At 36.5% G+C, this 288,358-nt stretch overlaps 1 protein-coding gene across 3 annotated transcripts; it reads right to left on the bottom strand.

Moving 5' to 3' along the window:
* Window positions 1-48,862: 48,862 nt before the first annotated feature.
* Window positions 48,863-251,349, bottom strand: ALCAM (activated leukocyte cell adhesion molecule). 3 transcript variants are annotated; one of them, XM_088024393.1, is made up of 15 exons: window positions 250,762-251,349; window positions 104,038-104,138; window positions 99,977-100,196; window positions 94,001-94,065; window positions 92,679-92,766; window positions 92,043-92,225; window positions 82,477-82,604; window positions 80,476-80,608; window positions 76,662-76,774; window positions 74,471-74,606; window positions 74,227-74,364; window positions 71,201-71,329; window positions 69,369-69,407; window positions 68,959-69,076; window positions 48,863-48,978 (listed from the first exon to the last, which is right to left on the bottom strand). In XM_088024393.1, the coding sequence occupies exons 1-15, from the start codon at window positions 250,832-250,834 to the stop codon at window positions 48,891-48,893; spliced, it is 1,752 nt and encodes a 583-aa protein (XP_087880519.1). In that variant the 5' UTR covers window positions 250,835-251,349; the 3' UTR covers window positions 48,863-48,890. The 3 variants fall into 3 exon arrangements, with proteins under 3 accessions (XP_087880519.1, XP_087880520.1, XP_087880522.1); XM_088024394.1 differs by lacking the exon at window positions 69,369-69,407; XM_088024396.1 differs by lacking the exons at window positions 48,863-48,978; window positions 69,369-69,407 and having other exon boundaries at window positions 68,955-69,076.
* Window positions 251,350-288,358: the final 37,009 nt, after the last annotated feature.

The raw sequence follows: 288,358 nt of genomic DNA, 5'->3' as shown, positions 1-288,358 counted from the left end.
GTGCATCATTTTATGTATATATATGTGCATTTTATGTATATACATGTGCATCATTTTATGTGTATACATATATATGTGCATCATTTTATGTATATATACATGTGCATTTTTGTATATATATGTGCATCATTTTATGTATATATGTGCATTTTATGTATATATATATGTGCATCATTTTATGTGTATACATATGTGCATCATTTTCTGTGTATATATATATATGGATACACATGTATCATACATTATATAGTGTGTATGTGTATCTAAAATGGTGGTGAGGAAGACACCAATATAAATAAGAAAGGAAATTTAGGTATAAAAAGAAAAGATACTTTAAGAAAAAAGTAACCATAGACTTATTAAACATATGCTGTGTCCCAAGCACTGGGCTAAGGTCTCATTCATCTCATTTACTACAAAAAGGAATGCATGTAAGGAAACTGAGACTTTGAGCAGTTAAATAACTTGTCCAAATCATACAGCTAGTAAATGGTCAAACTGGGTTTTCCCCAGTGATAGTCTGAGCCCAAAGCCCATGCTCTAGCCACTGTGCTATAAGAGAAAAACACCATTATTTCCTGTATGGCTGGTCCCAATAAATTGTCTAGACTTTCTCATTCATTTCCAGACGGTGCTTTGTAATCCATAGCTCCATGACATTGAAGCAGGAGCTGATGTGTGGTTTCTCTATGCTGGGGCCTCCTTGGGACCGCCCCCCCCCGCCCAGTGTGGCATGGCTGTCTTTTGCTAGAAGCCTGCCAGGACAGGCCCCAGAGGCAGCAGTATTTCAATTATAGGTGCGCTGATTCCTGGGTTTGTGTTTTCTTATCAGGGTTTAAAGTGCTCTGGGATTCCTCCGAATGAACTGTAGCCTATAAGTGTAATTTGCAGTTTCATTTTCCCTACGGTCAAGGAATTGGATCAAGCACTTTGAATCAAACATCACCGCCTAGACTTCTAACGGTCTCCTGTCACTAAACAGTAGTAGTGACAGCTTCAGCTGTCCTAACATCCTTCAGTCTGTCAGCAGGGTGAGTCAAAGTTGCACTTAAGTGACACTTCCTCCACTTTGCTGGAAAGCCAGAGGTCCAGTGAGGTGCCAGACCCCCATCCTGAAGATTCTCCAGAGCTGATTATAAACCTCTCTTCCCATGTTCAATGGCTTCAGGTTGATAGCTTCACTTTGTGCATTATGTCAGAAGAATTTACACTCTGAAAACAAATCCTACAAGTCAAGGCTTCCCTTGCCTCTAGAGCTATTTTTACCATCCCACCACTGTAGAAGTCCCCCAAATTTTGTAAGTGTCTCAGGTCCTGCCAGAAAGAACGTCATATATGAAGTGTAGGATGATTAATGTAAAGGTCTATGGTCAATGCTCCTACTTATGAAATGGGGAACTCTGCCCAGGCTCATTATTCTTGGTGATGCACCAAAATAGGTGTTGGGAGTGACCTCAGTGCCCTTCAGAGCAGTTCTTTCTCCAGTCTACTGACCTTGTACTTCCTAGACACAGATAGAGTTAGAATCACTATCAGAATGAGGGCCAGACATCTTACAATCTGTAACAGAAATCGGAGGGTTTTAACAACACAAAACTCTGCGTATGACTCAAGGCTGCACGACCGGACCTTAGCAAAACAACTTCACAAGGTGGTCTCCACAAACTTTTTCTTTTGTTTCTCATGAAAACACTTAAGTTCTACTGTCTCTCAGCAAATTTCAATTACGCAGTACAATCCTATCAACCGTAGTCACCATGTTATACATTAGGTCCTCTGACTGAATTTATAACTGGAAGTTGGCACCCCTTTACCAACATCTCTCTAGGTCTCCTACCTGACTCCCACCCCCAAGCCATGGAAACCACCATTCTATTCTCTGTTTCTATGAGTATGCTGTTCTAGGGGATTTTGTTTTTTGTTTCTGTTGGATTCTATATATAAGTGGCATTTTTCAGTACTTGTCTTTCTCTCTCTGGCTCATTTCACTTGGCATAATGCCCACCAAATTCATCCCTAATATCACAAATAACAGGATTTTCTTATTTTTTGAGGCTGAGTAATACTCCATTGTGTGTGTATACTGTATACTATACATATATACAATGGAGTGTGTGTGTGTGTGTATATATATGTGTGTGTGTGTGTGTTTTATATATATATATATATATATATATATATAACATTTTCTTTTTCCATTCAATCACTGATGGACACTTAGGTTGTTGTGTACCTTGGATATTGTTGATAATGTTGATAATGTTGCAACGAACATAGGAGTTCCTTTAATAATTTCATTTGCTTTGGATATATACCCAGAAGTATGGTGGTTCTACTTTTAATCATTCGAGGGAACTACATATTGTTTTTCATATTGGCTGTACCATTTTACATTCCTACCAATAGTGCATAAGTGTTCCCTTTTCTCCACATCCTTGTCAACTTTTGTTATCTCTTGTCATTTTTATCATAGCCATTCTAAAATATGTGAGGTAATATCTCCTTGTAGTTTTGACTTGTATTTCTTTAATGATTAGCGATTAGGAAACATCTTTTCATGTACTTGTTGGCCATCTGTATGTCTTCTTCAGAAAAACGTTCATTCAGGCCCTTGGCCAGTTTTTTAAATTAAATAGCTTTATTGCTATTGAATTGTAGGAGTTCCTTGTTTATTCTGGTTTTTAACTCCTTATCAGATATGAGGTTTGCAAATACTTTTTCCCATGTAGTAAGCTGTCTTTTCATTTTATTGATAGTTTCCTTTGCTATGCAGAAATTTTTATGTTGATTTTTGCTTTAGTTGCCTTTGCTTTTGGTGTCAAATACAAAGAGTCATTGCCAAGACCAATGATAACGATCCTAACCCCCTGTTTTCTTTCAGGCGTTTTATAGTTGCAGGTCTTATGTTCAAGTCTTTAATCCATTTTGAGTTTATTTTTGTGTATGACATAAGATAGGGGTCCAGTTTCATTCTTTTGCATGTGGATATCCAGTTCTCATTATACCATTTATTGAAGGATTACATTTCCCCATTGTAAATTCTTGAGGCCTTTGTCAATAATTAATTGACTGTTTATACATGGGTTTGCTTCTGGGAATCTCTATTATGTTACACTGATTTTTTTATGCCTATACTGTTTATTACTACAGTTTTACAATATAGTTTGAAGTCAAGTGATGCCTCTAGCTTTGTTCTTTCTCAAGATAGCTTTGGTTAGTTGAGGTCTTTTGTGATTCCATTAAGATTTTAGGATTTTTTTTTTTTTTTTGCTTTGTGAAAAATGTCATTGAAATTTTGATAGGCATTGCATTGAATCTGTAGATTACTTGGCTAGCATGAACATTTAAACAATATTAACTCTTCCAATCCATGAATATAAAATATCTTTCCACTTATTTTTGTCTTCATTTTATTTTCATCAATGTTTTTAATTTTATGTGCATGGTTCTTTTATCTCAGTTAAATTTGTTCTTATTCTTTTTGATGTTGCTGTAAATGGAGTTTCTTAATTTCTCTTTCTGATAGTTCTTTGGTAATGTATAGAAATAACTGATTTTTATATTGATTTTGTATTTTGCAACTTTACTGAATTTGTTTATTAGTTCTAACAGGTTTTTGGTGGAGTCTTTAGGGTTTTTTATATATATCATGTCATCTGCAAACAGACAATTTTACTTCTTCCTTTCAAATGTAGATGTTTTTATTTCTTTTTCTGTCTGATTACTGTAGCTAGCACATAGCACTATGTTGAACAGAAGTGGTGAGAGTGTGCATCCTTGTCTTATTGATCTGATCTTAGAGGAAAAGCTTTCAGCCTTTCACCTTTGAGTATGATGTTAGTTGTGAGCGTGTCATATATGGTCTTCATTATGTTGAGGTACATCCCTCTGTATCTAATTTGTTGAGTTTTTATCATGAAAAGATGTTGAATTTTGTCAAATGTTTTTTCTGTTTCTATTGAGATCATCATATAATTTTTATCTTTCATTTTGTTAATATACATCAGATTTATTGATTTATGTATGTTGAAACATCCTTGCATCCCAGGAATAAATCTCATCTGATCATGGTATATTATCCTTTTAATGTACTGCTGAATTTTGTTTGATAATATTTTGTTGAGAAAATTCTCATCTACGTTCATCAGGGATACTGGCCTGTAATTTTCTTTCCCTGTAGTGCCTTTATCTGGCTTTGGTATCGCGGTAATGTTGGCCTCATAAAATGGGTTAGGAAGTGTTCTCTTTTGGGTGGGGAGAGTTTAAGAAGGATGGTATTAATTTTTCTTGAAACATGTGGTAAAATCCATCAGTAAAGCCATCTGGTCCTGGACTTCTGTTTGTTGGGAGGTTTCTGATTACTGATTCAATCTCCTTACTATTAATCAGTCTGTTCAGATTTTCTATTTTTTCATGATTCAGACTTGATAACTTGTATGTTTCTATGAATTTATCTCTTTCTTCTTGGTCATCTAACTTGGCATAAAATTGTTCCTAATAGTTTATGATCTTTAGTATTTCTTGTTACCAGTTGCAATGTCTCCTCCTTTTATTTCTGATTTTATTTTCTTAGTTCTGATTTTGGTTCCCCCCTTCCCTTAGTTTGTCCAGATGAACATTTGTCAATTTGGTTTACCTTCTCAAACAAAACAAAAACAAAAACAAAAAACAGCTTAGTTTAATTGATCTTTTCTATATCTTTCTAGTCTCTATTTCATTTATTTCCATTCTGATCTTTGTTATTTTCTTCCCTCTACTAATTATCCCTTATTTTGTTCTTTTCTGGTTCTTTGATGCTTAAAGTTAGGTTGTTTGAGATATTTCCTTTTTCTTAAGATAGGCATCTATTGCTATAAACTTTCCTCTTAGAGCTGATTTTGCTACATCCCTTAAGTTTGACATGTTGTTGTCCATCTCCTTTTATCTCAAGATATTTAATTTCCTTTTGATTTCTTCTTTGACCAATTGGTTGTTCAAGAGTAGGTTGTTTAATCTCCACAGATTTGTGAATTTTCCACGTTTCTTCCTATAATTGATTTCTAGTTTCATTCCATTGTGGTAGGGAGAGATGCTTGACAGGATTTCAATCTTCTTACATTTGTTAAGACTTGTTTTCTGGCCTAATATATGATCCCAAGTTCTCTGATCATTTATTTTGCTTGCTCTTGTCTGTTATTGAGCCTCTCTATTGAATTTTTCAGTTCAATTATTATTTTCTTCAGTTCTATAATTTGCTTGGTATTTTAAAATATTTTTCCATGTTGAAATTCTCACTTTGTTCATGCCTTAGTCTCCTTACCTCAGTGATCATCTTTATGACCATTATTTTGAATTCTTTATTGAATGAATCACTTATCTCTCTTTCATTAAGGCTGGTTTCTAGAAATTCATCTTGCTTGGAACATATTTTAAGTTTTCAGTTTTTATTAACACTCTTTGTGGGTTTTTGCATATTAGATAAAACAGGCACTTCTATCTTGACAGACTGGCCTGTTGTAGACAAATCTCATCAATCAGCCCAGACTGAGCTCCTCAAACCTTTGTGATTGAAGCAGCTGCCATCTTTGTTATTAGTGGCATCAAGAAGCTGAGGATGTGCCAAGATCTGTCAATTTCCCAAAGGTGTGGGAAATGCCCATATGCCTAGTCAGGTTCCAGGATGACTATTAATTGCCTGACCCTTCAGCTTTCTAATGTGGACTAATTAGAAGCTCAACTTTCAGGCAGCTGGGAAAGTTAGGAGATTCAATATGTAGTCTAGCCTCATCAGTGAGAAACTGGGAGCTGAGTGATAGATTTGCCTACTCACTCCATGTTGAGCCAGAGAGAAGAATCTCTGAATTTGCTTTCATGCCCAACTAGAACTGCTTCTTTGTTTTGTGTCACCCCTGGGGGGCTCATGAATGCCAATGCTGTCAGATCCCAGCACTAGATGAGTGAGCCAGTAACAGTTGGGTGACAGCCATAAGATTTGAGGTGTAAGACATGCAGACAAGCTCCTTCCAGGGAGCAACTGGACACTTGGTTTTATTTTTAGAGCAAACTGGGGGAGAACAGCAAGGAATATGCCCACCAGCTCTCTCTTGCTCCTGGGAGGATCTCAGTCATCACATGTAGAGATGATAATCCAGAACCTTAGGCAGCATCTGGGAAATCATACAGTATCATACATATCCCTTCCAGGGAGAAACTGGGAGGGGGAAATTTTTGCCTACTCCATCTGTGCTTAGTTCAGGGAGGATAGCTACAAGACGTGTTTTTGTTTGCCCATTTGAAAACTGCTTTTTTGTTTTTATTATGGTCCTATAGGGCTTATGAAGGCCGAGCCCTGCTAGGTATTAGTGCTAGATTTGAAGGTCTGTTCCTCAGGGGGCTGCCTCAAAAGTTGGAGCACAAGATGTGTGGACAAGCTCATTGAAGAGAGAAGGTGGAATCTTGGTTTTATTGTTGGACAAAGCTAGAAGGAAAAGGAAAAAACAGGGGAAATGCAGCCTGGCTTTTGGGCCATTGACAGGATCATAGTGAGCACCTACATGTAGGCTGATTAGAAGCCAGACCTTCAGGTAGCGGCTTGTAAAATATTCAGTCAAATACCTTCCAAAGACTATGAAATGGCTGTTTTTGCTTACTCCTTCTGCACTGAATCCTGAAGGGAGTAGCCTCAGCCAGTGCTCATGTGCCCATTAACAACTGCTTCTTTGTTTGCTATGGTCCTGTGGTACTCATGAATACAAGCTCCACTGGCTTTCAGAGGTAGGTGATTTTGGGGCCCATTCTCAGGTGTCAGCCTTAAAAATTGAGGCTCTACATTGAGTAATGTGTAGAATTGTCAAATCACTATGTTGTATACCTGAAACTAATGCTATATGTCAACTATATTTCAATAAAATAGTTTTAAAAATTGACTGCTCTAGATGTATGGTCCAAAACTGCTCCTCAAGGAGAAGCTGGTAGTTGAGGTTTACCTCTCAATTTTGTGGCACTGTAGCAGGGGTGGAGTTTTTGGTGAGAGTGTATCTTAGCCTTTTCTTCCTATTCTGATGTGAGTTTTTCTCAGTTGCTTAATGTATAGAAGTCACTCAGCTAGTTTCTGGATTTCTCACGGAGGGAACTTGATAAAGATGAGTGCAGTGTGCATAGCTGCATCATTCGGTATGTCTGTGGAAGGAAGGAAATTTAGGATCTTCCTATGTTGCCATCTTTTCCACTTTTGGTAAAAATTGAGTAAGGGATCACTCAACCTCCAATACACCATCATACTAGTGAGATGGGAAAGGTCAAAACTATTTTTCCAGAGTCCCTTGCAACTTAAATTCTCTACCTGAGTTAAATTCTACCTGTTGGATGGACTAGTTTAAGATTTAGAAGACTTAAGAGAGAATGTTAGGGATCCTGGAGTCCCGGGATTGAGTCCCGCATCAGGCTCCCTGCTCAGTGGGGAGTCTGCTTCTCCCTCTGACCCTACCCCCCTCTCATGTGCTCTCTCTCTCTCATTCTCTCTCTCAAATAAATAAATAAAATCTTAAAAAAAAAAGATTTAGAAGACTTAAGAGAGAATGTTAGGAAGCAATGTTCAAATGTCAATTCTCTTTCTTCCTCTGTGACAGTTTATTTCCAAATCCTGAATCAGGATTATTGCGCTAGTATTAGCTTCCAGTGAAATAATGCTCTTGTGCGTCAGTCCTATGTATATCTGGAAATCATTCCTATAGACAAAATCTAGAATATTCTTCTTAAGCCCTTCAAATGATGTTCTGACCACCTAATTTCTGAATTAAACTTTTTCTTCTGAATATAAGTGGTTTCTGTTTTCAACACTAATAAAATATTTGAAGCAGGAAGTTAACACTGAAGGATGGACTCTACAATTGTCTTACCTGGTTTGGATTACAGGCAATAATGGTGTAATACCATTGGAAAATGGAACACACAAAACAGATCACATGAAATGACCAAAAAAGTTTAAATTATCATCCAAGATCAACAGGAATAAAGGTTAGGCTTTGTTAGAGCAATAGGTTTCTAAAATGGGTCTTGATAAATATGAGTACAGTGACTCTAAATCGGACTGGCAGCTTATAATTATACCAGATGTAGATGAAGAATGGGGAAGAGAAGAAGAAAGAGGAAAATAGGAAGGGAGAAAGGAAGGAGGGAAAGAGAGGGAGACAGAGAAAGAGAGGAAAGAGACAGAACAAAGGAGAGAGGAAAGGAGAGAGGGAGTGTCAAAGAAAATGAAATCAAGGTTTAAATTCTTAGTTCAAAGTATTATCAAGGACGAGAAGCCTGCCCTAAAATGATATCTTATCAGGATGATAAAGCTAAAAATCAAAGGCACAGTCTGATCATGTAGGCTGAATTAAATAGAGATGGAGGTGGAGTGTCATCGAGCCTCTTATGTAATTTAGTGCAATTTTTCATAAAAAAATTGAATTCTCACTATTGGAATGAATATACTGAGGTGGATTCAAAGGAATCTGAGTTCTCGTGACTAGCCCTCCCATAATGGCAGAAGCAACCCTTCATCCTTGTCTTATAAGGCTGATTTTACATTGTTTAGAGATCCTGTGAGTCCTCACCTGAGGTAGTCACCTTGCAAACAAAAATCAACTCTCCTCATGACAATGCCCCAGACTTACTGCTTCTCAGAATAGAGTCAGATCCCACATGCCTAGGGGCTGCAAGCAAATTCCAACATAGAATGGGAAAGCTTTACAGCAAAAATTTTCCAGATTTTGCTAATTTATTTGACATCTAGCAAATATGTGTGAGAATGGATTTCTAAGGTCTTAAATGGGAAAGAAGGACCGCATTTTATATTAGGCTAAATCTATCAATGTGTATACATTCACCAGAGATTTTTAATTCAGTGTGCTAGCTCAAATATCTGGGAGTGCTCTGAACCAAGATTGGCTTATATGGAATGATATGAACATTCCAGAACATTCTTAGTATATTACAGAAAGAGGAATATAAAGGATCAGGAACATAGTGATGAAGGAGTAGATTTATTATGTACAGCTTAACCATCCAAACTGTAATTATGTCTATAGGATGACCTGGAAAACATACTGCTCACCAAAGCACTAGGAAATGCATAAGTTAGAGAAGCACCAGATTACTATAAAGTAGTATGCAACTTATCCCTTGTGGACTAACATTGAGGTGGGAGATGCTGCCGTGTAATTGCCCAACTTATTTCACTGATGGATCAAAGAATTGTGATGGTTGATTTAATGTGTGAGGTTTCCCAACTCAGACATAAAGACACATACAGATTGAGAGTGAAGGAATGGATAAGGATATACCATGCAAATAGAGCAGATGGGGAAACTGGCATAGCAATATTTAGACAAAATGCACGAAGACTTTGAAACAAAGATTGTAACAAGAGACAGGGAAGGGCATTACATAATGAAAAAGGGGTCGATTCAACAAGAAGATATGACAGTTTTAAATTTCTATGCTCCCAACATTGGAGCACCTAAATATATAAAGCAAAGATTAATGGACATAAAGGCAAAAACTGACAGTACTACAATAATAGAGGACTTTAACAACCCACTTACATCAAGGGATAGATCATCCAGGCAGAATATCAACAAGGTAACAGTGTCTTTGAATGACACATTTACCAGATGGACTTCACAGATATATACAGAACATTCCACCCAAAAACAAACAGAATAGAATTCTTTTCAAGTGCACATGAAAATCTCCAGGATAGATCTCATGTTAGGCCACAAAACAAGTCCCAATAAATTAAATAAAATTGGAATCATATCATGTATCTTTTCTGACCACTATGATATGAAACTAGAAATTAATCACAAAATAAAAACTGGGAAAAATACAAACATGTGGAAGCTAAACTATATGCTACAAAATAGCCAATGGATCAAGAAAAATCAAAGAGGAAATAAAAAAAAATACATGGAGGCAAATGAAAATGAACCACAATGGTCCAAAATCTTTGTGATGCAGCAAAAATAGTTCTATGAGGGAATACTATAGCAATATAGGTCTACCTCAACAAATAGGAAAAAGCGCAAATAAACAATCTAACCTTATATCTAATGTAGCTAGAAAAAGAACAACCAAACTCAAGGTTTGTAGAAGGAAGGAAACAATAAAGACCAGAGCAGAAATAAATGAAAGAGACTAAATAATAAAATAGACTAATAAAAAAAGCTGGTTCTTTGAAAAGACAAAAATTGATAAACCTTTAGCCATACTAATCAAGAAAAAAAGACAGAGGACATAAATAAATAAAATGAGATATGAAAGAAGAGAAATAACAACACCATAGAAATACAAAGGATTATAAGAGAATACTACAAAAAATTTCTGCCAACAACTTGGACAACATAAAATAAATGGATAAAATCCTAAAAACTGTCTCCTGAAACTGATTCAGGAATAAACTTAAAATCTGAACAGACTAATTACTGGTAACAAAACTGAACTGGTAATCAAAAAAATCCCAAACAAACATCCAGGACCAGATGGCTTCAGAGGTGAATTACATTTAAAGAAGAGTTAATTCCTATTCTCCTTAAACTATTAAAAGAAGAAGAAGAAGAAGAAGAAGAAGAAGAAGAAGAAGAAGAAGAAGAAGAAGAAGAAGAAGAAGAGGAGAAAGGCAAGCATCCAAATATATTCTACGTGGCCAGCCTTACCCTGATTACAACACTGGACAAACACACACACACCCGCATGCCCCCTCCCCACACACAAAACCACCTACAGGCCAATATCCATGATGAACACAGATACAAAATCCTCAACAAATTATTAGCAAATGGCATTCATCAATACATGACAATCAAGTGGGATTTATTCTGGAATTCAAGGGTTCAATATTTGCAAATCTATCATGATACACCACATCAACAAAAGATAACAATCTTATGATCATCTCAGTAGATGCAAAAAAAGCATTTGACAAAATTCAACAACGGCTCATGATAAAAATTCTCAACGAAATGGGTTTAGAGGGAATGTACCTCAACACAATAAGGGCTGTATATGACAAACCCATAGCTATCAATGTACTCAGTGATGAAAAACTGAGAGCTTTTCCTCTAAGATCAAGAACAAGACAAGGATGACCACTCTCACAACTTTTATTCAACATAGTACTGGACATCCTAGTGACAGCAATCAGACAAGAAACAAAAGGCATCCAAATTGGCAAGGAAGAAGTAAAACTGTCACTATTGGCAGATACAATGGCCAACAAACACATGAAAAGATGCTCAATATCACTAATCATTAGGGAAATGAAATGCAAATAAAAACCACAATGAGATATCACCTCACGCCTGTTAGAATGGCCATCAAAAAGACAAGAGATAACAAATGCTGGTGTGGATGTGGAGGAAAGGAAACCCTTGTGCATTACTGATGGGAAAGTAAATTGGTGCAGCCACTATGGAGAACAGAATGGAGGATCCTCAAAAAATTTAAAAAAAGAACTACCATATGATCCAGTATTTCCACTTCTGGGAATATATCCAAAGGAAAAAAAAACACTAACTTGGAAATATATTTGCACCCATATCTTCATAGCAGCAACATTATTACAATAACCAACCACGGAAACAACTTAAGTTTCCATCAGTGAATGAATGGATATAGAAGTTGTGGTATATAGACACAATGGAATATTATTCAGCCATAAAAAATGACAAAATCCTACCATCTGTGGCAATATGGATGGAACTTGAGGGCATTATGTTAGGTGAATAAGACAGAAGGCCAAATACTATAGATTTCACTTATATGTGAAATCTAAAACAAACAAAAAACACCAATAAACAAACTCAGAAAAAGAGATCAAACTTGTTAGCAGAGGCAGAGGGTAAGATTGGAGGAAGGTGGTCAAAAGGTACAAAATTCCAGTTGTAAGATAAATAAGTAGTTGGGATATAATGTACAACACAATGACTATAGCTGACATGACAGTATGATATGTAGGAAACTTGTTGAAAGTTAATCTTAAGAGTTTTCATCATAAGAATTTTTTTTCCTTGGGATACCTGGGTGGCTCAGTTGGTTGATCATCCGACTCTTGGTTTCAGCTCAGGTCATGATCTTGGGATCGGGAGATCAAGCCCTGCATCAGGCTCCATGCTTAGCAGGGAGTCTGCTTGGGATTCTCTCTCTCTCTCTCTCTCTCTCCCCGTCCCTCTGCTCTACCCTTCCCCCGACTCTAAAATAAATAATTTTTTTAAAAGAAGAATTATTTTCTTTTCATTATACCTATGAGATGATGAATGTCAGCTGAATCAACTGTGGTAATCATCTCACAGTATATGTGAATCAAACCATTATGTTGTACATGTTAAACTTACACAGTGATGGAGGTCAATTATTTGAGAAATAATTGCGAATAAAATTGGGGGGAGGGGCGCCTGGGTGGCTCAGTCGGTGAAACGTCTGCCTTCAGCTCAGGTCATGATCACAGGGTCCTGGAATCAAGCCCCGCATTGGGCTCCCTGCACAGCAGGAAGCCTGCTTTTCCCTCTCCCACTCCCCCTGCTAGTGTTCCCTCTCTTGCTGTGTCTCTCTCTGTCAAATAAATAAATAAAATCTTAATAAAAAAAGAATAAAAACTAAATAAAACTGGGGGGAAAAAAGAGCAAGATTGAGGTGTCCCTGAGTTAGAAGCAATTCTACCTATGGACTGTAGTTAGCTCCTGCTTGAGAGTTGCCAGCCTGCTGGTTTGCCTTACAGATTTCAGACTTTCCAGCCCCCATAATCAGGGAGGCCAATTCCTTGAAATCTCTCACTTTCTCTCCTACTGGTTTAACAGGACAAACGACAACACAGGAATCAATAAGCATGAATGCTATAATAGCAATCAAGTCTAGATTGTTCATCAAAATGCTTTAATAATTGGGAATCATTGGCAGTGGCTTAAAATATTTGGGCAAAAGACTTGTTAGATAGGTTTTTGTAAAGCAAAGAAACAAAAAAAGCAAATAAAAGTATCAAACCATAGATCTGGCCAGTGTACATATAAGTTGAATTGCTATCACTATAATCAAGTGTCAGTGCCTTTCACCTACTTCCTAGACCTGTTTTATTTAGAGATCTTTGAATCAAGAGATAACATGTTCCTTTGACATTGTCACAAGTATATAATACAAAGTTTCTTTACAGCCTTCTGCCAAAAGATCCTGCTCTGCTTCTCATTACTAGAGTTAACATCAACTAGAAAAGGGCAATATTCAAGCACTGGCTCTGGGGGTCAGAACTCCAGTGTGAGAAAAGTCAAACTGAGGGCTTAGGGCCTGGGGTCAGGAGATAAATGGAATTTCAGCCTGATTCCATACCAGATAGGCCTAGTGAGATTGCAAATACACTGAGGTTATTTTGTTTCTGAATGCATAGTTGGTGTATATATATATATATATATATATATATATACACATATATATATACACACACACACACATACACATATATATATATAAATTTATATATATATGTATATATATACATATATATTTACATATATATATAAATTGTAACTAGCAGAACCCCAATATTGGCTCTCTGACCAATTGACTGAAGAGTATTAAAATAGAAGGAGCATATTTGAAGTCCATGAAATAATCCTTGTCCACTAAACAAAATACTGAATCTTGGGGAAATTTCAAAAATAAGTACCAACATCAAAGTCTTGATAAGATATAGGGGTGATATGATGGGTTAAACTGTATCCCCCCAAAAGATACATTGATGTCCTAACCCCCAGTACCTCAGAATGTGACTTTATTTGGAAATAGGGTTGTTGAAGATGTAATTAGTTAAATTAAGATGACATCCTACTGAGCCTGGGTGGCTCAGCCATTAAGTGTCTGCCTTCGGCTCAGGTCATGATCCCAGGGTCCTGGGATTGAGCCCCACATCGGGCTCCCTGCTCTGAGGGAAGCCTGCTTCTCCCTCTCCCACTCCCCCAGCTTGTGTTCCCTCTCTCACAGTTTCTCTCCCTGTCAAATAAATAAATAAAATCTTAAAAAAAAAAAAAAAGATGACATCCTACTAGTGTAGTGTGGATCCGTAATCCAATATGACTGGTGTCCCTTTAAGAAGTGGAAAGAGACACAGAAAAGGCCACCTTAAGATACAGACACTCAGAGGGAAAATGCCGTGTTACAATGTAGGAAGAGATTGGAGTGAAGCATCTGCAAGCTAAGGAACCTTAAGGATCAATGTCCACCAGAGGTTAGGGAGAAGATAAGAAGATTCTGTTCTGCAGATTTCAGAGTAAGCATGGCCCTACGAACCTTGATTTTGGACTCCTAGGCCCCAAGACTATGCAATGATAAAATTTCTGTTGTTCTTCACCACCCAGTTTATGGTACTTCATTATAGCAGCTGTAGGAAACGAATACAGGTGGTGTTCCTTTCACATCTTCTTTTAACTTCCTTGTTTCATCATTGAAAAATTTAGACAGGTCTTCAAGAACGACATTGGAATATCTTAACAGGTTAAGTGGAAACTTCAATTGGAGCTGACTTACCAGCCATGGGCACTTGACTGGAGCAAATCAACAAAGCCTCTAGTAATTGGTATGAAGTTATTGAGATGGCAAATGATTTTTTAATAATAAACCAAGATTATCAGAATCAATTTGCTTTCATTCAGCAGAGCCAACAGTATTTCTTACAATCTTAATCCATCTGTCAATTTTCTGGTTCTCTATTATAGGTCAATCCACAGGGATTTTGATCATCTCACATTTCCCCAGAACATTACACCATCCACTACATTAAAGGCATCATGCACGTTGGACCAGGTGAGCATAATACACATATCTCAGGAAGAAACATGCATACAAGATAGTGGCAGGTAAACCCAACAAAATTCAAGGACATGCCAGTTCAGTGAAATTTCCGGATGTCCAGTTTTCAGGCATGTTATAGCCTTCAAAAGAATGACGATTCCTGCACTGTGTCCTACCATCCACAGAGAAAAATTTAAACATTTAGTGGGCCTCAGATTTTGGATGCAACAGACATTATATCTGGATCTGCTGCTCTAACCATTCATCAAATAATGTGTACAACTTTCGATAAGGCCTAGTGAAGGCCCTGCAGCTGTCCCAGATTGCATTACGAGCACTCTATCACTTGAGCCTTAGCACCAAGCTGACTTAATGATGCTTAAATTTCCTGTGGGCTATTGGAATGCTAAATAGAGCCTGCCACAAACCTCCATTTGAGTGTTTCAGAGTTTTGATCAGTAAAACACTCTGTTCAGCAACTGGGGGAACATAGTTTGAGATTTAGCTCTGGATTTGACACATAGCTCTGGATTGTTTCTGGTCCTGGTAGACAGCAAAGTCAGTCACCACAGGACAAGTGACCAGGAACTTGAACTACCCATCTTACATGGAATGTCATCTATATCACTAAGTCATATCTGAGCATGTGCGGCAGCAGCCCACTGTCCAATGGAAGTGGTAAGTAGGAGATCCAGTTCCAGTAGTTCCTAATGGCACAAGAAATTTACATAAGTAGGTGACTGATCCTCACAATGCACTTAAACCTGATGCACTGATTTCCTCTCTCTCAACCAATATTTTTGGTTCCATGAGAAAGTTCTCAATGACAGGTTGACTGAAGAATAAAAATTGGCAACCTGCTTTACTGATGCCTCTTAGAAGATTCAGAAGATTTGTCCCTTTATTGCTATTTCTCTTGGTAGACTTGTCCTGGAATGGGAATTAATTATATTTTAAATATAGCAGAATCCCTTCTCAGAGCTCTAATTTGAGCCATAAGATACACATATAAACCGGTCATTAATTTCTGCTCTAAAGATAATTTTGATTTTGTTTCTATAAGTGAAGATGGGATAGCTAACGTTGTGGTGCTTGACTTTAACAAACTCACAGACCACTCACAATGCTTAAGGAGTCAGAGACATGTGGGAGAATACCAACCTTGGAATAAAAGTCTAAAATCAAAACTAGAAATGAAAATCATTAGAAGAAAATAAGAGGGATACAGAAGTCAAGCCAAATGCCACAAGATGTTCGAAGTACAGCCTGAAGGCCAGCTTGGCAGATTTGCAGCTGTCTTGAGGGTACAATAAAGGTTGCTGCATGACAAAGTAGAGTTGACTGGGGGCAAAAAAACAAACAAACAAACAAAACAGTATGCAAAGAACTTACTAGAGATTTTTCAGAAGAGACCAGGCAGGCATGTATTTGAAATCTGGGGTTAGGTTGGATAGGACTATGTTTACTAATAAAGAGAATACACACAGAAGTATTCAAACCTCCCCAAAAGAACTGAACTTTTAAACATTTTCTTAAAAAAAAACCCAAAACCATGAATTCTTTCTGGGATCCTAACATTTAAAATATATAAAAGCAAAGGCACTCTAATTGAATGAGAAATGTTAGAAGCTGAGAGCTCCCTCATCTTGGCTTCCTCCCCACCCTTAAGCTGCTCCTGGTTTGAAAACCATCAGTGTTTATTCAAGTTTTTACTGCAAGCAAGATCACAGCTGCATTTTTAAAAAGTAATATTGACTTAAAATGGAAGACAACCTAATCTTCCCCAAAAATGTATTTGAAAACTATAAAAATGGTAGTTTTAAGTTTGTCTCCTATAGTTTTGACAACTTTTGAGGTTATAAAACTGTCTCTTGACTCATTTTTTGCAGTCTCAAAAAAGTCTGTATGATTCTAGAAGCACAGTCATATGAACACTTGAGAAAGGGGATAAAATGTTTGTTTACCAATTATAGCTGGGCCCCATGGGGACTTAATAGTCTTATCCTACACCTACCTTGAATCAGGAATCAACACTTCAGTAAAACCTATAGCAGTTTCTAAGCCTTTGTGAAATTAAATGTGCTTTGGGGGATTCTGTAAAGATTTTGTAGGAAGGAGGAGAAAGGGTTGCATTTGCATGCCACACAAAAATACTTAATATAATTCCATATTAGACACCTCAGTTCTACCTTTAGAGTTCTAATTCATCTGTAATCATAGCATTTCCCTCCCACCCTTCCAGAATCCAGCTTTTTGAGCTCTCTTGGCTTTAGTTTCCTCCCCTACGCTGACCCCTACCCTCAGGTCTTGCAAGAATTTGACCTTTATTTTTTCCCTTGGTACAGAGCAATTGGACAGTCATTCCCAGCCTAACCATTTGCTCAGCAAAGAATACAACCTTCCTATACTCCATTCCTCTGAGAAGTCAGTAAACAGCTGAGTAGTTTTCCATCACAATTTTTTCTATCATATTTTTAACTTTGCTTTGCATAACTAATACAACAAATTTCCAGTGACAACAAGTTGTTTTTTTTTCTATCTTCATTATTTTATAGCCCTACTTCTACCTATGGCCTGTCCATGACATATTATAGCAAACTTTCTAATATTGTATAGATTAGTCAGGAAAGGCTAGGTCATGTTGCAGCAACAAAGAAATCCAAAATCTCAGTGAGAGAAAAAAAAAAATCAAAATCACTATCTCGCTCATTCTACATATCTAGTGCGGGTCAGCTGGGGTTTTATGCCTTTTTACCACACTCCAGGACCCAGTCTGATGAAGAAAACACTATCTCAAATACTGGCAGCCACACTGGCAGAGGGAAAGAGAGCTCTGGGGGGTCTGGCGGTAATAATTGAATGCTTAGGCTCAGAAGTGACATGGATCTTATTTTCATACCTCATCACCTATCCACAAAGGGACCAAAAGCACATGATTCTATGTGCCCAGAAAGTGGGAAGCCAGAAATACTTGTAAATATCATTAATTATTACCACATTGTGTTAGTAATTTCTCAACCCACCTCTCATTTTCCGCCTCCACAAAATGCACATGTCTAGTCCTAAGGTTTTGGCACTGTCCCTCATCCACTAATTCTTGCAAGGATGCATTGCAAAAATAGTTTTTTCTACTCTGCCATCCATATTACTTCCTCTTTCACTTCTCAATCTCCAGTTTCCTTTTTAAAGTAATATCAACAAAATACTTTAAGCCTGAGGTTGAAATGTGAAATTTTGCCAAATTCACTCTAAAAATGTGGTTTGAAAGTTTTACATGTGAATTGTCAGAAAATAATCAGCATATTCTTTGTCTCTTCTAGTCAACTATTCCAAGGAATAAGGGCTAGCCAGATATAGCTTTGTGGATAGAAACCAAAATTAATTTTTGTCACTTGTATCAGTCTATTTGGGAGGGGAGCAGTAGTAATTCATAACTAGGTTTAGTTGATTTTTAAGAAATTTCTCCTATTTAGAATGGACGCGATTGGTGGCTGGTATCATAATTTATTTCCTTTATCTGAGCATCTAATACTGATTTGCACATAGTAGATGGTTCTAATTTCAGTTAAACCGTATGATGAAACACTGAGCAGTTGCCTCTTAGAAATGTTTAAATAGACCAGAAGAAGCAAGGACTCTTTTTTTTTTTTTGCAATGACCCCTTACTTACAATTACTGTTAATACTCTAAAGTATATAATGCACTTTCATATAGAGCTTTATACTTCATTGTCACAACTGTCACAACTGTACAAGTATATAGTATTTTCTCACATTTTAAGGTACAGGAACAGATTCTCAGACAGATTTAATTGCTTTCCCAGTTGTAAGTGACAACAGTTGTCAGGTAAATCTGTGACAGGAACATAAATCCAGTATTTTTTTTTCCATTCATCTACTTGTGAAGATTCTCAAAGCCAGACATGTTAGAATCAGGCTCAGCTGCATAGACCAACAAGAGCAGTAGCAGGATCTGAAGGGCTCTTTTATTTATGCCTCTGTCTGGAGGTGGGAAGTCTTGAGCTGCTATGGTAACTCTAGGGAATCATTAGGGACCAAGATCCTATCTTTCTTTCTTCATCCTCCCAGGACCTGGCCACGATCCATTCTCAGTATCAGCTTAAGTTCTGAGAGGACTGCTGGGTTTCTAGGGTTTCTAACCATTACTGATTCATTGAGGGTAGCATGGAGAATTGCAGAATCCTGCTGAAAATGAGTGCTTCCTGCCTTTCTCAAAAAACAAGAAAGGTCTCAAATACAATACCAAACCCTACACTTAAAGGAGCTGGAGAAAGAACAGCAAATAAAGCCTAAACCCAGCAGGAGAAGAGACATAATAAAGATTAGAGCAGAAATAAATGAAATAGAAACCAAAAGAACAGTAGAACAGATAACGAAACTAGGAGCTGGTTCTTTGAAAGAATTAATAAGATTTATCAAAAAGAAAAAAGAAAGGACCCAAATAAATAAAATCATGAATGAAAGAGGAGAGATCACAACCAACACCAAAGAAATACAAACAATTATAAGAACATATTATGAGCAACAATATGCCAGCAAATTAGATAATCTGGAAGAAATGGATGTATTCCTAGAGACATATAAACTACCAAAACTGAAACAGGAAGAAACAGAAAACCTAAACAGGCCCATAACCAGCAAGGAAATTGAAGCAGTAATCAAAAGTCTCTCAACAAACAAGAGCCCAGGGCCAGATGGCTTCCCAGGGGAATTCTACCAAACATTTAAGGAAGAATACCTATTCTTCTGAAGCAGTTTCAAAAAATTGAAATGGAAGGAAAACTTCCAAACCCTTTCTATGAGGCCAGTATTACCTTGGTCCCAAAACCAACAAAGACCCCATCAAAAAGGAGAATTACAGACCAATATCCCTGATGAATATGGATGCAAAATTCTCACCAAAATATTAGTCAATGTATCCAACAGTACATTAAAAGGATTATTCACCACGACCAAGTCGGACTTATTCCTGGGCTGCAAGGGTGGTTCAACATCTGCAAATCAATCAATGTGATACACTACATAAATAAAACAAAGGACAAGAACCATATGGTCTTCTCAATAGATGCAGAAAAAACATTTGACAAAGTACAGCATCCTTTCTTGATTAAAACTCTTCACAGTGCAGGGATAGAGGGCATATACGTCAATATCATAAAAGCCATATATGAAAAGCTCACAGTGAACATCATTCTCAATGAGGAAAAACTGAGAGTTTTTCCCCTAAGATCAGGAACACAGCAGGGATGTCCAGTCTCACCACTGCTGTTCAACATAGTACTAGAAGTCCTAGCTCAACAATCAGACAAGAAGAAGGAAAAAAAGGTATCTGAATCATCAAAGAAGAATTCAAACTCTCACTCTTCACAGATGACATGATACTCTATGTGGAAAACCCAAAAGATTCCACCCCAAAATTGCTATAACTCATACAGGAATTCACTAAAGTGGCAGGATATAAAATTAATGCACAGAAATCAGTTGCATTTCTGTACACCAACAATGAGACAGAAAAAAAAGAAATTAAGGAGTCGATCCCATTTACAATAGCACCTGAAACCATAAGATACCTAGGAATAAACTAACCAAAGAGGCAAAGGATCTGTACTCAGAAAATTATAGAATAATCATGAAAGACATTGAAGAAGACAAAAAGAAATGGAAAAACTTTCCATGCTCCTGGATTGGAAGAACAAATATTGTTAAAATGTCTGTGCTACCTAGAGCAATCCACACATTCAATTCAATCCCTATCAAAATACCATCAACTTTTTTCACAGAGCTAGAACAAATAACCCTAAAATTTGTATGGAACCAGAAAAGACCCCAAATAGCCAAAAAAATGTTAAAAAGAAAACCAAAACTGTGGCATCACAGTTCCAGACTTCAAGCTCTATGACAAAGCTGTGATCATCAAGACAATATGGTACTGGCACAAAAACAGACACATAGGTCAATGGAACAGAATAGAGAACCCAGAAATGGACCCTCAACTCTTCGGTCAGCTCATCTTTGACAAAGCAGGAAAGAATATGTAATGGAAAAAAAAGACCATCTCTTCAACAATTGGTGGTGGGAAAATTGGACAGCCACGTGTAGAAGAATGACACTGGACCATTTCCTTACATCATACACAAAAATAGACTCAAAATGGATGAAAGACCTAAATGTGAGATAGGAATCCATCAAAATCCTAGAGGAGAACAGGCAGAAACCATTTCAACCTCAGCTGCAGCAACTTCTTCCTAGACACATCTCCAAAGGCAAGAGAAACAAAGGCAAAAATGAACTATTGGGACTTCATCAAGATAAAAAGCTTTTGCACAACAAAGGAAACAGTCCAGAAAACCAAACGACAACCGACAGAATAGGAGAAGATATTTGCAAATGACATATCAGATAAAGGGCTAGTATCCAAAATCTATAAATAACTTAACAAACTCAACACCCAAAGAACAAATAATCCAATCAAGAAATGGGCAGAAGACACGAACAGACATTTTTCCAAAGAAGACATCTAAATAGCCAACAGACACATAAAAAAGTGCTCAACATCAATTGGCATCAGGGAAATACAAATCAAAACCACAATGACATACCGTCTCACACCAGTCAGAATGGTTAAATTAACAAGTCAGGAAACCACAGATGTTGGCAAGGATGTGGAAAAAGAGGAACCCTCCTACACTGTTGATGGGACTGCAAGCTGGTGCAGACACTCTGGAAAACAGTACAGATGTTCCTCAGAAAGTTGAAAATAGAGCTATCCTATGACCCAGCAATTGCACTACTGGATATTTACCCCAAAGATACAAATGTAGTGATCCAAAGGGGCACCTGCACCCCAATGTTTATAGCAGCAATGTCCACAATAGCCAAACTATGGAAAGAGCCCAGATGTCCATCAACAGAGGAATGGATAAAGAAGACGTCATACACACACACACACACACACACACACACACACACACACACACATAATGGAATATTATGCAGACCTTGAAAAGAATGAAATCTTGCCATTTGCACAATGTGGATGGAACTAGACGGTATTATGCTAAGCGAAGTAAGTCAATCAGAGAAAGACAATTATCATATGATCTCACTGATATGTGGAGTTTAAGAAACAAGGCAGAGGATTACAGGGGAAGAGAGGAAAAAATGAAACAAGACAGAATGAGAGAGGGAGACAAACCATAAGAGACTCTTAATCATAGGAAACAAACTGAAGGTTGCTGGAGGGGAGAGGGGTGGAAGGATGAGGTAACTGGGTGATGGACACTGGGGAGGGTGTGTGTTATAATGAGCACTGGATGTTATGCAAGACTGATGAATCACCGACCTGTACCCTTGAAACAAATAATACATTATATGTTAATAAATTGAATTTAATTTAAAAAAATGAGTGCTTCCCAACTCAGATTTTTTTAAGCAACATTCTCTGAAGTCTCCAACACTTCCACCTACGTTTCACTGATCAGAACTTAGCATGTGATCACATCTCGCTATAAGGGCTATTGGGAAATCTGGAGAATATAGTCTTTCATTCTGAAAGTCAGTGAACCCAAGGGAAAACTCAGGGATTTGTCACTAAGGAGGACAAGAGGAACGATGTTTCACAGGACAATGGCAATCTCTGCTACAATTGGATAGTGGATTTCAGTTGGAATTTTCTCATCATCTTCAACCTCTGGTGAATAATAACTAAGAATTATGATGAAATTGGTAGTATGGCATTTTATCACTTCAGAGATGTCCCCCTCCACATACCCATCTCACATGTGTCTTACTATCAACAGAATAAAGGTGAGTAGAATTTGATTATTATTACTTGTCAACAGTCATAACAGCACCTGATTCTGCTTGCCTTAGTTTGTCATAGGCTTTCAGGAACCCCAGGACCTGAGCCACTCCTAAGGCAGGACAGAGCTCCATACCCCACCATGCTTGGACACAACTTAATTTTTTATTTGCTCAGTAATTCAAAAATATTTCTTGAGTGCCTAAGGCCAACTACTGTACTGGGCCCTGAGAGTACACTAAAAATCATGCCCTTACTTTCATGAATCTTGCATTTTTATGGGTCATTGTGACAGGAAATTATATAGAATAAGAGAAGCGTTAATTGTGAAGGAAAATAGAGCAGGATATGGGATAAGGGGTGTGTCTGTGGGGAGGAGGGGACCTTTTAGAATCTAAACTTAAAGAAGGCCTCTGGGATAGGGGATATTTGAGTGGCTACTTAACTGAAGCAGAGTGCCCATCTGCATACATGAAGGAAGGACATTCCAGGTAGGAGGAGATCTAGGATTAAAGTATTCTCAGACCCAATATCTGATCCAGTGACCCAATGGCTGGACTTTCATTAACTAGGTTACCTTATCAACATACAATTCTATTTACCTGCCTGTTAAATGTCTACAAGGTTCTCTATGAGCAGGTTCGGTCTACTTGCCAGGACACCACATTTGTCCCTGCTGGACTTTCTTGACATTTCAAAAGCTACCTTTCGAAAACACCAGTAGTCATTTGCTACCTTTCACTACACTCTCGTGCTGCCATGCTGCACCTGCCTCATTCGTCTGCCTTCATAAATCTATCCCCGCCCAAAGTGTCTGTTAATTTTCTAATTACAAACCTCTTTACACTACTAAGTTACTGATCTTCCGATTTTGTCCTAAAGTTGGCCTCTGGGATAACACATAGTAGGCATTTCAAGCTTTCTTATGTCTGTACTTTTAGACAATCACCCACCTTGAAGTGTTTACTTCCAGAGAGGCAGAGATCCTCTAATACAAGCAGCTATGTGTATGCAAAAAAGTTGATCAGTATGATTAAAGAAGTCCCATGGAAATGTTCTTATAGTTCTAGGTTTCTTCTTGAATAAAATGAAACCAATATTTATGTACCACATTGATGTTTTCAGATTTATTTATGAATTATTTTAAACTCTATGAATAAAGAGATAAATGTTCTTTTCCATAATCTTCTCTGCTACAATCTCCTTAACACCATTTTTTTCTGATGACCATGCAAAGTTTTGATCCTCAGAATCTCTCCTGTAGACTAAAGGCAATCACTTTCTAAATAATCTCATTGTTTGTAGGCTCTAACTTCTCATTTATCATAAAACAGACTAGTTCATATGTAGGAGGTCATTGATAACAGATAACAGACCACCCCAAAACCTAATGATTTAAAATACTACCATCTATTTAGTTGACAGACTGAGTCAGCTGAGTGGCTTCCCTGGTTTGACCTCTCCTATGTTTGAAGTCAGATGGCAAATAAGTGTGTGGCTGCATGGCCTAGGATGATGGCTTCACTGGCTGTCAGCCAGGACTACCAGGGACAATTGACCTTCATGTCTCATCCTATAGATTAGTCTAGGCTTCCTCACATGGCCTTTGCAAGGTTCCAAGATCAGCAAGTACTCAAGTCCCAATTTGTGTCTGTCATGCTTCCCAATGGCCATAATCCACAACCAGTCAATGATCAAGCCTGGCTTCAAGGGGTAGAGAAATACACAATGTCTTGCTGGGAGAAGGTGCAAAGTCACACTAAAAAGGGATGTGCATGAGTGTTTGTAGCAGCTGTGTCATGATTATCAAAAAAAAAAAAAATTGGAAGCAACTAAGGTATCCTTTAATAGGTAGATACACGAATCTCCATAGAGTGGAGTGTTCTTCAGTGATGAAAAAGGAATGAACTATCAAAACCATGAAAATACATGGAGGAAATGTAAATGAGTATTACCAAGTGAAAGAAGCCAGTCTGAAGAGGCTATATACTGTGTGGTTTTAACATAGGCTATTCTTGAAAAGGTGAAACTAGAGACAGTAAAAGATCAATAAATGCCAGAAGTTTGCAAGAAAGGAGAAGGAATAAGTAGAACACAGCTTTTTAGGGCAGTGAAACCGTTCTGTAGGACACAAATGGTGGACACAGGTTGCGAACTTATTAAAAACCATAGAATATACAAAAGAGGGAACCCTAATTGGAACTACGGATTTCAGGTAATAATGATTGTTCTTATTGGTCCTGTCCTAATACACATACCACACTAATGATAAGGTTAATTAAGAGAAATCATGTGTGTGGGGGGGGAGGGGAAAAGAAGTATATGGGAATCTGTTCCTTTTGCACAATTCTTTTTAAAATCTAAATGCTTCAAAAAGTAGTCTTTTTTTTTTTTTTTAAGAGAAGGGTGGCATACATAAAGGGATGAGAAGAATTCATGACTGCTTTTACAATCTACCACGGTGTCTAAGACCATTCAAAATCTGCCAAACCTTACTCTCCAGATTCATCTCAATTTATTTCCCCAGGCCACCTGGTCCAATGATCTAGAAACCCCCCAACAGTTTCCCCGAATACAAATGCATTTCTACCCCCAGGTGCATTTTCTGATGTCCTTCCCTTAGCTTGGGGCTCCAACCTCTCTTTTTCTCTGAGCTGAAGTTCTTTTCATTTCTTGACCAGACATTTACTTTCCCCGGGATTTGGGTCCATATCCTTTAGTCAAAAAGAATTCCTTCCTCTGCATTCCAGCCACACCCTGCAAGTGGATTATTGATTCTGTTGGCCTTTTATGATGCTCAGTTTTCACACCTGTTTCTAAATGTGGGCCAGTTCTTTGTCTTAATTTTCTTTGATTCAACTATAATGCCAAGTACAGGGCAAAGCACATAATTGGAACCAAGTAAATGTCGATTGGAAATAGTAATTAAATACAGAAGAGATGTGATAATTTAATCATGACCGTTGTTTTCTTGCCTTTGTTTTCCCTAAGTAGTTTGGATTTCCTGGTTTTCTTTCACTGCTAATGACCCAAGTGCCATTCCACTTGTAAAATATAAAGAACAGTATGAGAAGAAAGTTATTAAATTATACAAATGATAATAGCAAATGATTTCATATAAAGTATGTGGTAGGGGAATCAGATCTATAGCATATAAAGAATGGCACATTTAACTTATGGACTGTGAAGGAAAATACATATAAATTATTAGCTTTTGGAGCCAGATTTCTACTATAATCAACAATGCTAATATTATAAACATTGCATTAGATATTGTTTCATAAGAATTTGGTAGTACTGCACCATTTAGGGGGACATTTTTTTCATTACTATGACAATTGGAAACAGTAGGGATTTGAGTTTCTCATTTTAATTGATAAGCAGATTGCTTTCGCCAAGTATTGAGTTCTAATGATCTAAGCTCTGCTCACTTTTCAACATCATTTCTGTGCAATTGAAATAAAATGATCAATTAGTCTTTTAAGCACAGCATCTGTGTTTTGAGGGCAAGTCGAGAACGGAAGTAAAAATCGATTTTGTGGATGAGTCTCAGAGGAGTACTGACTCTTTCCCTTCTGGAAAGTTCCCATCTCTGAGCAGAAGGCAGCTGCTAGAATTAGGGCAGAAGTGAAAGATATGTGTATGTTTAGTACATGACCTGTGGTGAAGTTTTAAACTGGTAACAATTGACATAACTGAATGTGAATCTTATGCTCTGTTAACTGAGAAAAACACAAGTGACCTAAAGAGTAATGCCCACTCAGTATTAAACACCTGGAAGGGAAAGAAAACCAGGACCCTGACTGCATGAAGGATCCAAGACTGCTACCAGGAGGGGTGAGCTGGACTGTGATAGGAACGGCAGTAGGAAGAATCTCCATCGCTGGGAAACTGTCCTCTCCAAAACTAGGTAACAGCTTCACGTGATTCCCTGGGTTTTCTAATCTGTACTTGTCAATACAAAAGCTTGTAGGAATGCGCTTAGTGAGTACTATTTAGAAAACGGCTCTCAGAAATACACGTATTTTAAAGTATATACATAGGACTAAGAACAAGAAATAATCTGTAGTATCAAGAATCTCGGGTTAATGCATGTAACCCAGGATATAGGAAAAAATAAGACCATGATAGGTACAGACCCAACTATCAACGTCTCATGTAACACATGACAGTCAAGTTGGAAAAGCTCCATGGATTCACTGACACCTCAGATTCTGGTTAGAAACTCTCCTGTTTAGTTTTCAAGGATGGAGCCTAGAGCTCATCAGATCCATTCCATTGCTGCCAACAGTTGCCCAAGTCGTCTGTATCCCTCCCCCTTCCCAACACAGGCTCACGCCCTCCAGCCCTCAGGGGAGGCAAGACAAATTCTTCGTGTCTTGAGTCATAAAAAATCTTTACCTCGTTTGGTTGTTTTGACTGTTAAGTGAGCGCATCGTAATAAAATGCCTAGCGCACGGAAATCTCATAAAAATTGCTGCTGTCCTTAACCCCCCCCGCCCCGCCCCCACCGCTGCTAGTCCTGGCGGGCTCCGCGGCAACATATCATCTAGGTGTCTAGGTGTTAGCAACTATGCATCATGAGGCGGCTGTGGGCTAATGCAGAGAGCCGACAACTTCCTGACAACCGCAAAAGTTTAGCTAACCTACTTAACCTTCCCGAATCTCCACTTCTTCCTCTGTAAAATGGGGCAGTAGCATCGACCTCAGGATTGTTACAAGGACGGAATGTAAAGTAAGTAGGACGGGGGAGGGGATCGATAAGCGGCAATGCCTTTTGCCGTTCCCTCCCCTGTGGGAGACCCTACCCCAGACGAGAGGATGCCACAGCGGAATAAGTGCATGGTAGCCGCAGACATTCCTTCCTGCCCGGAGTGATTGATGGAAACCTGTTATCTCTCCCTGAGCAGCCGCGGCCGTTGACTGCCACACAAGTGTTCCCTGAATGTGCTGTTAGCAGATAGTGATGCTTGATTGCCCACATCAGCTGACCGTTTCTGTGAAGGAGAGACCCAAACAGATTGTGTGAACCCGCACTGCCAACCAGTTCAGAATATGGTCCTCAATGGATACAAAAGCAAACACATCCTTAACTACCACATTTCCAGCAACTTTGCATGCCTACATAGCCCTGAAAAGTCTATTCATTAAAAATTGCACCCCTAAAATGCCCCAGGTTTTTTTTCTTTTTCCAAGTTTTTATTTAAATTCCAGTTAGTTAACCTACTAAAATGACCCACTTTTGGTGTTTATCTCTAAAGCCAGTTACATTCCTAAATGTGTTTTGCAAGTTTTCTTCCAGCCATTTCCAGCCACTCTTGAGTTTCAAGCTATTGTATTGCTTTTTATCTTCTTCCACAATCCTCTCTCCCTCTATTTCCCTCCCAGATGTTGGCTGTGAGATTTGAAGGGCGCACTAATGTGAGTCCGGTACCGGTCGTCGTCCAGAGGCAGAGCGGTCTTGGAGGAAGGGCACGAGTTTTACAGTATGCTATAGTCCTTAACCGTCTTTCTGTACCGGACTGAGTCAGTCAAGCCGCAATTCTCTCAACTGTGCCATGGAGACAATGATCATTGATTCTTTACCAGCACGCAGTCAGTGAATTCATGAAGGGAAAATGCCTTAGCACATAATGTTCAACTCTCTAATGCTCTTTAACACGTAGATTTGCCCAGTCTACCTTCTTGACCCACCTTCTGTTAGAAATGCTTACTCTGAACCCAGTGCCCCGCCACAACTTCAAAGAAGCATCGGGCAAGGGGCTGCGGACACATACCCAGCTGTCTGGTTCTAAATCTTTAGGGCTTGGTGGTGGGGATGGAAGAATGGACGCTTCCTGGGAAGGAGAAGTAAGGCTCTGGGCCCTCCTTCTGGGGGACCACAGGCGGCCTGACAGCCAAGAATATTTTCTGGGCCCCTCCTGGGCTCAAAGCACCTGATCAGGCTCCATGAGGGATGACAAAGGAAGATGGGCCTCCTGCCTGGCTGCTCTGCCTGCCAACTGCTCAGAAGTCTGAGAGAAGCAGGGGAATCAAAGTTAGCTGGAAGGATGTCACACCACAATGCGTTCTACTCAAAAGGAGCTAATTTTAAGCTGGCAAGTATTCTGTTAGTGAAGAAAAAATATTCATTCCTGGAGTAAGGGAACTGGGAGTTAACCGGATCCAGTGCCCCCAGGGGGACTTGTAAATCACAGAGCTTCTGAACAACCTGAAAACCCCACGGAGAACAATAAGTGTAAGTGCATGTATTCCAGTCACAAAGGAGCACAGAAGGTTTTCTGTAAACCCAGCGAAGGCAGGCCCTGTGCGGTCGCGTCTCAGAGAGTGGACAAAAATCTAGGACAGCACTTACAGCATGGCCACCGCTAAGCCAACATCCTCCTGTTGTAGTTACTCGGTCCTTTTTAAATGTTCTGATTTGCCCTCTGTGGATATCTCCTGATCAAGAGGAAAATCTCTTCTTTCACCAAAGAGGGACTGGGGTTGGGAGCGAAGGCGTGCACAGGCCGAGCGCAGGCTTGTTTAGCTCTGCTGTGGATTCATTGCTCTTCCTGGCCTGAGCAACGCTCTGAAGAGCAGGCTGTTCCACTTGAGATAATGTGGGGCATGATTTCCCCTGCTGTCTCAATTATTTCTAAAATGCAAACTTGCAAGGGCCAATTCATGTGCTTGTATTTAGGGGAAAAAAACAAAAACAAAAAACAAATCCAAGCCCTCCCACACGTCCTGGGCTTTGTTCTCATGGTCGTCTTCTGTGGGTTTCACTCTCCACCAGGATAACTAGATTCTTGGAGAAATGAAATCAAAGTGGGAAGATTAATCTAGGTGGGTTACTTGTCAGTAATTTGATACCAACTTTTGAAGAGGGATGTGTGACAGACATTTCTAATTATTTATGACACTTTTATTACTATAGCTCCTTTCTCCTAAGGATTTTTCTGAATTCAGCATGCCTTTTTTTTTTTTTAAGATTTTATTTATTTATTTGACAGAGAGAGACACAGAGAGAGAGGGAACACAAACAGGGGGAGTGGGAGAGGGAGAAGCAGGCTTCCCACAGAGCATGGAGCCGAATGTGGGGCTTGATCCCAGGACCCCGGGATCATGACCTGAGCCGAAGGCAGATGCTTAATGACTGAGCCACCCAGGCACCCCTGGATTCGATGTGCTTTAGAATTCTGCTAGTCACCGCTGCTTATTTAAAAATGGGGTGAGGTGATATGCAAATAAGCAATCTAAAACTTCCTTTTTTTTAAATGTTTTATTTATTTATTCATGAAAGTCAGAGAGAGAGAGAGAGAGAGAGAGGCAGAGGCAGAGGGAGAAGCAGGCTCCCCGCCTGGCAGGGAGCCTGATGTGGGACTCGATCCCAGGACCCTGGGATCATGACCTGAGCTGAAGGCAGACGCTTAATCATCTGAGCCACCCAGGCGCCCTAAAACTTCCTTTTATAAGCACATTTTATACATAGTTCCATTATTTTTATATTGGCAAGAGCACACACTTTCCTGTTTCAATTAAATCATATTTAAAGGCAAATTTCAAAGTCATAACTTAAAACAATACCAACCAACCAGTAGTCAATACTACTTAGAAGCAAATTTGGCATGGGAGAAAGAACTCCAGATTTGAAACAAAAAGACTAGGTTTAGTTTAGCTAGCTGTACCACTTTAGAAAATGTTATTTAACCTTTTGCTAGTTTCCATGTCTTTAGATATAAAACAAGGATGTCTCCTTGACTGAACTGTGGTAATAAGAGCTGAATGTGATCGAGTGCATGAAAGCCACCAGGGGAAAGAGTTTGCTCATTAGTGTTTTTCTGGATAAATTGCATAGAGAGACTAATGTTGGCAGAATTGAAGGATAGCTTTGAACAGAGGTTCATATTTGAGGTTAAGGGCCCAAAGATGGCCTTCTTTAAGAAGACCATGAATCCCCTAAAACGATGTGCAAAACTTCGGAGCACTGGTGTATGTTGGGATTCTCTGGGTTGCAGGTGATGGAAACCAAACCCATACCAGCTTATCCAAAGGGGAGCTTGAATCAAGTACAGGTGGAGGGCTGGCTACCTTGGGAACACGTTGAACCAGGGCTTGGAATACAGCTAAAGGGCTCGCTCCACCTAGTGGATCTGTTTCTTCCTTTGTGGGCATTATTCATGTTTATACAGCTGCCTGGCTTCTTCAAAACACATTAGAAGGCATGGATTCAGAAGATTTCATCACCCTGAACTGGTTCTCCCTCTCCCCAAGTTGAGAAGTCCCAGGAAAGGACATAGATCATTCTGTCTTGATCAGAACTGATCACTGAGGCCAAGAGGCAGGGTATTTAAGATGCTGGTGGAGACTACTTGTACGTCAGCCTAGGAAAACAAAAAAATTCCCAGAGGAAGAAAGGGCTTGGTGTGTTTCTGGGGAGATAAAATTCACATATATTAACTATTTTGTGGGAATTCTTTTTCGGATTTCCAAATGTTTTCATTCCCCATAGAAGAACCACATATGTGTAGATTTAAGAATTAAAAGGAGATTTCCTCTTGTGGAGATATCTTGTGCCATGTTTTCTTAAAGAAACCCTATGTTTCTCTGAGCATATAAAAAGTTTTCATTTAACTTCAGTCTTATGATTAAAAAAATGAATGGAAAGTATTAGTAATCTTCACATAAACAAATTACTGATGTTCTACTTGAAGTGCAAAGACTAATTAAAATTTAGTAATTCTCCATGGGCAACTTAGACTCTCAAAATGGCTAATTTCTGTAAATGTCAATTTAACACAACCAATATTTGAGTACTTATTATGTATCAGATTTGGCCTAGACAATGTCAAAATATAGTTGACAACTTAGGGAAAATATCCTTAGTATTTGTGATGGTTAATTTTACATGTCAATTTGGCTAGGTTATGGTGTCCAGTTGTTGACTTATCAAACAGCCCTCTGGAGTTTGCTGTGAAGGTATTTTTTTAGGTGTGATTAACATTTAAATCAGTAGACTGAATAAAGCAATTAATCTCTAACGTGAGTGGCCTCATACAATCAGCTGAAGGCCTTAAGAGCAAAGACAGATTTCTTAAAGAAGCAATTCTGCCCCAGGACTGCAGCATAGGAACCTTGCCTGTTTCCAGCCTACAAACTGTGGCCTGAAGACCGCAACATCAACTCTTCCATGAATTTCCAGCCTGCTTCATAGATTTCAGACTTGCAAACCCTCACAATCACATGAGCCAATTACTTAAAATAAGTCCTTCTCTATATAAATATATATAAACCCAACTGGTTTTGTTTCTCTAGAGAATCTTGACTAATACAATATCCCTAAAATATAAGTGTCTAAAATTGAGAAAAAGCCAACAACCCAAGAATAAAATGAGCCAAAGCACAGCAGAAGAAACAGACCATCCAACAGTTCACCTACCTTGACATGGACCTTGATCAGCTGCTGGAGAAGTCCTACGAGGAAATTAGAACTGTGGATGCCAGGAGGGGCATCGGCTATACCTGGGCTGGTGGGACGAGGGTGGTGGTGGTGGGGGAAAAGCAGCACATCATGCTGATGCGCTTTCTCAAAAATAAATAGGAGGTGTGGCCCATGGAGAAGCCTGAGGTGGTGAAGATGCACCTGCCTGTTATAATCATCCTGCCGGAGTTGGTGAGCAAATAGTGGTCACCTGCAAGAGCAAGAGCCTCCATCAGGTGAAAATCAAGCCCGAGATGATTGGCCACCACCAGGGAAAGTTCTCCGTCACCTACAAGCCCATAAGGCATGGTCTAGCCTGCATGGGGGCCATCCACTTCTCTTGCTTCTTCCCTCTCAAGTAACCTGCTGGGCCAAGAAAAGCACAGACTTCCCATGCCCACCTGTCCACGCCCTCTGCCCCAAAAGTGAATATTCTATACTTGTTCATAGAAAAAAGAAATTTGACAAAAGATATTTAATGTCTTTTGAAATAAGAGAATTCACATTAAAACTAAATTAAGATATATTTCTTGCATATCACACCCCTTGGTTGTAGAAAAACATGACTCATGCATTGCTGGCGGAATAAAAAATTTGGTACTACTCTGTGGAGGGGTACCATTTGACTCAGCAATCCCACTTCTAGGAATATATTCCAAATATGCACTGGTAAAAATTATGAAGTAGAGTGTACACAAGACTATGCATTGAAGGTTTGTTAGTAATACCAAAAAAATGTAAACAACGGAAGCATTCACCAAAAGGGGATTGATTGAGTCAGTCATGGTGCGATCACAGAATGGAGTACAGTGTAGCTGTAAAAGGAAGGAAGCTGATCTCTACATACATGCATGGGGTGATTGCCATTGTGGATTGTCAGGTGAAAAAGGGCAAGGAGGAGAATACTATTTATCTTATGCTATGTTTTATGTAAAGTGAAGGAAATATGAAGATATGAACTTATATATGTGTGTATGTGTATATAGCTATCTATTTGGAATAGATATTATTACATATATTTATTTATATTTTCAGAAAGAAACAATGGAAGGATAACTTTAAAAATTCACTGATGATTGCCTATCAGGAAGGAAACACATAGGGGAGAGGAGGAGATAGGATTAAAGTATGAACTTGTGTTATAATTTTGACATTGGTACCATATAAATGTTTTATATAGTTGAGAAAAAAGTATACTAAATAGGAAGAAAAAATTTAAATTGAAAATGAACTGAAACAAGTGATATCAACTGTTGATTATATAACAACACAGACATAAAATTACTTTAGGTTAAAAAAAACTTCAAATGACTACTTTTAGTAGAATATACATTGTTATTTTAAAACTATAATGGTTATATTTAAGATAAAAATAGGTAATTAATGTAGCTAAAAAAGGAGTTTTTCAGCATGAAAAGACAGAGAAGACAGTGCCTGGCTGGCTCAGTCAGTAGCGCACGTGACTCTTGATCTTGGGGTTGTGAGTTTAAGCCCCACATTGGGCATAGAGCTTACTTAGAAAAAAAGGGAAAACAGAGAAAAAAGATACCTATATAAAGTATAACAAGAGAAATAAAAACCTGCAACCTTAAATTTGAATTGGAAACTCATTTTTTTCTCTTAAAAAATACATTTATTTCCTGATTCTGCCCACAGAAAAGGCCTAGTAGCAATAAGACCTGGGACAGAAATCAGAAAGGTGAAATTGGGACATCTTATTGTAGTAGGATATAAGGAATTTATCCACACCAATGGCTTCATAACAAAAGAAAAACAGAAACCAAATGGAAAGGGTTCCCTCCCACTGGTCTAGAATAGGACAATGTATTGAAAAGAATAATGACTACCATGAATTGGAGCATACAAAATATATAAGAATCTATTAGCTTATTAAAATTCTTAAGAGTACTCCATTTGGAACTCATTAGACCCAGTTTCTCTAAAAACTTATCAAGGAAGAACTAGACATCTGTTCTTCCCTTTCCTATGCAAACCTTGTTTTAGGGTAACCAAGTAATTAATGTGTGAACCTTCTTCTCTATAGAAGAATCTCCTCTAATACATGCAGAAAGAATGACAGAATTAGAAAATTGTCATTTTACAACCACTAAATTATCAATGGAACTGGGAAAAGATCAGCAGTGGACGTTCAACCATTTGTTAAATGTCAGTAGGAAACTTCATGATAAGCACCTTGAATCCAAACCTAATCATCACTAAAAGTAGGACTAGCACTTAACAAGTGTTGGCAAGGATGTAGAACAATTGCTACCCTTGTGCACTGTTGGTGGGGATATAAATGGTACAAGCAGTGAAGGAAACAGTATGGTGATTCCTCAAAAAGTTAAAAATAGAATTGTTCTATACTCCAGCAACCTCACTTCTGAGTAGGTACTCAGAAGAATTGAAATCAGGGACTTGAAGAGATATTTGTACACCCATGTTTATAGCAATATTATTCACAGTGGCTAAAATGTGGAAACAACCCAGGTAGTCATCAATGGGTGAATAGATAAAATGTGGTATGTACATACGGTGGAATATTATTCAGTTATTAAGAAGGAAATTCTGACATATGCTACAATATGGATGAAACTTGAGGACATTATGGAAAGTGAAATGAGCCAGTCACAAAAAGACAAATAGTGTATTATTCCTCTTTTATGAGGTACTTAGAATAGTCAAAATCATAAAGAGAGAAACTGTAATAGTGGTTACCAGGGGCTGGGGGTTGGAGGGAGAGTGGGGAGATGTCGTTCTATAGGTATGGAGTTTCGGTTTTATGTGATGGACAGAGTTGTGAGAATGGATAGTGTGGATGACCTCATAATATTTAATATCACTGAATTGTACACTAAAAACGACAAAGATGGTAAATTTGATGTTATGTATATTTACCACAATGTTTTAAATAGTGAGACCACCAGACATGTGACTCCTGGTGTGATACAAAAGGAACTACATATCACAGCCTATAAGAGATTATTTGTCTAAATAATTGCACCTAGATCTATTCAAGCATCCAAATTTAACTACCAATTTACAGGGAGTACAGGGCAACAAATGAGTTGAATTTGGAATGATAAGCAGGATTTTATAGTTTGACAGGAGGTGGGAGGAATGGGAGGAAAGCATTAGATGCAGGTACTAAACCACAGGAGCAAAGGGGGAGCAAGAAGTTCCCCGGGGGAAATAGTAAGCATTGAGCTGTATTCTGGAAGACCTTGGATGTCCGACTGAGAGGTGTATAGACATGAGCAAATACAAATAATGGCAAACGCTTATGAATGCTTTCTAGGGACCAGGCACTGGGTATCTTGTACTCATTTACTTCCCATAATGGTCTTTTGGGGGAGGCATTATTTTTATTGTTTCACAGATGAAGAACCTGAGGCTTAAGAAAGGTTGAATAACTTCCCCCAAGGACACCCAACACTTACAAATAGGGAAGTTTCCAAAGGTTCAGGGTCATTGCTTTCTTAACTGTAGAATAGCAAATTCATTGACGATTGTTGCTTATATTGCTCTAGCTCATGCAAATCATTCTTTGTGATTTGTCCTTGGCTTATTTATTTATCGCAAACTGTATTTCATTGATTCAAATGTCATCTACTTTAAGACTTCCCATTATTTCATGTACCAGGAAAGATAAATGCTGTAAATTTATCTTGTTTTATCATTTAGAATTTTTATTTGCTACCTTCTGAAGGAATTCCTATAGTATTATTTAGACATTCATTTTGAATTATATATCACTATACATAAGCAAACTATGTTGGCTAGGAGGTCCTAAAATTTCTTACCAGACTAAGAAGGAATTTTCCACACTGCTCTTCAATTCAGTCATCAAGGTCTATGTTTTTCCACACATTCTCCTTTGTGCCATCAAGAACCAAAATATAATTAAAGTCCATTGGTGCTGGACTTTTAGGTCAGTTTGGCAATGATACAGAGGTAGCCTACATTTGAGTTCCATTTGGAACTGATTCAACCCATTTGGTCCATGCCTTTCCTACCTCCTCCTGCAATTCTTAATATACTGCAGGTTAAAAGAATGTTTCTGATTTTCCTCCAATGTACTGAAATTTAATTTTGTAAGTTTCAATGTTGAAGCTTTTCACATTTTCTTATAAAGTGACAATTGTGTTATGATTGCTGCCAGGCAAAGTAAGGCATCATTGGGCATAACTTGTACCTTGATTACAGAGATGTTAGAATGTGAGAAAGCAAAATACAGGATTTAGGATTGCTGGATATGGTAGTTAGATAAAAAAGATTCACTTAACATTAGGAGCATATGGAGACAGATTCTAGTAAGAGCAGCTAGTTGAGTGCCTGGGTTTCAGTCCTCTCTTTAATGACTTACCTGTTGTGTGTCCAGCGACCAACTGTTTCCCTCTGTCCCTATCCTCTTACTGTCTCCCCTTCCCCCTTTACTTCGTATGTTTATTGAGTGTTCATCATGAACTGGACATAAGTATGGGTGATTGGAAGTCACTAGAAATTGAAACGAGGATCTCAACGTTATATGGTCTGATTTTTAACTTAAAGAAAAGAGAAGCATTTGATAATTATGGAGGGGCAGAAAGATGTTTTAGATGAATGGACTATCACAGTCAAGAAAGTTGAAATAAAAATGTATTTTTTTCACTGCTACTAATTTAGGATCTTTAGAAATTACTTTCCTGAACTTCAAATGTTTTATTTGCATATAACATGAATTGTATGTGTGTGTGTGTGTGTGTGCGTTTGTATGTATGTATGACACTTTAAAATCACAATATGGATGGAGTTATTCTCTACAGAATATCATGTATTCTTCAAGGTGAAGAAGAAAAACTTCTGCCTAAAGTGATGATCAGTGAAATGCAAAAAGGGCAACAGCATGGAAAATGAAACATAAATGACATTTATAAAATGATCTTGGTTATATTTCTCTAAGGTATTGTTTGCAGCTCAGATGACCCTCTTAGTTAGCACATGAGTTCTTGGTTAACTAAGTTGCCTTTGGAGTTCCTTTGCTGTCATTCATGAGTATTACAGATTTTATTTTTCCTTCCTTAAATCCACGGAGAATATATATCATTCCCAAATGCACACAGTCATTTTTGAATTTGAAATATTTCCTTGGATTCTTCCTATACGAGCAAATCTATTATTTTGTACAGGGAATATTTTTCCTTGCTTGATGTCACAGACTAAGGAGCATATCATTTTCAGCAATTTAAATTTAAATGAATGAATGTGCTCAATTTGATTTGCATCTGTTCCTTCACAGCCACATAACAGTTTGCATTAATCAAATTAATAGTAAAGGGGTTAAAATTGCTAGCTTCTGAGGGAGGAAAATGTCAGCGATATTAAATGTTGAACTTGGAATGATTGTCCTTGCATGTTAATTATTAGCCACCTGAGATGCAGAAGAAACTCAAGGAAATGACACTCTAACCATGTATTATTTTAATTCTGGAAAATATCCTTTAAAGGATGAATTACATTGCAATGTGCTTTCTAATCAGACCATGAATTAATTTAGATCAATGACCCCAAATCCTTTAAATCTACTATCACTGGCAGTAATTGCGAGGATTCTATGAGGCTGCTTAAAAAGTTTCCTATCAGGACAAACAGAAGATGGATTCGTTTACAGAATCGAATTCGTAATTGTGCACAATAGAAAGCTCATCTCATTAGTTGTAATGGTGATCAGATAATTTGTGTCATCCTGTATTTGGCGGTGTGTGTAAGACTTGCAAAAGAGGAGAAACATGGAAGGAACAGTAAGAAAGAGATTACCCCTGACATAGTTTTTGTCTACAAACACCTGATTGCTTCCAGTAGCCGAAGCAATGTCCTTTATGGACTCCACAGCGCAAATGATCATTTTTCCTTATTAAGCTGAGGTACACAAGTAATAAACGAGGCAAAATTAGCAATTGTCTTCGTCATTGTATTGTCCACTCAATAACTCTCAGTCTAAAGAACCGGATACTCAAACAGAAAAGAGCCTTATTTTTTAGTTCTCTACCCCTGGATAGAAACCAGAGCAAGATTCATGAATTTTTGTTTCCCTGAGAGATGACAGTCAGTTCTTTTTTCCCTTAAAGTCACAATACATAGTCTCAAATTAGTAAGAGTGTCTAGTTTACGATATTAACCATTTAATCTCCATTGCGACATAAAGCTTTTCTTTTTTCCATTTTGTTCTAAGACTTGGGCACAGAGTTGAGGTATACCTGCCTTTTTCTCCATCCCCAACCCATCCTTGCTTTGTCCCGTAAGCTTCAACTCTCTGGACTTGGTACGTGGGGAAGGAGAGGAAAGGCTAATGAGGTAGGAAGTTTCTTACTTGCTGATGGTTTTAAGGTCTCTGGCTTTGGAGGATATTTAAAGCTGTTTGTTTAAAGTTTTTATTATGATGATTTTTCTCCACCAGAGCATACCAGGCCACTGAGCTGCAATAGACTGAGATACAAAGGAAGGAGTAGCTAAACTGATTGAATTGGAAGAGGCGGTGTGACCCCCAACAACATCCCATCAATCTTACCTGTATGGGTCATGTATGTCCACGTTACTGTGAACTGCGGTAGAAAAGGACAAAATAAGATGAACGTGGTATGCGGAGTGCCCACTCCACAGCGGGCACTGCAATCCTGTTGCCCTTGTCACACCTTGACATTGCCATCTACTCTGCTGCAAGCAACACAGAACTGCCTTCAGCTAAAATGAACAATGTGTCCTATATGCCGAGAAGACCATTTCCAGGAATACCCATGAATAGCGAGGCCAGCGTTTGCCCAAGGACTAATCTAATGGACGAGGTGCCACAAGCTAGTGTGGTGCCATGACCTCCGTGGAGCCCTCTGACCCTTTGCTTTCCCAATGTGAGAAAAGATACTGCTTTTAGTTTGCATATTTAAGTAACACCTATCTCTTGGCTTACAGCCTCTATCTTTGTAACCTACACTCTGTTGAATCGGGTTTTCCCACCCTGCAGTGATCTCTAATCTGTTCTCAATAGTTGGACAATGTCATTTTCTCCTTAACATGTGCATTTTATTCTTTAAAGGACAACCATCTCTGAAGTCATTGGTATTGCTGCCATTTTACAGATGAAGTAACTGGGTTCAAGGGTTTTGGTGTTATGTTCGAGGACTCACGGCTAATAAATTGAAGATCCCCATTCATCTGGAAGTCCATTTAAAGTCTACTCATTTCTAAAGACTATAATTTTCCCATTAAACCAACAAGCACACTTGTCCATCAAAAATGTCCTGTGCCATTTGGGAGACACAAAAAACGAAGTACCCATCTCTGTCTTCATACCACTCTGCCATTACATTACCCAGGATGCAGTGGATAGATAGTCAGCATCTGCATGGCTTGCAGGAAAATTCAGTTGAGGGTGTATGTGTAGGTATGTTTAATAACTCCTCCCTGATTGTTTCTTATTTAAGTAGTCTTATCCATATTTCCTTCTCCTTACATTGAAACTTCCTACTGAGCAATTGTATAGGTCTAAAGAATCTATGCCTAAAATGTGAAAACATAAGAAGAAGGTTAATGAAAGCAGTGAGAAAACTTTTGATTTCTTTTAGGATGTTGCCTATCATCTTTTAGATTCACTTTCCCATTTAGTGCCTCAGCACCTGAGAGCCTGCTGATTTGTATGACTGTCCTAATGACCAATGACATGAATTACTGAAAACCTAATTAGGCCTTTTGAGCTGAGAGTATTTTTAAACAGACTCTGACATTTGGTGAGGAATGTGGTGTCAGCAGAATATCTAGCTTGAATATAATTCCTAATTTGGGGAAAGGTATTGGCATGTAATTATGTGGGCATACAGAGAGAGCAATTATAAGAACCTGTCTTGAATGCTGAACTTTCAGAACAATGAAAAAGGACAAATGCAGACCAGAACCAGACAGACCACATAATGTGTCCCATCTGCCAAGAGACTTGTATATGATTTATCTAGTTAAGAAAGATCTCCAAATAGCTACCTGGCATTACTACAAACAATTCTTACATGTTGATGCCAAAGTACATGCAATAGCATGTAGAGGGTCTGGGGGCTCTGGGTAGTGAATGCTAGTCCCAGGAAGCTCAGGAAAGAGGAAAACATTTCAAAAGCACAGAAGTCTAATTGTCACAGCTCTAATAAAATGTGTCTGATTTTTTGTGGAAAGACTGTTCTTGATATTATCCTGACCTAATAAACCAACAGGGAAACTCAGGTGCCCCTGAAGAGGTGTACCAGTTAGCTCTGGTTGCCTAAAAACAATATCAAAACTCAGTGGCTTAAAACAATATTCATTTAGTATTGTAGCCCTTTGTGCCTGTGGCTCCTCTGACTGACAGCTGATACAGATTGGACTCGATGGAGGCCCAATGTATGTAGATTGATATAGATTTGATCTTGGTTGGGTTTGCTGGTGTGGCTGACAGTTGGCCAGGAGCCCCGCTCTAGCTTGGGCTTACCCGAAGCAACTTAACTTGCTGCAGATCTGCTCTGTGCGTCCTCAACCTCCTCCTGGCATTAACAGCCTTGCCCGAACTTGTCCCTCTAACAGCAATGACAGAGCAATGACAGTATAAGAGGGCAAGAAGAAACACGGTAGGCCACTTGAGGCCTAGACTCCCAACTACAGATCTGTCACTTCCACATGATTTTATTGGCTAAAGCAAATCATGTGGCTGAACCTAATATCAAGGGGTAAAAAAATATGGTCTGACATTTTGTGGGGAAAACTGCAAAGACACATGCAAAGGGTATGGAGACAGGTAAAGGTAGAGAATTAGGACATATGCAACAAATAGATCACAAAAGATACAGGACCAGGGTGTGTGTGTTTTTTTTGTTTTTGTTTTTTTTTCAAAAACAGTTAACTTTAGGAAGCATCTTCTGAAATATAGAGTGGGATGGAAGGAGCGGGCCCATAATGTGGTTATAGTGACTTCTAAGGAGAAAATATGAGCCAAGGACAAAAATCACAGACTGTGTGAACTGTGACTGACATGCTTCATCACACAAAGTCATCTTTGAGCAAAAGCTCAGTTAACTGTAATTACAGATATAGGTGCTTTAAGTCGGGAAACAAGCTCATTTGGGGAACCAAATCATAAGTGGACAACTCCCTGTGCTCATCCAACTTTCCAAACTTTCGCTGCTCTGGTCTGGTCTTTCATTTCTAGATTGGGATGTAAACTATTTTGGTAACGCCCATTTGACTTTGCTCCCAACCACTGGTTTACCAAATGCTTGGAAAAGTCACTTTAAAGGAGAAATTGGGAAGCAGATTTCCCAACCCCCAACCTGTACCCACATGCATAGCCTACTTCCAACAGTAAGAGTGGGGCACAATGGAGCTGAACCAGCAAAAAGTGCCTCCCTGGCAGTTTCTCTTCAGTGCAATGCCAAGAATCACTGGGCAATGGTGCTGAAGGGATTCATGTAAATTTCCCTCCATCTATTTTGCAGAAATCCCACAAAGACAACAGCATTCATACTGATAAATCCGTACAACTCTCTCAATTGAACACTGCATACATTGCATTACCATCAGGACAACAAAAAATATAATGAATCCTGTGGTGGTAACCGTGAAGTACATTATTTGATATTTTAATAACTTTATTACATTTAAGAAAAATTAAACCCCAAAGAATGAGAGTGAGGCGCCTGGGTGGCTCAGTCGGTTAAGCGTCTTACTCTTAATTTTGGCTCAGGTCATGATCCCAAGGTTGTGAGATCGAGCCCCATGTCCTGCAGGGCTCTGTGCTCAGTGGGGAGTCTCCTTGAGATTCCCTCTCTCTTTCCCTCTCCTTCTGCCCCTCCCCCCCTAAAAAAAACTGAAAAAGTAACAATGACACCACAGGGAACTATTTAATTGTATTTCTCTGAAAACAGATTATTAGTTAGGAACATGGGGTAAGGTCTATCTGTTGTTTTGGGGTGTTGCCAATGTGACCAAAACCCCATCATCTTTTAAATAGCTTATATGCAACAATTATGTAGGAAAAACAAAGCTCTCTAAGAAAAGTCACAGAAGATTACTCCTGTAAATGAACCTGCAGATGTTTTAAAAAATAATCTTTCCTCTTGGAATCAGATTCTACAATAGGTAATGTCTATTTGCCTCTCAATACAAAGACGATTTTAAAGCTTTTGGTGGAAAATGCTAATCAATCTAAGACCAAGGAACTTAGTGTTATTGCCAACAATGTAGAAGCCCCAATTTTGGGGGTAAATTGAGTTTTTCGTAACAGTTCAGCATCCAAGGAATGACTCTTATACTTAGACATAAACTTTTCCTTAACAGAAATATTCCATTTCCTTAATGAGCCATTCCAGGAGAGTGCTGTGAATCAACTTCCAAGGAGTAACTACCTCTTATTTCACTAATAATGTGGTTTTCTTACTGATAAGAATTTACGGCTGCCCAGATTTTAACTATTATTTCTGTGGAAATGAACATCTCAGGTGGTATATGAATCAAACCATCAATTTAAACTGCTAACTGAAGCTCAATTTATCCTAACTTACCTGGGAGAAAATAATCAGAAAAAAAAATTTATAGTAAAAGTTGAAATTTCGTTTTTATTATCTCACCAATAGTCCAAATTGAGTTGCTGCCAGCTTCTAATGGCACATTTTATCAAATGCTGTACCTTCTGGAGACCACAGCCTCTACTCTCTGATAATGCAAGTTTTCCCAAAGAATCTAATCACTTATTTTGAGCTTCTGTGATGTTGAGACCGTCATTTATTTCTTTGTACTATGGAGTTTATACAATTCGGTTCTCATACAAATTTCATTGCAATGATTGAGTCCAGTATGTGCTATCGTACCTGTTTGTTACACTTATGAGTGCCTGTCATCAAATATCATGACTATTTTAACGGCATAGCTGCTATTTGGAAAACATTTTGTAGTCCTTCAGAAAATTCCTTTTCTGATAAGCAAATTCTATGTCCTCCCTTCCAGCAGAATGGGATAAAAGAGCCCACAAGGCATGTGGTGTGTGTGCGCGCGTGCAACTGACAACTTTTCTCTCATTCAGCTGCATGGCTATCACAAGGGGAAACCTTTTCCAGAGCTAGCTAATAAAAAGGGACAGGATGGATAACCTGAGAATGGAGTCTGCTTTTGGAGCTGCAGGCACGTGTGTTCATTCCCCAATGAATATTTGTGCATTTGAGGAGCATTTATAAGGACAAATGAGAGAAGAACAGATTTGGGGAAGAAAAATAAATTGGATTGTAATAAGGATGATGACTAGGTGAAGACAGCATGCTTGGGAAAAATGAGCTCCTTTTCTGACTTCGTATTTCTCAAACACAGTGTGTTTTATGAGGAGCGCCTGGGTGACTCAAGGTTAAGCATCTGCCTTTGGCTCAGGTCATGATCTCAGGGTCCTGGGATAGTCTCACCTCGGGCTAACTGCTCAGCGGGGAGTCTGCTTCTCCCTCTCCCTCTCCCTCTGCCCCTCCTCCCTGCTAGTGCTCTCTCTTTCTCTCAAATAAATACGTATTACTTACATATGAATGACATTAGTTACTTAAGTGGATCAAGTAGGTTATTTAATATAAATCTATCTTTTGGGTAGCCTCCTCAAGCACAGATAGATGTTTGTTCTTATAATAGAGATAATAAACAATACAGTGAATAGAACTTGGACTTGAGCGTAGGTCCTGCTTCAATCACCTCCTGTGCCTGTGATTGTAGATAAAGCGATTTACATTGTCTTCATCTGTAAAATGGAGATAGTGCCTCCTGTGGCAGGATGTTGAGTGGATTAAAGCGAAACCATGTAAATAAGACCTCAACTTAGCGTCTGTCTCATACTAGGTATTTAGTGCATGACATTTTAAGCATGTGTATGCTTAAAAGTGGAGTGGGACACATATATCACATGTAAATGTGCAATGTATGCCATAACACTTTAAAACATATATGCTTTAAACAGACACATATATAATTATGTCTAGTAAAACATCCAGTCATCCAAATACAGTTGAAAAACATAATATTGGCCTATTATGTGATTTGAACATCTTAGAATAATTCTTTAAAGATGATATAACCCTTTCATGTGTCAATTAATATTTCCCAATTTTGCATCTTATGAAAAGGATTTATCAAAGAAGTTTGGGAACTACAGTAGACTAGGGTGAGCATAGCCCCTAGAATCAGGTCAGGTTTACTATCCAACTTATCTACTTAGAAGCTAAACGCGTTTGAGAGTTATGGAACCCCTCTAAACCTTGGGTTTCAGCTACTAAATGGGGGATATGTAATACTATTTACAACTATTAAGGATTAACTAAGATAATGTAGGGATGGCCCAAGCACCGAGCATTGGCCGAATAAAGATTAATCTCTTCCTCTGAGGTATACACAGTTGGCTTTATCTTAGGTGGAAAGGAAAGCATTTCCATGCTCATGCCTAGGTAAGTCCAAAGGGCAAGCTGAATGGTGTGTTAAGGGTGGAAGTGAAGACATAGGAGAGTGTCCTCTTAATTCAGTTTCTAAGGCAGCCACATGGGACACCCACAATAAGTCCGATCCTATTATTAAAGATGGAGACACACACATTATGGAACCAATCACTGTTGAAATCTAGGACTGGATAAGGCGGTCTGACTGACATAACAGGAAGGCACAGGCGATTTTATTTTGCCGCATTCCCTGTGGCAATGGAGAGTCGCAATGAGTTTTGTCCCCTCTTTAATAAAGACACCTACTTTCTACACATAGACGGCCTAGGTTAGACAAGAAGAAGACAGCTGTGAGAGAGATGTGAAGACATATTTCATTTTTATTATCTTTTAGGCATAGACGGGTATGTTAATCCATTTCCACATTACAATTCCTGTAATCTCAGATAGAAGTGAAACTTGAACTGGCAAAACCTGTCTCCTGTTGCCAAAGAGTTTGGAGAGATGCAACCTCAGAAGTTGAGGACTGTGCATCATCTTCCTTCCCAGCCTCGCTCTGCATATGGCTGCCATTACACAAATAAACTTCGCTTTTTAATCCAGGCATTGATTCAATAGTAATCATGCTGTCCTCTTTTTTTCCCCGGCAAACTTTCTGCTTTCCATCCAGAGCTCTGAGTTTTGAAGGTTCTGCTCTCGAGGTTCGGACAGCTGTTTTTGGACTTAGTTAACTATAGCAAGTGGAAGCCAAGAAATAGTTGTAGTATTACCCTCTCTATTGTGACATTGCTTCTTTCTGTAAATATATCTTAGGAGTTAGACTTTGAATCTTTGATCTCCCACATCAAAAGAAAAAAGAAAAAAAAATATTTATCGGGAAGTAATTTCATTTTAGTGTTCATGGTTTATTGTGGAAAGCAGGTGTTTAAAAATTTTAGAATTTCTTTAACAAAATTCTAAAGAGAAAAGAAAAAAAAAGAAATCACAGTATTTACAGAGATAACAGAATGGCTGAGCCATGCGAAACAAATAACTTTGGTTTCTCCCCTTTCACTTTGGTTTAAATATTGACCATGATTCAACTTTTTTCCTGCCAAATAAAACTTCAAAAAATCAAAGTTTAGAGGCAAAATAACATATTTTCTTTTTTCCCATAATATTTTATACAGCATCGAGTCTAATAGGATATTTTATGTATTTAATCCATACCAATGCACTACAGGAAGCTTTTATTAAACTGAGTCACTACTGCTCAGAACAATAAACAGTTTACTAAATGTACAATAACATGTGTTTCTAAATAATGCAGAAGTGGCAAAATATTATTCCCAATCTCCTTCTGACTTTATTTTCTATTTATTTCTCATTGCTTTCATAATTTTGTATTCCATCAGTCTAAAAAACAAACACCAGTTTTCCTTTACCTCCTAAAGAATACAGTTTTTACCTGGAACTCTGATGTTCATTTTTTTTTTTTCCTATAAAGTTATGTAAATCCTGGGACAAAAATGGCTGTGCAGGGTTCTCCCAGAAACCAGGCTTCTGCTTGAAAGAGCAAAGTTTAAAAGTCTAGTCACAAGTAGCTATTGTCCCTTATCCAGTCTACTTCAAAAAATCTCCAATTTATACTACCACCCTAAAAAGTTCCTCAAGCATAAAACATGTTTATAAAGTTACAAATTTGAATGTAACTAAAGATACATAGACATTTTATTATTACACTTTCATGTACTGCTTGATAAATTATGTACCAGTTAAAAACACTAAATTATCTCAAGGTGCATTCAATATCTGTAGCGTAGTTAACAAAAACACACACGAAAAAAATATATATTCTATATTCTGTGGAAAATAACACAGCTTTGATAATGACCACTGTTAAAAATCTCCAATTCTGACTGATATCTTTTTTAAAGGAAACAGGTATAATTTTAAGGCAGTGGATAACCCAAAGGATTTAACACCAATTTTTAATTACAGTGATTTACATTGTGATCTATGAAAATGGGAAAGTTATCCGTGATTTTTCCAAACTGTCTCTCACACATTGGTTTTCTTCCCTTTTGACAGAAAATAATTTATTAGCAGGTGTCTCTAAAAGTAAGTGCTACCCAAATTCTGTGTTGCGTCTTGTTTAGAATAGGCAAAATTGTCCGTTTGGGAGTACCATTATTATGTACGTGTGTCCGTCCATATGCATGTGTGATTTACGTCTGAGAGTCAGCTGGTGCTGCAAGCACAGAATCAATTCATCTGCTGCTTATCGATCTGACTCTCTGCCTCCCCATCCCTTGTGATAAAAAAATCACAGTTTTTGAATAGAGCAATGTGTGCATCCCCAGTCTTCACAAGCTGCCACCTTTGGGATTTAGGTGCTTGCGAGAAAATTTGGGGGCATTACTGATAGCAATCAGAATCAGAAATGTACCTGCTCAGATTACCCATATAAACAATTGAAATAAAAACATTACATTATACATCAGATTAACAGCAACTCCCAGAACAAAGCTTACAGTGTATAAAAATAGCTACGTAAAAAATTTACATAAAAGGCAAACCAAAAAGAAATCCTCAGTGCAGACATTTACAGAAAAAAAAAAAAATCAAACCAAACACAATATATGACCTATTATCATGGCTGCCAAAACTTGTTTTTGTTTGTAATTTCATTTCATTGTTTTACTTGAGATAATTCTCTAAAATCCTGTGACAGCTTGGTAGAATGAACTGCTTAATACTTGAACCATGAATTGCTGTCAATGTCTTTGTATATGTATTAAATACAATCCACGTTCATGCTTCAATTGGTCTATATAGTTTTTTTTCTCTGAAATGATGAAAAAAACATAATTTAGTATGTTACCATAGCAATCATTTTTCACCATCAACAGATGCTTTGTACTAAAAGTGATAGGAATTACTTTATAGGGGCCTTTCATAAAACTCCATTGTCCCTGAACCCATCTGTAGCCCCAGGCATTGCTGTGGCCCTTCTACAAATAATTTTTTGGAATTGTTGAGAGTCTTTATTTTTATGAAAATTGTTTAATTCATATGAATATTAGAGGGTTTTTCAGGAAAATATTTCATTCTGTAGGTTTTGTCTTTAACCTTAATTTTTCTTTGAGAATTCACTCTAATTCTGAAGAAAACAAAAGGCAAAATCTATGTTTAAAAAGGATTGAGGAGTGAACTCTACAGAGGCAGAAAAAAACAACCAGATGGGGATGCTGCCTACTTGGCTCCCAATGGACAGCAGGTTGGGGGGAAGGAACTGAATTCTTACTTCTTTCACCCTATCCATTTGAGGTCCTGGTTTTCAGATTTTTTAAAAATGTCGTATTTTCATTATTCTATTTTTCTTTCCTGTGTGCATTCTTCCAGTTATAATTCTTTCCCATGCTTCCTCCCTTGGGTGTCCCACTCAAATTGTGACTCGTGCTTTATTTATAATGAACCAAAGTTTTACTGTGGTTGTTGGGCATTTTTACATCAGATGAGCAAGCTACAGCAAGTTATTCTCAAGGACACACAAAATCATTTGTCCTAAATGGCTTCTCTTTTTGGCTGGCTTAAGAGAAACATAAATAAAAATGAGAAGCTCAAATTCCAAGTGGCAATACCATGGAAAACTTCTTTTTGAGATTGTCTTTAAAAATCACACTCATATAGCTATTATATATAAATATATGCAATATATGTAACATTCATATATACATTATACACACATACATATAGGCGCACATGTAGATACATATATGTCCACACACACACACACACACACACACACACACACAATATACATACTATCTGCAAAGGTGTTTATGGATCTACACAAATTTGTTAGGCTTTTCACGAAAATAGTTTGGGAAGCGGCTGCATATATGCATGGACACTTGTAAATATTAAATCCCTAGATTAAAATTTTTATATTTAAAAGTCATTCTTATAATTGCTTTTTAAAATAAATCTGAAGTAATAGAATCAGCTCTCATCCAAGCAAAATATCAATTTATAAAATTAAGCTTCTTTGCACTCAGCAAAATTTTTGGCATTAGAATACAAAATGCTAATTGAATGTTACAATCTCAAAATTGACTTTAATTACTCAGAGGATAGTGGTTATTTTTAGAGGATGGGGAGACCATTGAGATTCCATTCTTCTTCTGAGAATACCTTTCTGAGTTACCAAAGTGTCCTCTGGAGGAACTCTCCTCCTATATGAAAGCTGCAATTCTGTAGTGATTTAATGTCAAGGCTCTCCCTCTCCTCTCCTGGGATACGTCACACTTGCCTGGGAATTATTTCTAGAAACCTCACACCACCTACCCACCTGGACAACAATTAGAACAGTTTCTCTCTTAGGCTTCTGTTTTGTGATTGTTTTCTTCTAACTTTTTGTTTTCCTCCAGATTACCAAGGTCCTTGTTTACGTGTTTTGATGCAGTCCTGTAAGAAAAATAAATATCATCATGTTGACACATGCGTGTTTAACTTTTTTTTTCTTCTTAATTTTAGGGTTCACGTTAATGTATCTTTGAAAAGCAAACGTTTTACATCTAATACAGGCAAACCACTGTGGCGAACAATTCTACAGGGTGAGCCTTGATTGGTAACAGAGCACATTCCAGTGCAGTTACCTTGGTAGTGGAGTTGCATTAAATATATAGTAGGAGAAAAAGCAATCGATTATTTTGAACACAGACTATCATACTTAGTTGCATCATGTTTTTGGCTGGGTTACTTTTCTCTCCACTTTCTGGGAAGTAATTATTATCATTTAATAATCAAAATTTTCCTTTTGGGTAAAAACTTGCTACAAAATTTTTCCAAGGGAGTTTTATTAGGGTGTTTCCCTTTTAGCATTCCCTATTATGCGTCCAGATTGAGCGAATGCCCTGTATCTTGGTTTATCAATTGTTTTATCAAATAAAGATTATTTATTTATTTATTTATTTATTTATTTATTTATTTGACAGAGAGAGAGAGAGAGAGAGAGAGAGACTGAGAGCCAACACAAGCAGGGGGAAAGGCAAAGGGAGAGGGAGAAGCAGACTCCCCGTGGAGCAGGGAGCCCAAAGTGAGACTCGATCCCAGCACCTGAGCCAAAGGCAGACACTTAACTGACTGAGCCACACAGGTGTCTCTGTTTTATCAAATAAATCAAAAGCAAGATTAGAAAGGGACCCAAGTCTATGACAACGTTGGCAGCAGAAGCTAGAACAGCTCTAACATAGTGGTTCTCAAATCGTGGTCCTAGACCGGCAGTATCAGTACCCCCTGGGAACCGGACATAAGTGCAAATTCTGAGGCCCTGCCATAGAACAATGAAAAGAAAAACTCTGGGAAGAGGGCCAGCAGTCAAGACCTCCTGGTGGCTCTGGTGCATGCCACAGTTTGAGAACCAGTGCCCAAGTGGCTACCATGGTTACCCACATTACTGGGTTCTATCCTTTAAGAGCTGAAATCAGGTTTTTGTAAGCACACAGCTAAATTCCTTGGTTTTGGGACGACCCGGGAGAAATCATAACTGTATTTCAAAAAGTATACCATTGGGGTGCCTGGGTGGCTCTCTGGGTTAAGTGTCTGACTCTTGGTTTTGGCTCAGGTCAGGATCTCTTGATGAGATCGTGAGATCGAGCCCCAAGGCTGGGCTCTGCACTCACTGCAGTGTACTTCAGATTCTCGCTCTCTCTCTCTCTCTCTCTGCCCCTCCTGCTCATGCTCTCTCTCTCTAAAATAAATAAATCTAAAAAAAAAATGTGTACCATTTCCTCCCTTCCTGAACTCCCTCCCTCCCTCCCTGTTATAAGCACATCAGTGGAACTGCCGTGATATGGTACTTCAAATTATTATTGCCATATAATTCCTAGTAATATTTCTATTTTTAAGAAAAAAAATATATATCCAGATGTGTTAAGGAAGCTGAGGAGAAAACTCCATTTTTCCCCTAAAAGTATTTTTACTATTTTTTTCATTTTTTTGCCAATTTCCCCCCTAGAAGTATTTCTATTATTGAAATAGAATTCCTTAACTCATTTGCTAAGAATTACAACTTTACTAGAAAGAGATATGTAATGGTATATGATATATGTACAAGTGAGATAAAGACATATGGCTCATTTAACTGGGACATTCATTACATTTAGCACAAGTTTAATTTAATTTGTGATTTAAAAATTCTTATTTTAGCTTAAACTACAGCCTTCTAAGTCCATTCATAAGGCAGGAGAGCAAGCTCAAACTCTGCCAACATGACTAAGTGCTAAAATATGTAATAGAATTTTACAAGAGACATTTAAAAATGTAAACAAGACATGTAAGTTTGATTCTATGTCTTGACTTATATTATCATATAAATATTTTCCATCTTGCAGTAAAATGGTACATCATGGTGAATGACAACTTCCTTATCATATGTATTTTCTAGGCAAATGGAAGAATGAAGTAGATGGCCTTGTTCTCTCTCTCTCATCTATTTTATATATAAAATATATAATAAAATATATATAAAATAAGTTTATATATAAAGTATAAGATACATATGCTGTCTACATTATATACATCACAGATAATTTGAGGTTTAGTCTCTTTGGCTAACAAATCACTTAACTGATAACATAAAGTTTTGGTAACCTCAACAGTAAAATGGAGGGCTGGTGAATTAGGATGTTCTCTAAGGACTTTTTATAGAGCTTGAACTTTCTATGAATCTGTGAATCATTTTCTTTTTAAAACAAATCTATGAGTCCTTGTAAAAATGGTTTTGTCTGGGGCGCGGGGGTGGTGCAGTTGGTTAAGTGTCCCACTCTTGGTTTTGGCTCAGATCGTGATCTCAGGGTTGTGAGATTGAGCCCTGCGTTGGGCTCCATGCTCAGCGTGGAGCCTGCTTGAGATTCTCTCTTTCCCTCTCCCTCTGCCCCTCCCCACCATGCTCACAAGCATTATCTCACTCTCTCTCAAATAAATAAATCTTTAAATAAAATTAAAATGGTTTGATTGAAGACTAACATCCATACAAGGCAATGTATCCATCAGAAGCATACAATTCAGTGAATTTTCAAAAACTGGATGCTTGAATGTAACCAGTATCCGGCTCAAAAAACAGAAGAGTTGCAGACCCGGAAGTCCCATTATGCTCCCTTCCAGTCACTACCACCTCTCCAATGGTTACCACAATCCTGAATTCTCACAGAAAGCTTTACCTGTCCTTGTAATTTGCATATAAATGGAATCATACCACATGTATTCATTCCTGTCTGCTTTTTATTTAAACTCAAACTAATGTTTGTGACATTCACAGGTAATGTCGATTGTAGCTATAGGTTGTTTATTCTCATTGCTACAGAGCTTATGATTGGGTGAATACATGATGATTTATTTATTTATTTTACTGGTGATGGGCATTCTTGCTTTTTGCGGTATATTACTTATACGTAAGTTAGATCTTCTGTGTGTGCCCCGCATGTTTCTTGTGCTCTTATGTGCCTTATCTATTCTTTTTTCCTTTTTGCCCTTCAATCTAGGTATCTTCTATTGATCTCTATTCCAGTTTACTTCTCTTGGGTTCTGCTGTGCCCAATCTGCTTTTATTTTTTTATTTTTTTTAAAGATTTTATTTATTTATCTGAGAGAGAGAGAGTGAGCACCAGTGGGTGGAGGGGCAGAAGGAGAGGGAGAAGCAGACTCCCGGCTGAACATGGAGCCCAAGGTGGGGCTCAATCCCAGGACCCTGAGATCTGACCTGAGCCAAAATCAGGAGTCAGCCACTTAGCCAACTGCAGCCTGCCAATCTGCTTTTAAATTCACCCACCAAAGGCTTATTTTCTAATACTATATTTTTCTGGTCTAAATGTCAATTTGATTTAAAAATACTTAAAAATACATTTTAATTCTCTTTTCCATCCATCTCCTTTGACCATCTTTTCTTCCACATTCAATATATTATCTATAGTTACTTTAATGTCCTTGTCTATTTATTAACTACAGTGTCCAAATCATGCATTGGTCTGCTTATCTACTTTTTCTCTTGATTATTGATTGTATTTTCTTGACTCTTTGCACAGCTAGTCCTTTTCATTTTCCTCGACACCATCTATGTAAATGAACTGCTCCACACAATGTTATTGTCCATCAGGTATGGTTTCTCTTTTCCTTTGTTAAGCAGACAGGGTGAGGGGCCGATGACTCCAGTTTAGTCTAGGCTTGAGCCAGGTTAAGGCTCAGTTGCAGTTTTAGTAAGAGTCTACCTTTGGTTTACCCCTATTCTTAAGGCATGTCCCTCTGAGTCTTCTGATTAAGATACTGGCATGTCTCCCTTTCTTCAGCCCTTAAACACAGATCTAGCTCTTCCTTTTGGAGAGTCTCCACCCAGATCTCTGGCCATCTGTCCCATGACACTTCAAGATGTAGCCAATCTCTTTCATCTCCTTGACTTCAGTATAAACTCTTTGAGAATAAACACAAAGCACATAATATACTGACTGAATACGGTAGGCAACCAAAGGACATTACTTTTACTGAATTGAATTAACTGACCTCATTATAGCTCATATGTATTTCCTTCCACTGTTCCTTATGTTATTAGTGTTCACCAATATAAAGTCCATACAGACCCAGCTGCTTTTTTACAGAAGGTAAAATAGAGAGAATACTATGTTGAAATGACAGTACTTGAGTGATTCCTTATTCCAGTAATTTAAAATAAAACTAAATAAAAATATATATATATACACATACCTTGATTCTTCTAAAAGCTTCTAACTATATATTCTAATAAATACTAACCACCATAATTTCTATAAATCAGTAAGCTATTGTGGTAATCAGGGAAAGCCACATGAATCTGAAAGCCTCTTCTCTCCTTTCTTTCCCTTTCCTTTTATTCTCTTTGCCTTCTCTCACCTCTCCGATTTTTCTGCTATCCCTTGTCTCTAGACTTCTCCTTTCACTATCTCTCCCTCTTGCTCTTTTTTCTTTCAAACTCATTTCATTAACCACTATTCTTTGCCTTTAAAGTGAAAACTCCAACTTGTTTGGAGCCACTAGAGTGACATATAAAAGAGTCATTGTTCTGTAGACATAGTCTAAAAAAGAAAATTTTTTTAATTTAAAAATTTAGCAATGTAATAAATCAATTTTGCAATTTTGATTTTTTTCAGCTTTCTTTGACCCACATGGGAAGAAAGAAGTTAAGGTTGAGGACATGATGATTACACAACTTTGAAATAAAGTATGGACTATTAGAAGCTCTGGTAGCAATAATGATTAAAAAAAAAAACTTGTTAATCTTTACATTTAAAACAATTATAAACTCTCAGAAAAATAAACTATTTGACTGTACTTGAGGGTGACAAAAAGAAAGTAGAAACTGAAGGAAATTCGACCCTTATATTGGGTGAGCTCTATTTTTATATAACTTCTCTTCTGAAGTCACTTCCCAGCTGGGAGACTTACAAGCTAACTAGAACAAACGCTGAAAATAAAGGGGAAAAAAAATTTCAGAAAGAAGAGAGCCCCAGAGTGGTGAAAACCCCAAACATGTATGTAAACCACAATAAACCCCTTGGATGATCCCTAAACTGTGTGTGTGGAGGGGAGAAATTTCACTTAGCCAAGCAGAAAGCAACAGCTGGGAAGCTTAAAAATGTGCCATAGACTTTAGCTACTATCTACACAGGGAAACATAGTTTGGAGTTGAATCTCACCAAACCAAAAGTCCTTGGCAAACATATCGATCTTTCACAGAAAAGCCAAGCAAAGACTACATGTTGAGTCTCTATTCAACCAGGACAGACATGCCACATAAAATGTAGATGTCACCTTCACAAAATCAAGGAAATCAGCCAGAAGTTTAATTGTCTGCTAGGAAAAACGGTCCCTATTCTTTAGAAGAATACAATGGAACATGGAATCTCTACAACATATCACCTCAAAAAGACTAATATATAATAATAATATAAAAAAGTTACCATACATATGAAAAATAGAAAAATGTAACACAAAGTCCAGAGAGTGTCTGTGGATGACACAGACTTTGGGAATAGCAGGGGAGAACTTCCAATCAGTTATTGTTTTACATATTCAATGACATAAAGAAGAATGTGGTGACAATGAAAGAACAGACAGAAATCTCAGTGCAAAAAATGTAAACAAAAATAATTCTACCACTTAAAACTACAATATTGCAAATGAATAATTCACTGAATTGTCTTATCATCAGATTGGAGGTAGCAGAAGAAAGCCTCAGTGAACTTGAAGACAAAAAAAAACATAAATTATACATTTTGAAAAATAGAGAGAAAGATGACAGGGGAAAAAAAGATCCTCAGTGAACTGAACAGTCTAATGTCTGTGTAATTGGAGTCCCAGTAGAAGAAGCAAAAGACATTGGGGCAGAAAATATATTTGAAGAAACAATGAAAAATATTCCCAGAGTTGTTCATGTCCATTAACTTGGAGATCCAAAATGCTCAGCAATTCTGGAGGAGGAGGAATGATACAAAGAAAAACACACCTAAGCATATCATAATCAAACTAACTGAAAGCAAATATAAAGAGAAGGACTTGAAAGTAGCCATAGAAAATTTGTGCAGAGGAACAATGACACGAATTACTGCTGACTGTTTCATCAGGAAAAAATGCATTTCCTGGTGAAAAAAAAAAAGACATTTAAAATATGTTTAAAAGGCTGAAAGAAAAATATCTCAACCCAGAATGTTTTTTATTAAGTTCAATTAGCCAACATATAGTACATCATTAGTTTTTGATGTAGTGTTCAACGATTCATTAGTTGTGGAAGGAGCCAAGATGACCTTCAACAGACAAATGGATAAAGAAGATGTGGTCCATATATACAATGGAATATTACTCAGCCATCAGAAAGGATGAATACCCAGCATTTGCATTGACATGGATGGAACTGGAGGGGATTATGCTAAGTGAAATAAGTCAATCAGAGAAAAACTGAATGGGAACCCAGAATTTTATATTCAGTAAAAAGACCTTTTGAATAAAGGCAATAAAGACATATTAAACTGCATGAAGGAAAACTGCAAAAAATCATCACAAGCAGACCTGTGCTAAAAGAAGTTTTAAAGGAAGTTCTTTGGTTGAAGGGAAATGACACTACATGGAAACTCAGATGTATAAGAAAGAATGAATGCGAATTATATATGTATGGTAAAATATAAGTACCATTTAAAACAATTTTTTATAAAGACAACCAATCATTTAATGTGATATATACAACATTATAAAAGACCCTTGAAACATTGTAATTTCAGGGACACCTGGTTGGCTCAGTCCATTAAGCGTCTGCCTTCGGCTTAGGTCAAGATGCCAGGGTCCTGGGATCGAGCCCCGCATCGGGCTCCCTGCTCAGCAGGGAGCCTGTTTCTCCCTCCACCCCTCCACCTACTTGTGCTCTCTCTCTCTCTCTCTGACAAGTAAATAAATAAAATCTTTAAAAAAAACCCATTATAATTTCATTTAACTGTCTCCATCCTTTTTGCTATTGTTGTCATATCCATTATAACTGCATATACCACAAACCACACACTATAATTATGTGAAGGAGGTTAAATACATTTATAATGTTTCAAGGGTTCTAGATTATTACATGAGTAGATTGTTGTAAATTAAGAGCTCTTTTGTAATTCCTACAGCAACCACAATAAAAAAATACAAAGAGGTAGAGTTAAAAGGCCATTAGAGAAATTAAAATGTAATGCTAAAACTTATTTGAATAACTCAAAGGAAAGCAGGAAAAGAGGAAGAGAGAACAACTAGAAAACAAATAGTGAGATGGTGGTCTTAAATGTAATTATATCAATACTTAAGTGTAGCTTGGCTAAATCCTCCAATTAAAAGGGTGTTTGTCAGACTATACTAGCAAGCAGAATAACTAAATGCTACATTCCAGGCATTAATTTTTTTTTTCTAGAAGGTCCAGATAGTAAATATTTTGGCTATGGTTTGTGCTCCAACTGTTCAACACTGGCCTTATAGTGTGAAACAACATGTAACAGTATGTAAAGAAATGAGCATGGCTGTGCTACCATAAAGCTTTATTTACAAAATCAGGCAGCAGCCTGAGAGTCATAGTTTGATCAACCTTACTGTATATGAGATGTACTTTAAGTATACAGAGATACAAAATTGAAAATAAAAGGAGAGAAAAAATACACATGAAAACAGAAAGCATTTGAAAGCAGTATAGCTATATTAATATCAGGCAATGTAAAATTCAACACAAGGAACATTACAGCAATAATGAGAGACATTTCATAGTTATAAGAGTTGCAATACCTAAGGAAGTCATAACAATTGTAAGTGTATCGTTAGTGAAAACATAAAGCAAAAATGGACCGAATTAAAGGGAGAAATAAATAGACAAGTACACAGTCTTATTTAGAGAATGTAATATGCCTGTTTCAGAAGCTGATAGAATTTATGGACCAAAATCCCGTATGCACAATCATGACGAAGTAACTAGTACTGAGCTAGCTCTAGTACTGGAAGTGTATGCTTATTACCCTCTTAGATGCGAAGTGATTTCATATAATTTGAAAAAAAATCTGTAAAAAAAATAATAAGATATAAACAAACTATTACCTACCTTAATCTGGCATAGAACTATAGAACACTGTACCCATCAACCACCAAGTATTTTTTTTTCAAGTGCCCATCTAGCATCTACCAGGTAATACTGCATGGTTGCATGGTAGGCCAAAAAGAATAGCAATGCATTTCAAAAGACTAAAAGCTTGCATAAGCTTAACAAAACAGAAGTCAATGAGAAATGTTTGGAATTTAAGAACCTTTGGAGTTATATGGCTCCAAAGAAACCACAAAAGAAATCCGAAAACATTTTGAGCTGAATGAACATGAAAATACAGCATACTGAAATTTGTGGAATGCAACTAACACAATGCTGAGAACGAAATTCATAGTTTAAATGCTTGTGTTACAAAAGAAGGCTAATATCAGTTATCTAAATTTTTAATTCACTTTATGAAATTAGAAAAAGAAGAGAAAGTTGAACTCCAGCTGGAAGAGAGAGAATAGTAATCCTAAGAGCAAAAAGAATTAAAACTGAAAATAAGCAATAGAAATGAAAACAAAACAAGAAAGTTATTTGAAATTATGAAGAAAATTGATTAATTCTCTAAAAAGACTGAGCATGATAAGGGAACAAAATATTAGAAATATTAGAAAATAAAGTGTTACCACTACAGAATTGGAATTCTATGGATAACTTTTCTTTTTGCAAAAATGTCAACAACTTAAATGAAATGGACATTTAATATTCAATAATCAATATAATTTATCAGAATAAAGAATATAAGAAAACAGTATGATTTTTTTGTACAAATAATGTAGATGTAATATAGATGTAGAAAGAGCATTTGAGAAAATTCAACAGTAATTTGTGATAGAAACTTAGTAATCTAGGAATATTTTAAAAAAATTCTTTAACCTGTTGAAGGACATTGTGTAGTAAGGAATTTGGTCTTGCCCCAAGAGAGGTTTGGGCTTTGTCCTCAGTTTCTAGGAGATAAGCTCTAAATAGTTAGAATACTCTGAATGCTAAGAGTGGCTTTCTTTTCCTGGTGGGTCTCTTCAATCACACCTGATTGCTTGTGCTGAGAAGATGTCTCAGGATAGGTCCATCAACACTCACTCACCTGAAAGAGCAACTATATGGTTTAGAGCTTTAAGTCATGTGATATCAGCCTGATTTCTAAGGTTGGGTGAGGCTGGAAATTGAGCTTAACCATATGGACAAGTAGTCAATCAGTAATGCCTGTATAACGAAGCCCCAGTAAAAACTCTGGACAGCAAAATCGCAAGTGAGTTTCTCAGATTGGCAATACCCCATGCTTTTGCCACACATCAATGCCAGTAGAGTAACATGTCCCTGAAGATAAAGGAAACTTCATATTTGGAATTCCCCCAGACTCTGCCCTACACTTTTTTTCCTTGGCCAATATCCATTCCTTGTGATGAACATAAATGAGAGTATATTAGTTTCTAGTAAACTCTGTATTAGCAATTGATCAAACCTGAGCATGGTTTTGGGAAACCCTCAATTTGAAGTGGTATCAGAAGTGAGGGTGTTCTAATGTGGACTCTTTCTCTAACTTTGTATTCGGACCCTACCTTGCATCTGGGGTCAGAAGTCTTGGGCAGACTGGGCAGTTGGAAGGATTGTACCCTAGCCTCACAGTTCGGCTAACTTTGGGTAGGCATATATGAAAAATACAGAGCCAATATCATACATAATCGCAAATATTGAACAGTTCCCTCCTTAAGGATTTCAATAGTTCTATTCAACATTGTATTGGAGGTCTCTATGAGTGCAATAAAGAAAAAGAAATATAAAAAGCATACAGAAGGGAAAGGAAGAAGTAAAATTATCCCCATTTTCAGGTGAAATGATTGTTTACATAGGAATCTTAAGGAATCCACAAAACAACCAAGAGAATTAACAAGTGAATTTAGAAAGATGGTTGTACAGATTCCAACAACAAAAAATTAATAATATTTTTATACACTACTATAAAAATGGAAAATAAAAATTGCAAAATAATTTCATTTATAATAGCTGCAAAGGACATAAAGCATAAGAATAAATTTTGTAAGATATGTCAATATCTACATTAAAGGTTATAAAATACTGCTAAGAAAAAATGGAGAGTAAATGGAGAGATATATGATGTTAATATTTTGGAAGGCTACATAAGAGGTCAAACTTAAGATTCAAATCTACTCAAATTTATCTATAAATTCAAAGCAACAATAATCCCACAGAGCTCTTAATTTTTTTGGTAGAAATTAACAAGTTGCTAAAATTTATATGAAAATGCAAAGAAATAAGACTTCTAACACAAGCAGAACATCAAAGTTGAAGGACTTACATTATTATTACTACTATTATTATTATTACCACCACTACTACTACTACAAATATTCCAAGGCCAGAAGAAAGTCTTTTTAACATATGGTGCCAGAATGAGTTGACAAATACATGTATGGCAAAAGCAAAAACCAACTAAACAAACAAACTTTATCTTAGATGTATCATATCCTCCAATGTATAAAGTTTCTAGAAAAAGACAGAAAAATATCTTTGCCATTTAGGGATAAGCAAAGGTTTTGAAGAGTGAGCACAGAAAGCACTAAACATAATAGGAAAAAGTGCCTAAGTTGTTCTTCATTAAAATTAAAAACTTCTGCTCATTAAAAGACAGCATTAAGAAAAGAAAAAGAAGCCAAGTCACAGACTAGGACAAAATAGTCACAATATATCTACAACAAAGGACTTTTATACAGAATATGTAAAGAACTCTTACATCATTCACAAAAAAAAAAATACCAGTAAAATCATAAATAAAAGACCTGAATAGTCACTGCACACAAAAAAAATGATGACCAATAAGTACACGGAGCTTAAAATCGTTAGTCTCAGAGAAATGCAAGTTAAAACCAAAATTAGATATAATTTCACACCTCCTGGAATGGCTAAATTAAACAGAAGGACAACACCAAATTTAGGCAAGGATGTGGAAGAACTGAAACTCTCAAATACAGCTGGTAGGAGTTGGGAACTGGACAACTACTTTGGAAAGCTGTTTGGCAATTTCTTATGAAAAATATCTACTCTATGATCTAGCAATTCCATTTCTAGATATTAACGCAAGAGAATGAAAACATATGCCTACAAAAATGCTTGTATAAGGATGTTTTTATTTTTTTATTTTTTTTATTTTTTTTTAAGATTTTTATTTATTTATTTGACAGAGAGAGACACAGCGAGAGAGGGAACACAAGCAGGGGGAGTGGGAGAGGGCGAAGCAGGCTTCCCGCGGAGCAGGGAGCCCGATGCGGGGCTCGATCCCAGGACCCTGGGATCATGACCTGAGCCGAAGGCAGACGCCTAACGACTGAGCCACCCAGGCTTGTATAAGGATGTTTTTAGCCGTATTATTCATAATAGCCCAAACTGGAAACGATCCAAATGTCCACGAACAAGAGAATGGATTAAAGTAATGTGATATATTCTAACAGTGGAACACTACTCAGTAATTTCAAAAAATGAAATCATTAATACATGTATCTCAGAAACATTATGTTAAATGAAAGAAGCCCAGGACAAAAGAGTACATCTGTATAATTCCATTTATTTGAGGTTCAAGATTAGGCAAACGTAATCTCAGGTGATAACAATCAGTACGGTGGTTGCCTAAGGGAATGTGGATGGTGGGGCTGAACAGGAAGAGAGTCCAAGGGAACATTCTGGGGTGATGGGATGCTCTATTCTGTAACTGGAGTAATGGTCACAAGGGTGTATTAAATTTATCAAAACAGATTTAACTGCACATTTATTGTAAGCATATTTTACCTTAATATAAAAACATTACACTGAGAAAAGCTAAAGCATATATGCCTTATAGCGGGCACTGAAAGAACCGGGCAAAATGTGTGGTGAAAAACTGCACACAGTTTGCATTTCCCTTTCTATTTACCTTCTAGGTAGATTTATTGGTCTAGAGATGGAGAGCAGCTTCTATGGTTTCATCAAGTTGTATTAAGTAGAAGGCGGTATCAAGGGGAAGGGAGTGACTAGAATTATTTCTTGGGAAGCTGTATTCAGGGCAAATCACAGTATCTTTCAATATATTTGTCCAGGTAAATCAGCCTAAAGATCACTGCTCAGAGTTTGGAATTACAAAAAAAAAAGAGGTTGTTAGGGGTAATACGAAATATCTGTAGAATATGTTTGTAGAGTAAGAGTTGAGGAAATTCAAACAAATCGTTTTTCTTAATGTTCACAAAACAAAAGAAAAAAAAGTAAGAAATGGTAAATGAAAAGCAAATATCTCCTTTTCTTAATCTCACTCTCCAAAATTATAACTGCTAGCATTGTCATAATGCCTTAATGTGTCAGTGTTCTAAGTATGGCATAGATATGAAATTATTTCAGCCTTAGGATAACTCCATATTCTATTGAGACTAATAAAGTTGCTTGTGATCACAGAGCTACTAAGTAGCAAAGCTAGGATTCAAACTTCAGGGGTCTTGCTCCAGAATCCAGGCACCACGTTACACAGTTACACAAATATGCTAAGTGTTAATGTACTAAATAGATATAAAAATAGTGTGGCTGGTGGGGGAGGGGGTATTCATTGAGTATATGTATATATATAAGATTTACATGAATTTTATTATTAATTTTTCCATTTTTATTACTGAGACCTCACTCTCTCCAGCAGGGAAAAGCCTTTAAAAATTATTCTGATTACTTTGGCTTGGTTTAGAAATTGATGTGGTAAAAATAAAAATAAAATGTAACTTTATGGATGTATCTTTTTTAATTTTGGAAAATCTCAGAGATTTGAAAGAATTACAGAGGTTAGAAATGCATCTATTATTGGAAGGGAGGACAAAAATCATTCTCTTCAGCAAAATATTTTTTTGGTCAATTGATTCTAAGGACAAGTTTAGCCATTTATAAAGAATGAGTGCTTGGGTCAAAATTTTTATGGTTGTCCTAAACTTTCTTCATTGTTTGGCTTTTTGGTAACTTTAAATACGAGAGAAAATTTAAATCACAGAATTACAATGTTGGAAGAAGCCATAGAGGTCTAATCTGTGAGGGATGGACTAAAGTCTTAGCCTTAGGGTCAGTGGGCCCGGATTCTCATCCTCATGTGTCAAGTCTGAGTTTCAAGTCCTTGGATAAATACCTCCTCAGAAGCATGCTCGCTCACCTATAAATTGGGGGTAACAGGATCTGCAAAACAGGCTGCTGTGAGGGTAAATGTGATGGTGTCTAGGAAAGCCCCCTGTGGGTAACACAGGCTAACTAAACTGATGAGAGTCATGTAGCTGCTGCCCACCGTCATAGAGCTGCCAAGTAGCAGAAGCTCGGAGTTCAAACTTAGGTCTCGACTCTTTGTTCTGTGTTATTTACCTAAGTACACTGCCTATTAAGGGTTCAAGTTGCTTTTAAATAACTTTCCAGAAGATTCTCCAACTTTTTTGTGATACTTCCCTCACTATTATAGACGTGTTTCTAGATCTACTTCAGAAGAGGTAGGGGATTAATAATGGTGGTGTCAGCAAAGTGTGCCTTCATTTAATACTTCAAAGTTGCTAAGACACTAGATCTTAAATGTTCTCATGGCAAAATGAGATGATAATCATGTGACATGGTGGGAGTGGTAGCTAATGCTCTGGTGGGAATCGTATTATGATATATTGAGGTATCAAATCAACATGTTGTACACCTTAGCCTGTGTTCTATGTCAACTATATCCCAATTAAAAAATAATTTAGTGGGGGATGAAGGTGGTTGGCAAAGTGAAGGAGGGTGAGAGTGGCTGGCATAAGCAATACATCACAATCTTGGGAGATGTTATCATTCGAAAAGATAGATGGAATGTTATAATGGAATTGTTGAAAAACAAAACAATACCCCCTTCAAATCATTCCCACATGAAAGAGTTCATAAAATTTTAGGTGTTTCAAAAGGAGGTTTATGTATAACAAATTTGAAAACTATTCTAGAAGGAGCATGAGTAATCATTAACACTTCCTAGGTAGAGGGACTTTTTCTGTAATTTCTCATTTATAGCATGCCTGGCAGACACCACAGGACACCAAGGCTACCAGTATTTAAGACTGGGACCCGGATAGTGTGGAATTGCCACTTTCAGCAAACTGGCCATTGATACCTGTGCAGGTAATTAAGGTCATATCCAAGAGAATAGTTATTTTTCTTTCTTCCCTCATCACAGCTCTCAGCAGAGTGAGCTTCCGCCTGGGCCAACCTTACTAAAGAGTTAGAAGAGAGGAGGGCTCTAGTTCCTGCATTTTAGAAGAAACTGTCCTGCATTTAGAAGAGTTGTCACCATTTTCTGGGTTGGAAGCAGGAAAAGAAGAATAGAGTTGGTCTTATCATTATGACTTTGCATTTTATATCCTTAGAATTTCTAAGACTTTCTATAGAAACTCTCCACTAAAATAGGGAATTCTTAAGTCCTCAGTAAAAAGTTAAAAAAAATGGCCTTTCATTTAGGCCAATAGTGAATATGGGGAGAATCCATTACATAAACAAATGGGAATTAAAATAAACATAAAAATTCTGAATATGTACAAGAACAGGATGCATTCAGCCTAAGAGTTCAAGGTGTTTCCTTAACGTGGGTAATGTTGGTATAGCACATAGCCCGGCTCAGGGGAAGAAGAAAGAAATGCATGTATACAGACAGCTAGACAAGATTTTAAAAATTGAAAGAAATGCATGTATACAGACAGCTAGAAAAGATTTTAAAAATTGAAAACATTTTGTTTTGAAGCAAGCCCTTTCCTCTGGAAACATTTCAGGTAATATCTAGCAGGAGAGGGGAGGGTCATAGATGGATGGTTCTGCCCTTTGAATGGCCAGTGACCTTGTGATTACCTGGATGGGGACTCTAGCATTTCTATATTATCTTATTTCCCCTCTAGTTCACTCTGTTATTTATGGTTTGATAGAATAACGGGGCATTTTCTTTTCTTCCTTCTTCTAACTGCCTGCTAGACTATGGGTAGGGAAAGAGAAAGAACCCAAAATTTGGATTAGCCTGATTTCTAATACAAGGGGAGAGGCCACATCAGCCCTGCACTTTAGAGCACACCCTTTCATCCTTTGCACTATATTAAATGCTGGCAGGCAATCAAAGTCAGAGATAAAATTTTAATTCCAAAGAAGTCTTGAGGCAGCAAAATATATTTGAAATTATATGGGATATGGAATAATATACTACATGCATTATCTTGAGGTTAATTTCACAGAGACTTGGACACTGTGAAATAGGGTTAATTGCATTTAACTCATTAAATTGTTGAGGATTTCAGTTAAAAGAATAAAAAGAAAAAAGACTAATAGGTGCTTATGTAGTGATAAATGACGGAAGTCATGAAAAATGTGCTATAGTTGGTCCTCAGGTACGATCTTCTCAAATTATTCGGTGAGGAGTTGATTTTCCCTCATGGGAACATACGTTTAATTTTAAAGTAGGTATTGATTAGAAATAGAATTTAGTTAAAATCAACTTTTTTGCAAGATCTTCTATATATCAGGAGACGCTAATGAGAAAAATTTTAGAAAGGCTTAATAACATTGTTAAGAAACAAATAACATTGTTTCTTGAAATTTCAGGGGTTTAGCCAAGTCCTCTTTAGTCTTTTTCACCGGTTTAGGACGATTTCTGTTTTTTCCTGAGACAGTAGTGGAATAATACAGCATTATACAAGGCAGACTGACAAGATATTTGTGAGTTTTAGGCTTACATAGAAACGTCATGAAAATAGTCATGAGTTCCACAGTTGCAAAAGATAAATCTCTTGGTAAGTTTCCAATATTCAGACAATGTGTATTTTGAGATAACAAATATCTGGCTAGTGCTTACTTCCAGTTTAGCGATAAGAAGTATGGTGGTCAGGGGTCTCTTAAATGCAACCAGCCTGGAGATTATGTTTTTTTTTTATATATTTTATTTATTTATTTGACAGAGAGAGAGAGAGAGAGAGAGCACAAGCAAGGAGAGCAGGCAGAGGGAGAGAGAGAAGGAAGCTCCCTACCGATTAAGGAGCCTGATGTGGGACTCGATCCCAGGACCCTAGGATCATGACCTGAGCTGAAGGCAGACGCTTAACCAACTGAGCCGCCCAGGTGCCCCTGGAAATTATGGTTTTAACAAATGCCTGAATAATTTAGTGGCTACATCATGCTGCCTTTATATTTTTCCTTTATCTTTGGCTCTTTGAATTTTTCATTATTGTTATTATTTCATTATTTATTTCATTGTTATTATTATGTACTTATTGTACTATAAGATATGCAAGAGAGGATGTGGAACTCAAATAATAGCAGGTAACTTCCTGTAGAGCTAAAAACAATGTTCAGAGGACAGGATGGAGAGAAATGGAGAAAATAATAAAAAATAATAATTGAATCTGTCTTAGTTCTTTAATGCTCTCCTACCTGTTAAACAACTAAACATGAAGTGGGCTTAGGCAATCAATGCTTTTTGCCTACAACTGCGAATTAATACCCTACATACATGGGAAATGATCAGAGTCATCCACTTTCATTACCAAAAAATAGCCAGTGTAAAGAAAAAAGCTTCCAGTGAGAATATGTATGATTCAAAGCAGCAGAAGAATCATGAGTTCTTCTCTCCAATGAATATACCAGATCACAAGGCCAAGTACAACTACGAAGCATTTCTTGCTGTTCTCCATATTTGAAATAGGTATAAAAATATGTAGCTCATACCAATGGAATGGGGAATGCATGTTAGCTAAGTATCACTAGGAATGTTAACACTCTTAAGTTGTACTTGGGCATAAAAGATGGTTTCTCCCCTCTCTCTCCACTGACTTTTAAACATGCCAATGCAAAGAACTTCCCCTAAATGTTGTTTAAACCTCCCTGCTCTGCGAGCTGTATCACTGAGGCTTTTAAAGTAAGATTTTAACTCATAATTTTTGTTCTAAGTGTTTGCCATACTGGTGACTCACAAGATCGTTAATGGTATTATTTTGCAAGATGGTGAACATAGAGATATATATCTGGAGAAAAACTGGAGAAAATAATATATCTTTATTAAAAAAAAAAATCTCTCCTGCCCATGTAAAATGGTGATGAATTAGCTAATGATAGCAATGAAATCCTCATATTGCTTTGAAAAGTTGAAGTAGAAGAATAGAAAAGAAGAAAGAGTATACTAGACCCAAACATGGCCTTAGCAATTCTTAACTTGAAAGCTCTTGTTATGAAAGTGCACTTACTCTGGACACGGGGATTAACAATAACTCATCTTGCAAAAATGCTGGCTTATCTCAGAGGGCACTAGCAAGGAATAACCTATCAGGAATGCAGAACACTTAGCAAATCTTAAGAGTTTCACAAATTCTTCATAAAAATACTTTAATGCTTGGCATGAGAATTGCAATTTATTATTTTGATTACAAATAATATTAACTCTGACAAAATGGATGCTCTTTTCAATTAAATAACAGTTACTTAGATGAACATTCAAGTCAGATAGTAAATCTGCACTTAATTTAATGAGGCACTTTAAAGGAAATCCATGAAGTCTTAACCCTTGACCTAAAGACACTATAAAGCCAAGTGTCCAGCATTCATTTATCCATGATTTTAATTTTGAGTCACGATATGATAATAACTAATGAAGTAACAACAAAAAAAATCCCACACACATAATTTTTTTTTATTCATAGGAGGATAAATGGCATCTAATGAAATCCTGGCAATTAGAATAGGATGATTAAGAACATTGGGGGGTGTTCCAAAAATTTAGCATTTATTTGGTCATAATGTAGAAAACTGCTGTTTATTTTTCAGCTCAATTCCAGGATACAGAGAAATTTATTTCATTTTTATTCTTTTAAGAAATAAAATTACATTGGAATGCTTCAGAAATCCTAAGTAAATAAAATGGAAATACCCCAGATCCCAAACTGTTAGATTTGTGAGTACCTTATAGTGGATTATAAAAAGAGAATAGGATTTTGACCAAGAAGAAACTTATACACATAGAAGGAGAATTTTAGTAAGATATTGCCTCTGGGCAATCTTCTAAAATTTCCACAGAAACCACAGACACAAGCCCACATGAAGTGTTGGTAGGTAAAACGTTCACCGAGAAAAAGAACATATTTGTCACCAAGTGACAGTGGGAACTGCTCAAGATGGGGGAGTGAGGTGCCAAGATCATTTAACTATTTTCTGCCTCAATTCTTTCAAATGTAAAACATGAGTAATAACAGTATCTACTTCAGAGATGAGTTGCAGGATCAAGACAGAGCTCATACGATGTGACCTTAAAAATTTCTGAGCTATTGCCTCCCTTTGATGGCAGCTCCATTCGAATATTACTTCCTTTGCTGCAATTGCTTTCTTTACAGGGTAAGATCATGGGTCTTACTGAGTCTGCCTTTTCTTTTGATTTTCTTTTAAGTTAACTTACCTGACTTGTTGAAAGGGGTGATGATATCAGACATCAAGAAAATACAAAGTCAAGTCCAAATTTGCCACTAGCTATACACATCCCCTTGCGAAAATCAATTTCTTCATGTTTCAAACCAATGGTATACCACAGAATCACTGAGGAGACTTTAAAAATGCAAATGCTAGGACCCCATCTCTACCCACTCACATCCAAATCTGGGGTCAAGCCTGAGGTGATGAGGACTATTAGGCATGTGTGTACATTAAGAATCTTCATTGGTTAATCAGATTTTCATTATAAACCACTGTTAGATAATTTGTAAAGTTGGTTCCATCTGTATTTTTTATGACTAAAAATTTTTATTTTTTTAAGACTTTATTTATTTATTTGACAGAAAGGCAGAGAGAGAGAGAGCACAAGCAGGGGGAGCGGCAGGCAGAGGGAGAAGGAGAAGCTCCCTGTTGATCAGGGAGCCAGATGTGGGGCTCAATCCCAGGACCCTGGGATCATGACCTGAGCTAAAGGCAGACGCTTAACCAATTGAACCACCCAGGCGCCCCTACAACTAATAATTTTTAATCTAAACACTATCTATCTAAATAATTTTTAAAGTAGTCTTGGTACTTTGTCTAATTTTCTTTTTAGATTGCAGAAAAAAATAATGACGAATTTTTCTTTTTTTCTGAATTAGATCCTTTTATACCAAAGTGACTTAACTAGAGCAGAGAAGTGACAAGATAATAGTACCTCACCAACAGTTTCACTGCTGGTCAGACGCATCACCACAGATGCCTGGCCATTCCCGCAGGATGTACTAACCACTTTTAATTCATCTCCACCAACCTCAGCCACATGGTTCAGAATAGCTGACCTTTTGGAAGTATACGCTTTTTAAAACGTCCCGTAGGCATTGAAAAAAAAAAAAAAAACACAAATAATTGAATTTAGACTATTGACTGAGAAAAATAAGGGGACACATGTGAAATCACACCCCAAGCCAATTCTCCAACGCTGGCAAAGCAGTCACTGTGAGCTGAAAGCAAAACGTGATGATCAGCTTGATTTGGAGGACATGCCTTTCCTATCACAGAAATGACATGCCCAGCTGAAGTGAGCATCATTAACACACTGTATTAATTCTCCCAGTGGGGCGCCTTGGTGGCTCAGATGGTTGGGGTCTGCCTTTGGCTCAGGTCATGATTTCCAGGTCCTAGGATCGAGTCCCGTATCAGGCTCCCTGCTCAGCAGCGAGTCTGCTTTTCTCTCTTCCTCTGCCTCTCCCCACTGCTCCTGCTCTCTCTTGCTCTGTATCTCTGTCTCAAATGAATAATAATAATAATAATAATAATAATTCTCCCAGTGGAAGTCAGTGAGCAAGAAAAGTCTTCTTTCCATAACTTACTTTGATTTCTTCATGTACAGCCAGTAGACAACACCAGCGACCAGGGCAGCAAGGAGGAGACCAACAACGATTCCCACAATTAGTTTTGCCTGGTCATTCACCTTTTCTCTGTTTTCATCTACAACAGAGAAGAGAATTCCATGCAATTACAGACACTGCTAAGGATTTCTGAGAAGAAGTCAATCTGGTTATTATTTCTTATTAAAAATAATTAAGGTTTACTACTACTATGAGTAACATGCAAACTTGTGCTTTTAAAAGATAAAATTTTTAGCATTCTTACTATCTTGTCTCATTTGCTATTTTAATTCAAGTCACAATTGTGGCAGCTAAGAAATTACTTATACAATGACACTTCATAAATCTTGAGCTGATAGTCAAGGAAGAAGAGTCGGCAGCGTAGTACCTACCACTTATCTCGTCTGCCTCATCGTGCTCTGGAATACTTACTGAAATGAAAAATGTTAATATGAAATTAAAAACAAAATTTGTTGATATATGAAAGTCACCTTTACCATTATAGTATGATGTAATAATACTCAAAGATAAAATATCTATTCTACAGCTAAGGGTAGAAAAAAAATTTACATTTAATAGAGCGTGAACTTCCCTACAAAGAAATTAATCTTGTTTTAAGGAGAGTCGTTAAAACTGCAAAGGTATTAATCTAACATAGAAAATTTCACAACTGACAAGCTTTAGTGTTAATCTGAAATCCATATTAATTTCTCCACTATTTACCACCTTTTAATAGGACTTTTTTTCTTTAAGAGAAACAAGTTGCTGTATATCAAATCTACAGTGCAGTGTTTCTCAACTTTTCCTGCCTCTGTGGTGAATTCATTTTATCCTCTAGTATCAGGGACTTGTCATTAGAGATGTTCTCACAGTCGTGGGGGCGGAGGTTAAAATGGGATGTCTCAGAGGCAAAGAGGCATTATCTGTGATGTTCATAGAAGCCCTGCAAATGACTTGGATAGCACCATGCTCCTGGCCCATTTTAAGTGCCGGACCATCATCTAATTTTAAATTACATAAATATTCTTCTATGGACCTGCATCAGAACTTCCAACTACTTCTATTAAAATGCAGATTCCCAGACTCCTCATACATACTACATTGGAATTTCAGGAGGTGCTCACTAAATTTGAAAACAACTGTATTAAATGTTCATTAAGCCACTGTGAGGTCTAGAAACCACTACTCAATGGGTTAGAATAAAAGAGAAACTTGTGTTCAGGAAGAAAGGATAAGTTCTCTTTCTAGGTAGGACAAATCAATACTCGCTAAATTGAATTTTGAGAAGTCAATGCACCTATTTTAGAGTTAAATTTGTTTGGTTCTTTTCTCTTATCACTCCATCAGGCTTTTATATTCTAGTCATATTCTGTTAAGGACCATTATCTTTACACAGTTATTTTGTCCTTGCTCCAGCTACTTCCTAGACAGTATATCCCTATTCTGTTAATGTCACATACAGGAATCCAACTGACTGCAAAGTAAAAGTTTGGAAGGTCAGTTAGCATCCTGTCCAGAACCAAGCCTCATTCCAGGGCCTGCCCTGATTTAAGGTTGACATAGCAATAGGAACAATGACAGAATTGAAGATGATGGATAACTTCAAATGAAATGACAATTGTTTTCAGGAAAAGCTGCTCAGCATGTCAGGTTTTTTTTTCACTTTTTCTAGGATAATTTCAATAACTAATTTTTAGCTATGACTCAAATATGATATTCAAAAGCATCAGTTTTGAAACTAGATTTCATAAATTCTATTATCAGTTTCCCTACCAATTTGCTAAATGACTGTGCATGTGGCATTCCTATTCAAAATAAATGTAGGATAAATACCACAAAGAATTGGAATGCAAAATTTTACCAAAATTAAAACTGTAACAAAATGCTTTAAGATAATCTTTGAGTTATCTCTATTCTGAACACAAAACCTGGATTAAATAACAATAACTCAGTTCTTATCCTCTGTTGCTCTTGGGAAATATTCCTGGACCAGATAAGGTCTCTGACCCATAAAACATGAAATGATTCAACAGTCAAGACAAGACAATACAAGGATGGTCACCAGGACAAAAAAAAAGAGTCTATGATGATGATACCAGATGCCAAATAAATACATAAAACTTACCATAATGCAGTACAGGAAGATGGAATTGAAGATTTTAAACTAATGAAGAATAACTTCAAATTTTCTTACTTTTTTTAATGCCAGAAATGAAATACTCACTAGCAGAGACATTCAAGGAGTTTACTGTTCTCTCCAGCTGGTTTTCTGCTGTGCAAGTTAATGTAACATTCTCTTCAGGGGAAATGATAATTTTACTATAATACCTGCCATTGATATAAGGAGATTCCTCTGTCTGGAAAAGAAGAGGGAAGATGGGTTTCAAAAAAGAAATGGATTAAAACCTTGGAAAAAAGTAATACTGAGTGAAACAGGGGAGGTGCTTCATAGTGCTCTCTGGTGTTCAAGGGTATATGTAAGGTCATCCATAAAGACCAAATCAGGCTCATGTCTCCAGCAGGGAGGAAGAAGATTAGTGAATCCATAACTGAGTTTCTGTTGATGGTCCTATTGTAAATTCTAATAATTAAATTAATTAAATTCTTCTCTTTTGATTCTCATGTTAGTTAATATTTTGGCACAATAGTATTTGTCTCAAAATAGTGATTAGTCACCAATTTTCTCTTAATAAACTTAAGAATTTAATTCTTATTTGTAAATTATGTCATTGTTTTTCACTTCAGGGGTTAATTCCTTTACCTTAAACTATTATATCTAAGTACTTATATATATGTATGATTTGCTCATGGGAAAAATCAAACAACTTCTTGTTTCCTGAGCTAAATATAGAGAATGGGTTATTTTTCAGTGACTGGTAAGTTCATTTGGTTTTTGTGAGGTCTTAATGAGGACAACTGCTATATTTAATTCCTCCAAAAATAAGAGATATTCACTTTCTTTTGTTTTCCTTTCAAGTAATCTCTACACGCAACATGGGGCTTGAACTTAAGAACCCTGAGATCAGGAGTCACATGCTCTACCAACTAAGCCAGTCAGGCACCCTGACACAATTCAGTTTAATCTCTTCCCCAGGACTTGACTCCTAAATTCAATTGCACTAAAGCAAACATGTACCTGAGCTATTTTCTGAGTTGTATTGTGCACACCATGTCCTACCTTGTTCTTTATCTGCTTTCTCCTCAACTATACAATAAGGGCCTTCAGGACAAGAGATAGTCTCTTGCTTTGGGGATATTGTCTAGTACCTGGGGCAGGAGTGCTTACAGGCAGCAGTAGTTATAAAACAATAGATTCACCATGTGATTGAGGAGGGAACAAATAAAAGATTATGGATGGATTAGCACAAACCTAGAACAAGAAAAATAACATATCACCTAGTGAGCCAGAATCAATCCTTCTCCTTGACAATGAAGAATGGCATTGTTATTTTTATCCTCATAATAAGTTCACATGCTATTTTTCCACTTCCCACTAGTATTTTTCACATGACTTTCTCACTGAGTCTTTGTTTTTGTTTTATCTCTATAAAGTATATTTGTTCATTTTAAGAGTGGCCTTTTAACTTTATCTGTTCATTCATCAAATACTTATTGTGTGCTTATTTTTCTATTTTCTATGCTTCTATTATCAGTACCCAAAGGTTTTTTTTTGCTATAATTATTATTTAATTAAATTAGAGTGCAAAAAGGATAGAATAGAAAAGAAAAAGTCATTTTTGAAGATTTATTTATTTTAGAGAGAGAGCATTCACACTCAGGAGTGGGGTCAGGGAGGGAGGCAGAGGGAGAGGGAGAATCTTAAGCCGACTCCCTGCTGAGTGCAGAGCCTGACACCACACAGAGCTCAATCTCACGACCCTGAGATCATGACCTGAACAGAAATGGAGAGTCGGACATGCAACTGACTGAGCCATCCAGGTGCCCCAGAAACAGTCATTTTTGACGCTAAACCCGCCCCCCCATATCTGTACACTGTCAGCAATTTAGGTGTTTCAGGTCTTTATTCTGAAACAAGAAAACTGCATTTCCTTAGAGTTCAGGTGCCCAGAGCCATTCTGCCTTCCTCATGCATGCTACCTTGTGTGTTAACCATTACACTGAATAAAATCAGGAGTCATTTGCTTCAAGTGTGTCCACTCCTTTGGGGAGCTTTTATGCTTGGAGTTATGCAAATATATATGCATCACCCACACATGAAAGAGCCAAACTTCACCTTGCTCTGCAAAACTATGTTGTATGAGCTGGACCAGCAGCTCAACTTCCCTGTCAGAGAAAGAAATTTTAACTTCAAACTGAATACAACTCTGCTTTATGGATGCCTTCCTGGATTTCAACTGCGTCCAAAGCTGGGAAGAAGGCAGCACAGAAGATTCAGATAAGCAAATGGCACCTCTGGGTGTTCCTGAAGAGTCTTTAACTGGCTCCACTGAGAAGAGGGACATGAAGACTATTGTAGAGAAAAATTGAATGTTTAACAAGTATGTCAGCAACCTAAGCAAACTAGCAATTTAATGGGATGACAGTTCTGAACCCCTAGTGACAGGCCAGATTCTCTCTCTCTTCTTCTTTTTTTTTTTTTTTTTGTTGTTGTTGTCAAAGAGAAAATTATTGGTAGTGTCCATAAGTTCTTAGCCCTTTACTCTCACTAAAATGTCCTGACAAAGTTACAAACTAAATTAAATTTTGGTTGATGTCCCCTTTTGTTTAGAAGGAAACATCCTAGACACTATATAATTAGCTAGCCTTATTCTGGCCCTAGCCCTGGCATACACAATTTAGACCATATGTTCACAGACAGTGACGTGTTCCTCACCACCCCTCCAGGGCCCAGTTTTAGGAAGAAATATCCCTTAACATGCATAAGTAAGCAAAGTAATGGAGGCCACTTATACTCAGATGTGTAAGTTTATGATGCAGAAAAGTGTATACCTTAATGGTTTAATCACCCAAGTTTCAGAAAGTCATGACCATGGAACAACACTCAATTTACATTCTTTTAAAAATAGATACTGACCACAACATAATGATTCTTCCATTCTCCATGGCCCTGGGATTTAAAATTTCTCTTTGAGCCATGTTCTTTCCTTTGGAAAAATTAAGAAGTTAGCAAAAGCTTCCTCTGAGAATAGATGCAAATTTCATGTTGCTAACAAGCGGGCCTACAGCTTAGGCACTTCCGTAAAAGCCCACATTGGGCCGAGCGCGGCACATTAACAAGAGGACAAATACTTGCTTGGTTTATGACGCTTCCACTGCCGGTAATTGTCCACTGTATAGCTGGCTTCGGAAAACCTTCCACATGGCAGATAATTGTTTTAGACAGTCCACTGGGATCAGTTTTCTTTGTCATTTTGATTTGAGGTTTTCCTAAAATATCATTAGAATTAAAATAAGATGTTACCCTAAAATCATGAAAGAAACAGGATGTCAAATTTTCAAAGAGACATTGCATTGGTGCTCCAGTATTTATTACCTTCTACTATGAGTGTCAATGACTCTCTCTTCTTTAGGCCTTCAACCTCTTGCAGAGCAGTTTCACAAACATAGTTTCCAGCATCCTGATAATGGAGACTAGAAAATGATGGTCTGGATCGAAGCCTGATGTTGTCCTGATTAAACAAAAAGCTAATTACTTCATACGGCTCAAATACAACTCTCCATGTATTTATGAGATAGTCGTGGAGCCTAAAATTATTCTTCCAGATCTGAGGAAAGTGCAAGTTCCTTTTTCTTAACTTGAGATGCTTTCAAAAATAGATTTCCTTTGTAGTTTTACGCATTCAGAGTTTTATTTCAGACTCTTTCATTTACTGAATTTATAATTTGGAACAAATTCATAAATTTCTGAGACTCAGTTTCCTTATTTTTGCAATGGGATAATAATCTTACCATATTCAATTGTTTGAGGACTTAATTATGTATGTAATATAAAGTGTTTACATTAAGGAAAGTTCTCAATTGATAATAGCTACTCCTTGCTGCAAATGTAGATGAACTAGTATTGAAAGACAATGGAGACCTGTGCTACGTTATCAATGATAGGCATAAATGCCAGAAAGCCATTTGATAGGATACATTTATCAAGACAGGGGATCCACTAGAGAGCCATGGTAATTATGACAAAATGTTTTTAAAGAAATCATCACTAACAGCTTCCTACCCTAATTTCTATGAACAAAGGAAATGCAGCATTTCATTTTTAAAAAGCACTTGGTATACAGAAAATAATGCTATTTTACCAGTAATGGAAATTATCCCAAGCAGACACCTAAACACAATCCTAACATCACATGGTTTCTCCCCACTATGAATTTTACTCCACTCCCCAACAACTAACCGGTGGCTAGGCCATCTTGATCAGCACTACTGACATTAGGTATTCAATTAACAACAGTAACTGCAGTTGATGTAGAAACTAGTGTAGCCAACTTGGTCTCTCTAGTCCTGTAGTAAAACAACAAGTACTTGTATGACTACTGAGTAGTCTAGTTGCCTAGAACTTGTCCAACCCTTTCACCGCGGACTACTACAAATATATCATATTGAATATGCAGTCTACAAAGTGACATTTTAATTATCTGGGTGAACAAGAAGGGTGATGAGGCTCCAGTTAAAAGAGAATAAAATAAGAAACTGCACTTTAAAAGAAAGAAAGCAAGTCAGAGAGGATCTAGTGTTAAAAGTGATCAAAAAGCAATACAAAATAATATATATTTTCAGCAAGAGGAAATTCTAACAATACATTTCTCCACAATTTTTTATAAAGATAATTCTTGTCAACTCCCCTGTGAAATGGTTTGTATGTGTTTTGTCAACACGCGCATTGAGTGTTTAGATATACCAGCTGAGGACTTGAGTAGTGGGATTACAGTTACAACCTTTCCCTTTGGTGATAACCTTGTCTCAAATCACCAAGTACAATCCTACTATCTCACTCTAAAAGGGTAACAATGACTGGGTTCCCAGTAATGGCTTACGTTCCAGACAATTACAAGATTAGAGGCATTCACTCAGGAAATACTGACCAAGCTCCACTGTGTTCCAGGTTCTCCACTATGGCCCAGGGCTGAAAAGGTGCTACGAATTCAATGAACCCACATTCAGACACTTAAGGTCAGTTCAGGCTGAAAGTTATCTAATCAGAGCACAGTGTTTATTAAACCCAATAAGACCTGAGTTTGAGTCTGACTCTGCTCCTTAAGAGCTTTCTGATTTTTCTCACCTCAACTTCTTCCTGAATAACATGGGGAAATAATAAATGTCCTGCATATTTCATAGGGTTCTTTTAAGTGTCATATGAGAATAATGTGGGTTAAAATACACTGAAAATTGGTAAGCTCTAGAGCATATAACCATAAACATGTGTGTGTCCATGAGCATGTGTGTATGTGTAGAATTCCTTAGTAGATACAGATAAATCAATGTCCCAAAGTAAATTTTAGACAATCAATTATGGATGCCATACTGTTGTTGAGTACCTCTAAAATTTTATTGTGACATCATTTATATGATTATAATATAGAGAAAGAGAGCATGCGTGTGGGTATACAAACATATTACCCATGTGTATACATATTTAGATGTCATAGTAAATGCAAAAGAGCCAAAAAGGAGTCAGTCCAAACAGTGTAAAATTGGTAATATTACCAAGAAATATGACTTACTTTCATCCATACCACGGTTGCATTCCTACTAGCAGATATTGTGCATGACACAGGCAAGGCATCGCCAATCTGTTTGGTCACTTCCCCACTTGGGTTTAAGGACAAATCCAAATCTGTGAAGCACAAAATCTACTTGAAATGCAAACTCCAGGAAAGGAAGACAGTCAAAATATTTTGGAGAAGAAAAGATGAAAGCCAAAAAAAAAAAAAAAAAATCCTTCTACTGTATTCAAAATTCAGAACTGATTTATGTGACTAAAATAACTGAACTGTAATCAGTCCACTTTTTCAAGCCAGGTTTGAGACCAGTTTGGACAAGGAAATGGTCAATCTAACTGATTATGCATTTATTTGCAGTTAACATGACTGATGTTTTGACTGCATAGAAGTATTCCCCTGGGGTCTATTACCTTAAGAAAAACAATTCTTAAATCACCTCTGGAAGAAAAGAAAGATGATGATTAAGTAAATATTATAAAAAGAGTTGGTAAGGCATGCAGGAGAAAATTAAGTATATTCAGACAGCAAGTGATAATCTGAAAAACCATGAGGTAGTCTGTTTCTTCAGAGAGAACTGACTATAGTAGTTAGATTTTCTTTTTTAAATGCAATTCCATTTCCTATGCAGTTGAAATTTTAAATAAGATCTATTGTTAGGCACACTGTCAGCAGGCATCATTTTTTAAAAATAGGATAAACACATCTAAGGAGGTATAATCTTTCAGGTGGAAAGTAATTTCTATAAAAATCTTACTATCACAATTTGATCTGTATGAGGAAAATCTGATTTAATAGAAGAAACATTTATTGTGCAGCTACTAAGTTGCAAGTACTGACGGGAGATACAGAAACAGCTACTAAGTTGCAAGCACTGACAGGAGATACAGAGATGAATATAAGCTTACAATTTACAATTTTTGAGGTAGAGGTAATATGCCCTCAGCTATGTGACTCTGATACACAGCAGCATGAAATCAGCACCTACTAGCATACATGCTATGGATTAGAAGTTCAGTTAGTATTTATTGAAAAACTAAAGGGCTACAAACAGAGGTAGAAGCAAAGACTTATGGGAGGGTAGAGAACAGAGCCAAAATGGGTTGCAAAGCAGTAATAAAGGCTTTGTATATGAGGCAATATCTGCTTGTGGTCTCTGACAGTTGAGAAGGGCTTTGATAAATGGAGATACAGGGAAAACTTCTGCCACATAAACAAAGGCAGATTGCTGACAGAGTATGGCAGATTTCACCGTAGTGAGTAATCTGGTATGAATGATAAACCTATATAATTAGTGGAGGCCAGACTATAAAGGACTATGCCTGCCATGCTAAGAGTTGAGACTCTTTTCTTCGGCATTGGGGATTTCCTATTGCACCCCTCACTTCTCCTTGGTTTTACATATTGTAGCTACAGTGGGCTGATGGTTGGCCAACATCACTTTTAATACCTGTTTTTGCTATCAGACTGTAAGAACCATGAAGGTAGGACCGGTGCCTTTTGTTGTCACTGTGCATTCACAGTGTCTGCCACATGGTAGGCTCTAGAAAACAATTACTGAATGAAGGAAAGAAGCATATTTTCACAGTTTCTCATTAATATTAAAATATGCATTATCACATAGAAAAGTGGAGTTTCCTCAGAAAATCTGGATTGATTACATTTAGATGAAAACCCTATTCAGGGAGAGTGAGAAGCCTTTGTTAGTTGGACAGTTAATTTGCCAGTGAGAAGATAAAAGAAGTGATTTTAAAGGCTGATGATGGACTTTGGAAGTTCTGATGAAGAGTCTATCTGTGCATGAATTGGCAGAGGAATAGGAGACGCTTCATCAGCAACTATGGATCTGTGGGTGGGCAGCCCTGATGAGGGGTCTGTTCTGCAAACATGTGCGAGTGTGGCTTGGTGCTTCTCTATCCACACTCCCTTTAGTCAGCTATGGAAAGGCGACAAATCTTGTTTTCAGACAACAAACAAGCAATCAAGGATAAATGGGCAAAAAACAGGATTTTTATGTTCTCGTTTCATGTAATTCAGGGTAAAATCTTCATTTATTTGTAATCCTTATTTCAGCTTTTAAAGAGAAATATAGGCCTTAAAGCCCAATGTTATAGTCTACCTTTCAAAACCAAAAAGCATTTAAATCCAATTAAGTGCACTGAAATCCAATTAAACTGTTACATACTTTTGTTTAATTTTGTTTTTCTTTATCACAGCTGATCACTGAGGTACAATGTGGTGCAGCCACATTTGCCTTATTACTCTGCCAACTATCCCTCCCTGACTGATCTACAAGTAATACAAATAAGGGCCCTTTCCTTTTAGGGTCCTGAGTAGCTGGCATCTCTTAAACCTAAGCTTACTATACCATCTCTAAGCACTGGATTATTGGTTATTGGCCCACAGATCTCATGGACAATGATATCAAAGAGTTGTTTCATAGGAAATTCTATCTGCTGGTTATATTCTCTCACTTCCTTTTTTTTTTTTTTTTTTTTGATCATGGAACAGGCTGGATAAATGCTGCCAGTCCTGACTGGTCCTCAGAGAAAAATAGCATTGTTTTTATCCTGAGAGATCACTGCTTTCTCTCTAACCTGTTTCTGATGGCAGACACACTCAGATCTATACAACATGAATATGCTGTAAATAGAGAAATGGCCTGGCTGTGAACATTTCTTAACAGTCTTCTATTTTTATAGGGCTCCCCAGGGTGTGCTCCCAACATCAAACACTCAAAAGCAACCATCTGCTTACTCTATTCCCCAATGTATCTCCTTGTATCTGCCTCAAAGTTTTAGCTCCTATCCTGTATGTTTTCCAAGCATTATAGGTAGAATAAGAGATTTAGAACCATTTCCTCAGAACAATTTCTAGTCTCTTTCAATTTTGAAACAAAGAAACCCCTCATACTTAATGGGATTAGAGCACATCATGTCTAGAGAAACTTTACTGCAATGGAGGATGTCAAGAGGTGCTACTGGGTACAAAGGACTTACTAGAAAGTTTGGCCTATACCTCCAAGCAAAATTGACATTTGCCTAAAGCACTCTGTAAATTCTAGTGTCACTGGGGAGCAGTTCAAATTAGTTCCCCCTTTCCATAATGCATCAGGTATATCAAGAACATAGACTGTCAGAAATTACAAAATAAAGGACTTAAAGTGCTCTTTTTTATGTATCTCTTTTCCTATCACACTAAAGTATAACTTCGGGAGTATCTGGAGATCAAAAGCTGGTTAAAAGCTAATAAATACGTTTAGGGTAATTTTGAAGAGTTTCTTTTTCCAGAAATTTTCTGTTCTTCTATACAGAGGCCAATAAATGGCTTTTAGTGGTCTCTACCTCTGCTGCTTCCAAAAGTTAAGTCTATAGTAATATGTATTGCTCGGGTTTTGGTGCTGTTATTCTGCAATAATAATAATGATAACGATACTTAAAATACACTTTTTTCTGGGCCAAGTGCAAACCTTGTGAACTTTGAGAATATCTAAATATTTTCTTAAAATATAAAATGAGTAATTTCTTTAAGATCCACATGAATATTTTGTTGATACCACAAATTGAAGACGTTCAGAAAGAAGGTCGAAGTTTACCACTGCCAAAAGTTGCACTTATTAGATCCACTTAAGATTTCAATATTGCAGCGCAAATCTGGACCAAAGCTGAGTTTGCTTTGATGCACTTCAGTAAGTCTATTGAAACCACGCTATTTAAGGAAAATATAGTTGCAATTTATTTGAAAACACAGCCAAGTTAGACTATTAGAGGCCTTTCAAGTGAAGTTGGTAATGAAGAATAAGGTGAAGGTGACTTACAGTGAACTGTGATGGCTGTTGAAGCAATCATGCTTTTTTTGTCTATCAGGGAGCATTTGTAGTCTCCTGTTGCATTGCGCCTTACATCTGTCAACGTGTAAGTATTTGAGCTTCTTATTCCTTCAGGCTGTCCCTTTTGATAGAGGTAAAATGTCAGATGATTACACCTGGTAGCTACAATGAGATGAGTTGTATTTCTTGATGAAAATAGCATTTTCTTATGTAAGAAAAAAAAGGGAATGTGTTTCTATGATTGGACAAATGGGAGTAGAATTTGTGTTGTCTGATTTCTGGAAAAATAATTGCAATTTTGGTTCTAAGGAAATTGAGGAGCTAATAAACATGATATTGATGACATCTTTTCTATTGACAGCAAGGCTTGAATTTGAGAGTTAAAGCAGATTTTTTAAAAAAAATCTATTATTTCATTTTATATTTATGTCTTCTAATTCATCAAAAAGATTTGAGGCAGCTTAAAAGAAAACATGCCACATATCCAAATAAAAAGGGGAGGAAAAAAAAAGAAAGGAAGGAAGGGAGGGAAGGAAGAGGGAAGGGAAGGGAGGGGAAGGAAAGGAGAAAGAAATGGGGGGAGGAGAATTTTTTTTTTTTAAAGAGTGAAGAAAAAAAAGAATTAATAAACTAAGAATAGAAAGAATATAGATGAACTATATAGTAACAAAAAACCATAATCATCAGATGTTATTGTAAAGCTAAGACACAAATTTGGCTGTCATCCCTGATAGCCAAGGTAGAAACATAATTAGTTTCAGAAGTTCATTTGCATATCAGACAAAAACAGTATATTTTTGAACATACTGTTCAAAGGACATATTATTTATTGGGAGAAACAAAGTTTTCTATCAACATTTAAGTCTAAAAGAAATCAGCTAATTAGTCTTCTGAGTAATATTTCTGAATATTAGCCTTCTGAGTAATTAGTCTTCTGACTAATTAGTCTTCTGAGTTCTGAGTAATGAGCCTTCTAAGTAGATGATATTCTTAAATGCTGCTGAGAAAGGTAGTGGGTGACATTTGTAAAGATAACCCTTAAGTAAATGCAATATAAGGTTGTATGTGGCTTCTCTCAATGGAAAGTTATATCATACACAAACCTAGGAAGAGCTCTGGGAGAGCAAACAAGTGTCCTCAACAGCTCTCTCCTAGTCTGACTCCATACTACCATGATATCTAGAACACATCCTAGAGGAATGTTCCAAATTATCTTCTCTATATATCATTCCTTTCAGCTATCATATTGATAAAAGTTGAGGAGCTGGCCCTTCAAGACCATATGCCATGGCAAGATATAGCCCCTAGCTTTATTCTCTCAAGCTAAATATAATGTACAACAGAATGGTCCTACTTCAGAGGGTCAGAGATGTATTCAGGAAGGCACTGTGGGTAGATTTAGAATCTTCTGTTTTTGAAGAACAGATTCTTATAGCTTATCTAGATAATGAAAACTAGAGTTTTTGTAATTATGGTTTCCTATGATAAGCTTTTTTTATTTTATTATGTTATGTTAATCACCATACATTACATCATTAGTATTTGATGTAGTGTTCCATGATTCACTGTTTGCGCATAACACTCAGTGCTCCATGCAGAACGTGCCCTCCTTAATACCCATCACCAGGCTAACCCATCCCCCCACCCCCCTCCCCTCTAGAACCCTCAGTTTGTTTCTCAGAGTTCATAGTCTCTCATGGTTATGATCAGCTTTTTATCTCTTTTTCCCTGAAATCTCTTAACACTGAGGAAAAAAAGGCAAGATCACTGGTAGATGGAAAAAAAAACAAACAAAAAAAAACCCCCAAAAAACAAAAAAACAGACCAAAACAAAGAAAAAAACAACCTTTCAAAGGGACATTCTACAGGTGTCCCTTGTCCCCAAGAATAAGGTGCCCAACTACACACAATTCTTAATGTCAGCCAGCTGCCACACAACAGGACAAAATGATAGTAGTCTAGCTCAAGTAATAATCCTTAAGCACTTACTGGTAAGTAAAACAAAAATTCCTCAGGAGGAGGGTTACCATTTCCCAAGCACGTAAGAGTGATGTTATCCCCTTCTTTGATGGCATTTTTTGATGGCAGCACTTGTATTGTCACTTGCTCAGTAGGATCTGCAAGAGCCACAGACACAAGTTAACCATTTTCATCAAGTACCAAATTACTCTGTACATACAATATAAATGACTAAATTATACACAATTTTCTCAAGAAGCTAGTAATGGTAATTACTTAAATGTATCCTTTTATAGAGGGATTGAAGTTAATAGCTACTTGCTATACCAAGTACTAATCTTGGTTAGAGAAAACTACAAAGAAACCCTGTTACATAAAAACCAATTTCTTCTTAGCAAAATGTCTTTAACTGAGGTAGGAACGACCATAATTATTTTATGTGTAAAAAACCAGTAGGAACAATCTCACTGCATGATTTCATTATAAGGACATTTAACTATATTATATGAACCCCACGGTTTGGAAAGACTGGATCAGCCAGCATAGTAGCTAAAACTATTAGGCACCCCTGCACTCATCTTACATAATACTACCTTATATTAAATAAAAAGAGACATGAGCTAAGCAATGCCAGCAAAATTTTTGGCATGCAGGAGAGATCAGTTTTCAAAAAGATGAATCTTTTTCGTGAACTGAAGGAGACCCTTAAAACAATCAACAGGACTGTAAATATATTGTATTCTGTTCTGTCCATTGAAGCAAACTTTCATTCCATTTTGGTCACTTTTATGGAGAAAATAGGGCTAAAGGGTATTCTTTAGTAGAGGCTACTACTAACAGTAGAACACTAAAGAAATTAAAGGCTAGATACAAAGGACAATATCTAGCAAACAGAATATAAGAGGAAGGGGTGTTGGCAGTTATAAATAACCCACTTTCTAATATAGTTTGTTATATAGCTGGATAATAAGAATAATAGAATAAGAGTAGAAAAATAATCTATGAAGACTTATTTTGTTATTAGCTAATAAAACAAATAAGTGGTAGATTCAGAGGTTTTCTTCCCTATCTCTTGCTATCATTTATGTATCTTTTTAATATCCAAATGCAGAAAAAAACATAGATTGCTTTGTTGCCTTTTCTTCATGCTTGGACCTCTCTATTTGCCCAGAATGTTCTGAAGCTAAACAGTGCCTGGTTTAATACACTTCTTGTTAGTTTTTCTGAATTTCCCTGAGGTAGTTCCCTCACTAGCAGTTCCCAGTAAAGTTGGAAGGTAAACAAAGTCTGTTTTTCATCCCCCACGGCCTTCCATTTCTACGCTTTCTTCTCTCTTTTATGTGGCCCTTCACTGACTGTTTTGGCCTGTTGCATGTCACTGAGAGACTACTCAATCAAAGCTGACACCAGAACAGCTAGGGATCACAATCTGTCTGACTTCCTGCTTTATTTCAAAACTTCCCTTCTCTGTGTCCCCTTTCAATAGGCTCTGTTCTGTATTAGAGAACTGAAGAACTACACTGAGATCAGAGAGATTTGAGTTTTAACAGTAACTTTCTGGATGTCCAGCTAACATGCCTCAAACAAAATTAACCATCTCTTGCTCTCCTGTTACCCCTGACTTTTTCTCTGAATTTTACTCTGTCCATTAGTAAATCATTCTGCCAGGTATTCTGGCTTTCTCTTATCCACTCTGTCACCATGTCTTAGTGATTACTACTGTGTTTTGCATCTGATTCTCCCCCTTGATTCCTACTAACACTTCTATAGTCCAGGCTCTAACCTATATCTGAAACACTACCATCAAACTTTTAGACAGTCCCTCATTCTACTCCTTCATATATATAAATATTTATGCATATGTATATAAAATTTATAAATATATAAATATTATGCATATATATATATATTTCCTCTAAATCAGTTTTCTGAAGTAATGTTTTGAAGATTAGAATGATATGTGAAGATTGAAATAAAAATTTCTTAACCTGGTACCCATGATTGCCTTGAACTATTCAGGTAAGAATTATATCTCACTATTCTATATATACCACTATATAATTATCAAGAGTCTATTCAAATTTTCTTTGTCCCATCTCCATTTATCCTCTGTCCACTCATGTATTCATTTGTTTAGTTAATATTTATTTTGTGCTGGTACTAAGTGCTAAAGTTATAAAGTTGAAAACAGCATGGCTTTTGATCTATTTATAATGACATCAAACAATTAAGACTATAAAAACATAAAAATCACATATGACGTGATCACTGGTAGCTTACAGATGCATGAGACTGGGAAGTGCCTGGTAGGAACTGATGCTACTGCTGGGATTTAAAGAACGAATAGGTGTTTGCTAGAAAACAAAAGTAAGGTAGTGACCGTAAATGAACAGGCGTGTAAGTAGTACTCTAAAGGAGGAATCTGGAAAACAGAACAGGACTGTAGAAAATACAGTGAAGGGATACAGATTGAGATATAGTGCAGGACAATGGCTACAAAGGATTTGAGGCATGTCAAAATTGGGAGTGTAAAGACAAAAGAGGGAAAGAAAAATCTTGGATCATGAAAGTAGACTCAGGGAACTCAGTGACTCCATCAACCATAATAACATTTGTATCATAGGGGTCCCAGAAGAAGAGATTGAAAAGGCGGCAGAAGGTTTATTTGAGGTAATTGTAGCTGAAAACTTCCCTAATCTGGGGAAGAAAACAGACATCCAAATCCAGGAGGCATAGAGAACTCCCAGCAAAATTAGCATAAGCAGGTCAACATGGAGACATAGTGTAGTTAAATTTGCAAAATATAGAGATAAAGAAAAATCCTAAAAGCAATAAGATTAAAGAAGTCCCTAACTTACAAGGGAAGACCAATAAGGTCAGCAGCAGATCTCTCCACAGAAACTTAGCAGCCAGAAGAGTGGCATGATGTATTCAATGCACTAAATGGAAAAAATCTGCAGCCAAGAATACTCTACCCAGCAAGGCTATCATTCAGAATAGAAGGAGAGATAAAGAGTTTCCCAGACAAACAAAAACTAAAGGAGTTCGAGACCACTGAACCAGCCCCACAAGAAATATTAAAGGGAATTCTTTGAGTGGGAAAGAAAGACCAAAAGTGATAGACTAGAAAGGAACAGAGAAAATCTCCAGAAACAACCACAAAATAAGTAATGAAATGGCACTAAATTAATATCAGTCAATCATTACTCTGATTGTAAATGGACTAAATGCTCTAATCAAAAGACACAGAGTGTCAGATTGGATAAAAAAAACAAGACCCATCTATATGCTGTCTATAAGAGACTCATTTTAGACTAAAGACACCTGCAGATGAAAGTGAGGGGATAGAGAAATATCTCCTATGCAAAAGGATGTCAAAAGAAAGCTGGAACAGCAATTCTTATATCAGACAAACTAGATTTTAAACCAGGGTCTATAACAAGAGATGAAGAAGGGTACTATATCATAATAAAGGGGTCTATCCAATAAGAAGATCTAACAATTATAAATATGTATGCCCCCAACATGGGAGCACCCAAATATATTAAACAATTAATAACAAACATAAAGGAACCTATTGATAATAACGCATTAATAGTAGGGGACTTTAAAACTCCACTTATACCAATGGAGAGATCATCTAAGCACAATGGACAGATCATCTAAGCAGAAAATCAACAAGGAAACAAGGCTGTGAATGACACACTGACAGACTTAACAGATATATTCAGAACATTTCATCCTGAAGCAGCAGAAAATACATTCTTTTCAAATGTACATGGGACATAGATCACATACTAGGTCCAGAATAGATCATATACTAGGTCACAAATCGAGCTTCAACAGGTACAAAAAGTTTGAGATAATACCATGCATATTTTCTGACCATAAGGCTATGAAAGTTGAAGTCAACCACAAGAAAAAATTTGGAAAGAACACAAATACATGGAGGTTAAAGAACATCCTACTAAAGAATGAATGGGTCAACCAGACATTAAAGAAGAAATAAAGAAATACATGGAAACAAATGAAAACATAAGGGTCTGAAATCTTTGGGATGCAGCAAGTGTTCATAAGAAGGAAGTACCTAGCAATTTAGGCCTACTTCAAAGCAAGAAAAATCTCAAATATGCATAATCTTACACCTAAAGGAACTAGAAAAAGAACAAAAAATGAAGCCTAAAGCCAGCAGAAGAAGGGAAATAATAAAGATTAGAAGAGAAATAAGTGATATAAAAACAAACAAACAAAAAACATAGTAGAACAGATCAATGAAATCAGGAGCTGGTTCTTTGAAAAAATTAATAAAATTGATAAACACCTAGTCAGACTTCTCAAAAAGAAAAGAGAAAGGACTCAAGTAAATAAAATTATAAACGAAAGAGGCGAGATCACAACCAACACCACAGAAATGCAAACAATCATAAGAGAATATTATGAAGAATACATGCCACCAAATTGGACAATCTGGAAGAAATGGATAAATTCCTAGAAACATATATAACCTACCTAAACAGAAACAGAAGAAATAGAAAGTTTGAACAGACCAAAACCAGCTAAGAAATTGAATTAGTCATCAAAATCTCCCAACAAACAAAAGTCTAGGGTCAGATGGCTTCCCAGGGGAATTCTACCAAACATTTAAAGAGGAGTTAATACCTATTCTTCACAAACCATTCCAAAAAAATAGAAAAGGAAGGAAAACTTCCAAACTCATTCTATGAGGCCAGCATACCCTAATTCCAAAACCAAACAGACTCCACTAAAAAAGAGAACTACAGACCAATAACTCTGATGAACATGGACACAAAAATTTTCAACAAAATACTAGCAAATCAAATCCAACCATACATTAAAACAATCATTCACCACGATCAAGTGGGATTTATTCCTGTGTTGCCAGGGTGGTTCAATATTTGCAAATCAATCAACGTGATATACCACATTAATAAAAATAAAAGAAAGGATAAGAACCATATGATCCTCTCAATAGATGCAGACAAAGCTTTTGACAAAGTACAACACCCATTCTTCATAAAAACCCTCAACAAACTAGGGATAGAGGGACCATACATCAATGTAATAAAGGACATATATGAAAAACCCACAGATAATACCATCTTAATGGGGAAAAACTGAGAGCTTTTCCTCTACTATCAGGAACAACAGAGATGTCCACTCTCACCACTGTTATTTAACATAGTACTGGAAGTCCTAGTCTCAGCAATCAGACAAAAAAAGAAAAAAAAAAGAACAAAAAAAAAGGCATCCAAATTGGCAAGGAAGAAGTCACACTTTCACTATTTTCAGATGACATGATAGTTTATGTAGAAAACCTGAAAGACTCCACCAAAAAATTGCTAGAATTGATACACAAGTTCAGCAAAATTGCAGGAAACAAAATCAACATGCAGAAATATGTTGCATTTTGATACACCAATAATGAAGCAACAGAAAGAGAAATGAAGAAATCGATCCTATTTACAAAGTACCAAAATCCATAAGAGACCTAACCAAAGAGGTAAGAGACCTGTACTCTAAAAGCTATAGAACACTTACAAAAGAAATTGAAGATGATACAAAGAAATGTAAAAACATTCCATGCTCATGGATTGGAAGAACAAATGTTAAAAAGCCTATACTACTCAAAGCAATATACACATTTAATGCAATCCCTATCAAAATACCACCAGCACTTTTCACAGAGCTAGAACAAACAATCCTAAAATTTGTATGGAACCACAAAAGACCCAAATAGCCAAAACAATCTTGAAAAAGAAAAGCAAAGCTGGAGGCATCACAATTCTGGACTTCAAGCTATATTACAATGCGATAGTGGTCAAGAGAGTATGGTACTGGCATAAAAACAGATACATAGATCAATGGAACAAAATAGAAAACTCAGATATGGACCCACAACTATATGGTCAACTAACCCTTCAACAAATGGTGCTGGGAAAATGGACAGAAACATGCAGAAGAATGAAACTGGACCACTTTCTTATACCATACACAAAAATAAATTCAAAATGCATGAAAGACCTAAATGTGAGACAAGAAACCATCAAAATCCTAGAGGAGAAACCTCCACATGCAGCAACCTCTTTGACATCGGCCATAGCAACTTCTTACTGGACATGTCTCTGGAGGCAAGGGAAACGAAAAGCAAAAATGAACTATTGGGACTTCATCAAGATAAAAATCTTCTGCACAGTGAAGGAAATAATCAACAAAACTAAAAGGCAACCTACAAAATGGGAGAAGATATTTGCAAATGACATATCTGATAAAGGGTTAGTATATAAAATCTATAAAGAACTTATAAAAATTCAACACCCCAAAAACAAATAATCCAGTTAAAAAATGGACAGAAGACATGAAGAGACATTTTTCCAAAAAAGACCTCCAGATGGCTAACAGACACATGGGAGGATGCTCAACATCACTCATCATCAGGGAAATACAAATCAAAACTACAATGAGATACCACCTCACACCTGTCAGAATGGCTAAATATAACAACACAGAAAACAACAGATGTTGACCAGGATGCAGAGAGAGGGGAACTCTCTTACAGTGTTGATGGGAATGCAAACTGGGACAGCCACTCCAGAAAACAGTATGGAGGTTCCTCAAAAAGTTAAAAATAGAACTATCCTATAACCCAGGAATTGCACTACTAGGTATTTACCCAACAGATACAAAAATACTGATTCAAAGGGATACATGTACCCTGATGTTTATAGCAGCATTATCAACAATAGCCAAATTATGGAAAGAGCCCAAATGTCCACCAACTGATGAATGAATAAAGTAGTTGTGGTATATGTAAACAATGGAGTATTACTCAGCCGTAAAAAAGAATGAAATTTTGCCATTTGCAAGGACATGGATGGAACTAGAGAATATTATGCTGAGCAAAATAAGTCAGTCAGAGAAAGACAAATGTCCTATGATTTCACTCATATATGGAATTTAAGAAATGTAACAGATGAACAAAGGGGAAAGAAAAGAGAGAGAGAGGTAAACCATAAAACAAACTTCTAACTATAGAGAACAAACTGAGGGTGCTGGAGAGGAGGTGGGCAGAGGGATGGGTTAAATGGATGATGGGGATTAAGGAGGGCATTTGCTGTGATGAGCAACTGGTGTTGTACTGATGAATCACTAAATCCTACACCTGAAACTAATATTACGCTGAATGTTAACCAACTGAAATTTAAATAAAAAGTTGGAAGAAAAAAAAAGTTGGAAGAAAAGAAACGGGGAGTGTGAAGATTAGTCTGAGAGATCTGGGAGTTATTAAAGAATTGTAATCATAGCATTAAACTAACATGCTCACATTTGTTTTTAAAAAAGATATTTCTGGCAGCAGCTTGGAGGGCAGTTTGGAGTGAACAGAAAGGAATATTATTTTGGAAATCACAGAAATACTGGCAATGAAGAATGGTGGCATATTCTTAGGCAGTGTCAGATGGCAGAATCAGATAAACATCAAGATGAACGAGCTGGATTCTATAAAGCTTCTTTACTGACTGGATAGGGTAGGAGTGGACTAGTGCATCTTCCTCAAGATGAAGTGATCAAATTTCTTTCCTCTGAATGTACTCTCTGTCCTTTCTGTTTAGCTCCCTCCTCCTCCACTCTAAAGTCACATAGAGCAATGGTTCTCCAAGTGTAGTCCTCAGATGAGCAGCGTTAGCGTCACCAGGGAATTTGTTCTAAATGCAGTGTTGGGCATCTCCCCACAACTACTGGATGAGAAACTTCAGAGCAGGGTCTAGTGATCTGTGTTCTAAGTCCTTCTGGTGATTTTGATGCACACAAGTTTGAGAATCACTGTCCTTGGGCATCTGAGCTTTTAGGGCTATTCACTGAATTCTGAGTGTCACTTATCACTTGCAACCTTGCACTGATAATTTCCTCCTGATGTAGGTATCTTATTGCTCTCTTGGAGTAGTAAACTCTTTGAATGTCAGGACTCTGTCTTAAGCACTTTTATATTTTCACCAGGAAGCCCAGCACTGCATACACTGTGGCTTCTCAAAAGCTGTGCCAAATGCATCCCCCACAGCCAGCCACAGTAAAACCATTTCCTTCTTATTCATCCAAGGACTTTTCTGCTTACCCAGATCTTCATGCCTGATAACATACATTCTTGTTTTTTCTGAAGCCACTTTCCTGGTCCTTATTACTCATCTTGATGCTCTTTCCTATCTTGTACTCCTGCACTTACACCAAGATAGTTTATTTCCAGTTCAACATTTTTGAACAGACAGAATTCTGCCTTTACTTACAGAAATAATAGTTTGATTTTAGATAACTTGTACATAATGAAATCCTTTAAATCCTCACTTTTAAGTCAGTATATAAGTTGAAACTTAGATACAAAGTTTAAGGCACAACAATCCCTTATTGTTAGGGCAAGTGGAATGTCAGTTTTGTTCTTATAGAAGGTTCTGCACTTTATGGAACCAAAATAGAAATGTAGAGGAGATAAAACCCTACAAGGGCTCAACTGGCATTTCTACTCTTTCTCCAGAATACACGTAGAAGTTTTAGGTTATTCTACTGTATATGGCAATATTATAAGAAGTTTTGATTCATTTTTTAAAATAATGAAATTCTTTCTTGCATTTCTCCAAAAATAGTATCTCTAGTTCTATGTGTATGTAGTAATAATGATTACATAGCAATAATAACAATAGTACTTAATAACAAGAATTTAATGAGCAATATAGGATGTTATTTTAGATTTGTGGTTTCACTTAATCTCCATAACAACACTGAGTTATTTCTTTCCATTTCAAGATAAGAAAACTAAGACCTAAAGCAGTTAGCTACTCTTCCAGAAAGACACAGAAATTGACTGTGCTGGGCCTGGACTACCAGCCTGTTTGCTCTGAATCTTGGCACCTATCTTATAGGAAAGAGAATAGCATTGCAGAAAAGGATTCTAACCCAGTCTCTATAGCTAATTTAGGGCAAGTCTCCGGGCCTCACTTTACTGCTAAGTAAAATAATGGAGTTAGATCAGATGATCAAGAAGTTTCCTTTTTAGTCTAATATCCTATGTTTCAAATCTATGAAATAAAGTTAACCTAAATGTCTTGGAATACAACATCCTATTTAAACTTATGCAATTGATCTCATTGTTAATATAATTTTTTTCATTAAAATGGAAATCCCATATCTAGAAGACCAGTCATAAGCCTCTACTCATCTGTCCTTCATTCAGTAAGTAATCAGATGGCATTTTGAACTCCTACAAAATTCATAGCTTATGTGCCAGGCTGAGGACTACCAGAAGGGATCGAACTAAGTTAGAGATCTTGTCTTTAAGGAACTTAGCATCTAGCAGAATACAGAAGTGATGTTCAGAAATGACAAAGTGGAAAGGGAAAGGTATCAGAAGAAAGGGTAAGCATTTATTCTATAGGTCTTCCAAGGAGAAAGAGATTATTTGAGTACTGCAGAATAGGAAAGGGGGGTTGAAAGTATAATCCAAAGAGCATGTGGATTAGGACTTGAAAGATTAATAGCATTTGGATACTCTAAGACATTAAAATTGCATAATTGTATATTGAGTTACTTACAGTAAATATCAAAGATTGCTTGTTCAGACTGAAGTGTTTTCTGGCCAGATGGTCCATAATACGTCACAGAGCAGGTGAATGGCATTTGTATGTCAGTCTTGGTTGCCTTGTACTCCAGGGATGAAGTCATGGTATAGAGCTGAGTTACCGGGTCCATTTGCTTTTTAAAAATTAAGACCACCACTGAAGAAAATAAGAACACTAATGATAGCATTTTCATTGGAAAATCACAGTCCTTAGTTAAATGTCACAACACCTTGAGAAGTGGTTTTGTCCTTCTTACTGTATTTAACAAGAGGGAAAACTGACATGTACTGAGGTAGAATGTCTTTTCAAAACCATGGAATCAGAGACACGGAAATAGAATCCTGGAATCCTATCTCCCACTCACTTTAATTAACTTCTAGAACATGCCATATACAGAAATAAATTTTCTCTGCTCTTGATTCTTCTGCATAAGGACTAAAATGATGTTTTAAAAAATCACTTAATGACTTAATGGTTACTTAAAGGAACAAAGCATAGAGCCGTAGATCAAAAAGGGCAATGCATTTAGATTCAGGGCAGTCTAAGGAATGCCTAGACAAGAGAAAGTCAAAATAGGTCATCTGAATTTATTGCTCACTTCTTACCCACCTCCTTCAAGGGGTTGCAGCACTTTTCCACTCCTGTACCATGTGATGTTGCCATCTGGATAACTGTCTTTTGAAATGCAGTCTCCCAACTGCAAAATGAAGAGGAAACGTTGCTACCTTGGTTCCATCAGTGGTTGTCAATTTGAAAGCTTTGGACTCCTCAGGGGGTGCAGCACTTCCAAAGGTTTCCTGACCCATTCATTATCCAGGCACTGACTGGGGACTGAATGCATGCTCTCTTGCATTAAAGACAATGCTTTGTACTTAAAATTATAGTCTTGCCCATTTAAAACTATGCAATAGATGTTGCCACTATTAATAAAATCACATTTGTCTAAAAGCATTACCAAATTCACTTTGACATTATTCATTTTTAGCATTAACTAAATAACATAACTACATTAACATTGACTATTCCCATCGTTCACAGATCTCAGCATGCAAGAATCATTAACGGTGTGAAAGTGGGGCTGCCTCTCTGGTTTCATACTATATAAAGTTCAGATACATATACTTACCAAATCTATAATTCCCACCACTTTTCTTCAAATGTGTTATAACTTTAATATTTAGCATTTATCAAATAATATCATGAAGTAAAATTTAATCTGATTCAAAGAACTTTTAACTTGTTTGTATTTTTTTCTTCACAAAGAGAAATTTAGGTATTTTACTTAGTGAAAATAAGATTATTAGTCAGCTGATTGTGCCCACATATAACCTCCAGCTTTGTTCCCTCTTGATACAACCTCTCTTCACACCTCTTAATGTGATTGTTCAAATTTGATCTTCTCACATCTTTACTTCAACTTTTCAATAATTTAATCTGCATACAGAATAAAGTCCAAACTCCCTCCATGACATAAGGCTTGTCATAATCCAGCTTCTCTTTACTTCTCCAGATTTATCCTTTACTGGACTCTCTTGCCTACCATCTTACCACACAAAGTTCCAGCAATGCAAATAAGGTGATGTTTCCTAAAAATGCTATTCTTGTTTACATCATATTATTTCATGTTGTTGTAAAGCCTTTCTACCCTTGGTTTGGAGAAAATCAACTCATCTTTCATGACTCGATTTAATATTCAGTGCATCCAAATAAGAAAGACTTATGCCTCCCCCCCAACCCTCTTCTCCTTCCGGAAATGACTATATCTTCCTCTGTGTTCCCACTCTAACTCGGGCAGACTTTCTGATTGGCACCTGCAACACTGTCAGCTCCACAAGAACAAAGTCTATCTTATTTGTCCTGCCATCTGAAGCCAGGAGAAGACATTTAACATTAGGCTAAGTGAAGGCAATGAATCAAACGCAAGTTCTTACCTTTTTTAGCTGCTCTGTTTCGAGAAAAGGTGCTTTGCTCACAATTTCAGGTTTGGATGGTTGCTCTAAAGTCAAGCAGAAAAAGGTTTTAAGTACACATGAAAGAACAAAAGGACATTTGTGATTTGGATTATAGAAAAATAATTCACTTAGTCAAAGCAAAAAACCAAGCAACAAAATAAAGAACACATTCCCATATAATCTGCAATTAAGAAATCTGGTTAACCCACTCCCTGTAAGTATTTGCTTTTTTACATTAAATACTATTTTAAATGCTTATTACTCTTTTGAAGAAAATATTGGTAATGTCTTGTGAATGCTTCATAAGCAGTAAATATGGATTTGATAGGAAAACAGAGGTTAATACACTAAACATGAATATTATTGCCAATTGATTATCATGTGTACTTTCTACTTACTTATAACTTCCAGCTACTTAGATGAAGATCTGAATCCAGAAAGGATATTTATTAAAAATGCAGATTTCTAAGGCTCCCCTGGACAGAATTAGAATCTCTAGGGACAGTCCTATAAATCTACTTTTTAAAACAAGCTCTCTACAAGATTTTCAGGCACAATGAAGTTCATGAATTATGGTCCTAAAATCATGGTAACTAAAAGGAGTTAAGGGATTTAGAAGTTCAAGTTTTCTGTGTATCTCAAACCTTATCTTTAAAGTGAAATCACATTATGAAATTATAAATCCAGGGAAATCCTTTAAATTTGGAACTGAGATAATGGACAACAGCATTTCAAATATAGGAAGTTTTATAAGCATCCATTCTAAGAGAACCTTCAGGAAGAACTGGTTAAAAATCACAGCAACAAGATATTATTCAAACTTATTTTAATTTATTTACTCTTCACTGTTAGTTATCTACGTATCACTGAAGGATATTTTACTTTTTAATTAGCTCTAACGATTAGTCTCCAGAAAATGGATATTGCCTCTTTGTCATTGATTTTTGTGAATCTCATGGAGCAAAACTATTCTATTCTCATATAAACAAAGACAACCAGTTATTCTTTCATTCAAAGTCTCATTGTATACCATCTCCAATACCTTTAATTTCTATAACCAAACTAGACTGAGTTGGCTTTTATATAATTATTACTCAATTTGGAATTCCACTATCAGACATGTTGCCTACCCACACCATTACAGAAAATAAGGATGAAGACAGAGTCTTTGGAACAGCAAAATGGCTATCACCAAGACTGTATGCAAAAAATATGTAAACTTCTTCATGTTACTATTGAGAGTTAATTTCCTTTTTGCAATTGTTTTATATTAGAAATTGGAACAATGAATAATAATAGTAAATCTTCCTATGTGTTCAACTTTTGCACTTTAATTATAGGAAGGCCTACTTACTATTAATTCTAGAAACATAATTCTAATTCAATTTTCACAAGATGGATTATTTCCAAATATACAGATTGGAAACAAAACACAAGAAAGATAGAAAAATAGAAAAAAGAAATACAGAAGAATAGAGAAGTATAACAGAGACAATTACATTAACACAAACAAGAAGTGCCACCTGATTTCCTGACTGTTAGAAATGTGACCAAAAAATTATTAAAAACTGACCAAAAAGTCAAAATAAACAGCAATTTGTAGGAAACATACGGTAGCAGGTTAAAGCCTTCCACATATCAGTAAGCACTGGTGTTATCACGATTTTAATGTAATGCCATTAATGTTCACAATTACAACTCCGAATTACTACTAAGACATTAAATTCTGTTCTGAATTTATGTTTTAAGACAAATGTCTAAAACATTTGAGAGAGGGATGTATCCAAAATATTTAAACAAAATGAAAATTCTTGGTGCTTAAGTAAGTAAGTCAAAGTTCTCTGGGAACTAAAATCAAGTATTTCATGATACCTTTCTGAAAGCATAAGAGAGGTAAGATATTAAATTAATTTATGTGGTCAATCAAGAGTCAAAACTAACAAGAGAAAAAGAATAAATGGGTTTTTGCTTCCCCTTCAGTAGTATCTATGCCTGGAATATAAAAAGAGATTTAAAAAATCATCTGAAAAAACTGAGGTTCCTTTTTTTTTTTTTTTAATTGAGTCTTTTAATATGAAATGTAGGTGGGCAGTGTTGCTAAGCTGCAATACATTCTAGTTCACCAAAACTATATATCAGAACAGTTGGGCACATACTTCCTCTTAGGCAGAATATATATATTCCTCTGCTTTGTATACCTTCTGATGTTTTATCAGTGTACATAAGATCATAAATACTTGGTATGTTACAAATGTTGGTCCTTTACACATGGCCATGTATATGTTCCTTCCATAAATATTTTTGAAAATTTATACTGATTTCAATAAAATGAAACTGTGGACAATCCAGGAAAACTGGTGAAAGAATCCTTAAAGTTTAGGCCTCTTTACACTGTAACTCATCTTTTTATTTGGAAGAGAGCCACAGTGGGTATTGTGGAAGTAATACCTACTGCAATTCTTTGAGTTCTTTTCTCCCAAACTTTTGTTTCAAGCCCATGAGATATTTTGTATGTAATTTTCTCTTATATTAGTTTGCAACAATCAATGGGTATTAGTTGGAGGACCATAAAAGAGGACACGTACTATTTGAGCAAAATTGCATATTGATTCCAAAGTGTTTAAAAAAAAAACTTTACATGAATTATGCCTTAATATAATTCAGGGATTCATAACCAAGTATAGAATTGAAAGGGAAAGTCAGCACAAATTTATTTGCATTATTAAAATGATTTTGTCAAGGGTATCTATCATAGCCAGTTGAGGATGAGGTGACGAAGGCAAAACTGCTCTCTACCACCCACAACGTACAGTGTTATTACCAGAAACCACAAACAGGAGAGCTCAGTTTGATAGGGGAGGAAGGCAATAAAAGAGAGGTGCACTGGTTCCACTGACTCATGAAAGCTCCTCTCAGTACACTAGAGTACAAGAGGGTTTACAAATTAGCCTCGATTGTGGTTTTCAAATGCCTTTTTAGAGCTGGGGTCATTTTCCCTTTTTTTCCCCTGAATGGATTACCGTGAAAAATCTTTGAAATATAGCGTGGGTAGAATTCTAGCTAACAAAAGCAGTGTTTCCCCCTCTCCTGCCCTCTTCAGTAGCTCCTCAGGAGGATCCTAGGAACATGATAGGAAAACCACCCTCAAATTCTAAGCACTTATATTACTGTTGATGAGAGAGGAAGCCCCAGACTAGTGAACTTCCCCAAGGTCAGAAATTAGCAGCAGACCTAACAAAGCCAGGTCTTCTGATGACCAGTGAGGGATTTTTCTGTTTCACCAACAGCCAGTTGGCAACCCATTTGACTTCTGAAATTTTTGCACAATGTTTGGAATAAATCTTTGGGAACTTTAAAGGCTTTACTGATGTTTCTGAATGTTTTTAATAACTTCAAATGTGCAATAAATGCAAATACATTTTAATTTTAATGCCATCCAATTCTCTTTTTAAAAAAGCTGTACTCATGGTGATAAAGAATGTGACTTATCTGAATCTGGGGTGCATAATGGGCATGGCTATTGTATCTGAGGTATAGTTTAAAACTAAACAAACAAGCCTACACCAGAGGTAACAGAGTCATCAGTCATGGCCTCCAGTTTGAATAAAAACAGTCTGAGTTTGCTCATGAGGATGGCACTCTGCAGCAAGCTGATCTGGGATTAGCTCACGTCCACCATACTCGATTCTGTAGTACACAATGCGTGTTGCTAAGGTGATTCGACAGAAGGAAACAGAGCACTGATTGATGAGCCTAGTAACTCTTAAGTGATTACAATATACACATGCACAGAATAAAAGTCTCCCTGTCACAGCTGCTGTTTGCTTCACAAAATGTGACCCAAAGTAAATTCATTATTTTTTTTAAAAAAAGTAAAGCCCCTGTATGCTCTTGCAAACACTCTCCTTATCATGAGCTGTGCTGTTCATTTAATTGGACTTGGAGGGTCCCACGGTTTCTAGCATAAAATGCCATTTTCAAGAATGTGTAACTTGTCTATTTGAATTCTCCCTGGCCCAGAGCCTGGAATGCAAATTCTGTTTCTGAGAATCACTTTGTTTTCAACAACATTCAAAAGAGAAGGGGGTAGGGGGTGCTGCCAGTATGTGGGGTGTGAGTTTGTTTTTATAATCATAGAAATCCCCTGTATTCCAAAATAGCTTACAAATTTTTATCAAAGTAGATTAACTGGATTTTTTTTTTTTTTGCAGATTGCTGTATGGTATTGTCTTTAAGTGTATTCTGAAAATTGTCACAAATGATTTAAAGGAAACAACCTGGATTTTCTCAACTTTCTGGTAGACTAGCTTGATATTTGAGAATTTTAACACAGTGAGAAAGAAACCTGGCAATGACAAAGCAATACACATAAACTTCAGGGTGCTATGACTTAATCTTTACCTACTATCTTACATTTTTGTTGTATACTTATATTTATGACATCATGGACTAATTTAAAAAATTGTTTTTGTTGTTCTCTTTACAAAAAATGTCCCTAGCAGCGCACCATCCTTCTTCTTAATAACATCAAAATGAAATAAAAGAAAGAAAAAAAATGGGACATTGGTAAATAAAGGGTGTAGATTATTTGGGGTATTTAATGGAAGGCATGACTGGCAAACACTTGTAATTTGGTGCGATTCATGAAATGATTGAGAAGGGTGGATGGTTTCTGGAAAGTGCCTTCCAAGTTGAAAGGTAATCAACTGAAACATGTAATATGCTTTTACAAGGTTCTTCTGGAGAACAAAGGTTTCTTTTGATAGTACAAGAATTTTTTGAATCCATGTCATGAGCCCATAGGAGCTTTGAAATATATATAAATACTTACGGGACAGTTCCACTTAGTTGCATAGGCTATTAGAAGAGAAATGGGAAAAATCCATGGTTGTTTGCTGTAGTAGCCCTCTGGGCTTCTTTCTTCCTATTTATTTTAATAATTTCTAGGTGCTGCCACATTATCAGAAAGCAGAGAGGAAAAACTGCAAAGTGAGACCTTCTTCCCTAATTAAAAAAGACTGGAATTCTGAAACTTTTGAGACCTATTTTTCTCCCTGTAATTTCTAATATATTATGATGTAGCAGGAGGTGGAATTTTTTTATTTGAATATTAGAAGATAGAATGTTTAATTAGAACTTCTCAAGTCATTAATTTGCACAGCTATTTGCACAGTAACACTAACTATATGTTATCATTAGGCAAAGTAACTTTGCCATAATGACTACAGTAATTTCTCCAAGTTTCTTCTACTGAGTTCTCTTCTTCCAACCCTACTCTACTTTTTCCCCTTGATGTATTCCACATATGCATTCAGGGTGTGGTGAACTTTTTTAATTGGGGGAAGTTTTCTGAACACTTTGAAGAACTAAATCAACATTATTAAAGGCCAGGGTATATATGTGTGTGTGTGTGCATGTGAGTGTATGTATAATACTATATACACACATATATTGACACACACACACCATACACATAAAAAGCTTAGATTTCTAAGTTATAAGATGGTTTGAATTTGCCTGTATTTATTGTTTAACATTTCAAAATATTAATTTTATATGGTTCAGTCTAATAGATATATATGTGTGCATGACATGCATGATTATATGTATGTATCACGTATCTATGTATATATCACAGAATATTTGTACATGTCAGTGAAAGTTAAAGATCACATGCCAGTTTTCACTTAGTAGCACCTCATATCACAGGAAATGTTACCCAACAAAACAACAGAGAATATTCTTTTAGTTCCTCGCTGCAAAACTCCTATTTGAATTTCAGGGTTTTTGTTTTCCTCACTGACAGCATGCATGAGCAGAAAGAAGATCGTTAGAAGTCCTCTTATAGAGATGCCTGCTGTGGAGACATTACAGAGCATTCACTCTTCTTTCTAAAGAACATTTTCTAGTACCAGCCATCAATCCCACTTAGCAGTTACACTGCAGACTACTTACTGAACACCTTGACTATTGTAGGTGCCTCAAACACGTTGTCCTCAGTTACTAGCATGCACACAAATCTCTTTTCATCACTGATCCTTGCATTACTGATAGACAAAGTGTAGTTTTCTGAGAGGCTCAATCTGTCTTTGTATTCTGGTACATCGTCGTACTGCACACTTTTCTTTGTAGAGGACCTGAAGGCAATAAATACTGGGGAGCCATCGGGCTTTTCCTAAAAATTAAAATAACAATACATTTTAAAAACAAGCATATTCAGATGTTTCAGGATTACATCCAGAATAACAAAATTTCTTGGCCATATCATATTCTTCCACCAATATTTATAGTTCTGTACAAAAAAAATGATTTTGGATATGAGCCTCACATAAATCTTTGGTTACAGAAAATTACTCTTCGTAAGAGGAGAGTCTCTAAGTTCTTTCACAGGTATCAGTTTAAGTGAAATGTGAAATGTGAAATGGAAAGACAGCTATTGGAATCTGAACTTCTCTTGCATCCAAAGGTCAGAATTAGTGACTCTTCTGAAACCAACAAGGGCTGGCATTGTATCTAATTTAAAAGAAAAAAGTAGATGAAAACAAACACACAAATGCACAAAATGATATTCAGCTAACCATCACAGCAAGCAAACATGTGGGCTGCAAATACTCATTTAGAAATCCTGGGCAGTTATCTTTCGCATACTCATTACTTTAACCCACATACTTTAAACGTCCACACCTTTTAGTTTCAGCCAAAACTGACGGAGCTGACCTTTACTCATAATATAATTTAATGAGTCTTCATGGAGGAACCGTATTTGCCCTTGTGAAACAATCATGTCCATTAAGAAACAGAATCAGATTAATCACTAAAATGCATAGTTTTGCTATCTGAGTCATAAAACTTAGCTCAAAGAGCTTTCATATAAAAACTTATTATCAAAATAAAATATAATCTGGCATGGGCAATTATGCCAAGAGCCCGAGACATATAATTCATCTCTTCCTTTGCTCCCACAAAAATTCTCTTAGCTAATAAGCAATTTAATCTAAGATAGGAGCCAATCCCTCCTCTACTTACCTCACAAGGCCTTTGAGAAAATAAAATATGACAAAACATTTTAAAGTGCCTGGCAAATTCCAAGATACTATGGGGAGTTACATTTTAAAAATTATTAATATTTATTACTGTTATGGACTAAATGTGTCACCCCCAAATTCATATGTCGAAGCCCGAACCCCCAGTATGCTGATATTTGGAGGTGGAGCCTTTGAGAGGTAATTAGGTTTAGATGAGGTACTGGAATAGTGCCCTAATGACAGGATTAGTACCCCTATAAGAAGAGGAAGAGAGGTCTCTTTCTCCATGAAAATACAGGTCATATGAGCACATAGCAAAATGGCAGCAAATCAAGAGAAGGACCCTCACAAAGCCACATTTGCCAGCACTTTGATCTTGGGCTTCCCAGCCTCCAGAACTGTGATATATAAATAGATGTTGTTGAAGTCCCCTAGTCTATGGTATTTTGTCATCGCACCACAAGCCAAGACAATTACTAAGCTAATTTTAGAGTCTGAAAGTTTTAGTTGGTTGAATATCTGAATACATCAATAATATTCTCCTTAATTTTTTAAATTTTGCCACAAGTTTACAGTGCAAGTCCTTGCTGTAAATCATTCCTTCACTGAGAGAAATATGTTAAACCAGTCCCTTATATTTCTGTATTCATACACTTATGCAATAAATAATAGTTATTAACCATATGTCAGGTACTTTCCTTGGGTTTTCACATAGTAATGGATTTAATACTCCTAATGACCTTGTAAGTTAGAGTTGTAATATTAGATTCATTTACAGATTATACAGTAGAGACGGAAGTCGGTTAAATAAATTGTCCAAGGGCCCAGCTAGTGTATCTCAGCAGAGCAAAAGCTGAAGCCCTGCATCCTGGCTGCATGATGACTTCACTGTAACACTCCTGATAGCTGCTAGATGCACCTTCTGTACCAGCACCGAGGCAGATGCTGGAGAAGAGGTGGGGGTGAAGGAGGGCGTGTGATGAGCACTGGGTGTTGAATGCAACTAATGAATCATTGAACACTATATCAAAAACTAATGATGTACTATATGTTGGCTAACTGAACATTAAAAAGAAAAAAAAAAGAGGTGGTGGTGAAGTGTAGAGAGGCTCACAGGGAACCATGATCTCCGTTCACAGGCAGATGACCATGCAGGAAGGGAGAAGCCAATCCATCCTTCTTCTATGTTTGCCCCCTTTCACTCTTCCCAAACCTACCATTTGTCTTTCAGCTTTCAGTAAATCAGAGTTTGTAGAGTCTGCCTGCAAACCGACACTGGTTTTAGAGCACATGGTACTTCAAACACATCTCATCCGGTTAGTGCCAAAGCTTTTTGCTCTAATTAAGAATTTGAAAACTGCCATTATTGTTTCCACTACCACTGTACCAGTTCAGTTTGGGTGAAAATTATTCCCTGAATTATCATCAGGATTGTCTATGATCACGGATTTTCACCGTCTGTGTTCCACTTATTTTGGCAGTTAATTTCGACTCAACAGGTGAAGCATGGGGTAGTCTTGCTTAGAGTTTGAGGGGTATAAATAGACCTTATCCTCACAGGCCTTAACTTCCTATTTCCACTTTTATAGTAAACCAGAAATAGTTCAAAATCCCCAACGTGAGCCAGGTATTAGGAGGAGAGTACAGGCAAGTGCTCACCCCCTTCCTCTGCTGTCACATGACCCCCCCAACCACTCCCCCCACATGCGCATGGGCTTAGAGCCCCACTTCCAGAACAAGGACCACGCGCCACTTGGTCAATATTCTGCTATGAATTACTTCATGTAACCCTCACACCACTGAGGGAAGACTATTCTTACACCCCTTTTTTAGAGATGAGAAAATGGAGATTCATTCACTTGTCCAGAATCTCACATCAAGTATATGGTAGAACATGCTGGTCTGACTTAACCCACATTTTGAAAGATTGTGTTCTACCCGCTTCCTGGGTACAACCTTAAGACCATTTCCCAAAGTGTGTTCTGCATGTTTGTTTTTGCAGATATTTGAGAGAAAAAATTGGGTGGTTAAAAAAACCTAAGAAATGAATCAAGCATGGACAATTCAGAATGCATCTTAGTGAGAAGTTCTGAGAAGTACTGTGATAAAGAAAGTTTTCAAAAATTATTTGACCATCAGATTTTTTTTTCCTATTAAAATACCTTTTAACATTTCAAGGAACTTGATAAAAACTGCCATCATATTCAAGGAAGCATATGTCTACTTTAAGCTCCCAAACTACCATGAGTCTCATGTGATTCAAAATTAGGAAACTATACCACACGGACACCTTTTGTTGGTTTCTGTAATTAAATTGAAACATTTTATCAGTCGATGTTACCTAGCCATTCCACATAATCTACCAGGGTATCTACTCTCCATATCCAGACCCATCTCTGCCTCGATACCTGAGAAAGTATTAATTTGCTATCTGCAAGAAAGGAGTAAAATGAACAATTTTAAATGTAAAAAGGACCTGCCCCATCAACATAGTTCTAAGACAACACCAGAAACAAGATTCTAATGCTGATGACTAATTCCCAATGAATATTTGGGTACTCTTGCAACTGGTGTATTTTGCCTTTGCGATAGCCACACCAAACAGGACATGAGTATGTGGAGAAAAGCTGCCAACTTCCACTAAGCTCTGTTCTACATGCCACTGATTTTACTCTGGAACTCTGCCTTTTCCTCTGCCTCTAACACTTAAGGTTAAATCTTTCAGACTAATATGATCTAAGAATTACATGTTTATTGGCTTTATTTTAAAATAGCACTTCTTATGTAAGACTTAGGAATTACTCTTTTAAGATATCCAACACATAATTCTACCTTCCTACATTTGTACCCATAGTTGAATATTGCCATTATGTTAATTTGAAATTCACATTTGCTCACAGAAGGAATATAATCCCCCCAAGAAACCACAAACAAACAAACAAACAAAACAACTAAAGGTAATTAGCTAAATCCAAAGTAGGTTACGCTTACATATTTCCATTTGCCAAACATGAGATTCTGAGGTACCTCGAGTAGGCAAGGCATGATAATGGTATCTCCATATGCTGAGTTTACAGTATACCATCCAAGGCCTTTAGAAAAAAGAAAAAAAGAGAGAGAGATGTTAAGTATTTTCTTGAAGTAACTAAGCAAATAACTTTAGTTCAGGCTGTGTGCCTTAATGAAGATTATCTATTATAATTTTATCTTAAATGACTACATAAGTATGAAGCTAGAACTTATTTCCTATTTAAATATCAACAACTCTTATTTAGCTACTAAGCCTTTGAATGTCACACATTTCAAATTTACAGACCCTCAATTTTACCAGGGAAGAGACAAGTATGTGCTGCAAAGGAACATAGTAGAATGTGAAAGTGTATTTTTCTCCTAAGTATATATGTCATAGAAAAAAAATGCACACTACATTTCATAGATATGTGGGACTACACAAGATTAACATGTTTAAAATTCTCAAAACTAGATTTAAATATATTTTTCATTTGAAAATATTGTCAAACTTATCTTCTGGAAAAATTTTTAAAACTACTAAAAACTAAATACATATAAGACCACAACCAAATTTTACTTATAATTAGGAAAATGGCTTATTTCATACTAGCAATAGTTAATATATCAGTTTTAATTTTAATTACGCATAAAGTGTTAACAAGATAGGAATCTGAAGTATAAAAATTCTTTGTAAAGTGTTTACCGAGTGGTTATCCTGAATTTTGGGTATATGATCTAACTTAAACCATAATTTGCTACTAAGTTACAAAAAAACTTCCTGGTCATAATTAATTCTTTCCTGAGAAAAAAATGTAGATGACAAAAAAATTAAAGTGTCAAAACCCCACAACTTTTGCATATGTATGCAACATACTATTCAAATCTGTATATATTCATGAGGTTTAAAAAACTCAGGCATTTAACTTGACAAGAATACTTAGGAAACATCTCAGATTTTTTTACCTTATTTTGTTCACACTGGTTTTTAAGATTAAATATGTTTACAATTAAATATCTATTAAGATATGTCATCATTGGATATAGTGTGAACAGGCTAACTTAATTTGAAACTGTAGAGGGGGAAAAAAGATATTTTGTCCACCAGGTGGTGCTGAAGTGCAAAGCTAAGGCCATTTGAAACAAATACCATTTTATGACTTTCTGAGGAAACAAGACAGTGGACACTATCTTTCACTGTTACCCATCAATCACAATTCATAGGAAGATTTCATATAGGGATAAAAATCATTAACCTTGGTAAAGAACAAAAAGGTAATAAAATTCCTATTTTAAAATTCTGTCAACAGAGGAAGGTACTTCCTTTTAAAGCAATTTTGCCCCAGGGAACAAAATCATTACAAGAAACACAAACTTCAAGTAAATATGCCACAGAACAACTAGTTTCCAGCATTTTTAATATTGTTAAAATAAAAATACAAAGTATAAGTCATGATAATGTGTTTTTCACTTGCTATTGGAGACAAGTAGTTTTCCAAAACTGTTTATCATATGTTCAGTATTATAATAAAAATTACCTCAATAGCTTTTAAATTGTTTAGTGTTTCCCACACTATAACTTTAATTCCTTTTAACTTCAAACCGTTGCAGAGCATAGGACTATAAATGAAGACATGGTCTCTTCAGCCTTGTTAAAATATGCAAACTAATGAGAATTAAGAAATTACTTTATTTCTCAGCATAGTACTTGTTTCCTATAATACTTTGTACACTAAATGTGGAAATTTTATCATGTATTTTAAGATCTGTTCATTCACTACACCAGCGCAGGTATGCCAAACCAAGAAAACAATTTTGTGATTTAATGTTTTGTTTTTTCACCAGTATGTAGCAAGTCACTTGAATATGTTAACCACTCTAAAATGATCTGGATTTATAACTTAAATTATGGCAGGACATGCCCCTCTAATGATCTCCTCTCACTTGTAAAAGCACACCTTCTTTTGACAACTGGCGGTACTCCAATGGTTGGTCAAGGAGTGAAAACAGTTTACAGAGCTTAGGTACCAAGGAGGTGAATCCTTTGCCAGGTACACAGGGAAAACAAGAAAATTCTTTTTGCAAAACATGTAATTCTTTGCTATTTCTTACAGACCATTTTTCTTTTTTCTTCCCTATAGAACTTTAATGTGATATATAGATATCAAATTTTGTAATAGATTTTAAAGCTATAGGAATTTCAAGGACATCATGTGTTATTAGCATAATGAAGTGCAACTACAACGAAGAAGGGACCATATATTCTTATCTTTGTATCTCCAGGAGCAATGCCTGGCATGGAACAGGCACCGTATTGGATTTCTCACTTGAATGTTCTGAAGTCTTTTCCATTTTGGTTATTAAATTAACATCTTTGAAAATCAGGGAGGAGTTGGTACCATTGGAACTTTGGGAATTCCTATTCCTACCACATACTCTAATAAAGGCTGTCCTAGATTGCCTTTGATATGCAGAGAATGTGGATTTATGCTTGCACGGCACTCGTTTTCGAAGAGAAACTAACACAAAGCAAACATTCTTGTAAAAATTCATGGATGAAACTACAGAAGAGAATATTTCTCCCTACCAAACTTTATAATTAATTTCAGGAGAAATTAAGGATTATTTTGTGCTTTGTGATTTGCGAACGATAATGTGAAATGCCTTTTTTTCTTACTGTGATGACCACAAAGCAAAGGGTTGTTTTGAAAAGTATTTGAGAATTTTTGAGTTGGGTCTTTTAATGACAGCTTGACGTCCCAAATTAGCCAGGACAGGACTCTTTAGAGCATAAGAAACCTAAGGGAAATAAAACAAGCATGAGGGCAGTAGGTAAAAGGCCAAGGGTTACAGACGGAAGTACTGGTCTCTAGTCTTAGGGCACACAGGATGATAATCAGTTGGACTGCGTTAGGAGTCACAGATTTCAGAACTAATTTTCAAGTTTGCTGTAAGTCATCAACTTTCCTCTATTCTACGAGTATACCAACTCCCAGGTTCATCTGAGAAAGACTAAAGGCTTGAATCTGTGGTAGAGCTAATATCCCTAACCCCGGAGAGATAAAGTGGCTCCAAAACCACTGTGATTTGGTGATGAATTAGCATCCTGATTTCTACAGATGTCTCAGTCTTTGAGATGAAGTGCCAGTGAGACCCAAAGTACCTGTCAACACAAATGGTTCTGTTTATACTTTTCATAGAAGCAAAAGATTTTATCTGTCATTTGCCAAGTCTGAATTGAATTTAACTCACTAAAATTCCCCTGCAATTTTCTCCCTGCAATATTAGTTGGTTAAATTATTCATGGTTTTGTAGCCTAGAGATTATTGGACACTACTGCAAATAGAGAATGCCTATGATGTCCTTCCTCAAAGAAGCTAAATATAAAATATAGAAGGAATGAGTATGTGCGCAAGTGTGTGCATTTCTGTGTGGTATGTGTTATATCTTTGTGTATATGTATATGTCATAAGATATTTTAAACTAGGCTAAAAACCTTCTGTATTAAATATGTTCAATAAATGTAAGGTATTGTTATGAATTATTAACATTACTGTTGCTATCAAAATGTCCTGACATAAAATAAATGCAAAAATGTGTTACACTCAAGAAGTAGTATGTAATTATTTAAGAAGTTTTTTATAAAGAATTATTAACTAAAGATAAAGAACAATAGAACTAAAAAGCTTACATAGGAGAATTCAATAAAAAACAAAATGGGAAAAGCACAGCATAAGAAAAATCTCTTAGCCCAATAATTCTGACATATAGAATCTCAGACAAGCGATCATAAATACAATGTAGCTATGGTTATGCATATTTTGTACAGCAAATAATTTAAGGAGGCACTGAAACAGATTCTGGTGTAATTTTGAAATTAGGTGAACGCAGTTTATTTCTAACTGAACTAATAAAAATGTAATAATTGTGCCCATATTGGTGAGATATACTTGTTCTGTATAAACTAATTCTTAAGGACTATCAAGTTCAGGGTAATCATTCTCTTTGCATTGCTGATATATAGACATTTGAGTGGGGGTATCTTAAAATTCACAACCTGTCACTACATTTCAAGCAGAACAGTAAATAATATAGAAAAGAGGAGGGGAATTAAAGAGTCTGTTTTCACATGCTGAAGTTTAGCGTGGTTAATTATTTTTTATTGCACGGATACTTCAATAGTATCATCATCCTTAAAAGCATTGTTTTGAGCTCTGTAGCTCTGTTAGGTGCCATAGAAGGGTTATTCACAATCACAACTGGCACAGAACTTAGGACATAAGAACTAAATTACAGTTCTACAGAAATTTTTGAGAAATTCATTTGTGCAGATGAATTGGTGGGGAGGAAGCAAGTAGAATTGAGAAAGCTATCCTTAGAAATTACTTCCATATTTATTTGACTGATTTTGATAGGTAAACGTGCTAGTGTCCCTATGTGCTTTACTAATGAATTAAGACATATATAACTCTAATTAAACATACAAATATTTTGTAACATCAGTTTATAGCAGTGTTTCTCAACTTCATCACTAATGACATTTTGGGCTGAATAAATCTTTACCGTGGGGGGCTGTCCCATGAATTGTAGGATGTTTAACAAACAACATCCTCACCTTTGCCCACTGGGTGATACTAGTAGCACCGCCATCCCCCGGCTATGGCAACAAGAAATTTCTAGACAGGACAAATGTCCCCTGGAAGGCAAAATTGCCCACCAAATGCCCATCTACTTGAAAACCGCTAGTTTAGATCTTCAACTATTGGCTTTCTGTAGTCAATAAAATTGGTTTCCTTTAAAGAGATCGTTGTTGTAAAGTAGAATCTTAGTATAGGACTAAATAATCACTGAATATGAATAGAGGGATGGAGGAAGAAGTGACACATAATAACCCTTAGCTATTATCAACTTTGTTTTCCTCACAGAAACATCTTATATTATATTCAACTATGATAAGGAGATTGATTTCGGACTCTGGGGATTTGAGATCCAATCTCTTCACAGAGATTACAAAAAAAATTCTATTTAGCAAATCTAATTCATGTATCACAATCAAGCACAAATTGTACATACCAAATATGTCTTTTAAGCTATACATATTACATGTATTTTATTTGATATGATAAAATATCTATTGCTAGAGGGTAAAATAGATACCTTTAAAGTGTCTTTCAAACCTGTGATTTTATGACTCAATGGGGCAAATTTACTTCATAATTCCTCCTATTCTTTATGGCATTAAATAAGAATTTAAGATTTTTGTCAAGGTCATGTGATATATAACAAGTAAGAAGTGAGACAGAGGGAGATTGAAGGATACAGGGTTTGTAATTCCCAAGTAATTTAGAATGGATGGCAGACAGGCAAAGACATCTGATGGAATATGTTATTTTGAGAAATAGAGAAAAGGGTTTTCCTACTCTCTTCTTCAATTTCCCTTCAACAAATGGGTACTTGGGGACCAAGCTGGGTTTTTGCTGAATCTACAATAGGAAGATGTTTACTCAAAATTTGCTTTCTGGGTGGTCTTTCACCAGTATCACATGCTATGATGTAGGTATAACTATGTAATGACTACAGGTAAGAAAAATGGCGAGGGCACCTGGGTGGCTCAGTTGGTTAAGTGACTGCCTTCGGCTCAGATCATGATCCTGGAGCCCTGGGATCGAGTCCCACATCGGGCTTCCATGCTTCTCCCTCTGACTCTCTCCCCTCTCATGATGTTTCTTTCTCGCTTGCTCTCTAATAAATAAATACAATCTTTTAAAAAAAGGGTGATTCTTTCTTTCTCTTTCTTCTAGTGGTTCCTACAATTCTATACATGGATTATAGTATATCTTTTAGATAGATGGTTAAGCCACTGTGGAATAACATTTAGAGGAGAAAGGGCCATCTTACTAAATTATAAAATACTGCTAGTACCCAAGAATATGTTTTAACATATGTGCTCTTTACTTCCAAGTTTGGTATATTATAATGCTTGAAATATTTATCTTTTTAGTAAACTATAGGTCAATATAAAACCTACATTATGTCATAGAAAGGAGATTTACAAAAACAATAAAATTTTAAAAATACAGTATCAGTATTTGCATTCCTGTACTGAAAACTATCTTCTCAATTTACCACTGCCTGATAGTTCATCGTACTAGAAGCATGGATAATCTATGAGACTGGAGAAGTCATAGTTCTTCCCCATTAGTTAAGGCTTTGCCCAGCTCTGCCTCATTTTTTATCATTGTTCCTTGGGCCCTGGTTGAATCCATACATAGCCTTTAAGGCCTATCACAATGATCATCTATTTACACATGTGATCATGCATCAAAGTATATATTGAACACCTACTGGAGGCAACGTGTTAGATGTTCTTTATGGGGGGAAAATATATATAAAATATAGAGATCTATTCCTTCAGGAGCATGAGCTGCTGTAAACTAAGTGCTGTGGGAATGCAGAGAAAGGAATCCCTGCAGTGAGCTTGAGGATATTGGTAAAGGCTTCTTGCAGGTAATTTCATTTGACCTGAACACTGAATGGTTTCTATGAATAGGAAGATAAGAACTACTTCACCAGCATGTCCTAGCCAGGGACCATGCAGAGGCACTGAGTAGCACATGGTTTTCTCCCTTATGGCAAACTTCCTTTTTTATTACAGTAATTTCTACATAGTAGATCTTTGATCTTCATAAGGAACATGTCCTGACTGGCAGTTTTCTCAAATTCATAAATGCACATAAGATGCCCTAATAAAATGCAAGAAACTGTTAGATCTCTCTACTTTCTCTTTACTTTCATCACCAGCACTAACATTTGAATTCCTCTGGGAACCACTTTTAAATTATAAGCAAAAAGTTTATTTAAAAATTATCTAAAAGCAACAGAAGTGATTTATGTTGTGAATCTTTATTTTTGTTTTCTGAGAAATACATGAATTTTAAATCCGTAAATGTAAAGATTTTACTGTGCTTGTTAAAATTTAACTTGGGCTCCACGAATGAACTTTAGGGCATGTATGACAACTCTACAGTTACTTTAAAAACCTCCAAACTGTGGGATATGAAAACGTTTGTTTTTATAGAAAGAGAATTTAAAGCTTTCATCAGATGGCCAAGAGTAAACTTAAATAAAAAAATAAAATATTTAAGGGCACCTGGGTGGCTCAGTCAGTTAAGTGTCCGCCTTTGGCTCAGGTCATGATCCTGGGGTCCTGGGAGTGAGTTCCATATCAGGCTCCCAGCTGAGCGGGGAGCCTGCTTCTCTCTCCACACTCCCCCCATCCCGCTCATGCACTTGCTTGTGTGCTCTCTCACGCATGTGCGCAAAAATAAATAAAATTTTTTAAAAAATAAAATATTTAAGGTTCATTCTAAATTGACTAAAACTTGTAGAAGCACAATTTGATGGTATCTGTCAAATTAAAAATGCTAATACGCTTTGATCCAGTAATTCTACTACTGGGAATCTATTGTACAAAAGTGTTTGTACAAGTGTACATATACAAAGATAATACAAAGATAATACAGCATTATTTTGAATATTAAATATTAAAAAACCTGCAGGGACTTAAATGCTTGTTAATACAGGTGCAATAAAGTGTATATCCATACACTGCCCTACTTGACCCACTGAAAAGAAATGGGATCCAAACACACTATTTTTTCTCTATATATATTTCCGTATTTATAATTTTTATCATTATTCATTCATTGACTTTTGACTACCTTCTCTGTGCCAAGCACTGTTCTAGGATGGGTGATCAGCAATGTGCAAAAACAAAACAAAACAAAAAAAAACGTTCTCATGGTTTAAGTTCTAAACATATATATATTTATTCATGCATTTAAAAGCTTAATTTCTTTTCGAAAAAAGGAGAAATTACCAGGTTAATTCCTCCACTATGCTGCAACCTATTTGAAGGAAAAGCCTATATTTTTTCTCATTTTGAAATTTGTTGCAGCATCATGAAGATTACAGGAGTTCAATAATAATGGGTAAAATAAAGCTCTACTGCACTACATCGAACGGAACTCTCTAAGATCATATTCTTATAGCCCGTATTCTTTTCTCTGCATATAACATTCCAGAAAACCATATACTATCCTTTGAAATTCTAGGGAATCCAGTGAGGTGGGAGTGAGGGGTGCTGTAGTGTTTCAAAAATCAGTATCTTAAAATTGCCCCCCAAATGCTATTTTTACTTTAAAAACTTTTTAATGGACTATAACATACATGCAAACCAGTGTACAGATCTAGATTTACATTTGAAATGTCACTAAAACCGCCAGGATTTAAAATTTCTTTGGCAACTTTTCTCATGTTCTTTCTCTGAGGATAAGACTGGGATTTCCACACATCTGTCCCACAAAGGACCCTCTGTTTTACCAAGTCATCATTCCCCAGTGATGAGCTTTTGATGAGCCTTTGGGGTCTATGCCAAAATGCCAAAACATTAGTCCCTTCGTGGGGACAAAATTAAATAAAAACACTTAAGAACACTTCATGCTCTGTACGTGTGGGAGGGGGGAGGGGACAGGGAGACAACATTGAACCTGTAATTTTTAATTTTATATATGAAAAGAACAATGCTCTTTTATTTTAAAATAGACATTCATAGTGATAGAGACAGAACACGAGAATGTTTAAACATATTTTTATACCATATAGCTTACTCATAATAAAAACTAAAAGCATTTGTATAACAAATAATTTATGTTAGTTGACGTTTACAAAGCTGACTATTCTTTACTTTCATACTTCTAATTACCTAGGACCTAAGGCTGTGTCTTTAAGATGCTTATATAAGGAGAGTCCTCCACTCATACAATTAGTCAATACAATGAAAAAAAATTGATAAATATTATTTTCCTTCTGCTCCCCTCCCCCAATTCAATTAGTTTTAACTTATTAGTTACATATTAGTTCCTTATTAGTTCCTGCACTGTCTGTGTCCAAATTCTGAGGACTTCATTTGGGAACTAGCTTAACTAAAGAGGTAGATGGAAGAAACCAATATTTGAACGCTCCTGCAGGTTAAAATAATGCAAAGGAAAGATGAATACATTTATGCTCCATTGCTCTGAACATTTTCTCAGCATAAAATTTCAGGTTTAGCTAATTCAGACTATCAGTTCTATTTGAATGGTGAAAAGTTACATTTTTCTGCGCATTTTGTCATATAAGTTGTATTGAAATTGTGAATACAATTCAATTGTTTTAACAAGAACAATAACTGTACTGTATTCATGAAAACACTATCAGTAGAAAAACACTATCAACAGGAAAACAGGCACTACGCTTCACAAAAGACCTTAATTGCATCATCTGAAGTAATGGAAACTTTTGGAATTTAGACTAGAGTCTGTCTTCAGAAAGAGTTCATAATTATTGTGACAGAATAAATTTGTTTTCTGCAAATAATTTAATGCCATGACAACAAAAAGACCTCTTGATTTGAGAAAATAAAAGCTGTCCTTGATAACACTTCCAAACCCCCAAACAACAAATTCCTAATAGCTTTAATATTCCTCAAATGCTTTAGAAAAAATATATCAGAAAGACTTTTAGTCAATAAGATCATCATTGTTTTCACAGCTTCTGTTAATAACAGCAGTGTCAATTGCATTTCTTTAGCATTTCAATTAATATTCAACAGCACTGGAGAATTTTATTTTATAATTGAGGTACTGAGTTAACCAGGGATAGCAAATAAGTTATTAGGGCTACTGAATGAGCAGAGTAGTTGACTTTTCCTTCTTGGTTGAATGATCTTGTCCAGTATGGTTGCTACTGGTGTATTCCACATCAAGTGTCTAACTGGGTACCAAAAAATGTTTGCATCAGTTGAAATAGGTTTTTGCTCTTTTCTTCACGTGAATCCCAATTAGCATTGCCTATGTCTCCTGAGGAAATAGATTTGTACAATCAAACATGGTAAGTAATAAGGTTAAAAAGCTATTTAATAGGTTTTCCCACAGATCTGGTACAGATTGCTGGCTGACTTCTGAGGTTTAGATTTGTGTAAATTTCATGCTTTTAATTGACATCTCCCCAGAGGGGCTGTAATATAAGGCAAGGTCATAGAAAAAAAAATGATGGCTTTATGGCATGTTTCCCTTTCTTTAAGAATTAAACTCAGTTTACTGGAAGATCTAGTCTTCTAGTTTTGAGGAGAAAGGAGAAATAGAAACATTTGTCCAAGATAATTTTTAAAAGAGATTAAAGCCACAGGAAAGATAAAATTTTAAAAATAAAACAAATAGTTGCATATGCTTAGAAAATCAGCATATCTGTTATATGAAACTGAAATCATCTTCCAGCTTTGATTGATTTTGTGTCACCTCAAGGACCAAGTGAGCATGCAAAACAATACCCATTATAGCTTGCTCACGGTGGAAGCTCAATGGAATAACTCTGGAATGCATAAACTTAGAGAGACAATACTGTCTTCTATTAATATTAACAATAACTTTTCATATATTCCATTTTCCCTGACAGTCATTATTCTTAATTGATGAGTGGGAGGAAAAGTGGGAAAGAGAACAAGATAATTTAGGAAGGCAATGAGTAAAGATGAAAAATATAGGAAGCTGTATTGAAAGGTAGTTTTATCATTTCTAAGGGTGTCAGATGGAGGAATGTTTTAAATATCTTGTAAAATCTGGACCTGAAGTTGCCTCCAGCTTTGAAACTTTCCTTTACACGCAAAGATTTTAACTCACTGAATGTTTCTCCTTAAAGAACCAGAGGCCAACTGTAACTTAAAAATGTGCCATACTTATGCTCTAATTTAGGAAATGGTTAAATGACCCCCAGAAGAATTTCTGGAAGACCAGCTATCATGGACAAGATAAATCCCCCAAAACAAAACAAAACAAAACCTAGATCAGAAAAACAAGTTCTTACAGCAGAAAAATGGCTCTTCTGTAGACTGAGAAAGCACCTGCATTCAGTTGGTTTTCCATGGTTGTTTAAGTTTGCATCACATCTCACCTGCTTCTTCATTTAAGTATCAATTAAATAAGCGTTTCCTCTCTATTCGTCAAGGGAAAACCGTGAAGTGTGATGGACATGAAAACATACCTCACAGATCCCCAACCACAGTAAGTGTAACTTACCAAGGACCTCAACTGCCGAGCTCTGAGATCCATCACCAAGTTTTGCTGAGGCCACGTTTTCCCTGTGCTGCTGACAGCTCAAGACTGAGCAGAGTAGGGCTACAAAAGACAGGCAAGGTTCTTGGAGACAAGAGACTCCTCTGAGGACTGACTACGGCTCAAGGAATTCTTTTCCCTGACTACACAACAGTGTAGAATGTGTCCACCCAATCTTCCTTCTGTCTCTCGTTCCCCTGATGTCAGATTCACGTTGCACTCTGACGATTTTTCCGCCCACCAGTTCCTTCCTCATTTTTTTCTCATCTAGGTGTTGCCCCTAGTACAATCCTTACATGTTCAATCCATTTTGACATCTCCTTCTCAAAAGATCCTGACTAACGTGTGGGAGAAATTAGGCAGAACATAACTGTATTGACCCTCTGACATTAGTAGACTATTGGATTCAAGAAAATTGGGATTTTAGTATGGATGCAGTTTAAAATAGTATACTTGATTCAGTAAGGGGTTAGTTAAGTTAAAAATAAAGATAATTTAGAGCAAATATAGTAATAACAGACTTTTTTTTTAAAGATTTACTTATTTATTTTAGAGAGAGAGAAAGTGCGCTTGTGCCAGTGAGGGGAGAGGTAGAGGGAGAGAATCTCCAGCACACTCCTGCTGAATGGGGAACCCAACACAGGGCTCAATCCCCTGACCCATGAGATCATGACCTGAGCTGAAACAAGGAGTCAGACGAGTAACGACTGAGCCACCCAGGTGCCCCAATAATGGACATTTTAATAGTGCTCTGTGGTTTGCAATATTCTTTTACATATATTGTGCATTTTTGCATTTGAGTGTCACAAAAGTTCTGTATGATAAGCAAATAAACCTGCATCATGAAGAAATATTATGATGCCTCATTTTACTGATTAGATACTGTTCACCCTGCAAAGCCAAGAAAGTAAACGAACTTGATCAAGCCAGTATGTAGTGGAGCCAGAGTTCAAAATTAATTCTCAATTTGTGTTCAATTCTCATCACTATAGATATACAGAAAATTATTATATGTTTTTATTTCATTTTATACTGTGGTTAATTTGGGAAAATTATTTGAAAAGTATTAAAATCTTTTCTATATTTAGACTTAAATATTTAAAAATCTATAGATTGGAGGGACCAGAAAGAAAACAAATGAATATATTTGATCATCTCTCTCTCAGTGTGATGTTATATAGCAGTTAACCATTTGTTGCCAGAAATAAACTGAGTCCTGTCCATGAGAGCTCACCTAATTCTCAAAATAACATAGGAAACTGCAAATAACTGAAGTGGTAGACATCTTTCAGATAAGGAATCAGAGGTATATTAAGGTCCTTTAATGTAGATGAAGCATTCAGTTGACAGGCAGAGTAGCACTTTATTTATGTACCCAGCACAGTAGAGATAATAGACTACCAAGAAAAATTTATTGGATGAACAAAATGAAAAGACTGGGATTCATATCAAGTGTTTCTAACTTAAAAACCTGTCTTTCTGGGGCGTCTGGGTGGCTTAGTCATTGGACATCTGTGTTCGGCTCAGGTCATGATCCCAGGGTCCTGGGTCCGAGCTCCGCATCAGGCTCCCTGCTCCGCGGGAAGCCTGCTTCTCCCTCTCCCACTCCCCCTGCTTGTGTTCCCTCTCTCGCTGTCTCCCTCTCTCTGTCAAATAATAAATAAAATCTTAAAAAAAAAAAAAAACAACCGAAACTGTCTTCCGATAAAAAAAAAAAAAACTTTTCAGAATTACAACTTTTAGGTGAGTTGAAAATTTAAGTTCACAAAAAACCTGCACATGAATGTTCATAGCAGCTTTATTCATCCTTACTCAATTTTGGAAATAACCCAGCTGTTCTTCTGTAGGTGAATAGATAAACCAACTATGGTAGAGAGCCACACAATGGAATATTTTTTTTGTTTTCTTGGATTATATTTTTATTTTTATTTATTTATTTTTTAAATTTTACTTTGTTATATTAGTCACCATACATCACATCATTAATTTTTGATGTAGCGTTCCATGATTCATCGTTTGCATATAACACCCAGTGCTCCACGCAGAACGTGCCTCCTTAATACCCATCACCAGGCTAACCCATCCCCCTATGCCCCTCCCCTCTAGAACCCTCAGTCTGTTTCCTGGAGTCCATAGTCTCTCATGGTTCATCTCCCCCTCTAATTCTATTATTCAGCAATAGACAGAAATGAAGAAATGAGCTATCAAGCCATGAAAAGACATGGAGGAATCTTAAATGCATATGGCTAAGTGAAAGAAGCCAATCTGAAAGGGCTACATTCTGCATGATTCCAACTATATGACATGATAGAAAAGACAAAACTGTGAAGACAGTAAAAAGATCAGTGGTTGTCAGGGGGTAGGGATAGGTAGGTGGATGGAGCACAGGGAATTTCCTGGGCAGTAAAATTACTCTGATAATGTTGAATGCAAGTTATTATACATTTGTCAAAACCCGTAAAATGTATAGCACAAAAAGGGAATTCTAATGTAAATTATAGACTTTACTTAGTAATAATAATATCAATATTGACTCATCAATTGTAACAACATACCACATTAAGCAAGATTTTAATAACTGTTAATAATGGGGAAATTGGGGGCTGGAGAGAGTTGAAGGAGTATGTGGGAACTCTACTTTCTGTTCTATAAACCTAAAACAGATAAAATGTACTCTTAAAAAAATTGATGCACATAGTTTCTTCAGCCTATGGAATGCTTTCTACATTTAGACAATCTTACCTAAATTCCCTTGCTTATGGCAGAGGGAAGGACATAAACATCAAGGGCAAAGCTTTGCATCCACCAGCAAAGGTGCTGTCAGTCTAGGCAGCTGAATCCCCAGGCAGGTATCAGCAGGTGCTGACAACACCAAGATCCCTGCTGAATGGTGTCTTGGGTGGCTGTGCTACAGCCCAGCAACTGCTGTTTTATGATTATGTTTCCCACAAATTCCCAATCCCACTGAGGTGCTAATACATTCGGTTCATCTTTCCATTTAAGAGAGACAATGTCTTTGATCATTTGTGCATGGTTACTGCTCAGGGAGATAAAGACACTCAAAATTCCCCTAAACTGAATATTATATTACCTCTTTGGCTCTGCCCTTTTTAACAGCTTTGAAAGACCATAATGTCATTAAGGTTAAAAAAGTTTCATTTTTCCTATACATTAAAAGATTGCCAGGTTACAGAAATGAGCTGTAAGAGTCTCAGCAAGGTTTCAGAGTCTATGTCTTTTGTTTATGAATCTCATTTGAGTTCTATAACTGAAAATACTCCTAAAGCTTGCCCAATTCAGAAGTAATTAATTAGAAAACAAACAAATAAAGCAAATAAGAAAGACTGAAATGTTTAGACTGTGTCACTGTTTGAAAATGCAACGGTAATTTCCAAGTTAGTTCCCTCTGCAGAGTCCTATAAGAATACGCTCTAGGCGTGTGCTATTTAGCCACAATTCTGCCTGTGTATACTGAACAGATGATACAGAACATCTCTGGAATCAACCTCAAGAGTTTTCTTTTTTATCATTTCTGAATTGTCAGCAGCATCAACATACAAATATGATCAATGGTACATGTTGAATCAGTCAGTATATATTAAATTCCTTCTAGGTAGAATCAGTATGGCTTTACAGTTTGTGATTCAGAAATCCACTGATTCTGGGGTGCCTGCATGGTGCAATCAGTTAAGCATCAGACTCAGTTTTGGCTCAGGTCATGATTTCATGATCATGAGATCGAGCCCCACATTGGGCTCCATGCTGAACGCTGAGTCTGCTTAAGAGTCTCTCCCTCTCTCTCTGCCCCTCCCCTACCACTTTCTCTCTCTCTCTCTCTCTCTAAAATGAATAAATCTTAAAAGAAAGAAACCCACCAATTCTTCTAATTTTAATAAAAACTGGAAGCTACTCTTCAAAGGAAATTTCCAATACAACATCTTACCTAACAGTCACCCAAGGTAAACACATATGGGTTAATGAAAATAACTGAAACACATGTACTTCAGAAAGTTATCATTATGGAAGTGTGCTATTCATTCTAAAACGTTTGTAGCTATAAAACAATTTATGAGGATGTATATGGGAAAGCCAGTGCAATCTATTGACAATGGAAAACTTATGTGCTTGAAGAACAGACTATAGTAAATATGGGCTAAACATTTATTCAACACTGTTGATATAAATTAGAAACTGTAAAAAAAAAGTATATGCTAAACATTAAGAGCCACAGGGTGCATCTCATTAATATCAAATAAGTATTTAATTACTGACCTTTGTAAAACATTTCTGAATTTTTTCTTTAATTGTTCCTTACAAAATTCCCTGTTTCTATAAATTTTTGAAAATAAAATTTTTCTTAATCCAAAAGATTCTATTTCATATTAATTCAAATACATTGGACATAAAGCTGTTGATTAGTTACAATATGCCAGATACTATATTCCTACTAGGCATACAAACATAGATAAGTTATCTATTCCACAAACATTAAAATCTGGAACAAGCAAATGAAACAAAACAAAAAGCATAACATAATGGTCAAGGCATGGTCTCTGGACTAGAACTGCATGGGTATAATGCAAGCCCTGTTACCAGGAAGGTAGGTGACTTCCAAAGAGTTACTTAACTTATACGTGCTCATGTTTCCCAACTATTAGATGGCAAGAAATAATAGTATCAAGCTCATAAGGTTACTATGAATATTAAATAAATTAATAATGTGTAATTGCTTAAAAGAGTGTTTTTCATACACTAAGAGCTCAATAAATATTAGCTATTATGAAAAGATGTTCAACATCACTAATCATTAGGGAAATACAAATCCAAACCATGAGATATCACCTCACACTTGTTGGAAGGGCTATTACTAAAAAGTCAAAAATAAAGATTGGTGAGGCTGTGAAGAAAATGAAATCCTCATACACTGTTGGTGGGAATGTGAATTGGTACAGCCATCATGGAAAACACTGTAGAGGTGCTCAAAAAATGAAAATTAGAATTATCATATGATCCAGAAATCCCACTTTTAGTTATATACCCAAAGGAAATAAAATCATTATATCCAAGAGATATTTGCACTCTCATGGTCATTGCAGCATTATTCACAGTAGCCAAAATATGCAAACAATCTAGGTGTCCACCAATAAATGAATGGATAAAGAAAATGTATATGTGTATACACACACACACACACACACACACACATACACACACACACTAGAATGTGACTCAGACTTTAAAAGGAAGGAAATCCTGCCATTTGTGACAACATGGATGCATCTAGACATTATGCTAAGTGAAATAAGTCAGCACAGAAAGGAAAATATTGCATGATGTCACTTGGATGTGGAATCTAAAAAAACAAAAGCAAAAAAAGTCAAACTTATAGAAACAGAAAGTAAAATGGTGGTTGCTAGGGCTTTGGGTGGGGGAAGCAGGGATAGAGGTCAAAGGGTATGAACTTCCAGTTATAAGATGAATAACTTTTGAAGCTTAATGCATAGCATGGTAACTATAATTAATAACTGTGTATTGAATACTTGAAATTTGCTAAGAGAATAGATCTCAAGTTTCTCATGGCCTATACACAGAGTAACTATGTGAGGTGATGACATGTTAACTAGATTGAACATTGTACACCTTATATATATATATACAATTTTTATGTGTCAATAATACCCCAATAAAGCTCAAAAAAAGATAACTATTATATTTCTTTGGCTTTTATTTAGTGGAATAAAAGAGATTATGTGCTAAACGTAGAAGCAGAGGAGAGATTGTTGAATAGACTGAAGAAGGCTAAATTTACCCAGAAAGGACATTCATATTGATCTTCACAGAGGAGGATTTCTTCAGGTGAAAAGTAGAATGAAGGAAACTTTTGCAGAAGAAAGATTGGGAGTGAAAGGCGTGATCTTGTCTGGCAGTGTGTGGCTGAGATTTAGGACATGTGAGAGACAGTGAAGGAAATCCAGCTGGGAAGGGAGCCGTGCAGATGAGATTTTAAAAGCCCTTAAATAGGAGCTTAAAGACTTTGGACTGTATCCTATAAGGAATACAGAGGCAATAAATGGGTTTTGTTTTTTGGTTTAATTTAAAGATGGCAGTGAGGTGGTCAAATCTTTGCTATTGGAAATTTTAAGCAGTGGTGTGGAAGATAACCAGTTAGCAAAGAGACCTGGGAAAGGTAACCCTTTTAGAAGGTTAAAATGTTTCGATCATGTAATCATAATAAAATAGAGCAGAGGGGAATGAAGAAGAAGCATGGTAAAGAGGAGACATTGCCAAAGTGAAAACAACATGAGCTTCAGTAAGTTTGCTGCACTGTGCGACTACAAAGTTCACATTTCCCAAGATAGCTAAGTACACTGCTCATGGGAGGAACAGCTAGCTAATACTTAGTCTCCACACAAGCACGTCACACAGTATGTGTGAAAGCACCCACTCAGTAGGCAGATAGGAAAGCTGTCTTTTTGTGTTAGCTCTTTGGAAAAGTTTGGGACTAAATAAGAAAAACAGTCCAAAGCAAATATTAACTGGTGGTGTGAGGTGCCTGGGTTTCTAAACACAAATTGTTAATGTAACACGCATTTTGGGTTTAAAACGAGCAAGCCCTTCTTCAAGAAATATTGCTGTTTTTTTTTCTTACTTTTTAGGCTTTGCTACCAATTAGAAAGAAAGCACAAGATGAAATATAAAAGAAAAATACCTACAATACTGTGCTTTTCAGTAACCATTAATTTTTCTTTTTTAGAGCAGTTTCTGAATTTATTAGGGACTCCAGAAGTGTTTCCAAAGCTCTGATATAAAGTACAAAGCTGCTGTGCTATTATTGTTTAAACATTCCAATTCAAGGGAGAGTGTGACCAAAGATTGCTGCCAAGGACTATTGCCACTACCTTTGGTTACTAGTGAATTTCACCTTTGACTTGATACACGATGTCCTTCCTATACAGGGAGAGAGTGGAAAATATTACTTATATATCTTTCAAATATCTCTTTTGAAAGTTGCTGGTAACCAGGAGTTCAGCCTCTGTTGTTCTTGTCTTAGTTTCCCTGCTGTACAAAGGGTAATTGAGTAATCTGTGCTCTGGTCTGCCGGGAAGTCAATCCATTCCACTAACCTGCATCTGCCTGGCCTTTCTCCCATTCACCATTCAGTTGCTTTTGTGTGTTCTCCTTAAATGCCCTGACTCTGGGAAACGATTTCCAAAATCATGGCTTCAAGCGCCCAGGATCATGGACTGTCATGTCCACCAAGCTCTTAACTCTTAAAATGTCTGCCATTGATGTTATGTAACAGATTATAAGATAAATTTATTAAAATCTCAGTATCAAAACTCAGTTCTGTAACTCCTAGTTAAGAGAATACCAGAATAAAGAGATGTGAGTTCTTGTTTCATCTTTACCCCTAAATCATTACGACCTTGCTTTCTTGGGCCTTAGTTTATTCATGTGTAATAGGATACAGAACAAGGCTTAAATATTCTAGGATTCACATTTCCCAATATGAGAAAAGCATACAGTTAATTTTCAGCTGGGATTTGAAGCCATATTACTTTTTTTTTTTTTAAGCAGGCTCCATGCCCAGTGTGGAGCCCAATGCAGGGCTCAAACTCACGACCCCGAGATCAAGAACTGAGCTGAAATCAAGAGTCAGACACTTAACCACCTGAAGCATCCAGGGACCCTGAAGCCATATTACTTTTGAGTCTGGACTGACAAAATCTTATAAAAGATATTAGATTTCTTATTTTCATTTTATAGCTTAATTTGCTGTTGGAGTTTCCAATGAATATTTTAGTAACATGACAATGAAGAAACTTTGGTTTTGGTTTTTATCTCTGTATCCATTGATAAGTGTTTTTAGATGGACCTCAAGTTTGCTTTACATTGGCTAACCACTATCACTTATGAATTATTAAAAATTTTTATTACTTTGCCTCAATGTGTAATGTTTTGAATATTAGCATATACCATGTTTTATATCTCTCCAATAGTACTATCCTAATGAGCTCATGAGTTTAAAAACAGGTCGCAGACAGTTCTGAACCAAGCATAGAATCATTTTGTTTCAATATGAAACAAAATGAATTATTATTTTATCTTAATTACTTCCATTGTGGATAATAAAAAATTAACTGCATTTAAAAATTAGAGTAATATTTCATGTATGCAGGATTATTTAGATATAATTTTCTACATAATTGAAATCTAACCCCTTAGGTACCATGTATATTTTTAATTTTTAATTCTCTTAGATGGAAAACGTTTGTACTGCATTGCCTAGTCTCCTAACTTCAAATCTAATTATAATATAACTAACATTTATATAGTGCTTAAACATGTGCTTTCCAAATACATCATATCTTAAACCAAATATCATTCAGAATATACATGAACTTTTCTGTGATAACTCAGAGCTTATTTTTATAAGCATATATTATGCTGTGACTCAGGGAGGAGCTCGGGAACCACTGAAGTGACTAGACCAATTTGCCAGGATACTAAACAGCCCCACCCCAACAGGATTTGCAATTGCTGTGTTTTGTTTGAAATGATTGATCTTTTTTCTCCGAGTTCCTGTCAGCTGTCACTCTTGTTAATGGGAACAGCTCACACGTGCACAGGACTTCAGAGACTGCAAAGCACTTTCCCAGACGTTGTTCCATTTTGCAACTGCCTTGTAGTCCCTTTCCAATTTGCCACTAAAGTGCCAGGCCTTTGAAAACAAGATGATCCAACTTAAAAAGAGATTCTTTTTAAAGAGTAAACAGTCTCTGAATGAGGACCCCAAGGAGTTTCCTTAGAAAGAAGGTTTAGTTCATGGAGATCAGCATTTATTTGGGCTGCTCAGAACCTTTGTGTTTCCCATGGGTTCTTGGCTGGGCTCTGAAGGGTTGAGGCTGGCAGATAAGAAGCCTGTGGCTCAGTGAAATATATGTTATTATGCTTTTATAAGAAATGTCTAGTGATTTAGAGACTGTACATTTGGATGCAAAATAACCTTAAAGATTATTTATTGCTGGTAACTCATCATACAACCAAAGAGGTTGAGGACCAGATAATTTTTAGTGTTAATGGCAGAACTGACTTAAAGAAACAATTCTTCAGATTCTCAATCCAATATTCTCTTTATTAACACCACACCATGCATTTGCTCTACATCACCTTGGTATTTTTAAGATACTGAGTTTTTGGAAGTTGGGCACAAATAATATGATGAAGATAATATATTTTCAAGTGTATCTACTATGACATCCAAAGCAGTATGAAATGGAATGATTGCCTTTCCCACTATTAAACTGTAAATGCTGTATCAGTATTTTCTCCATAGTTTCTTTCTTTCTTTTTTTTTTTTAAAGATTTTATTTATTTATTTGACAGAGAGAGACAGCGAGAGAGGGAACACAAGCAGGGGGAGTGGGAGAGGGAGAAGCAGGCTTCCCGCGGAACAGGGAGCCCGATGCGGGGCTCAATCCCAAGACCCTGAGATCATGACCTGAGCCAAAGGCAGTCGCTTAACCAACTGAGCCACCCAGGCGCCCCTTCTCCATAGTTTCTAAAGTTGGAGAGGAAACATTTTAAAGACATATTGATTTTTTTTTAAAATGTCATCTGGACTAACCACCACACACAAAACGTGTATCTTGCAAATACAGAAACCTAAAATAAAAAGAAAAGAAAAAAGAAAGGAGGGAGAGATGGATGAAGTGAGCAAAAGGAAGGAAGGGAGGGAGGGAGGAAGGAGAACCAGAAGAAAAGTTAGTTGTTCTTTGCAATATTAATAGTAAGGAAATGTGGCAACTTTTGTATCTCAATAGCTTTCTCCCATTGTAATATAACCTATAATTAGTTTGTGGTTCAGTCAGCATAGATATTTCAATTCCAGCTCTCTGGCAGCAGGGCAAGGGTGGCTAAATTGGTCACTTCTATTCTAAGTGATGTTGTGAGTCAAAAACTTACTACTATTTCCCCTAAATACTTCACTGTCAACTAACCAACACAATTAATATCAAATATCTTGAGTGAATGCTTTGACTTGATATTTAATTCTTCTTAGGGGTTGAGAACAGGGGAAAAAAATGGTTGCCTATTAGAGTATTTAGTTCATTCTCTTGTTTGTCAAATGATCACACTGGAATAGAAAAAAAATGGAGCTATGACCTCAAGATTAAAATAATTCATTTGAATAACATAATGAAATAATAGTTGTCTGTCTCACTTTAGCTCTTTATTACCTAATCACTTTGAACATGTTTATACTTGACAACAACAAAAAAGTAAAGTACACCTTTTCCCTTGGTTAGGAGAAATTGATTTAAATATTTACACATTTATTCTCATGACATATTCATGATGATTCACGTATTTAGCCTGGGGAGTAGAATTCTGGAGAAGAATTTCTACTGTCAATTAATATGAAAACTGGCTGGTAACTCGAGTATAACATCTAAGAAATAAATTGGAAGATTTTAATTGGTGTGAGTCCTAAACAAAACCTGTATTGAGGACCCCGAGTAGAATACGAGTGAAGCCAATCAACAACATGCTGACTTTCTACAAATGGATTCTGAAAACATAGAGATTTCTAGGTAAGACAGCAGGAATTATATTAATTTAAAAGACTATTTATTAGTATAGCAGTTCCAAAAATCCATTTTAAAAAGGAGTTCTCCCTGGGGATTGCTAGAGTTAAGTGAGGCTGGAGTGGCGAAGAATGTACAAGAGAGGAGTAGCCATATTTGAACTTGCTGTTCTCTAGAAATCACATCAGCTTTCTGCCAGAGGATCATAAGGAAATGTATTTGGTTCTGCGGGCCATCCCTGCTAATGTTTACCCTACTTAATTGTTGCATTTACACTTGATAGGTCAATTACATCAAACAACCACCTCTCCGCCCCCAGAAGATTTTAATCAATGAACAGAAATTAATTGGTATGTAGAAGGACAGACATAAACAAATTTATAGAACATGTTTTTAAGGCAAAAAACATTTCTTTTTTTAATAAGATGAGATTAAAAGGCTTTTCTATAAATGATTGGAAATCAAAGCTATGTTAAAACTATGTGAGATTTTTGGCTGGGAATTTGGAAAGAATTAATAAAATGTACCTTTCACTGGGCCCATTTACTGAACTGACAATACTATAGTATGAACAAAAACCGGCATCATTTCTACATTCTTTCTTGGCTAAAAATTAACATTCTAGTATGATCTTTTTCTTTTTTTTATTATTGTTATGTTAATCACCATACATTACATCATTAGTTTTTGATGCAGTATTCCGTGATTCATCGTTTGCGTATAACACCCAGTGCTCCATGCAGTACGTGCCCTCTTGATTACCCATCACCAGGCTAACCCATCCCCCCACCCCCCTCCCCTCTAGAACCCTCAGTTTGTTTTTCAGAGTCCATCATCTCTCATGGTTCGTCTTCCCCTCTGATTTCCCCCCCTTCATTTTTCCCTCCTGCTATCTTCTTCTTCTTCTTTTTTAACGTATAATGTATTATTTGTTTCAGAGGTACAGGTCTGTGATTCAACAGTCTTACATAATTCACAGCACTCAACATAGCACATACCCTCCCCAATGTCTATCACCCAGCCACCCCTTCCCTCGCACCCCCCCAACTCCTGCAACCCTCAGTTTGTTTCCTGAGATTAAGAATTCCTCATATCAGTGAGGTCATATGATACGTGTCTTTCTCTGATTGACTTATTTCACTAGCATAACACCATCCAGTTCCATCCACATTGTTGCAAATGGCAAGCTTTCATTCCTTTTGATGGCTGCATAATATTCCATTGTATATATATATACCACATCTTCTTAATCCATTCATCTGTCGATGGACATCTTGGCTCTTTCCACAGTTTGGCTATTGTGGACATTGTTGCTATAAACATCAGAGTGCACGTACCCCTTCGGATCCCTACATTTGTATCTTTGGGGTAAATACCCAGTAGTGCAATTGCTGGATCATATGGTAGCTCTATTTTCAACTTTTTGAGGAACCTCCATACTGTTTTTCAGAGTGGCTGCACCAGCTTGTATTCCCACCAACAGTGTAGGAGGGTTCCCCTTTCTCTGCATCCCTGCCAACATCTATCGTTTCCTGACTTGTTAATTTTAGCCATTCTGACTGCTGTGAGGTGGTATCTCATTGAGGTTTTGATTTGGATTTCCCTGATGCCGAGCGATGTTGAGCACTTTTGCATGCATCTGTTGGCCATTTGGGTGTCTTCTTTGGGAAAATGTCTGTTCATGTCTTCTGCCCATTTCTTGATTGGATCATTTGTTCTTTGGGTGTTGAGTTTAAGAAGTTCTTTATAGATTTTGGATACTAGCCCTTTACCTGATATGTCATTTGCAAATATCTTCTCCCATTCTGTCTGTTGTCTTTTGGTTTTGTGCACTGTTTCTTTTGCTGTGCAAAAGCTTTTTATCTTGATGAAGTCCCAATAGTTCATTTTTGCCCTTGCTTCCCTTGCCTTTGGCAATGTTTCTAGGAAGAAGTTGCTGCACTAGTAATTCACTTATCAATCTTTAGTCTCTTCTTACCTAAAGTCATTTACTCTTAGAGGGTATGAAAAAATATGCACATTTTAAATTGTTTTCTAACTCTTCAATATTGAAGATATGGGATCTCCATTCTACATGGCTTTGAAAATTCTACTTTGCTTGGATTTATACAGTGATTTCAACATTTCTATTCAGCTGGTACATTTTAACTACTTTTATGAACTCAGAAGTAATTTTGTGACTTTACACTATCATAATTTATTGTCATTCATTTGCATAAAGAAAGGTGAAATACATTGTGCCCTTCCTATTGCTGACCATTACATCATCTTGAATATATATCAATACAAGTCAAACTCTAAAAGACATTAATATTTATATAACACATTGGAGAAATTGTTTCATTCTATTTTAGAGCAGTTTGTGATGGAACTAAATCTATGGGAAAAATTCTAAAGGCATTGTATCGCATCCCATATTGTATTCTTGTATACAAGAATAATACAACAGAGACAGATTTAGTAAGGGGTCATTTTAATCGTTAAACTAATGTTTCTATGTGAATTTTTGTTCATTATTAGATCATTCTATGCATCTGAAGTTTTTACGTGGAAGAGCTTTATTAGATTCCCTCAAAGCCAATTGCTCCCAGGTCCAGGCACAAAACTCCTAGAATCTTCACTAATGGAACGAAACTAATATCACATTGATCAGGCAGCAAGACAAATAAACACATATTATACTAGTAAATAAATAATTAGAACACACACTCACACACCCCCACACACACACATACACACACACACGTAACCGGCTGTAAAACATAATATGCTGGAAACAAGTTTATCAAACTTAAGACAAATTGCATCGTGATTCTTCTTCTCTTTTAGTATTGAGAACCTAAGTCCTAGGTTCCTTAGCACAGTATTCACACATTTAATTTTTAGGAAACTTCTCAGTTATGTTGATGTCTTATATTTTAGTTTGTCTGACCAAAAACTACTGAATAGCAAGGCAGAATATAATAGAGAATAGGGGGGAAACCCAGAGGTTTTTAGTATTCACATGTTCAAGTTTGAACCCTAGCACCATGACTTCCTAGGTGTATAATCTTTTTTTTTTATTTTTTTAATATATTTTTTAAAGATTTTATTTATTTATTCATGAGAGACAGAGAGAGAGAGAGAGAGGCAGAGGGAGAAGCAGGCTCCCAAGGAGCAGGGAGCCCGATGCGGGACTCGATCCCAGGACCCTGGGATCATGACCTGAGCCGAAAGCAGACGCTTAACCATCTGAGCCACCCAGGCGCCCCCTAGGTGTATAATCTTGAATATACTTTTTAACCTCTGTGTCTCTCCACTTCATAATCCGTAAAATGGAAATAACTGTACCTTTCAACATTAAGCAGATAATGAGTGTAGGACATCGATCACTCTGGCACATGGAAGGTATTCACAAAGGACAGTTCAATAGTTCCTTTCAAACAGTAAGAACCAAGAAAATTCTGTTTGGCAACATACGAGTTCAATGATCATTATCTTCCAAATAAAATATTGGGACATAGTCTGTCAAGTATGAATGCATTTACGGTGACAGCAGAACAGAATATTTGAAACTGGAAATGTCACCGTAAAACTTTGATGGGTGTTTATCATGCTATGAGGAATGGAGACATCTGGAGAGCATCTGAGCACATTTATTTTTAAAGGAATTTTATTTAATAATGTTTGGTGTCTTCACTTAAAAGGTAGGGATAGCTAAAACACAAGACATGTCTAGACAGTAATTTTCTCTGAAAAAAAATAATAACCCTGCACTATTCTTTTCATGTTGATGTAAACTGTAGTGGTGACCAATTCTGATATATCCAGATTCAAATGTAAGGACAAAGAGAACTTAAAGGAAGTTAGTTATTATCCAGAATGGCTGGGGAATGCTTTTCCTCCTTCTCTACCTCCTTTTCTATTTAGTGTCTAGAGAGAAATCATTTCTAATCTTGAATATATTCTGTGACCTTTTAAAAGTCCCCTTTTCCTAGTGAAAATGATTCATTGTTGTTTAAAGAAAAGGAAAACACCCTCATGGTTCTCTGGGCTTAGGTGGAAAGTATACTTTATTTGAATTCTTTCCCTTAAAGGATACTATAAAACTTTATTTTTTCATTGATTTAATTCAAAAATAGGGTAGAACGCCTTTTCCTTTAGCAACTAAGAATAGTCAGAAGACAATAATATGGTGAAAGAAGAGATAGAAAAAACTTATTCAGGGCATTCATGTTTGAGGGCTAATCTTAACTACATTTCTTCATTGCTCTTTCTGGTCTCTTCCTTGTACTTTTGCCGCGCGCGCGCGCGCGCACACACACGCACACACACACACACACACACACACACACACACACAGAGCCCTGCACAGATTTTTGTTAGACAATTAGAATAGCTAACCTCGCTGAGTGAGGTGAGAAGTCCTCTCTTAAAAAGGACCTCTTCTATTAATAATAAATTACCTCACAACTTTACTTAAAGACAGCCTTATCTATCTCAGTCACTGATCTGTTAATATAGTTAAAAACCAAGAAGTATTAAAAGACCATATGGAAAATGCTGAATGAAAGAGGGCACGCAGAGTGATGTCTGTTGTAACTGGTATACCAAGTCTAACAAAACTGAAGACAACGGAAGATATAAAATACGTATTTCCTCTTCAGTGACTGAAGAGAACAGACAGCTTTTTGAAAAGCCTGTTTGGCTGATAGTCTTTAAAGTATTAACTTCCCTTCTCTTTTCCTTTATCCTATCTTTCTCTTTTTCTTTGTACATACAAAATAAGAAACAAAGTTCTTTGTAAATTCTTGGAACAAAAATAACTTTTTCTATTTTTATGTTTTTGAAAACTTAATCCATTTCAATGACATTAAGATGATAATATAAAACATAATAATATAAAATATTGTTATGTAATGAAGATATACCAGCAGTGTTGTACTACTATATAAACTAAAATCATTGACTATAAAATCATTCACTTGATTTACAAAATTTAAATATATTTCTATATGTGACAAACATTTAATGTTGAGAAACTGCAATGCATTGTTGGACTTTGTTGTTATGTTGTGCAATGCTTCACAGTAGAAGACCTTTTCTGATCATATTTATTTTTTCATAAATTCCTTAAGTTTTTCTGATAGAAAAAAAAAGATTGGGTATCTTAGAAATCCACATATTTTTAAAAGGAGTTAAAGGAAAGTTACCAGCATTTCTGCTAAACATGGTAAATTTATCATGAAGGGAGGTATTTAGGCTTTAAGAACAACCAGTTGTTAGAAGCTAAGAACAAGCAAGAGAGAGAAAAGAGAAATAGTTTAGTTCTCCTTTGTAAAAAGTTTATATGCATTGTTTAACTTAAAACATATTCTGTAATTCTGTGACTTTCAACGCCCTTAACTTTTCCTGTACTTTTAGGTAGAACAACCAACCCATTCTCAGTTAATCATTTATTTGCAGCCAAAGGGAGTCATGGCACTTTGATCTTGCTTGCTAATGTTAGATACAAACTGGTTCTGCATGCTTGCTGTGTAAAATGCATTCCACCCTACTTGCATACTTTGAGTACAAGCCCAGGTTCTTCATACAAAAATAAGTTATTATTCATGTTGTGTTTTTCTTTTTTAAAAGTTTGGTGTCTTCAGGAAGGAAAAATAAAATAAGATAAAAATAGAGAGGGAGACAAATCATAAGAGACTCTTAATCACAGGAAACAAACAGGGTTGCTAGAGGGGAAGTTGGTGGGGGTTGGGTTTAACTGGGTGATGGGCATTAAGGAGGGCAGGTGATTTAATGAGCCCTGGGTGTTATATTCAACTAATGAATCACTAACTCTACCCCTGAAACTAATAACACACTGTATGTTAACAAAATTGAATTTAAATAAAAAATTTTAAAAAAAAGTTTGGGGTTTTCACTCTTATTGCCTGACTTTGGGGCTGTCATTTTTTTGAACCAGGACTCTTTCTTTCACAGATTTACCCTCTGTCTACACCCATCTTCAAGTTTTTTTCTGCCTTTACAGAACAAATTTCACCCTGTTCATTCTCCCCCTCTCCACATCAAATGTCTTTCTTGACTGTAGATCATATCTGAGAGGACTCTGTTAATGAGAAACTGTGATAACTGCCAGCCCCTATGTGGCTTCAAGGGCTTGAAGCATCAAAGAAACCAAAGGACTAAGTTACTTTCTGGTTGTTTCAACTTTTTGACATGGAATGTACTAACAGGTGCAGTGGTAAAGAGATCTCATCATGAGCTCATCATCTTAGATGCCACCAGACATGGAAGAAGTGTTATTTTGATGAAGAGGATGTAAGATGTTCAAAGCTCTCAGGCCCCCAAAAAACTCTCCTAACCTGAATGAGTAAAGAGAGAGGAAGGAAAGATTTTGAAAGAAGGAGAAAAGCATTAAAGCACCAAAAAGAAGGGAGGCATCTGGGAGTAGCAATAAGAAAAAAAGAAGATAAATAGATAGGGGCATCATAAGCATAAAAAGAAAGCATTGTGGCCTGGCAAACTGCCATTAAAACATATCTTTTTAAAGAGGGGTCAAACCTTTTTCTCTTCTTAAGTAAATGAGTTGTTTAGGAGAAGGAAGGGAAGGGAAGGGAAGAAGGAAGGAAGGAAGGAAGGAAGGAAGGAAGGAAGGAAGGAAGGAAGGAAGAAGAGAGAGAGAGAGAGAGAGAAGAAAGAAAGAAAGAAAGAAAGAAAGAAAGAAAGAAAGAAAGAAAGGAAGAAAGAAAGAAAGAAAGAGAAAGGAGGGAAGGAAGGAAATTTCATCATCAAACAAAAGATCCTTTGCTACATTCAAGAATATATCAGATTAGTGATGTCATGCTTTGTTATTCTCATAAAATTCTAGCAAATCATTCTGATTACGAGAAAAGAAGTTGACTTTAGAAAGAGACATAAAACTAATTTTACATAAAGTATGCAAAATTTTTTTGTAAAGGACCCCAAATCCTCATAAAGATATCCTCATTGGCCCTTCTTCCCAGCATGCAATTGGTAAGAAAAAAAAAAGAGAGCAAGAAAAAGAGAAAATGGTTCATTCCACAGTAGGGGACAGTGGAACAGGAAACTCTTAAATGGTTTTGATATATAGGAGGATTTAAAACACATCATCTTTAGATCAAATGCTGGCTTTATCATTTACAAGCTGTGAGCTTGAGAAATCACTCAAACACGCTAAAACTCAATTTCCTCATGTGTAAACTGGGGATAATAATGGTCTTTATTTCCTAGGGTCATTGTGAGGTCAAAATGAGTTCATTTAAATTACCATGATGGAGAGCCTGATGCATGAGATTTTTTATTGTTGCTGTAACAAATTACCACATAGTGGCTACAAAATAAGAATTTATTATCTCACGGTTCCTGGAGGTAAGACCTCTGACATGGGTCTCATTGGGCTAAAATCAAGGTCTCATCAGGGTTATGTTCCTTTCTGAAAGCTCTGTGGGAGAATCCATTTCCTTGTTTCCATTGCCTTCTAGAAGCTGTGAAGTACATTCCTCATCTTGTCCCCTTCCTCCATTTCCAAAGCCAACAATATTACATCTTTTCCTCATGGCAGCACAGAAGCTTTTCTGCTTTTATCGGCTCATGTAATTTGGTTGGACCTACCTGGAAATCCAGGATAATCTCCCCATCTCAATGTTCATAACTTTAACCACATCTGCAAAGTCCCTTTTGCCATGTAAAGCAACATATTCTTGGGTTCTGGGGAGTAGAATGTGGACATCTTTGAGTGGGGTCAATATTCTGCAATATTCTGGTACCCCAGAATAATGTTCCATAAATGTTATTATCTTCTTATTGCTATCATTATCATTACTATTTTGTTGACAGTAGTGTGGTCCTACACTTAATAGACTCTTATAACCTAGGTATTATTTTGTGACCCTGACCTCCAATACGTGTCCACACTGCTCATTTGTCAGATGAGGAATCAAGAACAAGAGATGGGAAATGACTGATTTGCACAAGGCCATCCCAGCCAGTTGATGTTGATTTTCTACAGTTCATAGTTCCTCACTCAACACAGTGCTTCCCCCATATTACAGTGCTGAGAACAGTAATCTAAAGTGTACACCTAATATCTATATTTAATTTGAAATTTATTTTGTATAGAACCTCAAAAATATCAAACTAGTCACTTAACTTGCAAAACCAAGAACACTAGAAAAATAAAACAATTTTTCTGCTTTACATAGAAATGTTCTTAAAATGCATTAGGGAGAATACTTTTAAGTGCTAAGCTTCACTGAAATCAGGTTAGAACTGAGATTTGGAAAAATTGAGTTTTTAGAGCACAATTATTATATCTCTATGTTTGTCTTTTTCTTTACTTTTCCTTGCATTTTTCTTTCCTTTCCCTTTTTTGTTCCTGTAGTTCTGAATATGCTTCTTCAGTAGGAAAAATTAATATCTCAAGAAGAAAACAACTTATTTCACTTCCAATTTATTTATTTATTTATTTATTTATTTATTTATTTATTTATTTATTTATTTTTATTATGCTATGTTAGTCACAATACAGTACATTATTAGTTTTTGATGTAGTGTTCCATGATTCATGTGTTCCATGATTCATGGTTTGCGTATAACACCAAGAGCTCCATGCAATACGTGCCCTCCTTAATACCCATCACCGGGCTAACCCATCCCCCCACCCCCTACCCCAAAACCCTCAGCTTGTTTCTCGGAGTCCATGGTTCACTTCCAATTTTTTATAGCATTATATCACTAACCTATTATTTCATTTTTCTTCTAAGAGTTTCCATGTTGATTCAAATAGGCTACCCACCAAAACTGTTTGAAATATTCTGGGTTATAGTTTGAAAATATTTATCCACATATCCTGCTAGAGGGAAATAAACACAGACTAAGGATACCTTACAAATCTAACATAAGTCCACAGTTCTATTTTGGTTATATAAATACTTTCTATAGATAAATCTAGGCAAAACCACATTTCTATTCTCTAACACAAACAAATCAAAGTATGATAAGGCATATTTCTTATCCCTCCAATAACCTTATGAACATCACTTTTTAGTTTTTCCTCCCAGGCAAACTTTTTCAAATTTTTACACATCCGATGCATAGCTGTATTAAACTTACTTGAATAATGAGAAACATTGATGGAAAAAGTTCTACCAGTATCTAAAGAAATCATTTGTGATCATTACTCCTTTTTGTAAATTCTGTATTCTTTTTTTTTTTTGTAGGACCCCATAGGAAGAGGTTACTTCACCAAAGAATAACTGGTATTATCTGAGCAAAAGCCTATTCAGAATAAATTTAGGTATTTAAAATACGCACAGGTGATACAATTTCTGATTTACATGTAATCGATAAATGGCAAAGCAGATTTCCCACAATGTCCCAGCCATGTTCAATTTATCCTCTCATGGCATTGTTATATCCCTTAATAGACTAGTGTCCTGAGTATAAACACAAACATACATGGTGCCTCAAAGTATGTATTATTCTGTTACAAATTCGCTTTTCTTTGGAGAATTCTTCCCTATTGATCTGTATTCAAATTACAAATTAATTTGGGTAGAAACTGCAGATATTGGAAATTCATTTTTCATTTATGGGAGCCTATGCAGGGTCAAAGATAATAGTATTCAGAAAGGTTAGTACCAAGAACATCCAAGATTTATTGAGTTCAATTCAGTAAATGATGAAGAAGGAAGCAGTACAATAGAAGTATATTTTTAATTTAACTATATATGGAGAGAACACTTAGAAACCAAAATCCTAAATCCCTATATGTGTATGTGTGTGTGTGTGTGTGTTGTGTGTATGTGTGTGTACATATATATATATATATATATATTATATAGATACTGCTTTCTTCTCAACCATTCCTTTCAACAACCCCTCCCCCTCAACACACCCACACATAGAGTTACATTTCAAATAACAGAAAATACACAGGAAATAAAGAGCCATGGGATACAAGTGTGTACTTAAGAAAGAACAGTACATTTACTCCTGTTTTCAAAGGTACTAGAGGCTAAGAGGATTTGGTGTCACAAAGTAAACCTGAACGGACATCTTTATTTCCCGGACTTCTTTCATTAAGTGTTAAAATAATTTTATCCAACATGGTCACTTGGCATCACTCTTCTACTATTAAAGCATCAACTGAATATTTGTGAAAGGGTAGGGACAGAAGAGGCTCAAACATTTGGTATTTAAGAAATGTGAGATAATAAAAACTTGACTACAATGCCTAAATAAGGAAGACACTTGTGACCTAGAAACTCTCCATAAAGAAAACTTTTAGGAGAGGCCACTTGCAGCCTGAGATATATTTTTGAGCCTCACTTCTCCAAATTCCTTAGTTACTTTGCTAGGGAAACAAAACATCTTAAAATGTACATTGTAATCAGATCTGAGTGGTTGAAACTGATAGCGGAAGCACTAACCCTTACTTCTAAAGTGCTCTTCACACAACGACTGGAATGTGAAAAATAACACAGGTGAAAATCATTTGGTGGTGACCCAACTGAGTTCAAGTGATGTATGGGAAAAAATACCCAGATAATTTTTTTTTTACAGTCATAAGTCTTTACACTATGCCAACACAGTCTTCAGAGAATGCAGTTTATATTCAGTCCAATAAAATGGATTGAATTATGCCTGAAGGCAGCATATAAATGTATATATTTACACTGACACCTGTTTTATATATTTTTCCCCAGGGAATGAAATGTTCTGGATGACAAAATTTTCAAGTTAACTAAAATATAGCCATTTAATTATAAAATGATATTAACAAAGCATGCTTTGACATTTTGGGTGGCAATTTTTCCAAAATGCACTGAACACTCCACTGATTCAGCCATCCAACTTGGTAATATGTTGCACATAATCTATCCTATTTTTGATGATATGAGGGTCAAAACTATTGTCCTTTATTTAAGAGAATGAATCACCTCAGAAGTACTATGTGTGCTGGACCACCCACTAAGTGCCTTCTGAATTGCTGTGTTTTTGTAAATTCTGACTCTTTAATCTCCTTCATTACTGTCAACCATCATTTCTTTAGTATGCCTGGTTTAGTGATTTCCTTTCCTGTCTTTGCCACATCTAAACTGTCTTCCACTAAAATGAGCTAAATCATAAGAGGGAATCAAAAAACTGAGATGTAAAACCTAGCAGTCTTAATTTTTCACCTAAAAACCTACATCAGTAGACTCTTTTTGTTTTTCATTGTCTCAGTCCTCACAGCACTTTCTCCTCTTGCTTAAGGGATAAATGCAGAGCTAGTTCTGGATGGGCATCACTATAAAAATCTCTGAAAAACAAACTGAGGGTTCTAGAGGGGAGGGGGGGGGGGATGGGTTAGCCTGGTGATGGGTATTAAAGAGGGCACGTTCTGCGTGGAGCACTGGGTGTTATGCACAAACAATGAATCATGGAACACTACATCAAAAACCAATGATGTAAGGTATGGTGATTAACATAACAATAAAAAGTTAAAGAGAAAAAATCTAGCTTAATAAATATGGTATAGATGGATTTGCTTTTTTCACCTTAAACCATCAAAATATGAAAAAAAAGTGGTACTTATTGAAATTACATGGGAGCTGCTTAGAAATAAAAAGTTCAACACCACTCTCATCCCCAAGACCTACTGAATCATTATTTTGACAATATCTCCATATGATTTTTATGCACATTAGGTTTTTTTTTTTAAGATTTATTTGTTTGAGAGAGAGTGTGTGTGCATGTGCAGGGGGGAGGGGCAGAGGGAGAGGGAGAAAGAGTCTTAGGCAGATTTTGCACTGAGTGTGGAGCCTGATGTGGGGCTCCATCTCATGACCCTGAGGATCACGATGTGAACTGAAACCAAGAGTCAGACACTTAACCGACTGTGGCACCCTGGTGCCCACATGCACATTAAGTTTGAGAAGCACTGATTCAAAACACAATACTCTCAGGGGGCGCCTGGGTAGTTCAGTCGGTTAACCGGTTGCCTTTGGCTTGGGTCATGATCCCAGGGTCCTGGGTTCGAGTCTCTGCTCAGCAGAGAGCCTGCTTCTCCCTACCCCTCTGCCTGCAGCTCCCCCTGCTTTTGCTCTCTTTCTCTCTGTCAAATAAATAAATAAAATCTTTTTTTTTTTTGGTTTTCTTTTTTTTTAAATTTTTTTATTGTTATGTTAATCACCATATATTACATCATTAGTTTTTGATGCAGTGTTCCATGATTCATTGTTTGTTCATAACACCCAGTGCTCCATGCAGAACGTGCCCTCCTCAATACCCATCACCAGGCTAACCCATCCCCCTACCCCCCTCCCCTCTAGAACCCTCAGTTTGTTTTTCAGAGTCCATCATCTCTCATGGTTCGTCTCCCCCTCTGACACCTGTACTTCTGAAACAAATAATAAATAAAATCTTTTAAAAAATAAACCGTAATACTCGCCAATAAAAGGCTCTCCAATGATGACTTCCATTACTAAGAAATCAGGATTTTCTGTTCTGGAATCTGACTTTTTCCCTTTAATGCTGCTCAGTTTACCTTCACAGAATATCTTCATTCTATGACATACCCTTGGCAAAAATTTTGTTATCTTTGTGAAAAAAACCTCTGAGTTTAAAATAAATTTGTTGTGGATAAATAAATAACAAATAGATTCAACTCAATTTGGAACCATGAATAATGGATTTTTTTAAATCCTGAAGGAATGTTATCATCAGATTCAACCTGCTCCCTTCCTTTTGCAGAAGAGAAAACTGCAGTCCAGAGAGGTGAAGTGATTTGGTTTACCACAATAATCAAGCATTAATATGATTTATTCCATCTTAATCACACATCCACATATTCATTGATGGTAACTCAATTCTTTTATTTGTTTCTTTTTTTTTCTGCTTTGTTTTCTGTTGAAATTCATGCACTCAACCCTTTTCCACACGTCAGTGTCAGAGATATCTAATGGATTTATTCTCCCTTAGATTTTACTCTACATATCTTTATCAAGACTTCAAATAGGGTTCCCATTAATTTAAGTCTTACACTTAGTTCCATCTTTGCTATTGGCCCTGGGTCTAAACTAAAGCTTTATTCATTTTCCCCTGCAGTTCTGGTCTCCATTTCTGCCTGGATTAACCATCACATTCAGGTTGGTGGCACTCAGTGCAAGAAGCTCCCTGAATTTTCCTGGCTCAGTCTAGGAACTCTTCTTCAACCAGCAACCTAATCTTTCCCTGTTCTACTACTAGCTCTGCTGAGCTGGTCTTGCTCTCTACTCTGTACGTCTTTAGTCTCCTCTCTGGGGTTAGCATAAAAACACTCAGCTCCACCTCCTTCTCTGAACCCATGCTTAAATCTTAAGAATAAGTACTAACATTAGTACTCATGGCAAAGGCAAAATTGTAAGAAATCATGCTTTCTAGTGAAAGAAAAAAAAATTAAGAGCTCTTCTGTTTCCAGTGTCCCTTTCTTGGGACCTGCTACAGCTCTTAAGATTATTAATCCTCTTTGCATATTTTCTCCTCTTATTCCTCCTGTGTACTAATAGGGGAACATAAGCAGGAACACTTCATTTCCTTCTCACAAGCCTATGACATAAACCAGGGAAAGGGGAATAGGAGTTGACCCCATAAATTAGATTTTAGTATGGGCCTTATATTAGATGTACACTCCATTAAGCGGAAGTTCAGCTCAGCTAGCCAAGAGCAGAGATTGCATAGGGATTTAAGTTTAAACCCAAATTAGTAATAAAAAGTATTAATTTACCTGGAACCTCCCTTAGGCATCCCTCTCTATGTGGATCTGGGAGATGAATGTGACTGGAAGAATATAATGGGAGGTGGCCCTCTTTCAATGGGCTCTCACAATTTTATGGTTAGATTTTTTTTTAATAGTTATTCCATTTCCAAAATATATGACTCTTGAATCTTAGCTGGTTTCCCCAAATGAAAGCTTTCCTTTTTATAGGGCTTATAGATAAAACTCTTGCAAAACTAGGCAAAAGTCTTCTTCCTTCACTAGTAACCTATTTTGAATCTTAGCCTAGCCTAGCAACTAAATAAATAAATATGTCTTGTACTCTGCTCAGAGAGATAGCACAAGAATAATTCACTGGTAAAAATAACCTAGTTTTTAATGCAAGCGTTTATTTTCAAAATACAATCCATCCATTTTAAAGTTAGACCTTATGCTAACCAATTTGAAAATTAATATTGAAAGATAAATGGAAGTTATTTCCTGAAGTAAGTTTTCCATCTGTAATTTTAGGAATGCCTTTGGATTGGTTAACTGTCAGAAGCTGACCTTCCTAAATGCCCCATATCTAGTGAATTAATTTAACTATATATGCATCCTTCCTTGTGGTAAATTATACAGTAAACAACCAGTGCAATTATAACAGATGTATGTTTGCTAAGATGTATGAAATGAGAATTCAAAATGATGTAGAACACATTCTCCTCTTATTAAAAACAAATGCTAATTGTCCCTAATATGGACTTTGTCATACAATTAACTCTCTTTCTACTCCTCTCCCCCTTAAAGAATTGCTGAGTTATAGCTAAGTATAATATAAAGACACAATTGAAGTTTTTTGAATGCCCATTTGGAAGGTAGAAAAGATATCACGGCTTAAAAGCTGGTATAATAGTTTTACTCAGAGAATAGCAATTTATGTGAAAATTCAGTAAGTGCCACAACATCTCAAATAGCTGAGTATGGTAAGCGACTATGCATAAAAGCATTTTTAAAAAATCAAGCTGAGCTTTAGAAGTATCTATCATAATATTAAGATCTTCATTCTATAAACTGGACTGGTGTCTCTCCCAGTAGGACTATCACTGTAATGACACTGCCCAGCAGGATGCTGTTTTATGAAGCATGGGAGGATCAGTGATTTCATTTAAAAACAATTAAATTTAGAAAAGTTCAAAGTTGCTACAAATAGATTAACTCTTAGTTAAAAGTTACTGAAACGACTATTTAATCTAAAAAGTTTTATAGGCAATAACTTTTTTTTTAAAGATTTTATTTATTTGACAGAGAGAGACACAGCGAGAGAGGGAACACAAGTAGGGGCAGAGGGAGAGAGAGAAGCAGACTCTCTGCTGAGCAGGAAGCCCAATGTGGGACTCCATCCCAGCACCCTGAGATCATGACCTGAGCCGAAGGCAGATGCTTAATGACTGAGCCACCCAGGCGCCCCTAGGCAATAACTTTCTAATAAGAAATCTGGTCTTGTTATTTTGGCAGCTGATAAACCATCAGGAGAAGCTAGTCCTTGCTTCACTCAGGTTTTAAGGTCTTTTTCGTAAATTGATATAATTTGGACTAATCTGTATAGCAGAGTCAAAGTTTAAATTCACACACCATTATTTTGATTCATATAAATTTGTGCTTTTCTTAAAATGCCTATACATGCTGTCAATTAACATTTATCATTATATCATTACTCAGTGATAAATACTAAGTTCAAAAATATGAAATAGCCTTTTCTGAGGTAAAAAAAAAAATGAGCACATAATGGCAATTTTATAGTTTGACCTACAACCAAGGTTGATAGATATATCATTTCATTAGTACTATGATTATCATTTAATAACCCAGATAGTTGGTCTGCATTATGTATTTATTGAATGAATGAATAAATGGTGGGTAGTTGACATAATTCATCTCTCAGTCTTCTTATATATCTAATCTTATATTGCAACTTTCCGGGTTAAGTTGTATTGATTTAGTGTGTCTTTTGCATTCTGGGAAGCACAGACACAGGTGGATTTCTTCCATATTTTTTGGTTACATGCAATGGTCTTACCATGTACCTCTCTCTTCTTCTTTTTTTTTTCTTTCTATCTCCCTCCCTTCCTTCCTTCCCCCTTTCCCCCTACCTCTCTCTCTCTCACACATACACACACAATGTAGTCCTATCTGGAGTCTCAAAAATAAACTAGATTATCTACTAGGGTTCCTTTCAGGACTGTAATCACAAGATTTCTTTCAAACTTATATCCGTAGAACACTCAAGGCAAAACATAAGTACATTTTTTGACCAAGAGCAGTCTGTGTATGATCACTGATGACAGCAGTTTGGACACACCATCTATAGGTTTCTTTTTATGCCACATTAAAAATACAAGACTGAGTTTTGTCAGAATATCTACTTTTATTTTTACCTCCATATGTAAACAAAGTTGATTTTCATAACTCAAGATTTAATTGTTAAAAATTGAACAATGAATAAAAAGTTACATTTTAATTTTTGAGCAAATATTTATGGAACACTCAGTAATACTGAGTATGTTTTAAAGATTTCTACCATTTGCCAAAGAACTCCTGCCTGGTTTTAATTTTGCTTATGGTCCCAGTGAAAAGCATTTGCTTTCCTAAGGTATAAGCACATACTGGTTCACTAGTCTCCCAACTCTTTCTCTGGCTGAGTAAAGCCTTCATTTTGGTGGCACATATCCATGACACCTGTTTATTCCACATGTTTCCATTGAAAGCATATTAACCTGAGCACCTGTGGATAATTATCATCATGTATAAAATGCCTTTGGATGTTAATGATTCATCTTCTTCCTTCTACCTTGATTGACTTGACCCTGGACTTGACTATGTACCAAAGTCTTTGGTCGTCATGGTCCTGATAATACAAAGTCATCTGCATTGACTTTGGTTAAGAAAGCTTGAGTTTGGGTCCATATTTTTCAGTTAACTGTGCAAAATTCAATAAACAGATCTTTAAAAAAAATTTCCCAAGAAGGTATATATTAATATTGACTAGTAACAATATAATTCACTGACCTTTGTTCATCTGGAATCATTCATAGTTAACATTTTTCCCTTTTGATATGGGTGTGTCAATCATATAAGATGCAATTGGGTTAAGTTTGTGAAGGAAAACATCACCAAAACCCTAATTACAGATTTTCTTCTTTTCCTAACTGTTATGTAATGAAAATAACTCATCCAGCAGAACAAAAATGGCAATAGTTGCTCTGTAACTTTCCTATTTATATAATTTCAATGTTTTCTTAGACAGTTGATTTTTCTGATATATAATATGAACTTGACATATGATGGCTGTATTTGTCTACTTTTATTCCCTCAGAAATTGCTTTCAACTAAGAGTGTTTTGCAGCTTTTTCTCCAGTGCTGTATGAAAAATATTAGAGGGAGCTTTCACATCATTTTATTGAATTTCTAAATTTTACAAACAAAAAAAGATAAAGAGACATTGAGACTTGTTTAAGAACACACAGCTTGTTAAAAAGGTACTTGTAACTTAATTGGGTTTTGAAAATCCCAGACAGGCTAAGCTCTGGCATTCAGTATATACCAAACTATAACTTTAATAAAAACTGCTCATTATTGTATGTAGCTCATTTCACCCCTTTCATCACAATGTAACTTGTGGTCACATGTATTCTATAATACACATTCCCTCCTTGACTTCCATGATACCTTGCTTTCCTGCTACTCTCTACCCTCTCTGAGTGATCCTTCTTTATCCCTCTCTGCCTGGCTGTTTAGGTTATATGAACTGCATCCAGTTGTGGGGATCTCTCCAATTGTATATAAAGCCCTGACCACGCTCCTATGACCCAGACCTACATTTTCAATTGCTCACAAGTCCTCTTTACCTGAATGTTTCACAGACACCTTAAACTTAATATGGCCCAACCTGAACTAATGATTCTCTTATTTTCCTTACTCTATCATCCATAGGTTTCTTCTCCTCTTACATTTTCTACTTGATTACTAATTCAACAATCTATACGGGCAACCACATTGGGCACTTGGGTGTCACTCTAGATTTCTCTGCCACACTGAGTTCTCTATATTTAATCAGTCACAAAGTTATCCTAACACCTTACATGGATAATATTTGTCATCTGTCCCATCCTCACCCTCCCCATCCTACCATGACTCATTGTAACGCCTAACACATAGTAAGTGCTCTATAAATATTTAGTGATGAATGAATAGAACAAGAATGAACACATGAATGATGACTAAGACATAGTTGCTACCCTCATGTAGCTCATTGTCTAAAAAATAGAGACAAAAAGATATTTACATGATGCATGCTATGTTCCAGGAAAGGTCATATATAAAAAGAACTTTACCTAAGCTGGGCTCAAGAAAGTCTACCTAAAGTATGAAAACCTAGGTAATGAATAAATTTATTTATTCATTTACATTCTACTTAGTTTTCTGTTCATCTCTTTAGATTGAGTAGCAGGAGAAAATCGGATGGTGATAAGGGAAATTCTATGATTTCTACATAGACCAATTTGGTTTTTCTACTCCTCAGGAAGCCATGACTGCTTAGATGATCTTGGGTACAATTTTTCCTAAAGGACTTCAGATCTCTGTTTTACAAAATTAATGACTCACAGAGAAAGACTTGGCTCCAAACTTTAGTCACAAATCATGAAACATGAGGCTTCAATCAAATAGCAGATTACATTGTTCAATAAACTTTTATATGAATTCAAATGAATCTTATGTTTTAATATAAAGTATGGGCTACACAAACATACTGATAGCTATAATAGGATCACATTCAGTTTCCGCCTCCTGGTGAACTGGGCTCGTCTCAGCTATGTGGTGACACTCAAAATGAACAGGGCTTTCCAGTGTCTTTCTAGATTTATTTGTTCTGATAGGACAAACTATGCACTAATAAGAATAGTAATGATAATAATAATATAATAATCCAACTTTCCTTAATACATTCTCTGTAAAATAAATTCCCCTTGAGAATTTAGAAACTTTCTTTATACTATGAATTAATATTAGTAAAAAGTGATCAAGTTTCACCTAGTATTTCTTGAATTTAAAATTTGTTTTCCATTACACTTTCTTTTCAAGGTTAATTAGTCTACAGTTATAAAACCTATCAAATAATAACCTTGTATATTCTGTAATTACCAGATATGATTCAGTAAATAGTGAAAAAGCCAATAGATTTAACTCTCATTCTGAAGTTAAACATACAATCTGTCTTTAATGACTTGATCAAACAACTCAAATAACACCTTTATGATTTTATAAAGACTAAGAAATACCTCAACAATAGACAAAGGGAAAACATAGCTTTGTTTTATTTTTTTCTCCAAGAAAACCTCTCATCCTTAAATTTGTGCCACTCCATGTCTGAATTCACTTTATGAAATACATGGGGAAATTCAATAAACCAAAATTCTCCTCTATTGGTCCCCTTTGGCAAAAACATCACTTAAAGTCTGTATTTAGTCCAGACTGCTTACAGAATTAGTCTTTCTGAAAAAGATAAGAAAAACCTACTAATTCAGAATTACACACTTTTTATCTTTTCACTTACTTTTAAGTTCTCTTAATGCCTAACATTACATTTTTCACTTGGTAACCTATAACTTGTGCTATGACTGCTCTGTCCTTCAGAAAGGAAAGGAAAGCCATCACGTTCATCAGTGAAAAATAAACTTCCAGTTTTTTCCCAGTATGGGAAGTTGAACAGCGTTAAGCTTGCACAAGCTAAGTTTGCTCTGGTTCCTCCTGCAATCAGTTGAGTAACGCTGAAAAGGTGATTAAGGGCTATAGTTATGGGCTCAGGTTTTGGTTTGGGAAAACAGAATAGTTTTATGTTTTATATAACTGCCAAGTCTAATGGCATTTGCTTTATTAACCCCATTAAGCAACCTGACCTCACCAATTTTCTCTTTACTTTCTGGCTTAAAAATACATTCCATGTTCCACTATCATGGCTGCTGATGGTTCCTATTGTTGTAAACAATGATAGAAAAAAAAAATTGTGAAAACTTTTTATGTCCCAAGGTTGTGCTATTCTCAGCCTCTCTGGGGGTCAACAGACAGGGCAATGAAAGGAGTTATGCACTGTCACAGACTGAACAAAATCTCATCAATCAGACAACAGGATTTCACTCTCTGGTGCCTCCCTCCACCAGAATGGAAACAAAGGAAAGAATCCCCAAACAAGCAATTCTGTTGAATTACTGTGTAAGACCAGGGAACAGATGACAGCACATGTAGTTCTAGTAAGCATTTTCCAACATAAATAAATTGTTTCAGAAAATACATTTTATGTGAAATTTATTTCATAAACCACAAGAGGTTCAAAATAACAGCACCCCAAAGTTTAAAAAATCTAAAGTCAAGCTTTATTCTATGTATGGAGAAAAGAAAATTCCTCACCCTGACAAGATCTTTTTTTGAAGCATGTTAGCCCAGTATGCCCCTTCAACAGTCCAAGATGACTGCCATGTTGAAGTCATGCTTTGGAGGGATTTGGATCTGAGCTCTGTGATTTTCTGATAAGTCAATGGCTCAGAATTCTGTTCCCTTCTCAAACCACTTCTTAGGAACCATTTCAAAGATTTCACAGTACACACACACACACACACACACACACACACACACCACACACAGCACACATTCTCTCTCCATCTTTCTTTCTATCTCTCCAGCAACCAGAACTTTAAAAAATACTAACCAGACCAGAAATTTGAGGTCAATGAATGAATAAACTTTCAAGATATTCTTACTTCTACCGTTTTTTTTTCTAGATGTCTTTGTTACTATATTACACCAAATTGTGTATATTCTTATTGTTAGGATGAATAGTTTGGGATGTAAAGATACTATGAGTAAAAGCTGACCTTCTATTTCAGATTGTACATGGTATAGAGTAGGAATAGAGTAGCCACAGTTGAGTAGAATCCTCATACTATACAATCTGCTTCAAAGCTTTGCAGATACAGACCTTAGGTATAATTAGATTTTAGAGAATCAATACACATCATCTAATTTCATAAGGAACAGCTATTTAATCCAAATATAAAGAGACAGATCATTTCAAAATAGGTTTAGGGAAAAATATTCACATGTTAAGAATAAACATATAAGAAACTACACAGTGGCCATTTTAAGATCAGATAAAATAGATCCAAACAAAAAGTATTGCTAAATATAAAAGAGGTATTTCATAGTGATAAAAGAATTAATAAGGCATAGGGATCATAAATGTATATGCTCCTAATAACAGATCTTGGAAGTACATAAAGTAAAAATTGATATAATTAAAGGGCAAAATAAACAATTCTACAATCATAGTTGGAGATATTTAATATCCTCTCCACAACTGATGGAAAAACTACACCAAAAAAAAAAAAAGTAATGATGTAGATAATCTAAACAGTACTATCAACTACCTTGATCTAACTGATATTTATATAAGATACACCAAGCAAATACAAAATGTACAACCTTCAAATACACATATCACTTACACCGAGATAGACATATGTTGTATCATAAAGCAAGTCTCAAATGTAAAAGTATTAAAATAATAAAAAAAAACCATGTTCTCTGACCACCATGGAATTAAATTAGAATCAATAAACAATAAAATATGTAGAAAAAATATTTGTTACTTAAAGTGCTAAGCTTTAGTTACGAAACAGATTTATGAAGAAAGTAACCTTCCCAAACAATATGATGTATTACTCAAGTATACTCAAGTATTCATAGAACTTAAGCTGAAAAGAGCTCAGAGGTAAACAAAATGCTGGGGTCTCCTAAGTATCTTTAGGATAATTAAATATGTGGGGTCAATGAACTAGTTAGTAAATTTTCTTTCAGAATTTGTGTTTTTGTTTTAAGACCTTAAAAGAAAGGGATATAAATAAAAAAAATTATGAAATGAGTTATCTATTTTGCTACACTTTCAAAAAGACTAATTTTGCAAAATTCATTAATTAGTCTTTAGTATTCAGTATTTTTCATTGATTGTACCTATTTGTAAATCCATTTGTTGATATCCAAACAGTCTTAAAAAAGAAACCTCTGTTAAATATATATAATATGTTGTATAATAAAGGAAGAAATTCCTTATAAATTATTAATTCCACAATTTAAAATATAGCAATTGAACAATTTGCAAACTAATCAACAAAAACAGTTTTAATTCAATTCCTTCAGTGTGAATAACAGAGAGCTTTAAAAAATTTTGATAAAGCTCTAAACTTTTATTTTTACTAGGCATATAATCAAACATTATATTTGTATTGTTTTTAATTTTTAAAACATTTATCTTTTAAAAACCTAAACAGAGAAGAAGAATTTCATTTATTAGATATTTATTAATTTGATAGTTATTTTTAAAAGCAGCCTCTATGTTACATATGAGGCATTATGTCTTGAGTTAGGGATATAATCATATTCTCTGCTCTAATAAATTTTATATTCTAGTGGGGAAGTAAGACCATAAATACAAATACAAAAATAGCTAACTATTTAATTACAACAGTGCTATGAACGTAGAGTAAATGGTGATATCAAAACATGTAGTAGATATTCTCCAGTGACAGAAAATGGAACCGTGCTTTGGAGAATGAATAAAAATTAACTAATGAATGGAGAGAATTTTGAGTAGAGACAAGAATACATAAGGCTATGAATCAGAAAAAAGAAAATGTGTTTGAGAGACCCAAGAAAAAGCCTGTCAGGGGAGCACAGGCGAAAGGGAATATGGTCTGCAAGTACAGCAGGCAGTTAGCTGAGCCTGGTAGACCAAATAAAGGGTTTTTTTTTTTTTTTTCCCCAGGGCAATGGATAGCAATTTGAGGCATTTAGACAGGGGATTTAAAATGAAAGAAATGGTAGATATTCTGGATTTGGAAAATGAAAGAGGACAGAATAAACAATGGTTCTCAGGTTTCTAGCTTTTTTTTAAATTCATTGTAAATTTTGCTGGCATATATGCTAACCTCATATGAAGGATATTATATAGGGTTATCTGTATCATTTTAAAATGTATTCATTGAGGAAACTATAAATTTTAAAACTTCTGCATTAATAGACTTTGCTTGGTGATTTAAATTCAAAATCCAGGCTTCAAAATATACCCCTTTTGCCTACTAACAATGTAATCAAACACTCTCAAGGACACAGTAGGTTAGAAAATGCCTAGCAGGGTTTTTAGCCACAGTGGGGGGCTAGGTAGGTGATTCTGGCTATATCTACAAGAACATGGCAGAGCTATTCTAGCTGTATGATTAGATGACCCCACCAGCTATAGTTCGACACAGTTGCTAGATAATCAGACATTATTTGCTCTAATTGAACTGCTATGGGAATGATCTTCAACTGGCCAGTTGAATCAATGGACTGGCTGGGAACTGAAAGCATTTTATATGTGGCACAAATAAAGAGAAGTGGGTAGCCAACGGAGACTCAAAAATAATAATTCTTATAAACACATCATAATAATATGTGAAATATTATAATTTAGAATTATAGCTTGTCTACTGTCAATGATGTCAAATGTTCCTCATATCAAGGTAGCAGATAGATTATCACCACCAAATATGAAAAGAGAAAATGACTTTTATTTTTTTATTTTTTAAAGATTTATTTATTTATTTTAGAGAGAGAGACAGTATGAGCGGAGTGGGGGGACAGAGAGAGACAGACAGACAGACAGACTCCCTGCTGAGTGGGGAGCCCAACTCGGGCTCCATCCCAGGACCCTGAGATCATGACCTGAGCTGAAACCAAAAGTCAGATGCTTAACCAACCAAGCCACCCAGGTGCCCCAAAATGACTTTTAAATGTAAAATGGTAATAAAACTTCTCCTCCTTCTTTTTTTTTAAATAAGAAACATCTTCAGTCTGAATGTTTTCATTTGTCATTGAAAGCAGAGCTACTTAGGAAATGAGACCAATCATGAATGACGTTACATATGGTTGCTATAGATCTCTTAAGTATTAACCTCATGTTCTGGGGAAATTTTAACAGACTGACCACACTCTCACAGAACAAAAGAAAATACATTCTCATAAAATATTCCATATAATACCTCAGTCTAGTCTAAGAATTGCAGCACAGAACAAACTGGAGCACATATAAACACATGAAGCTGCATCATGAATATCTCAGAGAAGAGTTGACACACAGAGTACACACTAACAGTTCAGTGTCTAATTACATCTTTAATTCAAAATTATGAGAGGGCAAGTAACAGAACAGCATGTAACAAAGTCTACATAATCTATTTGATGTTGTTGGAAAAACAGCATATGTTTCGGGTAATTGCTAAAACCTCAAAGGATACCTTCCCAATTACTGAGAGTAAAACCAAATGCTACAAAACCTAACCACTACCTGTGGTGCTGATAGAACTACAGGTACATATCCAAAGTGATGGAGTTGGTAATTAAGTAGTCAGTGACACTTAAAACCATGGCTTCAACCTTGAGTGCAACATTTTAAACAATTGCTATGACAGACATTTGAAGATGGCCATATTAACTTTTAAGGAAAAACTGTCTTGTTCCCATTATTATCAGCAGTCCATATGGGATAGTGGCTTAATTGACATAATACCATTCCAGGACCTCAGTTGGAGAGGATGGTGTAGGAGATGAAATGTGCCATGAAACTCTGTGGATGGGAGTCTTATTAGGACACACATTTATTTGCCTTAATTTGCTTCAGTGAGAAAATGTAAGCATATGAGAAAAGGACTTACTAGGGCTATACTGTAGGATTCCTGAGCAGTGGTGAATGTTCATCTGAGATTCATGATCATGCACTTTATATGACATTAATCATAATAGTTGTATACTTTTTCTCCAGCTATGCTCAGTTTGTATGTAAATTCAGGGTAGGTAGATAGCTGAATTTATAGAAATTTGGAGTTTGCTAGGTAAGAAAAATGAAAGATAAAAGTGACAAGTAAGTTATAGTTTCTAAGGATCTAATTACAATTAAAGACCATAGGTTCGAAGTTGGGAAAGGAGGGAGTAAGAACCAGATAGGAGAAGGCTGACAGATCTTCAAACTATTGTCTTGTCATATCAAGACTTTTTTGAGTAAGGTAGAGAAATTCAGTTAGAAAGATAGCCATTGTGGTTAGAAAATGGGATTTTTGAACCCAAGATTTTGAATGTGCAGCACAGTACAAGGGTCTACCTATGTACAGGGATCTATGTTAATCAGTAGAGATACAAGGATAAGCAAGATAAATGTGCTATTTGTCCACATGAAATTTACATTCTTTGCTTAGTCTACACAAACCTCAGTTTCAGACATATGTAAGTTATAATGTAACAAAGTGTTGTTTATTTTAAAAATGTAGATGATATTAATATTTCAATTTCTAGGATAACCCTGTTTTAAGCATAATGTACAAAGATAGGGGTGCGTGGGTGGCTCAGTTGGTTAAGAGTCAGACTCTTGATTTCAGCTTAAGTCATGATGTCAGTGTCATGGGATCGAGCCCTCCATCAGGCTCCATGCTCAGCACAGAGCTGCTTGTCCCTCTCCTTCCCCCCATTCACATGCACATGCCTCCAAATAAATAAATAAATAAATATATATTTTTTAAAGGTGCCAAGATAAAATTCTACAGAAAGTGAGGATGTACTACTTTTCTCCATTGCTTAGAGAAGAAAACAGATAAGTAATCTATCAATCTAATGGTATATTGCAGTCTTTCCTAGCATTCCTAAATATTAATCAAAACTATCATAATAAAACTTCATTATGGTTATTTTCATAAGAAACTGAAAATAACCTTTAACACACAGATCACAGACCCAGGAATTTCAGAGAATAGCAAGCAGAATAAATGCCAAAAATCTATACCTAGATATATCATATTCAAACTTCAGAAAATCAGTTTTTTAAAAAATGCTGAAAGAAGCCAGAGGGAAAAACACTTTGCCTATACAGGAGAAAAGATAAGATACTTGGCTTCAAAGAAATTTTATTATTATTATTATCTTCATTATTATTATGACTATTATTATTATTAAAATATGATACTTTAAATTTCAGCTGACCAATTCCAGTGCCAATTTTTTAAGTTGTCTTACCGTAACAGCCTTCTCCCCAGAAAATAACTAGTCTAACATTAAGTAGCATTCATGTAGTTCTCCACACCATGAGATTTGTCTTGCTTAAGTTGTTTCCTTTTATTTATACCCATTTTCCATTTGCTGACCTTTTAATGGGATAATAATCAGGCTTTTTACAGCCAAGACGTTCTTAGAAAATGACATTGTTCCTACCCAGAAATTTCTTTTTCAAAATGTTTTTTTTTTCTTTTCTAAACAGTTTGGCCAGAAAAGATTTAAATTATGGCTTCCAAAAGAGAATTAGTTAATTGTTGAACAATAAAGAATCTTATTCTCCATTCTATCAAATTTGATCTGTTCTATGCTAATAAACTCTTCTAAGCAATATTCAAATTAAAGATAAACCAGTAAATTGACTACATATATAAGAATAAATGGCTCTTTTATTTTCTTTCTTCTCCCTTCCCCAGTCTCATTCTTTTGGGAGAACAGCAAATTAGCATCAAAGTAAATATAATAAATACTGGTGAAGGAAGATGCAGAGTAGGAGGATCCTGAGCTCATCTAGTCCTCTGGACACACCATGAATGGCAATTAATTCTGAAAACAAACTAACAACTTGCAAAACATATCTTCCATAGCTAGATGTAGAGAGAAGGCCACATCAAAAAAGACAGGAGGGATGGAGACAGAGTCAGGTACCAGACCCCCAGGGCAACTAACCACAAATGGAAGAGACATCACAAGCACAGAGGAGTGAAGGGATTAGATCCCTTACCAGCACACTCAGCCCTGGGACCCACAGTGGGGAGACAGTACCTTAATATCTGGCTTTGAAAACCTGGGGAAGAGGGAAGCTAAACTCCAGGGACTTTAAAAACCAGTGGGGCTCAAAACCAGGAGCTTTAAAAAACAGCAGGGATTAGCTCCAGGAGAGCTGGAGGACAATAGGAAACTGAGTCCAAGCCCTTAAAGAACTAGCACACCAAATAACTCAGTCCAAGACACAGCATAGAAGCAGCAATCTGAAAAGTCTGAAGGAGATTTATTGAGTAATTTTAGGATGTGCTGGTAAGCACCACTTTTCTTGTCCTCCCCTAGGTTAGATAGCCTGACACTGTGGGAGCCAGTGCTAATACTCTCCATCTATCTTGCTAGTATCCAGTGCCCTGCCTCAGCATTCCAAAAATGGCTCCCACCCCATCACACCTAAAGGCAGCCCTGGTTGAAACCGAAGCCCCTGGAAAGTGACTCCTGTCCTGGGGAACAGGGAAACTAACCCTACACAGTAGTGTATCCACAGCTCCCACAGCTGAGCCTCTAAGCTGCACAAGGAGCAAACCCTGCCCATCAGTACACTACAGCTGTCCCAAAAGCTAAGTGCAGATAGACAGGTTAAGTGTTAGGACTGCCCACCAGCAAGCCTGTGTCCATTGCAGCCTACCCTCTCAGTTGGCCACACAGGGAACAAGACCTGAACACCAGCGAGCCACAGTAGGCAAAGCAGGTCTTTGCAGTCAGCTGAGATAAGGTCCAGCCCTGCCCATCAGAGTACCCATGGCAATCATGGTTCAGACACAATAGGAGGGTGCATGGAGTCAACAAAGGAGACACTCTTGGAGCACCTTGTTCTGGTGACCAGGGGGAGTTGCTCTACAGGGGATCACAGGACTCCTTCACCACAAGACTACTATTTTTAAGACCAAGAGATGTAGCTGACCTTCCTAATACATAGAAATAAACACAGGGAGTTAAACAAAATGAGGAGATAGGGGTATATGTTCTAAATGAAAGAATAAGATAAAACCACAGAAAAAGAACAAAATGAAACAGAGATAAGCAATATGCCAGATAAGGGGTTCAAGGTAATAATCGTAAAGATACTCAAAGGACTTGAGAGAAGAGTGGATGAACTTAGAATCTCAACAAAGAGATACAAAATATAAAAAAGGAGCAGGCAGAGCTGAAGAATGCGATAACTGAAATGAAAAAGACACTAGAGGGAATCAATAGCAGATTAGAGGATGCAGAAGAATGGATCAGTGCTCTGGAAGACAGGGTAATGGAAAGAAACCAAGGTAAACAGCATATATTTTATATATGCATATAGATATATATTTATCTATATGCACGCTAAAGGACATCTGCAACATCATCAAGCATAACAACATTCACATTATAAGGGTCCCAGAAGTTGAAGAGAGGGAGACAAGTGGGCAGAAAACCTATCTGAAAATATAATAGCTGAAAATTTCCCTAATCTGCAGAAGAAATAAACAAGCCTGTTCAGGAATCAAAGAGAGCCTCAAACAACATGAATCCAAGGAGGTCCACACCAAGACACATAATAACTAAAATGGCAAAGACTAAAGATAAAGAGAGAATCTTACAGAAAAGCAAGTAGTTACATGCAAGGGAAACACCATAATACCATCAGTTTATTTTTTTCAGCAGAAATTTTGCAGGACAAAAGAGAGTGGATAAGTGCTAAGAAAAAAAAAAAAACCTACAACCAAGAACTTGTTACCTGGCAAGGCTATCATTCAGAATTGAAGCAGAGATAAAAAGCTTTCCAGACAAACAAAAGTTAAAGGAGTTCATCACCACTAAACCCTCATTACAAGAAATGTGAAAGGGACTTCTTTAAATGGAAAGAAAAGGCCACAGCTAGAAATAAGAAAATCATGAAAGGAAAACATTTCACTGGTAAAAGCAAATGTATAGTAAAGGCAGTACATTAATCACTCATAAAGCCAGTAAAAAGATTAAACAATAGTAAAATCAATTATATCTAAAAATATCAGTCAAGGGTTATACATATCAAAAAATTTAAAATATAACATCATATACATAAAATATGGAGTACATAAAAAATTAGGGCTTTTACAATGTGTTAAAACTTAAGTGACCTCCACCTTAATATAGACTGCCATGTACACAGGATGTTGTAGAAGTTTCCCATGGTAACTACAAAAACCTATAATAGATACACAGGAATGAAGAGGAAGGAAACCAAGCATAACACTAAAGAAAACCAGTAAACCACAACAGAAGAGAGGAAGAAAAGAAAAAAGGGACAGAGAAGAACTACAAAAACAATCAGAAAACAATTAACTGGCAAGAAGTACATACCTATCAATAATTACTTTAAATGTAAATGGACTAAATGCTCCAATCAAAAGACACTGAGTGACTAAGTGGATAAAAGCAAGATCCATCTGTATGGTTCCTACAACAGCCTCACTACAGACCTAAAGACACATACAGACTAAAAGTGAAGGGGTAGAGGGGCGCCTGGGTGGCGCAGTCAGTTAAACACCTGCCTTTGGCTCAGGTCATGATCCCAGAGTCCTGTGATCAATCCCGTGTTAGGCTCCCTGCTCATTGGGGAGCCTGCTTCTCCCTCTCCCTCTCCTTGTGCTTGCTCTCTCTCTCTTTCTCTCTCTGTCAAATAAATAAATAAAATCTTAAAAAAAAAAGTGAATGAGTAGAAAAAATACTCATGCAAATAGAAGTGAAAAAAAACAGGGTAGCAATACTCATATTGGACAAAACAGACTTTAAAACAAAGACTGTAAAAAGAGACAAAAAAAAGTCATTACATAATGGTAAAACAGTCAATCCATCAAGAGGATATAACATCTGTAAATATTTAGCACCCAAATAGGAGCACCTAACTGTTTAAAACAAAGATTAACAGACATGAAGAGAGAAATTGACAGTAATACAATAATAGTAGAAGACTTTAACACCCCACTTACATAAATAGATAGATCATTGAGACAGAAAATCAACAAGGAAACAGTGGCTTTGAATGACACATTAGATAGATGCACTTCATGGATATTTACAAAACATTCCACCTCAAAACAACAGAATACACACTTTTCAAGTGCACATGGAACATTCTCCAAGACTGATCACATGTTAGGCTACAGAACAAGTCTCAGTAAATTTAGGAAGAATGTTTTCTCTCCACAACGGAATGAAACCAGAAATCAATTACAAAGAAAAAAAAAAAAACTGGAAGAAACACAAACACAGGGAAGCTAAATAACATCTTAGTAAACAACCAGTGGATTAATGAAGAAAGCAAAGACAAAAATCACAAAATACCTGGAGATAAATTAAAATGAAAACACAATGGTCTAAAATCTTTGGGATGCAGTAAAAGCAGCTCTAGGAGAAGTTTATAGTGATATAGACCTACCTCAAGAAACAAGAAAAATCTCTAGTAAACAGTCTAACCTTACACTTAAAGGAGAAAGAAAAAGAAGAACAAAGCCCAAAGTTAGTAGAAGGAAATAAATAATAAAAATCAGAGCAGAAATAAATGACAGAGATGAAAAAATAGAAAAGATCAATGAAACCAAGAGCTGGTTCTTTGAAAAGATAAACAAAATTGATAAACCTTTAGCCCAACTAATCAAGAAAAAAAGAAGACTGAAATAAGTAAAATTAAAAATGAAAGAGAAGTTACAACTGATACCACAGAAATATAAAGGATTATAAAAGATTGCTATAAAAATTTACATGCGAATAAAAATTATATCCCAATAAACTGGACAACCTAGAACAAACATCACTTTTCCAGGACTGAATCAGGAAGAAATAGGAAATTGGAACATATCAATTACTCAGAAACAAATTAAATCAGTAATGAAAAACCTCCCAACAAACAAAAATCCAGGACCAGGTGGCTCCAGTGGGGGAATTATACCCTCTCTATTTAAAATATTTAAAAAGTTTATTTTTTAAATATCTAAAGAGTTAATACCTATCATCCTCAAACTACTTCATATTCAAACTATAAAAAAGTAAAAGAGAAAGGAAAGCTTCTCAATACATTCTATAAGGCCAGCACTACCTTAATGCTAAAACCACACAAAGACATTGGAAAGAAAAATAAAATAAAAGAAAATTACAGTCCAATATCCCTGATGAACACAGATGCAAAATTCCTCAAAAAAGTATTAGCAAACTGCACACTATACATTAAAAAGATCATTCACCACAATGAAGTAGGATTTATTCCAAGGATACAAGGAGAGTTCAATAGTCACAAATCAATCAACATCATACACCACATCAACAAAACAAAGGATAAGAATCATGTGATCATCTCAATAGATGTAGAAAGAGCCTTTGACAAAATTCAACATCCATTCATGATAAAATCTCTCAACAAAGTGGGTTAGAGGGAACATACCTCAACATAATAAAAGCCATATATGAAAAACCCACAGCTAAAATCATACTTAATGGTGAAAAACTGAGAGTTCTCCCTCTAAGGTCAAGAACAAGACAAGGATGTCTACTCTTGCCACTTTTATTCAACATAGTACTGTAAGTCCCAGCCACAGCAATCAGACAAGAAAAAGAAGCAAGAGGCATCCATACTGGTAAAGAAGTTAAGTTGTCACTATTTGCAGATGACATGATACTATACATAGAAAACCCTAAAACACTCCACCCCAAACTATTAAAATAAAGAAATTCAGTAAAGTGGAAGGATACAAAATGAATGCCCCCAAATAAGTAGCATTTCTATACACTGATAAGAAAATAACTGAAAGAGAAATTAAAAATTTTTTATCCATGAATAGTAGAATGCTCAAAAAAAGTGATGTTCTGACTAATTAACTTTTCCTATGAACTTAAAGTAAACCTAAGAGACAAAACATTTTTAAAATTTGGGGTGCCTGCATGGTGCAGTTGGTTAAGCATCTGACTCTTGGTTTTGTGTCAGGTCATGATAAAGGGTCTTGGGATCAAGCGCCATATTGGGCTCTGAGTGCTCAGCATGGAGAGATTCTCTTGAGATTCTCTCTCTCTGCTTGAGATTCTCTCTCTCCCTCTCCCTCTGCCCCTCCTACTCATGTTCTCTCCCAAATAAATAAATAAAATCTTAAAAAAAAATTTTTAATTTTAATCCTTCTTAAAAATCTTTTGGAAATGATTTAATCCCTTCTTTGGTTTATTAAGTATAATCTGTGGAGGCAAATACATATTTGATGAGTTACATCATGTGACTCAATCATCATTATTAATAACAATTCTCATTGTGTCTTTCTGGAGTGGTATGAGTTTGAACTGATAATATATAATCTTTAATAAATGCCACACAAGATTCTCTCCTGAATAAATCCTGTTTATAACTTGCTTTTTTTCCCCTCACTTTTTTCTTTCAAATCTGAGTGTTACAAAATTATGACAAGCTAGAATTAACCTTTTTATAATAAATTTAAACTAACTTTACATGCACATTTTTTGATTATCAAAACATGAATTATTTTCATATTTAACCTCTAAATACTTGCTTCCTAACTTCCAGTAATATGGTTGCTTATCCTATTAATTAATTCATTTCTTGACACAAATACAGACATACTTGAGATATTGTGTTTGATTCCAGACCAATGCAATAAAGTGAATATGGCAATAAAATCATGTAATTTGGGGTTCTCAGTGCATATAAGTTATGTTTACATTATATTATAGTCTACTAAGTGTGCAATAGCACTATGTCTAAAAAATGTACATGACTTAATTTAAAAACATTCTTGCTAACAAATGTTAATATCTGAGCTTTCAATGAGTTATAATTATTTTGCTTGTGGAAGATCTTGCATCAATGTTGATGGCTGCTGGCTGATTAGGGTGGTGGTTGCTAAAGGCTGGGGTGGTTGTGGCAATTTCTTAAAATAAGACAGCAATAAGGTTTGCTGCATTGCTTGACTCTTCCTTTCATAAATAATATCTCTACAGCATGCGATGTTTGATAGCATTTTACCCAGAGTAGAAGTTCTTTCAAAATTGGAGTCAATCCCTGGGAAGGTTACGTGCTATGGTGAGCGCTGTGAATTGTGTAAGACTGTTGAATCACAGACCTGTACCACTGAAACAAATAATACATTATATGTTAAAAAAGAAGAAGAAGATAGTAGGAAGGGGAAAATGAAGGGGGGGGGAATCAGAAGGGAGACGAACCATGAGAGACTATAGACTCTGAGAAACAAACTGAGGGCTCTAGAGGGGAGAGGGGTGGGGGGATGGGTTGGCCTGGTGATGGGTATTAAAGAGGGCACGTATTGAATGGAGCACTGGGTGTTACATGCAAACAATGAATCATGGAACACTCCATCAAAAACTAATGATGTAATGTATGGTGACTAACATAACATAATAAAAAAAAATTGGAGTCAATCCTGTCAAACATTACTTCTGCTTTATCAATTAAGTTTATGTAGTACTTGTCATCTCAACAATCTTCACAACATCTTCACCAAAGTAGATTCCATCTCAAAAAACCACTTCCTTTGCTCATCCATAAGCAGCAACTCCTCATCCATTCGGGTATTGTCATGAACTTGCAGCAATTCAGTCACATCTTCAGGCTGCACTTCTAATTCTAGTTCTTGCTATTTTCACCCCATCTGCAGTTACTTCCTCCACGAAAGTCCTGAACCCCTCAAAGTCATCCATGAGGGTTGGAATCAACTTCTTCCAAGCTCCTGTTCATGTTGGTATTTTGACCTCTTCCCACAGATCACAATTGTTCTTAATAGCATCTAGAATGGTGTATCCTTTGCAGAAGATTTTGAGTTGACTTTGCCCAGATGCATCAGAGGAATCACTATCTATGGAAGTCATAACCTTATAAAACATCTTTCATGTTTCAAGACTGATGAGACTTTAAAGTCAAAATTACTCCTTGATCTACAGACTGCAGAATGGGTGTTTTTTTTAGCAGGCATGAGAACAATTAATCTCATTGTACATCTCCATCAGGGCTTTTGGGTGACCAGGTGCATTGTCAATGAGCAGTCAATTTTGAAGGAGATTTTTTTCTGGAAAGGAGGTCTCAAAAGCAGGGTGAAAATATTCAGTAAACCACACTGTAAACAGCACATTGACAGTTGTGCTGTCATCCAGGCTTTGTTGTTCCATTTCTAGAACACAGGCAGAGTAGATTTAGCATAATTCTTCAAGGCCCTGGAATTTTCAGAATGGGCACTGGCTTCAACTTCAAGTTAGTCCCTACAAGAATCAGCTTGTTCTTTGAAGCTTTGAAGCCAGGAACTGACTTCTCTCTAGCTAAGGAAGTCCTAGATGACATCTTCTTCCATTAGAAAACTATTTTGTTCTACATTGAAAATCTATTGTTTAGCATAGCTGCCTTCATTAATGATTGTAACCAGATCTTTTGGATAGCTTGCTGCAGCTTGTAAATCAGCACTTGCTGCTTCACTGGACACTTTTGTGTTATGAAGTCAGCTTCTTTCCTTAAATTTCATGAACCAACCTCTGCTAGCTTCCAATTTTTCTTCTGCAGTTTCTCCAACTCTCTCAACCTTCCTAGAACTGAAGAAATTTAGGGCCTTGCTCTAGATTAGGCTTTGGCTTAGGGGACTGTTGTGGTTGGTTTGATCTTCTCTCCAGACCACTAAAGCTTTCTCCATATCAGCAATAAGGCTGTTTTGCTTTCTTATCATTTATGTGCTCACTGGAGTAGCACTTTTAATTTCCTTCAAGAACTTTTCCTTTGCTTTCACAATTTTGCTGTTTGGAGCAAGAGGAATAGCTTTGATCCCCTCTCTCACCTTTCACCAAGCCTTCTTCACTAAGTGTAATCATTTTTAGCTTTTGATTTAAAGTGAGAGATGTGCAACTCTTGCTTCTCACTTGAATGATTAAAGGTCAATACAGGGTTATGAACTGGTTTTTATATTGTGCTTCAGGGAATAGGGAGGCCCGAGAAGGGGGAAAGATGGTGGACAAGCCAGTTAATGGAGCAGTCAGAATACACACAATATTTATTTAGTTTTCCATCTTATATAGGTGTGGTTCGTGGTGACCCAAAACAATCAGAACAGTAACGTCAAAGATCATTGATCACAGATCACCATAACGATATAATGAAAAAGTTTGAAAAACTAAGAAAATTACCAAAATGTGACACAAACACACAAAATGAGCAATGCTATTGGAAAAATGGAGCCAATAATTTGCTAGAGGTAGGGTTGGTTGCCACAAACCTTCAATCTGTTAAAAAAAAAAAAGTATCTGTGAAGCACAATAAAACAAGATATGCCTATCCATTCACCATTTATGGCATGGAAGAACCTGGAATAAGGGCTCTTTTGGGTTATAAAATAATTAAGTTCTTTCTCATCCTGGTGAAAATACAAAGAGCTTTTAGGATGAGAAAGGCTTATCTTCTTAACCTGAAGTGTCCAGGGATGGAATGCTTATCCAAAGGTGAGGACAGGAAAGCTACATAGTAATCTAGGTTTTTCATAGAATGATTTTTAGTTTATCTATGTGTTAAATGATATTATTAACATAGTTTGTACAAAGCACTATTGAATTTTGGTACCTGGTTCCTGCTAAGACTTTAGAGAGCAATTAAAAAATGCATCACTTTCAATTTAAATAAAAATTGTAGGCATAAATTAGACTTCATTTTTTGAATACTTACCAATTATCAACCACATTAAAATACATATATATGTATACAGCAGCAAACACACATCTAAACACAAAAACACACACATGCACACATATATATGGCGTTATTAAATTATTAAACGTCTGAACAGAAACTTCAGCTACTAACCACAACAATGGATATAAAGTTTGGAATTAACGGCCTCATAAAACAAACAAACAAACAAACAAACAAAAAAACCATTCTTCGGAAGAATATAACAGGATCCAGAGCCTCTACAATGTATTACTCATACATCCAGTATACAATTCAGAATTACCACATATATAAAGAAACAGGATAATGTGGCTCACATGTAATGTAAAGACAACCAAAGGAAACTGGCTGTTGTGCGACTCAAACTCTACAATTAGCTGGCAAGGATTTTAAAGTGGCTATTATAACTATGCCCAAAGACATAAACACTTATGCTAAAAATCAATAAACAAATAGGAAGTGACATTAAGAAGTAAGAAGGAACCAAATAAAATTCTGGTATTGAAAAATATAATATCTAAAATAAGAGGCTGGAGTGGGCATATAGTATTTGCTTAGATAAACATCACTTATTCAGACATGCCAGATTCACATTTTAAGCATAAATACACTACAAAACTGAACTAAATATTATTTTTATGTGCTCTTGGTCATTGTTTATGGTCTTGTTCAGCTCTGTTAGTGAGGAATTATTTTTCAGAAAGGGATAGTGATGGCAAAGTAAATTATATCAGTAATTTTTCAGATGTACTACCCATCGTAGGTATGGAACCACAGCCTTCTCTCAATGGGCATGCCTATTTGTGGTTTGATTTTCCTGCAATGTTGACAAGATGTGAAAATCACTCAGATTTTCTATTCCTTTATGAAAAATTAATATAAAGGAATAGATGCTGGTCAAATTTATAGATACACTCTGACCATTAAAAAGAGTTCACTATATGGTATTACTTGAGAAGGGTACAAAGTAGTCAGAGCTATGCTATTAATCTCTCAGCATTACTATCTAACCAACCACAGTTGAGCAACCAAACCTCTTACTTGTTTTTTTATTAATTGGCAATTAAAGTTGTTTTGTTACATATTTTATAGGTATCCTGGTCTGTAGCAGTGGCAGAGAAGAAGGGTAGTAAAGCAGAGTTTGGCAAAATGTGTCTCATTATTTCTTGGCTAAACTTCAGGTACATGTTCAGTCTGAATCAGACACTCCACCTCTCCTAAACCTGCAATTTGTGCTCCTACCACACCAGATACATTGCTCTATAAAGAAATTAGCACATTCTATTGTAATTGTCGTTTTATTGCCTACATGCCACACCATACTCAAACTTCTTGAGAGTGGGTATAAATTATGATTACTTTTCCACGGGGCAATAGGTGAGAATTCCCAAGTTGATTCCTACTTCTAGACCTCAAGAAAGCTGAAAGGTTGAAAATGAGAGGTGAAAAATGAGGAAAGAAGTTTTACAAGATGTCTGAGACAATGGTAATCACAAATAAGATTTTAAAAGCCATAGTGCTGTTTTTTGAAAAATGAGATTCTTCATTTGGATTGTTCATAACCAAAACTGTTACTGCAGGCACCAAGTAAGTTTTCTCATTTCAGAATGAAGACTTGAAAATCATCTGAAATTGAAGTTAATAAGAACCAATATAAATTCGTAGAAACCACGCCTCACTCACTTCTGATAAATTTAAGCTATCTTTAAACCTCACTGAACATCTTAAAATATTTTCCTAATCAAAAATGTGTCACAAAATATTAGGAGCCCAATTAGCTAAGAATGTCATCTTCTAGGAAGATGAGAATTATGCATGAAATAGGAAAGCTGTATAGTAAAAATTTTCCTGTGTGTTTCTCACAATCTGCACAGATGAGGCTTTTTTAAAGGATTTATTTATTTATTTTAGAAAGAGAGATAGAAAGAGAGTGCAAGCATGGGAGGAGAGGGGCAGAGGGAGAGGGACAGAGAATCCCAAGCAGACTCCCCACTGAGCATGGAGCCTGACATGGGGCTTGATCTCACAACCCTGAGATCATGACCTGAGCTGAAACCAAGAGTCAGACCCTTAACCAACTGAGCCACTCAGGCACCCCACACAGATGAAGCTTTTTAAGATTAGGGTGCCTGGGTGGCTTAGTCGGTTAAGCGTCTGCCTTTGGCTCAGGTCATGATCCCAGGGTCCTGGGATAGAGTCTCTCATCAGGCTCTCTGCTCAGCAGTCTGCTTCTCCCTTTCCCTCTGCTGCTCTCTCTCTCTTTTCTCTGTCAAATAAATAAATAAAATCTTTAAAAAAAATTAACATCTAACATTAGTTGTCTATCTAGAAATATTCCTAGATTGAAGAAGATCAATTCATTAAGCTACTACTAGAAGGAAATATTACACTTTGTGTAATTTTATGTTCATGAAATAATTATTTAATTTGTAGACTGACTTTCTGAAGGAATCTATCCACAAGTGCAAACTTTTATCAGATAAACATTTCTGTTCTCAACAATAGTAAAGAAAAAAACCCTGATATTTACCAGGCATGTGATATATTCCAAGGAGGTTCCTATGCACTTTTCTTATATAGCCTATGTAATTCTCAGAAGAGTCCTGAATAAGTATTATACTCATTTTACAAATAGAAAAATTAAATTCAGAGGGATTAAATTATATCTCCAAAATTACACAGATTTTAAACAGTGAGGTTGAAAATTACACCTTATTCTATGTGAATCCAAAGTTCATGCTCTTTCTACTTCACTGCAAATTGATAAAATGCCATTTTGCTCTATAAATCAGTTTCTGATGAGCTTACTTAGTGTAAATCACTTCTGTAGAGCCTACTCTACTCATTCAGCCTCCGTGGGACTGATAAAATCAAAACTCTAACTCATTCAAGCTGTTGATACTACACCCTGGATCTACTACTGGAAAAATCCAACAGCCCGGCTTCTAGCATCTAAGGCTAGAAGTCAAATATCTGCTGCTCACTTGACCTGGATCTAGACAGAATCAATTCAGGTTATTTGTCACTAATTAATATGTGCTGAAACAATGTTCTAAACATTCAGGGTTTATAACCTTTTCATTCTGCATGTCTCAGGGACAGCAGAGTACAATCACCTCTTGATTAAGCTGGATGGACAAGTTAACCTTTGAGCTGCATCCTGGCACATGAAAAAGAATGGTTTTGATAACTAATGGAGCTGGGAAGAGACAGAATTTTTTTTAATATAAAAAGAACAAATGGATATAAGAAGAGCACTTAAATACTTCTTACACAAGGAACAGAATATTTAGAACACATGTAACCTTAATAAATGAGTAACCATTAAATAAAAATGTGAAGACGGCACAATCTTAAAGAATGCTTTTTCCTGATCTCTGGCCCCTGATTCATGAAATGGCTGTGATTTGCACTTGAGAGTATATTCACCCTGGCCTTTTCATCCATGCTTTCTGGAGAACATTCAAGATGCTGAGAAAGGCACTTTTTAGGTGTAGAAAGCACTGAAAATTAGGAAAATCTGGGTTTGCAAGGGCAGAAGCTCCCCCAAAATGTTGAAGAATTAAGAAAGGATAATCATAGAGCAGGGATAACAAGGCAGCTATCATCACATTCTTTGACTTAGAAATTAAGGACCAAGAAATAAAGGGTGGAAGAAAAAATTTGAAATTAGATATCAGGGACTGTGCATAAAGACTGCTCTCAGTAAAACATGAATGTAAAAGTTAATGTCTATGGGATAGATGGCAATTCAGAAACTGGCATCACTTTGATTGTTAGTGAAACCATTGTAGAGCTGGGTTTTAAAGGACAACTGCCTTCTTCCTGTATTCTTCCTGGTGTTTAAAGTCAGAATGTATTTACCTCTTTGGTAGGATACAGTAGTCTAGATCTCCGGTCGGGTTTAATCTGGGATCCAAATATTTTTTATGAAGGATTAAAAACTACAAAAATTTCACATTTTTTGGAAGGATTTCATTAACAAATGCATTTCATGTTTATCTACAATAACAGTAGGAGTAGAAACCAAAATAAAAAATTTCCTAAACTTGCTGAAGGATTGTTAACCATGTTGTGTTCCAATAAACATGTTGCCTTTTTTAAGCTAGAATAAGAAATTCGGTATAAACTGCAGATAGCTGCTCCCAGACATTATGCTAAAAGTGGTCACAAGCTTCAGCCCACAAATAACCAGTGGGTGTAAATGTCTTACTCATAGTAACTGCCATTCCCTTGATCCTTACCAATTCTTGGTAGATAGATAGATGATAGATAGATAGATGATAGATAGATGATAGATAGATAGATACACATACACACTATTCTCTAATTATCATTACATTTTGATTATCTGTTGAAGCCATCTTGCCCATAACCAATCCTGGCTAAATCATGTCCCGATTCCCTGGAACCTTCTCCTTAGCAGCTAGGAATTTTCTGGAAAAAGTAATGTAACAGTGTTGACTGACACCATTATAAATTCAGGTTTACATATTTTCTTGTTATCTCCAGCTCAGAAAAGGTATGCTTCTACTCTTTGAAAATCATACCTTACACCCTCTCTCTATAATCTTCCAGCTCTTTCCCTACACAGCTTCTTTTCCTTAAGCCCATAAATAATATAAACAAGTCTCCTCGATCTTGACAAAAGTTTTCTTGCCTCTGCTAATGACTAGGTGTTGGTATTTTTTTCTCAGTTATTTCATTATCCAAATTTCCTAAGTATGTACCACATTATTTCATGCATTAGAAACTCAAGAATTGACAAAATAAGATGTGATGATAGAAATTGTTAACACTGTCCCTGGGCAGGCGGTAGGAGAGATTGACTGGAAAGGGACATGAGGGAATTGGCTGGAGTGATGGAGATATTCTATATATTGATTAGGTTGCTGGCTGTACTGCTGAATGCCTCATCAAAACTCATTGAATTATATAATTAAGATCTAAATGCAAATTATATCTCAAAAAAAAAATTCAGAAAGTGTAGCATGTATCTTCTGGTATTTCCTGCCCCCCCAAACTACTCTCTTACACTTTCATTTCTTGTTAACTATGTTCACCACAATATTATTTTGTAGGTACTTTTCCAAAGACAAGCAGAGTCCTTGTATTAAAACCCTATTAGTCGAAACAAATAATACATTATATGTTAAAAAAAAAAGAAGATAGTAGGAAGGGAAAAATGAAGGGGGGGAATCGGAGGGGGAGACGAACCATGAAAGACTATGGACTCTGAGAAACAAACTGAGGGCTCTGGGGGGGGGGTGGGTTAGCCTGGTGATGGGTATTAAAGAGGGCATGTACTGAATGGAGCACTGGGTGTTATACGCGAACAATGAATCATGGAACACTACATCAAAAACTGATGATGTAATGTATGGTGATTAACATAACAATAAAAAATCTTATTAGTCAACGAATGTAGTCACCTCTTCTGGGAAGGATTACTCCTAGATAAGACTGCCCTTTTTTTTTCTTTTGATGATAAAATACAGTTTCCTATAAAGTAGAAAATATACTCTTATTAATCCAAGGGCATCAAAAGCAGTAAAATTTATTACTTGTCCTAGTGTGCCTACAGTTATGAAAATATAAAGAAAAGGTAGCCAGGCCCTCACTCAAAACCAGCTGTAATCTCTTTGTGGATTGAGATTTGCCTGCTGTGGATAACCAAAAGTCCCCTATACATATTAGCTAAACAGAAAAAGTTTCCCCACTAAAATGCTCACTATTTTTTTTACTAAAAAGACCTATACACAGAAATTTTATGTTTGGGAACTATGATTATGCATAATATGAACAACTACTAAATTACTAAATGTTTTCAATTATTGCTCCATTACATTGAATTTCAGTGTCAAATTATTACCTCTAAGTAGAAGGTTTCAATGAAATTTTGGTTAAAAAATTTTGAATTTACTGAAACTTTATAATATTATACTCACATATTTAACTATTTTAGACATGACTGTCTCTGTTTCATGCACTCCCTTGCACTGATTATGGAGGTTAATAGATTGACTCTTTTGAGAGTAGATATTCTAAAGGCACTAAATATGACAAATAAAACTGCACATTTTGTTAGCTTATTTTAATCTTGCTTGCAGTGAAAAACATATCTGTGCATTAGAAAAACCTTCTTTAGGAAGGATGCAAATTTTATAAATTGCCAATTATCCAGATAAAGTAATCTGCAGTCCCTGGGAAATTGCTATTCCTTCTATTGACTAAGTGACTTCAGGGAAAATATTTCAGTAACAAATAAAATCCCCCAAATTTCTAAAATAGCTTTTTGCATCTCTGAATCCATGGTCTTAACATTCCACAGTTACATATTAGAATACATTCACCATAAAAAAATATAGTAGACATCTGTGTTATCTCTAAAAGTCAACAAAGGATTTTTTTTAGAGTAATTGCAAATTTTAAACTTTTCAGGAGAATTAGGCTAGCCTTGTGATGCAGGTGGTATCCATTGAATAATCCTCTTTTTCTCAAAACCCTCCAAACTCTCAATTCTTATAAATTGCAAAACAAAAGCCTTAACAAGAAAGTTTCATGTTTTATCAAAATGCTTTAAGAAAGCATATGTGTTGCTCACTGTTGGAAAATTCTGTTTTTAAAGTTAAGAGTAATTTAAAGGTTTCTGCACCTTTATCTTCTTAGCTTATAGACTTACTGGACACAGAAATAGACAAATGAGGAAATGTATTTGTGAAGATAAAAATTCCATCAGAGCAAGCAGTAAAATGTACACAAGAGAGCCAGCATTAAAGAAACAACCACCCTAGTGGCTGAGGCCCAAGATAATGTTGTGCTGACACAGCAGAAACCAGACTGAGGGAGGTGAAATATTCCTGAAATTCAAATACTAGGATGTTCTCTTTGAGTATATAGTTTTTAATCAAAATTATTAAGTGATATTGATTTGTATTCCTTTTCATGATTGAAATATGATTTTGTGAAAAATATGCAACAAAACAAGGTTCAACTGCATTATATTTGTTATGTAGTATATTAGCTTTAAAGGAGTACCTTTTAAAAATAATAGCCAAGATACAGATTTAAGATGGTCATGCTCACACTTTATTCTTCTTCTACATATGGATCTGATCTCTCTCAATTCTCAAGTTAAATTTAGAGAGTGCACAGCTAATATTCTGTGTGTCTTGGAAAAGTGCCTGGATAAGAGAGACTATGAGAAACAGATAGAAAGGTTAGGCCAGCAGTATAACATTTTTGAACTAAATGTCACTATGCAATACAAGCTTCGTAAGTACATATTTTATACTGAACTACCTAGACTTCAACTAATGCTTTTGGAATGGCTTTCAACTGTTTGATCACATTTTAAGAGTGATACTGAGTTTGAAACATCAACATAGACTTTTGTCAGCTTTATGTTCTGCAATTTACTTTGATATGGACAATGAACACGAATAAATTTTCTCCCACTACTTACTCATATTCATTGATTAACAATGTAATTATTTTTTAAATCCATTATATTTTACACTGCTAAATCTGGGCCCTTTGGTATATAATATACTTCAGTTGTAAAAACAGAACATATTTTTTCTCCAAATTTTCATTAAATTCAGGTTATTTTACGAACAGTGTAATATTAGTTTCAGGTATAGAATTTAGTGATTCATCACATATATTTTAGGGAGTATAAAGGCATTTGCTGAAGCTAGAAAGCTAAGTAACTTTTATACTTATGCATGCATGGTATTTTTTCATAAAATGGAATGTTATATATAATCAAAGATCTTTGGGGAGGATACCAGTATTGCCCTATCCAAAACAGTTGTTTTTTCTCTCTTTTTTTATTCTCTCTACTTATCTCTCTGAAAATCTATTATGTCCTTCTCAAAGGGCATGAGAGGCACAAAAGCAAAATATAAAAATATTTTTTATACTAATTTTAATATTTGTCCTAATGATAAGTATTCATGCGATGGCTCTGGAATGGGATGTATTCATTAACTGGCCAAGCTGTTATTTTGGTTTGGCTACCCACTACTAATTTCTTATAAACTGTTGATGAACATGAGATTACTTTATACTCATTTGCATCTAGAAATATTTGATATGAGTATTTGACACAATATAGACTCTCAATTCAAAATAGTACTTTTTGGTTATACGTTCCCATCATTATGAAAATTCTCAAGTGATTCCATTTCTTTCTAGAATAGTTAAAATGTACCTAATATGACTGTTCATGTGATCAATTTGTAATAAACTTCGATCTGATCTGTGTCCATTTGCATGGGAGAGTATGTATATAGCATGTATATAGCACTGTTGTCCAGAGCCTTGAGTAGTGCTTGGCATATAACTGGTATTCAGTAAATATTTACCTAATTTATAATTATCTCTATTTTATCTGAAGTCAAAATAAGAGGTGCTAGAGCATGGTAGAGAAAACAATGGATTAGGAGTTAGAAAAATGGTCTAGTCCTTTCTTTGTTCCCACTTAGTATAAGCTATTCACTGTACCCAAATTACCATCTCCAGGCTCCATACTACTTTCCTTGCTTCAAATGCTTTCTGCCTTTCTTATTGCCAGTGATAGGGATCCATTCTTCAGGGTTTCGATGGCATCCCACATCTTCAGGATTCTGTTTTATCTTCAGCCAACACTGATCTCTCCCCTTCTACACTTACAAGTTTGTCAACCGATATCTCATTCTATTTAACATCTAATTACGTAATGGCTTATACTATGCTTGAATTGCTTAACCTGTTATAAGTCTTCATTCCCCAATAAAAGTGCAACCCAGAGGTCTCAAATTTGTAGCGAATTTGTCTCCTATGTTTTATTTGACCATCACAAAATGTCAATTTTTGGCTAGTTACAGATATTCATGTGAGATTGTATGACCAAAAAAAAGTAGTTTTCTAGTTTCTCTTGGGAAAAAAAATAAGATCTGGTCACATCAGGCCTGTATTCTTGTTTGGCAGTAACCAACCAGAGCTGAATGGCTGCTGCCCCTTAGTCCAGGCACACATTTCTGTCAGTCCCCACCTAGCTTGCTTTACTTATGTTCTCTGCCTGGAATCTGTGGGATACATGAGATTTTAACACCTACATGATAGTCCATGCTAATAAACCCACCCCAACACAAACACATACACACACACACACACACACACACACACACATACACACACACCCTCCAAACTTACTTGATGTCTGTAAAGAGACCTGAGGTCTCCTTCTACATATCTCTTAGGCATTTCATATTCAAAGTGTTTAAATTTTTAGAAATTAATAATCTAAATTGTAAATTGTCTTCTTGTTTTCTCTTTATAAAGTGGGATTCAATGAAAAGTGGTATCAAACTACTCCTTCTTTAATTATATCTTCACTAATGGCATGTTGGACAATTGGAAACTGAACAGCCATTTTAACTTCTTCTACACCTCTGTATGCATTGGTTTCCCAAGTTCTGTGAAATTTATTGACAGAGAGAACAGTTAGGATGGTGGAAGAGGGATTAATTTCCTTCTTTCCATTTCTATTGCCTCTGCCCTCAGAGTCTGCATTTGGTGAGATAGTGCCCCTCCCTGTGTAAGGGTACCTGTCCTTAAAATTAACAGAGCTCCAATAGAAGACTCCATTTAGCTTTGACTTAACGTTGTAGAAACCAAAGTCAATTTATAGTCAACAGTAAAAGAGTTGTTTTAGAGCCCAAATTCACTTTCATGGAGCTTGCAAAATGGTACTTGGAAACATTTACAATGATCTAAGAGATGATTGGTGAAATGTTTTGGCACCAGCAAGTCTGGCATGCAGCCCTCAAGACAAGCAGCATTTCAACTTATATCCTACTTGACTTTCTCTATTAGAAGCACTGTATGTGAGAGAAACAGGAAATTTGCACAGCACTTTTAAAGCAATGTGGTGAATTATAAATTAATGAGGCTTTAGTATAGGAACGGAGTAACATCTGCAGAAGAGCAGATTTCATAAAGACAAAAGGGAAAAAGGTTTCCCTTAATAAAACATAACCTTTCTGCATGCACAATCAATTCTCAATTAGTCATACCAGAGAGAGTATCCACCACAGACTGTCAAAACTGCCTCACTTTGACTCCTTCCTTCCCCCCAACACTGTTCCTTATTTCTGTCTCCTCTCACCCTAGATGCTTCTAGAATTAATATTTCTAACAATTTTCTGCAATCTCTTTCTGCCATCAAAAAATCCAATTGACTTTTTATTTCTGTGGAGCCTCTATTGTATGGTACAGCTTTTCCTCCCACAGTTTTGTGCTCCTTCTCTGCTCAAGCATAATGCTTAGTCAATCAGAGTGAGTGAGAAGCCAGAGGAGAACAGGAAGTTAGAGGAGAAATTACTTCCCTAGGAAGTTCTGCAATTCCTTCTTTGTACCTCTTTAATGAGCATACAGCAATGAAGTCATCATTTTGGAAGTTCAAACAGACTACAGGGAAATTTACTGGAGTGATTTTAAAATTCAATTCAACAGTTATGGACTAAGTGTTTACTATGTGCAAAGGCTTTTACTGGGTACCATAGGGGAGAGAACTCCTTGCTTTACAGGGGTTTGCGATCTAATTGGAAGAGAAAGAAGATAATTTTACAAGTAACCATGACACACATTGGGGTTTGGATCATGGTAGCACCATCAATTTACTGCCCATCTTTAGATATAGGCAGGTGACCATTCTGCAATTTCTTCAGAAGATGTTAACTGAACATTCACTATTTGTCAGATGCTGTGTAAATCCTTGGGGATACCAAGATGAAAAGATAATACCCCTGGTCTTCACAGTCTATTAGTAAGTAATAGTAAAGTAATGCAAGGAAACAGTTACAATTATAATTAAAATGAGCATTTAAATCTAGAAAGGATGACTATATGGGTACCAAAGAGAAAGTTCCTATATCTGCTCAGATATGGCAGCAGTGCAAGGAAGTCCTCACAGAGTAGGAGATACATCTTGAAGGGCAAGGAAAGAAGGGCATTTCACACCAAAGTAGCAGGGCATGTAGAGGCTTGGAAGTAGGAAAGGACATTCTGCATTCAAGAAGAGTTTGTAGTTCTGAATGATAAGTGTACTCTCAGGATCTGCCTAGGGAAATGCTAGAAGATGAAGCAGGAAAGAAATATGATCTTGGAAAGCTTTTGTATATGTTTAAGTACCCACAACAGTGCCTGGTACATAACAGGTGTTAATTTTTTTGGTGAATCAATGAGTGAATAAGGATTTTGACTTTTACCCTAAGGGTGTTAGATATTTATAGAAGGATTTGCACTTGGGAAAAGTCTCCAAGAGGTAAGAGTAATGGCTGGATTGGAGGGGTTGAGATTAATGGTAGAGAGACCAGACAGCAAATTCCTGCAGGAGTCCACATAAGACAACATGAGCATCTCCTCTGTTCTCCTGTTCTCCTCTGGCAAATAAAGGGACAGTTGAAAAACTAAAGCAGAGCTATTCTGGAAGTGAAATGGCATAGCTTGTTGAATAACTGGATATGAAGAAGTAAGAGAAAGCTGAAACATAAATATTTCAGTTTTGGAATTTGGATAATTGAGTAGCTGGTGGTGTGCTTCATCTAGATAGGAAATCCAGGAGGAAAAGCAGATTCAATATACACCTTAGCTAACACATGCTTAGCAGAAAGTTCTCAGGCATCTATCTGAGGTACACCTTATTTTTATTTAGATAATTTAAAAATCAGCTTAAATAGCTAGTTTACCAATCCAGCTTAAACTAGAAACTGAAACTTTTGGGTGGGTAGGTGTTCACAAAACAGTAAAAGGTGACAGCCAATAGTTTAATCAAAGAAAGAGACAAAAACAAAATTAAAAATTAAAAAAAAAACTAAGACACTATTTCTGGCATGCTTAATGATATTTAACATTTCTCTACATGCTGGAGTAGAATCCTGGGTTGGCCCACATATGTGTGGCTTTCTTACAAAAGTCAATGGTACACTCAGTTTCACTATTGGGTAAAGCATATTGCTCCTCACTTAAAAGAGCAGCAAAGAACTACTGCATGCAAGGAAATTTCCAGAGGAAATAACCTTGAACTTGTTACAGCATAAGATATGTCAAACATTTGGTTGAAATTACTTAAGATTGTATGACTTAGAATCAAACCATTCTTCCAAAACGTATCTCTGAATCAAGTGAGTCCCCCTAGTTGCAGATGTTGGGCTGCAATGTGCTAATTTGACTATAAAATTATGCTGTTTTTGTTTGTTTGTTTGTTTTTTTCTAAACAGCATGTACTGTCAGGAAGCCTATAAGAAATAGCTCTAAGAAACTAGTATTTTATCTTTATAACAAGTATGTCGTTTAGAAGGGTTTTTTTTTTTTAGCACAATACCATTCAAGACATATTTATTGATTTATAATTTTCCAGACACTGTGCTAAGTTTTGGAGATTAAAAGATGAATAATACATAGGCACTGCCATTAAGGAGTTTTCAAAACTGTGGTGGACAAAGATGATTAAACAGATAATTATAATATTGTAAGCACAATGATAGCAATATGTCTCAAATGATAGTGTTACAGAGGAGAGGCACCTAACAATGCCATTCCAGGGATGGATAAGGGATTTGTGAAGTGTTTCAAGTCAGCCAAGTGAAGAGTGGCAGGACATTCCAGGCAGAATTAGAGAACATATAGGAAGACATGGAAGACATGGAAGTTTTTCTCAGTACCTGATTCTGATTCTTCTGTACATCTAAACCTGGACACTTGGAGCACATGTGACATAACCCCTGCTTTGTGAGCTGCTAGTCACTTGTGCTTTCCTCTAGCAAATGGACAGCACTTCATAACACACACTTTGTACTAATATCATCCCCAGCCTCATCTTATTGGTTTTAGTTAATTCATCTGTGTTCTGATTTCCTCACTTTCTTAACATTATTTTTAAAGTCTTTTAAAATATATTGTACAAAGAGCAGTAAGTCCTTCCTTTGGCACAGGGAGAAGATATATATAAAGGAGAGTGGGTGGTCACAGTAATAGTGACATTTAGAACAAAGCCAAATAATCCCAAATTGGACTCTACTGCATTCACAGTAAGAAGAAACACATCATCTTTCCATACTTGAATGAGTTTGGGTTGACTGTATATCCAGATATAAAATACAAATTGGAGTCCAGGGAAACCCCGCATAGTTGCTGGACAAGCCTTATTCAAGCTTGAATAAACAATTACTACAAAAACTATGAATATGCTTTTGCTGAAAATGCATATAAAAACAGCAGGAAGGGATTCTCTGTTCCCTATATTACACTGAAATCATTTAAAGGGCATAAATTAGTGAATAACTGACCAGTATCTATTTGCATTTTGTCATTGGCAATTTGTAACTTTTTTAAAAGATTTTATTTATTTATAATGAGAAAGAGAGAGCACAAGCCAGGTGGGAGAAGCAGAAGGAGAAGCAGACTCCCTGCTGACCAGGAAGCCCAAGGTGAGACTCTATCCCAGGACCCTGGGACCATGACCTGAGCCAAAGGCAGATGCTTAACCGACTGAGCCACCTAGACCCCCTAACTCAAAATATTTTAAACCCTTCTTAGAAAGCTAAGTGGGTCTATGTGAGGTGGTATTGGGAGATGAAAGTTGGCCTAGGACATTGGGAAGACAAAGAAGATGGTATGAGATCTGCATACTAATTTTGGTCCAACTTCTACCAAAATGCTTCTGCTTCTGCAGAGCAAAAGAGAGTGAGAGTGAGGGATAATATGGCATTTCAGTCAGTATCAAGAGAAAATAAAGGAAAGAGAAGGGAGATTCCAAGTGTGGGGAGCAGATGAGAGAAAAACCTGTGAAACTGTGATTTAATTGGTGGGTCATCTCAACAGTTACTTGGGAATGGCTACTCTATGTTTTGAACAGAGCAACTTCAAACTGATTATTATCTGATAAATATTCATAGAACTATTATTGGGATGATTATTGATAGCATTTGGGAAGCAATAAATGTGCCCAGAAGGCAGTAAACATGTAGAACACTAATTTGGGTTCAATTAGCACTATATTTTAAATTCACCATTTGGAAAAAGATAAGAAAACAATCCATTTGATGAAAGGTGAATACTGCCCTTGAGACATACAAACAATGCCACCATTTTCTTGATGATTTTCCTCCTCTATTTCTCATTAGTTTCAATGCATTAAAAATTTTTGACAAATGTAAATCCTATAAGGCTGATTGGTTTGACTAACCTAATAAAGAAAAAAAGTCAGCCACTTATCAACCTTCACCTGACATTGACATAAATTCTTTACATGGCATAGTTCCTGGGTTTTGTCATTTGAAATGGGGTGAGGAACTGCTAGTAGAATGAATAGGGTTGCAGTGCAACAGATTAATTAAGCAGCTCTGAGGAATGATATTGAAAGGTAACTGATTAATTGAACATTGAAGCCATCTAATCAAATAGAAGACACAATAAATATGTTTCTTCAGAGATAAATTATGATCTGATTAGCATATTCATTTGTACAACTGAATTAATTCTTTATGTGCTGTTTAAAACTTTGCACAGCTAGAAATAGCCACCTGCTATAGATTCTCTTTAGTGTCATTCTAAAAATGCCTGGTGAACATGCCTGTATTCCTTCAAGTTTTGAACAGTTTATTCATTAAATATGCAAATTTCTGTTCACAATAAAAGGTGAAAAATCCACCGAATATTATCATTCCATACAACCTGCAGCCAAGCAAACCATGCAATAGTATTGAAGATGAATTGACAAGAATTTATTTCATGCTGAACCCAGGATTTAATAAGAAAACACATAGTTGTGAAAATATTAATGCCAAAGATTCACAAACCTATTCATATATGAAAATACGTCTTTTTAGGTGTGAAAACATGGTGGTGGTGTTTTGTGTTTTGTTTTGTTTTTTGTTTTTTATATGAGCCTATGGAAAAGATGGTCAACTCTGGAATTTCAGTAAAATAAAGGGTGGACTTAAATCAGGGCAACTGGGGGACAATAAATTCAGAGAGCCTAAGTAGTTCATTTGTACCTAAATGGTCCTCTTTTTTGCTTAAACTGAAGGCCTGCCCCCAATTTTTGACACCCGGGCAGGATCCAGTTGCCACAGCTGTGCAACTCAATGAATAGCAAGAGTCTGCTCCCTGTGCCTGTGGATGCTCGTCATCAAAGGGGGTCTGTCACCCTCTAGTCCACAGGCAAGCTCTCTGCCAGCCTAGAGGAAGAGCTTCATGGGGGAAGGGCAGGGAAGCTCAAAGATAAGAAACATATCCTTGTCAGCATCTGAACCCAGGAAGCTTCTAGTCTTAATGCAGAGTCCTGACTGATTCCTGTGTCAATGACTTTCTTACAGAAATTCAGACTCCACCTAAGGGAGAAATCTTCAGGAGAGAGGTCCTGTGAATGCCTCTGCTGCCACAGATGTCATGTGGAAAACTGGATGGAGCCATGGTTACTCATCTCTTTAAGTTGGAATTAGCTAAAAAGGCAGTATCACGTGTCGAGGCAAGATGTTACAGAGCTGTTGGCTGAAAAGGGATTCGGAAGATTACTGGAATTGTTTCTTTAACGGAGACTAAAAAGCTGCAAGTGACATTTTTCTTTTAAGCTTAAAGGAATTTAATCAGATCAGTCACTTACCAATAATCTTATAATACATAAGATTTTACATATTATTTATTTCTGCTTGTAAAACTTCAACTTTAGGATTTTATAAATTTTAGAAATGTAAATATATATATTTAACATATATACTTCTATATACTTATAAATTTATCAGTATATGTGTTAAAGAAATATATATGTATATGTGTGTGTGCATGTATACGTGTGTATACATATGGAAAATGCTTTAAATTGATCACAAGAAGCAGGTCTCTGAATTACAACCAAAATGCTTTCGGGACTCACTAAACACTTAAGAGTTCAAGCGTCAGATGATCTTTAAATAGCTAACCCCCCACACCAAAAAAAAAAAAAAAAGCATCTCCATACTATTAGAACTTCACAATCCCAACTGCTTTTTGTGGGTGGTGGTGATGGCTATATATCAGGGGTTGATGTTAAACACATCCAATTGCAGAAATCTAGAGATCTATATGGAAAAAAAAATAAAATCAGAATTATCAAACAACTTCTTGCTCATATTTTTGTTCTACTCCTAGAACATCACAAAGACAAAATTAAATATACCCTTTCATTCTATTCATGTGCTTACTGGTAACAATGTTATAAAGAAAAATGAATCCCATTCCACTGAAAATACCAGCATTATTTAATAACAAAAGCAAAACACTTGTCAAAAACATGCTAGAATTTTCAGAATCTTATTTTTTAAAACTATAAATTTTTTCCCTTTTAATGATGGTAAATTTACCTTTAACAATATACTCAGTCTCTTTAAAATTCTGAAATCTACTCCTTCACTGAAATTAAAACAAAAGCAAAACACTTGTCAAAAACATGCTAGAATTTTCAGAATCTTATTTTTTAAAACTATAAATTTTTTCCCTTTTAATGATGGTAAATTTACCTTTAACAATATACTCAGTCTCTTTAAAATTCTGAAATCTACTCCTTCACTGAAATTAAAACTCTTACATCTTTCCCTCTTAGTTAATCTTTCCAAATTTTAAAGATAAAAATTACCTGTTCACGTATTACTTGACCAACATTTACTGTATATGACTATTTAGAAATTGTGTGGCAGACTGACTTTAATTATTTTTAACTTCAATGTTAATTTCTCAATTTTTTAATGCTGTTGTACTTTGAGTTCATTATAAATACTATTATTGCCTTTTAGGCTAAGATATATGAAAGTCACTTAAGTAATTAGTTTAATATACTATATGTCACCAAAATGGTTGTCTCCTGAATGTACCTGGAATATATGAGCCATTTAAAATATATATATATTTATATTTATACTTAGCATAAATATATATATTTATATATACACTTAGCCAAAGCCAGGAATGCTTTACATATTCTCAAAGGAAAGGTCTTTGTTCATATTTGCTAAGATAAAACAGTAAAACAGACTGGTGTCATAATTTATTATAATATAAAACTACATCAGTGATTGCTTACCTGACTGCTTATCTTTAAAAAAAAAAAGAAGAAGATAAAAGAACAGGAAGATAAAGAACATAAATACATTTTAAAGGTATATATAAACTAAAATAATATTACTAAGCATTTTGGTTCTAATTGTGAAGATAAATACCTTGTACAATGGAGGGTCCTGATTTAGATAGTTACGGCACTTTTAATTATTTTTTGATCTTTTGACCAAATTTTAAAAAAGTATTTTGGGGCTTTTTTGAACTGATTTTACATTGTGTTTGGTCAGTATTTTTGTTTACTTATAGAAAATAAATCACAATACCATTTTAAAAATAAACATGACCACCTCTATTTTGAATGCACTATAAAAATGGCATATCTTTCTCTATGATGAACAAATCATGCTGTTCTTACAGTCAATTTTTTTAAAGGCCCTGTAGGAAACTAGTGGTAGTTTAGTTTTATTTGAAAGGTATAAAATGGGTTTAGCAGTTAGACTATGGTATACAATTACCCCAGATTCTCTTTATCATAACAGGAATGTTATTAAATGTTCAGTACATGTTTTTGGCATTGTTGACAGCAGTCCCTCAAAATTGGGTATGGACTGAATGAAAGTAGGCATTAAAGAAACATTTCATTTTTCTCTCTAATACTGTGAAAGTAATAAAGTTTTGAATTTAGTTCAAAGAATGAAAGCTATAACTGGCCTGATTTGAAATTATGCATATCAGCAAGTTTATATGCAGAACTATTTGAAATTTGTCTATGCCTATTTTAAATAGCAAAGACATTTCATTTTACTTTTGTCCAGAGTTTAAGATCCAAGCCTACATATATATGTTTTATTATAATTTCAAGAGAAATCATTTTAAATTAGATTTTTATTTATATTTCCTAGTTTTAAAAGTCTATTATTTTAGGAAAAAAGCCCAGCTATAGTTTTAATTAATGAATATTAAATTTTATTGTATACCTCTTAGTATTATTCAATGTATTTTAGATAGGCATGGTTTAATTCATTGGCTCTCGGTATTTTCTCAGCTTTTAGAAAGCTTATTTATAGAACATACTCCACTCAGAAACACTCCACGTGCACAGTATGATTTTCAACACAGAAGAAGTGAAGGAAACAGGGAGGAGGCATATCAGATCTGGAGGAAGCTGAGAAGATAGGAAATTGAAAAAAATATCTCTAAGGATCAGGATTTAACCCCCACCAGGGGGTTGTCTTCATGGTATGCTTGTCTTCATGAGAAAAATCAGTGATCAAATGGTTAATGTTTCCATTTATTTTCCAAATAATACATAGAACATTTTAATTGTATACTTGATATCTTAAAAGTACACTCAAAATAGAAATGAGAAAAAAAACTTGAATTATTTTTATTAATGTAATTTCTACCTCTTTTAATAATAAGTTTTAATATATTAAATGACTCTTCCAACCTGAGTACTTGGAGTTTACTTATTTCAAAATGAACTTTCTTTAAAACCAAATTCTTTGAGGTGCCTGGGTGACTCAGTCGGTTAAGTGTCTGCCGTTGCCTCAGGTCATGATCCTGGGGTCCTGGGATTGAGCCCTGCGTTGGACTCCCTGCTCAGCTGGGAGTCTGCTTCTCTCTCTCCCTCTGCCCCTCCCCACTGCTCATGTGTGTTCTCTCTCTCTCTCTATCTCTATCTCTTTCTCAAATAAAATCTTAAAAAAATTTAAAAAAATAAAAATTAAAAAAAATCTTTTTTCCTTCAATTATTAGATATTTTTCTTCCTTATTCTAAGGAACAAAGTAAAAGACATTTTCATCATTCCCTTATAGTGAAAGAAGTAAGTTTTACAAATCACTTAGCCAACATCCTGCAATGTTTTAATATACTTTGAAAATAATAAAGCTCATTCTACTTAAGCCCATGGTGTCTCTAAGAGTTAGGATGGCCCTAAGTGTGCCCTGACACCTCACATCCAAGAGACAAGAAAGGAGTATAAAGGTCCAAGACAGTTCGAGTCATATTCTAATCCCATTTAATAATATAAAATCTCATCAAATCCAGCATCAACCCATCTCTAATCTTTTACTCTTTCTAATACATTTGCTTACAGAGAAAAAGAAATATACTGGTGTGTGTTTAATAACCTTGGTTATTTTTTAAAAGCTGATGAAGAGAAAGCTTCACTTGAGTAAATAATGAAAGTTAGGGCTTAAGTATAAAGTACTGAAACTTGAAAATAGATTCTAAATGCCATTCCAAAGGAACATCAATAACGTACATGCAATGGCAACATCCTTAGAATAAATGTATTGCCACTCAGGGTGACACAGCGTCCTCAGAAGGACACAGCATTTATTTAGATATTTAAGTAGTGGTGGATTTCTTAAAATACCAATCCTGTTAATTCATTATTTTAGACATAATTTAATATTGAGGAGAAATGCTAAATCCTTCTTTTATGAAACTTGTAAAGAGAATTGGTGCCTGTTACAAGGTGAAAATAAAAGTTTTACAGGAGCTTAGATGATATGTGGGAAAAACAGACATTTGAAGGTGAGTTGTGAAGGCACTGAAATACTATTTCATTTATTGATCACAGGATTTACAAGAGGCAACTTGGGAAGGATGCATGGTCAAGGTCAGCTGCACCTTTAAATGTAAGTTCACACATTACTGATGAGCTAGAGCTCCACATGTTTCCTACTAAAAATTTGTGAAGCCTTTTTCTTTCAATTGATTAAAAGCAAAGAAAAGTTGACAAAGGAACTAATGAGCTGTACATAATGAAAAAGGTGACAATGTTCTCTTCTAGTCAATCTTCGTTTTTATTAAAAAATGGGAGCAGAAACTTTACTCGATGCATTGTCACAGATGCTGACCCATGACTTTGGCCATTGTAGTGTAAGGGCCAAAGGTTGGCCACCCCAATGTGGGTCACTTATGCATTTGGATTATGCCAAGCTGAAAACAATTAAGTGTCAAAAGACTCAGGAAGAAACTCTGACCCCTCCCTCTGGAACCCTACAATTGCTTAAAAGAATTTAGAGGAGGTACTGCAGGAAGAGAACTATCACCATAGATAACTACAGTATAATATGATATAGATGTGGTAGATAGGAAGGAACTTAGCAAAGGTCCCTTGATCAAAGTCCTCTCTATGTCCCATTGTTTCTGAATGGCCCAGCAAACATTTGTTTATAAAAATATACTTATTTTTATCTTCTTTTGAATTCATTCATTCCATTTAAAGTCCCAGACTTACCTCCTTCTCTTTAGTCCAGGATGACATATATACTTCATTTTGCCAGACAGTCTTTGGAAACTCATAATCTATGTGAGTTCCCTGTATGTATGAAATTAAATTTGATTTTCTCCTGTTAATCTGTCTGATGTCAATTTAATTCTTAGTCCAGCTAGAAGAATCTTGAAAAGAAGATAATTTTTTTTTTCCTCTGCGACAGAAGCAACTACATTATTGAGACTAATGAAGGATAGTTGGGAGAAAGGCAGGCAGGGACAATGGCACCCCTCCCCTCCCCACCCTAAAAGGAAACCACCCTTAAAAGGATTTTATACAACCCTGAAAGGAGCTCTCCACCCTTTCCCATGTGATAGATAGATAACAAAAACCTGATTGGGTGACAGGCACATGGAGGATTAATCAGATTAAAACAGCAGGCCAACAAGCCCATAGAAACCCCTAGACTTAGAAACTCTAGTGGCAACTCTCTCCGGTCCCCTCCCTCTTCAGGAGCTTTGTACTGTTAGTCAATAAACTTTACTATCACTCAATAAATTTTGCTTTGCTGCCCACCACTCTTCATCTGGCCTACCTCTTCATTCTTCAAAGCATCATGACCAAGAACCACAGGCACTAAAGAAAAAGAAATCCTGCATCAAGACCATTTAGTTAAGATAGTTAAATAATATGTGTAAACATGAAAAACAGAACCAATGCTAGTTCTGGACTGAAAAATGTCCACAAGAAAACTCAAATATTTAAAACTTACATATCTCCTTTTATTCTTGTTTAGTCACAGAGTGTCATGGGCCTTTGGCAAATGTTCAAATGATATTTGGGATTCTGTTTATTACCCAGTGATTACGGTTACTGGAGAGAACCAAGTTAAAAATTTGGGTCTTTTTATTTTACATTGGCTCTGGCATTAGGAACTTACAACAAATGTTGTAAGGATTCTTGAAAGGATTTTCTAACTTATACATCAACACTAGATGAAAATAAAACAGAGAAATTTCTTCTAGTGCTTTCTCTGTTTTACCTTCACCTTTCTCTTGTGTTTCTATGCCCTCATTCTGTTCCCCAAGCCAATACACCAAGACCCAAATGGCCATGACTCCCAAAGAAACTCACACCACTCCTCTACTGCTTGAAAAAAAATATCCTGGGGCAGGAGATATGATATAGCATAAAAAGAAAAGCAATTTGTTTGGTTATCTGATGGAGGTAATTTATGTAAAAGTGTGAATGACTTAAATTTCCTGCCTAAAAAAGGGGGATTATTAACATAAATGAATCTTGATTAGTGACAGGAGATGGTAGGCTAGTGCTCTTTGCTAACTTCTTCCCCAGGGCATGTTGGAGATAGAGGTCAGTAACTTGGCAACCCTTTAAACACTGTGCCAGCTTTTTTTTTTTTTTTTTTTAATTGGAAGTTACTTATTTGCTGGCCCCTGAGCTTCATACTGAAAGCAGGGACATACAGGAGACACTCTCCAGCCCCTGACCTTGAGAAGTTATAACATGAAGATGTTTTCTCCCAACCCATAACCCTCCCTCCCATCACAACCACCAAAAATTAAGCAAAACAAAACAAAATAGAGCAGATCTGAAAATACTCTAGAATGGACAGTAATCAACAACTATTTTGCTTTTTAGCTTTAGAATTGTTCAGCAAATGGTTTATTTTTCTTAATACAAATACTACCTGCTAGACGGAGCTTTCCTTTCCTGCTTTCTGTTTTCTTGATTTTCCTGCCCTGTGACTGACTTAGAAGTTGACTTAGGTGCTATTCCTTATAAATCCACAACTAAACAACTCCTTTGTGTGTTTTCTCCTTATCTGCTCAGGAGTTTTACCCTGATCACTTTAATCTTCATTGATTAGTAGAGCTACTTGAAAATACTAAGTGGCCTTTACATACTGTGTGAATAAATGATGTATTTAACTGATATTTTCTCTATAAGAATAAAATAATATTGTGTATCTAAATAATCTTTAGAAAGAAAAAGTTTACTCAATGTGTGACAATAACATATGCTTTTTTTAAAAGATTTATTTATTTTAGAGAGAGAGCATGAGTGAGAGCGGCAGAGGGAGAGGGAGAGAGAATCTCAAGCAGACTCCATGCTGAGCACAGAGCCCCACATGGGGCTTGATCTCACGACCCTGAGATCAGGACCTGAGCCAAAACCAAGAGTTGGACACTTAACCAACTGTACCACCCAGGTACCCGATAACATATTCTTTTGAATGCAAGATAAGTCAAATGCTGCAATCTAACAAAAAAAGCATGTCCTAATTTGTATTAAAATAGAAATAACGAAAAAAGAATTTAAAACAATGATTAGTAAAATAAATAAACAATCATTAGGGAAAGAAAACTATTCAAGTTTTACTGAAACTTCAACTCAGCAAGTTGATGAGTCAGTTCTAAGGCATTAACATTTGATACTGTTTATCTTTACAAAGGCACCAGTGGAAAAGAACATCCTCTAAATTTTGTCATTTTTATTTGTTTTTGTAAAAAAAAAGATTTACAAATGATGGGCGCCTGGGTGGCTCAGATGGTTAAGCGTCTGCCTTCGGCTCAGGTCATGATCCCAGGGTCCTGGGATCAAGTCCCGCATCGGGCTCCCTGCTCCTTGGGAGCCTGCTTCTCCCTCTGCCATTCTCTCTCTCTCTCTCTCTCTCTCTCTCTCTGTCTCTCATGAATAAATAAATAAAATTAAAAAAAAAAAAAGATTTACAAATGAGAATAAAGACTAAAGGATAGCACTTCAATCAACCACAACAGTGCTTTCTGACAAAATTCATTAAAAAAGTTCTACTATTAAAATATTGCTAGAATAATTTTTATTTACATGGCTAATGACAAATTATTAGGAAATTATTTCTCAATATTTTCTTTTATAATCATAAATAAAGGCGAAAGACCAAGATAGTTTGTTTCACTTGGTATTTCGAACTTCTAAAGCTAAACAGGAAGTAACTACCATCTTTATGATGATCCATGCTACAGGTTGAGGGTTTTTAATTCAACATATTGATTTATGCCTTGAACTAAATAAGTAGTGAAGTGAGAACAGAAATAGCATGCACCTTCAGAAATTACTGAATATAATGTAAGGATTTGAAAACAAAACTGCAAAGATGCTGAAATAAAATAATTTTCTTTTTAAGAATAATGAATAGTATTATATAAAAACCTATCCTTAAGAAATCTTAAAAAAACTGAATATTAAATTTTTATAGTAAAATGCAATTTATTTTTATTCATTTCTTTCCATCTTTGTATTTTAAAAAAAGAATTAGAAGTAATGTTATCCATGTAACTTAATCTAGTTTTCCTTTTATTTACATTAATTTCATTAAAATATAATCATGGAAACCTTAACTTACATTTCTTATTTTATTTTTATGCAGTAATTATTGATATGCATTTTCTTCTTACAAAGATATAGCAGAGTAAAGAAGAAAACTAACAAAAAGAGAGTGGACATGGGGCTGCCTTCAGCTCAGGTCATGATCCCAGGGTCCTGGGATCGAGTCCCACGTCAGGCTCCCTGCTCAGCGGGGAGCCTGCTTCTCCCTCTCTCCTTCTGCCCCTCCCCCTGCTTGTGCACTCTCTCTCTCTCTCTCTCTCTCAAGTAAATAAATAAAATCTTAAAAAAAAAAGGGAGTGGACACTGTTCTACAAATTCTGCTAGGAACTTCCATATAACTAACTTTATTTAAAGACAAACTCAAAACCAAGAAGGAGAATTAGTTATACACAAAAATAGTACATAGTATTTCAGACAAAATAACTAAGTTGTAATATTAGAATAATAATATATTAACATTTATTAAGTTTTTAATGATATTTATGGACTGGAACTGTAAAAACATTCCTATAACCACACTTTTCCATGTTATAGCCAAATATAGCAATAAGAACAACAACAAAAATGGCAAGGTCTGTGGCCACAGGGACTCTGCTCTCTATGAAGCAACTGTACTTTTTGCCCTGACCTTCAGCCTGGAAGACTCCTTCAGGAAATACAAAATAGATCACAGAAGTTACTCACTCTGCCATGGGATTGAATTCATTCTGTGCTCTGAATACTTGTTTCCAGAATGTAATGCACCTGACCTTTTAAATTCTAGATCAACACTTGCTCCAACTTTCCATTTTAGAATACAAGAAGCTCAAAATTCCATATTGAGCCCAAATTCTTCACATCCTCAATTCCCATTCATTTGTATTACTTGTTATTATGACTTCTCAACAGAATCATAAATTCATTTTAGATAGAGACCATTTCTTTATCCAGATCATAGTAAGTATAATTTATTAAGTACTTATGTGAAAGGTAAATTCCATATGATTTTTAATATATGCCAAAAAAACAAGCAAATAAGATGTTCTTTTTTTTCATTTTTATTGATAATGAAACTGAGTCATACATCAACTGTACAAGGCTCTCAAATGATCTATGTGATCTGGGATTATACATGTTTATAATAATTAATAAATAGCTAAATAAAACCTCTGAGACCTACTTACATCCAGTTAAGGATTCTAAAATTCTTTTGTTTCTGACCACCGAGAAGTACAAATCCTCTGTCATTCAACCTAATTTCTTCATTCATTACTCTAGGTACTAGCAAGTACAGAGCCAAAGTCTGCTTTCAACATTTGGCTGCTCACCATCTAAAACTCTCCAACCATCTCACCCTGGCATGAAGAACAAACACTTTCACCTATTTTGCAACTGCCATATAACATCCCAATTCTATATACCTTTGTTAGTAATACAACATTATTTGTATATGTTTTAATATAGTGTCTTTAGTATATGAACAGTTCATCATACGTATAGGAGTTTGACATTTTTCTCATTAATCTACACTTGCCAGATAGTTAAGGACTGAAGTAATATCTAAGTACTGAGAATTTCAAGAAAATAATAAAGCTTATTATATTTAATAAAATATATGATATAGTATAGGCTTAAAATTTCCATTAAATTTTCAGAGGTTTGTAACTATTACAGACAACAATCAATTGTTAGGAAAATAAAATACATTCCTTAGCATTTGTCCTCAAAATTATCCTGGATAGAGGTGAGAAAAGAATTAAGTAAGCAAATGCAGTCTTGAATCAAACTTAAATCCAAATTGTTTCCATATCATGAAGTATATTACACTAATTATTATGAACTAAATGTTTGTGTCTCCCCAAAACTCATATGTTCAAGATCTAACCCCCAATATGATGGTATTAGGAGGTGAGGCCTTTAGGAGGTGATTAGGTCATAAGGGTAGAGTTCTCATGAATGAAATTGTGTCTTATAGACTGACTATAGAACTAAAGAGATCACAGAGTGCTCCCTCGTCCCTTCTGCCCCGTGAGAACACAAGGAGAAGAAGTCCACTTCTGAAACAGAAAGTGAGCCCTCACGAGACAACAAATCCACTGGTGCCTTGATCTTGAACTTCCAGAACGGTAAGTAATAAATTTCTGTTGTTTATAAACCACCTTGTCTATAGCATTCTGTTATTGCAGCCTGAACAGACCAAGACACCAATATTTCACCAGAGGTCAACATACAAAATTATCTCTCCCACCAGAATAAGCAACACAGGAGAAGGATTTTTGTTTTGTTCAATTCTGTGCCCTCAGTGCATAGGACACATAGTAACACCCAAAATATAGCTGTTTAAAGAATGGTGCTTTCTTTTCTGACTTCTCCTTTTCATATTCTTTGACACTTTATTGAAATGGGTATCTACTGCTGGAGCCAGCCCAGCAGTCATTCACTTTTCTGAGACAGTAACTTGATTGTCACTACATCATCACTCCTCCCCAGTCCCCAAGCCTATGTAATTCAAGCAGGTTGACATTGTTACCACTCTCAACCTCAACAGGCTCCAGAGATAAGTACACATATAATTCGGCCAATAGTAAGAGTCTTTCAGTTGAGCCATATAAATGGTGATTTACACCAGGCCAAGGAGACTCAGCTAAAGAAATCTTACTGAAACTATTAAGAAAGAGCTTTTTACACTAAAGTTGCTGAGAGGATGGATTGTCATTCTGGCCATCTTAACATACCATGGCAAGTTGTCCAAATGAAGTCAAAAGAACATCAAGCCCAGAGATGGTAAGATGTATAGTTTAGCACCATCTAGGCTCTAGACTCCAAGACCTGAAGCCAGTTTTAACCCATTATTTTGAACTTATGTAATCCAATAAATTTCATTTTTATAAATCTCACTTGAGATGCATTCCTATTATTTGCAACTGAAAGAATCATAACAAATACATCCTCCAATACCATTGCATTAATTACTTGATTACTTATTCTCACTATACACAGAAGAAATGAATAGTGCCATACTGATGTTCAGTCATATATAATAGCCATGGGAGAAAAATAGTGATAGTCATAGTATACTCTTAGAAATGTCCAGCAGTACAAAAATCAACATACAGAAATCTGTTGCATTTCTACACACCAATAATGAAGCAGCAGAAAGAGAAATCAAGGAATTGATTCCATTTACAATTGCATCCAAAAACCATAAGATACCTAAGAATAAACCTAACCAAAGAAGTAAAAGATGTTTACTCTGAAAACTGTAGAATGCTTATGAAAGAAAATGAAGATGACACAAGAAATGGAAAAAACATTCCATGCTCATGGATTGGAAGAACAGTGTTAAAATGTCTATACTACCCAAAGCAATCTACACATTTAATGCGATCCCTATCAAAATATCCCTGGCATTTTTCACAGAGCTAGAAAAAGCAATACTAAAATTTGTATGGATCCACAAAAAACCCCAAATAGCCAAAGCAATCTTGAAAAAGAAAAGCAAAGCTGGAGGCATCACAATTCTGGACTTCAAACTATATCACAAAGCTATGGTCATCAAGACAGTATGGTACTGGCACAAAAACAGACACAGAGATCAATGAAACAGAATAGAAAACTCAGAAATGGACCCACAACTATATGGTCAACTGATCTTTGACAGAGAAGGAAAGAATATCCCATGGAAAAAAGTCTCTTCAACAAATGGTGTTGGGAAAACTGGACAGTAAAACTCAAAATGGATAAAAGCCCTAAATGTGACACAGGAAACCATCAAAATCCAGGAGAACACAGGCGGCAAGCTCTCTGACATTGACCATAGCAACTTCTTACTAGACATGTCTCTGTAGGTAAGGGAAACAAAGCAAAAATGAACTATTAGGGCTTCATCAAGATAAACAGCTTCTGCACAGTAAAGAAAACAATCAACAGAACTAACAGGCAACCTACAGAATGGGAGAAGATATTTGCAAATGACATATCTGATAAAGGGTTAGTTCCAAAATGCATAAAGAATTTATCAAACTCAACACCTAAGAAACAAATAATCCAGTTAAGAAATGGGCAGAAGACATAAATTGACATTTCTCCAAAAGACATAAAGATGGCCAACAGACACATGAAAAGATGCTCAACATCACTCATTGTCAGGGAAATACAAATCAAAACTACAATGAGATATGACTTCACACCTGTCAGAATGGCTAAATGTAACTACACAGGAAACAACACATATTGGCAAGGATAGAGAGAGGGAAACCCTCCTACACTGTTGGTGGGAATGCAAGCTGGTGCAGCCACTCTGGAAAACAGTATGGAGGTTCCTCAAAAAGTTAAAAATAGAACTACCCTACAGCCCAGCAACTGTACTACTAGGTATTTAGCTAAAGAATACAATACTTATTTGAAGGGGCACATGCACCCCAATATTTATAGCAGCATTATCAATAATAGCCAAATTATGGAAAGAGCCCAAATGTCCATTGACTGATGAATGGATAAAGGAATTGTGGTATATGTATACAATGGAATATTACTCAGCCACAAAAAAGACTGAAATCTTGACATTTGTGACAACATGGATGGAGCTTGAGTGTATTATGCTAAGCACAATAAGTCAGTGAGAGAAAGACAAATACCATATGATTTCACTCATATGTGAAACTTAAGAAACAAAATAGATGAATATAGGGGAAAGAAAAAGAGAGAAAGAGGAAAACCATAAAATAGACTCTTAACTACAGAGAATGAACTGAGGTTTGCTAGAGGGGAGGTGGGCAGGGGGATGGGCTAAGTGGGTGCTGGGTGGGGTGCCTGGGTGGCTTAGTCAGTTAAGCGCCTGCCTTGGGCTCAGGTCATGATCCCAGAGTCTTGGGATAGAGCCCCAATCGGGCTCTCTGCTCAGCAGGGAATCTGCTTCTCTCTCTGCCCCTCCCCCCACTTGTGCTCATGCTCTCTCTCTCTCTCTCTCTCTCTCTCTCAAATAGTCTAAAGAGCAAATAAATAAATAGATAGATGATAGATGATAGATAGATAGATAGATAGATAGATAGATAGATAGATAGATAGATAATAAATGGATAGTGGGTATTTTGGAGGGCACTTGTGATGAGCCACTGCATATTATATGTAGGTGATGAATCACTAAATTCTACTCCTAAAACTAATATTATACTATATATTACCATAATTTGAATTTAAATTTTAAAAAAATGTCCAGCAGTTTGTGTCTTCCTTTTAATTTACTCAGATAAAATTTCAGAAGAATAGCATTTATTTTTGTGCCAATAACAGCTCTCGATGGTACATTTTTCCTTGTGTGACCTGCTACCAGTTTCAGCACTGCTGACTATAAAACTGAAGTTATAATTAATCATGACTTCTTTTGTCAATAGCAGATAACCATATGCATGGTTTAAAAACAAAAAGAATACTCCATATTTTAGAAGGAGTTACAATTTATTATATCATATAGAAACCTAAAATGTCTTCAGGAAGCATTTTACAGTTGAAGGAAGTTAAGGGACTTGCCTAATGTCCTATCACTGACTAGTAGCAGAGGCAAGAACTATAACACAGCAAACAATACTATGATTTTACTTATTCATATACTATAGTTCATTTCCAGAAACTTGCTTTTAAATCAAATACACAAGAGTTTATAGTATTTATGTAAGCTTAGAATGCTATTCACATGCAGAAAACTGGTTCATAATTTCTGCATACATGTATTATCACTTGGATGAATGATAAGGATTTTCATACTGTGCTCTACGAACTAAGAGCACATTAAACAATGATTTCATTAACTCCCTCAAAATTCCAACATAAACTTATACAAGAGTATGAAGTAAACTGCTTCATTTCTAGAGAATTGGCTATTTTTTAGGTCAGTGGAACTTAATTTATCTAATACTACTTAAGTGTCCTAACAAATTTAATCTGTCCCTACTTACCAGGAAGAACAGGTCTAGGAATTACTTTAGTAATTGCCCAAGAGGATTAAAAGGCCAATGTAGAATACATTTATGTATATTAAGATATGAAATTTTTAGTGAAGGAAACTCAAAATCTGAGACAAAATATTTTCTGTATTATATTTTTTGAAATAAGGACAAACCATTTTAAATTAAAATCTAATTTAAAAGAAATGGATCTTAACAAAGCTAGCTTTTAACTGGAAGCATATTTCAGTCTACCATGCAATATAAAAAACTAACAGTTAATTAAGATGAGATCTTATATATATGAAAGTTTTCCCAAAATTGTGCTTTGTGTTTCTTAATATTCTCTCACTTCAATAACAATCATAAAAGCTATTTATAGTCATATAAAATAACCACAGTATGTGACAAATAAAAAGTGCTTTGAAGTTTCTGGATGAAAGGCTTTGTGTTAGTGCAACACATTATTAATTCCTTAAATACCAAAGAATTTAAAAGGGAAAGTCATTTCATGGGGAGAATAGATTTTAAAGTTGATATGAATCATAAGGAATTCTTCATATCAAAAGCACCTTAGTCATATTTTAAGACCACTCCATCTGATAATTGAGACCCTTCCATATATCCCCACTGGCAGGACAATGAAATAAATGATGTTGAGGGAGAGATATGAGAGTGTAAAGAAACACTTCCATTGTTCTCACTCACTCTTCTTTCTGGAAACAGCTCAGAGCACTTTTTCACAGTGGGATACAGACTAACTGGTAGATTCGCTCATCATATGCCCACCACAAAATTTAAATACACTGTCTACAGTCCAGTTTTCAGTGTGTCAGCTTGTTTGGCAGTGTGCATGTATTTCTTACCATAATGGAAGTAACGTCAAGCTCTGTTGGGAGACCTAAGCCTTCTCCTCAGCACTATCTAAACACCTAAAGGAGGAATATGGTGGCCTAGACATACTCTTGTTCAGAGATTCTGTGCAATATGATATTCAGGCTCTTGTAGTGAAAAACCCTGGCTGGGATACCAGAATGTTTCAGTGAACAAAGGGGAAGTTCTGGGCACCTGGGTGGCTCAGTTGGTTAAGCGACTGCCTTCGGCTCAGGTCATGATCCTGGAGTCACGGGATTGAGTTCCACATCGGGCTCCCTGCTCAGCAGGGAGTCTGCTCCTCCCTCTGGCCCTCTTTCCTCTCGTGCTTTCTATCTCTCATTCTCTCTCTCTCTCAAATAAATAAATAAAATCTTAAAAAAAAAACAAACAAAGGGGAAGTTCTGATTTGAAAACTGCACACCGAACATGTATTTATCAACAGAGCCTGTTTGTCCATTACCGACTTTGGTGTTGAGGACCTGGCATCATCTAGGATACCTTGTGACAAGCATATGGCCACAGTAAAATTAAACTAAGAACAGTTCTTCGAAATGTATCTCACGGGACTGCCTGATTATTATAGCCATAAGCAAGAGTTTTCACTGTCTCTGGAAAGAGGAAAAAGTGATATTTAAACTGAAGTTGAATATTTGCAATCCTGTTTTCTTTCCTATGTAGATATTTCTCAAAGTTCAAACTGTTTTGAACAAAGTTCTCCAGCTCCATTTGTGTGTGTGTGTGTGTGTGTGTGTGTGTGTGTGTGTGGACACACATATATATGAAAATCTTTTTCATGCTGATATTAGTGGGGTAGACTTGTTATCAAACCAATTAATGTATGTTCTTAAGTTTCAGAGAATGGGGTTAGAACAAGACTGTATATAAAACCTTGCAGTAACATAACTTGTTTGTGCTAGTCATTGGTTTTGCTCAGACTCTGAGGATGAATTTCTTCCCAGGATACATTTTCCTAAGCCTACATTTGCCTACAAAGAGATGGTATATGATAGATAACCTAAAAGTGAGGATAGCATTCCAGCATACGACAAAAAACTTTTTTGAAGGTAGCTATTTGGATGTTAAGTAATAAGGAAATGTAAAAGTGTGTTATCTTGGAAGTCAGTGATATCAGAATATGAGTAAGGGGCTTGTTATATGTGAAGCACTGTGCTAAGTTTGACATTTTATATATCAACAAATTCTCATTAAAAATCATACGGGATAGACACTACACTTCCTTTATACAGAAAAGGAAACTGAGACTCACAGAGGTTAAAAACCCCTGCTAAACCAAAAGAGAGATTTCAAACTAGGATTTCAGCCCAGATGTCCCTGGATCTGAGGCTCTTTTATCTTTTTTTTTTTTTCCTACAAAGTGCTACCTCAAACATAAGCAGCTTTATAAGCGAAGTGTAATAGAAACTGCTTCTTTCAGGACTGTATTTAGCACATACGATGTAAACATAAAAGTTTATGTTTAATTACAGCTCATACATTATTCCCAAAGGGTTCTGAGACAAAAAGAGATTTATTTCAGTTTGTTTTACTTCAATTTTTCTACAGAAAAAATTAGGATTTTATATGCATTATCTTAAAGGCTTATGATATGCATGATATGCATTATCTTAAAGATATGATATCTTAAAGGCTTATTTTAAACAAACACTAAAACAACAAATTTGCAAGTTGTATATTTCACAATTGTCAATAACTATTTGAAAGAGCATTTCCATGGAGACCTCTTACTTAGAGTCTACCCTTTCCTAAATATTCACTAAGAATAGATTATTCATATGTCTAATTCTGTCATAAATGTATATGGAAGAGATTTATTGGCTTAGCTAATTCTTTATTTTATAGACCTGATCATTATTATACTTCAACTTTTGTTGCATGAAGTTCTCATTCATATTGGAAATACACCCCATTAAAAAGCATTTGTTCAATAAGATTTCATTATAATCCGAGATGTGTGCGGAATTGAAAAGTAAATTACCATCTTATACTTTTAAATGATTTGGTCGTCAGTTTGGAAAGAACAGCTTTGAAATATGACAGTTAATGATAATGCTGCATTTCTACTTACTGTCATAATTCATAACAAAAACAGGGTGAAAACATTTCAAAAACAATAAACGCACACCCAAGAGAGCTTAGACATTTTCCCTTGCATAGTTATGAATGGTAGTTTGATTGCTTTATTGGCCCTATTCTTTATCCTTTCCTTTAACACATTCACCATGTGACTTTGTAGTTCTTTTTACTAGGGAGGCACAATCTCTTTCTCCCCACTTCTTAAATTTGGGCACACCTGGTGCCTTGCTTTGGCCACTGAAATGAAAGTAAACAAGATGCAAACAGAGGCTTGAAAAAAGCACTTACATATTTCTGCTCACTCTGACCCTTATCCATTGCCATACGAACATACCCAGGCTATCCTCCTGAGGAGAGGCAAAAGTGGACCAGAGCTGAGTTGCCCCAATTATGCCATGTGAGACCTAACTGGCACCAGCTGATCCGCCCCAACCACTTTCCCCTCCCTCCCACACCTGCCACATGAACATATGCGTGAACAGGGGCAAAACCAGCCAAACTTATCCCAGATCAGCTGAATCCCACAGACTCATGAGCTAAATAAATGTTTATTGTTGTTTGCTTCTAAGTTTTGGTGGTTATTTATAATGAGCCATTACACGGGATTATCTAAGCTATATACTATGTCTCCTTTCATTTTCTTTTTCTTTCCAAGGGCATAAGTAGAGATCTGTAATTAAGCATTAAGTTCATCTCAATAAAGTACATTTCTATTTCTTAATTAGGAAATAGCCCTTGAGCATATTTCTACGTTTAGGTTCACATTAAATTACCATGTACTGAGCATTTACTATGTTTCTGGCACTGTGCTAGAAACTTCCAAATATAAATAAATAGTTCAAAAGATACTGTCTGAAATGGTTTGAGCAACTAAATAAAATAGTAATGAACTATAATCCAAAGCATAAAATAAATATCCATGAGTCCATAATTAAGCAAACAAAAAAATTAAAAAGGGAGAATAGATAAATCTCCCATGCAGAATAATTCCAAATGATTTACGTAAATATTCCACCCTAAAGGAAGTGGAGCATAAATATCCACTCCTAAGTGTGGGCTGCACACACTGCCTTCCTTCCAAAGATTACACCATAGAAAAAGGGAAAAAGAGTAATGTAGTGGAGAAATCCGACATCCAACTCAACCTGGTGATCAAGGTTAACATCAGCAGTAATAAATCATGTTGCTAGTATTTATCTTTGATATAATAAGGATTGCATCTTGCCTGTGTGGTTTTCCTCCCCAAAATCGTTAACTCCGATCCCAATATTATCATAAGAAAAACATCAGACAGATCTCACTAAAGAAATATCCTGTTGAACTGTCGAACACTTGACCAGTGTCAAGATCATTTTAAAAAGGCAGGGAGGGGTGTAGACAACTGTCACAGCCAAGAAGAGCTTAGAGACATGACGACTGAATGTCATGTGGTATCCTAATGTTCCAGAAAAATGGGTAAAAATTAGGATAGTGTGAATAAAATATGAACTTTAGTTAATAATTATGTAACTATCATCTCATTAAGTATGTCACATGTGCCATCCTAATATAAGATGTTCATAACAGGAAACTGGGTGGGGTGTGTATAGGAATGCTACTGTTTTCACAATTTTTCTACAAACCCCAAAATATTCTAAAATTAAACTATCATTTAAAAATATAGTGCCTATTAAGATAAGTATCAATAAAGTATGCATTTTTGGGTAAATTATCATTCACTGCTGTACTGCACAGAGCAAAGGTTTTGGTTGGTTTTTACACAACTTTTTTGCTTATATATTGTTGACTTGCTTTTTTTATGTTTCATTATCTAGTTGGGTTCCATCAGACTTTCAGGCATGGTTTTTTACAAAGTCAGAAAATCTGTAATTTCACAAACTGTATTATAGAGAAATTAACTTTAACAGATTGCTAATTTAATTTAGATCATTAATGAACATAGTATCTCATTCTGAAAGATAAAATAAATTTTGTAGGTAGAATAATTAATTCTAAAATGAATCTAAATGAGTAGATCGCATACTATCTTAATATAATTTTGAAAATAAAATGCAAATTGCACAACCCATTGATTTTCACTATCATTTTCTAAGACAATTTTCAAATATCACTTCTTGTCACACTTTTTCTGGAAAAGATTAATGGTAGGATCACAGAGATACCAGCTGTTTAAATACTCTTTTTATTTACAATGCTAGCTTAATAAATAACCTATCTGCCTAGCAACTATAAACTTTTTCAGCTAAAAAGCATTCATAGAGTTCCCCTACATATAGAACATTATTATTTTTTAATACTAGACCATTATCCTTAAAAATTTAATACTGTAAGACAAGTGTTTAGTGCAGTGATAAAAATAACCACTAGCTCATATGCCTTGTGGCTTTAAGAAAATTAAGGATATCCAATGGGCTTTGGCAAACAGGTCTAAAAGACGAAGGAAGCAGGTGTAGAAGACATGCCTCTCATTTTTATCCCTTTTCTGTTTGGTTTCTTGGGAATCTCTGTTTGGCGATGAACCGTAGTGTATTTGCTTCAGGCAGATGCTTTTATTCTCCTGATCTACTGATGTGGCAACCAAATGAAGAGTGGTAGAAAGTATGATTAAAACCTCATATTAAGTTTTAAAAAGCAAAATGGACTTTTTGCACATAGAATTATAGTGTTGAACAATTTAAAATGTTGGTTTACCGTTTATCGGCTGAAGTTGGGCATGATATGGAAGCAGATTACAGATTCCAATGGTAGGTTAATGTGGAATCATATTACGTTGGATTTTTTTTTTCTGTAAATAAGAATACCAACATAAATTCATTGAGAGCGTTTCTTTTATGTCCAGTGTGAAGGTTATATTGAGGATAATTAGAGAAATGTAAGTTACTAAGTTATGAAGATTAAAGATTCATTCCTTCCTTTTCTTCAGGGCATGTTTATGCCAGTTCCAGTCTGGAGACCAACCTTAGTGCACTGCTGTGCTGCTTTGTTTTCCAGCATGCCCTCACGACTGCATTTTCCAGTTTTAATAAAATTTTTTGGTTGGCTATTTCAGAAGCTAGTAATATTAATCTTCATTTGCTTTGCATAATGGTCTACAGACCAACCAGCAGTCTTTCATAAATTAACTTTAAAAATACTTAGTTAAAATGCTTATTAGAAGCCAGGACTATAATATCTAGTCTTTGCACTTTGCTTAATATCTAATTCCCTCATTAACAAGATTAGCAGAAAATTAAATAATGGTGTCTGTATATACATTCCTAGTATTTATCTATAATACATGCATTATATGCAGTACTTTAAAAATATGTATAGAGTACTCACCCAATCTCTTCCAGTCAGAAAACATGAATATCACAATATTTTGGAAAGAAGAACTTTGGAAAAATGGTTTCTTTTCGGATAAGAAAAGAACATGGTTCAAGGATATAAGGGTGAGAATTTAAGTTAAGAGAGAGAAAGAAAACTCTTAATGTTCATGGCTTTCTTTTTAGACTTTATTGTTTCCAGTTTCATTAAACCTTAAGAGGAACATTCTGTCAATAGGGCCTTTTAACCCTGGAAAATCTTTTGGTCAAAAACCTAAGCTTCTAATTCGAGGTTTCTCTGATAATATTTACTCAGTCATGAGGAGTTTACAAAGGATACGAGTAGTGTGATCGCAAAAGCACATAGCAACTCCACCCCTTTCTAGGCGTTCAAATATTTAGTTCAGATGTTTTGAGATTACAAACAAAGGATTTTAAAATATCTTTCTTTCTTTTTTAAAATTCTTGTGTCAGGGGCAGTGGGGAGGGAGGATGGAATACATATTTCAACCCAGCACTTGGTTTCCCTATTATTTTATTTTAAATGAATATTATAGATTAACTCTAATCTTGAAATGCTTCATCTGGAAACTTGTATATCATTTGCAGGCATTTTCCAATGGAAACAAATTAGTGCATGTGGGGTTTTTGGAAGAGCCCACAGAAGCAAGGTAAGGGTTGATTAAGAGTTGGTAAGGAGAAGCCAAGGAAGAGTTAACAGTCACTGGTGGGTTAGGTTATGCTGAGCCAAAATGAAGTCCAGAGTGCATCTAAGAATTTGATAAACTACAGACTCCTACCTCTCCAAACCCTCAAAGACACTCCAAACTGCCTACATTTCTATGGAGTAAAGAACATTGTGAAGCACAGTTACAGGTGAGGAATCTCAGGGGTTAGGAGCCCTTGTTCTAGATAAGGCATCGGACAAGGCAAGGAAAACAGATGAAGAATGGTGGATATTGAAGGAGACTGTAGAGTTTTCAGGTCTCCAGGTTCCCCTTCCTTTTCTTTACCCTTAAAGGCAGTCTTCAGCCTAAGATGTTAAAGCCTGGAGACAAAAGGGCAAGAAGTGGCAGCAATGGAAGTTTTAAGGTGATCTAAATTAGGGTGCCTCTCTCCCTTCACCCCGATTTTTTTCTCTGCCTCCCAGCTCTTCCTCCTTCCTTCTCTACCTCTTTATTACAGATGAAAGAAAGTTATAGTAGGGTCAGGGGCAGTTGAAGTTTGTCAGTAAAAGGAAGAGAACAGCCAATGGGAGTCCTTCGGTAAAAGAGTGACAGAGATTACCTTTGCCAGCCATTCTGCCCTCCCAGTTATCCTGACTTCGCTCTCTCCACATATCCTATCCCTCTTGTATTTTCTTTCCCTCCATTTCCCCAATGTGCAAGGAATTACTAAGAACTAGAGAAGGTCCTTTGGAAAGTATGGACGGTGGTGACAATAAGAAAGTGATTTGCTTTGTCCCCCCTTTCTTCTCCACTCCTTAAGGATCCCTACTAGGACAACCCCACCTGGCATCGAGGAAGTAGCCAAACCTCCGTATCTCTCCAGAAAGAATGACTGGTCAAATGTTAGAGAAATACCCCAGTCATTGTATATAAAGTGCAAAACTGCCTATATTTTGTTATATTGTGCTTTTATTTAATCAATAATAGAAACATGAAAAATAAGTTTTAAAAAGTCTTTCTAATGACTTTTTGTTGTTGTTAATCCTGGACATATTTATAATGTGGGGGGGGAGACATTCATATGCTAACTTACATTTTGTATTTGAAGTGAGTCGTTGAGTCTACATTGGCCAGACCTCCTTTACCGTATCCAAAGCCAATTATGAACCTGTGGAAAATCCTATTCAAAGACATGAAATGACATATACTCTTGAATCTTGTTTGCTAGCTGTTACAGTCTTTCCTGCATTTTCTGTTAATCCTAAAAGTAACTAAAAAGATGTAAATAATCATCATTGTCCCAGTGCATACATCCAGAGATTGGATCTAACTATTATTGAATTCAGGGCAGGCTTATGAATTTTATGGTATTTTGCCCAGTGAGATCCACAGTGTAATTCAGAAGAATCTTAGTTGCTTAAGCAGGTAACAAGCCAATCTGCATACCTGGAAAGTAATTGAATGTTTTTCTTCATGTCAAAATATTGAGGGGTTTCTTTTTTAAAAAAATATTTCTAAATGTTTTTGATTTCTAAGATACTATCGAAAGAACTTGGGTGCCAAGAACCTTCAAAAATAGAATGGGTATAGAAAGATGATTTCTTTGACTTAACACTAACTATAAAGATCATTTAATTTAACCTTCTAATTTTGCCAATTAGAAAACTGAAGCACGGAGAGCTTAAATGCCTTGCCCAAGGCCACTCAGCAAGTTAAAAGTCACTAAATATAGATTGAAAAAAAATACCCTAACCCTCATTCAAATTAGGTTTCCAGCTTATAACCCTAAAATGAGGAACATAGGCAGGACAGCTCCTACAAAAATAGCAAAATAGAGCTTAGTTTTGCTATGATGCTAGGGCTAGTGTTCCCCTCAACTGGAGGAATAGGGTTCCTGTGAAAAGAAAGAAATCTTCCAAGGGTCTCATTTTCTAAGAGATGAACAAATCACCAACTGCATAGAAACTAGGTAAGACTATTGCCCATGTTCGGAAAGAATATTTTGCCATTCTAATTATCATGTGTTGGAAACTCCAACTCTACAGAACCCATGCTCCTTTACAGTTAAAAGTATCAAAACTATGCCAGCAAAAATGCCTAGCCGCTGTAGTATTAATCTTTTTATCATGTGCATATTAGTGGCTATTTAATTTATGCATACTTATGATAAGGTACTGCATGGTAGATTTAAAACTTAGCTTACAGCTAAAAATTAGCTTACAGCTAATCAGAAGCTAATTAAAAACTTCACGCTATAATTTTCTGTGCTTGCTTTCATCTGTAGTTTTACAGGAGTAATTATATGATTTTTACAGTGTAATCTATTTATTTTTATGATAAATTATTCTTTAAATCATTGCTGGAGAATAAAAATCAGTTCTCTAGAATGAAAAGTAGTTAGCAGAAGCACTAAAAGTGCAACATTCCTCTAATGGAAGCTTCTCCTCGGATAGAATGAAAAGGTCCACTCTGGAGCAGGGAATACTGGCTTCCCTATCCTGCTCAAACCTGGCTAGATGCTGCTACACACACACACACACACACACACACCACGCGTGCACAAAAGGTCAATGCATCACCAATGGGTCATCAAACATGAGCATACAGGACAGCCTGAACCCGAGAACTTAATTTTTCCAGAGAGATTATCACCTACGCTAAAAGAATTGTAGAAGATTTTAACAATCAATCATGAAGAACAGAAGAAGACTGCAAAGGTTCTGAATTTTAGCACTGATTCCTTCATTTCATTGTTAAGATAAATTGAGGCATCTCTGAGCCTCATTCTTCCTATCGCTAGAATGAGACTTGAAGTAGCTAAACATGCTGCCACCCACAGGCTGGAGGCAGTCCAGTGAAACTGAGAGTGGCGACCCCATGTAAAATACCCAGGGTTCAAGTTCCAGCTCTACCACTTATTTCACTGTACTTAACACAATGGCAGATGCCTAGCAGGTGGTCAGTTCTGATTTGTTCATCTTAAGTGAATGAAACCAGTCTCCCAGATTAGAAAGGAAATTACGCTTTCCTCTTCCTCACCTATCACAGCCCGTCTATCAACAAAGCATTTGTTTCTTTGAAATGTCGATGGTATTCTGAACATGGTTTCATTGTCTGATGCCATTTTAATCTGGCTGTCACTTCACATCAAGATTCCTGTGGTTTCTGAGCTGGCAGTCTTAACTACTAAAAAATGATTTATCTAGAATAGTGTACTGGGTAACCAAGAATGTTACTGAATGAATGAGTAATCTGAAATTTTAAGAAAAACACATTTCTTTAGAAAAAAATACAAGTTGTATTTTCCCCCCAACTATGTAAATAAAGGTAGCTCATTTGAGTCAATTTAAAATAGTCACCACAAATCAGCTACTGAGTATATAATTAGGCCCTTACAGGCTCTACTTTCTCTCCTGAAAAGTGCATGAACATGAACTCTTCACTATGGGCTCAAAGTTTCCTAAAGTGGTAACTGCTTTGGACTTCAAATAGTAAAGATTTTTTTTCCTTTATGTTATAGAATCAGAACAGCACCATTTAATAAAATAAAATGACATGTTTATATACAATTTTCTACTTAAATGTGTGACAATACTGTGTTACCAACTAAAGTAATTTGATTAATACTGAACTAACACAAATCTTAGTTATTAGAGAAATAAACATAGTCCTGGCAGAGAATTAGATAGAAGCACAATGTACAGAATTTAAGAATATCTGATTATATGTTGTTTTTTTTTTCTAAAAGAACGGGTGTTTAAAAAAAAATGCCCAGCAAGATGTGATTAAATACTTCCTGCAATTAAAAAAATTACTCAGTACTGAAATCCTAGGATACCTGATTCAGCCTAATGTCTTTATTAAATCTTTGTCCCTATTTGTACTCCAATGAAGGAATACGTACACAAATGAGACTCCATAGACAATGCTGTCACTTGTCACAATATTTATTTTTTTCATAGGCTGTAAAAAAAGTGCATCTCATATTTTTATTCAAATTGGGTATTTGTATATGGTAGTGGGATTTAGCAAAGAACCAAGTATGCTACAGTAAAGAACTAAGGATAGTAGAATACAGTGTTGGTCTCAAATTATCATGATAAAGTTATTATTCAAAATACTTTTTGATTCACCATCTATAATATAGAAATAAAGATCTTGTACAACATTTCTATTTCATATACCTTTTTCAAAAATGCACTAGCTGCCAGTTATTGCTTTCCTTACCAACAGTAGAAACTTACATTAGATGAGTACAGTAAAACTATATGACCTACCTATATACAACATTGTAAAGTGGGATGGCTACCATATTTTCAAACAGTACTACTACAACTGTTAGTTATGAGTCTAATAATTCCTGTAAAGTGTGTTCAGTTGTTGAACTAGGCATTCCCTAGAGTAATGACTACACTTGCTCTTTCTGTCCATTAGCGCTTTCCCCAACTCAAACACTTTGTATCCCACTGACTCTTTAGGAAGTGACTAGAGAAAACACAAGCTCCTCTGACATAATTTCATAATTCTCAGTGACTAGAACACCAGTTGTTTGAAAAGCTGTTCTATCTTATTATTGTTCAATATTCTGCTCCATAATAGAGCAAAGAAATCCAATACTTTACCATGATAACATCCAGCATTTTGCACACATTAAATGATTGCTACAGCCCCCATAAAGAGAAGAAAGACACTATGTTTTCCATGTATCATTTGTGGTTTGGAAGAGTGCATATTTTGCCCAAGGCTATAAAATACCTCAAAGGAAAAGCAAAAATTGAGAAGCATTAATTCATTAATCAGTCTCCATAAAGTACATTGATTCAAGTAAAAAGAGGAAAGTCAACACATTCTGTCTCAACTGCAACACCAATAACCACTAAAAATGATGTTGAAATTACTAGTTGTTTTAAAGTATTGTCACCCTGGAGAGGCCAAAATTGCTCAAACTGAGGTCCTAGAAGTGGAATAAAATATTTTATCCTCATCGAGCTTTTGACTCAAAAATGAACAAAAATCTCCCAGGAATTTTTTCAACTAGAGCACTTCTTTGGAGCTCCACTTTAAATGCCACAGACTGGGCAAGGTTGTGAAACCCAGGATTTCTATGGGTGACAAGTCTTAACCCACTTTTCAGAGTGGCACTTTTCTATCAGACACCATCCCCCTTTTGATCCTTCATTAGGCTAGAGGAGGCTGAGAAACAGAATAAACACTTTAAAAATAGTGAGAAAAATAATTCTTCAAGTTACCAATTTTACTGGCATTTCATGATAAAAGTTTATTATAAATAGATTATGTGGTCATTAAGATCTGGTATTTTCAATGTTGTGTTCAACACAAAGACTAAATTTATTTTTTTGGACCTCAAAAGAAACAGCACAGACACTATTTTTTCTATCAATCCCATAATTTGTCTCCTCATTTTTATAGGTTCCTCTCTTACATTTAATTCAATCAGCTAGAATGTTAGTGGTGAATATTAACTGCATTAACGAGAACCATTCTGTTTATTCTCTCCAAAGATATTTCTCTCTCTAAAGCAAAGCTAACAACTCTTACCTCAGAGGGCTATTGCTATTATTAAGGGAGATAATATAAGTAAAACACGTAACATCTAAAAATATGTTTTAAGTAGAGCCTGAGGAATATAAACAAATGTTTACTAATAATCATTTGATCACAAGTTGCCAATCCTGAAAAAAGAAAAAAAATGCTCCAGATTAAAGTTACTACTAATCCATCACTGATTTCCTAGCTTAAAATACAGCCAAATTGTGTCTAAAACCCCTGAATCTTTTACTCCATACTGCCTCAGGGATGATAAATCTCCCTCCTTTTACCTTTCTCTCTCCAGCCCAGACACCTTCCACACCTCCACCGAACTATATTGCTCCCTCATTTATGTTCCCATAGCAATATCCCCATTACAACCCTCATTCCCAATGCATTATAGTTAGTTGTGAATATGTGTGTCCTTTCAGGTGCACCGTGAGTACCTCTAGGGAAAAAACCCAGTACCTGCTGCAACATGCTAGGCTCTCCCTAAATGACTGCCAAACTCAATGCCCCAGGAGTGGCATTAAGAAATAGGTGCTCTGTGTACTAAGAAAGATTGTTACAACAAAAATTACCATTTAATGAGACACATAATTTCCAAACTTCAAGTATAGAATTCCAAATATTCTCATCCAGCAAAGCAAATCATTCAGCTGCCTGGGAGTTCAGTTTGTAGCTAATTCATTTTGAATTAGACACAATATTTCTTTAAGGCAAACATTCTTCGAGCCAAACCGGGGTTCTTTTATTTATTTATTTTTAAAGATTTTATTTATTTATTTGAGAGAGAAAATGAGAGAGAGAGAGAGAGAGAGCACATGAGAGGGGGGAGGGTCAGAGGGAGAAGCAGACTCCCCACTGAGCAGGGAGCCTGATACGGGACTCGATCCCGTGACTCCAGGATCATGACCTGAGCTGAAGGCAGTCGCTTAACCAACTGAGCCACCCAGGCGCCCCCAGGATTCTTTTATGATGGATACCAGCATGTAGATATCGTCCTTGAATTTCTCTATGTTAAAATGGTATTCTCAATATTTTGCAATTAGAACTCTGAGAATATAATAAATGACATGACATATCTAGGGACTGAACACTTTTGGAGCATTTTTTTTTTTTTTTTTTTAAGAAAAGTATAAGTGTTGCATCAGAAGCTTCAAGTGTTCTACATACAGCAAGATGAAAAAGAGAAATCTGCCCCTTCTGGAGCAAAAAGAAAAGGCAAACTTCTCATTTTCCACATTTGGGTCCTGAGTATCTGCACTCCTGGTGACTATTTTCTAGGTTCTACACTCTTTGTGGAATGAAGAACCTCTGGGACTCTCAGCGAGCACAGCCCTAACTCAGCTCTTAGCTAGTTCTTCCCAAAGTACAGTTCGTATGTCTGGTGTTTGAGAGAAGAGGCCACAGAGATGTGTGAGCTGTCCCTTCCTCTCAGTGCTTTAAGCTCTGTTTCTCTATTATATTGCCTTTCCTCCTTTGAGAGGTAAAGGCCTTTTTGAAAAACTAAGAAAAGCAATAAAAAGTTTCCTCACAAAAATGCAAGTGATAAGATACCACAGATTTTTCAAAGAATTAACAGACACTGCAGCCTATGTATGGAATCAATACCAAGAACCCCCGTACTTATACTACATTGGATCGTCAGAAACATGTATGCGTTGCATCTGTTTGGACGTCCATAAGCACGACTTAAATTGAGTTACATGTAGATGAACTGTCCTAAGCTTTTATTGAAAACCAATATAAAAAATGTTCACTTGAAAAATATATGTATTATATACATGTTTATAAATATGTGTGTATATATACATATGTATATACAGCTAAAATCATGCACTCATTATGTTCCTCAATGTCTTCTAAATAAAAATAGGAACTAGTTTTTACTTTTTCCATAAAATGGGTAGTAAATACGCTCTCTTTACGTGAATCTTTTTTCCATTTATTTTAAAAAATAGAATCTACATAATCATTTTCTTTCCACTAGATTCAAGAAACTTAGAAGAGGAAGTAGTATGAAGTTCACGGATGACTTTTACATGTCAGGCACTGCATAGAGTGCAACACATATCTAATTTTATTTGATTACTAAAGTAACACGAAAAAATAGGTTTTGTCAACCCTGCTTTTGCAATGAGAAAACTGAAATGTAGGGAGGAAGTTAAGCAGTTTGCCCAAACTTACTTAATTGGCATATAGTGGAGCATATCAACATTCTCTGTGACACTAAATCAAGGTTCTTTCAAGTACAGCATGTTATCTAATGACACAGTGAACAAAGACAATTACTACCTCCTGTGTATCCCTAGTGCTATGGACTGAACTGTTCCCCCAAATCCGTATGTTGATGCCCTAACTCCCAGTGTGACTGCATTTAGAGATAGGACCTGTAAGTAGGTAATTAAGGTTAAATGAATTCATAAAATTGAGGCCCTGATCCCATAGGATTAGTGTCCTTATAAAGAGTGATATCAAAACCATACAGTTCTCTCTCTCTCTCTCTCCTTCTTTCTCTCTCTGTCCCTGAATAGAGGACACAGCAAGAAAGCTGCCATCTGCAAGCCAGGAAGAGATCTTTTACCAGGAACCAAATGTCTGGCTCCTTGATCATGCACTTCCTAGCCTTCAGAGCTGTGAGAAAATAGATTTTTGTTGCTTATGCCACCAGTCTATGGGATTGTATCATGGCAGACCAAATAGACATACACTTGGCATAATAATATCTACTTTTCTTTGAAATCGTTTCTGATCTTTTACCTTATAGGTAAAATGTGTTAATGTATGTGTATGCAAGTAGCTTAAATTCACCTTCATAAGCGATGAAAAAATAATTAGAAGAAACGGAAGAAATGAAAGGAAGAATGAAGAGAAAAAGGGAAGAAAAAAATGGAAGACAGGAGAAGAACATCCAACAGTGGCTCTTTCCAAGATGCTAGATAAATCAACTGTCTATGCTAAAATTGGAGCACTTACTTTTCAGGTAATTATAAAAAGTATTTAATATTTGCTAATCTTCCTGACTTTAAAATATGAAGTAATATTTGTGATTCTTTAAAAATTCCAAAGAAAAGCTTTTGTATTACGTGTATACATATGAAAAGGCTTTATCTCTTTCTCTGCCCCATCCATCTCCAATATACATATCCAGATGGTCAGAGCAACCACACAGTAGGCACACAACAAACATTAAACTGGGAGGAAGAAATTGAATTTATCTTCACTATGTGACCTTCTTCACAATGTGAACTATGTGGTACTATACTTATTTGCATGTCATTATTATTTGCTCATTTCTCCAGGGAAATTTAATTTTTCATAACCACCTGTTTATTTTGACTACAACATACTGTTAAGTCTCAGATTGGCAGCAACTACTTCAGCTGGAAAAATAAGACTCTTTTGGGACCACTTATAATTTCTAGTATGCTACATTAAAAAAAATTCATTATAGGAAATTTTATTACCATCAACTTTAAGGCCTAACAAAATTCAGCACTTTATATTCATTTTCCTTCTTTACCTCTGGATTCTCGCTGTCAAAATGACCCTTGAAACATCACAGAGTTATTGTGCTCCTTGTAATGTAATTTGGTGCATCACTTTGACCAATTCTCAAGGCGAATGTAATACAACTCTCTTTTGACTTATTACCTCATTTTCCCATTAGTGCTCCAGAAACCATAGTGTTTCCCCAACCCCTGTTTTTTTGTTTTCATTTTTATTAGATATACCTTATATAGCCCAAACTTAACTACTTATCATGATTTTCTGAAATAAGTATTGAAAAGAAGCAGTGCCAATCTGAATGTGAGTCAGAAATCAAGTCCCCTATTGAATTTAAACATTTTCCAGAATTATTTCCTAAATTCAGTTTCTTTGGCCTCATTGCAATCTTCAAGGAAGTAAATAATAATTCAAATGTTAACACCACATTTTATTTTGCATTTTTGAAAGAAATGAGGGGGAAATTACTATTTTGTATATCTAGGTATTATATGGTAATTTTTAATCTTATAGCACCCTCTTTTAGAGAATTATAAAAATCAGAGGTCCTGTAGATGCACTGGAATTTGGGGGAAAATGGAAATGATCTCAAAAGAAAGAATGTATCAGCTGTTCAAAGAAACACAGAAGTAGAAATTGATGAGAAAAGTTTATTTGTAAGAAAGCAAGAAAATGGTAGAAATGAAAGAGTAGGTGGATGATAACACATAAGTAATGTAAGGAAATGTTTTAGGGTTTGGTATAAAATAATAGAACTTGGGAAAGACTCCATTTCTGAAAGGCAGCATCTTTTTTTTTTTTTTTTTTTTTTTGTAGAGTGAATACTTAGGAGACTCAAGAAACCAAAGATACAAGGGCGCCTGGGTGGCTTAGTGGGTTAGGCATCTGACTCTTGATTTCAGCTCAGGTCATGATCTCAGGGTTGTGAGATTGAGCCCCATGGCAGGCTCCTTCTCAGCAGGGAGTGTGTTGAGATTCTCTCTCTCCTCTCCCTCTGCCCCTCCCCGCTGCTCGCTGTCTCTCACTTTCTCAAATAAATAAATAAATAAATCTTTAAAAAAAAAGAAGAAGAAGAAAAGAAACCAAAGATACAATTGAATACATAAAATATCAAACACTAGCTTTTGTCCTAAATATGTTTTTTAAAACACTGCACCCCTCATTTGTATTTTGGTCATAGCTTTCTAATGCTAAAACCCTACAAATTCTGAGGCAGATGAACCTTAACATATCAAATTAATTTAGTAGCAAAACAAAGCCAAACGAACCAAATGAACAAAAAACAAATAAAAAAACCACACACCAGATGAAAAAAAAAAATCCAATTCCTCAACCATTACAATCCATGCTTTTAAAAAAGTTTGCTCTATGAAGTGAACTTGAACTGTCATTAATTTTTTTAATCTCATGGTAGTGTGGACTGATTGAAGGAAGCACATCTGCTTGACTGCAGATTCAAGAAGAAATGGTGTCATACTTAACCTCTCAGCTGTTTCTTAATGGAGAATTAACTTTAAAGTTTTTTTGAGCATTTAATTCTCACTCTAAAGCTAGCCAATGTACACAGCACCCCAATGTGAGAAACAAAAAATTAATTTTTAAATAGACAGCTGGTGAAGATTATATTTTAATATTCTTTTTTTTAAGATTTTATTTATTTATTTGAGAGAGAGAGAGAGAGAATGAGAGATAGAGAGCACAAGAGGGAAGAGGGTCAGAGGGAGAAGCAGACTCCCTGCTGAGCAGGGAGCCCGATGTGGGACTCGATCCCGGGACTCCAGGATCATGACCTGAGCCAAAGGCAGTCGCTTAACCAACTGAGCCACCCAGGCGCCCTATATTTTAATATTCTTAAAACCAAAAGAGTTACCTCTTCAACCCCTTTATCCTCTGTTTTACCTTTAAAAAAAACAAGAGATATTTTCAAAACACACTTGATTTGCATTAAAGCTTATACTCAATGAATGTAAAGATTTCTGTGAGAAAGAATGAGCATACCCATACACCACAGAAGGAAATGAGAATGCAACACAACTCTTCATTCAGGGGAGTCAGCACCAAAGCACAACATAATCAGACCTCTTAAATTAATCAGGAAAAGAACAATTTTTTTTTCCTGGTACTTTTAACCACTAGAGTACCCCTTCTCCTCAAGTTATAGCAAAGAAAATAATACTCATTCCTGGAAAATAAAAGGGGGGATAATATTCCTCCATTCCCAGAGACACTAAAATGGTTCATCATCAATCATTCAAAGAATATTGACAAAAAGAGGGAGCAAACTGTGTTCTGTATGTCCTAGGAGAATATACAATAACAGGGCATGAATGCTTCACACTTCATAATTACTGCTATTACTTCAAAAGAGCAACTCTAAATATAAATGGGAAAAAGAAGAAGTAGCATTTATAGAAAATACACAATGTTAAATGCTTTACATAAGTTACCTTATTTAACTTTCATAACCATCATGAGGAGAGTATAATTATCTCCCAATTTCCTGATTAAAAAAAACAACAACAAAACAAAACAGAACCCGAGACTAAACAACTTGTTCAAGAACAGAGTCAGCAAGTCATCAAACTGGGATATGAGCTCAGATCTGAATGGTTAAAATAAATCTATTATCTTCTCACTATACTTCATTAATTTTTAATATTTTTTACTCAATATCCATTACTCATCTATGTATATATTTGGGCAAAAGTGGTAAAAAAAATGAAATTGTCACCGTCCTCAAGGAACTTAAGAATCAGCTCGAGAACACCAGACCCGGAATAAGTAAATACAACACAGTGAAAGTAGTGTAAAAATTCTAGAGTTAATAATAGGTTGGTAGGGGTAGAGTGGAACAGGAGGAAAGTATCAAAACTTCTTAGAAAAGTCATTAGACATGAAGTGTACAGTGAGCCAAGGGAAACAGGAGTTTTAGAGGCAGAGGAACTAGCGTGTGTCAAGGTGTTGGGTAGGAGAGCGGTAGGCAGGCTTTTGGGAAATAAAGCAAGTTCAATAAAGCTGAAACTTGGGTACAGAGGAGATGAATGGCACTAGGGAATTAGGCAAAGAACACATGGTGCTAGGATTTTTCTTATCACTCATATCAAGGATGTCTGATATTCTATAAGAGGTTCTGAGATGTTCCTGAAATATTTTAAGCAAAGTTAATATGATCAGATTTGAATTTTCTAAAGATCTATCCAACCATAATATAAGAATAAATTGTAGGTCTACAAGAGAAATGTAGGAAATGAGTTAGGAATCTATTTGCAGTAGCTCAAGGAAGAAATAATAATGGCTTAAATTAAGAGTATGGGTATGTATAAAAATGGAAAAAATGTGTTGAGATGCAACAGATATCTAGGAAGCAGAATCACAGAATTTGTTGTTTGATTGTGGGATATGACAGATGGAAATGTGTCAAGGATAATTCCAGATACTGGTCGAAAAATTGGTTGGATATGGTGCACTTATCAAGATTGGGAACACAGAAGGAGCAAAAGGGGCAATTTCAGAATAATAACATTGTTACTATTATTAATAATAATGATGATGATAACCAATTGTTGAACCCTGTATGGCAGAAACTGTGCTAAGTGCTTTATATGTATTATGTAGTTTTCTTACAACCCTCCCCCCTTCTGAAGTAGTTATTACCTCAATTTTATAAGTGGAAAAATTAAGAACTGAAAAGTTTAGTAACTTACACAGCTGGTATGTACCAATGCCAACTGGATAAGATATAAAAGTATCAAAAAGAGATTAAATGCTGTATTTGGAAAAAAAAAAAAAAACAGTTCAAGGCATTGCCAAAGTCTCTCCTTAGCGATCTAAGGTTCTCCTGGGACATCCTAATGAATTTATTCTCAAATGGAAATCACTGGTAAGGATAGACCACACTACGTCCTTGAAAAAGAGAGATCAAGGTCAAGTTGGGAATGACAGAGCAAAGAATCAGGAGCCAGGTAGAAGCTAATGGAAATGGGCTGAATTCGGAAACAAGCAGGAGAGTTGGAAGACTACCTCAAAGAGCATTATCCAGCACATCTGTCTTGTTTGTTGGCAGACAGTGCATGAGAGCATGTGGTTGTCTTATAGAGATGCAATAAAGAATATCAATAGGAATAAAATAAAACAAAACAAAACATACACTGACTTTAGACCCCAAAATATCTTAATATTTATTATTGACTATAGTTTAACTATACAACCTATAAAATGACAGTAAAACCTAGAGGGTGAATGTTCTCTGTAAAGTCTACTGGTGTTCATTTATGGTTGCATCAAAGAAGAGCTATTGATAAAAATATAATGAATATACCTCTTTGTACATACTTTTGTAGAGATGATTTTAAAAGAGAGGGGGCCAAGACAAATATGGTAAGAAAAATACAACACATAATTCTATCAGTAATAACTAAAAGAATATACATTCAAATAAAACTAATTTATATACGGCCACTTTGATTCAATGTACTCATTCACATGGTTTCCAGAAGAGAACCAGTAAATGTTTCCATGGCTGGCATTAATGTGGCACTGAGGCTAATCAGCAGGTTGTTTTCTTAAGGGTATATCTGCAAACTGTTGTCAGTGGACATAAATTTTCATTTCCTATGCAAAAGCTGGTCCTGGGGGCTTATTTTATTTAGTGATCTCTGCTTATCTTTCACTTGACAGTCTCTGCCTTTTCAAAATTTACTTCCAAAGCACAGACCTAGAGACATCTATAAGATTTATTTGTTTCAGGACAACCATATGTTCTGTAGTTCTTCTTTCCAAAGAACTTTATCTCAACTAATTAATCCTTAAAATTTCTCTGAGACCAAAGTGATGAAGACAAGTAATTTATGTTTACTAAGAAAGAGCAAATTTAGGCACCTTGCCCAGAGTCTCTCAGTAAATAAGCATGGAAAAATGGACATCCATCAACTATTCCAACCTGCTTTCTAAAGAGACATTGCAACATTTTTCATTCAACTAGTTCATACAAAATAGTACTTTACAGAGAAGCCAAAATGATCAGAGCTGCCGTGGATCTTGGTGCTCTATCTCATCAGCTCTACTCACACGGCTCGGGATCAGATCAAGTTTGCCCCTTGCTCTTACCTTTACCATAGCTTCCTGAATGTTCTCCCTCCTGTTACTCTCTGAAAATATATCTTAAATACAAGCATCAGACTTGACTTTCTCAAACACAAGTTGGCTCTTTTCATTCCCCTAGTCAAAAAAGCCTTTGATGTGTTCATAAAATAAGCTCCACACCACTCAGGCTAGAATTCAAATCCTTGTTCAATGTAATTACAACTTAAGTTTTGAACTTATCTCCCACTACACTCTGACTTAGTCCATTTCTTACAAATAAACACAAATACACACACACACACACACACACACACACACACACACACACACAGCCTTTATTCCATAAATATACTCTGGAGTTTTCTCAAATTTGAGTCTTTGTTCAAGTTGTTTTCTAGAGTGTCCTTAAACTTTACAGCAGCCTTCCCATCCTTCACAGGTCAATCCAATTCATTCCAGTTAAAACAAATCTATATTTCTCCTCCAAACTCATAGCACTTTGAATGTGCATCTCCTCAAACACTTTTACTGCTTATGTTACTGTGTTTTTGTCCATCACTGGATTTTAAGTCACCAAACAGCACAACTGTATCTAATTTACATTTGTCCCCCTCATCAACATTGGACATGATGTTTTGCATATAGTAGGCATTACATTTGCTAAATTGAACTGAAAAATGTTTGATAAATAACATCATAGCACATGTCCATTTTAGGCCTAAGTAAATTTAATTATGTACTATACCATTTTCCTCCATTTAGTGAGTGCAAAATTTCAGCCAAATATATTACACATTCTATTTTTTAATTACTTTTCTTTTGTGTTTCTTCAATAAAAGAGATTGTAATTAAAAGGGAGCCTACAATGATCAAACACATGTTGCAATAAGGAGGAGCTACAGACACATATCTATTCAGTGTTAAGCCTGTTCTATGTCAACAATAGAGATACTTGACATTGTTATGTGTATAATTGCAAACAATGTGTTAGTTAAATATCAGTTCTCTCATTTTACAAATGACAACTGAAGGTCAGAGATGGGGTAGGTAACTTCTCCTGTGCCCAGCTATTCAGTGCCAGAGCAGGAACTAGAAGTTAGATATGTTTGACTATAGAGTCTAGACATGTTTTAGGCTACAGCACAAATCCCCAGTTTTGCAAGACTGAAATGATGTGAGAATGTGTATAGAGGAGATGAAGGAACTATTTCGTATCCTGATTTATACAGCAAATTTGTACATAAATTTAACACTAGAATTACTATACCAATATACCATTTCTATAACTGTTTAACCTGTAATACTTAACCTAAAATATATGGTGTTATCAGATATGCTTTAAATTATATAATTATAAAATATAATCTTCATTGACATATTAGACATCAGTCACCGTGCCAAGCATTTAATTCACTAATTAATTTAATCCTAATAAGAATACTGAAGTAAATATTATCATTATATACATTTTACAGATGAAATAATGGAAACTCCAGAGATGTTATTAAACCTATCCAAGGTCGTAATGCTAGCTAGTGGTAAAATACTGATTTAGAACCAAGCTTGCTGGAATGGCAAGATATATTTCCTAACTATATGCACATATTCATATAATCTAGGCAAATCTTTTTTTTAAGATTTTATGTATTTATTTGACAGAGAGAGAGATAGCGAGAGCAGGAAAACAAGCAGGGGGAGTGGGAGGAGAAGCAGGCTTCCCACTGAGCAGGGAGCCTGATGCGGGGCTCGATCCCAGGACCCTGGGATCATAATCTGGGCCGAAGGCAGATGCTTAATGACTGAGCCACCCAGGCACCCCTAATCTAGGCAAATCTTAAGCATCTGAAAATATTAAATTTAGATAAAACTTTTATTACTGTTTTTCATATAATGAGGAGTAAACATGCATGATTTATGATCATTTACTTTAAAATGTTTCTTTGAAGAAATTCTAATTAATATACTCATTAACACACCTATCTGCTCTTATTGAGTATCTAATATAAAATATTAAACATATTGGATGAACATTAATATATATTTCATATTTTTATTCACATTTTTCTCCTAGCATTTTCCAAAATTAGGGGGCTAGGGAAATTTTTTCTTAAACTAAACAAAGTCATCATTTGTTTCCTGCTCATGTTAACTTCTGGTACTATATCTAGGTCATTTTTCTTCGGAAGAATAGAGCCCTTAAGATCGTAAATCATCTCATGTGTAAAGGAAACAATACGGCACTTTAAAAAATACAGTTTTAAATTGAAGTTCGGTGCTTCCCAAACATAAAAGTACAAGATTAATAGCTTGCATGAAAACAGGTGCTTATCGATCACTAATTTCACAAAGGTTTTAAGTACAAAATCACTCTACTTTGTTTTACCTCTAATAGTGTTACTGTGGAAAAGATAGGTTGGTTTAAACTTTGAGGACTACATTTCACATTAATTATAATTATACAATTCAAACATTATCTCCCATATGAGTTCATAATGAGAATAAAGCACATTTATTTCTAATGCTTTGTGACCTTCACATTATTTTCTTTTGCCACAGTCTTCAAGGTTGTTAAGGTAGAATGCTGAAAGGAAACTGAAGTTCTAATTATTTGGACACATGGATCTCTTCCTTCCATTATGAGTACTATTCCGAGACATTAAAAATTTAGGACTTACTTTATAAAATCATAGGTCTGAAAGGACTCTAGAGGTTCTTCCCTTCCTTCTCCAGGTTTTACCCATATCATCCTATACTGATGCCATTAGTCCTGACATTAAATGTCTCCCGAGGAAAAGATTCCATTTCCTCTTTCAGCAATCTGTTTCAGTTCATGAAACACCCTTACCACTATGAAATTTTTCCCCTTTGTTCCTGTTAACAATATAAGTTTTCATGTATGATTAAGTCATTTCTTATACTTTTCTTCTTCAGGGTGAAATATGTTTTACTCCTACTTTTAGGTTATATTTCTCTCGTAGGTTATAAGACCCCAAACACCAGGGACTGTAGAGCTTTCTACAATGTTCTGCTCTTTAGCGTCAGAAGCTGTCTATGGCACGTACTCAGAGACTCACCTGAGGACTTCTGCTGCCTTAAAGGTAGCATCACTAAGAAGTCCTTGTTCAGGGCACCTGGGTGGCTCAGATGGTTAAATGTATGCCTTCGGCTCAGGTCATGATCCCGGGGTCCTGAGATTGAGTCCCGCATCGGGCTCCCTGCTCCGCTGGAAGCCTGCTTCTCCCTCTGCTTCTCTCTCTATCTCTCTCTGTCTCTCATGAATAAATAAATAAAATCTTTAAAAAAAAAAAAGAAGAAGAAGAAGAAGAAGAAGTCCTTGTTCAGGTCTCCTCAGACGACGAACCAGCATCTCTAAATTTCGAACACTGCATACCAATTTTCCCTTTAGTCCTTTGCTGTGTTTGATGAATAATGTTCTCATGCATAACATCCGGTAAAATGGGAACAGCCCATGTTATATGGACTATTGTGAGAATTAAATGAATTAGAACATGTACAGAGCTTAGAACCCATGCCTGGCACATAGTAGTCAATAAATAGCTAATAAATGTTAGCTATTTCTCCTGTTGCCACCGATACTATTCTTACTACTCCCATTACTGTTGCAGCTACTACCACTACTTGTAGTACTACTGCTACTATTAGTACTGCTACTATTACTGTTACTACTCTTACGTCTTTGATTCCTCTCCTACTGTTACTATACCCTGATAGATGAACTTTCTTCTGTCAAGTGGTGTATTCAGAGTGAACTGGAATGCCTTGGAGGGTTAGGGATCACCTCTTCCCAATTCCCAGCGCCTCTTGATTGCCCAGCTGAGCTGGGTTCTCCCTGATCACAAGATCTCTAACATAATTACTATCCAGGGTTGACAAAGACTGTGCAACAAATTTATACAAATTAGGTCCTCTAAGGTTTTCTGACCCTTCATCCTTCCTGAGATCTTTGTGACCGTCTGTCATTTTGTAAGAGCTGCATTAACATTCTTCCATTAACATGAATAATTGAAAGTTTGCCTAATAGAAATATCCTTCAATATTATATGATGTTTACCAACTCCATTAACGGTTTAGGAGAAGTATTGTACGCAAGTATGTAGAAAATTATAAAGAGAAACCAAATATTAAATTTCTCTAAAAGCCCTATCATGGGAAATATTATGCTTTTTTCTCCGTAAGTTGATGTCAAAGAAAATTTTGAAAACAATTTACTTTTTCGTAACAATTCGTATTTTCAAAGTGCCCCACAATCATTTTAATATTTATTCCTCAAACAAATCCCCATGGGGGAGTATGGCATCATCAAACATTTTTTCACAGATGAAAAGTCTAAAGTGTGGATATGAAGCAATTTATGGATGGGTCAAATGTGATTAGATTTCACACTCTCTGAGTCGCTAGCATGCTGTTAAGTGAATTGAAGTCTGCCTGCCTCGGGAAGGTAAACAGAATAAATGAGTTAGTATTCAGATTTACAAATAAACCAACAGTGGACCATAAACCAAGTTAGTAAAGCCTATTTCCATGGAGGCACGAACAATATTGGGATACACACACACATACACACCATACAAACACACACACACACACACACACCATACAAACACACACACACACACACACACCATACAAACACACACACACACACACCATACAAACACACACACACACACACACACCATACAAACACACACACACATACACACCATACAAACACACACATACATACACAAAGGAGAAGTGAACATTAATTCTTCTGCCCTGATTGGCTTTGGAGCGAGTCTCTGATGGATTTTATGGTGTTCATCACAGCAGACACTACCTCCTTTCCTCCAGCTTAAGACGACTTGCTTTTGTAATTTCTAACGCAGCCTGTTCAGCCCGCCTTTCCCATTGTGCTAATTCTGGGTGACCCAGATTGGCAACCTTGGAGACTGAAATTGCAAATGGTACTGCTGTTCAGAGGGCCCTGTTACAACATCAAAGGTGACTCTGAGGATTAAATAAAGTCAGTAGTTTAAAGTTACAAGTGCCAAGTTCAAATTCATGTAGGTATTATTATTTTAAATATATAGATTATTCTGGACTAATCCATTGTAATCATACAGCTCCTGTTGGCCAAGTATGGCACAGTCATCCACTTATTGGATAGATAGGAAATGCCTAAAATATGACAAAGCGTCTACAATTGACACATTTCTTGACAGAAATTTCCACTGAGTAAATGAAATCACTAGAATATCTAAGAATAAGTTGTTTTACTTGCTTTCTGTACAAGCCATCTACTTAAAACACATGACAGGGAAGTTTGGCAAAGTTTCAGAAGTATTCTTTTTATAATCTTTTTTTTAAGATTTTATTTATTTATTTGACAGAGAGAGACACAGCGAGAGAGGGAAGTGGGAGAGGGAGAAGCAGGCTTCCCGCTGAGCAGGGAGCCTGATGTGGGGCTCGATCCCAGGACCCTGGGATCATGACCTGAGCCGAAGGCAGACACTTAACGACTGAGCTACCCAGGCGCCTCTATTTTTATCATCTTGGTGTTTGTCATTATTCACTATCCCAGAATTATATAGTTGTTGTTGTTTCTCTTTTCTGTTTTTCTCTCTCAAGAAGCACCTGGTGTCTCAGTCCGTTAAGTGTCTGCCTTTGGCTCAGGTCATGGTCTGGCAGTGCTGGATCCATTGAGCCCTGCATCAGGCTCCCTGCTCAACGGTGAGTCTGTGCTCCTTCTCCCTCTACCCCTCTCCCTGCTCGTGCTCTCTCTCTCTCAAATAAATAAATAAAATCTTAAACAAAACAAAACAAAACAAAACAAAAGTGGTACTCAATCATGGCTACACATTAGAATCAACTCCAAACGTTAAAAAAAAAAAAAAATACTGATGTCTGGACCCCAGGCCCCAGGATTCTTATTTAATTATCTATGGTAGCACTCAGGTATTAGTATTTTTTAAAACTCTCAAAGTGCAGGGTTGAGAAGGCATTTACTTTGCTTCGGAACATCTAAGTCCACCTGGTCATATCTAATAACGACAAAGGCAGCGGTCATTAAAAGGGCTCTAGGAAAGGGGTGGAGACTTTACATTTCTTCTACCTAGTATGCAGAATACCCTCTGGAAGAATTGGAATGATTTTTTACAAATTTTTTAGACACACTATAAGTTTGTTGAAAGCAGGGACTATAGCTGTCTTAGTTATTATTGTATTTCCAGGTATAGCTCCTTATTAATAGCATAATAAGCCCTTGATAAAAATTTACTGAACAAGCAACCATATTGATAGCCACCATGAATGTATTGGGAGCAAAACACATTTCTTACGACAAAGGTATCTGAATATTATCTTGTCCTGAAAATTCTGTCCTGCTCTTCCTCTGCTGTTCCTGCATTGTCCCTGAAGGAGCTTCCCAGCTACCTGTATGCATAAGTCAGCAAGGCTCTAAGTCTCAGGGGTGCCCCATCAAATATAAGATATGAATTCCAGAGAGACGACTCATATCTAAACCTGCCATTTACTGTCCAGTTCCAGTCATCGCTATGCAACACAAAGGGAAATCACCACTGAACAGGATGGGGGTATTCCTTGTGAAGTCAGTTGTCAATTTCTAGGAAAACATCAACGCTTGCCGCAATTCTTCATTATACTCTGAGTAAGGTTCAACGTCTATGGGAAACATCCTACACATGCTGTATAATTCAGACAGTTCAGAGATCGTTCCTTTTTCCTTCACGGCAGTTTGCTCTCTTTTCCTTAATAATAAGAGTCTTTAATAATAGCTCTCATTAATGAGTGCCTAATGCATGTATGAAATGCTTTAACACACATTTAAAAAATTTAATGATCCAAATAACATCATAAAAAGGTATTACCTTCCTCATTTTAGAGATGGAATAAAAGGATCAACAGTTTGAAGTAACTTTCTCAAAAGCCCATGACTAGCTGATGAATGGGCGGGAATTTAATCCTTGGTCTGTCTGAGCCCAGTGTCCGAACAACAGTTTCTGTTCTCTTCTCCTTGCTCACCGAACAAATCCCACCACCACCTCTACTACCTACCACCATCCTGTCTTCAGAAAATCTTTCATTTCAATATTTCTTCAATTCTGTCTGGGAAGAGTTCTTCCTCCATATCAAATTTCTGAGGGCCTTTTACTACTCATCTCTGAAGCTATGACTGAAAAATGTTAAACATTCTTATTATCATTGTATTACTTTTCTGAATATCAAATTACATTAAGAGCATTAATAAAACGATTATATCAATACAAGGGATACTCTATGCTGGGTACAGCCACTATGAAAAACAGCATGGAGATTCCTCAAAAAATTAAAAATAGAACTACTAAATGATGCAGCAATCTCACCTCGGGGTATATATCCAAGAAAAGGAAAACAGGATTTCAAAAAAAGATATTGGCACTCCTCTCTTTATTGTAGCATTATTCACAATAGCCAAAATACAGAAAGTAAGTACAACAACTTACTCTTAGATCATCTAGTGATTTCATTTATACTCAGTGGAAATTTCTGTCTTAAAATGTGCCAATTCTAGATAGACATTTTGTCATATAAGTGTCTGTCAATGGATGAATAGATAAAGAAGACGTGGTATATATACATATATACAATGGAATATTACCTGACCATGAGAAAGAGGGAAGTCCTGCCATCTGTTACAACTTGGATGGGCCTGGAGGGTGTTATGCTAACTCAAATAAGTTAGACTGAGAAAGACAAATAGTGAATAGTATCACTTACATGTGGAATTTTAAAAAGACAAACTCAGAGAAACAAGGAGTAGAGTGGTGGTTGCCAAAAGTTGGGGGTGGAGGAAAAGGGGAGATGTTGCTCAAAGGGTATAAACTTCCAGTTTTAAAATGAACAAGTTCAGGGATCTAATGTACAGCATGGTGATTATAGCCAATAATACCATATCATATATTTGAATACTGCCAAGAGTGGACTTCAAATATTCTCATAATAAAAAAGAAATGGTAATTATGATAGGGTAGAGATGGTAGCTAATGTATGGTGGTAATCATTTTGCAATTTATAAGGTTACATGTCAATTATATCTAAATCAAGCTAAGAAAAAAAAGGATATATTATGGTTGATCAGTCTATTACCAATGTTCTCTTTCAACACTATTTAGTGAGTAACATTATTTTTTTTATTTTAAACTTAAAAAAATTGTAATGCCGCAATAACTATCCTTTGTTTCTGTTTGTTATTTACAAATTAAATGACATTTAGAGCAGATGTCAAAAAACAGTTTTCAAAACCTAATAATAAAATATCTGTTTTACCAATGGCAAATTAGAAGATTTCAGGTATCTACAGACATTTTGTAAGGAATATACTTCATCTTCTCATTAATGACCCAAAAGAGAGATATTTACTTTTTTCATTCTTCCTTTATACTTTTAAATGGACCTAAGTTAGCTTTATCAGCCTTCACAAAACAATGCAGTTACTCCTTTTAGCTATTGTGCTTAAGTTTTAACTTCAATTACTTGAAAACAGGAGTAACAACAACATAACAGATTTGATATAAGAATAAGAATAAAGATATTGACAAGTCTGTAAGAGAAAGCAGGCGAAGGTATTAGGAGATGGGGTAAGGGGATTTAGGACACTGTTTGCTACTTTTAAAAAAACCAGTGTTTACATAAAGGGATACAGCTTGTCTGCTAAACAAGTTAATTTTAACCATTGAGTAAGAATACTCTGTATTCTTAGGCCGATGGCAACTCCGCTGAAAGAAAGCCAAAGTTTTCCAAACAAACTGACCCTTGTTGTCTTTGTGTGAACTGACCAGCTCTTTCAGGTTTTCCAAGAAAGGCAAATTTTCATCGTTTGAGTGGTCAGAAAATCTAACCTGCAAGACTGGACCAAAAGCACAAAACTATCATAATATAGAGATAGTTATAAGACGGAGAAATTAATATTAATGACAATAACCAAGTATAGTCTTTTGCTTATTTCATTCACTGGTTTTCTTTATACTGAAATCTGATAAGGACATTTAAAGAGTTTCAGACAATAAATCTACTTAGGTCTATTATGTGTATATACACACAATAATATATACTTAATGCAAGTAAATATTTCTTGTTAGCTACTCTAAATTATTTTAACTAGTTATTTGGCATATGGACAATAACTAAATTAATATTCAGACATAGCATTATATTTTTATTTATCTTTTCAGATTTATAGTTTAAAAGTGAAGGTGAGTATAGTAAATATAGCAACAATGACTGTCCTAAGTCTCAGAATGATAACAGACATGCAATTTCCTTTGAAGCTAAAATGCATAGAACAAAAATAGGTCAGCAAATACATACTGAAATGTATTAGGTACTATGACAGATACAGAAATAAGGCAACCAGGGTCCAAACTTTATCTGAATAATTTCTGTTGAATCTAAGATGCATTTATTTTTGTAATGGAAAAGACCATCAAACTCAAGTAGCATTTTTTTTAAATGATAAAGGTCTACTGCTATCTGTGTTTTAAGGGAATTTCAATATGCCTTGAAAGAAATTCACATTGGAAGCTGTGTTTCTACGTACTTTGGGTGAACTGCCCAAAGTCACTTAAAATTCACAAGGAAAAAGGTTCAGAATCAGAACAAAATAAAGGGAGTGTAAAGGTAATAAAAAAATTAAAAAAGGGGGGGTGTTTGTGAAGGCTAGAAGCCCTTTCTGCTGCTCTTGGCAGAAGAAACAAAGTGAAAGGCAATCTCCAGTACTAAGAAAAATGCAGACATGAATTAACGGTGATTAAAAATTGGTAAATATTAGCAGCTTCTTTATAAATATCTCTCCTCCACATGGTATGTTTAATGGTTCAGGGTACAAAAGATATGACCAAATCAAGAACCATAAAAGAGGCTTTTATACTAGGAAAATAATTTATACAACAAACACAAGTGTAGTCATTCCAACCGGCATGCTGTTATCCATCTTAATTGTTGCAATAAATGAACCACTGGCCATCACTTTTAAAAGACTATGGAAAACTGGAGGGTTACCAAAAGATCAGAAAGAAAAGCTTTATGTTGAAATAAAGTGATGATTAAATTAGAAATCAGGCCATAATGCTAACTATACATTTTTATACATTGGGATAAACAAGGTAGCTTTGTCTTTGAAAGTTACATCTATCTGACCTTGTAAATTTCTTGATAATTTGATAAGCAACTACATACTCTGTACACTATCCACACACCAAATTGCATTTATAGAAAACATTTTTATTACTGGAAGTAAGTACAAAGGGAGTTCTGCAGTGGGCATGGGTGGGCAGAGGGTATGCTGGTGGACAGACAGCATTGCCTTCCTCTAGCACAGCTGTTCTGAAAGTGTGGTTCTAGGGCCAGAAGCTTCAGAAACATATGGGAACCTGTTAGAAATGCAAATTCTGGAGCCCACATCAAAAATACTGAATTGGGGGGGGCGCCTGGGTGGCTCAGTTGTTAGGCATCTGCCTTCGGCTCAGGTCATGATCCCAGGGTCCTGGGATCAAGCCTGGCATCAGGCTCGTTGCTCAGCAGGAAGCCTGCTTCTCCCTCTCCCACTCCCCCTGCTTGTGTTCCCTCTCTTGCTATGTCTCTCTCTGTCAAATAAATAAATAAAATCTTTAAAAAAAATACTGAATTGGAAACTCTAAGAGTTGGTCCCAACATTCTACATTTTAGCAAGCTCTCCTGGTGATTCTAACGTGTGTACAAGTTTGAGAACTACCACTCCACTGAAATGAAAGTTCCATGGGACCATATTGTGTTCACTACTGTATCCCCAGCACCCAGCCTACCACAATAGCTAACCCAAAATAATAAATATTTGTTGAATGAATTAATTAAAAAGAGAAATTTTTCTTAAAAAAATTTTAGTATTTTTAGTGCTGGCAAATAATTTTATTTATAGAACATAAGTTAAACTTTTTTAAAGGCGTCACTAAAATGGGTGAATTCTTACTCAAATTTAGAGTCAGTTGGATTTGAAAAACAAAATATTCCTTAAAAAGCTATTGTGAAAATCTTTACATAGTAAATAATTTTAAATTTGTATATGATCAAATTCATATATACATGTGTACAACCTGCAAAAGATATGCTTTATTTTTTCAAAATCATTGTTTATAGAAAATGAAAAATAAAAACTTGAAAAAATAATAGGATTTGTATCTGTTAACTGTAAACTTATACTGCCAGTTAAATAAGGGAACAATGCCAAAAGGAAAATTTATGAACCTCAAGGGGAGAGTAATGGCCATCATCATTAGTCAAAGTATAATTTTCAAAGACATGCTTTTATTGTACTTTTTGTTTGAATTATAAATGTTAGTAGAAAAGTGAGAAATTGGGCAAAGTAATATATTTGAAGTCTAACATGCCATTTGATGAAGCCTCATCAGAAAACGTTACTTCAAAAAATTAATTCAATTCATCTGCAATAGGAAACCTGTCACCATGAGCTAAAAATTGTCTGAAGGCCAACAAATAGTAAATTAACAAACACTTTAATGAACCACCTAATGATATGCTTATCCTTTTTATAAATATTATTTCACATGCTAACATGTAACAAAAGAACTGCTAAGAAATGAATCCAGAAGCCATGATCTTTGGAAAGAAAGGGTAACCCATAAGGAGATGATCTATTGTCCTGGATACCATCTATAGGGTTAACCATGCCAACAGCTGCTGACACCATGAGCATCAAGAACAGGGGAAAAGAACCAAAGAAGTAGAGGACCATGCAGTGGGGAAGATATGGTTCCATGATATTTTATATCCTAGATAATAGATATTGCTGAAGACTATCCAAAACTTTATTAAGTCCACAACAACTCCACATAATGACTCAACTGTTACCAATGCCTTTATCCATCACTTGTTTTCATCTTTGAAGAAGAAGCCCAACGAATTCCTATGCAGTCTTTCATTTCTTGGCTCTCCACCTCCTCCAACTTTTAACACTTTGCTCAATCAATCCCCATTTGTTTCCAAGTTTAGTTCTGCCCCTTTGGCTTGCTCCTTTTTTCTGTTGGGCCCCACCCATATTTAGATCTCTTCTATTCCAAAAATCCTCAAGAGGATCAAACCTCTTATCTTCTTAACCTCCTATTTCTCTCCCTATGATCAACACCAAACTCCCTTCTCTGTCTGCACCATACTCCAATGACCTGTGCAGCAACTGTGTCCTCCTACACTTTCTGAATACAGATACTGTATCTTATTCATCTTTGTCCAGCATAATAGCTATATGTAATGGTTTGCTTATAGTAGACGTCCAATAAATACTAAGTTAATTAAGTTAAATTAAAAAGTGCTATAGTAAGCGTTATCTTGCCTGCCTAGTCCTTTCTGTTACCACATCCTCAGTTTTCCTGAAACTGCACAGAAATCCGCCAACTTCCCCTCCTACAATTATAGTTGATTGGTCCTAAGTCAGTCCCTGACCCAAACTGAGCCAATCAGAATTTTTTCTATGAAGATTTGGAATCAAAACTATGCAAACCATGATGGTGGTTAGTTTATTAGTGGAAGAAAACTAAATCCAGGAGCTATAGACTGCCATCTGACATTATAATCAAAATATGATAGTCTACAGAAAGACAGAAGAAGGCATATAAAAAGAAAGAGCTGAGAAATGAGAGACAGAGAGAACTGGCAGCATTCATGCCCCTGATTCTAATTAGTTCCCAAGTCCTAAGTTCTAGCTATATCACCTCCTAAGGTTATAGAGATTATATTATATATTATATTATATTATATATTATAAAATACATTATATAAAATATATTATTAAATAAAATACATTATATAAAATGTATTATTATATATTCCTCATTTTTGTTTAGGCTAGATCTTATATACTAGATCCTATATGTCATTGCAATAAAATATCCTAAATAATGCAGCTACCAGAATCACGGGTCATAACTAGTTATTTGCTTTTAATTTAATAAGGGAAAAGCATATTTCCAGGGAAAATAACCTAAATAGAAAGCTAATGTGGAAAAGTCACTTGAAATCAAATAGAAAAAATATATCACATTAGCATACACAGAGAACAATTTAGTAAGAAAGTATATCTACATGTGAGAAGTAGGAGCTTAACTGTTGCTTTGGATTTCTATATTTCTGTATATTCTCCAAGGACAAAAGTTCCTAGATATTTATTATACTATATAGGATTAGGATGACAATGTATGGGACATCATTCTAAAAAAGGTCTATTGACTACTGTTCAACCCAAAATGTAAAATCATACTTCCTTGTGAATCCTAACCATATTTTTTAATGCAAAAATATAAAGAGGTCAAAGTAACCATTAAAAATTTTTAATGGAACAAATCCTTTGTCAACAAGCTGGAAGAAAGGTCATCTGATAAATGTATAAGCTTTGGGTTTAGTATTTGTGGCATGTGATACATTATTTACTATGCTTCCAATTACAATATTATGAAAAATTCTATACAAACTGTGGTCATTGTTACCTACTCTGCATTTGCTTCACCAATTGTAAAATGTACTTTCCACATTAATGGAAAGGATAACTACGTAGGCCAAAACCTTACCAGTCCACTATGATGAATTCAGAAAAAGCAAAGGCAATCTCTGTAAGCTACTGAATTATTAAATTACTTTCAAAAATGTAGTCATTGGCTTGCCACACTTTCTGTATGGCTGCAGTTAATCTTAAAATGAAAAAATCAAATCATTTCCCAGACTAAATAAATGCTCATGGCAATAAATGCATGAGTTCCAGGAGGTCACAGAGCTGCATAGTTTTAAGTATATTCAATATAACTATGAAATAAGGAAAATAATTTTCAGGAGTACTTTGTGGAATACGTTTTCCATCTTGCATTTTCTTTAAAACAGTGATAACTTTTTTTTTAAGTTTGTATTTAAATTCCAGTTAGTTAACATACAGTGTCATATTAGTCCTAGGGGTACAATATAGTGATTCAGCCTTTCCATACCTCACCCACTGCTCATCATCACAAGTGCCCTCCTTAACCCCCATCCCCTATTTAACCCATCACCCCCACCCACCTCCCTTCTGGTAACCATCAGTTTGTTCTCTACAGTTAAGAACAAAGGAAAAAAAAATGATAATTTTTTAAAAATCCTCCGGGACAAAGGTCGGTTTTCCAAAGTCTGTCTAGGTTGAAAGAGTAAAAGAAAATCTCTGAGGCCTTCGTAAATGTAAATGGCCACAAAGAAGCAGAAACCGTTCTATGGGCTTTTTGAAGATGGAATCAGGGATCTAGGAAAGCCTCGGCATCTGTGAGTGAGACCAGCGGCTTTCTGAGCATGACTGTGTGTGTCTGCAACAAGAAACCAGAAATGTTTCACAATGTCAGCATTTCCCTTTCCTCACACATCAGTTAGGTGCTGACATCTCAGACACAGACACACAGAGGTAGTGAGTCGAGTGTTATGGGGACACATGAAGAAATAAAAGGAGACCCAAACACAATCAACCTACTGTCCCAAACTATTCTGTACTTTCTTAATGGGTTCAATTATCTAAGAATTACTTTTAATTCTTTTCAGTTTTAAGTGTTTTACATGCTGTTACCACACTTAGTGAAAGTGTCATGGTACCCTGGCTACTGATGGGGCATTCTTGGGGAAATGGACTAGAACTGTACTGTGAAAACACACAAAGCCTTTTTGTTTTTTCCTATGGTTGCTGGATGACTATTGCAATTTGAGGGGATTCATAGTGCCCTTCATAAACTATTCATCCCAGCTCATAAATTTAAAGCACTTCCACTTAAATAGGCCTGGCTTCAATGTTTGACCCTGAGGTCAATTTAAATACTCTGGAATTGTTGATTACTTACAAGCAGGTGTTCATTATATTTTTAAATTTAAAACAAACAACAAAAACAACAAAACTTTCACTCCGTCTTAATTATAGTATTTTATTCTTTCAGTTGTTTCTTTTAAAACATGTTTACATAGGCTTCAAAGTCTAATCTTTTTTAAATTAGCACTTTACAAGCTGTAAACTTTATAAATCTCAGATACAAAGGAGGACCTAGAAATCAGAACCATATGGATTTCTAATGCCAGAATACAATCTAAGACACCATCACTTGGACTGCCAGAATCTAAAATAATCATTTTATGAGTGATCTGAAAAATGCCAGAGGTAATAGTTACAGGGAGATTGTAGCCAAGTGGTGTCTTTTTAAATCAGGTGAGTTATAAACATGTTTTTTATGAATCTATACTTAAAAAGAATCAACCTTGATGTTGCAAAGATTTCTAGGGTTAAGTCTGTCTCACAGAATTGAGTAAATTGGTAAATTCCTCCACTGAACCTCTAATGAAAAGATAAGATCTAATATTACTCTAAGCAATAAGTACTCTAAGCAATCCCTAAATTAGAATAACAAAAATGTTTTACTTATAGATATCTATGCTTTGAAACGTTCTATGATTGAGAAAAATAGTTTGGCCAGGCAAGTTTTCTATATTCTGTGTAGTAAGGTTATATCCTTGAAAATCTCTGAGACCACTAGCATCCACTTATGGGGTGTGAAGTATTCAATATACCACGCAAAAAATAATAATATGATAATTATCTTTTAATAATACAATTATTATTGGCTACTTCCTCAAATTTAAAATTACCCATTTTTAGGTAAGCATAAAATTAAAATTTGGAGGAATAAATTCCAAATCACACAGAAATCTTACATGCATTTTCATAGAAATGAACAGTAGGTTTGTTTTGTTGTTCTTTATTGTTGTATTTTTATTTATAATGCAGAAATATAGTTCTAGAAGATTCCAGAATTTAAATAATCCTAAATCTGGATAATATGTTTCATTTGTGTAATATATTAATATAATGTATTTTATTTGTAGACATGACTACAGTAATGTTTCCTACACACTGGTTCCCCAAGTGTCTCCAATTAGACATCAGATTAAACAATATTAAACAAACTTCTTTACATCAGGAACGAGCAAAGCTTACTTGTATTGTGAATTCCAAGAGTATGTATAAATATACACCATTTCACAGATGAATTTGATCACGGCCTCATTATTGGGATCCCAAGAATTTGGGAAACATTTCTCTGGGACTACTATGCCACCGGCTGCTAGAATAATCTATTCCATTAAACATAGTTCAATAACCTTTGTATTAAAAAATTATTACTGATACAAAATTTAAATTCCTTTCATTGTTATGTTTTGTTCTCATACTCGCTCGTCATCACAGGTGTATATCTGTTAATGATATGTTTGAGCAATCTTTCACAAGTCATCAAATAGGCTTACAATTTTACATTTGCAAATCAGTTCAAAACACCTCAGCAAGCAAATTCTGCAATCTCATCTTAAATGTGATTTAAACTTAAATGTGGACGGATATTTCTTTAAACGCTAATAAACATGAAGGGTCATTTTAATGCCAATATGTTTGTAGGTTTACTATAATAAATCAGAAAACTTTCATGTGCCAAAGGAAGGGAAAGAGAAGCAAGAAACATATAAAAATGAGTATCATCGGTATTCTAAAATTTCATAATCACGGATAGCACTGTATGTAATTAAACATCCTAACTTCTTAATTCAAAATAATTAAATTACTACTTGGGAAGTGTATCTCTTTGACAGTTTTGGTAACAGCATCATTGTTACAATTATCTTCCCACTAGTAGTTCATTTAAAAATAATCTGCACATTATAAATAGTGTCACACCACAGGAAGAATGATCTAGTTAAAAAAGAGTATATAGTTTTTAAAAAAGGCTTCCCTCCTATCGCCTATCCCCACTCTCTCCTTTTACAGATAGCCATATTAAAGCTTCTTGTATATTTTTCAGGAGAAAATATCAATGCATACACAAGCATGTTAAATGATTATCTCTGTTTAAATACATTTTCAAACAATGAGCACACCATACATATTGTCCCACCACCCCCTCTTCTTACTATTCAACCTTATAAATAAATAAAATCTTTAAATACATATTTAGTTGAGTGAGAGAGAGAGAATCTCAAGCAGATTCTGTGCTGAGCGTGGAGCCCGATGGGGGGCTCCATCCCACCACCACCTGAGATCATGACCTGAGCCGAAATCAAGACTGGGGGCTCAACCAACTGAGCTACCCAGGAGCCCCATCCACCTTATATTTTTAATAAGAATAGAGAAAAAAATAGAGAAAATAAAAAAGAATAGAAAAAAGTAGTGGGATAATTTTCCACTTTACATGGTAACTTTTTCCTCTTTCCTATTATACTTGAATATGTGTCATATTTGAACTTTCTCTTGGAAGGTACAGCATATTAATATATTCAGTTTAGGGGCACTGGGTGGCTCAGTCCATTAAGCATCTGCCTTCAGCTGGGATCATGCTTCTGGGACTCTCAGATTGAGCCCCACATTGTGCTCCCTACTCGGCTGGGAGTCTGCTTCTCCTTCTGCCTCTCCACTTGTGCTCTCTCTCTCTCTCTCAAATAAATAAATAAAATCTTTTAAAAAAAATTCAGTTTAAGATGTTAACAATAATGGCAATAATAATAACAGTTAACATTTCCAAAGCCTGTACTACTTGCCATTCATTTCGCTAATCACTTTACAAAGATTATCTCACTTAGTTCTTTCAACAAAGCTCTGATTTATTACTATTATTCCTTTCATTTTACAGATAATGAAATTGACAGAAACACCACATAACTTGCGCACTTAAGTAATTTATTTCAGTTATTCATCCTCTTTCACAAAATCCTTAATATAATCATTTAATTTATAGTCTCTAAATCTTGACTATAAAGTCTCAGGACTTTGAGCCCTCAAGAACAGAAGACCCACAGGGTGTGGTTAGAACCATTTGGAATCCTATTACTAAGTTCAAAATACACCCATTTTATATTTTAAAAGAAAAAGAAAAGCCTGATGTCTTAAGCTAAAATAGGTTTTCGAAGAATATTTCTATAATCCAATATTAAGCCAAGGTTTAGATTCAACATCCCAACACTCAAAGATCATAGAACATTTGAACCAAATAAGTTACAGTTTCTTCCTATCACTTTACAGATAAGACAAAGCATTTATCAACACATTTATTATCCTTTCATACTCATCTCTAATTAGAAAGAGACATCAGAAAATCTCTGACCGGAGTATGGAATACATATAAAAATCCCAGACAGACAAGTGGCTATAACATTTTGTAACACTATCAGAGATAGTAGTTTCTGAGTCTTGTCCAAGAGTAGCAAATTCAAAGTCAAGGAACTTCAGCAGTTGAATCCTGTGTTGTTATTATTGTTATTATTGCTGTCTATGGAGACAGGAACTCAAGGATCAGTATCCTCATCACAGATATTAATTCACCTCTCCCCCTTCCTTCTTCAGACCCTTCTTCACAGCACCTATATTGTACAAGGTTTAATCAATTGTATTTTTGTTCTCATGAATCAAATTCAACTTCTCTACCTTTATTTAAAATAGGGAGACTGAAATGAAATATAATACTGTACAAATATAATACTGTACAAACAAAATAAGTTTGTTCAGTGTTGAGTAAAGTACAAGTTGTATGCCTCTTTGTCTATCATAATTTCACACTCTGTTAACACTTGCCTATATTGTATTTTTTTATTTCTATAGCTCAATTATTTTATTTATGGTCTGCTGTGCCTGGGAATCTCAATCTAGAAAATGTTAACATGGCTAGCTCTTAATTGAGCATACTAATGAGAACAAAAGAAGTATAAATCATACAAAAAAGAGACAACGCAAAGATCACTTTTATTTGGCAGTGGAATAAAATCACACAATACTCATAATCACATGGAAGGACGCCCACTCAGTTCTAACCCAATATCGTCATTGAATAAACAAAGAAACAGAAAACAGAAATAAGAAATGACTAACCAAAATTTCAGGGCTGCTGACAAAGGCAGAACTGAAACCTGGGGCTCACATTCCCTCTCCAGTCATCTGCCTCATCTGCCAAAGGTCACTGGCAATCAGACCTCACTGAGAAGGAAAGTTCCTGGTCCTGGTTACTGCTATTGATTCAACAGTGATAAACCAAGACTCACCATTAAATGTTTTCTAGTTTAATCACAAAATAGTAGAGTTTTTTTAATTTAATCATAAATTAGTAGAGTGTATGGACTGTTTGAATGGGGCCTGTTTTCTGTAACTTTTTTTTCATTTTATTTTATTTATTTGTGAAGCAACTATATTGAACAATGTAGTTATGTGGTTAAGGAGTCCTCACTGGTTCTGTTGTGAGAATCAGTGTTTATTTTTTAAAAGTTAGTAGTACGTTTTGTATCCTGCAACATCCAAAGAGAAAAAGCTAATAGATTGTGCAATATTTCCAGAAGGCAAAGTAAATAACCAACAAAAAAGTAAAGTAAAAGATGATCTTATGCTTGAAGTTGTTTCTGGGTTTTGTTTGATGGTTTCTTTTTTTTTTTTTTTTTCTTTCTGTGGGTGGAGAAGCCTATTTTATTTTTATTTCTGCCTGTGGTTCCTATAGCAAACTCATTTGGAAGCTCAGCCTGTTTGACTACTAAATACTGCTGTGGAAAATATAAGTACTTCTGTTACTCTATTTCTCTTAGGGAGAAATCTCTAAATTTCTATTTTAAAAATGACCTAGTGTGAAAGAGGAGTCAAAACTCAAAATTTGTCAGTTTGAAATATCCTTAACACTTAATATGCTATTAACCAGAGTGAGATTCAAACTATTGAGAAAATCCATGTTTATTGCATGACTTGCTCACAGTACCTTTGATGTTTGTTTTCAAATTAAAGGATTTAAGTTCAGAAGGGTAGCATTCTAAACATTGGAGACTGTACTGGAAGAAGAAATGATACTAACCATTTCGTAGTTCCTGAATTAGAGCTTTGTTTGTGAGAAGCAAGCATGCTTCTGAAAAATGTGCCTAACTCGATAGGAGAAAATAAAACATACCCTTCCACATGAATTTAATTTTTTAAAGAAAAAAATCCACAACTCACTGAGAAAGCAGGTAAATAGAAATATAAATATATTTACTTTAATGTGATGATAGGTCAAGTCTAGGTCTGACAGGAAACAGAGTCAATATCTAGGGGTAGGGAATATAGGGAAAGGGGTAGGAAGGTAGGGTATGAGGGAAAGTCTTGCAAAATCTAAGCATGGGAAATAATGTCCCTAGCCAATGAACATGGATTTAATTGGGCTCTATTTGTGAATAAACCAAGGAAAAGAACTGGTGACTAGGACCAAATTTGTACTTTATGCTGGCCTAGAATATTTCTATTCCGTTGGTCCATGCATGAACCATTGTGCAGTTGATTCCAAACAGATGCACAGGCACCTGTTCTAACCAGACATTTCACTGGTTCATTTTTGTCTTCATAAATCTGCTTTTCCAATAACCATTTCTTGTTCCTTCAAATTTGTTCAGTCATCAGACTTCCCTTCCTAGAATTTGAGTAATCACCCACTTATCTCTCTCTTACACTCATTTCTCTAATTTTAACTTCCTCTACAAACTTGGGAAGTAAACTCTATTCCAGCCCTAGCCCCACTCTTTGGGTAAAGAGCAGGAGAAGCTCAATGCTCAAGTTTACCTCAGGCACACTGATCCCTGGGTTTAGAGCACATCATTCAATAGTATATTAATAATATATGCTCCATCCATCAGTAGGGGAGGAATTTCAAAAACACTGTCTTCCTACATTCTCACTAGCTGAGGCATGAACCTGTATAGACAAGCCTTCCGCACTCCCCACAGTATACACACGTATGCTCAGTTGGAAACTGATAGGCACATTGTATATTTACTTAATTTTATTATTAAATGATATTCCCTACCACTCCTTAATTCAACTTCAGTTTATAGCAAACTAATGCCATTCAGATTCCTAAACTTTGATAAAGAATCATGAATTCACATTGCAGATTTTGACAAGCACTACTAAATTTGGTCAATAATTCTCAGGATTTCAAGAGAGCTTTGCATCAAAATTTCTCTGTAAGAAGTTTCTAGACAGCCATTGCTCTTCCCTCTTCAAGATAAAAGAAATTTAGTGATTGTTACTAACAGGAGAGATCCAAACTTGGAATTACTAGAATATATTATCAGCTATCAGCAAAGCAAAAAAAGAAAAATTGTTTTATAGTATAATGCTACTGATCCACATAAATAATCTGTGGCAGTATCTTTTTTTTTTATAGCAATTTCCCTTTCATGCTAATTTCCAGGTCTCGTCTTTCTCTTCTTTCTGTCAGAGAGAGGTCCTCTCATTCCCTCCTGTACCTTCCCCAGCAGAACAATCTGTCCTCTTAAACATCACGTGTCCTCTCCTGTTACAGAATACTCACTTTTCCTGTGATCACATCCTTTACCATAAAACTTAACTTTTTAAACCTATTTACATAGAATAAAATAAGGCTTGTTGATGATGAAATTATTTCACCACATTAACCCTGGACCCTGTTTCCATAGAAAATTGAGAACTCATTTATATACTGTCTTACATGTTTTGTTGGGTCATTTTTTGGGGTCATATACTGTTAACGTGAAACCTATATTAGATGCCAAGAATCCAAGAATCCAGGCAATATTTGTCATAGGAATGGATAACAGTTTTTCTAGTGGTTAAAAAAAAAAATTTAATTGTCATGTAGACTATTTGATTAATCCAGACTCTTGAGAGGTCACTGATATGGCCCAACCAGTTTTACAAATTTGAAGAAAGAGAAAGTTCCATTTCCTTGGCTTTTATTTGATAATACCTTTACTCTGACTACTTTTTGATGCATATGCTATACTGCATTCAAAGTCCTATATTGAAAAGGCTAAAAGATTTGATTTTATAATTAAAAAACTAAAAAAGTACTTAGTTGTCAAACTTAAAATTGGCTATACAAATATATCAGTAATTCTTTTGTGAAGTACTATTATATACATAGTATAAAAGGTTTTCAATAAATGGGATCTGCCACTGACAACGTGCTAGATTTATATTGGTTTATCTGGATAAGTACTCTTATAACATATTAGAAAAATATAAAAATTTCTGGGTGGGAACTCAGGAGACAACTTGACTATAAGACTTAAGTAAAAAATTCCTAATAGGATTTTTTATGAGGAATGAGAGAATAAAACCAGGATAAAGATGTTAAAATTCAGAGTAACTGGGAAGGATACAAAGTTAGGCAAAGAAATAAATCAAGAACTCTGAAAAAAGCTTTAAGTAAAAAGATTATAGAAATTAAAATTATTTTGCCCAGGGAAGAGGCATCAGACTTAAAATTACATTTTCCTATATCAAATACCATCAAATAATGAGATACAGTTTTAACTCCAATTCTGAACTTTTTTTAAAACTCAGTAATGGCCTATTTCTTAAAATGATATGTTAGCTGCAGGAACACAAGTTTTGTTTTCCAGTAAAAATAAACTATTTCCATTTTTTTCATGAATTTTTCTTGCGTTTCTGTCTGAATTTTAAAAATTCTTCAATAGAAAATGCTTTTGCAAAAGCCAATACCAGACTTTCTCTAAATTATCTCTAATATTTTACTGTTAACAGCATTCAAGGGATGACCCACAATACACATGTATTTTCTGTGGTACAGATATATGAAATTTTGCCTGCATGACTGGTTCACTTTCTCATGGAATCTTTTCTGTACTTTTTTTACCATATTCTGGAAAACGTCCTGCTCCACAGGTTTAATCTAAGAATTAAAAGTAAGAGAAATAAAAATATTACCTCTCATGTACTGCCTATTGAGAAGGTATCCTTAGAGTCATCCTAGAAAAACCTACAGTTTTAAAAATAAGTTAGTTTAAATTAATTTCTATATTTCTCTGGATGATCTTACATTTAATGTTCAATGTTTATAGAAGCTCTAGAGGAACAAAGTTATCAAAGTTTTTATTTTATGTTAGCCTGGATTGGCACCAGGAAGAAAAACGAGGCTAACTCAGTTCCATTTTTCCATTTCTTTTTTTTTCTTTTTCTTCCTTCCTCACCTTTCTTCTCTGCCTTCCTCCCTCTCCTCCTCCTCCAGCTTCTTTTATTCTATACATTACTCAGTGCTCATCACTATAAGTGTATTCCTAAGCCCCTTTTTCTATTTTACCCATCCCTTCCCTCCACCTCCCCTCTGGCAACCACCAGTTTGTATTTTAAGAGTCTGATTTTTGGTTTTCTCTTTTTCCCTTTGTTCATTTATTTCTTTAAATTCCACACATGAGTTGAAATCTCATGGCATTTGTCTTCCTGTCTGACTTATTTCGCCTAGCATTATACCCTCTAGGTTCATCCATGTTGCTGCAAATGGCAAGATCTCATCTTTATACATCTGAGTAATATTCATATAGATATAGATATATACACCCCACACCTTCCTTATCCATTCATCTGTGGATGGACACTTGGGTTGCTTCCATATTTTTGCTGTCGTAAATAATGCTGCAATAGACATAGGGGTGCATTTATCTTTTTGAGTCAGTGTTTTCACTTTCTTTCAGTAAACACCCAGTAGTGGAATTACCGAATCATATAGTAATTCTATTTTTAATTTTTTGAGGAACCTCCACACTTTTCCACAGTGGCTGCACCAATTTACATTTCCACCAACTGCATGGCTCCCTTTTCACCACATCCTTGCCAACACTTGTTATTTCTTGTCTTTTTTATTCTAGCCATTCTGACTTGAGTGAGGTGATATCTCATCGTGGTTTGCATTTGCATTTCCGTGCTTACTGATGCTGAGCATCTCTTCACGTGTGTGTTGGCTATTTGTATGTCTTGGGAAAATGTCTATTCAGGTCCTCTGCCCATTTTTTAATTGGATTATTTGTTTTGTTTTGTTTTGTGTTCAGTTTATAAGTTCTTTATATGTTTTGGATATTAACTCTGTGAGATATATCATTTGCAAATATCTTCTCCCATTCAGTCGGTTGCCTTGCCGTTTTGTTAATGATTTCCTTTGCTGTGCTTTTTATTTTATTTACATAGGTTAACCTTGCTTTTGTTTCCCTTGCCTGAGGAGACATATCTAGAAAAATGTTTCTATAGCTGATGTCAAAGAAATTATTGCCTATGTTTTCTAGAAATTTTACATTTTGTGCTTATGTTTATGTCTCATTTAGGTCTAATCAATTCTGAGTTAATTTGGGGCACAGTTTAAGAAAGTGGTCCAGTGCCATTCTTTTGCATATAGCTGTCCAGCTTCCCAGTACCATTTGTAGAAGAGACTCTCTTTTCACCATTGTATATTCTTACCTACTTTGTTGTAGATTAATTGACCATTTATGAATGGGCTTATTTCTGGGCTCTGTATTTTGTTCCACTGATCTATATATTTACTGCTGTGCCAACACCATAATGCTTTGATTACTACAGCTCTGTAGTGATCTTGAAGTCTGGGATTATGACACTTCAAGCTTTGTTCTTCTTTGTCAAGACTGTTTTGGGTATTCAGGATCTTCTGTGGTTCCACACAAGTTTTAGCATTACTTGTTCTAGGTCTGTGAAAAATGTTGGTATTTTGATAGAGATTGCATTACATCTGAGGATTGCTTTGGGTGGTATGGACATTTTAACAATATTGGTTCTTCCAAACCATAAGCATGGAATATCTTTGAATAAATACCAACTCAATTCCATTTCTTTTTGTACTTCATTTGTATAGCTTGAGTAGACTATGGCAAATGTTTTTGTGGGTTTTGTTAAGAACCATAATTCAGGAGACTTATCATTCTCAAATTAAGTTTCTAAAAGCAATTGAAAGTTTATCTCATTATAAATATTTCTTATTCATATGTGAATATATTTGCAATTTTAAATAAGTTTCATTAATCAAGATTTCTAATTTTTATTAATCCATTTATTCAATCATCATATATGTTCTGAGGATATGTTATGTATCAGCAGACACAGAGTTAAAAAAAGATTAAAAAGACAGCCCCTGTCTGCAGGATCTCAAACCAAGGGAAGAATGGCAAGAATAAATAGGCAATAAGTGAAGTGAGTTCTGAAACTACAGAGGATGGACACTTTACAAAGATGGGGGAAAAATTTTTGGAGGAGATGGAATCTAAATTCTGTTCTGAAGGATGGGGATACTAGTTATTCAGGCAAAGAAAGGGCGATGGGAGAGGGTGTGACAGAGAGTGTTCTAGAATAAGACAGTGACAGGGAACAAGAAGGCTATGGTACATTTAAAGAATGGCTGGGGCATGGAATTCCAGGAAAGACTGTTGAAAAATGTAACTAGAACCTTTAATGCTATGCTAACCGATTTTTTTTTTAAGAATTTCCTACTTTTATTTTTTTTTTTAAGATTTTATTTATTTATTTGTCAGAGAGAGAGAGAAAGAGCACAAGCAGGAGGAGTGGCAGGCAGAGGGAGAAACAGGCTCCCCGCTGAGCAGGGAGCCCAACGCGGGACTCGATCCCAGGATCCTGGGATCATGACCTGAGCCGAAGGCAGCTGCTTAACCAACTGAGCCACCCAGGCGTCCCTATGCTAACCGATTTTGTATTTTATCCTCATTCTAATGGGGAGCCACAGACTTATCTTAAGCAGAGCAGGAATCTATTCATCTTATCATTTTGGAGGCAGAGGGGAGAAGAGATTAGAGAAGGGCTAGACTGAAGTTTGAGAAATCCATTAGACTATGCTTATTTTTTACTTCCTTAAAATATTACATCACCATGCTCTATTTTACTCTGAATCCAGAGTCTACATATACCTGTCTTTTAAACACACATGCTTTCATACTCCTAAGTTACCTCTCGCCTACTTACACTAATGACCTAAAACAACAATATGTTCTCAGACGCTGTGAACAACAGCCTGCAAGGTGTCTCATTTCCACCTTTAAATTTACCTTTAAATTTAGGTTTCAATCTCAGAGTTGCAATGCAATGATGTTTCATTATCAGATGAGAATTATGTCATAATGAATATGATACTTCTAATTAGTGGACAAAGTTTGGGAATTTGTGGATGACTTATTTGTGTTATAAAGTGAGGAGATTCAAGGCTATACCCAAAAAATAATATGATGTCCCCATTATTCATATGCCATTTCTTGATGGGGGGAAAAAAGGTGTAGTGAAGAGGAGCTATAGCTGGCAATTTTATAATTTTGAACAACCTGAGGCCTCTCTTTTTTATGTACTCATGGGAGTAAATTGGATTTATAATCATATTTTGGGGAAGGTGGAAAGATTAACTGAGACTAAATAATTGAATAATACTAACAATTTATAGAGAGCTTATTATTTGACAATCACACTGTTGAATGAGCTTATCCCTACTGCACAGGTCAGGACAGGAGAAGGGTTAAGCCATTTGCCCAATGTCACCCTGATTCTTAGGTGGAGAAGAGAGATATGGGTTTCAAAACCACACAATTTGGCTCCAGAGCCACATTCTCAAACTCTAATCTATAATGGAAAGTAAGCACAATAAAACAATTACTTACTTTAAAAGAATCCTTAAAACTATAATGAGTAAGCTACAGGCCTCAATCCCCAGGCTGCTCTCTTAACAGCACATCTTATTTCAAGATGACATGTTTAAAAGCTGTCACTGTGTTGGCAATTCTTAAATATGCCAGAGAACTGGGTCATTTCTTTAACTCATAGCATTTTAGTAATAAATTAGGAGGTCTAATGTGTGGGATTATACAATTTTCTGCAAAACAACAAAATAATTTCCATTTTGAATAAAAAAATAAATGGGGATCATCATTTTAAATGTTTTTTTTAATTGGACCTCCAATAATAGTTATTGCTTTCCATCAGTTCAAACCTATACAGATTTCTCTAAATCAATGTATAATTTTGAATCTTAGAATCTTTAAGCTTCAAAGCTCTTGGAAATCATATGATACAATACTTCTGTGACTAAAGTGAATCTCATAAAAGGTAAATAAATTGTCATGGTCACACACAGGTGATGGATCAACTTAGATTGAAAATATAGTTGGAGTTATCTGAATCAAGGGGATAGTTGGGAAAATAAAAGAGAGAGAAAGATGTGAGTATAGACTGGTTCCATGTAGAAATCTATAATCATTTGGTTAAAAATCTAGGCATTGCCATCAGAAAGGATGAATACCTACCATTTACATTGACATGGATGGAACTGGAGGGTATTATACTAAGTGAAATAAGTCAATCAAAGAAAGACAATTATCATATGGTTTCACACATATGTGCAATATAAGAAATAGTACAGAGGATCATATGGGAAGGGAGGGAAAACTGAACGGGAAAAAATCAGAGAGGGATACAAACCATGCGACTCTTGACTCTGGGAAACAAACTGAGGGTTGCGGAAGGGGAGGTGGGTGCGGGAATAGGGTAACTGGGTGATGGGTATTAAGGAGGGTACATGATGTGATGAGCACCAGGTGTTATACGCACCTGATGAATCATCAAATGCTACATCTGAAACTAATGATGTACTATATGTTGGCTAATTGAATTTAAATAAAAAAAAAAAACTAGGCAGAGTAATTGAGAAGAATACCAGCTATTTCTCCTCTCCTATTCAAATAGATAGCTGTTTCCATTTAATAGGTAACACAAAAGTAGTATCAAAAAATTCAGTATTTTATAATTGGAAATAAACTTTGTTCTCCTTCAATGCCTTGCTACATTAGAATGTATGAAGTATGCTTATAGGAGTATAGCCACTTTAATTTCTTCTAGGGATTTATTATCCAAAGGATATAGAAAACTAAAAACCAGGATTTTAAAGCATGTATTATTTGTAGAAGCATTTTTGAATCCCATAAATAAGGATATTACTCAATTTCTAAAATATCGTTAACATTCAAATTATAGATTCTTAATAATTTCACTATTAAATTAGACACCACCAGAAAATCATAATAAACAGAAGCACCCTACAGTATTCATAAAAGGAAAGTAGTGGAGCTCCCCCTATTGAATTATAGTTGAGAAAATGTGCCTTGTATATAAAATCATAATTTTATCATCAAAATTATTATAATAGTAAATTTTTTTCTTTCTAATGTCTAATATCTTTCAAATTATAAACACATACACAATATCAATTTCTAAGGATAATTTTATAAACTACAGTTGTCCTTATAATTTTAGAGTGTGTACTCTTTCTTAATAGTTTTGGCTTGCAGGAATCACATTTAAGATTGTAATTTTCAATTTGTGGGGTTTTTTTGTTTGTTTGTTTGTTTTCCTTGAGTTGATAAAACTGAAATTGCTTGACAGATATTGGGACTATGAAACATTCTAATAAGAATATGAAGTCCAACTTTGTTATGGAAATCCCCCAAAATGTACTTAGATGGAACTGAAATATATCCTCCAAGCAGTGAAGTGAGGTATTTTCACCTATTTTTCTGGTATGAATAAACTGACATTATTATAGTTTTATGATTACTAAAAAACGTGATTCGTAACAATTATTGGTTGAGAGTGCACTATGTGTCAGGCACGGAAAAATGCTATACACTCCATTACCTTATTGGGATATCCGTATCAAATAACTTGGTAATATTGTTATCCTCACATTACAAATCAGAAAACAGAGACAAGAGCTAGAAAATCAAACTAACGCTCAGATCCACCACCCAAGCCCTGGGACTCCAGTGCAATAGGACTTAGGCTATGAATTGATAAGTCTGTGAAATCTGTGAGCCCTGACATTCCATAAAAATTAAGCAGAGAATTTTTTTTTTAAATATGACAGAGGTATAACCGTACTATCTACAATAAAATCACTACTCAGGAAGTTCAAATCCTTTCTAACCAAACATTTTGGATCAATTCTGAAAAATGATAACCTCTAAACCATACCCTGAAACTCTACTCTTTTTTTATCGTTTTATCACTTATTTTAGAAAGGAGACATATTTCTTATCAGCAAAGAGAAAAACAGCTGAGCAGATGCAGGTTTTGTTTTAATAAACAGATACTTATTTGTCATTCTAGTGTGATAAGAAAAGCCATTTTATCTCATACTAAACAGTCATTTCCAAAAGAAAATTTCTATTTGAGAACCAGATTACCATCCACTGGGGTTGGGTTGAGTAAAGGATTAATCCAACAGGGTAAATCCAAATATGTATTACATTTTACTCTTAGATCTGATAGCAAAAGCATTATTCATATTTAGAGCCAAGCCCATCTCTGCAAAAATATAAAACCTATGTCTTATAACCAACATAAGCATTTTTCTTAGGAAGTGTCATAGCTATCACCAGGTAGAGAAAATGCTTGCAGAATAAAGTATACATGCCACAAGTTGAAATATTTAAAACTAAATGCTAGGCAGAAACTGCTTTATTTTTGAAATTACAGTTTGTGCATACTCATATTAATTCCATCATGAATATTTGTTGCCTTGTTTAAAAAATATATTCTCAGCACATACTTGTTGAAAACTCTTCATAGGCATATTGTTAAATTTTTTATATAGAAGTTGCAATAAAAATACATTTTACTCTTTTCTATAATAGGTCTAAAAATTACAGGGTAAAACATATTTAATGGCACTAAATTTACAGAAGATGATACTTTTTATCCACTAGTAAGCAATTTTGACGAGCCTGTTAAAACACACTTGTTGGAAGAATTGTTTAAAATATGACTTACTTAAAAATAACTGAATCTGTTTAGTAAGACCTATTATGCAGGGCTTACAAAATGGCATTAGTCAATCCGCCTACACAATGTATATTTACCTACAATGAACTAACACAAATATTTGGAAACCATTTGTGTAATATAAAATAATATCAACTACTCTTAAGGCTCACATGTTGTTGTCTCTTAATCCACTGTTTTAGTTAATCTGATCCCATTGAGTATGAATCTTCCAAAATGAAAGGAAATATGAACTTACATTTACACAGTTCATGTTCTAAAAGTTAACCATCTTATGTGGAAAGAGTGATGATAATAATTCATTATAAATGCACTTCTTTCACCCATTTTCAGCCCCAATACATACGTCATAAATTTAAGCACCAAACTATCTAAAGCTTTTGCCTTACATGTGAGCATGTGTGTGCCTATTACTCTTATAATTCTCATTTTTCCCACAGTTTGAAATAAATAAGAATCAACCTATTATCCTGTTTTTTTTTTAAGTTATATTTTCTCCAAAAGTCTGTACTATTAATCCGAGGGAGGGGCATCCCCATATGCTCTTGTTAGAATTCTAAAGATATACACTCTTTTTTAATTGAAAAATAACTGACATACAGCATTGTATTAGTTTTAGGTGTATAACACAGTGATATATGTATATATTGCAAAATGATTATCACAAGTTTAGTTAACATCTCACCACACAGCTACAATTTTTTCTTGTGATAAGAACTTTTAAGATCTTCTCTCTTAGCAGCTTCCAAATATACAATACAGTATATACTCTTTGAACTGTAATTTTAGAATTTCTTTCTAAATGAAAAATGCACATATTCTTTGACTCAGCAATTTCACATTCAGGACATTTCCTACCAACGTAATGGCACATATGAACAAGAACATATATTAGGATGTTCACTACAGTCATGTTTGTAACAAAGACTGGAAACAGTCTTTTTGTCTACATTTCCAAGAACTGGGGAAATGGTTAAATGGTGTGTACACTAAAATTCAAAACACCTTCAAAAATGAGATAGAGCTATATGTGCTGATATGGGGTAATCTCTAACTCTCCAAAACGTGATGATGTTAAGTAGAAAAGGAAAGGTACAAAATGGCATGTATAGTATGTTCCCACTTGATTTTTTTAAAGGGGGGGGAGTATATATGCAAATATTTACTTGTATATGAGTATTTGAATAAGATCAAACAGACCCTCTCTGAAGCCCTCAACCGGTGAGTAAATTAGGGAAATTACAGGAAAAGTATTTGAAGGATTTCAAAGAATTCCTGGTGACCTCCAGGAGTTAGAAGCCATGTTCCTTCCCATGTTGACATCTTAACTCATGCCGTTTTCTCAGCCCGTATCTTCTGCTTGATTATTCCTCAGCACATACCTCAGATGTTACTTCCTGAAAGAACCTTGCCAAATTTTTCCTAAAGTCCAGGCCAAGTCTGGCCATTCTGATGTAAAATGCTCTTTATTTGTCCTTGTAGTACCTAGCAAAACTTCTAGCAAATTATATCATTAGTTGACCGATGTCTATTTCCCCGAGAGAACATAATTTCTTGGCGTGACAAGACCTTAACTGTCTAGTACTTAGTTTTATTGCAGTATCCCCAGACTAAGCACAATGCTTTGCACATACTGAGCACTCAATAAACAATTACTGAATGCTGTTATATATGCTAATGGTTAATTTCCATGAGTGATTCTAAGTTTTTATTTTAATTCCATTTAGTTAACATACACTGATATTTTAGTTTCAAGTTAATTTACATGAGTTTTAATCTTGGACTGGCCAACAATGTGACACTTAGGCAAGTACCTAAGTAATTTTAAGGTCCTTTATACCTCCAAACCTGGAACCTATGAGTTTAGGCATAAATGAAACTAAGAACATTGTCTCAAAAAACTGACTAATTTGCTACGGAATTTTAGGTAATCTTTTAAGCTCTGGCTTCATCTATCTCAGCTGTCAAATAAGAGAACTGAACCAGCTGAACGTCCAAGGCAATTTCTCATTTTTCCAACAATACCTCTTCTATCACATTTTACTTCTGATCATGATTTGCATGCCTTTAACACTTCAAAATTGTGTGTGCTCTCTCCCTCTCCCTCCCTTTCTCTCCTCTTTCCTTCTTTCTCTCTTTCTTTCATGCGCGCGCGTGCGCACACACACACACACACACACACACACACACACACACACTTTCCATAATTCTATTTCAGGGACGATAAGGGTTCAGCCATAGGATAGTGGTTTTATTGACACTGCTTGAGTCTCTACAATCTCTCATATTCTCTCATAGGATCTAGAAGAGGAAGGTGTAAACAATGAGTGTGGGGCTAAGTAAGGATACTTGCTGCTGTCACATCCCCCACTGGTTGACTGACTGCAAAAACGGTACTAATGCTCTCTCCTGGGGTTTATCCACACTATTTGCCAAGTTATTTAGCTCCTTCCATTCAGTAGGAGATGATTTCCCCACCCTTAAATTTGAGCTGGGCTTGGGACTTGTCTTCCCCAGCTGATTGTGGCAAAAGTGATGGTTTGCCAGAAGAAGCTTTCCATATTTATGCTTTCTCTTAAAACCCTGCTTCCACCAAGAGACTAAGCCTAGGGAAGCCTATTAGAGAATGAAAGACCATGGAGAAGAGTCAATTTTCCCTGAATGACGACCAGCCAACTCCCAGAAGCAAAACTGCCTAGACTGACACGCAGCAAATTATAGTAAAATGAAGATATCTAACTAAAATCAGAAAAACACCCAACTCTCCAGACTAAGTTGCCAGAATGCAAAATAATGAACTGCATAAAATTGTTGCTGTTTAAACCACTATGTATTGGAGTGCTCTATTACACAGCCTAGTTAATTGATATTCTATGGTTCAAAAATTTAGTAACAGTAGCTACACATGTTTTTATGTTTTCTTCTTGATTTGGAACTAGGTAAATTCCATACCCATAAGCCCTCCGACCATTAGGGAAAATACTCGGAAATGTGCTGACAAGAGTTTTAGCCACAGTGACCAATGCCCTCTCCCTTCATTCGGCCTTATTAGTGAGGATAAAACCATGGCATCCTTTACTTTGTGTGCTTAGATAATATTCTCTCAACCTTTCCTACCTCAATTCCCTTTTGGGGTTTTCTGAGTACCTGAAACACTTATATAAATGGACCAAATAACACATGGGTGCCTAATTAGGAATAGTCAGTCTTGGCAAAAATTGTCCTAGCCATATTGTTGGCTGCCCCTAGTCAGGTCACCAGTTGTGACACAACTGTAACTTACATGTACAAAAAGACTTAAGAGCTTCCTTCAACTATATATGTATCCCTGATAATTATTTTCAAATCCAGTTAATAGTGGAGCTACTGAGAAACCTCAAACAAGAACAGAATGGGAATTGTGCAAAATGGCTGAGAAGGAATTTCTCAGACTGAAATCAGCCTTCCCTAGATAAGAAGTATAGCTCCCAGGTGAATTTCAAACACCATTATTCTCTTGGTATCTCAGGTCAATTTGCTTTCCATTCCAAATATGGGATCCTTAATGTTTTACACCCACTACAATATTCTAAGGTTCCAGGCTATAACCTCACATCTCTCCTTGACATTAAAAGTACTTGTGGCCTCTTATTGATATTTCATTGTACCTGATTTAAAAAAAAGGTTAGAAATATGCATTTTGTCAGGATGACAGTACTTATAGTTAAGTAGTCTAAGACAGACATATCAACAGACACATCATTAATAATCATGGTGGCTATATAATTTGTCATCCCAACTGCACTTTTGAGGGTGAAATAAGGTACCATTAATAACTGAATCAGGACATCAGGATAAACCAGGACTGTCGTGGCTATAATGGGATGTATGGCTCATGTAGTAATAGAGAAGGCAGTTTTAGGGGAAAAAGGTGGGGGGGGGCAGGGCTGGCTAACAAGCCAGAGAAGGTGGACAGGGATCTAATTTCTGATTAATCTATTCTCCTGGAGTTTAGTTTCATTATGTTGCAATACTATGAATTCTTAGACATAGGCATGTTCATTGAAATACTTCAACTCAAAGTTGAATTAAGTAATCCTTTGATTAGAATTATTTTGGGTTGGACCAATTTCCCCTTGAATGGAATGGATAACTGAGAACTAACTGGATAAATAAGAGAGTAAACACTAAAAGCCAATTTCATTCTTGGAACATACACTACAATAATGGACTATGATAATAGGTTACCATAAAAACAAAACTGAATACCACAGCACATTTAGAACTAGTCCTAGCTGAAATATGTATGATATTACATCTAGTAATAAGGTGGGGAGGGAAGCATATAAATTTTGTTATTTAAACAAAGAATCAACTGGATGGAAATATCAGTGACTCCAAATATATAATAATAGTTTGTATACCATAAGGATACTTGTAATAACTATAGGATTTAACCTCATCCAATAGTCTAGAATATCTTCTTCTTAAATATAAAAGACATATGTTAGGGGCGCCTGGGTGGCTCAGTTGGTTAAGTGTCTGCCTTCGGCTCAGGTCATGATCCCAGGGTCCTGGGATTGAGCCCTGCATTGGGCTCCCTGCTCAGCGGGAAGCCAGCTTCTCCCTCTCCCACGCCCCCTGCTTGTATGCCCTCTCTCTCTGTCTCTCTCTCTCTCTCTCTGTGTCAAATAAATAAATAAATAAAAATTTTTTAAAGATTTTATTTATTTATTTGAGAGAGAGTGAGAGTGAGAGAGATCACAGAAGGAGAGGGAGAGGGAGAAGCACCCTTGCCACGGAGCGGAGAGCCCAATGCGGGGCTGGATCCCAGGACCCTAAGATCATGACCTGAGCCTAAGGTAGACACTTAACCAACTGAGCCACCCAGGCGCCCTATACATGCTATTTTATCATAGCTGCACCTATGTTGCTTTCCTGCATATTTGGGATATATATGCATGTGTCTGCTTGAGTTAACAGCTTTAGAGAGCTAGAACTCTTTGATGATGTTTTATGCTAAATAAATGGCCAGAACAGAAAGAAATGTGTTTAAGACTATGAAACAAGGAGATTATAAAGCATTTAAGATACTGTATGACAAAATACTGCCATCTAACACCAAGTTATGCAGACAACTTAGTGCTCAATTTTACAAAGGCCTGTGTTTAGCGACATGAAAACTTGAGGGAAAAAAAGAAAAAGGAGAAAAAAGAAAACAGACATTTTTGCCTGACAAAAAAAATGGTCACAATGATAATTAAATGTAATAGTGCTTTTCTATTAATAATATAATAAAAGTCTTAATTAATATAGCATGTTTTAGTTGAAAAATTCAAAATGCTGAGCAAGGTAATTACTAATTTCATCAAAATCAAAACCATGCATTACAAAGGAAGAAAATTTTACAAATGGGAAATAAGAAGGAACGGAAAAATAGCTTTCCCTAAGTCAGAACACTCTTATATGGCATAACTGAAAACTGAACACATGAGTGCTGACTCCAATAAAAAAAATAATAATAATTTCTGGTAACACTCAAGACTATTAAAGTAGGTTTTTATTGATTTTCCTCTTTTTAATAAGTTAACAGCAAACAAGCATTCTCTTCCAAAATTCTATTTAAAAAGATAAGTTAGATAAAAGTCCGGAAAAGTTTGGAATTTTGTCACAAAAATATTTTGGATTTGTATAGATTTTAAAACCACAGGAAAACTTTTCAATTTTCTATTTCCTTCTATATTGCACTTAAAACCAACTATTTTGTTTAGGGGCATCTTTAGGATGTACACACAGGCTTTGTCACATGAACATATTAGCATCAACCATCACTTACATTTCATTCTAGGAACCACATATGCAGTTAAAATAGAGGCAATCTTCCAGGAGAGATGGGTTACCTAATGGGGTTTTTTGAGACCTAAAAATCTTTCCCACTGTTGGGGTCTCTTTTCCCAGGACAGTGAGATATTAATTCCTCTCTATCACACTTTTTTTTTTTTTTTTAATAGCCCTGTTCAGGCCTGGAGGAGTAAGCACAAGATATTATAATGGATTTATACAAGTAGGAAAAAAGATGGAAAATTCGCAATTGGGTTCCATTGACATTTTCTAGCAACACAATTTATATGAACTGTATCCATTCAGTCGGTCTGAAAGCATTAGAAAAATACAACTGGATAACGACTCTGCCTTGCCCAAATCAGCTTTTTACCTTAAGTCATTAGAAACTGTTTCGATCTAAAGAGATCTCAGAGAATAGATCCTTAGTCCACTGTTTTACTTACACATGAGAGAGCCAAGGCCCGAGTATGTGAAATAACTTGCTCAAGTGCCCAAAGGTGAATGATGTTGAGCCAAGCCTAGAAAAGCAGTTTACTGAAAATAGTACCCCATTAAGTTGTAAATTGCTATTGGATTAAATAAATCATCAAGGAAAAAGCAATATTTACTGGTAACTAAGCAGTTTGCAGTTTTTAAATTAATAAATTTTGGTAGTCCCACATCAGGCAGTCTGCAAGGACATTATTTGAGTTGATGCTTTCCCCATGGCCTATTGAGGTAAAACTGAATGTGCTGAAAACATAATAACCCACTGTGTGTGGGGGGGGGGGAGGAAACTTTAAGTGTGCTTACGTCTTGGAATTAACCTTGTAAGAAATTAAGAAAAATTCCTGAGAGCGGTGCACACAAATGACCCCTGAGAAGAAACAGTTAACTGCAGGGTCCCACCTCCTTGTTGCAAATAATCAAGGAAAGCATTTTTTAAAGCAATGCAAAATGTCACCACAGGCTGACGCTCTTTCTACAAGGATAATGAGATTTTTGTTTCCTCGGATGCTGAGCACTTACTTCATTGCCTTTATCTCCAAATTCAGTTTCTGTGGTTCATGCATATTCTCTCCCTCCCTTCAAAACAGGTAACATGTCATGCCAGAACCATATCAATGACTACTTGGCAACTACAGACCAAAAGACCTGCAGGAGCAGTTTCACAAACTCGAATTTTTGTTCTCTAGGTCTCGACACATACTACTAAAAGTGCTCCGGAAATGAAGGGCTGCCGGCGGGTAAATCAGTCTCTGGTTAAGCCAGCCATTGGAACTGCAGCCCCACCGGGCTCAGCTACGCAGAGGGCTCCGAAGGAGGCGCACTTCCCTTGCAGGACTTGGGTCCTAAGTCTGGACAAGGCACTTTTAGTGCCACAACCCTTTCTTTAAAAAAACACAGTGACACGGCACCAAAAATTCCGCACATATGCCAGCCCGATAAATTCAAGGAAACCACTGATCTGAGGGGCTGAGGTTTCTGACCCTCAGATCAGCCGAGGTCGGCAGCGCGGCGAGAACACTCCCCGCTCACCGAAAGCGCGCAGCTGGGTACTGGTGGAAACGCGAGCTTGCCGCTCCAAAAGAATCCCGTACAAGGAAGTCTGAAAGCGGAACCTTTCCCTTTTTAGCAGTTAAATGTGAGGGAAAATCTGTCCCCCGAGGTGGCTCAACGGAAAATAAATCCCAGAGCGACCGCACGGAAAAGGGAACTGGGAGTGTGCGAGTGGTCCCGGAGTGTGGGTGTAGGTGAGACTGCACTCTCAAAATGACCAGAGGGTTAAACTGAAAACCAACTGTGGGAGGATGGATCTTTGCATTTTACCAACGACCTCACCCCATCAACCCTCCTCTCCCCTCGGCTCCAGAGTGAGTACCCTTCCCTCTCACATGGGACAATCGGATCTTGAAAAAGTGAAATACACATATGTGCCAAAGTCAAGGGTGTCTCCCCTTCCCACCACCGGATGTTCTTACCCCACCCCACCTGCTTTAAATTCGGTTCTACTCGCGTTTCACAGGCTCCGCCCCAGAGCCAGAGATTTGTCACAGACACTTCTTTCTCTAGCCTCAGAATTGCAGGTGAGATCATTACCTCACCCAGAAATGTAACTTTATCATAAAGAGATCCGGAGAGGGCACCCCCCTCCCGCACCACCACCACTAGCGACACAGTAGCAGCAGTTCACAAACACTCGTGATCTTCAGACTCTAGTCCCCAGCCTCACTTTCCCTCTCTTCCTGGGAGAGACCCAGAGGCTTTCAAACCTGTTTTTGGCCTCAGTTTGCCAACAACTGAAGGGATGGCAGAAATTAAAGATGCTAAAGGGAAGTGAGTCTTTCTTTAACAAAAACTAAAGAAAAGGGCACGAGAACAAACAGAAGCCGAAAAAAAATAACAAAGAAACAAACCAGGAAGTAGGAGTTTTACTTGCAAATTATCTATGAAGGGCTAGAGATAAAACTTCAAATGGAGAAAAAAATTCCAAAAAATCCTCAAGTCTAGCGATAAAATGAACCTAATGCTCTATCAACTGACGGCGAACATACAAGATGCCCTGTAAGGACCAACTCGAGTCAGCCGACTGATGGGTCTCAGGATGACAGCCCCAGGGGCCGTCCCTAGGGTCGGAAAGGGATTCCCGACTAGATATTTTAGTTATTGGGGATTTTGCCTATTTTTGTTCTGGGACTCAGTACATAACTAAAAACTGAGGTTGAATCACAGGTCCTAAAAAATCCACAAATCGCTCATTAAGGTCTCAGAACCCTGGATGCTAATTCCAGCTCAGGCTGTGTTCTTTGCCTACCACCACTCACCCCTGCAATCACTACCCATCCAGACAATGGGGGAGGGGAGTTCAAACCATGATTTAAGCTGTAGGTTTTTAAGGGAGTGATCAAAGCGCCCCCCTTCTCTTCCATCCCTCCCTTCTTCACCTCTTACCGGGGGGAAGTTACCAGGGAATTTAATACAAAAAAGTGCGGGCAGTTATTGCCACCGAGCTAAGCGAAAGGAAAACTGCCCCGAGCGCAGTGACGCGGGCTTTGATATCCAGAGACTGAAGGAATTGTCAGAGGGCAAGGGCTCGCCACCTAGGCGGGAGCTGCAGGAGGAAGGAGAGAGAACCAGATGAATCCTGCCCACGGGCTCCTGGAGCCCCAACGCCCGCAGCACCCAAAGTTCCTGGAGATTTACCCAATGCCCCCAGTCCCTGCCCAAACTTGAGCCAACCGGCCAGGCCCAAACGTGCGGCACAGGTGACTGAACCCAGGGCCAGCTCTGTGCCCGCACCGCCGTCCCCTTACCTCCCCCACACGCCCGGGCGCACTGCCCGGGAGGTGCGAGGCCCTGGCCGGGGACTTAGGAAATTACCCCCGGCCCACATCGGCCTGGGGCTGCTCTGAGGCCCCTGCTCACCTGGCCGGAGGACAGCAGCGGAGATCAAGAGGCAGAAGACTAGACGGCAGGAGGGGCCCGCCTTCGATTCCATATTCCTCCTCCTCCTCGGGGGCCACCGACAGAGTCCGCGCCGCAGGAGGGGGCGTCGTCCCCGGCCCCGCGCTGCCCGCGAGCTCGCAGGTCCGAACGCAGGGGCAGCGGCTTCTCCCAGACACACGGCCCCCCTGGGCTCTGGGCGCTGGACCTTTGGGTCTCCGCCGCAAGCAACTTTCCACCACGCAGTGCCCCAACTCTTCCTCCCTCCCCTTCAACACCTGCCCTTGGCCCCTGGGCTGCCCTTCCAAGCACCGGTGACCCTCTCTTCCCTGGAGACACTTGAGTATTTCGGAAAGGTGTACGTGGTTCTTTTAGTCTGGTCTGTTATTCTCCTTCTCTTGGAATAATAATATTTAATGGTAGTGGCAGTGTGCATAAAAAGGCCGGTGCTAGAAAGGAATCGCCGAGGGTAGCAACAGGGGCGGCGAGTCCAGGCGGTCCCCTCAGGTGGCAGAGCGGTAGCAGCGAAAGCGGCGGCGGCGGCAGCGGCAGCGGTCTTCGGGCTGCTCTGAGTGGAGGGACTGGAAGGCGTGTGTAAGCTGCCTTTCTCCTCCTCTCTCCCCCTCCCTCCTCCCCCTCCCTCCTCCCCCTCCCTCCTTCCTCCTCCTCCCTCCCTCCTCCCCCTCCCTCCTTCCTCCTCCCCTCTCCCTCCTCCCTTCTCCCCCCCTCCCTCCTCTCTCCCCGCTTCCCTGGACGCGGCGCCGAGCAGGTGGTTGGAGCACCGACCTGCAGCCTAGAGGCGCTGCAGGACCGAGTCGCAGACCCAGTCCGGCTCTGGCACTTCGCGGGGGAGGCGCTCGCCGGATCCCTAGGCCCCCGAGTAGGAGGGGCTTTCCCGTAGCTCCGCCCCTGGGGCCCCTCTCGCCAAAAGGGAGCAGACACAGGAGCCGCGCGCGCCGGTTGGGCTCGCGCGACTGCCTCTTTCCAGTGGCTTTACCGTCGCCCTCTCGGTGCGGACTCCCATTTCTTGGTGCCCACCCAGCCTCGCCAGGTTCAGAAACCGCTTGCCCCAGATTTCTATTACAGTGGCTCTCTCCTCAGGGATTTTTTCGGCGGTGATGTTGCAGCCTCCATCTTCAGTGAAGAGTCTTGGGGCAGGACGGTGCGGGGGGGGAGAATTCACCGGGGGGAGGAGGGAGGGGGCGCCACTTGGGTCTAAGGGCGGGAGCGGAGGAGGAAGAAAAGTCTGGAGGGCGTGGCAGAGGTGGACCCTCGCCTCCTGAGAGTTAACTGGAACAGCTGCTGGTCGGCCGGGGGCAATCCAAATACTGGGCTAATTCCTCGCCCCCCAACAACCCACCTCTCCAACATACCTTCTTTTGAAGGCAGATCACTTGAGTCGACTGCCCAGTACCAAATAGAAAATACTTACTCTTTCCGGGGGAAATTAAATGAGGAATTTCTAGACCATACTTCGTCACACGGATTTTCCCAGTGTCTTTTTGCCAGAGCGTGTCTTTTTTTTTTTTTTTTTTGAATTAAGCGGCGATTTTTAAGTTACAAACAGCAAATCCTCTCAAGTTACTCAGATTAAAAGCCAAGCTCCTCCTCGTCCGTTCCAGAAAGCCAGGCATCCCAGCAGATGGGCAGGCTTCTCTGGCAGTTTCTAAAGATTGAAACATCTCCCAGGCGGAACATCGGGAAACTGTGTCTTTTTCAGATCAGACAGAGACCATGAAGGAATTATTTTTCTCTGAACTCCGGGTTGGAGCTGTCGGAGCCTTAAGTGGCTCTAAATCAGGGATACGGGATTACAACTCTTATCCCGGAAGCATAATAAAATTGTGGTACCTGAACCACTTCGCCAGGGCATTAAATAGCCGTTCGTGCATCACAGGGTCACCCCTGTGTGAGGCTAGTCTCCATCAGAGCATGTCAACTAGTAATCGTCACATACTGCGCTTTCATCAGAGGGCTTCTAGTCACCAGCTAGATGGTTACCTGGAGAAGCTTATTAAAACAAGCATACACAGGCGCGCGCGCGCGCACACACACACACACACACACACACACACACACACACACTGATCGCTGAATTCTTTTATCTTTTTCCGCTGGAAACTATTAAAGCTCCATCTTCAGTTGTGATTTTTTGTCAAAAGCCTGCCTGTCTTGTCCTCCCGGTTCTCTTTATAGCAACAGTATTCTAGAGTAGATCTTCTATTTTTCCTTTCAAAATAAGTAGTTTTTCCGGCTTGGATTTAACATTAACATTTTATTTGCATCTTGTGAACCCGTAGGAAGGCTAACGCTAGGAGACAGATGCCTTTTAATTCAGTGTTTCATAAGCTGAGTTTGGGAATTGCTAGCATTCCGAAGGGATCTCAGAATTCCTTTAGGAAATTGTTTTTCTTTTAACAGCAACTTTAAGTAGCTTCCACTACAACAAATCATCCCAACTATATATTCAACCTGGATCCCCCACTCTGTCTACCTGACCCCCTTTGTTTTGGGGTGGGAGTTAAAACAGCATAATTGCTAAAAAGTAGATCTGCAAAAGACAGACTTGGGCTCTGACATTCACTAGCCTCATGATCTTGGTCAACTCACGTAACCTCTCAAAGCCTTAGTGTCTTTACTTGTAAAAAGTGGTAACAATAGTGCCACCCTGTTGAGACTGGTGAGGATTAAGTGATATCACAGAAATAACTGTTTAGGTATAATAGAAGGAGCTCTGGCTTTGGAAAGTAGTCAGTCTAGTTAAAATCTCTGTTCTGCACTTACTCAGTGACTGACCTTGAACAAAAGTCTGTCTTTCGTAATTAAAGTTTGGTGACATAGGAGAGTACCACCTTCAAAGGTATGCGGCTAGATTGGATCAAAATATAATCTATAAATTAGAGATATTTTGCACACCCATGCACATGTATGGAATTCTGAAAGCAACATATATACACACACATATGTGTATGTATAATACATATTTGTTCGTAGAGTCACTTGCTTCAAGAGTCCCTTTTACAGAGGAATATGTCCTAGTTTAGGAAAATGCCTTGATAAGCCACTTGCAACAGTAACTCCAAAGGCTTTTAGTTATATATAGCTAAGGCCACAAAGTTATGGTCATACTACTCTATATTAAACAACACAATAAAAATTAAGATAGGAATTATACAAAATAACAAAAATAAATAGGAGTTTAACAGGGGAGTGAGGGGGAAGATACTGAGAGAAAGGAAAGGTCAAGGACCAAATCATATGAGTTTGGAAATGGTCGAAGACCTGTAAATATACTTTAATTAATTAAATAGTAACAGTTATTGATAACTTACTGTATGTTAGGTTAGTCTAAGCGATTTATATGAACTAATGAAATAATTCCCCCCTCAAAAAAATCTTATGAGGTAGGTGCTGTTGGCATCTTCATCTTACTCATGAAGAAACTGAAGCCCAGAGACATGAAGGTCACATAATGATTGAGAGTACTAGTAAAGCCTCTTTTCTACCCCAGGCACTTTGATTCTAGATGATTCCAATATTTTACCAGCCAGTTTAGTCATGCATCAGTGCATCATAATGGCTACTTCTTACTACAAGAGGTCAGATGAATAATGTTCAGCCAGAGGAAAACATATTTGATTTTAGAGCTTCATTCCTATCCACTTTGCTCATCATTATCCACTTTGCTTATCAGAGATGTCTAACAAATTTATGACTTTTTGTTTGTTTGTTTGGGAGGCTTGATTGAGATACAAATTTCTTCATCTTCTGAAAACTTTAATAAAGTCTTCTACACTCAAACACATTTTCCTTAGGGAAATTAACTAATCAGGCAGTGCATCCTATCTTTATGAGCCATGTACAGTGCATATGAGATGTCAAGGCCGTTTCTAGACTGAAATAATTTACCATAAGCAAAAACTCAAGAGTTAAGAAACTTGAGAATGTAAGACCCACAAAATAATGTATTGAAGAGAGTATTTGTCCTTCGAAATCTAGGGAATGGAGGATTGGATCCACCTATCTTGTTCTTAAGAGGAAGAACTTTCCCACCTGTATCTGGATCACAATTGCTTTTTGTTACAACTGAGAATACACAGTTTTCCAGTGATATTTACCAGTTTAGTCATGCATCAGAGCATGATGTTGGGTACTTCTTACTATAAGAAATAAAATGAACAATGTTCAGCCAGAGAAAAACATACTTCATGTTACCAAGAACATGAAAAGAGTTTTGCATCTTCAGTATAAAAGAAATCATCAGTCAGGACAGTACGTTCAAAACAGTGACACAGCACTGTAGGCTAATTTCCTACTTGGAATCCATTGAGATGAGAACTTAGGACCCAGGACCCCTAAGGCTCAGACCAGGACCATTTGTCCTGTATTAAAACACTGACCAACAATATGTGACAGCATAGATCAGGCATGTGAACATTTGAAAAGTTGAGATGATTGTTTGCTGTTGTTGTTCTAATGTAAACAATTTCCCACTGGAAATGAAATTTCACCAAAGATGGCATTGGAGACTGGTGACATTTGTTCCTACCACCTTATATCACAGTGCTCTGTGTGCCTTCTTAGTTTTTGAACAAAACTTGTATGCAGTTCAAGGGCCTGCAACAAATCTAATTCACTTTCTTCTCCCCCCACCCCCATTGATGATTACACATTTCTAGCTAATACTTTGCAAATACATTGAGCACTCTATAAATATTTATGTTTGAATGAGAAAGAGTTGGATTTGTTTTGTTTTTTTTTTCCATAGAACATAAACCTTGAAACAAACTTATAAAGGAGAATGATATAAGGGGATGAAAGGAGTTTCAACTGGATCTTAAATGATTAGACTAGTATGATTCTGGTATTAATTCCAATGTGTAGTTTTTTTTCCCCACACCACCAACCAATTCTCAGACACTAGCTGCATGTCCTACAATTCAACTCAATTCTGACAGTAGCTACCTGGAGATAGCATAAGCCAGCTGGAAGAGATACGTATAGCAAGGTGTGTTGAGAAAGAGAGCAGAGCTTTCATGCTCTCTGAGCACACAACTCTCCCCAAATCTCCACATATTCAACAACCTAGAAGTTCTCTGAACCCTGTCCTTTGGGTTTTTTGGAGGCTTCATTACATAGGCATGACTGATTAAATCATTGCCCACTGATGATTTAACTCAGTCTCTGAGCTCCTCACCCCTCCCAGGAAGGGTGGGACTAAAAGTTCCAACCCTCTAATCACCCAGTTGAGTCTCCTAGCAACCAGCCTCCGTTTTAGATTACCCCAGGGTTTTCCCAAAGTGGCTCATTAACATAACAAATACACCTTTATCACTCTTATCACTTAAAAAATTCCAAGGGTTTTATGAGCTTTGTGACTGGGAATGGGTCCAAGACCAAATACCTACTTTTTATGATAAATAACGATATCACAACTAGGTAGACTGAAGTTTAGGAAAGGCAAGGGGAATGAGTCAAGTCTTAGTCACCGTAGTGAAAACTTTGAAATAGAAGTGAAGAAACTTAATCTATGGGAGGAAGAAAGTGATAAAAACTATTTGACATTAATGAGAATAAAATGTAAAAGGCCATGCCTCTTTATTTAAAAAAAGGACAAGGTTGGGGGGTGGTAAGGGGAGGGCAGCATGCTGAGAATGGAAGCCTGACTAGTAAAATTTCTAGGCAACCAGGCAGGAGATGGGTTAGGACCTGGGTTAATGCACTGCTGACAAAGATTGAAACAGAAGGCTAAATTGGATTTATATTAAGTCCAGGAAGATAAGACTAAAGAGTCGTAGAGATTATGTACGTATAAGATAGAACTCTGTTTCATTTCTGGACCCCAAGATTTTTTTAAAGTCAGTAGTTACTAAAATCACTCTAGATATGGATTGGATGACCGATTGGTATCCATCCTACTAAGAAATATTCCCTTGAATTTTATTGTTTAATTTCAGTTGTTAATAGTAATTAAATTTTGCAACTCATGTCCTCAATAATGCTAGCTAATATTTATCCCTGGAGCTCAGGAGGGCAAAAACTTCCAAAGCCTATGGTAAACACTATGTTCTTATTTCAGACTGTAGATTGCTCAGTGTGTGGGTACAAAAAGAAATGCATAGCTATTTCAAAGTAGAAATCCACTTAGTCATTTTCCTTCTTGTCTTAGACATGAAGAATGGAGAAAAGAGTCCTAGCTAAGCTATTTAACCATGAAACTTAGCTATAACTATAAAATGAATGTCAAAAACTCTTAGTGTATCAAACTCTCATAATTCATTAGTGATTTCAGTAGGTGCATACAACCTAATTCAAAAAGGATATTGGTTTATTTCCACCTTATAACTTGAGAGTTTCTCTTCAGAGTTCTCTGCATATTTTCAACTTTCAACTGAAATAACTTTCTTTCAGTTTTGAATAAGTTAAATATGACTCAGAGTGTGGTTATTCAGATGCTTCATACATTAAAGGAAATTTTAACTTGATTAATTCTCATGAAGTTTTCCAGAGTTTTCTCTACTTGCTTTGTCATGTACCTACTAGCCATCTCAATCCATGAATATTTCATTCAGGAATTTGAGGTGGACATATAATGACTATAGAAATATGAAAACAATGTATATTTGATTTTTTAAAACAAACAAAACACCATGGATTTAATGGACTTCTCGAAAGCCAAATTAATTAATACAAGTTTCAGTTTATCCATATAGTTTCCCTTTAAAATAAGTAAGATGGTTGACTTTAAGGAAAGTATGAAAAAGAAATGCTTAAACATATAATCCTGAAGGAGTGATATTAATTAGGAAAAAAGAAGGTTTAATAACACTGAATAAAGTTTCATTGATTATGCAATATAAGAGTCTTAAAATTTTAATGCTTTTCAGAGCCTTACAAGTAATTTAGATGAAGAGTTTTCAATCTTTATTTAAATATAAACCTTTTTCTTTTAATGTAGGCTTATTCCGAAGTGCAAGTCCCTATTTCTCCCTTGTTTAATCATTCAAACAGTGGTGGTCTCCTCACTGTTCCTAAAGATACCTGCCACATTCCCACGTCAGAGACTTTGCACTTGCTGTTTCTAATCCTTGGAACTTTTTTCCCACAGTTATTACTGAGGCTTAATCCATCATCTTCTTCAAGGTATTTTCTCAAATGTTATCTTCTTATTGATCCTTTCCATGAACAACTATTTAAAATTTCATCCCCCAGTTTGGGTGGTTCAGCCGCTAAGCAGGCTAAGCATCTGACTCTTGATTTTGGCTCAGGTCATGATCTCAGGGTTGTGAGATCTAGTCCCATATGGGGCTCCACGCTGGGAGTGGAGCCTGCTTAAGATGCTCTCTCTCCCCTCTCCTACCCTCCACTGCTCCCTCTCTTAAAAAAGAAAAAACTAAAAAAATAAATAAATAAAATAAAATTTCAATCCCCAGCCCCGATACTCTATTCCCTTTTCTGCTTCATTTTTTCTCTATAGACTCTATCACCATATAACATAATATATATTTAACTTAGATATCTTGAAAACTGAATATTGATATCTGCCTCTCTGTACTAGACTGAAGGCTCAAGAACAGAAATTTATGTCTGTTTTATTCTCTGCTATATGCATAGAATAGCAGACACATAGTAGCACACAATACTATTTGATTAATTATTTAACCAATTCATGAATACATGGATGAATAATAAATGATTATGCAAGGTAATTAATAAACTGATACAGGTGGAGCTTCTTTAGCTAAAGTGTGACAAGCAACCTGAAGTTTTACTGCCTCCTTCAGACTTTAAGGCTTTTCAGAAGAATTAGAAAACCCAAACAAAAAGACACCTGTTGAAAGGGAGAAGATATTTGCAAATGATCTCTCTGATAAGGGGTTGATATACAAAACATATAAAGAGCTTATGCAACTCAACACCAAAAAACTATCTGATTAAAAAAATGGGCAGAAGACCTAAATAGACATTTTTCCAAATGTCTATTCAGATGGGCAACAGACACATGAAAAAATGCTCAACATCACTAATCATCAGGGAAATACAAATCAAAACCACAATGAGATTATCACCTCACACCTGTCAGAATAGCTAGAATCGAAAAGACCAGAGGGGCGCCTAGGTGGTTCAGTCAGCTGGGCGTCTGACTCTTGGTTTTGGCTCAGGTCATGATCTCAGTGTCCTGAGATCGAGTGCTATGTCAGGCTCCACACTCAGCATGGAGTCTGCCTGAGATTCTCTCTTCCTCTGCCCCTCCACCCACTCATGCTCTCTTTCTCTCTCTCTCAAATAAAAATAAGTAAATAGAATCTTAAAAAAAAAAAAAGACAAATAATACGTGTTGGCAAAGATGTGAAAAAAAGGAATCCTTGTGCACTGTTGGTGGGAAGGCCAATTGGTACAGTCACTGTGGAAAATGATGTGATGGTTTCTCATAAAATTAAAGATGGAAATACCATATGATCCAGTAATTTCACTTTTAGATATTTACCCAAAGAAAACAAAAACATTAATTTGAAAAGCTATATGCACCCTTATGTTTATTGCAGCATTATTTACAACAGTTGTGATATGGAAACAACCCAATGTTCATCTATAGATGAATGGAGAAAGAAGATGTGGTATATACACACAATGGGATATTACTCAGTCATAAAAAAGAATGAAATCTTTCCTTTTGTGACAATATAGATGGATCTACGGGGTATTATGCTTGGTGACATAAGTCAGACAGAGAAAGACAAATACCATATGATTTCACTTATATGTGGAATCTAAAAAACAAAACAAATGAACAAACAAGTGAACAAACAAATAGAAACAAACATATATACAGAAAATAAACTGGTGGTTGCCAGAGGGGAGGGGAATGGGAGGATGGACAAAAGAGGTGAAGGGGATTAAGAGGTACACACTTCCTGTTATAAAATAAATAAATCATGGAGATTAAAAGTACAGCATAAGAATATGGTCAATAATATTGTAACAATATTGTATGATGACAGGTGGTGACTATACTTGTGCTGAGCATTGAGTAATACACAGAATTGTCAAATTAGTATATTGTATACCTGAAACTAACGTAACATTGTATGTCAACTATATTTCAATAATAAATATATTTTAAAAAGAAAGAAGTTAAAAAAAAAAATACTGGGCCAATCCAACTACATCATATGACAGATGAGGTAACACACGTCCCAGAAGTCAGGAGACTTAACCAAGATTAACACAGCTTTGGCTACCACTTTTGCTCAAGTGAGCCACTTCCAGTTACAGTAAATACATAAGATACCCTATAACTTTTAAGTCAAATTCTCAGGATAATAACAAATTTGGATGCTTATCAGACAGCATTAATCAATTTCAAATATGGTGCATTTATCCAAACTCTTTTCAGAACAAATATTCTGAATAATGTTCTGTATAACATTTCACTAAGGCATGATTATGGGTGCAGTATCAATATTGCAAAGTCTACAGAGGAGGTTCAGTATTCAAGATCTTAAGCCTCAGTGTTCTTTTTACTTTGTTCTTTACAGAGTGGATTTGGCAAAATTATAATATAAAGCAATGTATTCCACAAACACAGATGATTCATAACCTATTAAGTTAACAGTGTTATAGGACAAATATTTAATTTAATGTCCAGCATTTTAACTTTGCATGGAGGTGTTTAATGTGTTTACTTTTCTTTGTAAGAGCAAGAAATTCACTTAATAATTGTACCTCAAGGTGAAAAGCTTGTGAGAAAATGCAATGCATATTTAAAAAGCTATATAAGCCAACACATGAAAAGATTTATAAACATGTACATGATTTCATTGAAATCACCAGAATCTGTGATGTTTTCTAGCTGGCAGAATTCTGTGATGTATTCTAGCTGGTAAAGTAAATAATTTTTGGTTATTGCTTCCAGTTTTGAAATTCTGTTAAAACTGACTAATTGGGGATGACTGTGTGGCTCAGTTGGTTAAGTGTCTGCCTTCGGCTCAGGTCATGATCCCAAGGTCCTGGGCTCCCTGCTTGGAGGGAAGCCTGCTTCTCCCTCTCCCACTTCCCCTGCTTGTGTTCCCTCTCTTGCTGTGTCTCTCTCTGTCAAATAAATAAATAAAATCTTAAAAAAAAAAACCTGACTAATTGATACATCTCCTAAGGAAAGTGATTTGTTTTTTTATAGAGAATGACATCCAAGTTATAGAGTGAGGTATTTTGTCCAGAGGTGGTTAACATATCAAGTTACAAGAGAATCCCCAAAGAGTATAACTCTCAAGTAGTTTTCCTAGGCTCAAGGACATTTCAAAAGAATGCAAGGTCCAGAGTTATTCCTTAGATTTTTTTCAGGGCTTAGACAAATTTTGACTTCAGGACTAAATAGTCACTAGACTCAACCTTTAAAGGCAAAGAAACATCAAAGGGCAGCTTGAGAAGCTGAGTAGAGGGGGACTTATACTCACGGGACTGAGAAAGTAGCCCTTAGTTACTCAAGTCTTTTCCCCAGACCAGCAACTGAATCATCTTCTATTCTCACTTTGTCCCTCCTACAGTCTTCAGCTTTTGGGATCATCTCAGAAAAACTAAGAAAAATTCCAAATGACTCTATCTTGAGGTGATTCTTCACCATCTGCTCAAATATCTGCCATGAAATTTTAAAAGAAAAGAACTGGTGCTGAGTTGTTCCTCCAGTTCTAAAATGATCAGCATCTCTTTTTCCTTTCTTTCCCTCCCAGCTTAATACCTTGTCTTTTGCCTGTTCTGTGAAGGCTCAACATTTTGAGGTATATAATAAAGCCATGATAATTTATGAATAAACAAATGATTGTATTGTGGTCTGTATGCCAATGAAAGAAAGAGATGTCCAGAGAGAGATGAGTCACGGATCAGAGAAACTAAAGAAAATAAATCAGCATACCTTAGAATACAGGCCAAGAAAGAAATGTAGCTCTTGGTATTTCCCTTCTCCTCTGCTCTGCCTTTTTTTAAGTTAGGGAGACATTATTTTCATAATCTAGGCAGCCAGCAGTTTATCATCAGGTTGGGGACTTTTTACTAAGGTTTCTGTAATAGGTTACTTTCAACCGAAAGTGAAAAAAAAACTCTAGTCCAAGGAGTTTAACCAAAAAAAAAGCAACCACGAGGTAACCTATTGGTAAACCAAACCATTATTGGTTTAAACGACTGAGAATTCCAAAAGTAATGTGTATGTTTAGGCATAGCAGGATCAAGGCATTTGAGCAAAGCTGTCAAGTTTCTTTGTCCTTTTTCTGTATTTTAGCTCAACATGCCTTTGCTTGTCTTTGACTGTTTTCTCGATTTCCTCTTTTGCAGCCCACATACTAAAAAGATGATTATTTTCAGACCTAAACCTATATCCATAGAGACTGAAATCCTAAAGGAAGAGCTACCCTCTCATTCATGAAAAAAAGTTTGATTGGTTTTGCTCATGCTCTGAGTAATTTACTGTGAATCAGAAGATCCAGAACCATGACTGACCAGGCCTGAGGTAAATGTCCACCCCTGCAGCCAGGGCAGGTGGGTGTCACACTTGATAGTATTTCAAAATCACAGGAATGGGGGCCATTCTCCAAAGGGCAGACAAAAACAGTAGACCTCCACTTCATTTCCTTTATATTATTTTTTATTGGTTCTTAGGATCACTATATTTTCCGCTAAGATTGTGTCCAAGAGCTTTTGGTTATCGGGGGACAGGGGAGGGGATAGAAATCTTCTGCATTATGAGGACTAATTTTATTTTCATGCTTTCTCCTTTTAAAGGGCTAAATTATTGCCACAGAGGGAAAACAGGTCTCATTTGCAGGTACTTGCTACATTTTTTTCTCCTTATTATCCTATGCACTATCTGGTTATGTAGGAATAAGAGAAGCACTGGTGTTGCTTTATGCTCAGAAAGATGCGAATTAAAGTAACAAGATAAATATCTGAAGTATTTGCAAATATATTAATTTCCTGTGGCTACGAGGTCACTATAAGGTACATTTACACAGTCTCACAGAGAAAACACATCTCTTCAGAACCTCTTTTGTGTTATATTCTTTTTCTTTCTTTCTTTCTTTCTTTCTTTCTTTCTTTCTTTCTTTCTTTCTTTCTTTCTTTCTTTCTTTCTTCTTTCTTTCTTTCTTTTAGATTTTTTATTTTTAAGTAATCTCTACACCCAATGTGGGGCTCAAACTCATACAACCCCAAGATCAAGAGTCACATGTTCTACTGATTGAGCCAGCCAGGTGCCCCTCAGGACCTCTTTTGAAAGTGAGCACAGAGTAACTTTATTCACCTTTATTGTCTATATATTTGCTAAGGTTGATTTTCCATCAGTTTATCACCTTTATCAGTCTGCTGTTGTTCTTGCCATAAAGAAAGAGAAAAGTAGATAACTAGACAGAAATCCATATTGGCCAATCTTTTTTATTCATTTAGCCCTGATTTCAGTCTTTTGAGTATGTTTTCGGTTATATCAGTCTTTTAGACAAGTGTCTGCTGAAAGTTTAAGATAAATCAATATTTAGGTCTCTTTTTTCAAGCAAATTTCCACCGCTCAGGAATAGTAAAGTTTAAACAAGTAGCTGCCCCCAGCCAATTCTAAATCACACTTTCTATTTGATCTAACCACAAATTAGCTCAATCTGTCCACTTTCTTAGAATATAACTAACCCAATCCTCATTCCAGCCTTCACCACCCCTTCTTTCTCAAAGAATTACCCCAAATCTCTTCTACTTCTCTTCTAAGACACTGCCCAAGTGTCTCCTCCTCTGTGGTACAGTTGCATGCTGGACGCTCTCCAGAGCCCCTCATGTGCGTCACTTCCCAATGCTGACTTCAGAGATGTCACACTGGCAGCTTGAAATCTATTATTGTGAGTTACTTTTACCCTCTGGAAACTGGAATTGGCAGCACTAAAACTCAGAGCTGTTTTGATTTTCATGTTTGAGAGCTGGGTGTGAAACATTTACTGGTATACTACTGTCCATGAAACCAACTTCAGTCTTCACCAACCTCTCCAACAGAGCTGAAGGGCCAGAGTTGGGTGTCAGATAAACTAGAGTTCCAGTTCTGGCTCATCCATTTAGTATTTATGTGACACTGAGCAATTTATTTCACCTAAGTCAGTGTTCTTAAATAAAATAATACACATCAAGCCCCTGGCACAGGAGAGTGCTGACTAACATCAGCTATGGTTCCAAGAGCCCTTGATCCTTCATGTCTGTACCATTCCAAATGTCGATCAGCTGTGTTTCTGGTTGCATGTTGATGTCACTTGTAATTTGCTCTTTCTTTCACTGTAAAAGCCACAGTTTTAAAAATGGATCATCATAGTATCTTGCTTACTGTATGTGATAGACAGTGAATCCCCAGTAAATGCTACTTTAAGGCATATTTACAGCATTCAGATATCAGGAATGCATGCCCAATGATGCTTAAATAGCACATTGCAGAAGAGAAAGGCAGCAACAACTAGTGAAGAGAGCACCACTTTAGGGTAAAGATGTCTAAATTTCAATCTCAGTACATAACATATAAAAACTATGGGAACTCTGGGATTCGATAACTTTAGTTTTGAATCGCCATTCTGTCTTTAATTATCTGTGCAGCCTTCACCAAGTTACTGACCTCAGCTTCCTCATCTGTTAAATGGACTTAAGAGTAGCTTTGTACTTACTTTCAAAAGTTAGAAGGGTCAAATGTTTTAAAAGATAGTAATCTCTAAATAAAAGGTGGCAATGATCATTCTTCCACTAGCTGACTGTGTGGTTTAATCTTCTAAGCTTCACAGACTAACTATGTCTGTAAAAATAAAAGGGTTGGTATGGTGCTCTCTTAAGAGGTCTTTTTTATTTTGAACAAAATTCTCTATGCCTGAAGTCCTGTGTTCTAGAAACAGGTAGCCCACTTAATGCCAATATTCTTTGGTGAACAAACTCCCTCCTTTCCAGTCTCACAACTCTTAGCTCAGGCCCCCATCATCTGTACAGCAAGTTTCCAACCAGTATCTCTGCCATCTGGCTCTACTTTCCTTTTTCCAGACTTCCCCTGGTCATCTTACGACAGACAGTCTGACAGAAAGACAAATTTGATTATGTCACTCCCTTTCTTTAAAATCTCTGTTGGAGTCATTTTACCTGTAAGATGAAAGCTAAACTTCCCAGCAAAATCTCTAGTCCTTGACATTCTTGCTCCTAGTTTCCTACTTGACAATCTTAGTTTCATATCACAACACTGTCTCATGAACCCTATGCTGTAATCAGATTGAACTGACTGTTTCCTAAACATACCATGGCAGCCTTTCTCAACTTGAGGCATTGCATATATAGTTTCTCAGCCTGAAATGCACCAACCACCCCCATGCCTTTGTTTTCCTGGGATACTCCTACTCCTATTTCAAGACCCACCTCACAAGTCAAGTTGGCTTTTAAGCCCTTCCTGATCCCTCTAGGCAGTGTTAGTCATGCTGCTTCTGTATTTCTACAGTGCTAGCACTTACCTCTTTGAATTATATTTATCTGTTTACAAGTCTCGCTCCTCCACTGACTCTTTAGAAGCGCCGTACCACAAGCCTGGAGTCAGACTGTCTGGTTGACAAACCCCTGCACCAGCACACCCTATATATATGAGCTTGAGGAAGCTACTCAACTTCTTTAATCTCGAGTTTTCTCACCTATAAAATGGAATCCTCCATTTTAAAAGTCAGCATAATTAAAAAAGAAAATGCATGTAAAGCTCCTAGCTGTATGGCTGGCATACATTAAGGGCTGAATGAATATTGTAAAAGATGATGTTGATGAACACAATAGGGGAGGTAGGAGAGCGAGGAGAGCGGTGGGAGGAGAAAGAGTGATGAAGAAAAGAAACGCACTTAACAGTCCCTGGACCACTTCCCAGTGTCTGGCACCTAGTAAGTGTTCAATGCCTGTTTCTTGACTGAATGTTGTGCTACTTTACAGCACAGCTAAAGTGATCGTTACCAGCTCTTTTCTCATCTGTGAGTCCACGATTTTGAATTAACTTTTAGGATGTCAGAAACTGAGGTGCTGATGGAAAGAGGGAGTAGAGGAAGAAAAGGGGGGGAGAGACAAGTATTATACTGGGAGTGCAAATTACAAGTCAAATCACCCTACTTCGCAGCTTTGTTTAAGCATTTCCGATTGTTTGTGTTATCAGGAACTGAAACAGTTTTCAGGAAAAAAAAATTAAAACAGGAGTGAAGAGGTGCAGATTCCCAATCTGGAGAACAGCCCCACCGCTAGGCACCACCTGGGTCTAAGGACAGTCTAAGCAAACTTCTTTGAAGTGCCTGGAGAGCCTGAGGGCAAAACAGCAAGCAACCCAGCAAGGGGTTGGAATGCAAGGGTCTTGGAATGAAAATGTGTTCCTGCAGAGAAGGAGGAGGTGGAGGGAGGGACAGAGCTCACTTGATAATGAAACCCTTGGACTAGAAAGGGCTGGAACACTGAGAATGGAAGTCCAGATAAGTGGGATAGCTCACTCTGAAGGCATTTAAGCAGATAAAAACCTGATCCACAGGACTTAAAAACTTGAGACAAATTCTTTCAATTAATCCAAAAGACCAGGGAATTAGACTAGGGGTGCGGTGAGGGTGGTATATGAGAAAACAAATTGGGGCAGAAGAATGAGGTACAGAGAGAAGCAGTGCTACAGCATTTATTTCAAAGACGAACAGGACGAAGACGACCACGAAGAAGAAGAAGAAAAAAAAAACCCTCTCCTGTTTTCATTAAATAATGGATGTTCCCCAGGTCAAGAGTGGCGGCTGGATTCCCTTTTGCACTTGGTAGGGAAAAAAAAGGGGGGGAGGGGGGGAAAAAAAAAAAAACAAGAAAAAGAGGGATGCTTTCGTCTTCTCTTCCTCCTCCTTTCTTGCAGCGAAGTCTTCAGGTTTTCTTCTCCTTTGCTGTCCAAGGCTTGCGCCTTTCCAGGCCCCCAGCAGCTTACCACTCTATCCTTTCTACAGCCCAGAACTGGGTGTGGTGCGGAGACCGCACCGGCCAGGAAGCTAACCTAGTTCTCTCTACCTCAGGTCTTCTGTCCTCCCCACCCCGTTCCTTCCCTCCACTTCCCGCGGGTCCCTCGGATCCTCTGCCTAGCAGTCAACTGCTTCCTACCGGCGTCGCAGACTCGGCGGGAGGAAGGAGAGCCCGCCAGTACTACTGGAGAATTGGCAGGGTATTCCCACCTTCGTCTTCAAGAAAGAGAGTGATTTGCATGGCCGAGGACCGTCCTGTCCACATCCCGCGGGGCAGACAACGAGCGCTGTCCTTGGCTGCTGGCTCCGGACGGCTGAGGCAGGGGCTGGGCCCTGGGTGAGCCCGGCTGGGGGCGCCCTAGCGGTGGACGCGCTGGGCCGGCAGCCTGGGGCACCGCACGCCCCCAGGATCGCGTGGCTCCTGCTTTGCGCAGCAGAGGTCGTGGGCAAATTGCCCTGGGATCCTATTCCTCTAGGTAAAGGGCCACCATGCCTGCTTTCTCGATCAGAAGTCAATGATTCATCATGTCCCGGAAGTGGATGGACTGACCTACAGAGAAGAATGTCACCAACGTGTTAAAACAGAATGAACAAGTACTGTGTGTGCCCTGTCATTATCCCTGGCAAGAAGTCCAAGGTTTTCCCAGATTTTTGCCTGGGAGCTCTCCTAGGAGCCGCACTCACCTCATAAACTTCCATTACAAATGGAGTTATTTTCCAGATAATAATGTCTACAAATGATGATCACATTTAAATGGATATCTGGACCTCCCCAAGGATACATGCAGCTACTGTAATTGGAAGGAATTCCTCGGGAACCAAGAATATGTAACTTCTGGAAGGCTGCTCCTTAAATTGCTCCTCTCCAAACCGGAGACAGACTTGTGAAATACCTGACACTACAGCCCAGTTGGTTGCCCAAAGTGAAAGGCCTGCTAATGTCTGAGTGGTTCTGGGAGATTTTTTTATATTTAGGTGAGAATACTGATCATGGCATAATTGATACATAGAAAGTTATTGAACTGATGTGGGAAACAAAATTATAAATCTTTGGACCATATCTGAAAAGGAGCATTTAATTCTCTGCCACTCAAGAGAAAGGAACAGTTCAGGTTTCACAATGTATCTACATTATACAGTCAGCCAATAAAATATAATCCCCACTCAAGCAATTAGAGGAGAGCACAGGGTTGCAGTTGCAGTTGGGATTTTTAGCTCAGTTAAAGCAAATAAAATACTGTAGAAGAAATGAAATCAAACTTGTTGAAACTTAGATTTGCAGAAATATAAAGTAGCTTGGAGAAGATGAATTCAGGTGGAAAATGACCTTTTTATTATGTTCAGGAAGGCATTAGAATGTCAGGAGAAATGCTGGAAAGGAGATTTATTACCATAAGCACAGTTGACAAGTTCCATTTTGTTGAGTATCTTGGATGGAGGAAGGAAACCAGCATTTAAGGAGGTGACTGAAAAAGCTCTGCAAAGTGTTCAGTAATCCAAGAAGAATTGAGTGGGGAAGGAGTGTGTTGCTCTTGGTCTGCTGAGAGTTTCCTGGAAGCCTCATAGGATAGATGTGCCTATTCCTTGTCAGAATATTTGTACTAGATGGATTATATGAGCTATGAGATGGGATGGATGCAATGTGTGTGTGTGCTTGTGTGTATGTGTGTTTGAGTGTCTATATATATCTATATATTCAGATATTCAGAGTAAATATATGTATATCTATAGTTGAATATATATATGTGTGTATATAGTCAGAGATTCAGAGGACATTTTCAAAAATATAAATTATTTTTTGTAGTAAAGTGAAGTAACATGTATACATTGTTTTATATTTTGAAGGCCATGTCCATTTGAGATATACGCACACCTGTGTTGCCTTGAGGGCTAATGTTAGCATTCCCATTTTAAAGATGAGGAAATGTAGATAAAATAAGGGAAGTGAGGGGCATCTGTGTGACTCAGTAGGTTAAGCGTCTGTCCTCAGCTCAGGTCATGATCGCAGGGTCCTAGGATGGAGCCCCATGTAGAGTTGGGTTCTGTGCTCAACGGGGAGTCTGCTTCTCCCGCTCCCTCTACTCCTCACTCCCCCTCCCCCGCTCCTGCTCTCTCTCTCTTTCTCAAATAAATATTTTTTAAAAATAAGGGAAGTGATTTTCCAATTGTACTTTTCACTTTGCCGCAAAATCTTTCACAGTATTTGTGATTCACAAGCATGAACTTTAAAACCACATGGACTTCAATACATCCCCCCTTTTTTATAAGTAGGCACCTTGCCCATTATGGATCCCAATGTGGGGCTTGAACTCATGATCCTGAGATCCAGACCTGAGCTGAGATCAAGACCTGAGCTGAGATCAAGAGTCGCTCAACTGAGCCACCCAGGTGAAACATACACTTTTTCTAAACCATTTCCCTCTCTCCTTTTTAGTTTGAGTATTTAACTGAAATTCTATCAAAATTTTCAAAAATTCTCCATAGATGCTCACTTCCTGTTTCTTTGTTTTGTTTTTCTCCTTAGCACTTTTATTTAACGCACTTTACATTTTACATATTCATCTTGGCTTTCTGCTCCAGAGAATACACTCAGTGAAGATAAGGAATTATTTTAAGGGGGGGAGGGAGGTGCCGGTGGGGACTACTTTTTCTTTTCTGCTATATCCCTAGTGCCAAAAAAAAGTGCTTAGCAAATAGTAGGCACTCAGAATATATTTGTTAAATGAATACACATGAATGCATGTGTATGAATGAATGAATGCTTGAGTATCTTGCATGATATGAAAGAATGCTTGAAAATGGTCCATTTGTCCATTTGAATCTGAATAGCAAATTTCTGCTACTGCTTTGTGTAATTAAGGGGTTCTAATTAATTACTTACAAGAAAAAAAAATAAAAATAAGCTCCCTGAAGGTCCCTGGACACTTGATATGGAGATGTTTCCCTTAGTTCTTTCTGAATATCAATAAAAGGCAGTGTTTGGAATCTAACTCCAGGTCTCCAAATGATGCCTCTACTATGGGCAGGGAGTATTTTTGTATGTCTTATGTCTTTGCTGCCTTCTAGTTCCCCTTCATTTTGCCCTCCTATGTGCACAGCCCTCAGGAAATATCCCCTGCCTACACCCAGCCAGGAATGTATTTTTCCTGGACCAGTGCCTTTAACCTCGGATATTTCCAGACTTTTTCTCTCCTCATTAAATTTTACCTGTCCCTTTTTCCATTCTCTCTGGTGTCTGCTTTCCATACTGTTTTATGCTTCCGAGGTAACATTTTTATTTTGTTAGAATCAAGTAGTCTCAGAATTGGAAGGCCACATATTATGGCTTCTCTCTTGGTGAAGCAAATCTTTCTACAACACTGGCAAGTGAAAAGCAATGTGGGTAAGAATTCAGTCTCTGGACGTAAGACAGATGTGCTTTCTGCCTTTTACAAATTATGTGACTTTGGGCAAATTACTTAACCTTTTTAAGCTTCAGGCCCTTCATTTAAGAATGATGTCAAAATAGATCTTATTTCCTAGGGCCACTGTGAATATTAAATAGGAAAATTCAGGGAGAGTGCATGGAATAATTCCTTGCCAGTAGCAACCACTAATAAATATTATCTATGATTAATAACATCTTTGACAAATGATCTTTCAGACTCTATTTCAATGCTATCAATGTTGGGGAAGAAGATCACCACTTTCTTGAGTCAATTAGTTCTACTTGAAGACACATTGTCCACCTGCTATAAAGACCCTTTATAATTAGCCTAAACCTGCTTCCTTATAGCTTCCATCCACTGGTCCCCAGTGCTTACTTGGAGAAACATAGTATGCATATGTATTGCTATGGACTGAACATTTGTTCAAAATCATATATTGAAGCCCTAACCCTCAATGTGATCTTATTTAGAGATGGGGTTTGGGCAGGTCATTAAATTTAGATGATGTCATGAGACTGGTGCTGTCATGATGGGATTAGTGCCCTAAAGAAAGAGGAAGAGACAAGAGAGCTCTCTCTACATAAATACACACTGAGGAAAGGACATATGAACACACAGCAAAATAGGGGCCATTGCAAACCAGGAAGAGAGCCCTCACAAAGAACTAAATCTGCGGGTACTTTGGCTTAGACTGCCCAGCCTCTAAAATTGTGAGAAATAAACATTTGTTTTTTAAGCCACCCAGTTTATGGTATTTTGTTATAGTAGCCTGAGCTGACTAAGACATGTGCCATCTCTTTCACAAGGACATTTTTGAAATTTCTAAATACAACAATTGTAGCCCATCCCTATCTTCTCCATTTCAAGCTATGATTTTCCAATTCCTTCCACTGCCCTTACCTGTAGCGGTTTCTCACCCCACCATGAACTGACTGCTCTCCTCATGATGATATCTAGTTTACCTCTGTGCCTCTTCAAGAAATAAACCAGAAAAAGATGCAATAGCCTAATTGTTGTCTTAACTAGTACAGATTACAGGGAAGCTATTATCTTCCATGATCTGGGCATTCTATTCTTAATGGAGGCTGAGATCTTATTAGATTTCTTGACAATCATGTCACACAGTTGGAGGTATGTCTAGCTTGTCAACACATTAGAAGTGAAATAAGAACCCCACATCTTTTTCACACAAGGCACTGATAAGCCAGGTCCAGCTTACTCTGTACATGAGTAACCCAGCAACAGTGTTTAATATTTATTTTTATTCATTCACATTAAAGAAAATTCTGGAGACAATGCCTTCAACCTGTTGTTTCCAATCTTTTTTTTCCCCTTTCAATACACATTAATGACTGTTCATGTGAAATACAGATGCTCATGGTATGGGCTATAACCTGGATTGCAGGCATATCAATGTCCCAGAGTGTGGGAAGGTGAATGAGAATATAAGGAAGTACACATCCATTTGTTAAAGTCTAGATAGACTCCATTGACAAGAATTTAGTCACATGACTGCAAAAGGCTGTAAGAAGGCTGGGAAATGTCTTCTCTAGTGTTCTGTTTTTATGGAATAGGAAGAGAGTGGATAGTAATGAGCAATATCCACTATATCTTATGACACAGCAATTTTATTTGTAGGTATGTACTTGAAAGACTTATTTCTAAAGGTGCACTTGAAGACTTTGTGCAAGAATATTCATAGCAGCATTGTTTTAGTAACAAAAAGACGAAATAAACTATCCATCAGTAATAGACAGAATAAGTGAATGGAGATGTACAACAAAATACTATATAGGCACAAAAACAAAGCTACGCATCAACATAGATGAGTGTCACAGAAATGCTAAAAAAATAAGAAAGTCATAGAATATACACTGGATGATTCTATTTGCATAAAGTTTAAAAAAAGGGCAAAACTAAAAAACTTAATGTTTAGGGATAACTACATGAATGGTAAACTGAAGAAAAATAAGAGATGAAATCTCAAAAGTCGAGATAATGAGGAGCTGTCTTTGTGCAGGAGGGAGTAGAAAAGATTGGGAAAAAGCAGTATTACTAGCATTGATGTACTTATTTACTGGGTGGTGATTACATAAATTTCTTCTCTTCTGTGTGTATATATTGAATAACAAAACCTTTTCTGAAAAAGCAAATTTAAAAAGTAAGCATTTTTAAAACTTTGTATTTGAAGTACATAAGTAACTATTTGTGACATGTAGTTCGCAATACACGTGTCAAGACATCATAATCATTGTTTTACCCAGAAGATGGATTCATAGAGGGAATTTCAGCCATTCTGGGACCAGACGTCAGGGAAGATACTTTGTGGATGTTGGGGGATTAGTACTCTTCCTTCCTCCCTCCCTCTCTCCCTTCCTTCCTTCCTTCCTTCCTTTTAAGATTTATTTATTTATTTTAGAGAGAGAGAGAGAGAGAGAGAGAGAGCATGAACATGAGCAGGGGGAGGGGCAGAGGGAGAGGGAGAGAGAGAGAGAATCCCGAGCAGAGTTCCCTGCTGAGTGCAGAACCTGACACGGGGCTCCATCTGAGGACCCTAAGATTATGACCTGAGCTGAAACCAAGAATCAGACCCTTAACTGACTGAGCAATCCAGGCATCTCAGTACTCTTTCTATCACATAATGCAAGCTCCATCTTTCTCTCTTCTGTCTTCCAGGTATGTCAACTCATCTGTGCCCATCTGTATACAAGTCATAAAACAGAGCATAAACTCTTTACTAAGCATATAGCCAACAATTCTGATTTTAACAAGTAGCAAGCTTATGTCAATGTTCTCATCAATTCCTTTGATGTAGCATAGTGATGAGAACATGGTTCTAGAATCAGCTATCTGAGTTAAAATCCTGATTCTGCCCTGTAACCACAGACAAATTTCTCAACGTCATTATAAAATGGGGATTTTTTAAAAAGACTATTTATTTATTTATTTGACAGAGAGACAGATAGCACAAGTAAGCAAAGTGGCAGGCAGAGGAGAGGGAGAAGCAGGCTCTCCACTGAGCAAGGAGCCCAACATGGGACTCGATCCCAGGACCCTGGGATCATGACCTGAGCTGAGGGCAGACGCTTCATGGACTGAGCCCCCCAGGTGGCCCTAAAATGAGAATTTTAATAGTTTAATACCTATTTTATAGAGGTTAAATAATATAATGTATAATAATTTCACACATCTATTATATAGTAGGTGCCTAAAAATGTTAAGTTTAAAAATACAACAATAGGAACTTTTTTTTTCAGTTAGCAATTGGTTAATACCAAAAGATATAGAAATGTAACACACTGCCAGTTCAAATATAGAGTCTTCTAAAATCTGTTACATATGTGCAATAACTAGTTCTAACATGTGATAGCCCTGGCATGTAATGGGCAGTCAATAAATCTTAGCTTCCTTTTATTTTAAGATACTTGGAAGCTTTGTCTGTTTCTTTCAATATGTTATTATCCATGAATCTACTAATTAGAGTCACAAGTTATAATTAGGAGATAGAATAACCTACAAGAGAAAGTCAGTCTCTCTAGAGAGTTGTAAATTTTTGTTCTGAAGTTTTTGTTTGTGTCTGGAGGTCAGAATCCCAAGGAATCAACAGTGTAAAATAAAATAATGTAAAATTAAATGAGATAACTATACATAAGCTTCTATTACTATAATGATATGTAATAGGAACTTAGTAAACTTGATTTTTCTTTTCCTCACTTGTATTTGTTTTAGATGTTATAGAAAACACTAAAATAAATCCTCAATATATCTTTGTCTTTGGAATTTGAGTCAGTTTTTTTGGAAATAGCTAAAAGCCACTCAGAGCCAAGTGTAGTGAATAATATAAATGAACAAGTTGTGTAATACCATTTTTGTCAAAAATGGGTTGTGATGAAATTAATGAGACATTTACTTGTGTAAGCTTGTAAACTGGCTCTGAAGGCAATTCCAAAAAGGAGTTCCACACACGGTTTAGGAAGTGACAATATCTTTGGAATAATTTTAGACTCCTTTTCGCCTTTAATCAAGCCATGTTAACTCCACCCATATGTGGTATAGCCATACCAGTTATTAAAATATTGAAATAACTCTGTACCTAATACTAATAGCTCCTGACCTAAATTCCCCTGCATATGTTTTCCCCAACTTCAGCTGCCTCATCCCTACACTGGGTTAAGTCATGGAATAGCAAGGGGTCTCAAACCCCACTTTAGCACTGTAGCCAGTGTCAATTTTGATTGGCTGATGCCAATGCCATTCACTCTGCTAATTGCTTTGAATGTTACCACTGTCTGTCATACTGTCTTAGCAGCAATTTCATTGCTCCGGCAATGCTCATTTGGATGTTAAGCTTGGATAGTTTGTATAATATCAACAACAACATCTTTCTGAGGTGGCTAGAACAGAAAATCAGTAGTTCTTTGGAATGACTGATCACTTTCAAAATTCATTCCTTAATAAGGTGCAACATACATTATATCAAGACTTGAGAGATATCTACCATCAGCAAATAAATGCTTTCTTCCTGTTTGCAGTACAGTTGGAAAGAATCCTAAATATTTCTGGAGTAAATTCCAACACCCTTATAGATGTTAAGGCATAATTAATTCTGCCAGTGATAACTCTATGGGATTCTTCTGTATAATAAAAAATAAGCAAAATAAATTCCTAGATGCTTATATGGCAGATAGTATAGATCAATCAAATCTGGAGACATGGCAGGAAAAAATCTTTGAAAATCCACTTAAGTATTTATGGTCTGTTTACTTTCACAGTTTTCAGTTGTTCCCCACTGTACTCATCTCATTGATATTTTTATTGGCCACAGAATGGTGATTCTTTCATTTTTTGTCATAAATAGCCCAACCTTATTGGCAATTTTCTATTAGGGTTTCATTTGGCATTGATTGCGATTGCCAGCTATTGATAGCATCTGATCCCACACTGAGGCTGGAGGAGCAGCTTACCTACACTAATCCCAAAGACACTGTATTATGAAGTGAGCACTGTATTATAAATTCTATAAATAAAACATGTTATAAAAAACTTCTATAATTTAAAAAAAATATGTTTCTTTATATACATTTGAAAATAATTCTGCTTTCCTTTTTCTGTCCCTTGCCTTTTACAGGAAAGGGAAAAAAGAAAAAGCGATGGAAAATAGAACCAAAGAACCTTAAGATTGCCGGTGTCCAGTACTCAACACAGCGCCTGGCACATAAAGATGTTCAACCAACTATGGTTAGTGAGTGGAGAACTATGTAGGCATACAAACAATGTGCCTTAAGTACTTTCATCAGTTAGAATTTTGGAACTCTTCGCTGCGGACCATTTGGTAGCCCAGAGTGGAGTTTGGAGCAGTCAAGGCCCCTGACCCTCCCCCAACTTACTTTCTAACTTGAGAGAACTGCATGGGAGATGGTATATAGGAAGTTTCTGAGCTCTGTTGTCAAAAGCTTTCTCATATTGAAAAAACGGAGCCACTGTAAAAGCTATGGGGTGAAACAGTGTGATAAAGATGTCAAAGTCCACCTTTTCCTAGGATGCTGTGCTTGAAATAACTAGAGGAGGCTAATGAAACAAGGAGAAAGAAATGGAAGCAAAAGATGATTTTATGTTTATTGCTAAAAGGACTAATACCCCCTTCGGGGCATAAGGGATCGTTACAAAGTGATAGAACTTAGACACTAATGTGGTTCTCAACACAGCAGCATAGAAGTACATAGAAAGCAACATAGAAGTACTATGAAATATTGTATAATTTCATTGATCTCTTTAAGAATACAAATTTGTGTTTCACAGTTGGTCATGGTTTCATTACTTGGAAAAAAACAACTAGAATGATATATTAGTTATTTCCTGCTGTATAACACATTACCTTAATGCTTAGTAAAAGTTAACACTTGTTATTTCTGTTTTTTTGTAGGTCAATAATTTCAGAGTGGCTTGGTTTAGCAGTTCTTAGTATCCCATGAGGCTCAGTGAAAATGTTGGCTATGGTTACAATCATGGGAAGGCTTTACTGAGCCTGAAGGATCCCTCTTCCAAGATGGCTCTCGCACATGGCTAACAAGTTGTTGCTTGTTGGTGGTAGGCAGATACTATACTATCTACAGTATATCTACCTATCATCTATCTATCTGTATATATAACTATATATACAGATCACTATATATAACTATATATGTATATACACACATATGACTATATACATGACTGAACAACTATAGATATGTGTATATATACATTTGTATATGCATATCTATGAAGCTATATATAGATATATATACTATATATAGATGTGTATATGTATATATAGTACAGACATATATGAGTAGAAATACATATTTATCTCTCTACATAATATATATACATATATGTCTAAAGATAACTATGGTATATATAGTATATATGGATGTATATATAGAGAGTATACTATATATTAAACACATATTTATATATACTGTGAGTGCTTAGAGATACTATAGATACATATAGTACACTGTGGATATATACTAAATACCATAGACATAAATAAATACATAGGTAAAATACTATATTTTACCAAGTTTCTTGGGTCTCTTTCAGGTGATTTAGCATATAATCACTGCTCTTATATACTGATTTTCTAGTTTGTTGCAAAATCACCTTACTCTCTAATTCTTGGAAATATATTGGCTAAAATATCTTCTGGCCTTCTTAAATGATGCCCATACCCCCAGAGTAGTGAGTATGATTGCTCTGAGTGATCGTTGCTACTCTGAGGATTTGAAACAATCATCAGAATCAGGTTTAGTATAAAGAGAAGAAGAAAATGCTTATCAAAAGATTTTGCTTTTGTTTGCGTTTTTTTAAAGATTATTTGTTTATTTATTTATTAAAATTTTTTATTGTTATGTTAATCACCATATATTACATCATTTGTTTTTGATGTAGTGTTCCATGATTCATTGTTTGTTCATAACACCCAGTGCTCCATGCAGAATGTGCCCTCTTTAATACCCATCACCAGGCTAACCCATCCTCCTACCCTCCTCCCCTCTAGAACCCTCAGTTTGTTTTTCAGTGTCCATCATCTCTCATGGTTCGTCTCCCCCTCTGACTTACTCCCCTTCATTCTTCCTCTCCTGCTATCTTCTTCTTTTTCTTTTTTCTTAAAATATGTTGTGTTATTTGTTTCAGAAGTACAGATCTGTGATTCAACAGTCTTGCACAATTCACAGCACTCACCGTAGCACATACCCTCCCCAATGTCTATCACCCAGCCACCCCATCCCTCCCACCCCCAACCACTCCAGTAACACTCAGTTTGTTCCTGAGATTAAGAATTCCTCATATCAGTGAGGTCATATGATACATGTCTTTCTCTGATTGACTTATTTCACTAAGCATAACACCCTCCAGTTCCATCCACGTCGTTGCAAATGGCAAGATCTCATTCCTTTTGATGGCTGCATAATATTCCATTGTGTATATATACCACCTTTTCTTTATCCACTCATCTGTCGATGGACATCTTGGCTCTTTCCACAGTTTGGCTATTGTGGACATTGTTGCTATAAACATTGGGGTGCACGTACCCCTTCGGGTCCCTACATTTGTATCTTTGGGGTAAATACCCAGTAGTGCAATTGCTGGATCGAATGGTAGCTCTAATTTCAACTGTTTGAGGAACCTCCATACTGCTTTCCAGAGTGGTTGCACCAGCTTGCATTCCCACCAACAGTGTAGGAGGGTTCCCCTTTCCCCACATCCCCGCCAACATCTGTCGTTCCCTGACTTGTTAATTTTAGCCATTCTGCTGGTGTGAGGTGGTATCTCATTGAGGTTTTGATTTGGATTTCCCTGATGCCGAGTGATGTTGAGCACTTTTTCATGTGCCTGTTGGCCATTTGGATGTCTTCTTTGGAAAGATGTCTTCTCATGTCTTCTGCCCATTTCTTGATTGGATTATTTGTTCTTTGGGTGTTGAGTTTGATAAGTTCTTTATAGATTTTGGATACTAGCCCTTTATCGGATATGTCATTTGCAAATATTTTCTCCCATTCTGTCGGTTCTCTTTTGGTTTTGTGGACTGTTTCTTTTCCTGTGCAAAAGCTTTTTATCTTGATGAAATCCCAATAGTTCATTTTTGCCCTGGCTTCCCGTGCCTTTGGCGATGTTTCTAGGAAGAAGTTGCTGCAGCTGAGGTCGAAGAGGTTGCTACCTGTGTTCTCCTTTAGGATTTTGATGGACTCCTGTCTCACGTTTAGGTCTTTCAACCATTTGGAGTCTATTTTTGTGTGTGGTGTAAGGAAATGGTCCAGTTTCATTCTTCTGCATGTGGCTGTCCAATTTTCCCAACACCATTTGTTGAAGAGACTGCCTTTTTTCCATTGGACATTCTTTCCTGCTTTGTCAAAGATAAGTTGACCATAGAGTTGAGGGTCCATTTCTGGGCTCTCGATTCTGTTCCATTGATCTATGTGTCTGTTTTTGTGCCAGTACCATACTGTCTTGATGATGACAGCTTTGTAATAGAGCTGGAACTCCGGAATTGTGATGCCGCCAGCTTTGTTTTTCTTTTTCAAGATTCCTCTGGCTATTCGGGGTCTCTTCTGGTTCCATACAAATTTTAGGATTATTTGTTCCATTTCTTTGAAAAAAGTGGATGGTATTTTGATGGGGATTGCATTGAATGTGTAGATTGCTCTAGGTAGCATCGACATCTTCACAATGTTGGTTCTCCTAATCCATGAGCATGGAACGTTTTTCCATTTCTTTGTGTCTTCTTCAATTTCTTTCCTGAGTATTTTATAGTTTTCTGAGTACAGATCCTTTGCCTCTTTGGTTAAATTTATTCCTAGGTATCTTATGGTTTTGGGTGCAATTGTGAATGGGATCGACTCCTTGATTTGTCTCTCTTCTGTCTTGTTGGTGGTGTATAGGAATGCCACTGATTTCTGTGCATTGATTTTATAGCCTGCTACTTGACTGAATTCCTGTATGAGTTCTAGCAGTTTTGGGGTGGAGTCTTTTGGGTTTTCCACATACAGTATCATATCATCTGCAAAGAGTGAGAGTTTGACTTCCTCTTTGCCGATTTGGATGCCTTTGATTTCTTTTTGTTGTCTGATTGCTGTGGCTAGGACTTCTACTACTATGTTGAATAGCAGTGGTGATAGTGGACATCCCTGCTGTGTTCCTGACCTTAAGGGAAAAGCTCTCAGCTTTTCCCCATTAAGAATGATATTCGCTGTAGGTTTTTTGTAGATGGCTTTTATGATATTGAGGTATGTACCCTCTATCCCTATACTCTGAAGAGTTTTGATCAAGAAAGGATGCTGTACTTTGTCAAATGCTTTTTCTGCATCTATTGAGAGGATCATATGATTCTTGTTCTTTCTTTTGTTAATGTATTGTATCACGTTGACTGATTTGCGGATGTTGAACCAGCCTTGCAGCCCAGGGATAAATCCCACTTGGTCATGGTGAATAATCCTTTTAATGTACTGTTGGATCCTATTGGCTAGTATTTTGGTGAGAATTTTTGCATCCATGTTCATCAAGGATATTGGTCTGTAATTCTCCTTTTGGATAGGGTCTTTGTCTGGTTTTGGGATCAAGGTAATGGTGGCCTCATAAAATGAATTTGGAAGTTTTCCTTCCATTTCTATTTTTTGGAACAGTTTCAGGAGAATAGGTATTAATTCTTCTTTAAATGTCTGATAGAATTCCCCTGGGAAGCCATCTGGCCCTGGGCTTTTGTTTCTTGGGAGATTTTTGATGACTGCTTCAATTTCCTTAGTGGTTATAGGTCTATTCAGGTTTTCTATTTCTTCCTGGTTCAATTTTGGTAGTTGATACATCTCTAGGAATGCACCCATTTCTTCCAGGTTATCTAATTTGCTGGCACAGAGTTGCTCATAATATGTTCTTATAATTGTTTGTATTTCTTTGGTGTTGGTTGTGATCTCTCCTCTTTCATTCATGATTTTGTTGATTTGGGTCATTTCTCTTTTCTTTTTGATAAGTCTGGCCAGGGGTTTATCAATCTTGTTAATTCTTTCAAAGAACCAGCTCCTAGTTTCGTTGATCTGTTCTACTGTTCTTTTGGTTTCTAGTTCATTGATTTCTGCTCTGATCTTTATTATTTCTCTTCTCCTGCTGGGTTTAGGCTTTATTTGCTGTTCTTTCTCCAGCTCCTTTAAGTGTAGGGTTAGGTTGTGTATTTGAGACCTTTCTTGTTTCTTGAGAAAGGCTTGTATTGCTATATACTTTCCTCTCAGGACTGCCTTTGCTGTATCCCAAAGATTTTGGACAGTTGTGTTTTCATTTTCATTGGTTTCCATGAATTTTTTAAATTCTTCTTTAATTTCCTGGTTGACCCATTCATTCTTTAGTAGGATGCTCTTTAGCCTCCACGTATTTGAGTTCTTTCCGATTTTCCTCTTGTGATTGAGTTCTACTTTCAAACATTGTGGTCTGAAAATATGCAGGGAATGATTCCAATCTTTTGGTACCGATTGAGACTTGATTTGTGGCCTAGGATGTGATCAATTCTGGAGAATGTTCCATGGGCACTAGAGAAGAATGTGTATTCCGTTGCTTTGGGATGGAATGTTCTGAATATATCTGTGAAGTCCATTTGGTCCAGTGTGTCATTTAAAGTCTTTATTTCCTTGTTGATCTTTTGCTTAGATGATCTGTCCATTTCAGTCAGGGGGGTGTTAAAGTCCCCCACTATTATTGTATTATTATTGTATTTTTGTCGATGTGTTTCTTTGCTTTTGTTATTAATTGCCTTATATAATTGGCTGCTCCCATGGTCGGGGCATAGATATTTACAATTGTTAGATCTTCTTGTTGGATAGACCCTTTAAGTAGGATATAGTGTCCTTCCTCATCTCTTATTACAGTCTTTGTTTTAAAATCTAGTTTGTCTGATATAAGAATTGCCACCCCAGCTTTCTTTTGGTGTCCATTAGCATGGTAAATGGTTTTCCACTCCCTCACTTTCAATCTGGGGGTGTCTTTGGGTCTAAAATGAGTCTCTTGCAGACAGCATATGGATGGGTCTGGTTTTTAATCCAATCTGATAGCCTGTGTCTTTTGATTGGGGCATTTAGCCCATTTACATTCAGGGTAACTATTGAAAGGTATGAATTTAGTGCCATTGTATTGCCTGTAAGGTGACTGTTACTGTATGTTGTCTGTGTTCCTTTCTGATCTTTGCTGCTTTTAGGCTCTCTCTTTGCTTAGAGGACCCCTTTCAATATTTCTTGGAGGGCTGGTTTCATGTTTGCAAATTCCTTTAGTTTTTGTTTGTTCTGGAAGCTTTTTATCTCTCCTTCTATTTTCAATGACAGCCTAGCTGGATATAGTATTCTTGGCTGCATATTTTTCTCATTTAGTGCTCTGAAGATATCTTGCCAGTCCTTTCTGGCCTGCCAGGTCTCTGGATAGGTCTGTTGCCAATCTAATATTTTTACCATTGTAGGTTACATATGTCTTCTCCCAAGCTGCTTTCAGGATTTTCTCTTTGTCTCTGAGACTCGTAAGTTTTACTATTAGATGTCGGGGGGTTGACCTATTATTATTGATTTTGAGAGGGGTTCTCTGTGCCTCCTGGATTTTGATGCCTGTTTCCTTCCTCACATTAGGGAAGTTCTCTGCTATACTTTGCTCCAATATACCTTCTGCCCCTCTCTCTCTTTTTTCTTCTTCTGGGATCCCAATTATTCTAATGTTGTTTTGTCTTATCGTATCACTTATCTCTCGAATTCTGCCCTCATGATCCTGTAGCTGTTTCTCTCTCTTTTTCTCAGCCTCTTTATTTTCCATCATTTGGTCTTCTATATCACTGATTCTCTCTTCTGCCTCATTTATCCTAGCAGTTAGTGCCCCCATTTTTTATTGCACCTCATCAATAGCCTTTTTGATTTCGACTTGGTTAGATTTTAGTTCTTTTATTTCTCCAGAAAGGGTTTCTCTAATAACTTCCACACTTTTTTCAAGCCCAGCTAGTATCTTTAAAGTCATGATTCTGAACTCTAGGTCCGACATCGTACTAATGTCCGTATTGAGTAGGTCCCTGGCTGACGGTACTACCTCTTGTTCTTTTTGCTGAGGTGATTTTTTTCGTCTTGTCATTTTGTCCAGAGGAGAATAGATGAATGAGAGAACAAAATGCTAACAGGTTTACAACGTCCCCAGCAAATATACTGTATACAAATGAGAAAAGACCTGAAACCAGGGGAAAAGAAAGGGAAAGAAGAAAAAAGAAAGAGGAAAAAAAAAGAAAAAAAAAGATAAAAACAAAAACAGAACAATACAAAAAAAGCAAAATATGATCAAATATGATCAGGCTAGTGCATAGATCAGTGCCACACACTAGATTTTGGGTGTATTTTGGTCTGTTAGAAAAAAGTGCCTCCTAAAATTTTAAAGGAAGAAAGACATATATGTACAAAATAAGGGTTGATACAATGAAGGGATAGAAGATGACTGTAAAGATGAAAATTATAAAAGATTTTATAAAAGGAGTTGATAAGTTAAGAAGTTGTTTGAAAAAAGAAAGACGATTTAAGAAAAAAAAAAGAAAGAAAAAAAGGAGAGAATATGATCAGGCAGGAGACTAGAACAGAGCCATACACTAGTGATTTAGGGTATATTTTGACCTGTTAGAAGAAACTGTATCTCAAAATTTTAAAGAGAGAACAACTTATATATATATGCCAAAAATAAGGGTAACTACTATGAAGGGATAAAATAGGACTCTAAAAATGAAAAATAAAAAATGTTTTTTTTTTTTTAAAAAGAGATTGATAAGATGTTGGTTGAAAAAGGGAAAAAGAAAAATAAAAAAAAACAGTTAACAAAAATTAACTTTGATGAAGTAATGAATCATGGTAAAAAAGAGCCATGAATTCTATGTGCAGTATTCCCCTAGCACTGGAGTTCTCCCGTTCTCCTTGATCGGTAAACTTGTTCTTGGCTTGCTGGCTGTTCGTGCTGATCTTCTGGGGGAGGGGCCTGTTGCTGTGGTTTCCAAATGTCTTTGCCGGAGGCTGAATTGCCCCGCCCTTGTCGGTCCGGGCTAAGCAAGCTGCTCGGGTTTGATCTTGGGAGCTTTTGTTCCCTGCAAGCTCTCGGTACAGCCTTGGAGGACCAGGGCAAAAATGGTGGCCTCCCAATCTCCACCCAGAGGAGCTGAGAACTCGGGCCCCGCTCCTCAGTGCGCCCCCAGAGAAAAGCAGTCACTCCCTTGTCCCCGGTCTCCGGCCGCTCTCCGTGCTCACCCGGCCTGTGACCGAGCGTTGCTATCTCTGGCACCCGACCCCGTGTGGAGTCTCCAAACCCAGCAGATCCCTGCGGTGCGCTCCCGCGCCGCTCCTCCCGGGGGAGGAAGGGGAGTCTCCCCGGCTCTGCCGCTTGTTGGGTCCCTGCTGGAGAAGCAGTGGCCCGACTGGGCCGTGGATCACAGTTTATGGCCACCCCGAGCTGAGAGGCCGCGCCTCGGCTCCGTCTCTGCAGCCGGCTTCCCCGCTCCGATACCTGGGAGCTCTGGCACACTCAGGCACCCCCGGTCTTTCTGTGCCCCCAAGGGTCCTGAGACCACACTGTCCCACGGGGGTTCCACCCCCCGCTTAGCCACTGCAGCGACGTCCCTCAGCAGAGCCGACTTCTAAAAGTTCCGATTCTGTGCTCCGTGGCTCTAGCACTTGCCAGAAGCGGCCGGCGGAGGCCCCTCCCCCGCCGTCTATCCTCCCGAATATCGCCTCGGATTCACTTCTCCGCACGTCCTACCTTCCAGTAAGTGGTCGCTTCTCTGTTCAGAGAGTTGTTGCTACTCTCCTGTTCGATCTCCTGTTGAGTTCGTAGGTGTTCAGAATGGTTTGATCCCTATTCAGCTGAATTCCTGAGACCAGACAAAATCTAGGTCTCCTACTCCTCCGCCATGTTGCCTATTTATTTATTTATTTGAGAGAGAGAATGAGATAGAGAGAGCATGAGAGGGGGGAGGGTCAGAAGGAGAAGCAGACTCCCCGCTGAGCAGGGACGCCCCAAAGCAGGACCCGATCCCGGGACTCCAGGATCATGACCTGAGCTGAAGGCAGTCGCTTAACCAACTGAGCTACCCAGGCGCCCCCAACTGAGCCACCCAGGCGCCTTTGTTTGTGTTTCTGATTAGATATACTGGAACAGTAGAGTACAGAGATAGAATTCACAATTTACTGGATAAATATAGTTGGATATTGATAAATCCAATTACATTATCTGAAAGACAAATCATGGCGCTTATCATCCGTTAATTTGGCAATATGCCAACAGTGAGATATATGTCCATGTATATGCATATGTTCATGTTTTAATGTACCACAGCAATTGTAATAGACCATTTTTTTTTCTAATGTAATTTCTTGTACTCAGCTCTCAACTGTCTACTTTAACAAAAAAGGGGCTGTGGCTTGGCTAATTTTTTAAATAATGACAACAATAATGCTAAAATGTATTAAGTTCCTATTAACATACTAACAAATGATTATTCAAATTAATGATGCTTAGCTGTGATATGTCACAGGATTTTATTTTAAAATGTGTTTTCTCTATTGCTGAGTTGAGTTGGACTAAAATTTCAATGTCCACTCCAATAAAAAGTGATTTAGAATAATTAATACTTGAAAAAATAATGACAATGTTTAAAATGTATTGCATGTGCTTTGCTCTAGGTCTGGTGCTACTTAATGTGTGTAATCTCATTTCATCGGCTCATGATGACTCCATGAGGTAGATTTACTTTTCCCGTGTATATTGAAGAAGCTGAGACTCTGAAAAGTTAAGGAATTTGGGATCACACAGCTAATGAATGATATAGTAGGCCAGCCTAATTCAGAACTGCAATATATGGGGTCATCAAGTATATTATTTTTGAACTCTTCAAATTCTGAATAAATGGGTGGTCAGAGAGAGGTAATTAAGAACCCTATATAATGAGAAAATGGTTTATCCCTAGATAGTGTACAAAAGGGAGTTGATTTTATGTTTAAAGAAGGCAAAAACGAAAGAAGGAAAATAAAACAAACAGCTAAATATATAAATAAAGATTAGTCAAATATAGTTAATGATGGATAGGTCATTGAGAAGACATGACCACTGGTTGACCTGTGAGCTGGACCTAGACAATCAGAGGCTTCTTCATAGCCTTCCCTCATAGACTTCCCTGTCCTTGCGATGTACGTCTGCCCACTGTTCCATAGCTGGAGCCATTTCAAGGATATAGCCTTAAGAGTAGGTGTTGCTGAGGCCATCTGGACCATTCAGTCCAGATGACTGAATTCAGTGAAGGGCATCTATATAAACTCTTGATATTTCGGTGGGCAGATGATGAGATATACTTCCAGCTGCCCAAGACAAGCCTCAGATGTAAGTTCCCTAGCTTATTAAAACTGCCACCTACCAATCTGGAGAGATGTGCCTCTTTCTTCAGTCTCTCTTGCCCTTTGTCTGTGGGGCCAGTTTGAGAACCAACAATTGGTGAGCCAGCCAGGATACCTAAGAAATGGGTTTTAGGAAAGAGGCATCCTGGGGGAAACCCCACGTTGGCTACTGACCTCTCTCCTGGAAGGGTAGCCCTTATGTTAGATGCTTGTGGAGCCTTGTGTGAGTACAGAAATGTCCCGATAATACCAGCTGGTCTAATGAGTTTATTTGATGAATTGTGCACAGTGCACTGAGGCAGAGAAGGAAGTAATTGTGCTGCAGTGAGTGGGCTGGCCTCTTTGTGGGCAGTTTGGCTGGATACTGATGCTCAACTAGAGGCTGAAGCTCAAGTCAGAAAGCTGGAAGAAGATCTAAGATCAGAGAAGGACATGCAGGTGTCTACTACTCTGCTAGCTTCAAGGCTGGTAGACATGCAGAAATAAAAAATGATGGCTCCTATTAAGACTGAAGGCAAATGTACTCTAATACAAGGTAACTAACCCGCAGAAATTTTCTGGCCCCCTCAACACGACCTATGGGTTTTGAGAGGCAAACAGTATGGTCAGAAAGGTCCCTTTGACACTGAAAACTGGGCGTTCTCCCCCATGAGAATATGAGGCTTTATCTTTCTAATACCAGAGAACATATTGAGCATTGATATCTTACAAGACCAAACTTTGGGTTAGAGTAATCAAACCAGTGCTGAGGGGAAGAGCCAACTGGGAACCAGTAAGTCTACTGAACCCACAAAAAATATTAACTGTCAAACAATATCAGTTGCCTGGAGGGCATAAGGAAATTGGAGAAACTACCCAAGAACTGCACTGACTGGGTATTTTATGCCCTGTCCCTAGTGCTTTCAACAGCCTGGTATGACCAATAAGAAAGCCAGATGATCTGCTCATGGTGGATGACTGTGGACTATGGAGAATTGAACAAGGCAGTGCCTCCCATCCATGTGGCTGTGCCCAGCACTGCCATCCTAGATACCTTGGTCATGGTCCTTGGCATGTGCCAGTCTGTACTGGACTTAGCAAATGCTTTTTTCAGTATACTTCTGGCCATTGAGTCACAAGATCAGTTTGCCTTCATGTGAGAAGGGCAATAGTGGACCTTTCAAGTGCTTCCCCACGGCTACACAGCCTTATGGTATGTCATGGGATGGTAGCCTGACAGCTGTCCCTGATTTCCTTCCTCACATCAGTATGTTAATACATGAGGTCTTACGCTGATGCAAGACATTGTGCAGACTTTGTTTGCACTTCTGTGAGGGAGAGGAGAGGAAGTGAAACAGGAAAGTCAAGGCCCAGGCAGCACCATCAAGTTTTCGGGAGCGTTGGTTGGGTAAGACTCATGTTGTCCTAGAAGCTATGGTTGGTAAGGTATAAGCCTATTCGTAGGGATTTGGCGGTTTGGGACGACCTTGATTCCTCACCTGGGGCAATGCCTCTGCTCCTTATGCAGTTTGTAAAGAAAGGGCATGTGTGGGACTGGGGATCAGAGCCGCCAGTTGTCTTTGAGAAGGCAGAAATACCGGTGATGCAGAGTAGAGCTCTGGGAATCCCCCAAGCAAGGCTCCCATTTAAGTTAGATGTATCTGTGACTCCAGGAGGTATGGGATGGACACTAGCAGAGAAAACAGAAAGAGAGAGAACCCCTAGGAGTTTGGTCCTCGCGCTGGAAGGGGCAGAAACGAGGTATTTCCCCATAGAGCAACAGCTTCTAGCAGAGTACACAGTGCTCCTCTAGGTAGAGCCTCTCATGAAGGAATGGCCTCTCATGGTAAGAAGTCGCTTCTGTCGAGGTGTGGGTTGAGACTATGTTCCATTGACCGACCTCTGCCATTGCTCAAACTCCCACTTTGACGAAGTGGCATGCCCATCTGCAGCAGAGGAGTAGCCTTTCTGCGGGCCCACTGTCTCTAGAAACAGGTGCTACCAGGCCCTGTAGAGTGTGTAGAGCCTCCAAATGCCGCCACCCTTCTTCCTGTGGGGGGCCCCTATGGCCTGTAGAAGGAGTGAGGAAATTCCCACTGATGCCTGGTAAACACATTAGTCTAGTTCAGGGCAACCTGCCTCCAGGAATTGCCATCACTCTTCAGCCCGATGCCACCGCCATCAGGATGGAAACAGGAGTAAACCGCCGCAGCCGTCAGGCTGAAGTCAGTGCAGACTGGCTGGTGATCACTCCTGAGCCCTGCCTGTTACCCCTTCGTGCTGACATTTGGGCTGTTCTAAAGGGATTAACCCTATGACTTGGACAATGGGAAGCCAAAGGATTGATAGTCATGAATAAGCCCTTGTGGGGGCAGGATATGTGGGAAGACATTGGTGTTCACCTGCAAGAACCTGATGCAGTCTTCACTCTCTTCCGTGTCTCAGCTCATAAGGCACTGACACTCCCTGGCAATCAGGAAACTGCTACCCTAGCTTGGTACAACTGACCTGGGCAGTTGACCCTTGAGTAGATACAGCAGATTTGGTGCAAAGCCAGAGTGATCACTCTAGAACCCGGGTGGGATTGTGTATTGCCAAGGATGCTGGATTGCCCTTGAAATACAGTGACTTAATTAATGTAATAGTAACAGCATGTCCTTTGTATTCTAAACAACACCCAAGGCAACTGCCAAAGGAGTCTGGAGCCATCCACTGGAGTTCCTAACCAGGGAGGGGTTGATTACATTGCTCCCCCTCCAAG

This window comes from Eumetopias jubatus, unplaced genomic scaffold (genome assembly GCF_037043125.1).
Source record: "Eumetopias jubatus isolate StellerSeaLion01/CBP00866 unplaced genomic scaffold, mEumJub1_p1.0 scaffold_1, whole genome shotgun sequence".
NCBI lineage: Eukaryota > Metazoa > Chordata > Mammalia > Carnivora > Otariidae > Eumetopias > Eumetopias jubatus.
This window is presented reverse-complemented; position numbering and strand designations above follow the sequence as displayed.

Bases quoted from the DNA above. Each gene is read 5' to 3' on its own strand.
- ALCAM (XM_088024393.1), bottom strand. From the start codon at position 250,834: ATGGAATCGAAGGCGGGCCCCTCCTGCCGTCTAGTCTTCTGCCTCTTG. The intron at 104,139-250,761 runs GTGAGCAGGGGC...TTTTTTCTAAAG, and splicing joins CGCTGCTGTCCTCCGGCCAG to GCCTTGGATGGTATACTGTA. The intron at 71,330-74,226 runs GTATTTGTCCTC...TTTTCCAGACAG, and splicing joins AAGCGTCATAAACCAAGCAA to AGGAATCTCCTTATATCAAT.